Source organism: Amphibalanus amphitrite, unplaced genomic scaffold (genome assembly GCF_019059575.1).
Source record: "Amphibalanus amphitrite isolate SeventyFive unplaced genomic scaffold, NRLGWU_Aamphi_draft 000138F_arrow, whole genome shotgun sequence".
Lineage (NCBI taxonomy): Eukaryota > Metazoa > Arthropoda > Thecostraca > Balanomorpha > Balanidae > Amphibalanus > Amphibalanus amphitrite.
Genome location: NW_024881633.1, coordinates 533,745 through 810,771, shown reverse-complemented (window position 1 = coordinate 810,771; position 277,027 = coordinate 533,745). Strand labels below are relative to the sequence as shown.

At 50.4% G+C, this 277,027-nt stretch overlaps 24 protein-coding genes and 2 long non-coding RNA genes across 62 annotated transcripts; 12 read left to right on the top strand and 14 right to left on the bottom strand.

Moving 5' to 3' along the window:
* Positions 1-17,583: 17,583 nt before the first annotated feature.
* On the bottom strand, positions 17,584-20,830 carry LOC122382389 (glutamate receptor 2-like). Of its 2 annotated transcripts, none has more exons than XM_043367629.1 (2): positions 20,812-20,830; positions 17,584-19,314 (listed from the first exon to the last, which is right to left on the bottom strand). In XM_043367629.1, exon 2 carries the CDS (start codon positions 19,312-19,314, stop codon positions 17,875-17,877), a length of 1,440 nt encoding a protein of 479 aa, XP_043223564.1. In that variant the 5' UTR covers positions 20,812-20,830; the 3' UTR covers positions 17,584-17,874. The 2 variants fall into 2 exon arrangements, with proteins under 2 accessions (XP_043223564.1, XP_043223563.1); XM_043367628.1 differs by lacking the exon at positions 20,812-20,830 and adding an exon at positions 20,479-20,540 and having other exon boundaries at positions 17,584-19,330.
* A 17,656-nt stretch (positions 20,831-38,486) lies between these two features.
* On the bottom strand, positions 38,487-39,251 carry LOC122382379 (glutamate receptor 1-like). Its single transcript, XM_043367616.1, has one exon. It carries the CDS (start codon positions 39,249-39,251, stop codon positions 38,487-38,489), a length of 765 nt encoding a protein of 254 aa, XP_043223551.1.
* Positions 39,252-47,264: 8,013 nt separating this feature from the next.
* LOC122382378 (glutamate receptor 1-like) lies at positions 47,265-48,585 on the top strand. The gene is made up of 2 exons (XM_043367615.1): positions 47,265-48,105; positions 48,557-48,585. The coding sequence occupies exons 1-2, from the start codon at positions 47,265-47,267 to the stop codon at positions 48,583-48,585; spliced, it is 870 nt and encodes a 289-aa protein (XP_043223550.1).
* A 1,878-nt stretch (positions 48,586-50,463) lies between these two features.
* LOC122382377 (glutamate receptor 3-like) lies at positions 50,464-51,329 on the top strand. Its single transcript, XM_043367614.1, has 2 exons — positions 50,464-51,019; positions 51,301-51,329. Exons 1-2 carry the CDS (start codon positions 50,464-50,466, stop codon positions 51,327-51,329), a joined length of 585 nt encoding a protein of 194 aa, XP_043223549.1.
* Positions 51,330-56,573: 5,244 nt separating this feature from the next.
* On the top strand, positions 56,574-57,642 carry LOC122382376 (glutamate receptor 3-like). Its single transcript, XM_043367613.1, has 3 exons — positions 56,574-56,850; positions 56,894-57,268; positions 57,620-57,642. Exons 1-3 carry the CDS (start codon positions 56,574-56,576, stop codon positions 57,640-57,642), a joined length of 675 nt encoding a protein of 224 aa, XP_043223548.1.
* A 3,386-nt stretch (positions 57,643-61,028) lies between these two features.
* LOC122382387 (apolipoprotein D-like) lies at positions 61,029-62,237 on the top strand. Its single transcript, XM_043367626.1, has 2 exons — positions 61,029-61,190; positions 61,632-62,237. Exons 1-2 carry the CDS (start codon positions 61,095-61,097, stop codon positions 62,070-62,072), a joined length of 537 nt encoding a protein of 178 aa, XP_043223561.1. The 5' UTR covers positions 61,029-61,094; the 3' UTR covers positions 62,073-62,237.
* A 2,228-nt stretch (positions 62,238-64,465) lies between these two features.
* LOC122382384 (apolipoprotein D-like) lies at positions 64,466-65,760 on the bottom strand. Its single transcript, XM_043367623.1, has 2 exons — positions 65,626-65,760; positions 64,466-65,124 (listed from the first exon to the last, which is right to left on the bottom strand). The coding sequence occupies exons 1-2, from the start codon at positions 65,719-65,721 to the stop codon at positions 64,684-64,686; spliced, it is 537 nt and encodes a 178-aa protein (XP_043223558.1). The 5' UTR covers positions 65,722-65,760; the 3' UTR covers positions 64,466-64,683.
* Positions 65,761-67,727: 1,967 nt separating this feature from the next.
* LOC122382343 (apolipoprotein D-like) lies at positions 67,728-68,737 on the bottom strand. Its single transcript, XM_043367548.1, has 2 exons — positions 68,572-68,737; positions 67,728-68,364 (listed from the first exon to the last, which is right to left on the bottom strand). Exons 1-2 carry the CDS (start codon positions 68,665-68,667, stop codon positions 67,924-67,926), a joined length of 537 nt encoding a protein of 178 aa, XP_043223483.1. The 5' UTR covers positions 68,668-68,737; the 3' UTR covers positions 67,728-67,923.
* A 6,461-nt stretch (positions 68,738-75,198) lies between these two features.
* On the bottom strand, positions 75,199-77,958 carry LOC122382382. 2 transcript variants are annotated; one of them, XM_043367619.1, is made up of 3 exons: positions 77,450-77,958; positions 76,804-76,936; positions 75,199-76,502 (listed from the first exon to the last, which is right to left on the bottom strand). In XM_043367619.1, the coding sequence occupies exons 1-3, from the start codon at positions 77,710-77,712 to the stop codon at positions 75,804-75,806; spliced, it is 1,095 nt and encodes a 364-aa protein (XP_043223554.1). In that variant the 5' UTR covers positions 77,713-77,958; the 3' UTR covers positions 75,199-75,803. The 2 variants fall into 2 exon arrangements, with proteins under 2 accessions (XP_043223554.1, XP_043223553.1); XM_043367618.1 differs by having other exon boundaries at positions 76,804-76,963; positions 77,450-77,956.
* A 1,507-nt stretch (positions 77,959-79,465) lies between these two features.
* On the top strand, positions 79,466-95,265 carry LOC122382354 (phenoloxidase-activating factor 3-like). Its single transcript, XM_043367576.1, has 8 exons — positions 79,466-79,663; positions 88,211-88,327; positions 88,723-88,898; positions 89,775-90,003; positions 90,455-90,612; positions 90,969-91,110; positions 93,706-93,804; positions 94,076-95,265. Exons 2-8 carry the CDS (start codon positions 88,270-88,272, stop codon positions 94,387-94,389), a joined length of 1,176 nt encoding a protein of 391 aa, XP_043223511.1. The 5' UTR covers positions 79,466-79,663; positions 88,211-88,269; the 3' UTR covers positions 94,390-95,265.
* A 545-nt stretch (positions 95,266-95,810) lies between these two features.
* LOC122382347 (synaptosomal-associated protein 25-like) lies at positions 95,811-131,783 on the bottom strand. Of its 5 annotated transcripts, none has more exons than XM_043367557.1 (9): positions 131,606-131,759; positions 123,569-123,704; positions 116,532-116,573; positions 101,402-101,450; positions 100,770-100,888; positions 100,287-100,414; positions 99,789-99,933; positions 97,053-97,117; positions 95,811-96,767 (listed from the first exon to the last, which is right to left on the bottom strand). In XM_043367557.1, the coding sequence occupies exons 2-9, from the start codon at positions 123,641-123,643 to the stop codon at positions 96,761-96,763; spliced, it is 630 nt and encodes a 209-aa protein (XP_043223492.1). In that variant the 5' UTR covers positions 123,644-123,704; positions 131,606-131,759; the 3' UTR covers positions 95,811-96,760. The 5 variants fall into 5 exon arrangements, with proteins under 5 accessions (XP_043223492.1, XP_043223493.1, XP_043223494.1 ...); XM_043367558.1 differs by lacking the exon at positions 101,402-101,450 and adding an exon at positions 108,564-108,612 and having other exon boundaries at positions 131,606-131,753; XM_043367562.1 differs by lacking the exon at positions 95,811-96,767 and adding an exon at positions 98,561-98,646 and having other exon boundaries at positions 97,013-97,117; positions 131,606-131,753.
* Positions 131,784-135,176: 3,393 nt separating this feature from the next.
* LOC122382344 (Bloom syndrome protein homolog) lies at positions 135,177-150,517 on the bottom strand. Its single transcript, XM_043367549.1, has 17 exons — positions 150,475-150,517; positions 148,898-149,019; positions 147,964-148,307; positions 147,599-147,762; positions 147,026-147,278; positions 146,616-146,785; positions 145,539-146,345; positions 145,176-145,278; positions 143,828-143,946; positions 143,153-143,385; positions 142,343-142,480; positions 141,860-142,091; positions 141,360-141,445; positions 140,856-140,998; positions 140,132-140,470; positions 138,865-139,064; positions 135,177-136,087 (listed from the first exon to the last, which is right to left on the bottom strand). Exons 2-17 carry the CDS (start codon positions 148,981-148,983, stop codon positions 135,413-135,415), a joined length of 4,092 nt encoding a protein of 1,363 aa, XP_043223484.1. The 5' UTR covers positions 148,984-149,019; positions 150,475-150,517; the 3' UTR covers positions 135,177-135,412.
* A 255-nt stretch (positions 150,518-150,772) lies between these two features.
* On the top strand, positions 150,773-152,725 carry LOC122382349 (mitochondrial import inner membrane translocase subunit Tim9-like). Of its 3 annotated transcripts, none has more exons than XM_043367569.1 (4): positions 150,773-150,859; positions 151,535-151,638; positions 151,796-151,891; positions 152,422-152,725. In XM_043367569.1, exons 2-4 carry the CDS (start codon positions 151,561-151,563, stop codon positions 152,545-152,547), a joined length of 300 nt encoding a protein of 99 aa, XP_043223504.1. In that variant the 5' UTR covers positions 150,773-150,859; positions 151,535-151,560; the 3' UTR covers positions 152,548-152,725. The 3 variants fall into 3 exon arrangements, with proteins under 3 accessions (XP_043223504.1, XP_043223505.1, XP_043223503.1); XM_043367570.1 differs by lacking the exon at positions 150,773-150,859 and adding an exon at positions 150,885-150,894; XM_043367568.1 differs by lacking the exon at positions 150,773-150,859 and adding an exon at positions 151,078-151,100.
* LOC122382348 (nuclear nucleic acid-binding protein C1D-like) lies at positions 152,719-158,454 on the bottom strand. Of its 5 annotated transcripts, none has more exons than XM_043367566.1 (5): positions 158,394-158,454; positions 154,806-154,951; positions 154,410-154,476; positions 153,208-153,405; positions 152,719-152,887 (listed from the first exon to the last, which is right to left on the bottom strand). In XM_043367566.1, exons 3-5 carry the CDS (start codon positions 154,474-154,476, stop codon positions 152,823-152,825), a joined length of 330 nt encoding a protein of 109 aa, XP_043223501.1. In that variant the 5' UTR covers positions 154,806-154,951; positions 158,394-158,454; the 3' UTR covers positions 152,719-152,822. The 5 variants fall into 5 exon arrangements, with proteins under 5 accessions (XP_043223501.1, XP_043223499.1, XP_043223502.1 ...); XM_043367564.1 differs by having other exon boundaries at positions 154,802-154,951; positions 158,394-158,448; XM_043367567.1 differs by lacking the exon at positions 158,394-158,454 and adding an exon at positions 158,265-158,372 and having other exon boundaries at positions 154,802-154,951.
* A 330-nt stretch (positions 158,455-158,784) lies between these two features.
* LOC122382346 (transcription termination factor 3, mitochondrial-like) lies at positions 158,785-163,044 on the top strand. Of its 4 annotated transcripts, none has more exons than XM_043367553.1 (4): positions 158,785-158,824; positions 160,940-161,645; positions 162,022-162,234; positions 162,627-163,044. In XM_043367553.1, exons 2-4 carry the CDS (start codon positions 160,947-160,949, stop codon positions 162,993-162,995), a joined length of 1,281 nt encoding a protein of 426 aa, XP_043223488.1. In that variant the 5' UTR covers positions 158,785-158,824; positions 160,940-160,946; the 3' UTR covers positions 162,996-163,044. The 4 variants fall into 4 exon arrangements, with proteins under 4 accessions (XP_043223488.1, XP_043223490.1, XP_043223491.1 ...); XM_043367555.1 differs by lacking the exon at positions 158,785-158,824 and adding an exon at positions 159,274-159,345; XM_043367556.1 differs by lacking the exon at positions 158,785-158,824 and adding an exon at positions 159,515-159,580.
* A 627-nt stretch (positions 163,045-163,671) lies between these two features.
* Positions 163,672-176,133, top strand: LOC122382345 (ribosome biogenesis protein NOP53-like). 3 transcript variants are annotated; one of them, XM_043367550.1, is made up of 9 exons: positions 163,672-163,748; positions 164,069-164,198; positions 164,471-164,650; positions 164,879-165,042; positions 165,385-165,519; positions 166,241-166,380; positions 174,415-174,617; positions 175,213-175,476; positions 175,938-176,133. In XM_043367550.1, exons 2-9 carry the CDS (start codon positions 164,080-164,082, stop codon positions 176,026-176,028), a joined length of 1,296 nt encoding a protein of 431 aa, XP_043223485.1. In that variant the 5' UTR covers positions 163,672-163,748; positions 164,069-164,079; the 3' UTR covers positions 176,029-176,133. The 3 variants fall into 3 exon arrangements, with proteins under 3 accessions (XP_043223485.1, XP_043223486.1, XP_043223487.1); XM_043367551.1 differs by having other exon boundaries at positions 163,738-163,760; XM_043367552.1 differs by having other exon boundaries at positions 163,745-163,768.
* Positions 176,134-177,088: 955 nt separating this feature from the next.
* LOC122382341 (ribonuclease H2 subunit A-like) lies at positions 177,089-181,596 on the top strand. Of its 4 annotated transcripts, none has more exons than XM_043367544.1 (7): positions 177,123-177,168; positions 177,345-177,531; positions 177,926-178,124; positions 178,347-178,473; positions 179,142-179,328; positions 180,243-180,366; positions 180,823-181,596. In XM_043367544.1, the coding sequence occupies exons 2-7, from the start codon at positions 177,390-177,392 to the stop codon at positions 180,953-180,955; spliced, it is 912 nt and encodes a 303-aa protein (XP_043223479.1). In that variant the 5' UTR covers positions 177,123-177,168; positions 177,345-177,389; the 3' UTR covers positions 180,956-181,596. The 4 variants fall into 4 exon arrangements, with proteins under 4 accessions (XP_043223478.1, XP_043223479.1, XP_043223477.1 ...); XM_043367542.1 differs by lacking the exon at positions 177,123-177,168 and adding an exon at positions 177,219-177,236; XM_043367543.1 differs by having other exon boundaries at positions 177,089-177,531.
* A 245-nt stretch (positions 181,597-181,841) lies between these two features.
* LOC122382340 (venom serine protease Bi-VSP-like) lies at positions 181,842-193,186 on the bottom strand. Of its 2 annotated transcripts, XM_043367541.1 has the most exons (10): positions 192,985-193,149; positions 191,123-191,291; positions 190,672-190,796; positions 190,210-190,608; positions 189,584-189,701; positions 189,038-189,201; positions 183,564-183,698; positions 183,038-183,119; positions 182,630-182,723; positions 181,842-182,384 (listed from the first exon to the last, which is right to left on the bottom strand). In XM_043367541.1, the coding sequence occupies exons 1-10, from the start codon at positions 193,070-193,072 to the stop codon at positions 182,250-182,252; spliced, it is 1,509 nt and encodes a 502-aa protein (XP_043223476.1). In that variant the 5' UTR covers positions 193,073-193,149; the 3' UTR covers positions 181,842-182,249. The 2 variants fall into 2 exon arrangements, with proteins under 2 accessions (XP_043223476.1, XP_043223475.1); XM_043367540.1 differs by having other exon boundaries at positions 190,210-190,796; positions 192,985-193,186.
* Positions 193,187-194,791: 1,605 nt separating this feature from the next.
* On the top strand, positions 194,792-198,451 carry LOC122382336 (mitochondrial genome maintenance exonuclease 1-like). 3 transcript variants are annotated; one of them, XM_043367530.1, is made up of 5 exons: positions 194,792-194,844; positions 195,838-196,544; positions 196,916-197,135; positions 197,467-197,596; positions 197,856-198,451. In XM_043367530.1, the coding sequence occupies exons 2-5, from the start codon at positions 195,869-195,871 to the stop codon at positions 197,997-197,999; spliced, it is 1,170 nt and encodes a 389-aa protein (XP_043223465.1). In that variant the 5' UTR covers positions 194,792-194,844; positions 195,838-195,868; the 3' UTR covers positions 198,000-198,451. The 3 variants fall into 3 exon arrangements, with proteins under 3 accessions (XP_043223465.1, XP_043223464.1, XP_043223466.1); XM_043367529.1 differs by having other exon boundaries at positions 194,841-194,905; XM_043367531.1 differs by lacking the exon at positions 194,792-194,844 and adding an exon at positions 195,157-195,167.
* LOC122382334 (kinectin-like) lies at positions 197,689-216,450 on the bottom strand. The gene is made up of 17 exons (XM_043367524.1): positions 215,356-216,450; positions 214,898-215,095; positions 214,105-214,240; positions 212,775-212,907; positions 212,354-212,508; positions 211,892-212,038; positions 211,320-211,431; positions 210,923-210,995; positions 210,592-210,766; positions 209,211-209,300; positions 208,832-208,949; positions 208,425-208,556; positions 208,007-208,145; positions 207,781-207,860; positions 207,220-207,383; positions 199,290-199,428; positions 197,689-198,951 (listed from the first exon to the last, which is right to left on the bottom strand). Exons 1-17 carry the CDS (start codon positions 216,053-216,055, stop codon positions 198,730-198,732), a joined length of 2,913 nt encoding a protein of 970 aa, XP_043223459.1. The 5' UTR covers positions 216,056-216,450; the 3' UTR covers positions 197,689-198,729.
* LOC122382335 (putative serine protease K12H4.7) lies at positions 199,880-206,998 on the top strand. Of its 3 annotated transcripts, none has more exons than XM_043367527.1 (3): positions 199,880-200,469; positions 205,655-206,566; positions 206,653-206,998. In XM_043367527.1, exons 1-3 carry the CDS (start codon positions 199,951-199,953, stop codon positions 206,689-206,691), a joined length of 1,470 nt encoding a protein of 489 aa, XP_043223462.1. In that variant the 5' UTR covers positions 199,880-199,950; the 3' UTR covers positions 206,692-206,998. The 3 variants fall into 3 exon arrangements, with proteins under 3 accessions (XP_043223462.1, XP_043223463.1, XP_043223461.1); XM_043367526.1 differs by having other exon boundaries at positions 199,881-200,469; positions 205,655-206,629; positions 206,716-206,998; XM_043367528.1 differs by lacking the exon at positions 206,653-206,998 and having other exon boundaries at positions 205,655-206,630.
* A 75-nt stretch (positions 216,451-216,525) lies between the features above and the next one.
* LOC122382337 (39S ribosomal protein L48, mitochondrial-like) lies at positions 216,526-229,314 on the bottom strand. Of its 7 annotated transcripts, none has more exons than XM_043367536.1 (5): positions 229,298-229,314; positions 220,919-221,061; positions 220,529-220,662; positions 217,456-217,558; positions 216,526-216,992 (listed from the first exon to the last, which is right to left on the bottom strand). In XM_043367536.1, the coding sequence occupies exons 2-5, from the start codon at positions 221,057-221,059 to the stop codon at positions 216,735-216,737; spliced, it is 636 nt and encodes a 211-aa protein (XP_043223471.1). In that variant the 5' UTR covers positions 221,060-221,061; positions 229,298-229,314; the 3' UTR covers positions 216,526-216,734. The 7 variants fall into 7 exon arrangements, with proteins under 7 accessions (XP_043223471.1, XP_043223473.1, XP_043223470.1 ...); XM_043367538.1 differs by lacking the exon at positions 229,298-229,314 and adding an exon at positions 226,595-226,752; XM_043367535.1 differs by lacking the exon at positions 229,298-229,314 and adding an exon at positions 222,239-222,259.
* Positions 226,522-232,557, top strand: LOC122382339. 6 transcript variants are annotated; one of them, XR_006256666.1, is made up of 4 exons: positions 226,530-226,857; positions 229,595-229,849; positions 231,050-231,292; positions 231,705-232,557. It is a non-coding gene; the product is annotated as an uncharacterized LOC122382339 (long non-coding RNA). The 6 variants fall into 6 exon arrangements; XR_006256670.1 differs by lacking the exon at positions 226,530-226,857 and adding an exon at positions 227,110-227,130 and having other exon boundaries at positions 229,595-230,736; XR_006256669.1 differs by lacking the exon at positions 226,530-226,857 and adding an exon at positions 227,942-228,626 and having other exon boundaries at positions 229,595-230,736.
* A 1,923-nt stretch (positions 232,558-234,480) lies between these two features.
* On the bottom strand, positions 234,481-237,718 carry LOC122382333. The gene is made up of 3 exons (XR_006256664.1): positions 237,591-237,718; positions 235,875-236,009; positions 234,481-235,393 (listed from the first exon to the last, which is right to left on the bottom strand). It is a non-coding gene; the product is annotated as an uncharacterized LOC122382333 (long non-coding RNA).
* A 29,389-nt stretch (positions 237,719-267,107) lies between these two features.
* LOC122382388 (tetraspanin-9-like) lies at positions 267,108-270,498 on the bottom strand. Its single transcript, XM_043367627.1, has 3 exons — positions 270,126-270,498; positions 268,279-268,476; positions 267,108-267,878 (listed from the first exon to the last, which is right to left on the bottom strand). Exons 1-3 carry the CDS (start codon positions 270,354-270,356, stop codon positions 267,660-267,662), a joined length of 648 nt encoding a protein of 215 aa, XP_043223562.1. The 5' UTR covers positions 270,357-270,498; the 3' UTR covers positions 267,108-267,659.
* A 1,726-nt stretch (positions 270,499-272,224) lies between these two features.
* LOC122382394 (glycine-rich protein 5-like) lies at positions 272,225-273,926 on the bottom strand. Its single transcript, XM_043367634.1, has 2 exons — positions 273,690-273,926; positions 272,225-273,268 (listed from the first exon to the last, which is right to left on the bottom strand). The coding sequence occupies exons 1-2, from the start codon at positions 273,702-273,704 to the stop codon at positions 272,519-272,521; spliced, it is 765 nt and encodes a 254-aa protein (XP_043223569.1). The 5' UTR covers positions 273,705-273,926; the 3' UTR covers positions 272,225-272,518.
* Between the last annotated feature and the right edge of the window lie 3,101 nt (positions 273,927-277,027).

Here is a 277,027-nt window from a genome sequence, read left to right as displayed (position 1 = left end):
GCAGCGGGGAGGGCGTATTTATGATGCGGTACTGCCATTAGTTCAGCCGAGCGCCCAGGGCGGCGCCGCGAGGCTGATTGTATCACTCTGGTTGCTCTCTATCCTGTCTTTCTGACGCTATCTGGGCTTCATGAGGTTCGTCAAAAAGCGATCCCGTTTCTGATCCTCCGATGGCGGGAGGACGGCGCCAGAATTAGGGCCGCTACAATAGGGACTATCTGGCCCAGTTCGGCACCGGCTTAATTTGTGTTTTTGTCTGGTCCGTAGCCAGATGAGAGGGGTCGGAGGGAGGCGGGGCCTGCGTAAATACACACATCACCCCCGTATCTGTTACCGGTAAAATCGATACATCTCTGTCTCGGACAGTTCGAGGCAATTACCGAGACGATTTGGTAATTTACAGCTGGATTCTCGCTCGGAAAACCAAACAGAGACGACAGGTCAACTGTCAGCGGGCGGCGGGCGGCGGGCGGCGGACCTGTCCGCGGGCAGGCAGACGGGCCCAGCCCGGCGCCGGCTGGACGGCGAGAGGGGCGCTGCTCGTGCAACAGATAGCTCGGCCACGGTGCTGGGGAGGTGTGGTGATTAATGAGACCCCGCGCAGAGAGTGTGGTGAGTCAGACGGTCGGTGGGTCTGCACATTGGACGGTTGGAATATCCACCAATTACGTGAGGAGTGTAAGAAGAGACGAAGGTGAAAGATATTCATATAACTTATGAGGACATACGGCAGTGATGGATACATCATACCGAAAATGATAGAATGCCATAGGAATGACGACGAATACCCGAATAGTGGTAATAGAAGCCGGACGATAATGAAAGCCATGATCAATACCTTCATCAAGGCTCAAATGTGCATGCACAAGGAAACGTGTGCACTGTGCAATGTGCATGTCATGTCCATCGGCGTCCGGTAGTTAAGTGTTTTACACTGTGTCTATTTCTTAACCCGCGCACCGACGGGGGTCTGCGCCAACTTAGTACCGACGGGGGGGGGGCGGATGACCGCCCCCCCCCCCCCTGAGATCTCGAGAACGAAGCAAGATAGCGACAAGCGGTAAACGGCATCGGATACGCACGGACAAGGTCTACAATTTTTACAAAGGTCATTTTCAGGTCAGGTCAAAGATGACGTCACAGGGGTCGAAAAAGTCAAAATGGCGGCGCTAGATATGGAGAAGGTTTTTCTCGAATAACTTTCGAAGTAGTCAAGATAGGAACAAACTAAGGGCATCATCGTGATCCTCTCGTCAATCCGCATCGAATGATATATATGTTGACCTCGAAAGGTCAAGGTCAAAGGTTGACCTCAGGTCACGTGACCTCGAGGTCATCATGTATATCATTCGATGCGTCTTGACGAGCGGAACACAATGAGACCATCCGCGCGGCTGTATCTTGTTCCTGTAAGGAGTTATTGGCAAAAAAACCTTTGGTGACCTTTGGTGAAGTCACATGACCTTACAGCTGCCCAACAGCAAAACAGACCTCAAGGTAGTGAAGGTTGATCGTATGTGAAGTCATGTATGGTATATGGGGCCATTCCGACCCGTTTTAGTGGTAAAAACAGGGAGTTGATTTTTCCCCCATTGACTTATAATGGGGAGGTCGCGAAATTGACCTGACCTTAGGTCACCGACATCAAAATTCCGAGATATACAAATTGTAGCTACTAATGACCTAATAACATCCTGCGACTTTCAAAGGCCTCCGACATCTACTGTAGCTCTGGCACGGTGACAAAGTTGCAAAAAAGTGACTTGAGGTTGGGTCATTCAAAGTGACCTGGTGACCTGACCTTAAAAGTTAGGAGGTTCAAACTTGCACACCATGTGTAAAATTGATGAGAGAATAGTCATACCAAATTTTGCGGCGCTACGCGCCGCGGTTTTCCCGCTATCCGCGAAAAACCTCAGGGGGGGGCGGATATCCGCCCCCCCCGTCGGTGCGCGGGTTAATTTGATTATTTCTGCTTACCATTACAAACCAATAACCATATGTGCTTGATGTGACAAATCTTAAAAAGGATGGTCACGGAAACCTCACTGGCATGTGTTACAGATCGTGACGAAATATTGCGTGTCCCGTAACGGTTGCTAATCTCAACACAGAGGTAATCTCTTCTTACTGACCTACGTTTCAATATGCGTCACCACTACGGCACGCGTTTTTAGCCTGCCTGACACCTATGATTAGTCAGCGCTCAGACCTCACAATCTCGGACATTCTAGCATGAATCACCTTGGAAACAAAGGGTGCCACCTCGCCACTACCCTCCACCTGTCTCCCTATGAGCTCCCCCCCCCCCCCCTCCGCTCCATTTGCCCCCTCCCCCGGTGACAGTTTTTGTCGATCCGTCCGCACCGCGGGCGGCTGCCGGGTTTTGAATAAACAGGTGCTGTGAACTCCCGGGCCGGCCCGTGGTCGAACCACTTGGCACAGTTCACGGTCCCGACGATACGATCAGATTCGCTGCCCCGTATATTGCCGATCGTATCTGCGCCACGTCTGTCGGCTCCGCGCCGCGACTGTAAGCAGATGGCGCGCGGTTTTTGTGCGACAGTCAGCGCGCGCCGAGACATGTGCCGTGCGCGCGCCGGGGTCCCTCTGAAGGGAGAGGGCTGGGTCAGTTTGTTATGGTCTCGTCCAGGGCATTACGGCAATCAGTCATTGACGCTCGCTGCGGGGAGTGGACCCCCGACCGACCGGACCCCAACAGAGGCGGGGCGCACGGACCCCTCGTGAGGGCACCGACCCCTGACGGGCCGAGAGACGGCGCCGAGTCAACCGGTCATTAGGCGACACACCAGCTGGCCTGGTAATGGTAATAATATGCCCCGAGCCGTGATTTTACCAGCGGATATTGACTAATTTAGACGGTAATTGTCACATGGCGAATTCGGAGCAGACAAATCATTATTACAGGTAGGAGCCATTTAACTTTTTTCCTCATCGTAACATCTGTCAATTGCAATAAATCGTGGCAAAATAATAAAGGTCTGTGGACAGTGACGATGCCAAAAATTCTGAGTTAGTTTACAATAAGCCTCAAAGACTGAAAAATGAAGAAACAAAGCTTAACCCTCGCCCTGGCAGGGCATTTTTCATAACACGGCCTGGCAGGGGGGGGGTCGATGCGACCCCCCCCCTCGCGATTGGCTCCTATGGCACCTAGAAACACCAAATTTGGTAGGTAGGTGGGCCCTCTGGAGTTCTCGCCCCTGTGCAAATTTGGTTGCTCTAGGTCAATATTTAGGGGGGTTTTGGGGGGTATAAATGCAAAAATTTCGCTAAAAACAGGTCAAAAGTTTTTCGCTTATAACTTTTGATCTAATTAAGATAGAGCAAAAAGAAAAGCACCAGTGAACTCAGCACGTCAAGGCGCGTCGAATGATATACTTTATAGCTTGCTTAAGTGTACTTAAAGTTTTTCTTAAATTTTAAGTAAACTTAAATTAATAAATTAAGTTAAAGTTAACCAAATTGCATCATATCGCATATCATTCGATTCGGCTGATCACCAGGAACACAATGATACCATTTTTTAAGCTCTAGCGTCATTATGTGCCAAGTTATTGGCAAAAACGTCATTTGACCTCAGTTGACCTCATTTGACCTGACCCATGGATAAGTACACCAAACAAAGAAACACCAAGTGACCTGCTGTTCAGTACTGTGGTTTCAAAGCACAAAAGTGATAGAACAAAGCGGATATCTCCAGTATTTTCCGAATTTAGTATTTTCCCATAGGCTTAACATTACGACGTAATGACCTCTAACTGACCTCAGGTCAGTGACCTCAAAAAACCCGAACTATATGCTATACAACTCGGTGAACTTAGCACATCCTGAAAGTTTGAAGGAAATCAGTGCAAAACTGTGAGTTGGACAGGTGCAAAAAGAAAATTGAAATTTGACCATGACCTTGTACCGGTTTTTCTGACCTGGTGACCTGACCCAAGGTCACCCGGACCTGAAATTTTCAGGTCATATGTAAAAAGGTTGCCCCATAGGCTGTGCCAAATTTGGCGGCGCTGCGCGCCGCCGTTTTCACGCTATCTCCGAAAAACCTTAGGGGGGGGGTCGCATCGACCCCCCCCCCCTGCCAGGGCGAGGGTTAACTTCCTTTCCGGCAATCGTCGAGCACATAAAAAGCGGATGCCCGTCAATAGCGTATCTGTGTTTTGTAAATCGATTGTCATATTCCAAGCTGTGCCAATGCATATGAATGTGATACTGCTGTGTGCAATTATATACCTGTGCCATGCCTCTCCATGGAACCTGTCACCTCTCTAAGGCTCCCAGCAACCCTCTGAGCCATCCCCAGTGACTCACCGTCCCATCAAGCGCTCCCTCCTCTCCTCCCCTCATCCTCTCTCCTCTCCTCTCCTCTCCCCTCGTCCTCTCTCCCCACTTCACCTGACAACAGACGTCGGCCCAGATTTCGCTCCCTATCCCCGGAGGCGATGTCATAAACCTCACATTGGCCCAACAGGGACCTGTACAGTAACTACCGCAATTGACGCCGTGCTGAACTAATGGACGGCACGACCCAAGGCGCCATTGTAACGTAACGTGACGTAACGGGAGCGCCGTGACGCGTCACGCTGGCTGGGGCAGTGTAATGGCTTGCCACTGGGTGACATGACACTTCGTCACGTAACAATGAAGTGAGATGGTGGCTGCTGCGCACACATATACCCAGATGAAAATGCGAGTGACATCGAGCTTGTTTGAAGGGTCGCCAAGTTTCTAGTTTTCACGATACTTGCGATTGAGCGGTGGCAGTGCGCTCTCTACCCGTTTTCGAGTAGCAACGAACAGGTGAAATGTGCTCGAGAGGCTACACGCACGACGCACGATACTAACTATTCTGGCCGCCCTGGCTGCCAGCGAGGTCAGTTCACTGTCGTGAGGCGGCGATAGCACTCCGAGGTCGGCACAGGTCGTAAACCGGCTCATCAGGCTAGTAGCCGGCGAGCGGAGCGGGGCAAACAGGGACGTTTGGCGTGTGTTGCAGGCGAGGGAAGTTGGGCAAGCGCCCTGCAGATGTGCCGGTCTAAAACTCGCGGACAACCTCAATTACCAGCACTAAAACGTGCGAGTGGTCATGAAACGCACCTGCGTGCGGGATTTGTTGGCGGACTGATGGACGGTGAACGCCGGGAAGTGACGGGGATGTTGTGGCATACATTCATCACACGGCAGGGCGGAGGGCTTAGCGCGACGATGCCAAACAACAACTCCATCATATCGACCGTCAACGCAACGTCGAATGCGGCCAATACGTATTTTATGACAAAAAAGTAATGAAACCCGTTGAAAAACTTGAAGGAAAAACTTTGGACTGTGGCATATTTATGATTTATTTTGAATGGTCTTTATGAATATACGTATACCTTGATGAACGGAATATATTTCTGTGAAGGTCCTGGCGTGTCCTTAGATTGTCCTGTCCAATTGTCCATCTTCCCTGCTGAGTTGTGTCTTCAAGTCATTACGATGATCACCAGAAGCGGCTTCATTGTTTTTCTCAGAAGAAGTTTTTTCTTTCGTTTATGAGAAGATGTTTAGAGAACTGTTTTCTTGATAACCTCTGCCAGACTACAAATGGTTTAGCTGAACCGATTCCGAATCAATTTCACTGCCCTGCGATCGTGAGCAGGGTCAGCTCGATGGGGGAGGGAGAGGGGGTCAGGTGGGGCCGCACGAGAGGTCACAGGGTCAGGGACAGGCCGGAGGGTCTTCATGGAGATTCGTGACGCATTAGGAGCCGCTTGTCTGAGTTCGAGCCATTTCACGGAGACAAAGTGCCACTGTTTGGTCAGTTTCGTCAGAGACGTTTTTGTGACGAGCGCTGTCAGAGTGGAATTATCTCAAACAGACAGGATGTCTCCAATCACGGGTCAGGGTGACCGCTCGTGCTCACATAACCACCTCACGATTACTCACGAATCGCTCACGTGAGGCCATCGTAACGTTCGCCCGAAAACCGGCAAACAAAACATCCATTTGGATCAGCTTCTGGTGGAGCTCTTCTCCGTGAATGAACAACAGCATGGTCGATGGATGCATCTGAAGAATAATGAGGCCCTCTCAATAACACGCACCTTTATCTCGCACAACTATCAACCACCCTTCATCCTGAGCGTCGCTCGGCTCCTATTTCACTTATTGACGTGTTTACTTCTTTCTCGGCCGACGGGTGCCAGCTTTCTGTCGCATCATGAACGGTTTACCATCACAATGGAGATAATTGAGCGCGGGATGGACGCAGGTGCGGCCCGAACGGCCGGTCGTTTTACCTCTGCCCGTCTCGGCGACCCTCTTCACGCTCCCAGAGCCTGTTTACTCTGTCCCACCGGCCGTCCGGGCGATAGAGGCGTCTGGTCCGCGGCTCAGTGCTGCACTCTCGCCCTTATTGACGGAGTTCGGTGGAAGGTGTGATTCGTGGCTTTCTTCCGTGTGCCTTGACAACTTTGGGTTAAATCAAAGCGCGATGAGGCAAACAGTTCACTTATTGTGACCCAGTCCACTTGGCTGACGCCCCACTTCGGTCCGAAGCAGAGCAATAATAGGTCGCCATTATGGGAAGTTGTAGGGCATCTGAGATCAAATGATTTTCCCATTGCTAATCATTCAGTGTATCTATGCGTCAACGATCACAGCCCGAAAGGGACGGGTTTCAAGGCCAGGCACCTGTCGCGTGAGTTTTAACACCCTGAGGTGCTACCAGACTCATAGCTGTCATAATAAATCAAAACCGTTTCTAACCAAGATAGTTATTAGCCAATCGAGTGATTATCCCAGCGCTGAGTGCCCATGTGTGCCCATGTTAATCCCACCCAACCCTCAGTTTGCATATGATGCAAATGATGCGTATAGCGGCCCATCCCGAACCGTATACGATCCATAATTATCCGACAAGAAGTCTGTTGGGGAAGCGTGCCCTACACTCAGAAAACACTTTGAGAACATTTTTGAATAAGGGCTCATATGAGTGCCAAAACAGGGCTCAAATCTGTATGATTTTAAAATCGGGATCAGTTAGGCGCCCTTTTCGGGCTCAAAGTACATTAGCCCCGAAAGCGGCATCAGTTCGTCTTCCTTTTCGGGCTCAATTCGAGCTGCGTTTTAGGGCTCCATACGACATTCCGCCATTCCGTCTTTTGCTGTTTTCAGTGCCATGTGTTGGTGTACCTACCGCCGTGATTTCAAAATGAATGGTAAGTTATTAGTTATCAGTTATCGCTATCTTTTAGAAAAAATCAAGATGTTGATGCTCATGCCATTTTAATCCCTTATCAATTAAAATTGTGGTGGCATTTGTTCAGAAAAGGTCTGATCTACAATTGTGGCGCCGTTGATACGAATACGCACGGGTTTGATTATTCGTTTTTCTTGTATTTATTTGCTGCGCGCCCTAACTCTTCAACAACAACAACATTTTCTTGTATTTGCGCCACATGAAAGCATCATATCTGGATTCAGGATGTCAAATAGTGTAAGAATGTGCAAAAATTTTGTCTGGTTCTTCGTGATGATGTGATTGAAGCGATGCTTTCAAGGGTAGGTAAGGATTTTGTTACTTGTTCATAATGGTTATCTTGATGCTCAACTAAAATTAATCCTAACCTTGCCTACTAACCTATTAAGTTAAACTTAGTACCAATACCTACCAACCTACAACCTATTTGGATCTTTCATATACTTATAACATGCTGCTGCTTCTGCTAACATGCTGCAGAATGCTGGTTGACATGATGGAATGCTGGTATGACAGTGTTCCATGTTTCAGAATTTTAGGTGAATAACCATACATGATGGGGAAAATGTTTTCATCCTAAAAATATGACAAGTGGCTTTATTTCATCTTTGCTAAAAAAAATATGTCAAAAGTTTGATTCAACAGCCAGCTGCCAGGTTACGCATGACTTGACAGTTGATGCATCTACTCTACATCATTTCATTTCAGATTCTGTGAAGGTTCTGACAAAATCTGAGGTAAAAATGGCATTATGCAGTTTTGCGGAAAGACTAAATCTATCTCATTTTGTCTTCAGATTTTTTTTATTGGGACACCCAATTGAAATCCAATTTTAGAACACTGTGACACCATGCCTGTGTGCCAAGTAAGAGGAAGGGTCTACAAGTATACATCAAGATAACCAATTATGGACAAGTTGAGACTTGAGTCATGAGCTCTTATTTGTGGTTACAATACCTTCAACTGCATGATTTTGCACAACTTCCATACAGGCATCCAGACTGGAAAAGGTTCAAGTCCATACTTATTCTGGTGCTTGAATATGGCAGTTCAAAGATGGAAGGCATATGATGCTACAAAATGAAAAAAATAATTCAACTTACAAAAAATAGGTATTCATATCTATCCTAAACTAAACTAACCTAAACTTACCTAACCTAATCCAACCCAACCCAACCACCCCAACCAGCCCAGCCCAGCCCAACCCAGCCCAGCCCAGCCCAGCCCAGCCCAGCCCAGCCCAACCCAACCCAAAACCTACAGTCTAAAACCTAGAGCTAAAACCTGCAGCCCAAACTGGAAAACATCCATATGGTACGCCGGACGCCCGTGAAGCCGTCATGCGCCGAAGTTCGGCGCAAGCTATTTTGCAATTTGCGCTGAAATTTCTGCATTATTTGCGCCGAAGGTTAGTGCCCTTTTGCGTCAAAATTAAGCCACTTATACAAAAAGCACGTTTACATCTGCTGGCCAAGGTTTTATAAACCAGACAGAACGCTCTGGGCCTTAACCACTCCTGACTCCCATGTTTGAGCGTCCAAATTAGTTGATATTTCCATGGAAGCTGAATACCACAATACGTGTAGCGCACTGTAGCATCGTGCCGTGAAATAAGGCTCGGGACGGAAGTTCCGGGGTCACAAAAATTGGTGTGGCGGTGTTGTCGCGGCTGGCGGGCTCCAGCAAGGGGTTTAAGTTTACGACACCACTCTTGTTTCAGGAGAGGTGTCAGCGATTCGAGACTACTTGGGCATGCGGGCAGCGGGGTCGGCGTGGCTGCCTGCGGCTGCGGCCACACATCTTGGCGTCCTGGAGGCGGAGATGCTGATGGTGGCATGAGTCATCACTGGCTGCCCGATTTCCATGCTCCAAGACTCGCCGTGAGGGCCGAGGCGGGCGTCGTGCCGATGGAGAGATGAGGAGGGATGCGCTGGCATCGCGCCTACTGGCGAAGGCGCTCTCCCTCCCGTCGGAGGACCCGCCGCGTCGTGGCGGAAGCCCCCCCCCCCAACCGTGACTGAAGTCAGTGGCTGGCTGGAGAGAGCGCGGGGGAGCGGTGTGGGACCACTGGAGTGGCGCTGCCCGCCGAGGCGCGCTTATCCACGAGACTGCCCCCGTAGACGCCAACAGACGGCGTCACGGTCCACCTGGACCTGCTGCCGATCGGGGCGTCCGCGACAGCGAGGAGGAGTGCTGCGGAGGCGTGACTGGGAGCGCTCCCCCAGCGTGCGACGTGGGCCTGGGTCGACGGGTCTGCGACCGGGGGAGTAATAGGAAGGCGGCGCTGGGGTCCTCACCGAGCACCCAGACAGTACAACATTGGTACTGCGGGAGGCGGCGGGGAGGATTTGCTCCATTTACCGATCTGAGATGGTGGCGCCCAAAACGGCAAAGCAACATCTCCTGAAGCACCCGTCCTTCGAGGAAGACCCCATAATCATTTGCTCCGACTCGCAGGCGTCGCTGGCGACGCCACGAGGTGGACAAGTGGCCCAGACACCCCCCCCCCTCATCCCCTAGGTGCCGCCATCTGGGAGTATATGATGGCCCTAGTGGCTGTAGGGGGCCGAAGAATCCACCATAGAAGGAGGGCGGCGATAGCCCGATTAAGCTGGGCGTCCAGTGGAGCCTCGGCTCTATCATGGGCATTGGGCAAGGACTCTGCGAGCACCCCCGTCTCCTCCATCTTCGACGGCACTCCAGTCAGAAAGCTGTCCCCACCCGAGTTTCCCAGCAGCATGGGCCACATGAAACCGAACAGCGCCGAGCCGCTCGACGCTGAGGACCAGGCGAGAGTAACAGTGAAAAGGTGAAACGCTCGAAACGGCGCGCGCCGCCGGCCGAGGGCGCCGAGCCGGCCCAGGCCGGCTGCGGGTCAAACAGAAGCCGTCTCCGCGGCGGCCGCCCAGTGACAGCGACTCGGACTGACGTCGAGGCACCGCTGCCGCCTCCGCCGACCAACCCGCCGCCCAGCAAGGGCAGTTTGAAGGCGGCTGCGCCGGTGAAGGTGGCGCGGCCTGGCAGGGGCCGCGGCCGGCCCACTCCCAGCTACCCGTCCCGCGAGGTGCTCAGTACCACCGACTCGTCCGATTCTGAGGCAGCGCCGTCGGCGGGCCGCCGCCAGCAGTGACGACGACCGGCTGGCGGCGTTCGCGCGGGACTTGTCCGACTCCTGGTACTCGGACTTGCCGCCCAAACTGGACGCCGGCGGCGTGAGCACCAGCAACGCCAATAAAAAGTCCACCTTCATCCGGCTCTTCTCGCACCGTGTCAAAAGGACTACGCCGCGCGGCCGGCCGGCCAACTCGAATGAGCGCAGCGAAGGGCACACGTCCCCGACGGCGGCACTGGCGCCTCCCGCCGCGCCGCTGCCGGCGTTGCTGGCAACGCCGATCCAGGCCCATCGATTTCTACTGTTTTGTTGCCTACGTGCCGCTGCCGCCGCTCAGCCAGCACAATGGCGTGCCGGTGTTGCGCTGTCGGATCGAAAAGCGGCTCGTGCAGCGGACGGACGGGTGCGGCCCGCGCGATGAGCCGCCGCCGCACACCGAGCTGCGCCGCGCGGACGTGAAGGTGGAGCTGGCAGCGGCCTGCTCAGTCCCCTCAACGGCGTCGACCGGCTCTCCGGCGATTTGCGGTCAGAAACGCCGCCGCTTCTGGGACCAAGGTGTCAGAGCGCGGCGCTGCCCGTGAGACGTTAAGTTAGCACAGGCAATGTCGTCTGCACTCCTTGCAGTTCATGTTGAATACACAACCATGTTGCGAAGTAATAGGCGCCGGGTTTTTCAGTTCATAGAACTTTTTCCCTGGCTATTACACCCCACAACCGAACACTGACACCTTGCACAAGTATGACTGTGTGTATGAATGTTAATAAATACATGAACCAATGTTGTGTTTTCGGTTCCAGTACCTTCTTTGGGCACCTCGGCAACAAGTAAGTAATCCGTTAGCTTTGCCACACCTAAGATAGGCTCCCACGTTGTTATTTGCTCCCGGGTTAACATAAACCGGTTTAACGTAACTTTTGCATCCCGGCCAAAATTGCCGGTTAACTGTCCCACCGCTCGAGACTGGCGCTAGGCTGGCCGAGCAAAAAAAAAAGTTTGTCCGCGGCTTCGTCTTATTCGCAGCTGCTGGACACGGGGGAGGGGGGAGGAGGGGCTGCATCGGACGAAAAGCGGGCTCTGGTATTAACTGGATTTTTTGCCAGCTGGCGCCGTATGGTGGCGCTAGCAGAGCTTCTTACATATCAATGCTAGATATAAAAGAATGAATATTTACCAATCAATTTTTCATTTAAAGCCATTTGAAATATTTATGTCCATCCTACTACCGCGCTTAGGTATATCTAAAATTAAATACCTTTCGTGCGTCGCCAGCTGGCCAGCCAGCTGACGCAATCCAGCTTTTACCAAAGCCCCGAAAAGCGATGACGTGAGCCCTAATATTGGCTTCACCACACAATTTGAGCCCTCAAACTGGAATCAGGTGAGCTCGAAAATGGGGATCAGGCTGAAAACTGGTATCATAGTGAGACTAGTTTTAGAGCTTGACACCGATAATGGGTACTGACTGAGCTCTGTTTCTGCGATCAATGATACCGATTTAAGGGATCGTATGAGCCCATGTGGCGCTAGCTCAGAAAGTATTCTCGAAATGTGCTGTCTGTTTTGAATATGGTACATTAGCCCGAAAACTGGTCTCTGAGCCCGAAAATCGGGACACTGTTTTCTCAGTGTATCTCCCTCATCTGCTAATTTGGGCCTCGTGTCGAAGATCCATTGTTCCGCACCGTTTCTGGATAACTAGATACGGAGCTCGTAAACTACCCCCTCCGTAAACTGTCCGTGCAGTGCGAGGGGGGGGGGCAGGGGACGGGGTAATTGGGGGAGGGGGTAGAAAGGCGTCAGTCATGGAGGAACACAGGGTATGCTTTTGTGCTGAGAGGTTTTACAACGTACTCGCATTTACCATTGCGGCTGTGTGTCATGACTCATGACAGTGGATTCGTATCGCAATTTGAAACTCGTGGAAAATTGGACGGAAATGAAAAAGTCACGGAAGCCTGAAGGGATGCTGCTGCTATAGAATCCGGCCGGGGCAATCCAGAGCTTCGCCAGCCTCGTCGCAGCTCTGCGGTGTGCGTGGCTAGTTGTATACTCGTATTGATGCATGCGTTGTTTCAGGATAATGCAATTAATCATCGACACTCACAGCAAGACCGTACTTACAGAGCAAATCGCCGAAGAGTCACAGAAAGAGAACATGTGTGCACCTGGTGTTTTAACACTCCTAAAAGCCCTCCTTCAATGTCCCACACATAACATTCGCTCTGTGATCAGTGTCCATGTTCAGTGGCAGAGCGGAGCAGCCCCTCAAACCGTTTTTGTTGGTGACACTTGCCGGTGAGTTAGTGGCATCTTTACGCGCCGCGCAGCCGTTTCGGTTGCCGGGGAACATCTGCCGGTACACCTAGATGGTGTTGTCGCGTTTCGACGAAGCGTGAATTGTGCGCGGTGCACGGTTTTGCGGATAGCTGTAAACGTGGAAACGGTCGGAGAGGAGGAATATTAGGGGTTGTTAGCCTGGAGTAGAGTTTTAGCTGGGGGCCTGATGCTTCCAAGCTGTCCCTTTTCGCTCCACCAAAGGCTTCACTGAAACGAAAGAGTGCAGAAAGAGCTGAACTACATACGGGACGACAACAAACTGAAACAAGGAAGAGATAAAAGCGCACGAGTTGGCGAAAGTCCGAAAAATGTCACTTCAGAATGAAATAATTCACTTACATTCATTCACATTAATTCATTGTACATTCTCCATTCACGAGAAACGAAAACTAAAGGCGTACTCAAGATGAGAGTCAAGAGACAAGTGCAAACTCTAATTACAGAAGACACACCACTCACCAGCCGTGACTGTGACATCGAAGCCAAATTCCGCTTGCTATGAATAGAGATAAGGCTTCCAAATTAATTTAGAACGCCTTCTGAGTTGAAAACCAGCAACCGAAAGCATTTCAATTGTCATAAAATCGAAAAAAGTAAAAAGTTGGATATCCACCCTGCAGAATTTGACACTTCACAGCCTCCTGAGTCCCGAGTCACGATACCGAAAGTCCGAACTCATAAATGAGCGGCTCAAACAGCGGTTGTATTTCATCAGACCGCCACGGGCGGCGCCACCATCGCGCCGCGCTCGTCGCCGTGGCGCCGCTAGCGCTGCGGGAGCCGGCTGTGAACCGCCTGCAAAGTGCCTGCAGCAAAAACCACGCGCTGCCTCATAAATGGTGAAATCAAATCGCATTTAATGTCAATGGGCCACAAAGGCGGCCGCTGGACCCCTGCCGCTAGCTGAGAAACGGGACGGGAGACCAAACTGATGCTATTAGTGGCCCTTTTATCGTGTGCTGCCAGCGGCCCGACGCCCTTACTGACAACTTAATCTGAAATCGCAGTCCCATACATGTTGAATAAAACGCGATCTATCTGAATTTAAATGAAAGTGGAACGATGGCTGTGCAGAGATGGCATGAGAAAAGATATAACTAGAGGAGAAGTAGCGATGACTTACCAGCCAAAAGCAGTGAAAAAAAAAAGAGATTGAGAGATTCGATTGCACCTAAACTTCCAGCAATTAACGTACCTAGCGGGCGATTATCAACTTTAATCTCACATTGACTGTTTTTTTTTTTTTTAATAGCTATTCAGTACCTGCTGAGTTGCATGATAGCAATACATTGCCTTATATTTATTGTTAAAATGTTCTCTCTCTCTCTCTCTCTCTCTCTCTCTCTCTCTCTCTCTCTCTCTCTCTCTCTCTCTCTCTCTCTCTCTCTCTCTCCTTCTCTCTCTCTCTCTCTCTCTCTCTCTCTCTCTCTTTCTCTTTTTTTTCTCTCTCTCTTTCTATCTCTCGCTCTCTTTCTCTCTCTCTCTCTCTCTCTCTCTCTCTCTCTCTCTCTCTCTCTCTCTCTCTCTCTCTCTCTCTCTCTCTCTCTCTCCTCTTCTCCTCTGATCTCTCTTCCTCTCCGCATCTTCACCTACCTTTTCCTCAAACCTTGTCTCCCTGTCCTTCTCCGCTTCCCGAGTCGTGTCGACCCAACACTCGTCGCACCATCCCCAGTTCATCGCAGCTCTCTCCGGAGCGCTTCGCACCGTTTCCAGCACCTAATGACAGTGCCCTGACGTGCCGACCGGCAGAAAATGTGCCAAAAATGTGTGACAGCTCATAAACCAGTCGGCGCACCGCAGACGAATGTCTTTGTTTGTTGCCACACCGGGATGCCGGGGCGGCCACAGCCAGGAATGAATCGGCGCCTGTGTTGGGCTCATTCATCTGTCCCTTCTTCAGGCGAGAAATTGGAGTGAGATGGACGCTGGCAAAACATGACGCACCTCAGCTCTACTGCGACGAGACCGGCGCGGCGCTTCCCACCATTTGAGACCGCACCGTCGGAGACGAGGGGGGGGGGGCAAAAACAGTGCTAAATGAGCCGTCAATAGACGGGCAGGCCGGTGGACAAAGAGGCCGCCTCTGCGGACAGCGCGCCGCAGACGAACCGCCAAAGCGCTGCGGCAAATAATAATGAGCGGGTGTGCGGTCACGGCTTGGAAACGGAACGAACGAGACAGCGCGGGCAACTGCCGGACAGGGATAATGTACGAGAGGCAATAGAGGAGGCCGTGAAATGTGCGGATGGGACCCCTAGAACACATCTGTAGGCACAAAGGAACTTATTTCTGTGAGTTTCACAAGAGTCTCCCCTCGTCGTATTAGCCACGTCTCACCCTGATCTTTACATAGGCATCAGCCGGATCAGCCGGACACTGTGCAATCTTTTGGCTTGAAGTATTGTGGAATAAGCCAAGCGCAAAAAATGAAGCTAAAAAATGTCTCAGAAATCTTGCACAGTAAGCACACAGCAACACACTGTTGTCTCAGGTTTCACCCCAATCTCACCTGGTTCGGTTAGGTTCAGCCGCCGTGCGACCGGAACAATAGCTCCGCGGGGCGTCCCGCATCCCTCCCACTCGGCACACAGTGCGCCGATGGTATCTGTGAATGTGTCACAGGTCGATCAGCGCGTGTCTGTGCACCATTAGCTATACGGTTTGGCGGGGCGAATGGTTGACCTGGCCTTAGTGCAGCACTGTAGAGAGTGAGGGATGATGCAGAGCCTGCAGAGGTCAGGTCAGGAAGAGAAAGAAAGAGAGATGGAGGGAGGGATGGAGAGAGGATAGAGAGAATGAGAGAGAGAGAAGGAGAGAGCTAGAGAGAAAGGGAGGGAGAGAGGTGTATAGTCGACTACAGAATGATGTTCCACTTTTCACAGGCAATTATTTGCCTGGAGTGGTAGGCTGTGCCGCATCACACGGGCTGAGTTCACAAAGTTAAGCTTTGTCCCAATGCTCACAATCGACACGCTTAATTGCGTGATAAACGGCACAACTTAGCGCTCCGGTCAACTGATAGCTTCTGAGGAGTGAAACATCATTCTGTAGTCGACTATACCTAATACCGGTGGCTACTTGCATCAAGCCCGAGCTGAGTGTGTAAAAGTGTAACAACTGTACCTGCATATTAACGACCCATGAGCAGCCCCAGAGCGAGGGGAAGGAGGGCAGGTACTGTGCAGTGCGCACATCCTGCACAGTGCAGGTGCACTCTGAACAGGGATGACGTCAGCATGGCCCATAACCAGGAGATCCCGGAACACACTAATGAGCCGCGGTCCACTGCAGCCAGCGGGGGCCCACAGTGCGCCATCTGCTCGTATAGGGAGTGAGCCGCCGGCCTAAATGTCCATTTGGTGAAGTTTGACCGGCTCGGACAGTATGCCTGATGGATGTTTGGTGATGCTCTATGGCCGAGACGAGCTATTCATCGCCGGTCAGTGGAGCGCTGCCAACAGTGACATGATCACCCTCTGCCGGCTATAGGGGGCCAGCCGGCGGGAAACGATAATCGCATTTAGACTGATGCGATTCACGCTGCCGTGGACAGCCAAACGAGGGGACAATAGGGCCGGGGAGTGTCCCGGGGACAGTGTCCGGCGGACAGTGTCCGGCGGACAGTGGACACTGCCGGACAGGTGTCAATGGAGCGTGCTGCCGTCATCGGCCGGGTGCCGCCCCTCTCCCTCCACCCATCCCGCCCCTCTGCCCCACCGATATTGTCTCCGCTCTCTCCCTCTCAACTCGACTGACATTGTCTTCGACCGATCGCGCCCCCGACCGTTCTCTGACCTTTGTCGAGATGCGGCGCAGCGTGGCGATCGCGGCGCATAATTGCCGGCAGTGCGCCACGCGCCGCGGGTGCGCCGCGGGTGTCGCGGCCGCGCCGCCGTCGCCGCCAGCCGCTATTACGGCTGATGGGTCGATTAGGGTCGGCCACAGAGCTCTGAACAGGTGGCTGTATTGTGAGAGCTCCGATGGACAGCGTCGCCGACGGCGGGGGCGCGGGAGCGGAGGCGGGGCGGGGGCGGGGGGGTGGGAGATGATGCGGGGGACCTTCGACAGACACTGAGTGGACCCTCGCACTCTCCTCCCGGCTCCCAGCTTCCCGCTCCATTCTGATCCCTCCTCACGGCACATCCACCGAGGGACGTGCACGGAGTTGGGCTCTATTTATTGGTACAAAAGAATAAGGCACTGGCGATTGACAGACGGTACTGAAACAGACAGAAGTGCATTATAACTTTTTTAGGAAACCAGGATCGGAGCTTTTGAAGCTCACGTTATTTCTGTAGGTCGGTGCAAAAGTAAAATGGTCTCTTGTGTACATAGATGCAAAATTAGACAGCTGATCTGGGATTTAGAATAGCACCTACCTGACCTTCCTGTGTGGCTTCGCTTCAATTGAACGTTTATCGGATTAAACATGTCTATAAAACATCGGAGTTAACATTATTTATAGTTTGCAGCAAAAAGCAAATGATCCAAGTCAGTATCGATATTTTATCGCACATAGTTTTACGTCTTTAAACCTTTTCGCAATTCGCACCGCCAAGCCTTGTAGGCAGTGTCAGTGTGGCTTGGTGGTCATTCAATCCCCCGCGCCGCTGCCCCTGTCGGAATGCGGGGATGCTGTGCCGCACAGCTGCCCCGTTCGGCGGCACAGTATGGCATGTAGGCGCAGCGACGCGGACGGCCCACTCCTTGGAATGTGACGCCGTGAAGGCAGCCTACGAAAATCGTGATCTTATACTTCCTGGCCACATGACAGCTGGTGCAGTGGAGTGATATGTTGCCCATTGCTTATTTCATTTGCGTATTCATTTATGTAGGCATGTCGCGTTTGGCTTCCGTGTGCCGTATGCGCATTGCGCATGGCTCAGACCCAGACTTTTATTGATATCAGAATAGCTAGAGTTACATTTTCGATACATTTCGATTAAACAACATATGGATGGTATTTACATTCATGGATCCAGCCATCCTGACCTTTGATAAACGCAGTGCTTCGGGGAAACAAACGATGAAAACTGGTTACACTGTTCATGCCAAGCCTATCTTTGGAACAGTCGTGTGCCAAAACAGAACAGCTCTCTTAATTTTCGTACCTGGAAATATTAAAACTGCAATGTCTTACTACATAACTAGTACCTACCCACCCCATTTGAAACTTGTGAGATCGCTGTCATAAACTTTTTGCCGCAAACAGTTTAGCAAACGCTGTCCCCAACATCGAATCTTCAGCTTCTCCGCGACCTTAAACTTACTGATCAAATGCTCAACAGCGAGAATACACAGGCTAACGGCCGACGCCAAGGGAACTATGATCAAAACCGCGGCCAGATCATTGTGGCTCAGACGTCTGATGACGACGACAGAGTCGCAGAAGTCGTCCCCGTGCCAAACCCATTTGTTCCTCAGGCGTTGCACCGTTCCGGCCTGGTTCATCTTCAGTAACAGCTTGTTCAGCGCCTTCTTCAGCTTCTTATGCCGCTTGGAGATCGCCAGGTAGGTGTTGGTCTTCGGCGGCACGTAGTCCAGCAACGGCACGAGTTTGCAGGCCTCGTTCCCCAGTACGAAGCTGAGCCGGTTGATAGCGATGAAGGTCATCACATGGCTCTGTGTGGTGACGTGGATGGTGTCAGTCGTCAAGTTGATGGCTACGAATCCCTCTCCGGAGACTGCGCGCCAGTAGAGCTCGCGTTCGACGGCGTCGTCGCTGCTCCTCCAGTCGTTGAGAATACCGAGGCCTGGCTCCATGGCGAACGTCCAGCCGGGCTGCTCGGAAAACTCCCTCAGACTGCTTATGGGTCGGCTGACGTCGCTGACGGTCAGACGGGAGGTCAGCGTGGCCGTGTAGCTGCAGTACATTAGAAAACCGAGCATCCAGCTGGAGAGGGTCACCAGTCGGGCGGCCAGCGAGCGCGGGGTTCGCTCCCAACCCTGGCCGACCAGCGTCATGAAGCTGAAGAACAAACACGAGCCCCACGTCATCTCAGAGACCGTGCGGCGCGTCTCTGCCCCGGGGCGACTGTAGCGCACGACGACGTGCAGCAGCGCGGAGACGATCAGCAGGAAGGTCAGCAGGGTCCACCAGACGGCAGCATCGAGCGGTCTCAGCAGTGCAGCCACCGCATCCGAGTCGAGGCCGCGACTGGTCTCCGATCCGCCGGCCACGTAGAAGGCGTACTGGTCGCGCTCCACGGGTACCGCGTCCACAAAGTGGACCACCGCGGCGCGGTCCACCCTGTAGGTGAGCCAGCTGAGCGCCACGTCTGCGCGGCCGGCCGCCAGCTCGCCCACCAGGCCGGTCCACGTGCCGTTGGGGTCCAGATAGCCGTACCCGCCGCCGTTCAGCAGCGGCTGGATGCGGTACCGTAGCTCCAGCTGCTGCGCGAGGATCTCCCACAGCTGGTACAGGTAGCCGTCGTAGCTGTACGACCCGTTCGCCAGCTGGTTGATGATGAAGTGGGGTCGATCATCGATGGCTGTGACGACTAGCTCTTCAGGGAAGTGTCCTGCTTCGTTCTGCCCCAGCGGATTGCCCGACCAGCTCTCTCCAACTGACAAAAGATCACCGAGTCGAACCATCTGTAATGAGAAGCGTCTTTGCCGCCAGGGCCGGTGAAGTTAAGGCCCTCCCTTTCTCCTTACGGGACGAACGGGTCCTCTCCCTACCGTCAGGGCCGGTGAACTTAGGGTCCAATTCTTTCCTGGAGTGCAGGTGCTCTCCTTGACACATGGAACGCTGAAGTGAAGGCGGGCAGAACTGGCCTCAGTGTGGAGAGCTTACAGTGACAGACAATGCTGTGTTGATTGTAGACATGTGCAAGTATCGTTCGATGATCAAGAAATGTCCTCAGAGCATTCAAAGAAACGAATGCTCGTTACGTGTCATTGATTCACGAATATCCAGTGATGATCTGATACATTTGTGTTTACTGAATGAGCTATCAGTACCTAGTAATCAGCTATCAATGTGAACAACTGATAATGGCAAACAAAAATGGCAAATTGCTTGATGGAACAATGAGATCGGGAATAGGTACGGTTGTACAGACGTACAGGTAATGCTGCAACCAGGCTTTAATGCTCACGGTGTCATCAGCAGGGTTGTATACGACTCAATCAATAGCAATCAATTCAATCACGACAAATTTGGGAAACCAATCAAATCAATCAAGTCAGAGCAGTTTTCGGGAATTGATTCAATCGACTCAAACGCGACAATGAAAGGAATCAATCAACTCAATCAAACGACTCAAAGCAAGACATACATTAGGTTTTTTGCCCCACCAACTTGGAAAAGTGTCCATAGCAGTCTGATATACCTACCTACCTACCTACCTGCAGAAGAAACATAAAAATATTGTCATTTAAAATTATAAATTGCCATGCCATTCAAAGTTTCTATGTAATTAGGAAGGATACCTAGTGATGGACAGATGGGATCATGATATTGAGGTTCAATGGGTAGAATTGGAGCAGAAGTTTCATTCAATGGGTGCAAAATAACCCAGTAGTTGACTCGCCCCTTAACCCGAATCACCACCTTTCACCTAAAAGCTGTCAATTTAATTTTGGCCATATTCCAACTCCATTTACACTAAATATCAGATATTGCAGTTGAAAGTTGGCTGCTCGGATTTTGGCAGTGTTCGTGATTTGGCCATTCACCCTACACCATGTCTATTTTAATGGATAATATGCATCAATAACATATTAACCATAGGGAAATAGAAATAAATATCTTACCTGCATGTGACGGTTTCGGTTAGACAGAGACTGACGGGCAGCCTGAAAAATCTTTCCACACAATGTGCATTTGAGACGTGGGATGTTGTCAGATTAAGAAGGAAGAGATTTGAAGTATTTAGCGGTCCACGACTCTGGACGTGGCATGTCAATGCTAGGTACCTATGTGAAGAATTCAAAACATTTTATTGCAATACAATTTGAAACTGTTAGGACTGGGGGATAGGGATGAGGATTAAAAATATATTTAAAAGGAAATGGAGAGGACAGGGACTCTGGAACCACAGGATAAGTTAAGGACAAAGGAAGTAGGAACAAGAGGAAAATTTAAACGCGAAAACGTCACGGTGCGAGAAAACGTTTTGCCAATAAGTATGCTAAGCTTTTATAAATCCCACATAAATCCTTATTCTACGTCTTTTGATTTTTTAGTAAGATGACGTCATTGATTATCATGTAGTATGGTACATCATCATAAAATAAATCGGTTGTACAGCACTAATTTCGTTTTAATTATTATTTCATTTGAAATAAAACCACTTAATAATATTCGGTAAAATATTTTAAGGAAAATGAAATATATTAAATATGTTATGCTTAGGCACTCAGGAGAAAAGGATCAACAAACGTTCTGCTGCAAATTAAACAATGCAGCAAATTAGCTATAAAACGTAATTACCGAGACGAAAACGGCGCTTTTGTTTCAGTTATTTTTTGTAGGGGTTTCAGATATTTATAGAGTTCAGTGGGTTGTTTCTGAGGAAATGTGGAGATGTGAATTATTAATCAATCACACTTTATTAGTATATAGGGCCTTGCACTGTATCATCTGGATTAAAAAAAAGTTTCCTGCTGAGTGCAGATAGGTAGGTAGATGCATCGCCAAGTTCTATCACCAGGATTGGAGCAGTTATTGCAGTTGAAAGTCAAAGTTGGCTGTTCATGTTTAGGCCCTGTTCTTTATTTGGCCATGTACCCCATATTGCAGTTGTGATGACAAGCAGTTTTCAGTGTAGTTTTGTGATCTTTGATGTCATCAATTGGTGTCATTATTTTTCGTCAACTAAAACATTTGAACTTTCCATTCAATCGACTCAATCATACGAGTCACTCTAATTTTCGGGAATCAAATCAGTCAACCAGTCGCTAAAGTCAAACGAGTCAGTCAACCAGTCATCTCGAAAAGTCAATCGACTCAATCCAATCAACTCAAAATACGCGTTGAAACAAATCAATCAATTCAATCGACTTGATTGGTATACAACCCTGGTCATCAGTATTGAGTCTGGTGTCTAAGTTGAACAAAGCAGCTCTCTCTCCCTCTCTCTCTCTCTCTCTCTCTCTCTCTCTCTCTCTCTCTCTCTCTCTCTCTCTCTCTCCCTCTCTCTCTCTCTCTCTCTCTCTCTCTCTCTCTCTCTTGTATCAGTCAAATCAAGAATATGTTTTTATCTATTTGCCACTGATGATGATGATGAAGATGATGATGATGATGATGATGATGATGGTAATTATGATGATGGTAATGACAATAATGATGATGATTAATGCTGTAAAAGCTCTTGATTGTACATTGTCCATCGCCGATCGGTATTCGGCGACCGAAGTATAAAAAAGCGGCGAACAGTGTTCCAATGCTCACAGAGGAACTGAAAGCATGTTCCGCTTCCATTGATGCGCTGGCAGTGTCCGGTAGGGCGAAGCAACAGCCACCTGGATCAATGATGCATCCTCGCCCTCTATTCATGCCGCTTGAGCCCAGCCCTAGACCTCATTGATGGCGAACAAGGTCATATGCTGAATCGGTGGCGCGCGACGGCTGTCGATATGTCAGCGGGACACATTCTCTTTTCGAAAAGGTGGAGCGTAAATGCCACTGGTGAATGATGAGCGGCAAAGTATGGGGCTGAGGAAAACATGCCCGTGGGACGCGGGTGGTTGTATAGCACAATGCTATTGCAGGATGTATGGTATGGGCTGATGAAACAGAATTAATCGAATCGTTAGACAGCCATCACCATTTTGGGGGACGAAATATTGCCAGCAATTGGTGGACCAACTATTTTATGAGCACGAAGGGGTTGGGCGGTGTGTATAGTTCCGGAACGTCAATGGGGGCAGTTGTTAAAAATGTTATGAATGATATCGAAACAAATACAATTACTAGCTCTAGTTATTGATCGACAAAATACTGCTACTGACACTGGGCAGACGGGTGTTTATATATGTTTTCCATCGGTATTGGCCGGCAGCCCTCACAACTTTTCACTTCTTTTTTTTTATTGCCAGCCTGCCATTTTCAGGTACCATATGGCCCTGAATCGCGCAGAATGCTGTTTGGAAATTTTACCACAACCACGCCACAATAGATAAAAGCCATAACATGGTGAGTTCAAGTACATACATACGTTCAAGTACATTCCGTAACATTGACGGGTTAGCCCGCGCCCCGTAAGGGGGGGTGGGGCGAAACGCCCCCCCCCCTTTCCTTTTCCGTCGATATCTCCTAAACGGCTGGAGATATCGCCATCAAGCTTTCAGGACCCCTCCTAGCATCAATTTTACACATTGTGACCAAAATTGTTTTCAGAGGCTTGATGGGTTGGCCACAAATGACGTCAGAATGACGTCATGTTCTGTCATTTTCGACCGAAAAAAAGACCTTTGCGAGAAGAGCTGTCAGGCCTAGGCCTACAGCTTTGAAGATACAGAAAAATGATCAAGTCATAAAAGATGTAGAATTAACAAGGCTACAAAAGTGCCATCTCGGATTTTTTATTTTTTTTTTGGGTTTTGACCCCCAAAAATAAGGAAAGCATTTTTGTTATATATTAGCCAAAAAATCCAAAAAGTTTTTTGAATTTCGAAAAAATGGAACACATGTGATAGTACCTACCGTCTTCTATCTACATACCAAATTTCAGATCGATATCTCGTTTTGTGGCCAAGTTATAGCGAAAAAAAAAACTACAAAAATGATGACGTCAAATTTTTAAACTCAATTTTTGACAATTCTAGACCACGTAGGACAAAACAAAAACCACTATTAGACTCCCCGTGACGAGATGCATCGCGTCGATGCCCATTTTATGCAAAAATATCAACTTTGAAATTTGACCTAATTTGACCTGACCTTGACCTGACCTTGACCAAAACGTGACCTAAGCTGGCCCCAAAGGCTGCCTGACCCACATAATCGCATTTGTCATGTAAAATGGACCATAAAGTATGTATCACACGACACTTTCATATTGTGACCCCCCAGTGACCTGACCTCTAAGACCTGACCTGGTATCAGTGACCTCAGATAGCAAAGTATGTGTTTGACGAACAGTGTACCATCGATGGTTTTCAATAACTTACCAATTTACTCGATTTCACAACGCATTTCTTGAAATGCCTGTGAACGGGGAAAATCCGACCTTTGACCTGACCTGTGACGTCATCGGTTTGACCTAGGTCAATGAAATTTGGTCAAAAGGTAGTTCCCCGGTGGGGCTATCATACACCGTTTGAACTTTGAAAATCGGCCGGTAAATTTCCAAGATCTTAGGGGCGGCCGGGCCCCCTCCTACGGGTGGAGGGTCCGCCGATAGCCTTACGGGGCGCGGGTTAGGGCACTCCAAAGTCTGGACACGCTCTCACAGGGCCCTACTAGGTCGCAGTGTGGGTGTTCCCTGAGCTTTTTGCTCAGGGCGCCTGACAGATTTCCAACAACCTGGCTACTCTCTGGCCTCTGTCAAGATTCATCTAGATTCTAGAATGTAGGTTGCGCACGAACGGAGCATTCTATGTGAATTGTGAAGTTCAGTTTCCTTAGAAACCTGCAAACTACATAGTAAGCTGAAAAAGAAGGAGGGTAGACAATGCTCATTATAAAAGGCACTGCTAAATGAGAAGAAAAACAGCAAAAGACGTCAATTTTTAATGTTCTGTGCATTTGCGTCACTTTGCATGAGCTTAGTTTGTTTGGTCCTCAACCCAAAAGGGCGGTGGCGTTTGGCAGTTTATAGTCTTTCAACGGGTAGCCATACGCTCAAGTCATATAATAAATGAGCTATTGATCAAGTACAAGAAAGAGCGTGGCAGCAGGCGTTTCGCTGAATGCACAACTCAGCCTTTCCAGCGTACTATTTGCCTGCGTTCTGTGTTCTGCCTGGCCGCCACAAGCTTGCAGACTATTTGAGTTCTGTCAAGTGAGACAAGTCGCCAATGTGACAACAGCTATCGACCTGTTGGCGTGCGGTGATGTCGACATGCTAACGTTGTTTTACATTCTGATGAAGGCTGCGACTGTGTGCTCTCTTTCCAAGAGACCAAACACTTACGCCTACTAGGCAGTCCACAAAAGAGCTCTTTTGCTTCGGTCAGCCTCCCGCAGCGGAGGTGACCGGGCCAGGTGACTGTGGGTGCATACTGCATACCACAGGAAGAGCGAGAGGCGAACACCGGCGCTGGAGCTACCTCACCCAGGAGCCCCGGTTTACCTTCGGCTCGTGGTGTTTTATCAAACTCCGCGAAACTGTGAGTCTACATACATCTGTTGTCAGACCCGAGAGAGTTACCTCGCTAAACACTAATCAGCGGTGTGAAACTTTGGAACAAAGTCTAATCCGAATAGGACACCAACGTTAAAGCCAACCGGCTTAATTTCAACGGCCAACTGCTGTAGTCGCACGGCCCCAGCGGTCCTCAATAGTGTGTGAATCAGTAAAAGAGAGGGGAAGGTCACCACAATTATGAAGTCCGTCCATCCAGAGGAGTCGCTAGCAGTTGACAATCGTCACAAGACTGTCGGGTGGGTGGAAAAGAGTCGGCCTCCTTCTTCCCGACCGCTTGAGTCGGGGGCGGGTCGCATTATCCTCTGGCTTTTCAGGCTGGGCGGTCAGACAGGTGGGCGCGGCTGGCTAGCCAGAATCCACGCGGCGGTACAGTATGCATTGCTTACATTTGCATCTCTGGCGCTGGCTGCTAACAACACCCAAGCAGGCATTATCCTTCTGCAGATGAACGACGCCTTCTTTTCTGTCGCCATGGCGACCTCTCTATTCGGAGTGACACAGGTGCTCACGTGGATACCTCTCACCTGCTCGTTCTTCGTGGGAAGAACTCGCTTCGAAGCTCTGATTCCTCGTCTCAAGGAGCTGGAAGACGATGTCAGTGCTTTTTCTAGCCATACCAGCGGCGTTAAGGTGCTAAAGCGTCGACTTGTCAAAATGTTGATCTCGATGGTGGCATCAATGCTTTTGGTGCAAATTAACTACATGTTTTTTCTTAGAGTTAACAAGAGCTGCCAGGCATCAGCCTCAAAATGCGCTAAAACCATACTGCTGGGAAACCTTTACGGATCACTGGAAGCCATTATGTACTTAATTGCATTGAAGCTCTTATTCGGGGCAGAAGCGATTCTAAACGGATTTCGGACAGTGAACTCCGAGCTGACCAGCATGGTGAGCCAGAAACGCGCAGAGCTGGCAAAGCTTCATCGCCTGAGGAAGTGTCAAGCAAAGCTGAGCGCCTGCTTCTGCCAGATGACCAGCGGCATGACTCCAGAATTGGTGACTTCTATGCTCTACGGCATTGTCGCGCTCATCTCCTGCTTTCTGGCCATTCTCAGCATGATGAAGACGGGCAAGGGCCTGAATCAGATCTCGACCGTCATTCTCCGCATGTGGGGCGCTGTGATGACGGTGGTGGTGCCGTGCGAGGCGGGGCAGATGCTGCTCGACCAGGTGGAGCAGATCCGCGAGTCTCTGCTGGAGCTGCCGCCGACAGACCTCGCCACCGGTCAGGAGCTGGGACTGTTCGTGGAGGCGACGCGCCGCGACTCGGAGAGGCTGGGCGACATCAGCTTCTACCGGCTGCGGCGCTCCACCGTGCTGGCCATCACCTCGGCCGTCATCACCTACATTATCGTCTTCATGCAGTTCCAGATGACCGAGTTCGAGACCCCCTGCCTGCCGAAGACACCCTGGAATGAGACAGCTGTCGAGCCTAGACTCTGAGACCCACACATGTGGCAGAATCGGGAGCCAGAACCCAGTCGGACACTGACATCCACAAACAGGGCAGGAGTGGCAGGATGGAGTCCCGGCGAGCTAGTGAAATATCGTGCAGAAGCCGGGCATCTCAGGATGAGCCAAACCACGTCGGCAAACTACGGGTCTTCGGAATAAAAAAATTGTAATTCTTCATAAGAACAGCAGCATATCAATTGTTCAGCGACCCACAATGTTCAACATTCAGCCTGGTAGTGTTTTGACCTTTTTCTCGTGACAATTGACATACGAAAGAATTCTAAGAAAGCGACGTTAACAACTCTAAATTCACCAACCCTCCTGGATCCTGCAACAACATTTGTTTTATCTAATAAGTGTTTAAATAGTGAATAGTGATATTATACTAGTGCATGCACGGGATAAGAAAAAAGTAGATCGTCACCAAGGCCATATATAGGAGGTAGAACGGTTAGCCGTTTTTTACATCGGTGACCTTGACAGATGACGTCAGCGGGTGTCTACCAATTTTCGCCAATATAAATCTTCCGAGGATTTTATACTCTAAGGCAGTTTGATATTAACCTTCAGGCTCCCTTAGAGCCTAAAAAAGATAATTTCCTGTACAGCAAAGTCTTAAAAATCGACAAAACCTTGACAGGCCGTGACGTCATCTGTCTCCTGAGCCCTCCCTATGTGGCAGCATAGAACCGTAACCCCCTGATCGTCACGAAGCATCTTTAGCACTATGACTTGTCTGAATCTCCTGTCTCCTGCTCAACGAGCAAAGTAGGTAACAAGCTCAGGAAATAGCATTTGAACACATCAACATTCCTGACCAGCTCGCAACTGAAGCTCGTTGGGTAGATAGGTATGTACAGGTCTCGCGGGTTTTAGCGCGGTAGGTTTTGCACCTAGAAAAATTAGTGTACTTCAGGCTATATCTTCGTCGTCTTAAGCTTTTAAGTGTTGAAGATGCGATCGATTTGTTGGTTCACAAGCCGGCCATGATCGTGTAAAATGGCTTCATCGAAGATCGAAAAGTTTCTGAGATATGGCCGGAAATGTAAAAGTGCAAAAGCTACCGCTTAATCTTGCGAGAGCCGTACCTTTCCTATTTCAACACATTCTGCTGTAGCACGGTGCTTGGTGTGTTTTACAAACTTCTGAATTTGATATCTATTAGTTTCATTTTCTGTGTTTGTAATAACGCTAATATTGCTAATTGTGACGGCAATGGGAGATCCAAGGGGCCTTTGGGGTAAATGGCTCCCCCGCGGGGCAACTGAAATCGATAAAATTTTGCGTTTTTTTTCAACAAAAAAAGATAACTTGACAATTTTCATTGGGGAAACTTTGTTTTATATACTGCACAGTGGTGTATAAGGAATAGAAATCTTATAAAAAATATTATTCGGAGAAACCTTTTGGGGATATACCTACCCCCGCAGCGTCCAAGGCCGCCTTTCTGAACCCGGCAGTGTTTCCGTTCTGTTGTTATTGCTGTTGTTGTTTTAGTTGTTGTTGTTGTTGGTGGTGGTGGTGGTGTTGGTGGTGGTGGTGGTGCTGCTGCTCCGTGGGTGGGTGTGACATAGAGAGAATAAACTAAGCATAACGTTTACCGCGTGATTATGCTCGCAATAGATATTCCTAATATCCTTTTGAGACAGTGCGACAGAAACACTCTATATCAGTGTTTGAACATTGTCTTCAAAACTTGACCGTTACCTCCTCATCAGTCATCACATTCGGGTTACTGCCAGGGTGTGTCTCATTTTGTCAAAGTGAAGTCCAAAGGTTGAATAAAATGAATGCACAGAACAGGCCTTTGTGAGATGACGAATACCCTCAAATGCCTTCTAAGGAAAGACGACAACGAAGGACTGTGGCGTGGTACTTGATTCACGAAGCATCCACGCTGCATGAAGATTGATTTACTTTTGTCACAGATGCACTGAGAGCTTTTTTGATTCCTTTTAACCCTATTCCTGGCGGGGGGGCCTCAGGAGCCCCCCCCCCTGAGGTTTTTTGGTTATTTCTCCCAAACGCGTTGAGCTAGGAAGCTCAAATTTTCTGACTTTTCCTCAAAGGCTTCTACGCAACATGTCTGAAAATTTTGAGTTGATCTGACCTCAGGTCAGGTCACCAGAGGCGGTTTGGTGACCCTACCTCAGAAAAGTTTGCAATCACGCCAGAGCTAGAGTTTTTGATCGATCAATTTCTTCTCTTCAGGCTTTAGTTAGGGTACCAGTATGTGCAATTTGTTTATCTCGGAATTTTGATATCGGTGACCTAAGGTCAGGTCAGTTTCGCGACCTCCCCATTATAAGTCAATGGGGGAAAAATCAACTCCCTGTTTTTACCACTAAAACGGGTCGGAATGGCCCCATATACCATACATGACTTCGTATACGATCAACCTTCACTACCTTGAGGTCTGTTTTGCTGTTGGGCAGCTGTGAGGTCATGTGACGTCATCAAAGGTCACCAGCGGTTTTTTGCAAATAACTCCGTACAGGAACAAGATACAGACGCGTGGATGGTCTCATTGTGTTCAGCTCGTCAAGACGCATCGAATGATATACATGATGACCTCGAGGTCACGTGACCTGAGGTCAACCTTTGACCTTGACCTTTCGAGGTCAACATATAGATCATTCGATGCGGATTGACGAGAGGATCACGATGATGCCCTTACTTTGTTCCTATCTCGACTAATTCGAAAGTTATTCGAGAAAAACTCTCTCCATATCTAGCGCCGCCATTTTGACTTTTTCGACCCCTGTGACGTCATCTTTGACCTGACCTGAAAATGACCTCAGTAAAAATTGTAGATCTTGACCGTGCGTATCCGATGCCGTTTACCGTTTGTCGCTGCGATGTGTAGTTTTTGAGATCTGAGGGGGGGGGGCCGAATCGGCCCCCCCGCCAGTTTCTTGTCCCGGCGGAGCCCGCCAGGAATAGGGTTAAGCATATTAGGGGAGTTGGTCTAAAACAACACCCTGATCATTTCTCCGAATATACTCCAAATACACTTACTTTGAATATCGCTCTGAAATTCTTCTAATATACCCTACACTGCAAACCTTTTTGATTCCTTTTAAGCATATTAGGGGTTTTGGTCTAAAACAACACCCTGATCATTTCTTCGAATGTACCCAAACTATACCCTTGTTTTTCAAATAGCTCCCTTGAATTCTTCTAATATACCCTAGTAAGTACCAAAGAGGAAAGGAATATGATTCCTGTTCTATTCCCTGCCATACCCACAGTACACTCCTTTTAACCTACCAAAATACCCTTACATCGGAACCTCTAGTATTCCTTCGTGTATAAGGGGAATATTTTGCAAACTATACTCGCATTATACCACTTAACATTCCCGTATTATTCTGTGATTTACATCACTGATCTCAATGCATTCTTACATTAGACCCCACATAAACCCAGAAGGGAAAATAATAATGCCCTAGGTATATTCGTCGTAGAACTTGCTCAGAAGCTGTCTCATTACTCTCAGCTCCCTCGTCCGATTTCCCTTTATATATCGTAACACATCCAAAACTCACAGGCATTTGGTCTTTTATTATCATTCATGTTTTACATTGGTGACAACAGCATGGACATATAGCTTCACCGTTTCTCTTCCGATAAGACGCAACTTGCGATAAGTAAATCTGGGATCATCATGAATGGATATCTAATATCTATTTCGGTTATAAAACACGAAAATCAACGGTGGTTTCAGCTACGCAAAAATGGCGTGTACATATGTTAAATAACTTCATTACCAAAGAGATGTCATTAGAGCATTGCATATCCTCTAACAATTGCTGACTTTCACCTAGCAGCTTACACGACACATTTTTTACAAGTCAAAACTTATATGCCGGACCCTGTAAAAGGGGTAATAGGACCAGATACTGCGCACTGCTCAGGTCCGGGCGCTGACCGTAAAATAGTCATGCAGATCTACACCGGGTGCGAGCAAACACGCCCACCAAGGGTCTCTTGGGTGAATTTTCCGGTTTCCGGCACGCCGAAAAGTCGTTGTCGTGCAGGTTTCGTCTTTTCTGGGTTCCACAGCTGTGCTTTCGATGCCCTCCACGACGTCCTTTGCTCGAATGATCAATGCACACACCACACACCCGCTATCACCCGCGCTGAGCACAACCGTCCTTCTCCACTGCACGCTCAAACTCAACTGGCGCGCTCAAACCCTTTGAAAATTGGCGAGCTTTCGGCCCAGCTGTCCGATCACGTGTCATGTACGTCACTGCCGGCACTGGATTGCAGTATGCTGATTGGAAGGCGGTTGCGAATCACCTGGCTCAAACGCACTTGCGCCGCGACTGGTTATAGCTGCCCATACCGCGCGTCAAAACAAGCTTACATCTGCCTGTTATGTCGTCGCACCGCCCACACGCACTCAGCGAAGACGGCACCGCGTTTGGTGCTGTATTAGCGGTCAGCAACACGTCCAGGGAGCGACTGCTCGTCCTCCCCGCCCGCCCGGCCGGCCAGTCCCGGCCCGCCGACCGGTCACCGCCGGAGGCGCCGAGCGGCACAGGTACGGTATCTGACAGTAGCGGCAGAGACTGTACACTAGGGTATATTAGAAGAATTCAAGGGAGGTCTTTAAAGAATAGGGGTATTGTTTGGGTATGTTCGTCAGGATGTTGTTTTAGACCAAAACCCCTGATATGCTTAAAAGGAATCATTTGAGGAATCATTTGAGTATCTTAAGGGCATTCCGCCAGGAGAACGGCAGAGTTATAGGAGCATGACACACCATTATCAAAGGGAATAGAGAATCGTTTTGGTTTTCAGTGTGGGCTGCTGTTGCGTGCTGTTCAGTTCATAGCAGCGCTAACATGGGTTGCCCATGGCGGGCATGCACTACGCGACTGTATACATTTCTTCAGTTTTATGATCCAAATGGGTCCCTCGACACAATGAAAGCTGGATCATTGATCCATCAGGTCCGAGCTAAGAAGCATTGGTTCTGTTGCCAGATTCACTTTCTTGGATCTATTCACATGACACATGTCTAGCAAAATGCTAGGACACAGCTCTTCTCAAACGAGTAAACCGCTTCTCATTCCTCCCACCATAGACCTCTGTAGTCTGTATACCTCTGTATACGGTATACAGAGGTCTATGCTCCCACAGACACTCTACATTTTTTCATTCCCAACTCGCAGCTCGTCCCTATACCAGTTGGGAGCGAAAAATATGTAATGTATTATGTAAAAATATGTAATGTATTATATGGCTTAGATCCCGCGCCAGGGTGGGATCTAAGCCAACTTCGCCATGGTCTTAGTGGTGGTGGTGGGGGGGGGGGGGGAGAATATTTGTAAGATAAAAGATCTTACAGAGAGCTAGCTATTGCGCTTTTCCGCGTCTTTCTAGCTTTCGTACTAACCGAGATAACCTGGTATGGCCAAAGTATCAGGATGTTTAACCCGCGCGGGGCTGGGGGGGTAAATTTTACCCCCCCCCCCTCGCGAATTTCTGCAATATCTCAAAAACGGCGGCGCGCAGCGCCGCCAAACTTTCAGTACCTTTTCTTACATCAATTTGACACGTTCCCTGAAAATTTGAGCGAAATCCGCCGGAAAACTTTTGAGAAATTGACGTTTTAGTGACGTCATGTTCGCCATTTTCGCCTCAAAAACAGCAGAAGTTCAAACGCCGCTAACATCTTCATTTTTAAAGGAATCAAGACGTAACAAAAAAGGATATACGCAATTCTACTTTGTCTATCACATGGCTATCTCGGTTTTTTGAAAATTTTGGATATTGGCCCAAGTTTTTTCAAAAAACTGGCTTTTTTGGGAAAGTAGCTATAAAATCCAAAATTTTGAGTGTATCGAAAAACCCGGAACATATGTCAGAGAAGTGGTCTATGTGCACCTACATACCAAGTTTTGGAAGAATCGGTTCAAAAATGTGGGAGCTGTTCAAAATTGTATGACGTCACGACACACAAAATTTTGAAAAATAACTTTTTTGGAAGTTCTAGACCTCGTACGGAAACAAAAATAGCAGCATTCGATTTGCCGTGAAAAACTGCATTAGATAGACACCTTTTTAGGCCTTAACAACCAACTTCAAAATTTGACCTCACTTGACCTGACCTTGACCTGACCTCGACCTGAAATTCATCCAGAGGTGGTCCATATCACTTATTGAGTGTGCCTATTGAATTCTATGAGTAAAATGACCCATAAAACATGTGTCGCACATGCCCTTTTCTATATTTTGTTTTTGGTGACCTGACCTGACCTGACCTGACCTTGACCTTGACCTCTGAATGATATCGTATGCAACGAATATTGTCTTGGTAGCCTAAGAACACGTTTTGGGCGATCAGTCTCAGTCCATGACTCCATTCTTCGGCAACTACCGTGCAAGGCCGATACTGTAGGAACTTGCAATTTGTACCCTTGACCTGACCTTGACCTTGACCTCAAACTTAAAATTAAGTACATGCTTTTAGTTGTTCGTGATGAGATCTTTCGATTGGCGTTTGAATTTTCCAAATCGGACCCTTAGTTCGGGAGATAACAGGGGGGTAAAATTTACCCCCCCCCCAGCCCCGCGCGTTCGGCTGGAGACCCCAGCCCCGCGCGGGTTGTGTTTTCGCCCAAAAGTAAAGCAATTCAATTTTCCACCCATTGACTTTTGATGTAGAGGTCACAAAGTTGACCTGACCTTAGGTCAACGATATCAGAATTCCTAGATAAACAAATTGTTAGCTATGAATGATTCCCACAGGCAATAACCTGAGTTTCACATTTTATCTTCGGCCGTTTTTTATGTTTCCGCCTGATTTTACACTTTTGTTTCAGATCCAGAATATTTTATGTATTTTGCATTTTTTCGACATTTACCCGCCACTCCCAGAGTTCAGACCCATCAAAGGCAAACCGTACCAGGGTATATTGAGTGAAGGGTAGGACGAACTTTGGTAGGAATTTCTAGTATAACTACTCGAAAACCTACTATATGTGGTCGGGACTAGCAAAAAGCTAGTTCAAACTAGAATATGGTAGCGCTTGTGGTTGGCAGTCGTGACGCGCACGTGACATTCATTTCTTAAATTTCTTAATTAACAGGTTTTAGGGGCCGATTAGTGGGCAGATACATTCAATTAGCTATTAATAATTGATTATGCAAACATTCAAGAATCTACATCATTAGCGTCGCCACGGGGGGGCAAGCGGGGCAGCTTGCCCCCCCAACCTCGGACCGGGCACCCCCTGAGATCGATACAGATCCGATGAGATTTTGGAGTCGGGAAAAAATGGGGGTACCTTTCTGAGAATGCCTGTGCGGCCAGACTCGGTTGAAGGGTGCAGTTCAGGCCAGAGTCGGAGTCGCAGTCACCAAAATCTTCACGACGCCGATTCCAGACTCGGGAATGTCATACTGTGATTCATTCCATGTTCCTAGTTGGTTCTTTATTACATTTTATAGCCGATTTTCATAAGTTTTGAAGTGCTGACACAAAATTTCCGTTCAAAGTGTGACACTAATTCTTCGGGCCTTCTTAACTCTCGTCAAATGTCTGCGACAGACTCAAGTACCGTTCAAGTGCCACAGGGCTCATGAGCTTGCTTTTCACACAGGATCCGAAGTCCGAAGGAGCTCCACTGAGCTCTAAGAAGCCTTCAGAGGGCCCAAACCGGCCTCTGAGAGCCCCACTGGTGTCCATATTCTCTGAAGGCCCATACAGGGATCTTTGAGGACCTTACACATGCGTAGACCTCTGAAGGGCCACACGTATCTTTGAGAATACTTTCGAAAATTTCTGAGAACCCTAGGCCTCTGATAGCTCAGCCGAGCTTTTGAGGCGACAGATTTTGCACAACTCACGTGTGCCTCTGAGGGTCCCAGCACATGTTTCTTATGTCCCTATGTAGGGTCCTTAGGGATTCGACACAGACCTCCAGGGTTCACACTGCTATCTGAGGGCTCCCGGCTCACCCTGGGCCAGGTCTCTTAGCGCCCGCCGCCCACACTGGCTTCTGAGGGCCCCACCTTGGGCTCGGAAAGCCCTAAAGCACCACATACACGTAACTATTTGGGGTGACCAACGCCGATCTTCAGGATCCTAAGCAGGCTTCTGAGAGCCCACACTGACCCTGAGTGGCCTAAAATGGCCTGGAAGTCCCAAGCCTGTCGCTAAGGGATCCCTTGCCGCTATGCCGTGCGAAGTTTTGGTTCCGTTATCTTTTCTTCGCATTTGCAGCGCTTCCCTACACACGAAAAACGAGAAACTTTTTGTTCACACTCCTGACTCCCGTGTGAACAAAATACCTCCTCTCACTGAAGCAAAGATGAATTAGGTACTACCGATCCACACTTCCGACATTCAATCTCCGCCGAAAGCCCAACTTAGCTATCGGTGGCTGGGATGAGCTCTATGCATTTCACGTAGAACCTCTGCGACTGCATGCATGCGCAAATGAAGGTTTCAGCAAGGTGCTTCGCAGGGCTGCGGAGTCGATGGATTTTCAGCGACTCCGACTCCGACTCCGACTCCGGCTTTCAAAAACCAGCTCCGACTCCGACTCCGACTCCGGCCAGAATTGTCGACTCCGACCGACTCCAACTCCCGACTCCGACTCCGCAGACCTGACAGGGCTGCGGAGTCGACGGATTTTCGGTGACTCCGACTCCGACTCCGGCTCGGGTTTCTAAAATCGACTCCGACTCCGACTCCAACTCCGGTCACAACTGTCGACTCCGACCGACTCCGACTCCGACTCCGACTCCGACTCCGCAGCCCTGGTGCTTCGATTACTGAGCGTTTTTAACCTTTTTCTGGGTGATGATCATGAGCGACGAGCGTCTGCACAGGGGCTCTCTAGAGTGCGTCGGCAATTGTAGCCATTGTGATTATACCGGTCGTGTTTTTGTCCAAAAATTTTAAAATTTTGAATTTTCTGTAAAAAAATGGCACGTCATAGCTAGAAGGAAAACCTTGTCACCATCGTATTCCTCGCACCATTACGCGTCGAATGATATGTAAAATGAATGAGTAACGACTGGAGAAAGGCAAGATTTAACACAAAACTTGATTTTGCCCCCCCAACCGAAAATCTCTGGCGACGCCTATGATCTACATCATTCAATTCTAGCCAAACTCACGCGGCGCTCCCAGAATTCGAACTCACGACCCTCGGATCCGTAGCCCAATACGCTACCGACTGCGCTACCGAGGACCGCGCGCCGACGATCGGAGAGCCGGATCGCGGGTGCTGGCGTGCAGAGGAATCTTTACCCTATACGCCGTAGAAGATCGGCTGGGTTTCGTGAAAAATAGTAGAGGAATTGTCGAAAGAAAATTCATCGATCTATCATTTGAGACTAAGAACCATTGATTCCTTCAAAGGTTGACCGAGATATCGCTCGCCGAAAACAGGCCATTTAACATGTAAACCCTATGGGCTGGTAGGAAATGTACGCCGTGGAGCAGCAGTGCTACCAGCTAACTTCGGCGGGGGCCGAACCGTACATCCTTTGTCTAAACGGAGTGAAAATTTCATCGAGCCATTGGCGACGATTGGCCTGTAGCCCGCGCAACAGATCACCACGTCGGGATATCGGGACCAGGCAGACGCTTGCAAAGTAAATAGTACCAGAGCATTGACCATCGGCTAAAGAACGCGACCTAGTATTGGCCTTAATGGGAGGCGTCGAAGTGACAAGGAGAAGCTTCCGGCAAGCGTTCTCTCCAGGGCGAGCACAGTGACGCTCAGCACGGTCGCAAGGGGCAGGATCGAGAGGATGGGCAGCATGTCGCCGAAGGACATGTTTCTGAATGTGTCACCCCCTGAGCTACACATATCCGGGCCCATCGAAAACCACTTTCTGTGCAGTCGGAGCAGGATGCCAGCCTCCGACAGCCTTTGCATCATGACGTTGATAGCTCTCTTCAGTTTCGGGCGATTTTTTGCGACAATAAAGTAACCGGGCTTCATTTTAACCGGACCGTTAAATACAGAAACAAGCTGGCATGCTTCTTGTTTGAAGTTAAAGAGGAATTTTGTAATGTCTCCGTACGTCATCATTTGTGGTCTTGCAATCCGATGGCTGGTGTTGGCGTAAATCAAAGGGACGAAACGATCTCCGGTTATTGTCAGTCGATACAGCTCCCGTTCGTAGACGTTCTCGCTCGCCTTCCAGCTATTTAGGATGCCCATGCCCGGCTCGATGGAAAAGACCCATTCAGGCTGAGCGAACACTGAAAGAAAAAATGACACCCTGTACGGGGTATTGACGGTCATGTCAAAAATAACACCCGAGTGGGGTGTTTTGAGGGGAGTCGCTGAGCTATTATAAATGGGGTGTTTGGCGTACACCCCAGGAGGGTTTCGACGCATAGTGGGGAGTCGCAGCCGCTAAAGGGGGGTCAGCGCCGGCCCACATGGGGTTCCGTTAGACTGCAGGTGACACCCCTCAAATATCAGCCGAGCACCCCTTTTTGGTCCCTATAAGCACCCGACAGGGTGTCAAACTCCCAAATGAGGGTGTATAATATATCAGCTCGACTCCCCCGTGCCTCTGATATATCTCCCCATATCGTTCCAGATCCCCACGCGGGGAACCGCGTGCCTTCAGCAGGAAATCGCTCAGAGCAGCTCTACTCCCCTATACTTCCGAAAAACTCCCGGCGAGGATAAATTGTATTCGGCACGAGAATCTCAGACTATATTTATAACCGGGTGAGGAGTTACTCTTTCCGTTCGCGGCCTTGCGGCGCCCTGTAGTGTGCACGACCAACGTATGACACGGTAATCAGTCTAGATATCATCGTGATATAGTTGGCCACTCTACGCTATGCACGCTTTTGCCTTAGCTCCAAACATGCACCAGCCATTCGTGAAAAACAGGTCCCGATTTTACCAACTTTAGTTTGCGCCATCTATCGGTAGGATTTGAAGCTCTACCCTCGGCCTACCGATATTATCCTTCGATACGGCGCACACAAAGCACGTTAATGAACACGAATGATGCTGCGAGAAAGGGCGTCTTCAACACCTTCGGTGAGGCTAAAAACCATTCGCAGTTTACGCGTCCCGAAAGAAATATAGCCGAGAACTCAAATATCAGCCGAGCACCCCTTTTTGGTCCCTAAGCGCACCCGACAGGGTGTCAAACTCCCAAATTAGGGTGTAAAATACAGCAGCTCGACTCCCCTGTTCTTCTGATATAACTCCCCACATTGTTCCTGACCCCCACGCGGGGAACCGCGTGCCTTCAGCAGGGAGTCGCTCAGAGCAACTCTACTCCCCTAAAGAACTCCCGGCGAGGATTTAATGTCTTTCGGAACGAGAATCTCAGACTATATTTATAACCGGGTGAGGAGTTAACTCTTTCCGTTCGCGGCCTTGCGGCGCCCTGTAGTGTGCACGACCAACGTATGACACGGTAACTTTTTTAACCAAGAACTTTTGTAGGTTGGAACAGATTTTTTGCGTATATCTCAACTTCTAGACGTCCAATCGGCTCAGGCAAAACACCACGCGAATTCAAATTTTTTCGCCAACCATATATATCATTTCCATGCGTAGCGATAGCGAGCAAAGATTCCCTAGCGGGCCTTCGGCCCGCGAGGGCACTTTCCATTTTTTTTAATTTTTGCCCAAGGGGGCCCCCTGGGCACGTCGCCGCCAGCCATACCGCATTTGCGGTATTTGCGGTATGGGCGGTACGCCCCTGACTGAGGGTCGCAGTGACACTTTGGAATGCAACACGGGGTGTCACTCCAGGATAATGACACCCCAGAGGGGTTTCAACGGGGGTGTCTCAGCGACACTCCAATTTTTTTGGCCTGCAATTTTTGGGGAGTTCGCTAGCCGAACCTCTCCCAAGGGGGTCATGTACATTTTTGGGGCGTCAAAAGGTAATTGGGCTCCCGTGTCGGGTGTCACAACACCCATGGCATCCTAAAATCATGAAAACGGAGCCTAATTTAGGAGTATTTTGGAGTGTGGGGTGTCAGATTGTAAGAAATGGGGTTTCCCGATTTTTTTCAGTGAAGAACTCCTGTAGATTGCTGATGGGTTTGGGTACGGTCGTCCACGTCAAGTAGGAGATCAGGATGGCCGTGTAGTTTTGATAGATGAGCACACCGAGCAGCCAACCGGAGAGCACCGCCGTCCGCGCGGCCAGCGAGTCCGGGGTCCTCACCCAGCTCTGGCAAACCAGCGTCATGAAGCTAGAGAGAAGACACGAGCCCCAGCTCATCTCCCTTAGCGTCTGCGCCGACTCAGCTCTGGCGTGGTTGAAACGCACTGCAGCCCAGACGACGACCGCCACCAGCATCAGAGTGCAGAACAGCAGCCACCAGACGTCCCGATGCAGCGGCTTCAGCAGCGAGCTGAACATGCCGAACGAGACCGCCGGTGCGCCTGTCGACCCACCTCGGGGGACGTAGAACCTGTCCTCAGTGACGGCCATCGGCACGGCGTCGACGTAGTCGATGACCTGGGCGCGGTCCTGCTGGAAGTAGTAGCCCGCTATGGACAGGTCGGCGCGGCCGGCCACCAGCTCCCCAATCATGCCGGTCCACGTGTCGTTGGCGCCGAGGCTGCCGAAGCCGCCGTGGGACAGAGGAGTGATTCGATACCTGAGCTCGAGCTGGTCGGCCACGATCGTCCAGATGTCGAACACGAAGCCGCTGAAGCTGAAGGAGCCGTTCGGCAGTCGGTTAATGATGAAGTACGGAGGGTCGTGGATGGCCGGCATTCGGAGCTCTTCCATTCCAAGGTCTTCGCTGGGGTGTTCCGTTGGTTCCTCGGCACAGGCCCCTTCCACCGAAAGCAGAGTACCGACGCGGATCATTTTTTAGACAGGAAACTAGGATTCCGCTCGCTGACTTGGCTTTTCTGCGACGAGTCTCTGATCTATGAAGTGGGAAGTTGTGGGGGCCTGAGACCCGTCTCGCTTGGCGCTCAGCAGCGCACTGAAGACTTCGACCTGCTTTCGTCTGGCTTGACCGAACAATTGTGCCAGACACTATTGTGTCGCTGTCAATGCAGATGCGTGAAGTTTTAATGAGCATGCACGCCTGAATGATAAGTCCTTCATCGCCCAATCAATAACCTGCATACATTATTGGCGTCGAGAGATAAAAGAACGAATGCATGGACAATCTACTGTTATAAGTGGTTGCCTCTCTTGTATTCATTTTCCGTTGTTCACCATCATTGTTTCGAAAAGACGTTTTCTTTAACGTTGCATCGCAACAAAACAATTTGCCATCGATTTCCCAAGGGATGCTTTTCAGCTGAGACAGTTATAGTGTTTCGTGATAGATTGTTCAGAGCGTCATTTTTGTATTGGTCCATGTACCGGGTGGCCCAGAAAAAAACGCTCCCAACTTTAAATCAATATTTCTCAGAAAGTGATAAAGATACAACATTGAAACTTCGAATAGTCAATGCGGCACACATTTTCAGTAAATGGTGTGATTTACATGGTGTTCGGTAAATTACTTTTTAAACGGTTCGTGTTTCAAGCATACCATGTAAAAATTACTTTTTTGCTCCGATGTTTACTAAAAAATGTGAGTGAACGGGTCACTTTCACCCCGCGGCCAAGAGCCATGACTTCTACTGGCAGCTAGTCTCATTGATGGTTCGGGTCTCAGGATGACACAATCCCTCAGGCAACCATGATGGCTCTGTGCCAGCGGCATCGGAAGAAGTTTCCAGTTTTTTTTTTTTTAACCATCTTGTGGCTCAAATGCTTTCCTGGCTGACATTCCTGGGAAAAGGTAGCTTTTCAACCAGTTTTTTTTTTTTGTCATCTGCTGGCAATGTTGTTTTTCATAAGCTACTCTGTGGTCTTCTGGCACAGGAACCAGTCTGCTTTAGTTTGTTTTCCTTATCCGGTCGATTTACTGTTTGATCTACTGAAAGGAGGGTAATCAGCAGTAATCCATGCACCGTGCCACTCCTGCTCGAAACATGATTTGGTGTAGAAACGAATGGCATCCATGAACACCATTTTGGCTCAGTTTTTGAATATTTGGCACATAAGTGAGACAAAAATATTTAAAATAAGAACATACGTGTTGGTTTCATTCACGTGCTCTATTTTTTATTCTTTTTTATTACATGGGACGTCTAACCCAATCATCACTATCGTTTGACATCGGAAAAACAGCAAAAACGTCTTGCTTAATTCAACTCAAGATTACCAGCTTGAAAATGATGGTATATGGTTATAATTTGGCATACCAATGCGCAAAGAAATGACGCAAACTTGATGAAAATTTTGGCTCGTTATTTTTACTCGAATTTGATATATAGGCCTCCAAAGTTCGGAACGTTTTTTCTGGGCCACCCGGTATATTGGATTTATCCGCCGCGTCGCTCCCGAGGAAAGGGCTGTCACGTATTCCGAGAATGTATTCGTCTGGGGAACATAAGCGATCTTATCACATAGCCGGTCTTTGTGAGGTGACACACTCAAGATAGACAACTCTCTGGATACATGAATACTGTCCAAAAAGTAACAGATCGAAAATGTTCATTTTGGCACATAACATAGCATATAAATTGACACATCCAAACATCTTGTTAGCCTAACCGCTTGGAAGTGCTATTATTTATAAGGTAGGTACTCAAGATATATCACTTTCACAGACGAGGCGCGCTGTAACATCTGCAGCATAGCGTTAAACACATAGGCAGTAGGCACACATAGGCGGCAGTCGGGGTGGCGGCTGGATGCGAATCACAACCGCTCAGCACGACGCGCCATCTATGGCCTCTGGCGTCGCCCCGCGGCCGCTGCGGTGACGTGCCTGACGTCACGGGGTCACTCCTCGGGACCAGAGCGTCCGATAAATATGCAAAGCTGCGCATATCTACCTATGTCATCGTAACCTGTAATACCACACCCTACTACATGATAAACATTCATGCACTGAAAACACTTTGGAAGAACGTTAAGAACGTACAGGGGCATTTAGACCCCTGTGGGGTAAAATGTTATGCCACCGTTTTTCAGAACCCCCATGGTTCTTCACGTAGACGGCTTTCCATTCTCATCAAAAGAATTCACACGATTCTTCCAAAGACTCTTATGAGGTTTAGGGTTTATAATAAGAGCGTTCTTAGCACCTAGATAAGAGCCCCAAAGGGTCTGTGAAGAAGTCCCTGAGGTTTATAGGGAAACCACCCTGTGTTCTGAATATCGGTTGTAGAACCCTCTCAGTTCTATTGCAATACCGCAAAATCCCCGTTCATTCGTCTATTGAACCTCCCATGCATGGCTATCGACCTGCGCCGTCACATCTGCTGCGCAAACACAGTATTTGATACACCTTAAAATGTATTACCTTCCTCTTTACTCTGAGCAATCAGCCTGCAAGTCTACATTCAGGAACAACCAGCCTGCAACCAGCCCATGCGATCAGCCCGCAACCAGCCCACAACCAGCCCGCATTCAGCTTGCGATCAGCCCGCAATCAGCCTGCAGGAACGCTTTCCCCTCGGCCGTGTCACTTGCCTTACACATCCAAGCCAAAGAACTCCAGAGCCTTTCGGGCATGTTTAATTATTCAGGATGATTCCTTTACGCTCAGGGTTGCTTTCTGTACAAATATGAACACATTTTTAGCTTTAGCAAGTGGATGTTTTCCCAAACACAGTATGCACTATCGCCCATGTCAGCAGCCGGGTGGCGATATCGCATTCTCCCAAATCACATACAGTTTCTCCTTCCACCATCAGCTTCAAGCCAGCGTTTTCGACGACGTCGACGTCTCCGCGCGCCAGGACGCTCTCCTCAGACTCCAGGGCCTCAATCAGAGCGGATATGGCCTCGTCCCCTAGAACGAAGAGTCGGGCGGATGCGTTATTCAACAGGCAGGGAGTAAAGAAACTTAGATTGACTTCAGAGACCATGAGCCAACTCCAAAAATAAAATAATGCACTTAACATATAAAGTGCAGCTAGATAAGATATTGCACTAATCAGCAAGAACATATGTTTATTAAAATCAGCCAAATTTATACCTAATTCAGTTGACCCCAAAATGGCAAGCTGATTCTATTCCTGATTTATCTTCATTTGGAAGATTTGTCTAAATACCACATGCATAATTTAAGCTATGTGGCATTTATACAACATATAAATACTTACTGCATTGATAGGTCTTGCATATGAATTTTCTTCATCCAATGCATTCATCCATGCATTTGAAGAGCGTTGTGATATTGCTTATCATTGTCAATCACAAGTAATATAAATAATACACAACACTTGACAAGCCAAAAACTAACGTTATTTCAGTTCTTCAATATTCGATTACTTGCCATTCACCCAATCTTGCACCAGCCGCTCGTCACTGCACAAAGCGCGATCCAACGCGATCGAAAAATGGCGATCGATTCCGGTGGACGATAGAACGTGGTACCGCGGGCGTGGTCTTGATGAAAGCCATTACACTGATTAAACCACAACCCCTTCTTCTTAAACCCGATGCTAGTTCGTGCAAAACCTTCAAAGGGTTTATCTTTCGCGCGCTTTGTGTGACGTAATATCACGTGACTTAGGGAGAACGAAGAAGAACCGGTGTTGGTCGAGTTGAAGCCCCCTGGGGCCGCTAAGACTGCACGCGAAGAAGCAGCACGTGTCTTCGGTCTATGTGAAACACTGTGTGTGTTCTTCATGAACCAGACGTTCTGCTTCGCCTCTAAGCCAGTTTACCCTAATACCCAAAAAACCTAAGTGTGGAATATTTTAAGATGCTTTTGCATTACGTTCTTTCAACTTGTTTTCAGTGATAAAATACCATTTCTTCTCGTGTTTTGTTACTGTTAATGTTAACCCACGCACTGACGGGGGTCTGCGCCAACTTAGAACCGACGGGGGGGGGCGGATGACCGCCCCCCTGAGATCTCGATAACGAAGCAAGATAACGACAAGCAGTAAAAGGCATGGGATACGCACGGATAAGGTCTACAATTTTTACAAGGGTCATTTTCAGGTCAGGTCAAAGATGACGTCACAGGGGTCAAAAAATTCCAGATGGCGGCGCTAGATATTGAGTTTTTCTCGAATAACTTTCGAACTAGTCCCGAGAGGGATTAACTAAGGGTATCATCGTGATCCTCTCGTCAATCCGCATCGAATGATATATATATATATATATATATATATATATATATATATATATATATATATATATATATATATATTGACCTCGAAAGTTCAAGGTCAAAGGTTGGCCTCAGGTCACGTGACCTCGAGGTCATCATGTATATCATTCGATGCGTCTTGACGAGCTGAACACAATGAGACCATCCACGCGGCTGTATCTTGTTCCTGTACGGAGTTATTGGCAAAAACCCTTTGGTGACCTTTGATGACGTCACATGACCTTACAGCTGCCCACCAGCAAAACAGGCCTCAAGGTAGTGAGGTTTGATCGTATATGAAGTCATGTGTGGTTTATGGGGCCATTCCGACCAGTTTTAGTGGTAAAAACAGGGAGTTGATTTCTCCCCCATTGACTTATAATGGGGAGGTCGAGAAATTGACCTGACCTTAGGTCAACGATATCAAAATTCCGAGATTTACAAATTGTAGCTACTAATGACCTTATAATATCCTGCAACTTTCAAAGGCCTTTGACATCTGCTGTAGCTCTGGCACGGTGACAAAGCTGCAAAAAAGTGACTTGAGGTTGGGTCATTCAATGTGAGCTGGTGACCTGACATTAAAAGTTAGGAGGTTCAAACTTGCTCACCATGTGTAAAATTGATGAGAGAATAGTCGTACAAAATTTCGCGGCGCTAAACGCCGAGGTTTTCCCACTACGAAAAAACCTCAGGGGGCGGATATCCACCCCCCCCCCGTCGATGCGCGGGTTAAGTGTTCTGTAAATAAAACAAACAGTAGCGCAGCCGGAAGGGGGGGTTGGGGATTGAAAGATGTGATATTTCGCCCCGTCCTCAGGTGATGGGGCCCGCCCTGGATCTATCATGACATAAATACTGCATACATGGGAAACACATTTTTAGCACCTACCATTAAAGTTTGTCACCGTGGCGTTCGATGGACTCTTGAGGTCTCAAAACGGTCTGAGAGGGCCCCATGAAGGTTCTTGAGGGTCTCATGAAGTCCATGAAGGTCATATTATGAGGGCTCCTGAATGTCCCTGAAGGTCCCATTCATGGCCCTTTGGGCCTCATGAATGTCACACAGGGTCCTATGAAGATGCTTCAAGGCCCCCGAAAGGTCCCCTGATGGTCCCATGAAGATCCTTGAGGGCCCCTGAAAGTCCCCCTGAGACCCCTATGAAGATCCCTGAGGGTCCCTGAAGGTCCCCGTGAGGGCTCCACAGAGGTCCCAAAGGGTCCCATGAATATCTCTGAGGGCCCTATGAAGATCCTTGAGGGTCCTGAAGGTCCCCCTGAGGGCCCTATGCAGGTCCATTAGGGCCTTATGAGGGTCCCTGAGGGTCCCAAGAAGTTCCCTGATTGCTCATGAAGATCCCTCAGTCCTGAGCGCACATGAAGGTTTCTGATGGCCCCATTAAGGCCATTGAGGGCCCAATTGGCTCCTGAGGCATCACGAAGGTCCCTGAAGGCCTTATGAAGGTCCCTGGTAGTCCCACAAATGTCTCTGAGGGCTCCATGGAGGTCACTGAGGGTCCCATTAAGGTTTTTGAGGGCCCAACAAATGTTCCGAGGATTTTACGAAGGTCATCGAGGGCCTCATCAAGGTCCCTGAGGGTCACTATGAAGGCCCCAGCCAGAAAGCTCATTATGGTTCCAGAAAAGTTAATGAAGTCCCTGAAGGCCTAAGAAGGCCTCCCTGAGGGCCCCATAAAGGTTTTGAGATCCATGAAGGTACCCGTAGGCCCATGATGGCACCTGATAAAGGTTTTGGAAACCCATGTAGTCCCCTGAAGGTCTCAAGAAAGGTCCTTAGTGTTTCATGAAGACCCTTGAGAAGCCACACTTTCTCTTAGGACTTTTAGTTCCAAGGCTCCTGGGGTCCATGATTACCCCACACCAGACTCTAAGGGCAATCGCTAGTCTCTAAGAAACCCCATGCAGGTCTCACAGGGCCCTATGTCGACCTCTGAGAAAACCACGCAGGCCCCTTAGATGCCAAGCCGACATCTGAAGACTCGTCTTCAGGCCTCTAAGGGCCCCACCTCCCCACCTCGACGTCTAGGGGTTTCACGCATACTCACTAATTAGAGCCCTGCGCCAGGCTATGATGGCCCCAAACGAGCACCTAATGGTCCCGGACCAGCCTTTGAGGAGACCACCGACCTCTAATGTCCGCCACGCAGGTCTCAAAAGACCATATCGATATCTGAACCCCCGAGCCTTGGAGGGCCCGTGCACTATGCAGACTCTTGAGGGCTTTACGTGGGCTTTGGAAAACTTCAAACCGGCCCCTAGCTAGCCCGCACCTCGCTGGGGCTTCAGGCTTTCCAATTCCACGCCCCTTGGGGAGGGGGATTTCTAACATCCCCTTCTAACTTGGCTCCTGGGTCACGTAGCGACAAGCGGTAGGCGCAGAAATCGCTTCAGTTATGTTTCAGAGGTCATTTTTCGATTAGATTATCGCTGACGTCACTTGAAGTCACCAGAGATAAGAGTATGACGAATTAAGTCCTGTTCTTGATATTTTCACAAATAGCGGTACCTACCTTATACTCGTGAACCAAAGGAGCTATAGATATTCGCAGAAAAACGAATTCAATAGGTCTTTCAAAGCACTTTCTCTTACATGTCATTAGATTTCACCTCATGTCAACTGTTTGGCTCAGAGAGCAAACACCACCAAATAGAAGAATTTTGTCGACATAATTGTGACAAAAAGTTGAAACAACTTTGGTGTCAAAAACTAGTTACATGACATTATTTTGCCACCATCGTTTTCTCGTCCAGATGCATCGATTTCACCTGAAAAGCTCAACTTCAAAATTTTGACCTCAGGTCAAAGTCATAGCGTGACTGAAAAAGAGCACGCTGCATATCAACCAATCGGTATTGATGACCTCAACACGTTCCAGACAATTGTACTTTCCCCTATTTGCCTCATAGTGCTAAGGTAAAAAATCTGACCCGACCACAGGTCACAGTGTCAACGTTCCCAATCAGAATTCTATGTTCAATCATTATCAAAATGGTTTTGGGATTTTCCAAGAACATTCAGCAAAACAGCAACCGTTTTTGTCGTTGGTAGAGGGTCCACTTTGTTTGAGGGGGGGGGGGGACACTTTGCTGTGGACCTCGCGAACGTCTCTCACCCTTGTCGCCAGAGTTCTGGCTGCGCCCCTGAAAACAAACAGAAAGAGGTTCTTGCCAGCGGACAAAAAAAAAAAAGATATAACAAGAGAAAACATTACCATCGATGCATATACCTTTCTATACATGATAATACATGGATCGATGGTAAGTACACCAGTCTGTCTTCATTCGACGCTTAGGTAAAAAGACCCTAGCTATTGTTAATTAATAACGGATCAATAACTTTTGTTACAGACCTGCGTGCTCATTATAATTTCACATCTGTGCTTTGACAGCCAGACAATAGTATTAAAAATGCGTGCATATTACTACGCTGGAATAATCGATTGGTCGGCCAAGCAGAATTCGGCCAGAGTAGTCAGTGTGCCGCTGAATGCCCAGCGGGACGGGTCACTGGTCCTCACAACTTTCCACCTCCTACCTTAAGATTAAAGAACTCGTTGCAAAAAGTCCCAGTCAGCGAATAAGCCTACTTTCCTGTCCAGATAATGACTCGCGCTGGTGCTCTGCTCTCGGTGGGAGGAGCCTGGCCTGTGGAGCCAGCGGAGGACTCCAGCGAGGACCTTGGAATGGAAGAGCTCCGGATGCCGGCCATCCACAGTCCTCCGTACTTCATCATTGAACGACTGGCGAACGGCTCGTTCAGCTTCAGCGGCTTCCTGTTCGACATCTGGACGATCGTGGTCGACCAGCTCGAGCTCAGGTATCGAATCACTCCTCTGTCCCACGGCGGCTTCGGCAGCCTCGGCGCCAACGACACGTGGACCGGCATGATTGGGGAGCTGGTGGCCGGCCGCGCCGACCTGTCCATAGCGGGCTACTACTTCCAGCAGGACCGCGCCCAGGTCATCGACTACGTCGACGCCGTGCCGATGGCCGTCACTGAGGACAGGTTCTACGTTCCTCGAGGTGGGTCGACAGGCGCACCGGCGGTCTCATTCGGCATGTTCAGCTCGCTGCTGAAGCCGCTGCATCGGGACGTCTGGTGGCTGCTGCTCTGCGCTCTGATGCTGGTGGCGGTCGTCGTCTGGGCTGCAGTGCGTTTCAACCACGTCAGAGCTGAGTCGGCGCAGACGCTAAGGGAGATGAACTGGGGCTCATGTCTTCTCTCTAGCTTCATGACGCTGGTTAGCCAGAGCTGGGTGAGGACCCCGGAATCGCTGGCCGCGCGGACGGCGGTGCTCTCCGGTTGGCTGCTCGGTGTGCTCATCTATCAAAACTACACGGCCATCCTGATCTCCTACTTGACGTGGACGACCGTACCCAAACCCATCAGCAATCTACAGGAGTTCTTCGCTCAGCCTGAATGGGTCTTTTCCATTGAGCCAGGCACGGGCATCCTCAATAGCTGGAAGGCGAGCGAGAATGTCTACGAACGAGAGCTGTATCGACTGACAATAACCGGAGAGCGTTTCGTCCCTTTGACTTACGCCAACACCAGCCATCGGATTACAAGACCACAAATGATGACATACGGAGATTTTACAAAGTTCCTCTACAATTTCAAACATGAAGCATGCCAGCTCGTTTCTGTATTTGACGGTCCGGCTCAAATGAAGCCCAGCTATTTTATTGTCGCCAAGAATCGCCAGAAACTGAAGAGAGCTTTAAACGTCATGATGCAAAGGCTGTCGGAGGCTGGCATCCTGCTCCGACTGCACAGGAAGTGGTTTTCGATGGGTCCGGATATGTGTAGCTCAGGGGGTGACACATTCAGAAACATGTCCTTCGGCGACATGCTGCCCATCCTCTCGATCCTGCCTCTCGCGACCGTGCTTAGCGTCACTGTGCTCGTCCTGGAAAGGGTGATTGTCCGAGGCTTCTCTTTGCCAATGCGACACCTGTTGGTAAGGTCAGTCGCCGGTCGCACCGCTTAGCTATCGAGGGAAAGTGGATGTATTGCGCCCTCCTAACCAATTGCGCCCACCAACACCCCCACGGATTCAATGGCATGTTTAGAATTTTGTGTTCGAAAACATTATTTTCACCATGGATAGATCATTTTATGGCCCAAACTCTCCGATGAAGCCAATCAGCAAGGCTCATTACGCCATCAAAGATGTTATGGCGTTTTCTTAGCTTTTTTGCAGTATTTTGAACCGTTGGCTATAAAAATTTGCGATGTTTGTGTAATTTTCAGAGTGATATTTAGAAAGAAAAAAAACTTTTTTCATTTATTTCACTGAAACAGTAAACATCCTTCAACATCTTTATGACAACTTCATACGCTTTTATTAAAAAGTACCTCAATTTTAATTGCGCCCATGGCAGTTGCGCCAGGGGGCGCAAATAGAATAATGGTGTAGTCATTGTATCACGACAGTATGAATGCATCATTAACTGATTGCAATAAAGAAGGAGTTTAATGTCAGGCAAGGGAGCAGCCCGCTGTCGTCAGTCCGCAAATTATTTCTCTCGTCAAACTTATAATGCAGCTGCCATTTAGGCTACGGCTTGTGGTGTAATTGACAAAATACGACATTTTCAACATGGACTCAGGCGTGAGAAGTGACAGCTATGATAAAAAAGTAAAAACTGATGTCATTAAGTTGTCAAAACGATAAAAATTATTAATTTTGAGAGAACCGATCGAAAATTTAACTGTATAGGCGCATACGTTCACATATATATAGTCGGTTACAGTAAACGTTTTCGTTGCACTTTTACAAGCGTACGGACACATGTAAAGCTATCTACCTGGGCAAAAAACATCGCGATTTATATCTACATTTAATATTTATCCAGCCTGAATAACATTATAATGCTTAAGTAAGCCGCAATGACATTAGACAGCCACGGTGTATGCATTCCGTCTCATTCACTTAGCCATGTTAAAGTATAGGGCGCAATTGGGTTCGAATTGCGTCATCCCCCTGGCGCAATTTACAGCAGTTGTTGGCAAATGCGCCCTTTTGCATGTTTCTGAAAAAGCAGCTGTCAGAAGCAAACGAAACATTCTTAATTGATTGGGAGGCTCTTAAATCGTAGCCAATGAGTTCCTCTTTGAAATGGTTACCAGTGCGTGCTTATATTTCCAGCGGTTCTCTACAATTAGCGTTTTTCCTTAAGGTGGCGCAATTCACCCTCCTTCCCCTAATGCATAACAGCTGTCATCAGTTTTTGAACGATAGGCAAAACTTCTTGGTTTATGATCCAATAGGTGGCTTGTTGTGCAGTCAAAAGGTGATTGTAAAGCCACAAAGCGGTCAAATGTCACAACGTTACATCCAACAAAAAGTTGTTAGTCGCTCCTTAACGTGTGTCAATAGCCGCGAAATTAATCGTTGCAATGTCTGAGAAGCCTGATAAATGAGCACATACATTAGTGAGTCTGTCTAGGTAGGACGATAGCCTTTTCCTGTTAGATGTTGGTGATGACAGCACCAAAATACCTTGAGTCATTTGTTATTCATAGCTCTATGAATATTCGTTAGGGAAAAACGAATCGGGACGGGTGCCGTGTTACGCCTGCTTTGGGTAGACGCCTACGTATTGTCTCGTTTGTGTACGCTCTGAAAGGCACATAGACAGCGACGAACAATGCACATCACCTGGCAGAATCAATCGAACGTCTGTTACCACGCTGGCTATTATCTATCGCACACAGTTTGTGCCACCCCGGGCCGAGGCCGACCGGTCGGCGCATAACAAAGTCGGCAGAGTGTGGCGACACACCGCAGAGCGGTCATGCAGCGTCTGGGTACCCTGCTGGCCCTGGGCGGCGGGTGGTCCCCGCCGGAGCCCAACGAAGCGGCCTTCGTCCCCTCCGCCGAAGACGTGTTGCGCATTACCGCCATCCACGACCCGCCGTACCTCATCATCACCCGGCAGTCGGACGGCTCGTATGAGTACAGCGGCTACCTGCACGACCTGTGGGAGATCATAGCGCGCGAGCTGGACCTCCGCTACCGAACTGTGCCACTCCTGGACGGAGGGTACGGCAGTGTGGACCAGAACGGCACCTGGAGCGGCCTGGTGGGCGAGCTGGCCTACGGACGCGCCGACCTGGCCCTCACCTGGGTACACTTCCGGCAGGATCGCGCCTCTGTGGTCGACTACATCGACGCCGTGCCCGTGGACCAGGATCAGTACACGTTCTATTTAGCCAAGGGCACTGCGGCAGCCCCGCAACTGTCGCCGGCTATGTTCAGCTCGCTGCTGCAGCCGCTACACTGGCATGTCTGGTGGACGGTGGCGGCTTCTCTGCTAGTGATCTCGGCGGCGCTGCGTCTGGCCTACCGCCGTGCGGAAAGGCCCCGCACCGCGTCTCACATGGGCTGGAGTTCGTGCCTGCTGGCTGTGATGCTCTCGCGCGCTGCCGCTCGACACACAGATGTCTTGCACCGACGTCTATATTGCACTCCAGCGGAGCCGCACCCCGGCCGCGTCCCCGACACCGACTGACCCTCGCCGGGTCAGCGCGCGCGCGCAGGCCGCGCACGCGCAGTCCGCGCGGGGCCGCGCCCCGACACAAAGGGACGCGGGAATGACGACACAGTCTGACATCCACACACCTCCCCCCAGACGACCCGTGCCCCCGTCGCCGAGCGTGAACAACAGACAACGACCTAAATTAGTTGCCGCAAGATGCATAGGAACGCGACGCACCGCGACGCACGCGACACAAAACAGATACCCGCAATAAATACAGCAACTAGCAGAAGAGGCGACGGCACCGGGCGTCTCATTCAATCAACGTACGTAGCAGATCCCCACCGAACCGACAAGCGGTTGGGCTCCCGACGAGCCCGACCGCTTCGACGAGGCAGCATCCTCTGAGGCTCCGCATCGTGGTTCACTGGTTTCACGGGCCCCGCGACGACAGACTCCTTGAGGCCACCCTGCGTTGCCTCAACCAGAGGCCGGTGGCGCCGCAGGTAGCGTCTGTTTCTCCACAGTATCCGCCCGCTCCCCAGCTTTACCAGATAGCTACGCCTAGCGCCGACTCCGACGACGACCCCCAGCCGGTCCCAGCGCCCGCTTGCAGTATCCTGCACGTCCACGTGAGTCCCGACTTGCAATGCTGAGAGGGGGCGTGCCGTTCTGTCGTACCGCTCCTTCGCCTGCCTCCGTAGCTCCTCCGCCTTCCTGTCACTCTCGTCGGCTGCCCTCTGCCACTCCGCCGCGAACGAGCGATGATGAGCCGGGATCGACGACCGCAGCGGGTGGCCGAACAGCACTTGTGCTGGCGACCGACCGTCCGCTCTTGGAGTATTGCGCAGCTCCAGCAGCGCTCTGGCGAATTCGTCGTCATCCAGCTGACCGCCCGTCGTTGCCGTCAGGATGAGCCGCTTCACCGCCTTTACCGCCGCCTCTGCGTGCCCGTTCGACCTGGGATGATAGGGTGATGACAGCTCATGCCTCACACCCCAACGCGCTAGGAACCGCCGTACAGTTGAAGACGTAAACTGGGGCCCGCCGTCCGTTCTTAGAAGCTTTGGCACTCCCGTGTCTGCGAACACCGAACGCAACGCTTTAGTCAGGTGTTCCGCCGACGCTGCTCCACGCGGGCACGAACTGACATACGGCCATCCAGACAAACGATCGACATACACCAAATATGTGCGACCAGCCACATGAAAGTAATCTGCTGAGACCGATTCAAATACCAGGGACGGTGGGGCGTCGTTCTGCCACAGAGGCTCGCTGGGATGACTAGGCAGTAGCTGACGGCACCTCGGGCAGGAGGAGACGACATTCTCGACATCGTTGTCTATCCCGGGCCAGTAGACGGTTTGGCGGGCTCGTCGCTTGGTTCTCTCGACTCCCTGATGCCCATCATGCAGCCGCAGTAGTGTCTCGCGGCGCAGTCCCTGCGGTATGAGCAAACGGGCACCGTACACGATGAAACCGTCATCGATAGCGAGCATAGAACGAACACCCCAATATGCGCGCAGATCAGGACGCAGCTCCTGCCGATGGTCCGGGAATCCGGATTTGATGACGTCCATGAGTGCTCCGTACTCCGGATCCCGAACAGAGGCCGCCCGGATCTTCTCCAGCGTGTCGTCCTGCAGAGGTGCGAGCCGGACGCCACCCTCCGTCAAACTGCTCAGACCGATGACGACTGCTGCGTGAAGAGGATCAGGTGAGTCATCAACCACTTCGTCATCCGGAGTGGGCTGGTCCACAGGGGATCTTGACAAAGCGTCCGGAATCTGATGAGACGCACCTTTCTGCCAACTAGCTCGAAAGCTATACCCCAGTAGTTTCTCCCGCATACGTTGAAGCCGCGGGTTCTCAATTTGGCTTAGGCCCTTACTGTTCAAAATCGGCACTAGAGGGCGGTGATCCACCACTATATCGAACTGCGGCAAACCGGCCAGATACGTCCTGCACTTGTGACACGCCCATACACAGGCCCCCATCTCGAGCTCGCATACGGCGTACCTTGTTTCTGCATCAGTCAAGAAGCGGGAGCCGCACTGTACCAGCCTCCAATCGTCATCGTGCCGCTGTAGCAGAGCGAAGCCCATGCCTTTCGTCCGCGAGGCGTCCGTCTGCAGCTTTGTCGGAAGAGCTGGATCGAAGAAGGCGAGGATGGGCGGCGACACCAGCGCCGCCTTCACCTCCTCGAACGCTGCTTCATGCTGCTCCGTCCACCTCCAGACGTTCCTCGGTTTCAGCAGATCTCTCAACGGCTGCGCTGCGTGGGCCAGGTCACTGGAAAACACACCCAGCTGGTTAGTTAGTCCCATGAAGGAACGCAGATCGGTGATGCTTTGGGGTCGCGGGAAGCTTGCGATAGCTCTGATCTTTTGATCGTCTGAAGTGTACCCGCTGGATGAGATGACGTACCCGCAGTACTCCACCCTAGCTCGACCGAACCTGAACTTCTTGGGGTTGAGCGTTATCCCCCACTCGTCACAGCGTTTCACGACGGCAATGACGTGCTCCAAATGTTCGCGATAGCTGCGGTCATAAATGAGGATGTCGTCTACGATCTTAACCGTCTGCGGGATATCCCCTAGCGCCTGGTCACCCCTGCGGTTGTACTCGTCGCCCGAGCTAACCAGACCCATTACAGCCCTCTTGAACTTGAAGCGCCCCCAGGGGGTGATGAAGCACGTCATATCCTGACATTCTTCCGCGATCTCCACTTGAAAATAGCCCATCTTTGCGTCCAACGTAGTTAACCAACATGCCCCTGTACCAATCGTAGCTATGGCATCATGCGGGGCACGTACAGGGTACGTTGGACGAAGTACATACTTGTTCAGCTGGACCAAGTCGACACAGAGTCGGACCCCCGACGGCTTCTTTGCGATGGGCACGATCGGGTGACACCACGCCGTTGGGTAGTTCACAGGTGCGATGATATCCTGAGAAAGAAGGTCATCGAGTTGAGCCTTGATTTCATCGCGCCAGCTGTACGGTATGGCGCGAGCGGCAGTCACAGCGCGTGGGCAGGCATCGGCAGACAGTTCAATGCGCATGGGCTCACCTGCCATCGCTCTCAATGTGCCCGACTGACCAAAGACCCCAGGGTATGCCGCCGTGATAGCGGCAGCATGCTCGGCTCGCTGCTGTTCGGTGGGGTCATAATCGTGAGGCCAAATAGGAAGTGCTACCGCTGGGTCCCCAGGCCGCACATGCGGTCTCTCACCTGCATGATCCACCGGTGCGCTGACGACGGCCCCCGGCACAGCAGGCATCCCCGACCGATCAGCGGCAGAAACCGTCCGGGTCGCCGGCGGCGCCGGACGATAACCCAACCGCTCAGGACGAACAGTCGGCGACTCCGGACGAGCGCGCGGCTCAGGGCGAGCAGCTTGTGGCTCCGGACAAGCGCGCGGCGGCTCCGGGCGAGCAGCCGGCTCCCGGGACACCGGTCGAACTTCCCGGTTGACGGCAGATGGCAGCACCTCGTCCCTTTCACTCACAGATGGCGCAGGTATCGCGGCGGGGCGTCCTGCGACTGAAGAAGTCTCATCTCTTCCCGGTGCGGCCACTCCTGCGGCGCACGGGGACACTCCCCGCTCACGACCAGGCGCCCATGACCTGCTTCTCTTGACAGACCCGATCTGGGCGGGGAAGTCCGCCGGTAGCACACCGAGCGCGATGGAGTCGAACCAGCTGATGAGGGGACCACTGAGCTCCTTTATAACGGACACAACCGTATCTGTTTCCCGTTTCCCGAGCGTCAGTTGAGCCGGGAAACTGCCCAAACACGTCAGTTCCTTACGGCCCGCGGCTGAAAAGCTTGAACCGCACGCTGCTTGGTCTAGCAAGTTTACATTGATCCCTAACGCTGCAGCATCTTCTGGTCCCATGACTGTGGCATCGGCCCCTGAGTCAGCAGTACATTTCAGCGTTCCCCCGCCCTCCGCATGCGAGAACTGTACCTTGATAGCGGGGGCTGGGCGCGCGTGGGTGCCGCGCCACACGCTCGCGATCACAGGATGCAGGTAGTGGCCGGTCGGGCTGACGTCGCGAGAGCGCCTCGGGCTGTGGCCGGTCGGGCTGATGTCGCGAGTGCGCCGCGAGTCCGATCTCAGACGAGGCTGATGAGAGTGACGCACTTGACTGATGGCAGCGTCCTGGCGGCATACATTAGCGAAATGACCTTTCGATCCACACGCATTGCACCTGCGACTCACCGCCGGACAGAGGCTGACGTCCCGGTGGGGCCGGCGTCCGCACCGGTCACATCTGACCGCAGGCGATGGCGAGCGGTAGCGGGTCCGCTCCCGCGACACCGGGGATGGAGTGACCCGCCGGTCGACGGAGTGCCTCTCCCGCTCCCGGGAAGAGGGGCGAGCGCGATCATGCCCTCTCCGTCCTCTCTGGTCCTGCTTGTACTGGGACATCTTGTACAGGGAATGCGCGGAAGCGCCACGAATTTCGACGCTGTCTCTGGAGGCATTTTCACAAGCACGACACATATCAACGGCCTTTTGCAGCGTCAGGTTTTTCTCTTCAAGCAAGCGTTTTACGGTATCTTCGTTTTGAATCCCAGTTACGATACGATCTCTCAAACGATTATCCAGGCACGAAGTGCAAAAATCGCAAAACCCCGCGATCTCTTTGATAGCACACAGGAAGTCATCAAACGTCTCACCGGGCTCCTGGTTGCGGCGGTAGAAATCCCGTCTGTCCACGATGACGTTTCGCTGCCCCCGAAGGTACTCCTCCATTGCCTTGATGACGTCACTCAGGCTAGCTTCTGTTGAGATAGAAAGGTTATACCGGATTATCCGAGTCCAATCATCGCTTACAACGGCTAACAAAGCAGCCCGCTGCTCGGCGGGGGGAAGCAGCGACACACGAGCCAGCAGCGAGTACCCTTCAAATTTTTGCCGCCACGCATCGAACTCTCGCAGTGACACGGAGGAGTTCAAATATGGGGCACTGACCAACGGCTTGCTGACAGAGGCGTGACTGGGTACATTACCAGTAGTCGCTACCTCCCTGGGTGATTCCGACGGGCGATCCTGCAGTAGTCGCTCGACCATCCCCGCGAGACGTTGTTCCCGTTGAGACGCCTGCTCCTGGGCGGCTGCGGCCATCTCGGCCTGCTTGACGAGCAGAGCCGTCAACTTGTCTACACCTTCCTGACTCATTGTTGCCGACTTGATCACCACAGTAGGTCGATAACCGACCGCGCCATGTGATGCTCTCGCGCGCTGCCGCTCGACACACAGATGTCTTGCACCGACGTCTATATTGCACTCCAGCGGAGCCGCACCCCGGCCGCGTCCCCGACACCGACTGACCCTCGCCGGGTCAGCGCGCGCGCGCAGGCCGCGCACGCGCAGTCCGCGCGGGGCCGCGCCCCGACACAAAGGGACGCGGGAATGACGACACAGTCTGACATCCACACACTGGCCACCTTCATGACTCTGGTGAGCCAGGGTTGGGCCAGCACGCCCCGCTCGCTGTCCGGCCGCACGGTCACCCTCTCCAGCTGGGTGCTCGGCATGCTCATCTACTTCAACTACACGGCCAACTTGATCTCGCACCTGACCGTCACCACTGTGGGCCGGCCCATCAGCAGTCTGAGGGAGTTCTCCGAACAGCCCGGCTGGCTGTTCTCGATCGAGCCCGGTATGGGAGTTCTGAACGACATGGCAGGTCAGCGCCGACCCGTACGAGCGAGAGCTGCACCGGCGCACAGTCACCGGCCGCGGCCACATTCGGCTCGACGTGGCCACCACGGCCCGCCGCTCGCTCCAGCCGCGCGTCCTCACCTACATCGACGTGCGCCGCATGTTCTTCGCGCTCGGCTCGGACGCGTGCGCGCTGGTGCCGCTGCTTGACCAGCTGCCCAGGAAGTCCAACGACTACATGGTGATGGCCAAGGGCAGGACGGAGCTGCTGGATGCCATCAACAGGGTGATGCAGGTGCTGAACCAGGCCGGCACCGTGTCGCGCCTCAAGAGGAAGTGGCTGAACGCCGGCCAGGGACTGTGCACCGTCTCCAGCGCCTTCAAGGAGATGTCACTGGAAGATGTGACGGCAGTGTTGTTCATTGTTCCGTTGGCTGCCGGATGTAGTGTGTGCATTTTCGTACTGGAAATGATCTACTTCCGGTTATTGAAACGTACCGCATTTGAACGTAATAATCATAGCAATGTTACGTTTGAAGGCAAGCAAGTAGCATGGCCGGTGGCATTGTCACAGTCAATGGCGTGAAGCTAACCATGCACGTTACCTACTGGCTGTAAAGGATTATGTTAGGTACTGTAATGGTTGCTGGGCTTGTATTATGAGTTGCATTTGTTGATGAGCATGAGTTGGATACAGTTTCACTGGATGCACTTCGATTATCAAGCACAGAACGGTGAACAAGGAATACACTCCCTCGTGATACATTAACACCTCGTCATTCCGAATTTCAAAGATGACTATGAATATGCCAACTAGGATGATAAGGGTTCTCGGAAATCAGTTTTTTTTCTTAAAGAAATTTAACGGCAATGCATATAGGTGTCTTTTCTTTGTCGATTAGCATTTAAATACTTAATGTTATTTAAGTCTACTTTTGATCACATATTGTTGTCGGAAATAGGATTAACCCTCGCCCATGTAGGGGGGGGGGTTGGTGCAACCCCCCCCCTGAGGTTTTTCGGAAATAGTGCAAAAACGGCGGCGCGCAGCGCCGCCAAATTTTGGGTACCTTATGGGGCAAACCTTGCGCATCTTTTGATAAAAAAAAATTGACCGGGTCATGTCAGGTCACGGAGTTATGACGTCACAAAGGGAACAGCCTCCGGCCGGATTTTCACAAACTGAGTGCCAACGCCCGAGGTTTCCTGCCGGTGGTACGGACATCGGTTGATGGATCGTGATGAAACTTCCCATGCATGTTGGGGCAAGTATTGGCTATCATATGGTATAAGAAACTTGACCGGGTCAGGTCAGGTCACGGAGCTATGACGTCACAAGAGGAACAGCGTCCGGTACTATTTTTGAAAAGCGCCCGAACCACTATTTTGCTAATTCTTGTCACCTCAATGGGAATATGCAGCAATATTAGCTTCTATAGGGAGCAAATGGACATCCCAAATCCAAAAATACAATCAGATTTCAAAAATTTAAATTTTGATTTTTCGAATTTCTGCCGCCGACTGTGACCTTGCCAACATCCGGCGCTCCCAACGCGCCATTTTTAGAGCTAGGGAAACGAAATACATACCAAACGATAGAGAATTGATCAAGGAACACGATAGTGAAGGTTTCAAGTCGATATCTCCCACCGTTTTGCCGCAATCGCCGCGGAAAATTTGAAAAAGTCTATTTTTCCGAAAATTTGACCTTTGACCGGTCAAAAGTAGGTCAAATGTTGACCTAGGACCAAAAAATATACCACCAATCGCGAGATCTCGGCGAGAGCAATCCGTTGGTCTTTTCCGCTAAGCTCTACGACGCTCCGTTTTCAAACGCCAAGGGGGGGTCGCACCAACCCCCCCCCCTGCATGGGCGAAGGTGGCAGATCGCCGTTTACGGGCGAGGGTTAAGGCTTTTAATGTCATAGACGAATTATATAATGGCGTGACCGAGTTACACAAGCGCCACTCTTACATAAGAACGTCCCAGGTCCCCGAATCATCTCCTAAACGATATAAGAAAACAGCATCTGGCCGTCCCCGATACCCCTAGCTGAGCTCACGGTGCAGTGGGAAAGCACACCTGCAGTCACGATAGGCGGACCGTGGCCTGGCCTTTTGTTATGTAATGGTGTATGGCACCAGCTCTATAGACGTGTTCCTTCTCAGGAAGCTTGGGAGGACAGTGATCGTGTGTAATTTATTTTCATTTTTCATTCCATTTTACATTTCAGCTTTTGACAGTGCCTGGAGTCGCTCGGACCCGCGCCCCGTAGGGCATTCGGCGGACCCTACCACCCGTCGAGGGGGGGGGGGCGTTTCGACCCCCCCCCAAGATTTCGGAACGTTACGGACCGATTTTCCAAATTCAATAGCCCTACCACAGAACTACCTTGTGACCCAATTTTATTGACCTCGGTCCAACCGATGACGTCACAGGTCAGGTCAAGTGTCGAATTTTCACCGTTTACAGGCATTTCAAGAAATGTGTTTTAAAATCGAGTAAAAGACATGTCATTGAAAATCATCGATGGGAGAATCGTCCATAAAACACATATTTTGCTATTTGAGGTCATTGGTACCACGTCAGGTCACAGAGGTCAGGTCACTGAGGGTCACAATACGAAAGTGTCGTGTGATACATGCCATGCAATGCATGTTTTATGGTCCATTTTACATGACAAATACATTCAGCTTGCCTAAAACGCAATTATTTTAGATCACCTAGGTCGACCTTGACCCTGACCTTGACATCTGTGCATCGTCGAACAACATGTTCCATGGTAGGTGGGAGGTAATACTGGCAAAAAAGGCCGAAAGCAAGGTGTCAAAAGCTCACAAGGCCCATAGCCAACGCAAAATGCTGAGAATTGGTCATTTGGGTCATGACATGACCTGAAAACAGTGTCATATCTCCGAAACCAAAAACCACAGAAACTTGAAATTTTCAGTGGACATCAAGAAAGGACAGAGGAGCAGCTATACGAAAAATCAGGCTTCTAGCTAAAAAAAAATTGAGTGCAGAGCAGAAAGACTACCTGGGGGGGGTGGCAACCCCCCCCCCCATGTCCGGGCGAGGGTTAATTGAAGGTGTTCCGCCGCTACTGGCAGAACATGACATCATTCTGATGTCATTTGCAGTCAACCTTTTATAGGCTTCTAGAAAAAAAAAATGGTCACAATGTGTAAAATTGATGCCCGGAGAGGTCCTGAAAATTTGGTGACGATATCTGCAGTCGTTTAGGAGATATATACGGAAAAGGACAGGGGGAACGTTTCGGCCCCCCTAAGGGGCGCGGGTTAAAAAAAAAACAAGTCATCATTTTACGTCGCTCCAGGGTTTTATGATAAATGCAAAATCATATGGAGCTTTTAGCTGCTCTTTAACCCGCGCTCTGGTGGGGAGGGGGGCTATTTTTTGCCCCCTCCAGACTTTTTGATACATACCAGAACCACTGCACCGATCGTCATCAAACTTTCAGTACGCTCCTGGGCATCAATTTTGCACATGGTGACTAAAAATTTTCCAAAGGCTATGATAGGTCCGTCGCAAATGATGTCAGAGTGACGTCATGTTCTCCCGTTTTCGACAAAAAAAAGGTTTCGCGGGAAGAGCTGTCAGGCCTATAGCTTTAAAGATGCAGAAAAATGTTGAAGACAGAAAAGGTGTAGAATTACTATGCTATTAAACTGTAATGTCAAAATTCTGATTTTTTTATTTTGACCCCCAAAAATCAAAGAAACATTGTTTTAATACAACCGCCAAAAATCGACTAAAGTTCTCGAGTTTCGAAACAACGAAATATATGTGATAGCCCCTACCGACTTCTATTCACATATCAATTTTTTTATCGATACCTCTTTTTTGCCAAGTTAGGTATAGCGAAAAAAAACTGTTAAAAATTGATGACGTGAAATTTTCAAATTCAGTTTTTAGCAATTCTAGACCATATAGCTCAAAACACTATCGTCAAGCATCGCAAACCTATATGCGGTTTATTTCCGTCCGTGTCACCATGAGTCGTGCCCATACATGGGCTACAAACGCTGAAGTCCATTTGTTATTGGTATTTGAAAAAGCCCAAGATTGCTTCCTATATAATATATCTTATGAGTTACGCAAGGTTTTTTCCGACGTTCACAATCTGCGTGAAGTGTTACATAAACTGCGTGTATCTATCTCTTGGTGAGATGGTCGTATAAAGGAGGCCGCCGCCGCCGGAGCCGCACTGCGCCCTCTGCTCCCGCTCCAACAGGTTCACGTTCACCATGCTGTCCACCCTGCTGACCGTCTGCGGCCTGGTGGCCTCCGGGATGGCCGCCTGTCCCGACATCCCCTCCCTGGAGGTGTTCGACGTTCCTCAGGTTAGTATAACAGGCTTGAGTTGCGAACTGTGCTTAGACCGACGAAATACGCTAAAGTAACTGCACAATAGCTTACTTCAATCACAGCTTTACCTATGTCGTTAGAGACATTAAACCGTTTTATCCTTAGAAATTCATGACGCATTCTATTGCGTTCCATTTCGCCATCGATTCTCTCGGAGCATACACAACCAGAAGATTTATTTGCCGCTAGGTATGTAAGATCTTTTTTCTCAAAATAACTAGTACCTAAGTGTAAAAAGCAAAAAATTTATATCGTCTTATTGGAATTCCGTAACATTTTAGTGGTGGGATGTGAAAGAAGGTACTCCTGAAACTCACGAGTTTTAAGCGTTGTCGGCAGCACGGTTGCAATCCTTGTTCGGTGAGTTGCTCTGAACTGCAGGAAGGCGTCTGACGGTCCCTCCACACCCGTTTCAGTACGCCGGCCAGTGGTACGAGATCCAGCGGTACCCGCTCATCTCGGAGCTGGGCTCCACGTGCGCGCAGGCCATGTACGTGGCCCAGCCGGACGGCTCCGTGCGTCTGGAGAACCGCGGCCGGCGCTCTGATGGATCGCTGGACTCCATCACCGGATCGGCCTACGCCGAGGACCCCGAGCACCCGGCCGCGCTCACCCTGCTCTTCGACGAGGGCTTCCAGGGCTCGTACAACGTGATCCGTACCGACTACAACGCCTCTGCGCTGGTTTACTCCTGCACAAACCTGTTCGGCGCCAGGATCGAGTACGCCTGGTTCCTGTCGCGTGAGCCCACGATGGACCAGGCGGTTCAGGACGAGTACACTCGGATCCTGGCTGACGCCGGCTCGGACACCAGCCAGCTGTCGGTGACGCCGCAGGACTGCGGCAGTCTCTTCTGAGCTGTATCAGAGGGGAACGGAGGGGTATTGGGAAGGGGAGGGATAGTGGCATAAAACGGTGGTGATGCACGGAATGCTTTTTCCATGGGTACAACACGTAGGTGTAAGTAAAGAGTGATCTTGTTTCTCATTCAATGATCTGTGAAATATATTTTATTAAATGTCGCTTTTGTGTTCCTTGAGTTTGTTGAGGCGTCCATCTTTTTACCCACACATTCAAACCACAAATATCACAACCAAATCATAAGTAGAAACGAAACAGCCAACAATGGGGTAAGACATCGAGGCGGAAGTGCAGAAGCCCTTAGTTATCTTGATGATAACTACCACATGAACTTCTCCCGCAACACCAAAAACCAAGCCCTGAGCGACTCCAGCCTTATGGGACAAAAGCCGACAGGCTGATAGGACGATCTTGCAAAAATCTCCATTCACTGTAACCATGCAGGAGAAGTGCAGCGACTGAGCCAACGACATCTCCTCCCACCAGAAGTGATGATCTGACTCGCCGAATTCCTCTGCGGCTCTGCCTGCTTGGTTTGGATGCGTTTGTCGTAGTGGGCGTGAGCTCCGTACTGCTGTTTGACAAATGTTTTGCAGCTAGGTCGCCTCGATCCAGAGTAGGTATGACTATGTGCCGCTCGTAAATTTGTCTATGGACAGATGAAGATGGACAACATTCACACCTTTGGAGCCCGATGACATTCAGAAATTGTCGGAAATTTCAAGCGACTACAGTAAACCCAACCACAGAGTAACTTTTGAGGGCTCAGCAGATCGGATGTTAGCCTTTATTCGCTAAACTTTTCGTCGGCAAGCACTTCGTGGTTTTTCATCTGCGCGTCGTCTTTGTCGGACCAGCCACTGCAGCCACCGTCGTCTTGTCAGCGCGCAGGCAGCTAGCGCTGAGGTGCCGACTGCCGCCTATGTAGCCACTTTGTCTAACCAAAATAGAAAAGGAGCCAGACCTTCCCTAGAACTCTGGGCTTATTGTTAGAGAAAAAGAGCCATTCAACTGATTCTTCATTTTTTTGTAGAGCAACTGCTTCATGCTTCGTGCTTCGGTCAGACTTGTCGACATTAGTATGGCTTTAACCCGCGCACCGACGGGGGGGGCGGATATCCGCCCCCCCTGAAGTTTTTCGCGAATAGCGGGAAAATCGCGGCGCGTAGCGCCGCGAAATTTGGTATGACTATTCCCTCATCAATTTTACACATGGTGTGCAAGTTTGAATCTCCTACCTTTCAAGGTCAGGTCACCAGGTCACTTTGAATGACCCAACCTCAAGTCACTTTTTTGCAACTTTGTCACCGTGCCAGAGCTACAGTAGATGTTGGAGGCCTTTGAAAGTCGCAGGATGTTATTAGGTCATTAGTAGCTACAATTTGTTTATCTCGGAATTTTGATATCGGTGACCTAAGGTCAGGTCAATTTCGCGACCTCCCCATTATAAGTCAATGGGGGAAAATCAACTCCCTGTTTTTACCACTAAAACGGGTCGGAATGGCCCCATATACCATACATGACTTCATATACGATCAACCTTCACTACCTTGAGGTCTGTTTTGCTGTTGGGCAGCTGTGAGGTCATGTGACGTCATCAAAGGTCACCAAAGGTTTTTGGCCAATAACTCCGTACAGGAACAAGATACAGACGCGTGGATGGTCTCATTGTGTTCAGCTCGTCAAGACGCATCGAATGATATACATGATGACCTCGAGGTCACGTGACCTGAGGTCAACCTTTGACCTTGACCTTTCGAGGTCAACATATATATATCAATCGAAGCGGATTGACGAGAGGATCACGATGCTGCCCTTAGTTTGTTCCTATCTTGACTAATTCAAAAGTTATTCGAGAAAAACTCTCTCCATATCCAGCACCGCCATTTTGACTTTTTCGACCCCTGTGACGTCATCTTTGACCTGACCTGAAAATGACCTTTGTAAAAATTGTAGATCTTGACCGAACGTATCCGATGCCGTTTACCGCTTGTCGCTATCTTGCTTCGTTCTCGAGATCTCAGGGGGGCGGTCATCCGCCCCCCCCCCCCGTCGGTGCGAAGTTGGCGCAGACCCCCGTCGGTGCGCGGGTTAAACTCAACAAGAAAAAAAAACGACTGTTGAAGAAAATACCTCTTATATCTGATATTTATCGAGTTATCCTTTTTGCAAACCACTATAGCTGCCTCCTGATCTCTATTGCAACTTAACCTATTCATGGCGCCTAAGTTCACTTTTACTTCGTCTCCTCACCTATATTTGAGTTATGGCCAAATTCTTGCCAAGGACAATAATCTGCTCTTTTGGCTTGCCCATTTTCATCTCAGGTTTCTGTTTATCGTGTCCCCAATAGCATATAGGCATAGTAACAAGTCGATAAAAATCACAATACAATTATGTGTATATTTATCAAATTTGCACATCACAAAGACGATCATGTCAGTTGCACTGACAGCACGATAGTTATTCAAGCACTTCACAGTCCACGCCTGTTGGACAGGAAACCGAGATGATATTGCCATTTCAACAAATGGGGGCTGCCAGTGCCCTACCCTTCACATCATTAGCAGTAAACTCTCCCTATTAACTATTCCCTTCAGAGCCAGGTCAGAAGAGGTTGCCACAGTTCTGTAGCGTCACCTCTAGCCTACTGATGTCCGACCCGGCATCAGCCAGAATCTTGATATACTCGTCCTGCACCGCCTGATCCATGGTGGGCTCACGCGACAGGAACCAGGCGTACTCGAACTTGATACCGAGTATGTTCACGCAGGAGTAGACCAGCGCCGAAGCGGTGTAGTCGGTACGAATCACGTTGTAGGCGCCGACCGAGCCCTGGTCGAAGTGGACGGTCAGCTCGGCTGGGTGCGCCGGGTCCTTGGCCACCGCCGTGCCGGTGATGAAGTCCAGGGAGCCGTCCGGTTTGATGCCGCGGTTCACCAGACTGATGGAGCCGTCGGCCTCGGCGGTGTAGTTGGCCTGGCCGCATGTGTCGCTGCTCTCGCCAAACAACGGGTACTTCTGGATCTCGTACCAGTGGCCGATGTACTGGAAAAAGAGTGGAGGTGCGTCAACATAGAATGAAGATCTTGCTGCATCAAAACAATTTTAATCATCTTTAATTGCAGGCATGACAAAAACAGCACATAGCACCTTCAAATAGCGTAAAGTTAAACAAAGTTTTGAGAAGGACAAGAAGCTGCAAAAGTTTTCAGAAAGCAAATAGATAAATATCTGCTTCTAGCACGAGAAAATGTATCTAGTTATATACTATGAGACGGACACAACACATTCGGATGGACGCGTTTCGTCAAGAGACTTTTTCAACACCCCTTCAGAAATGAAAGTGATACAATTGCACTAAATATTTCTGAACGGGTGTTGAAGAAGTCTCTCGACCAAACGCGTCCATCCGATTGTGTTGTGTCCTTCTCATAATATATACCTGTCTCTTACTACTCAACTTATCTAGTTATAGCATGATTGCATACTTAGATCACAGTCCAAAGATAACAGAGTACAGCCTCGTGCTATCTCACAGTCGCTCACCTGTGCAGCATCGAACACGTCTAAGGCGGGGATGTCAGGGCAGGCGGCCATCCCGGAGGCCACCAGGCCACAGACGGTCAGCAGGGTGGACAGCATGGTGAACGTGAACCTGTTGGAGCGGGAGCAGAGGGCGCAGTGCGGCTCCGGCGGCGGCACCCTCCTTTATACGGCTCAGGTATGTGCTAACAAAGATATGATGTTATATAAGAAACAGCAAACAGAGCTGTGGAACATTTTCAATTGCCCCAGTTATATAAACAAAGAGAATGTGCATTGCGCATGACAAACGCATTCTGTCCGATGCTCAGCATCATCAGTACAAACTAGAAAGAACGCTTCAATGCTGAGGCCGAGTTTATCCTTCTTCTGTCCATGGTATACACATGATGGTTCAAGGCTGTGTCATGGGACCCATGTGAAACACCTCAGGACGACACTGCATTGTCAAATGCTAGCCCGCGCCCCTCATCAGGGCTGTGCTGGACTTGGCCCGCCGTAAGGCCGGTGGAGGTCTCAAGTGCTATCTCCAAAATTATGGAGCCGCTGATTTTCATAGCTCAAACGGCAATATGATGTCCCCATCGCAAGAATAAGAAAAAAAAATCATTGAATTCAGTGCTACGGATCGGATGATGTCACAGAGTTGCGACCTTTTTCAACACTACAGACATGTGTGTTTGTCACCTGACGCAAGGTATATGTACGTCATTTTTTTCTATGTAGCTACATATTTTTGCTCCACCACGTTTTAGGTATAGTTAATTTCTTCAATAACGTCAAGTCAGGTCACAAGGGTTGGATTTAAGAGGCCTAAAAGCTATAAGCATATATTGGGGGTGTGACATATCGCTTTTAGTCAATTTTGCATTTCAATTATCGACCATGGAAATATTAGTCCAACTTAACATCAAAATCAGGCTGAGGAGGTCAGGCAAGGTCAAAATTAGGGGACGTGATTAAAAGAGTAGCGTGATATTCGTTGGTATTCATGAAAAGTCCACTTCACCTCATGTTTACTTATTATGATGCATTGTTGCGCTGGATTAAAAAAAAATATCGGTACCTTCTTGGTTGGTTTGAGCCTTTGAATAGCGAACCGGTTTCATTGAACGTAAATCCACGTGATTGTCCTTGCGACAGGTTGAAATGAACATGCTTGAAAACGGTTGTGCTTGAAAAGATACCCCTATACATATATGAAGTACACACATATACATATACATATATGTATACACATATGTACATGAAGTGTTGGGTTCTGCACGCGATAAAACCCAACAGGATCTCTTCAGGGCTTGCATACTTATATTTGTGCACATGGCAGTACTGGCACAGAGGACATGCTGCATGGAGGAAAATGGAAATGTCTTCGTCCAACGTCACTCATAGGTACAGTATTCCTTCAAAGCGCATGGCCGGTGCGTCAAACCGTGCATGATTTGAGTGAGTCTCCCTGCAGCCCCAGCCTCTTTTCCTGCATCTGCAATTTCTTCAAAGCCAATAATGTATTGACGCGAAACTGTCTAATGTCCATGCCTTGGGCTTTATCAATTTGACAAGTTGCAGCAAAAGGAAATTCCGTACCTACCTACCGTGGGCCGGTCGGAAAGGATACCAAATTTTAGCTCAAGGTGATTCTGTTAGCGGCCTCCAGGGTCGAACTGTGAGGATGCCCGAATGCTTATAATAGATGCTTTGACCTGACCTGTGACGCCATCAGTGTACTCGAGACCAGCAAAATTTAAAGTTGCAAGACAATTTTCCGGGACCATTACGCGCTGTTTCAATTAAAAAAAATCTAATAGTTTCGTTGGCGATGAGATGAGTGGTTTCATAGAACCCCTCCCTTCAGTCACTCGCGTTATAGGTATAGAAAATAGAAAATGCCACAAGTTAGCTTATATACCAAGTGCTTGCTTTAATGGAAGGTAGCAATTCTACACTTTTACCGTCTTCATACATTTGATTCGCCTAGTTTTACAATGTTGCCGCGAGTACCGAACTGCCAGCCATAACTCGCCCTCTTTTTCCGATTCTCACTTTTCCTTGGTGCCTGTTCGTGGATGGTTGTTTTTCGTCGACAAACACCTTAAACAGGCACATAGCAGATCAGCATATATTTATCACGTGTATCACATGTTGCACGCACAATGATAGTAAGTCAGAATACAAAACAAACTCTCCAGCCCTGTTCGACAGGAAACACAGGTCAGATAACTGGCATCAAGATGTCATGCCCGGCATACCTTCCTTTATATCATCCGGTGGTTAAAATCCCCCTCTATTCCCTCGGACAGCTCAGAAGAGGCTGTCGCAGTCCTGCGGCGTCTCCTCCAGTTGGCTGATATCCGACCCGGCGTCGGTCAGGATCTGGATGTACTCGTCCTGCACCGCCTGGTCCATGGTGGCCTCACGGGACAGGAACCAGACGTACTCCAGGCTGATGTCTCCCAGAGGCGTGCAGGCGTAGACCAGCGCCGAGGCGGTGTAGTCGGTACGGATCACGTTGTACTCGCCGCGGAAGCCCTCGTCAAAGTAGACGCTGAGCGAGGCGGGGTGCTCGGGGTCCTCGGCGCGCGCCGTGCCCTGGATTGAGTCGATGGAGCCGTCGGGCTTCTTGCCGCGGTTTTCCAGGCGCACGGAGCCGTCAGCCTGAGCAGTGTAGTTGGCCTGGACGCAGGTCTCGCCCAGCTCACCGATCAGAGGGTACTTCTGGATCTCGTACCACTGGCCGACGTACTAAAACAGAGAACAAATGCACATTGCACTGAAATTAGACGAATTTTTACTGCTAAAAACATTTCTTGTAAGGCACTTCAGCAGCATCCAGTTTCAATATCAGCTTAATTGAACAGGCTCAGCGCTGACTTGGCATACTGTACGAATGCTCATTCAAACTATTGTCAAAATTCATTTGCAGTTTGCACCTGCTTCACGGTCGCTCACCTGCGCAGCGTCGAACACCTCCAGGGAGGGGATGTCGGGGCAGGCGGCCATCCCGGAGGCCACCAGGCCGCAGACGGTCAGCAGGGTGGACAGCATGGTGAACGTGAACCTGTTGGAGCGGGAGCAGAGGGCACAGTGCGGCTCCGGCGGCGGCACCCTCCTTTATATCACTCAGTCATCAACGGAGATAAGAGATTATATAAGGTGCTACGAGACAGTCTTGGGAATATTTTTAACGGAAACACATGTGTATCACTTGGCATTTTTGGCCAAGTTTTGAGGCGTTTCGGTCCGATTGTAGTTGGTACGCTTATTAGATAGTGACTACACCATAACGGCATAAAATCATGTTATCTGGACGGTTGTAAATGATAAATATTTTCCTTTGTTAAATGAGTATAAGATATCTGCTGCACCACACCAGAGCATATTTCTAATTGAATGTTCTTCGATAAACACTTCCTGTATTCTATATATCACAAGCGTACTAAGTAGTCTATCCCGGAAGTTTCAATTTTCATCATCGTTTTATCCAGCGCGTTAAAAAACTGTCGGGTTTCCTTGAACTGTTGTGGCCCCACACATCGTCACCAAATGCGTGGGATACGGAAGCAGAATCTTATCTGATAGGATAATACGGGACTGAGGACACTATTTGCCATTACGTGATACATCGTGTGATAAGTGTAAGAGTCAACGCAATGCTGACTAGCATTTTAGCACAAATTTCCTGAGGTGTTTCGCATATCCTGAAAAGTTAACTGACGATCGATGACACAAATATATGTAGCAGCGTATGTGTTCTTGCACTGGACAAGGTTTGCATTTCCCAAGGTGTGCATCAATCCCCGATTTGAAGCGTGCCGTGTTCCCGTGCAATTATCGCCATCAGCACAGTGCAGAACTTCTCCTCAGCCTCACAGCGTTATCCAAGTATTACGGCACCGCTCCATACCCCGTATGTAAGCATTTTCCGTTTATTTTGGACGCGTGCGCCGCCTGTGCCTCCCGCTGAAACTCGAGACGCGGTGCGGCCGGCATAGCTCACGTCATTGGCGGCGACTGTCAGACGACTAATTGCCTGTTCGTGTTCGGGGTGGGGGAAGAGGGAGAAACAGACGGGGGAGAGGGAGAGCAGAGAAACACAGAACGTGACTGTCAATGACACGCCTACCACCGCTGATCATCAGTCATTTTGGGAGCGTGTTGTTTTTACTGAACGGCTGTAGTGAACACAAATTGTTTTCGGCAATGTGTTTAAAACATAAATAGATCATGAAAATGACGTTAATTAATAATTTTGGTAGGTACTTTTCCATATTGAAGACGGTGGCCCGTGCAAGGGTATCTAAAAATATTTGCGCAAATATTGCAAGAAACCGTGTGGCTTCCAATTACTTGCGGTACCCATTTGACAAATGATTGCATTACCTATATGAAATTTACATCAACTTCCATGCGTACCATTTTGCTCGCATGCATAGAAAAGTTATAAACTTCGTAAGGAAAAATTGAATTGGGGGCAATGTATCGCATATGGAAACAAAATACAAGTGGATTTTAAAATAGGTATGGGAACAATTGGTAATCATACGGCGGAGTAGACCAAACCATGTTCAACAACTGACCTGAAGAGTGCAAAACAATGCGTCCTTCTGCTTCTGGATCCATCCATCCGCCCAAACTTTTTACATTTTATTTACTACCGAGTACCGACCCGTTCTGCAGTTTGAATTCAACTCGGCTTCCACATAGCCCACGCCCAGGCGTGGCCAATCACGTGACCGCGCCCCGGGCGGGGGCCGCTCATTGGGCAGGTCGGTTGTCATCAGCCGTCCACCAATCAGCGCGCAGACAAATAGTGACACGCACCACACAGTCGATGTTACACCGCCGCGCTGACTGCGAGACGAGGCGTCTATTATTCGGATATGCAAATCCGTTTCTCCGTTTCTGCAACACGCACTGGTAGGGGAAGTTGGGGCAATGCCGGAGTTGGGGCAAAGCCGAAATTCGAGATATTTCGAAAACCGTAAGACATGGATGCCACTTGTCAGTGATGCTCTGAAGCTTAACCCTATTCCTGGCGGGCTCCGCCGGGACAAGAAACTGGCGGGGGGGGGGGGGCCGATTCGGCCCCCCCCCTGAGATCTCGAGAACGAAGCAAGATAGCGACAAGCGGTAAACGGCATCGGATACGCATGGACAAGGTCTACAATTTTTACTAAGGTCATTTTCAGGTCAGGTCAAAGATGACGTCACAGGGGTCGAAAAAGTCAAAATGGCGGCGCTAGATATGGAGAGAGTTTTTCTCGAATAACTTTCGAATTAGTCAAGATATGAAGAAACTAAGGGCATCATCGTGATCCTCTCGTCAATCCGCATCGAATGATATATATGTTGACCTCGAAAGGTCAAGGTCAAAGGTTGACCTCAGGTCACGTGACCTCGAGGTCATCATGTATATCATTCGATGCGTCTTGACGAGCTGAACACAATGAGACCATCCACGCGTCTGTATCTTGTTCCTGTACGGAGTTATTGGCCAAAAACCTTTGGTGACCTTTGATGACGTCACATGACCTCACAGCTGCCCAACAGCAAAACAGACCTCAAGGTAGTGAAGGTTGATCGTATATGAAGTCATGTATGGTATATGGGGCCATTCCGACCCGTTTTAGTGGTAAAAACAGGGAGTTGATTTTTCCCCCATTGACTTATAATGGGGAGGTCGCGAAACTGACCTGACCTTAGGTCACCGATATCAAAATTCCGAGACATACAAATTGCACATACTGGTACCCTTACTAAAGCCTGAAGAGAAGAAATTGATCGGTCAAAAACTCTAGCTTTGGCGTGATTGCAAACTTTTTTGAGGTAGGGTCACCAAACCGCCTCTGGTGACCTGACCTGAGGTCAGATCAACTCAAAATTTTCAGACATGTTGCGTAGAAGCCTTTTAGAAAAAGTCAGAAAATTTGAGCTTCCTAGCTCAACGCGTTTGGGAGAAATAACCAAAAAACCTCAGGGGGGGCTCCTGAGGCCCCCCCCCCGCCAGGAATAGGGTTAAGTGACTACAATTATCGCATGTTTGTTACGAGTCGTCATTCGGAATACTTCGGCTGTGAGGGCGCCAAGAGCGTTTTCAAGGTACATACGCATTCCTTGTACTACATGCGCCTTTGAAGCTGCATTTCTTACTCATTATGCTACCGTTTGTCTGGCCAATTCGGTCAAGTAATCTTCAGCATGTCTTTGCATAAGTGTGCTGCCTATTTGCAATTTATACGACACGTTGAAAAGTTATGGGCCTGCAAGTGAAAGTATGGCTGGCTGGGGTAATGCCGAAAACGTGCAATTGCGCACTTTAAAGCACGCTACGTGGACTTTACTGCTGTAGAATAGCAACGCGAATTTTTAGTCACACAAATTACACTTTCAACCGACACAACGGCCTGTTACCTATAAGGAATTATTTACCTGGCATTTTCTTATTATATCACACAATTATAACTTCCAGTGTGCACCAAGCGTCCTCAAGCTCTTAAAACGCGTGTCAGTTTTAATAAATTCTGGATAAAGTTTGAGATAAAGTGGCAAAACATCAATGTCGGCATTCCCCGTAGATCATTTCTCCCATTTTCGGCCTTCCCCGCAGTCCGGGGCAACGCCGAAAAAGTCACTTCTTTGATATTTTTAGTTTGTGCGCTTAACGGTATGCGAATTCATCAAATGCGCCTGGTATGTTTGAAAGGCAAAAGACTGGCCTCTCGAATGACGCCAACAAGAATAGCTTATGTTGTCTACCTTGCGTGCTACGGGCGTCAGAAAAAAAGTATTCGGCGTTCCCCCAACTTCCCCTAACCCCTGACAAGGCTGAGGGAGCGGGCAAACGCTCGAAATCGATGGTGAGGTGTTTGCTTCCTTTCATGCACAGCGCAGTAGGCGTAACGTTAAAACACAGACTATTGAAGAAAGTCGTGGCATTGAGTTTCTTAAATAATGCTGATCGGGGCCAATCAAAACTACCGAATTAGGTATTTGGCTCAATATAGGTACTTTTGGGGCCGCAGTTTAGCCCTCAAGGAAAAGAAGGAAGATAATCATTATTTGTTGCACTTAGGCAAGTTAAAACGGACTCTTTAGTTAGATGTCAATTATCAGAAACGAATTGCATTAGTTATATTGCTCGATAAGCTGAGAAAAGCCGGATGTTTATTATCACCAAACCAATGTCTCACTCTGAGCAGCATGCGTTAACAAACTGAGTTTTTGAACCGAGATCAGCTCCGATGACCAATAAAATTGTGAATCAGAGCAATGTAGCTCCAATAATCGCGTTATTCAAGCAAGTGTTCACCACAAATTCACCGTCATGTATCAAAAAGCCACAGCCACGTTATCTTTTCCATTGCCCCTAGGACTCACCCGAATAGTCCAATGCGAAGTCTTGATCCGAATCCGAAGCCTCGGCCCCTGGTTGGCGGGTGCTCGTTCAGCAATGGGCACACCTTTTGGCCGTGACCGACCTTGACCTGCCGCGCACAGGGACGGGGATACAGTCGTTCCCCCAAGGGGCTCTAGGAATGGTCGGGCTCTGCTCTTGGTCCCGTTTGTACTCACAGAGAGCGCTGTCGCAGCTAGTATAGATGTCGCCATCAGCGATAGTACGCCGCTGTTGCTGCACTCGCTAGGCTGCTCTAGTAATGAAGGAGGCTACAGACTATATGTAACAGCATGACACCAGAGCTGTAGTCAGCTAGCTGTTTTAGTGATGCCACCACTCGCTAGCTTAACACTAGCTGGACTGGTAATAAAAATGGAAAGGAGTGAGGGCATGACATGCAGAGGTCGGATAGTGATACCTAAAAGTGACGAAATAACAAATGGTAGGCGAGAACCGTTTACTTGATTAGGTGACTATTTATTTTGCTTTGTTGGGAACAAGCCCTTTCAGCCTGAAAAGGCCATTGCAGAGCTATGGGACGATGAAATAGAATAGGGTGGAGACATTGGACTGTGCGGACCACTGACAGTGCACTGCAGTGGTGGTACAGGAATGTCTCGATGGAATAGCCCGTCCTGCCTCTTAGACGGTCACCCCATGGAGAGGTTGTAGTTCATAGCGGACTTACCCCCACCACCGGTTGTCTGGTGGGGGTGACCGTCTGCCTTTTAGTAGTTATACGTCATGGTAGGGGAGAGTGGGGAGAAGTGGGACAAAAATTCAATATCAACTTTGAGCACCTGTACAAACCCACACAGGCAAATTATATAGTTGCGAATGGTGTCATTGAAAAGAACAAGTAATTCTCTACAATGTTGGTTATTCTGAGACCTTTATAAGCCATAGAGTAAGTAGTATTTCATCATAAATAAAAAGTTGCAATGGTGGAGAAATGGGACAGGCAAAGGAGAACTGGGACATGTGGGGTGGAGAAATAGGACATACTGTTTAGAAATAGGACAAGGACCTGGATCGCTTGCAAATGAAAACAACATATCTTAAAATTTTCATTTTACCTCGTCGCAACAACATATCCGGCCTAGTAACCTCCAGTTAAATGTGAGACCCCTCCTACCAATAGCGGCGCCCCTCTTACTAGTAACGGCGCCCTTCCAGGTGATAACAGAGACTCTTCGCTAATAACTTCTGATATAGGCACATTCTAGAGCGATGAAAACCCCTCAGATGTGTTCAGGTCCACTATACGGATCGACTGATACGCAACATGACCTTTTCTCGTCAGATCATGACCTTGACCTGAGGTCAAATTTTCAAGATGACCTTTCAAGGTCAAATTATAGTTCATTCGACGCATCTCGGCGAGAGGAACACGATGCTGGCAAAATAAATGTCATTACTTTTTTGGGTCAAAAGTTATTGCAGATAAAATGAAAATTTCTACAATTACTAATATTGCAGGGGAGAACTGGGACACCTTGTCCCAGTTCTCCCCTCTCGGCCATTTTTGATGAGCAAACATGTCAATACAATTTCAAGCAACACGCCGGCTTTACACATTAGCATGCATCAGAACATTTCCCAATGATCGCAAATATGGAGTAAAAGAAATGATTGGGTCGTTAAATTGCTTGTGCATGTACTCAAGAAACCAGTAAAAAACGCAACTTTTCAGGAGCACTCACGTATCGTCGGAATGGCGCGGCAAAAGAAGAAGTTGCTGACATAGTGGTGAAGATAACCCATCGTAGTGCATAAAAATGTAAAAATAAATTAAATCGACTGCCTCTCCTCTAAATGGCAGGCCTTGTCCCACTTCTCCTTTGTCCCAGTTCTCCCCACTCTCCCCTACTCACCTGCGATTGGTGACAACTGACAGTAGGCGTTCTATTCGGCATATCTGCAGCAGTCTCTTGTCGTCATTGGCCACTGCTAATCCCTTCCCTCCATTCATGTTGGTCTGCGGCAGTCCTTTAGCCTTAGCCCGTGCCAGTCCCTGTCAGATGAAGACGGTCCATCCGAAGTTGCAGGTCTATCTATAGAGAATAGCCGTCACCCTTATCAGCCATCAGTCTTGGCACCGTGTCAACGTCAATCGCGAAACCTTATCGATCATCGCGTTTATTACGCTGACGTAGGTACTTATCAGACACATCATTTATCATTGCCGGTTCTCGTCACGGTTCCTTAAAACCGGCCAAAACTGGGCAGTTTTTCATCTTTAGGACATGTCCCTAACTTGTAGACTGTCCCGGCGGATTAAAGGACGAAATGTCCTCGTCCGCGATTGACGGTGTTAACTGGTTACGGTTTGGAGCTCATCGTAGGGAAACTCATACGAATGCGCAATTGACGTCATGGATACGGGTAATTAATGGTTTGGTAAAGCAGAATGTCCGCTAAATGCGCTGTACCTATAAATCAATATTTTAATAGCTTTAGAAAGTCCTTAGTTATTCACTTGTATCACAAAATATGCACGAATACTGAATGGGCACAACACACATCACCGTCGAGAGCACGTCTTTACGCCAGCACCATTCAGTGTATCACTATGTAGATCAGTGTTCGACTGGTTTAGCGCATTCCCTAGATAGGTGGACCTTTCCTGCTTAGCGCGTCTTGGCTCAGAGTGCGGCCGGTGCAGTGTATTGCCTAGTTCAGTGGGCGTTTTAGGTTCAGCTTATACTCTGGCTCGTTGAGCCAAATGCCACTGACGGTCCGGTCTCGTGGGGTACTTATACAACGGGAAACCACCTCCATCCGTTCATCTGTGAGCCGCCTGCCGCGCGCACGGGCTCCTCAGCCACACGACCTCGAAGGCAGTGGTCAGGTTCCGACCCAGACCCGGGATCTTCACCCAGTCGAGCAGACCAAGGTTCTCCTCAAACGAGAACAGGTAGAACCCTAACGACTGCAGCGCCAGCAGACTCTCGTAGAGTCCTCTGTAGAAGTTAGTGTGTCGCTCGGGCGGCAGGTGTGTGAGGAAGTGCAGCTCGACACCGAGCTGCTCCACCCTCGCCAGGGTGCTGCCGGCGCCGAGCGCCGCCTGCTGGCGGAACACCGACCACTCGGCACCCTCCACGTCCAGCTTCAGGTAGTGGATGGGACGTCGAGCGTGACCCAGCCGCTCGGCGATCGTGTCCAGCGTCAGGAGCTCCCAGCCGCGTCGATCGTCGGCCCCGTCGCTGGCTCCAATATCCCCATCGTCACCGTCAGCGCCCTTGATTCCCACGGGTCGAAAGTGCACCAGCTCGCTACGCGCTACACTGGACATGTTAATGCTCGGGTCAAACGAGAACACGGTGCAGCCGAAGTCGGCCATGGAGTCGTCGAAGCTCCAGTCGTTGCTGATGCCGAACGAGTAGACGAGGCAGCGGTCTGTGTGCGGCATGTCCAGCTGCTCGCCGTCCAGACAGACGTATTTGTGGCCATCCATCGCCAGAGGCCAGCGAATGCCGCGGATCTGGAAACACGCAGACGCGGCTCCAGTTAGCTAGAATGGCGAACGAACGTTCCACTGGGAGAGACCTTAGATTTAATCGTAGTTTGTTATAGATCAATAAACTAACAAAACAGCGTTAAATGGGGGTGCCTTGTTCGTTCTAGCTCGAATCTATTTAGGGAATCAGTCTCTCTTCCCTTCAGGTACATAAGCCAATAGTGGATCTGTGAGCGAGCCTCGCCCACTACTCGCTAATGCAAAATGTCCTCGCCATGCAGTTCGTGGTGGCTGCTTCAGTCATGATGCCACTGTTCGTTCTTACCACTCCGCCGCCCATCCTGGTCACTTTGCGGCAGGTGTGCCGATGCGGGTGGCTGAGATAGTGGAACAGCTCGCGCACCATCTCCTGGTCCGTGGCCGGCATCGGCGGCAGCACGTTCACAGCCATATCCTCCCTGCACGGGGATGAGTCAGTGGACCCGCTGTTGGAGGGAGATCAAGGTGGTGGGTTAAGAGTCTCGTCAGAAGAATAACAGGGGCATGAGAGAACAGCAGCTGACTAAGAATGTAAATAAATAACATGTTTGACAGAGAACTGCTAAAACTATTGGACTACCTAATTCATAGTCACTCAGTGCATGAGGTGCGTTCCCATTACACGTTTAGTAGAGCGCTCTGCCCGCCTGTTTTTCAGCTATGAGCCGTATAGAAGTTAGAAGATTAGAAGAACTTGATAAACCGTACATAAGTTTTGCAATGAAGCATAAACGCGAAATTCCCTTATGAAAAGTTCAATTGGTATGCTATTCGCAATATGTCAAGCCTTAGCCCTATTAGTGGCAGGCTCCTGGCTACCAGGCCGAAGCTGAACGAGGGACCATGCTACTGGAAGTCCGGGAGCTCCCACAATTATCAAATCGTGCGGCAAGCCATGACAGTACCCACTGAGTCCGTATTTCGTGGCTCACCTGAGAGGGTCCGTCAGCCGCCGTGAGACCATGATTAGAGTGGAGGTGACCATTAGCACCGCCCAAAGTCCGACACTGCGAGCCGGGAGCAGCCTTCTGATCTTCCTCCGCCATGACGCCATAACGATAGAATGACCACCGGCTAAAATCCGGCTATTCACACCAGAGAGGGCGGCCTCAGTAGGTACGGTAAAATCAGCACCACGCCATGAAACTGGGACGCCGGTGGGACTCAACTCAACTGAATTTAACTCTTCAATCATTCAGATTCACTTCACTGCATTCCATTTCACACAATAGGTACAAATTCACGAACTCGTCATCCCCTGGCAAAAAGGCTTACTCATTTGAACTCCACCTCAACTCAATTCAACTTCACATCACTCTGATCTACCTCAACCCTTCAGCACTCAACTCCACTCAATCTCATTCAAATCACACATTTGTTCAGCTCGCCACTCTGTTCAGTCTCTCTGGCCACTCGGTCCACCCCTCTGACTGCTCTGCTCAGGTGTGGTTCGTGTCTATGTTGCACCGTCCCGGCGCCCGCCGCCGGCGGCACATCATCTGGAGGACGCTGACCTCTGGATGGAGGCCGGGCCGGCGGCTCTCGGCTGCACGGAGACGGTTCGTGGCGCCGCCGTGCAATGACGTACCCCGAACCACATTCATCGAGCTGCAGATTTGTCCGCCAGCCGAGTCAAGGTCAGACGGTGAACCGGTAAAACGGTTCCAATGTTAATTAGCCGGCTGGATAGTGCTGACACTTGGAAAGAAAATCATCTCATTTCTCCCGTGAATTTCTTCACTTTGTTCGATCAAATGAAACGGAGATCCAGTATCATTGATTCATATCCGGGATATATAATCCAGCCGTCAGTTTGTGAACATGAGCTCCATAGCCAGGTCGATGAGGTCGTGCAATAAGGTGTGCTATTAATTATAATTGCAGGCATTTTGCTAAATATCACCGTGTTTCCTACTGTTATTGCATTGCAATATGATATTCTAATGGTTATTCGAAACGGCAAAATTTTCAAAGCAGTCAGATTTTAGGAATTGCATGTAAATATGAAAATCTGAACATTATTCGAGGCATTCACATTTAAACGTCATGCCTTGGAAATAGCCACGAATAAGCATAGTTTTATGTGCATGTTGAGATTCTAATTCTAGAGCGACCTATATGAAAACCTGATCCTTTGAGATTGATATCGATCTCTTTCTTATGTTCTATATGAGGGTAAGCTACCGAAGGCTGGTACTTTCAATGCATCTCATTTAAAAGTTTAGAAAATATTTTTCATCGTGGTCGTGATCGTGAAATCTCCGAAGAAGACCTGCCTGAACAGCGGAGCATCGTGAGCTTTACACATTGGAGGAAGTATTTGGTATTTTCGAACCACGACGATGCCTATTGATTGGCCTCGTAATTGCAGCCTGTCCTGTTCGAGCTCATCGCTTCCCCCCCCCCCCCATTGCATATCCACGAGTTGTAAAAATTATTTCCGCTGCCTTGAAGCCGGTACCTTACAATTTCCACAGGGCCTCAAACAGCAGAATTGCTACTTGCATCACGGAACGCAACTGTCACGCACATGGATCCCCGATACCCAGAATATGTCAACATCAACTGGGAACGGAGTGCATTACCTGTATATTACCTATGCGTGGCTATGTTTAACTGATTACTGCGGCCTCCGGCGTTTGTTCCAGGGGAATTCCGTGACGTCATGTCCGCACTGAATGCTCACTGCTCGTGGCTTCGTTTCACAATACGAGGTCAGGCACCTCAGTTCCGCCCTCGACCAAACAAAGCCCACGGGGTCGGGACTCGGGAGTCGGGACGAGCCCGCGACTCCAGCCGGGCCGGACTCGGTTTTCTGACGGGGACTATCTCCGGTCCCATCAGTCCCGCACTGAACCACTCGGCAGGTCCGCCGACCACCTGACGGCGCAGGTGAGCCCAGCAGCTCGCTGTGACGTCATCAGTGACGTCACAGCTCGGCGGCGGAGTCTGGACGACCGGGTTTTCCGGCGGCAGGGGAGAGCGAGGTCGCCGGGCGAGCGGTGACGTCGAGCGGGTGAGGGAGGAGGGCTGCCGGCCGGCCGGCTGGTCAGACCAGTCGAGCTCGGCGTGCGGGCAGGAGACGCTCCCAGAGACGGTGGCAGGAGACGCTGCCGGAGACGGAGACAGAGACGGGACCTGACCAGGTGAGACGGTCGACCGGCCGCCGACCGACTGCGGATACCCGCGCAGATGTAGTGATTATTGTTGTCTGCTCGTTCTGAGAAAATGTGATATTTCGCTAGGATAAATCTTTAATAAGTCGCTAAAGTTCAAACTAATCAATAGATGTAAATATTAGTGCCTTCATTAGCCTTTTATCTAATACGATAGCATAAATGAGTTGTTTACACATGTCTGGTTAGATCAGAGTAGCTTAGCTAGTTATCATGCTGTCAGAGAAGCCATTGCCTGGCAACAACGTTATTCACATTCAGTCGAGCTTAGAGACGTGACGGTGTCACCTTTTTACCTGAATTGCATGGTTGAAATGACAATTTACTTTATAAACTCAACACAATGTAATTTCTCTCAATGTCCACTTTGAATACGGGTCTCTCTCTCTCTCTCCTCTCTCTCTCTCTCTCTCTCTCTCTCTCTCTCTCTCTCTCTCTCTCTCTCTCTCTCTCTCTCTCTCTCTCTCTCTCTCTCTCTCTCTCTCTCTCTCTCTCTCTCTCTCTCTCTCTCTCTCTCTCTCTCTCTCTCTCTCTCTCTCTCTCTCTCTCTCTCTCTCTCTCTCTCTCTCTCTCTCTCTCTCTCTCTCTCTCTCTCTCTCTCTCTCTCTCTCTCTCTCTCTCTCTCTCTCTCTCTCTCTCTCTCTCTCTCTCTCTCTCTCTCTCTCTGCCTCCGTTTCTTTGTCTCTCGACTATCATCCTTGTTGCTTATTATGCCTGCCTCTATCTGTTCTTTTCCTTCTCTTTCCCTTCCCAAGCAACAGATGCAGTGCGCCGAATCACGGTTGTCAATGCAACTGCATGGTGATTGGAGACACCTTGACCTGTCTTGTACCAATGAGCAGGTGCACCATAGTTGTCTAACTACCTGTAGTTGATTATTTATGAAAAACAGGCGCCTTGGCTGAAGAGGATATTGCATATCATTTGTGTATGTGTGCATATGCAAATGAGGATAATTTGAATCGAAACCAGTTCTATCGTTTGTGGGAATACGTCAAGGGCTTCGAGGCTGGAATGCAGTCCTGGGGCCTACAATGAGAAGATTCTTTTGTTTGACGGTTGAAAGCAATTGCGTTTTGTAGACTTTGGCCGTGATGACTCACTGAAATCGTTGACTTGTGCATTAGTGTTTTTTGTTTTACTCACAACATGCGTGACTTTGCCGTTTATAGGCTAGTGGATAGATTTAAATGTCTGTACATACAACGCAGTTCAGTCGGGTTGCTCAATGGTATTTTCGCGACAATTGGACCATAACGAGTGGCAGATACCTTCAAGTTATAAACAGTGTGACACCATCGGAACGGGTTGATGGGCCTTGCAGACATCACCAGAACTTAATCCTGCAGAGGTGGTGGCTTGTCTGTTCAATGTCAAATGTCTGCCGGCCGTGCCGCGACCGCTGGCTGTTTTACCGGATGTTCTATGCAAGCGAGGAGATTTTCACATCATTCATACGCAGTGAATACCTACCTGACTGGGCAATGGAGACAGATATAAACACTGTTTCGTTTTTGCGTCTCATTCCAAGAACTTGCCATGCGCGATTATCATTCAAGCCTTGAGATAGTCGACCCAAGAACACGAGAAAGGTTTTAAAAGCGCTGCGCATCTCAAACTCTGGACCTGCATTGGTCCCACAACATACTTATAGAACCGCTGTGACTTATATTTGTGAGGTGCCGCAATGTCTTCGGATGTGACGTTAAAATGTTTCTTTACAATTTGCAACAACAACAAAAAAAAACACCCAGTACCTTTATCAGTAGTTTTGCCTTTATCTGCACAAGAAAAAACTCCCTGTCCTTAATCTCATAGCAGCGCAGACAGTGCAAAACATGTCTCGCCAAGCGAAATTACTCAACCTTTGCGTTTATTTTGTCATGTGCAGATGACAAGGTGGATTAACTAACTAGTTAAGCTGTTCTTGATGGACTTGGCGCATTTCCCTGGAACATGACGTCATAATGCGGACGCTTTTCTTTGTTGTCTGGATAAGTCACAATGCAAACTGAAAGTGCTACTGACGCGAGAAGCAGTTAGCACTGCTGCGCAGTGAATGCTGCTGGAATAACCAACTCGTACCCTCTGTTTATATAGCTTATCGAAGCCGTAATATCTATTAGTTTCTCTGATGTAGCGCTGACCTTCATAAGTAAATGAATGTAGTTATTGCCATGTACACTGCAGATAAGCCTCGTAATGCAAGGTGTTCTCGCCATTATCCTAGTCATTGCTGCGAGGAAAATGCACCTGTTTCGCATTGTCTTACCGCAGCTGGTCGTACGGGGCTCGGTCTGGCGGTGATCCACCACCCTCCCTGAGTCCCCGGAGCCTCCTGTCCGGCCGCACATGACCAGTCATTTGCAAACACAAACACAGCCGCCGCGGGCGGGCCGGGCTGCCGGTGCAGGGCTGGACCGACGGGGATGGATCCGGCGCGCTGATTGGTTAGAGTCGGCTGACGCGAGCGGTATCAGCGTCTCGAGAACAGCCTGCTGTCGGGCGATGTGCACAGAGCAAACTGCTGCTAACGGAACGGCGACCCAGCCGGCTAAAAGTATTTATTTATTTATTTATTGAACATAATTGGCACTCGTCCACATACATGTGGCTATTATGAGCCCTCGTCATACAATCGTTAGACAGGAATATACGCATATAGGTACATTACGTGGGCAGTAGGCATTGCACATACCTACTCATCTCTTAATCTTAAGTAGTGTAATTTAGAGGTATAAGCTGACCTCGGGCTGACATCAACGGAATTTAATCTCTTGTATTGAACAAATCTGAAATCTCCTTTGAACAAATGCCATATGAACTTCATTGGTAGGCAAACATGCTCAATGCGAAGGAAAAAAAAAACTAGAAATAAACATTTGTGTCGCTTGCTACAGTACGCTCATACATATCGTGGGTCAATGGCGTAACCCGAAACATTCCTGTGATTTTGTAGATAGCAGACACCTTTATGCAATACGCATGGGAACTGATTAACCTAGGGGAGAACGGGGTCAATCGTAACATTTTTTGCATTTTATCATCTGGTGCAAACACGTTTGCAGTTATAAAGCTCTTTCTTTTATTTTCAGAAACTATGATGTTTTGTCTTTAAAATGCAGTTAAAACATTTCCGAAATAACTTCCTTTTCGGGTCAAAATTGTTGTTCGAAAAAGTCAATTCAGCTGTTACAATTCACCCCAGATACGGGGTCAAAAGTAACACCACCCGGGGACAATTGTAACATGTTAATTTACAGGCTACAGCAACACAATTTTTTCCAAAGCTTTGATTTAACAAAAGTATTGAACACTTGTTCATCTTCCCAGACTTGATAAGGACGGTTCTTCTCAGGAAAAAAGGCCTAAAACCTCGCACTTATACAGGGGTTGGATGGACCTCCTCTCCCTTGGTTTTTCGCAAATAAATCGCGTAAAAAGCTGCCGATTGCGACAAAACTTACAGTTCTCTTAATTCTAGCAATGTTTCATCTCCCTTGAAAATTTGACGACTTTGACATAATGGCCACTGACCTATAACCTGTTACATTTGACCCCAGCAAAAATGTTACAATTGTCCCCGTCGCGTCTTGACATATTTTAGACGAAACTGGCGCAAAAAGATGTTGCATGTACAACATTTAATGCTTTCAATTTATCGACAACAAGCCTGCCAACGCATACACAAAGTCTAAAGTCGATATCTTTTCAATGGCGGGAATGAGCTAATCAAATATAACGGAATAAAAATTTACAAAATGCTCTCAAAAACACATTACTGTGCACAGCCATCGACATACCCGGCACTTTCGCTTCAAACTCCGTTGGGAAAGGCAGTATAGAATAACGCATTTTCAGTCTGAACATCAGCTCATTCTATTGGTAAGCTTATGAATTATTAGCACTGTTACAATTGCCCCGTGTTACATTTGACCCCGCTCTCCCCTATACTGAGAACCTGATGTTTCATATAAAAATTAGAAATGTTCCTGCAGCGTGGGACTTTTGCGCAGTTCGGCAGAGCCAGGAATACGATTCGTAGCTCTTAAAGCAACCCCGACGTATACGGTGTCAGTATAACCGCTGCATGACAACATTGCCAAATGCCGCAGCTAAAGCCCGCTCGCAGCTTTCATGATTATAGGTTCATTATTTTACATCTGATACGCATATGTCGTAGATTAATTATTTAACCACGCACTGAACTTCTGGGATCTCTAGAGCTCTGATGAACGAGACACCATGAATAAGAGAAAACTAACCGGTTCACTCAGAAGGATATTGGTTTAACGAAGTGATGTTAAGCTGTAGGCATCTGATTCCGCATCCGTGATGTTTATTTTTTTATCGGTCAGACAAGGTCAACTGGGTATTACCCTAAAGCCGTAGACCTTCACCTACCCCTAACTACTCAGTATCCACTCAGTCCCCGGTAGATGATGAGCCCTTATATTGCTGTGTCAATGTCAATGTGATAATCTCAGCAAAGTCAGGGTCCTAGCTTTCCTATAATCAGATAGTTTTGGTGGATTAAAACGACAAAGCCTGATTTATGTCAACCGTCGTCAAACCAAAACGTAACGAGCAATTCAATCGTAGAAAGTTTGCTAAGTTAGGTGCTAACGAATGATCAGATGACATTTCCAGGACCAGTAGTGCCAAAAATAGTCACTGCTGGTCGCCGCTCCGTCTGCGTCGCTCCTTCGTGCTTTAGCAACAACTAAATCTCTGGCGAACGGACAAAATTGCTAGAAGAGACATTGACGTTTGGCCATGACGTCTTCTCTCTATAGCTATCCTTGTGTCGTGCTCGTTTGTCTTTGCCGTGACATTTGAAAGCTCGACTTATCTCGCGACTAATAGAGTGACGTCGTTAACACGAGCGCTTTTTCGCCTGCAGTTTGCGATGGAGAAGTGCGCAGCAATGTGTTGAATTCGCCGTCATTTTTTTATCGTATCGAATTTGATGCCGAAAACATTACAAACCATTTTTTACAAATGCCTAGATCACTTCACGAGAACGTTTCGGTTGATGCTTGTGCTATACTTCCAATGATATAAGCGTTCTTCCTCTCGAAGAACTCTTCATTCCGACTCGTTTTGCTAGTGACTCTGCAGGTAGATTGACCGCGATCGGTCGGGCCGCGGCAGTCGGCTTGGCTCAAGGACATGCCATCATAAGCTGGCGGATATGTCCAGTCAGCCGTGCTGGGGGAGGGGAGATTAGGGTTCACTGGACGGAAGATCGGACCCACTGGATTTGGGGAGGGGAGGGGGACTGGGGAGGGATGTCCACCGGAACATCCCTGATTGACCGTGACGGACTGAGTCACGGATGGACTGTAATGATCACGGCCAGACCGTGACGTAACAACGAGCTGCGTCACGGATAGACTGCGTGATTATCGCAGGCAGACTGCGTTTTTAAGAGACTAGAATTACTCCCCAGAAATATTCCCAGCCATTTCTACACTTTAGACGCAGACTGCATGTTCAAATACATGCATATTGCACATTTAGGCATATGTCGTTCACAGACGACTTTACCTACCCTACGCGGTCAGATTGCTGAGGCATGTCGGCCTGCAGCAGTAGCTTGAATCGACTGCAGTAATGCCATTTATCGACCGCGAACACAGAGTCGGTAGCTTGCAGGCAAAACCATGCACTGGCCTTGGTACATACCCGCATTCAAATTAAAACCAGGAACAATATGCCATGACTTATCTGCCAAGGTGAGCAGCTTCTTAGGTGAATTCAGCATTAGGAAGCAATGACATCCTTGGCAGTATTTTTAGAGCCATTCTCTTTGGTAGCTGCAGCTCAATCCAGCTTATCAAAGCCATCAAAATGAAGATAGCTGAGACGGAATAGAAACATTTAAGTGTCGGATTAGCCTAATGAAGGTTGCGTTTGTGCTCTGTGCAGTTGACATTTGCATACAAGGTCTTTAAAAGGGAGAATGAGAGGATACTTCTTAAAAAGCTGAAACTCTGCTTGAGGCTCATGATGAATAATAATAATATAAGAATAACCAGTAACCTCATAATATAAATCAGAAATAGGAGCCAAAAAGTTATATTTAAAGGTATCGAATATTTCGCTCCTGGAGCTTCGTCAGCGATAATTACAGAAAAACTATAATCAGCGAAAATTCGTCAGCGAAAATTACAGATAATTTTCTGTAATTATCGCTGACGAAGCTCCAGGAGCGAAATATTCGATACCTTTAAATATAACTTTTTGGCTCCTACTTCTGATTTATATTATGAGGTTACTGGAGAATGAGAGGTTTTGATTGGTTAATACCTACAATAAGTGAATAGAAGCTCGTGTAAATGAAATACCGGTAAACGTGAACATTTTATCAGGCATTTCCGGGAATGCTTGAATAGCGTAGGTACTGAACCATTGTAATGGAACACATTACACATCCGGGCATTGTGTGACGTGATGTGACGAAAAAAACAGATCAACATAGATCTTGAAAAACTGTAGCGCTTTCTTCAGTCACTTAGGTAAGCTTTCTCGCAAGACGTTACATTAGATTCACCACTCTTGACAAAATAATCAGATTGAAACTTAGTTCTTGTGCCTGATGCACTTACATTTCAATTTATTGAAATAAAACACTCAAATTTACCCTTGAAAATTGTTGACATTTAAATGATATTAACATCAAGATTTTGATGATCAGCAAACAAGCTATTCAAATCACACCCGTATGATAACTTTGGCAATGTTGATAACTCTTGCTGTCTTATTGAAAAGCAAATCTTCAATTTGTTCATATCCAAATCCAATGCCAAGCACTGAAATCTTGTTGCAATGCCCTAAAAACAACAGACAAAAACAAAGCAGACAAGGCCCAGAACAAGGCCCGTCTTGTGGAAATCGCCAGTGCGGTGCGGCGGCCTTGGCGAAATTTCCCAAGGCTGCTCTTTGTTTACGTTTTAGCGATGGGCCAACTTGGCCGCCCAAGTACTTGTTTTGCGTGAGTAAGTACAATTTTGTCAATTTTGAAACGGCTATATCTCGGAAATTTTGGAACCGATTTACATTTTATGCATATCGTTAGAATCGGCAGAGTCTGGGGAGTTCATTGATTGGAGATTTATGCCGATTCCTTTCAATTTTTAAACCCTGATAATCCCTTTAATATACCCCTACAGCTTATGCATGAATCATTTGTCACATGTTGTTTTGTTGTTGTATGTAGTTGCATGTTGTATCCGTCGCATATTACGTAATAATTATATTTATGGGCAGTCTCTTCCACCCTTTTGTCCGTCCCATAGCTCAATTGGAAGTGCGTTGGACCTCCGCCGGGTTACCGTGAGAGCCCGGGTTCGAATCGCTGCGGCGCTCAGCATACAAGTATTTACCTATGTCCCCTGAGGGGTCGGTCTGCGATGGGTGAGAGCAGCTGCACACAGTTTATCACTTGAATGGGATCCATTATTTCCGGCTTCAATGAGTACGCTTGATATTGGCATATCAATTCCCCCAAAACCCCATTGCCCAATTGGACGGTTGGGGTCGGGGCCTGCTCAACAAGCTCTGCTTAGCGTGGGCTCCAAATTCTGTAAAAAATGTTCATTCAAACATGCAAGCTTATCTAAAAGGCATTGATATTGCCATCAAGATTGTACAATGCTTGAAATAGAAGATACACCACCGAATATACGACAAATGCTGAACTACTAAAGTAGGTATTGTAGGTTATGTACATACCTACATATGTACCATTAGTTTCATCAGTTATTTCTCTGTGACAATCGCGGAAGTTCCGAAACGATGGTAGTTATTACCGACGTCAAAACTTTATTTTGAACATTATACGACTCGCATGTTGCAAAATCGTGTTAAAGCTGTGCACAATTGTGGCACAACTATGGGCACATGCTTTTGAAAAAATACACCTATCACAGGCGACGAGTCGTGTTGGATTTGCGAAGTGTTTGCGACGGTCAGGTGCTACATTGTTGTGCCTAGCTGCAGTCTCCATGTCCCGGATAATTATGTTCAGTCGTACACAAGAAAATTAGTATAACATGCTGGCCACAGTCCCGAACCCACTTCTTGTGATTCGTGCTGTTTCCTTTCTAATGCTGCTTTCTTGTGCCCGTGTTGCAGTCTTTCAATGCCGGTCTTCTTTGTCACGCGTTTCTAGGGATAGTGTCTTGTGCTTTTGTTGCAGTTTCCATGTGTTGGTGTATGCCGGTGCAGTTTCTGTTCGCGTGACTGCTGTACGTTTACTGTACTTCTGTAGACCTCTTCACTTGTCAGTTTTCACCGGTCAGATGATACATTGCTGTGTCTCGCTGCAGTCTCCAAGTTTCGGAGGTCCTCGTCCCAAAGTCCTCCCTGAATTATTTATATAATGACGCCAGGTTCAGATCTCCTGCTGTTCGGTTCACTCATCCCCCAAATGAAATACATTTCACTGCGCTAATATTTGCTGTTATCACTGTTGTCTCTATCACTGACGATCTTCTTCATTTCTGTTGCCAGCTGGGACCGGAGCGATCAACGTTTGTACATCGTGAGCCGACGGCTGGGAGCGGCTCAGTATGCAGATGGCTACAGCGGCCTTGTTGCTGGCGGGCGTGGCGCTTGTCAACGGGCAGGGTGCGTATATGCGAACAGCAGCAATAGCTGTTCTCTGACTTCATCTATGCATGGTTATACGACCTTACACACCATGAATACGACCCTAAAAAGAGCGCATCACTCGTTTGACTGCCTTGCATTGTTATAGTATACCTACATTGGATTATCCCTGTTCACGTTCAGATGGTTTGGTTCTAACGATAACAGCGAAGTTACATGACGTTTCTTCATTCATATACCGGATTGCTGCATTTCCAATTTGCATGTGAGGTATTTTATTCAGCTTTAATAGTTTTCTTCGGTATTGCCTGCCATTTATACACTTGTAAATACTGGAGAAACGTTTTTAGCGTTGATTATCACGTTCTTATAGTAAAAGGTAGTAACGCATGGCTGTTTTTCTCCTTCGCCAGCGATCACATTCGGCGGTGAGTCGAGCGGACCGGCGTCCTGCCGCGACTACCTCGGCCGGCAGGGGCTGTGTGACGATGTGTTCCAGTGCCCGGCCTTCCTGGAGATCCTCCGGAGCCGGCCGACGTCGGCCGAGCTGAACCCGATCCGCCGGAGTGTCTGCGGCCAGCGCGGCAGGGTGGGTTGTTGGATACTGACCGATTAGAATGGACCACAAAGGCACATCAATTGTCGGCAGCACATAGGCATTGACATCAGAATAGCCAATAGCAGGGATGCGGAGCCGTGGAAATTTCAGACGGCTCCGGCTCCGGAGAAAAAAATCGGCTCCGGCTCCGGCTCCGGCTCCGGGTGAAATGTCATGGCGGCTCCGGCTCCGGCTCCGGCTCCGAGTAAAATGATCCGGCTCCGGCGGCTCCGGCTCCGGCTTCTACTCAGTACATCCCCTATGCGATCAATTAAATACGGGTGGAAGAAAAAAGACGATGGGATTGGTACACGTTGCTTCTGTATTTGTATAACAAGGCTATTTTGAATACCACATTGTTTTACGCCTTGTACTGTCAAACCGAACTAGGTAAATAATTGTTTCCTTTCAAGAAAAGGAGCCGGAGTCGCCCCCTTTCTTGACGGCTCCGGCTCCGGCTCCGGCTCCGGGCTATATTGTTTCACGGCTCCGGCTCCGGCTCCGGCTCCGGGCAAAATATGCCGGCTCCGGCGGCTCCGGCTCCGGCTCCGGCTCCGCATCCCTGGCCAATAGCCATTGTGACTTTAGGATAAGGAATATGTTTTCATTTTCCTGCATATTTTATGCGTATGCATATTGCATTATGCATAACTGATCACATGTCCAATGTATCATGTATGTTCATCATTAGTTATCCGAAGTTCGCTAGAGAGAAATGACTGCCAATTGTCATGTTGGCTGCATCTCACATATGTAAAAACCAAGTCCATCGACATAGGTACGGATTTAGCCTCCGAAGTCCGAATCGTATTAGACAACGAGTCCCAGCCACCAACCGCCTGACCAGCACTCCGCCCGTCCCGGCAGCAACCCCTGGTTTGCTGCGCCAAGGACACGCATACACCTCCGACCCGTCCGACGCGACCGCCTACAAGCGGCCCGTTCACCGGCGACCCGGAGCGCCACCCGAACCGGGGTCTGCTGCCCGACCCGAGTCGCCTGGAGTGCGGCACCTCCGACTTCACCATCAAGATCGTGGGCGGCGTGGTGGCCGACCTGGGCGAGTTCCCCTGGGTGGCCATGCTCGGATATGAGAGTGAGTGGTGGCAGTGAGTGCCTGATGTGGGGAGGGTGGGACGGTGACACGGCCACCCGCCTGACGTGGCGTTCCCGGTAGGGCAGCGGGCTGTTATTGCCGCTTAGTAACGATCAAGGGAAGTACGGTCGAAAGTGGTCAATGGCAGGCGGCAACACAAAGGGTAGTTGGTGATGTCATTAGGCGTCAGCAGAATTTGGAGTAATTGTTTTTGAACTACAAAGCATATTGTTTTGTGTTGTGTTGTTTTGTCCTTATAACCTGTGCAAAACGTCTTAACTTCTCATCCAAACTGTTGGAATCTGTAAAGAGCGTCTGAGTGCAAACGATGCCATCCAAAGACACGGTGTATGTACCAGTATGTGCCCACCACTTGAACAGCCCAGCGTTAACCACAATCGAATCGTACGTATCAGACCCCAATATCACCCGTCTCGGCGTTTCCCCGCAGGGTCCGGAGCGGCTGAGGTGGACTTCAACTGCGGTGGCGCGCTCATCAACGAGCGCTACGTGCTGACGGCGGCCCACTGCGTCACCGGCCTCCCCACAGAGTTCCGACTGGCCAAACTGCGGCTCGGAGAGCACGACCTCACCACCGACCAGGACTGCGTGAGTGCAGCGGGTGTGGGTTGTGAGGGGAGGGGAGTGAGGTAGATTGGTGAGTTTGGGGGATGCGAGTTAAAGGGGGCGCGAGTGAAGGGGCGCGAGTTCAGAGTGCGGGGGTTTTGTGGGCCTTGGCTCAGGGAATGCGAGCAGGCACGATAACCTCGCACAAATGAAGCGGAAGTGTAGTGCTATGTAGATTGTAGGTGCTGCCGTATCGGGCGCTTTAGATTGATTTTCAGGGCCGGTGTTTGAGCGCTGGCTGTAACAAAAATGCTAGCTTACGGTCTTGAAATAAAATACAGCAAACGACTGATGTCATTCAAAGCAGCCACTCAACATCCACCCGCGTCCCTCGGCAGATCAACGGCGAGTGCACGGGCCCGGTGCAGGACTTTACACCGGAGGAGGTGATCTCCCACAAGGACTACAACAGCCCCGAGAGGTTCTGGAACGACATCGCGCTTATCCGGCTCGACAGGCCCTACGACCAGGCGCTCGGCTGTGAGTGGTATAATGAATAACAGGGTAGTGACGATGAGCATTGTAGAAAGGTTGTAGATGCTATGCTTAGATGTAATGTAATCGAAAACAGGTCGGAAAATTACCAGACTATAACAAATATGACCATGACAAATGTTTTCATTAGTCTGCTTTAGTTTTAGCCGAAAGACTGTGTAGGAGGGTATTTCATGCGCACATCCCTAAATAAGATGAGATTCAACCATGGGCAAATAATTTGCAAGCTCACCATAAAACCTACAAGCTCGGTCATGCCTTACGACGCTAACATGTTTTATCGTCGGGGGCCCGGGAACGATTTTCGAGTTGGGGGGCGAGCCTAAAATACCTGACATGATGCCTATGAAGCAGTGGCGTAGTTAGGGGTCTAAGGGGACACGTACCCCCCCCCCCTCCCCACCCCCCACCCATCGGGTTCAAAGGGACCCTCGGGTCCGAGAGGCCCTGCGGCGCCATTTGACCGCGCGCTGAGGGTTAACAACGATGGCCATATTTCGACTAAGAAGGGCCCCATAGGTCTCGTTACAGCACCTCATTGGCCCTAAATAACCACACTAAGATCTCCACAAGGGCCCCACGCCGGCTTCTGAGGGAATCTTGCAGATTTTAAGGGCCCCTCGGTGGTCTCCAAAGGCCCGTTACTGGGCTCTGAGAGTTCTTACCGGACTATGAGGGGCCAGTTCTAGGGGCATTCCCCGCCTGTGATGGTCACACACTTATTTTTCCGAGGGTCCCATAACGGCAACTAAGGGGGCCCTCATCGGCGACTATGAGGGCCCACACCAGTGTCTCTGAGCGTTTCACACCCCCAACTCTGAGTGCCTATTAAAGCCCTATATCGGCGGCTCTGACTTCTGAGGACCCAACTGTCAACACCTGCGCATCTAAAGCCCACCCACTGGAAACTTTTGAGGGCCCACACCGGTGACTCTGAGCCCTGAGGGCCCCACCGGCGTCTGACAGTAGCCGGTCTCTAAGGACCCCACAAGACTTCTTCTGCCGGCCTAAGGGCCCCGTGCCGGTCACTGAGAACCCCCTGTTGGCTTGTAGAGGGTTCGCGTCAGCAGCTCTAAAGACCCCACACCCGTCTGTAACGGCTCCACACCAGCGTCTATATGAGGGCCCAGAGCAACGCCTGTAAGGACCCTCACCGGCGCCTCTGAGAGAATCACACTAGCACCTCTGAGCGCCCGAACCGGCATCTGCATGGCGGCCCTATACCAGGGCCTCTAAAGGCCCCTTACCGGCGGCTATGAGGGCCCTATACGCCGGTGATTCTGAGGGTGCTACCGATAACCGAAGGCATCACACAAGCCCTTAGTGTCGCTTAGCTTTAATCCCATAGGTACCGGCCTTCCGAGGGCTCCACGTCAGTGCACTCATTGCTCCACACCCCTCCCTCACACCCGGAGCGGGTAAACTGTGTTATACCTGTATTATAGCAACGATTTTACCACCGTTGTACGCTATGTATTTCTCGAAGTTGAATCAGCATGGTCTAGTATAAAATCTGGCCTGCCAAACTCATGGCCAAGGCCAGGCCCAAACCAAACCAATAGCAGATGTTGTGAAATCGATACTGTACCAGTAAAACGCCTTTTGGGCGACCAACGGAGCGAGCGAGAGGATGGGCCTTGCACGTGCGAAATTGCGAGGGGGTACCTCCAACTAACTTGTGCACTGCACCCTACTAACCGGTCTTTAGCGATGTGCCAAATTTCAGCGCAATCGGCCTAGCCGTTCTCGAGATCTGGAAGCGGCACACTGCACGTGCGCACGTGCAAGCGGGGTCCAAACTGACTTTTGCACGGCACCCTACTAACTGGTCCCCAACCGTCTACCAAATTTGAGCGCAATCGGCCCAGCCGTTCTCGAGATCTGGGAGCGCCCCCTGCACGTGCGCACGTGCTGTAGCACCCCAACCTTAACACATGCAGATGAACTATCTGATGGAGACCTAACTGTGTACCGAGTTTCAATTCAATCGGCCCAACCGTTGTGCCGTTATTGAGGTTGCAATTTTGGGGGTTCTTAAAAAATGTCCAACTTTACCACGCGCCACGTGCGGTGGTTGGGAAGAACGCATGGTGGCCATCACACCACAGAACTTTTACGTCCAAGTGACATTCAGTAAAGAAGACCGCTTGTCAATCGGATGTCCCGTTCCTAAGATATTAGCTTTTGAAGAGCGTCCCCACGGCCGGCCGGCCGGCCGGCCGCTCATACTCAGGATTTTCCCTTAATTCAGTATGAGACTCCGCTCGCTTCGCTCGCTCCGTAATCAGCAGAAACCATTCAGATGGCTAGGAAAATGCCGTGTGATGATGCTTAGATGTATAAAGAAAATAAGAAGGAAAGAAGTCCGGAAAAGGGAGGAAAGATCCTTTCACGCTGCCTCAATGTTGAGAGGGCGCCGCCCCCTCGGCTCTCAAGTTGGGGGGGGGGGGGCAAGCGCCCCCGCTGCCCCCCTGTTCCCGGGTCTATGTTTATCGTGGTCATTCGTGATACAACTTTCCTCGCAATCATGCCTCGCTCGTGCCGTCACTGTTTGCTGACAAAGCGTGTCTCCGTTTTCAGCGGCCATCCGCCCCATCTGCCTGCCGTTCGGAAGCTTCGGAAAGGACCCACTCGATGACAAAAAGTTCGTGGTGGCTGGATTCGGACTGACGGAAGCATGTAAGTTGATGGTACTCGAGCCATTGAAACTTATTACACATCTTGGAATACGTTTTGAGGTAGATGTCATAATACGAAGCGGAATAAAGCACAACTGATCGGCGAATGCTAGGTACAAATAACCTCAGCTGTAGGTACTTGCTTTCTTTTCTGCTAAGGCCTAACAAACAACTAGCTCAATGAGGAGAAAATGTCGCAATCCCTCGACAACTGATGCTGATGTCAACCTGAGCCGCCGACATCTGACCGCCCCCCCCCCTCCCCCCCTCAGTCGGCGACTCCAGTAACGTCATGATGAAGGTCAACGTGCCTCTGTTCGACGCCAACAACTGCTCGCAAGTGTTCCGCCGCAACCAGGCCAAGATCGGGCCGACTCAGCTGTGCGCCGGCGGGGCGCGCGGCCAGGACTCGTGCTCGGGAGACTCTGGCGGCCCCCTGATGGCCACCACCCGATTCGGACCGCCCTACCACGCTGTCGGAGTCGTCTCGTTCGGTGTGACCCGCTGCGGCACGGCCAATGTGCCCGGCGTGTACACGCGTGTCTCAGAGTACCTCAACTGGATCATGGATAACATGCGGCCCTAGAAGGGCGTAAAAAGGGTAGAGAGAGGAGGGAGGAAAGAGGATGGAGGGAGAGCGGGTAGAGAGGAGAAGAGGGAGAGGGATGTAGGGGATGTCAAGTGGTATGATTGTAGCGGAGAGACATATTGGGAGGGTAAGACACGGTAATGTCAGGACAAAATGAAAAGGGAAGTTGGAGAGGTAACGAGAGCGTGTGTGTCAACGATATGTGTGCGAGCGAGAGAGAGAAAAGGAAAAGAATGGAACGAAGGCAGAATACCTGCACTAGGCACATAACAGCGAAGGGAGGCATCCTCCGTTCTGTGAGAAAAGAGATAAAGATAGAGGAGTAAAATAGAGACAAAGCTCCCATACTGTGACGCTGTCACCCTGTCCTGTGCGACCTCTGCGTTATCAGATAACTGTGTGCCTGTGCTGCCCGGGGAAGATACGACGACGCGCGCTGAACGAGGTATCGTGCTGTGTAAATATCTGAGGAGAATCGATCTGAGTCTACGTCTTATGGATTGCGATATTGTTCGGCGATATAACCATCGATGGAACCCACATATAGAGTGAGTTGAGTTTGCACTCTTCGAGCGTGAAGCTAGCAGGAGTACTCAATAACGACCTCGATATTCAAGCGAGCCGGTTTCATAGCTGATTTTTTTTTTTTTTTTTTTACTATCACGCATGCCGATTTTTTATTGGAGGTTGCTATGCAACACAGGTTAGGTCCGCGTTCACACAGCAGCATTGCCTAGAGCACTGCGCAGTGCTTCAGTCATTGTGTGCAAACGCGCACTTCTCTGCTGGTGCAGGTCTGTGGGCTGCTTCGGCTTGGTTCTACGAGTGCGTGCGTTCATAGCAAACACATCATAATACATCTCTTAGATCCTACTGCTTTTGTTGATGTGAGGATGTCTTGCTGGGACTCTCGGCCGCTGGGAAGTGGAGCGGGAAGGATGGGATATCACACTCGGTAGTCTCATGACTTGGTGGCCGTGAGCTCAAGACGGGTGCGTACAGTGTGCACCCCGTGCAGGAGTGAGACAAGTCAGCTGGCGTCCGGACATTCAATATGTCTGAATTATGCATGAACCTATCGAGAAGTCTGCAGATCGAACGAAGCATATTGTCGCAAGGGGCTATGTCTGAGCGTAACCTGAACAATGCCATTTTCTTACCCACTTTCACCGAACTTGCAAATCGATAAAATAAATCATCCCGCCAGTAAGATAAATTAAATTATAATTTTATGAAGGTTTACCGGTAAGAAAATAGGATATTTGTTTTACGGCAATTACGTGGGCCGGCTATGAGTTACCTAAGAGAGAAACCACAATATTTTTTGTGACAAGTACATCTTCCCTCTTCAATCACCGTCTTTAGTGAAGTTATTTTGCGCTGTTCGTCCCAACTCCCGCTGCCCCACAGTCGACAGCATCCGTTATAGCGGTTATATTTGTAAACCAGACAGTATAGTTCCGTAAAGCCTCGCCTCAACAAACCTCGGCCGCGGCCAGCGGACCGAGGGGACCCCCCCCCCCCCAAGAGGAATGCCACCTATCTCACCAGCGGGTTATGTACACTTTATACAGAGACGCCGTATAGACATGTGCAAACACTACTCTACAGCCTGCCAATCGAGCGCGCCGCAATAAATAGCTCATTAAAAACGCCTACCAGCTATACGGAAACAACGAAACTGCCCGCTGGCGGGCCTGGTCTTTTGTTCGTCCCGCTAGAAGGCAACAAAGTCCGCCAGCCAACACTCTGATTATCACTTGAATACATCAAAATAGGTAACCAAACGGGACCCGGCCGGCAACCGGTGCGGCCGCCCGAACCAAACGGTGCCACCGGGCCGGCGGAAACCGCCCGTCCCGAGCGGCAGCCCCGCCCGACCCGCGGACGGGGCGGGCGAGACCGGGAAAGCGCCATCTCTATTGCGTGTCGACCCATCACAGATTCTGACCAACGCTGAACGGCGGAACGTTTCAGTGTATGAGTGGAAGTGTGTGTGTGTGTGTGCTACCAACTATGGTGTCATCTACCTAACGCTTACAAACGGGCTCAAAGCGCCCCAACGCGGCACCACAACACGAATGACGCGACAACACGCGATGCAGAAGCAACAAGTCACGCCGACTCGCGACGAATTCGCCTACAGTTTGTAACAAACAAGTCGTTATCTGCGATTTTGATGACCGTTTCTTCACCGCCGCCGCCATCTCGCGCCCCGGCTCTCGAGCTCGGGGTCCTGACAGCGCGCGCGGGCCCCCGGCGGCTGCGGATTTCGATGTGCGATCCTGTTGATGACGGCGGTGGTGCTGGTCCACAGAAGAGACTGAGAGCGGCAGAGGCAGCCGTGCAGGACAGGGGAAGGATGCAGTCACTTGCTGAAGCGGAACAGAGGAGAGCGCCAGTCTGCAGTCAGGCTATATAGAGGGCAGGACCAGTGCACAGCGACGGCAAGCGGTGGCGACAGGATATTGAGACTGCCAGACCGAATCTATCGGCACTGCATTCTGCCAGGCCGGGGAGGACTGAGACCGGGATACGGCACGGACAGAGGACAGACACAGGGAGCGGACAGCGGACACCGAGCAGCGCCGACCGCCCGGCCGCCGGGAGGGACAGAGCGGGGAGAGCGCGGACAGAGAGCACGGGAGGAGCCGCCTTACGCGTTCTTCAGCAGACTGTTGGCCCGGTCGTTGGCCAGCTTCAGACGGGCCTCGTTCGACTGGCTCTGTAACAGCGGCGGGGCGCGGGTCAGAGGCCGAGACACGGCGCGGGTGGTGACGGACGGCGGCAGACGCGACACTCGCAGCAGTGTGAGCAGAGTACACAACACGGACAGATCTCCGAAAAACAACAGCTGGCTCACGGGCAGCCCAGTGACAATATGAAACAGACTGAACATTGCTCGCCTTCAGAGACTGAACAGTTGCATTAGGTCTGCTACAATATACCAGTAATTACAATCATTTGAGAACAGATAATGAACAAACAATCCACAGTCAACAGCTAGTCTGTCGGCGTAGGTCAGCGACTATGCTAAACGGGTTCAGGAACGGCAGGGCTCTCTGAAGCATGTGCAGCACGACGAACATACCAGCACGTGGACGGATACACTGATACACACATGCACTGAGGACCAGACGATAACGCGATAAGCGAAGCGCTAGGGAAGCACATGCAGCGAAAGCGCAGGCAACTGACGTCACACGTAACGGGTTAGAAAGGGGAGACAACTACGGGCACAAGAAGCCACAGAGGACGAGAGGCAGCGGGGGCAGCGACACGCTACGCTGAGGTCTAGTAAGGGGTGGAATTGAGTGGGCCAGAAATACCGCCAGTTGTGAGATGAAGGCTGTCTAGTGCTGGGCAGTGGGCACGGACAGGGACCTTGTACGGCACGGGGGATTCGACATCATTGACTAGCCACAGTACGGGCCGTTCGGGGGATCGGACAGGTTGGCGTGGCGCACTGTCTTAAAGAAGACCTAATGACCTGGTTTCAATCTACCGTGATAACCTCATGCAGACGCGGGATGGCCGTCCAATCGTTTTTATGTATTATGCAGAAGTTTTGGAACTGTTGTCCGTTTTTATCATCAGATAAATTTCAAGCAACGTCAATTAACTATTGGCTATTGTGACAGCATCTAGCAAGTAATGAAAGTGATGAACATTTATGTGATACTGAACAATCAACGCTATTTTACCCTCAGCTTTAGTACGGACTCTAAATGAGATCATAAAGAAACAAAATAAATCGAGATATGGTTGGATGAGGATTAAAAGCTCACTGGAAGAGCTGAAACATAACAAGCTAATTCTTCAGAACATATTCAATGGGATTGATAGAAAACTTTTCAACAGCATCAGTTGCTTTCAGCTTGAAAAGCAAACAGTAAAGAAGCGAGACGAAACCAAAATGAACGCAATAAATGATCGGTAGATAATTTCTGACGTGTTAAAGAAAAAGATAAGCCTAAAATGAACTAAAACATATAACACGAGTCTGAAATAAACCAAAACATATAACACTTATAGGTGCCTATCTATTTCGTGGCTACAACAATACACCTAACTCAACACACAACTACTAAACTCTGATGAGCCAAACATAGCGGCGGGCAGGCTTACAATCCCTATGGGCACTACCGACGCACGCTCCGCGCAATACCGGCATTTGTGGCTCGTCTAGGCTGATTTCAACAGTTTTCCGGCGCGGTTGGCGGCCTCTGACACATGTGCCTCGTTGGAGGCGGTCTACGGACATAGAGATAGGGCGCTGTGTCGGAAGGAGGCAGGGTACAGATATATACAGGGGATGAAGGGGCCGTACATATACCATAGAGGGAGAGGAGAGGGGAAGGGAAACGAGAAGCAAAGGAGCGATACAAATATTTTCCCTGAGAATGATGTAATTTACAGGGAGGAAGTTTGGTTGATATGGAAAGACGACAGCGGAGGATTGAGTGACAAGGTGAAGCAGCAAAAGCCAGCTTACAATGACAACAAGGCGTCAGCTAAGACATAAGTGCTTGCTGGCCACGCTCAGCCCACGGAAGGTATCGTAATTATCGCTCAAATATGATAACTGCAGAATGGACGTATTCCAAACCAAACTGCAAATACACGCCTAGTTGTATTTCCGTGGTATGAGCGTTGCCATGGCGAGGGTTTGGCCTGAGGCGCAAGGTGGGTTGAGGGTGGGTTGAGAGCCGGGGACGGTGCGATCCAACCAGCAGACACACATACAGGCAGGCCAGCCATGAGAGGACAAAACAGTGCCGGCGGTCGCAGTGGCGGGGTGAAGGGTGCGAGCGGAACAGATTAAGCCGTTCACTGCGGTCCAGCGCACTCACAGGCACACACAGACACATACATATAGTGATGATAGTGGTAGATATAGACAGTCACAGAGACAGACAGGTACGGCAGGAGATAGAGCTACTGCTGGCAACCACCAGCGGGAGGACATGCAACACGGGCGGCAGCAGCGGGGGAGAGGGGGCAGTATGTACACCGTGGTCGACCCACAGGGACCGGCGGGGGTTCTGCCCAGACACGGGGCAATATAGCACGGAACGTACGCTAAGAACACTGACTGAATATACTTCAAACAGACTGAACCCCGCAGACTGAACCAAACCAACAAAGCAGTACAGACTGGGTGGAACAAAATCCACAGTTCCCCACACTATATATCACATCACACAGAACTTTGGAGTAGACATCAATATACGAACATAGTTCACTTAGTTAGCTATTTCTGTGTGACACTGGACACATCATAATCCAGCGACCCACTCCCTCTCAAACACATACACCTTCCCTCCCCTCCCCTCCTCTCAACACCCCGCCATACACACAGGCACATCGTCACAGCACCTCCCTTCCCCGCTCACCTTGGCGCTTATCCTCTCGACCTGTCGGTTCTGGTTGTCGAGCTCCGATCCCATATCCATGGCCATGTTACGCAGGTTGCCCACCATGGTGTTGACCTGTTCCATGTTGCCCTCCATCTCATCCTCACGGGCGTCGTTGGTAATCCTGAGACGACGAGCAGACGGTCAGATGAGGGGAAGGAGATAACGCATCGGCGGCGCAGGCATGTTTATACGAGAATAAAGCTGAGTTAGAGTGCTCTCAAACATCGGCGGGAGGATAGCTTCCAAACCCCAGACTTTAGATGAATCAGTACAGCTGGCGGCTGGCGCTGTCTTCAAACACACAGTGTCATACTGTTATGAGCGGCTTACAGCTACACCCCTCCCCATCCCGTCCCTCCATGATGTTCTGTCTGACCGAACCTGGCGGCCTCAGCTCCACACTGTGAGTGTCCCTCAACCCCAGCTCTATCCCCGCCGACGTCAGTCCCACACTGTGAGCCCCCGGTGACACACCTGCCGATGTACCCGCCGCCGGGTCCCATGCCGTTCCTGTCGTCCATGACACGCTGTGGCTGGCTGTTCACCACCTTACCGTCGTCATTGCCCTTCCAGGTGCCGTCGTCCTCCTTGAACTGGCCTCCCTGCGGACGGCAAAACAGATAGCGGTACTCAGAGAGCTTCATAGATGGCAGCACCAGGAGCAGAGCTACATTTCGCACGGGATCCATATCAAACAGAAGGCATTACGGTGGGTGATATAAGAGGATATTATTTCCAACCAAACTGCATTCGCAAACAACGGAATGTTCGTTCAACACCCGATATCCGTAAAAGCAACAAAAGAAGTGCGATGACACCAGACGTAAGCTATTGCTTTCAACGCTTGCGAAAAAGGAGCGACACCAGCGGAGCTGAAGTGAAGCTGAACCAGCGGAGCTGAAGCCGCTCCGGGACACCCTGCAGCTGAGGGGAAGAGCTAACCGACAGCGCACCCACCTTTTTCCAGGGCAGGACGCAGAGGCCGCAGCATTTCTCCATGCCGGTGAGGTTTTTCTCGGCCTCGCGCATGTCGGCGTTGATCTGGTCCATACCCTCCTCGATCCTATCCAGTTGCTCTGTAAGTGGGGGATGAGAGAGGAGCGGGGAGGGGGAACGGCGTCATACGGGTGGGCATTGAAAGGCACACATGCGCAGTACAAATGTCTATGCTTATGCCGCGGATGGGTCGCTATATGTCACTAGAAGGCCAGTTGCTTTCATAAAAAACCACAATGAAACGTTACATTATTTGAGGACAGGTTAGCGTGGGATAACAGAAAGCAATCATAGTCACGGCGTTAGCTGGCAAAGACGGCGTTATTCGTTAATCAAAATCCGAATAAATGTTGTAAGGAATAAGGATAAAATAAAACAAAAATAAACAGGCTAGTACAAAAATAAGAGCAGTTAAGATGCAAAACACCAGCTACTTAAGCTAAAACGCCGATTATAAATATGTCTCGATAAGACAAAAGCTGCAGATGAGAGCATTAAAATTTAGAAATAGAAAATGGACGTGTTATTCACAATGCTAACAGCGCTGCCATGACAAGGTATGGGTGCACATGATACACTTCAAAATTGCTTACCGCCTTGAGCTTGCAAATTAACCATCGTCTTTGCTCCTACGTCTTGACTCTAGAAATAAAACAAAACAAAAAATCAAAGAAACATCCTTCAATAAAAACATGCATCGAGGAACAAAAGAACGCCAAAAGCAAAACAAATAAACCACGCTTGACATTTTCGCATGCAAGTCCTGAAAAACGCTACATTGTGAAAATGGCATGCGAGTCAACATCAATATCAACAATGAAATGTCTCCTAGAGCAAGCAATCATAGATACATATCACATATGTCACGCAGTATATATTCCTGGACGGCTTTCAACTCCCACAAACGTGATCGATAGCGTATGAAAACAATACCTAGGCGCCAGGCCACCGTCGGTGTGTGTATTGTCAGTGTGTGTTTGTTTTGTTTCTATGTAACACCCAACTACACACCGAAGCAGAGGACGATTTTGAAGATAAGCGGGAGACCATTCCATGATATAAGAATAAAAATATCTTCCAACACCACCACAAAATCAAAGATTGAACACACAAATATGTAGTGTAGTAAATGTCCAAACTGCAAAAATGTGAAAAAACCACAAACGGAAACCGACCAGTATTCAGCACCGCACTCCATCAAAGTACAAAAACAAACCCGTTTTCAATGTCCCACATCACCCATCACCAGTTACCCAACACCAGTCCCGTCACACACGAAATCACAGACAGTACTGGCCCTCAGCAAAGGTCACCGGTACACAAATATGTCCCCCTCTGCGTGGCCGGCGCCTGCAGACCACCCGCACACTCCTGCACTCCGTGTCACTCCGGGTTACTCGGTGTCACTCACCACCCTGCTCGTCCAGCAGACACACCACCTTGATGCCGGCGTCGCTGGCCTACGGCAGGGACATCGGCACGGCTCGTAACGGGACTGAGCGTACTTACAGCAGAACGGCACACGGAGGCACTGACACGGCACGACAAGAGCACGGAGCACAGTACAAAATACAGAGCACAGATCGGACAAACGAGCACAACATGTACGGAGCACAAACCAGCACAGCACAACCCTTTCATAGAACTGACCAAAACAGTCTCAGCTATTGGAGCACAGCACAGAAGTTGTGAACCACAGATCAGTCTGAACAGCTCGAACAGACACTAAAGCTGCCTAGTTATGAATAGGAGAGACCGCTGCGAAGGTCTCCGATCTACGCCGAATACAAATAGACTCCCTAGAAGTGTTGTGCCTCCTCGTAAATGCGTTATGTGTGCCGCAGGTCGAACTGTCTGACGGTCTGACCTTTAGCGGTCGACGCTCCTTGATGTGGAGACGAGTACACGAAATTCTGGCATTGGTATATAAGTTCTTCAGAGATGCTTGCATAATGCATAAGACGCCTGGAGGCATACTGCGCCGCATGACTTGTTTATTAACCTCTCCCTAGATGTCACTAGCATCAAGCGCCTGAAGTGATACTGCGCCGCACGACTGATGTTTACAATACGTCCGCTAGATGTCCCTAATGTCAGCGCCTGTGAGGATACTGCGCCGCGCCGCCTGCGTTTGCAATGCGTCCGCTAGATGTCTCTAGTATCGGCGCCTGAAACGATGCTGTGCCGCATGACTCGTGTCTACAATGATCTCGCTAGATGTCGCTAGTGTCGACGCCTGGACGGATGCTGCGCCGCACGGCTCGTATTTCTTTTCGCAAAGGACTGTCGCACACGGCGCGTTGTCAGGCCGGCACATCACATTACCAGTTGACCTCATAAATACTTCACCATGGAGTGGCCGGCCAGATCATTCCAACTATCACAGCTCTCTGCTGATCTGGAAATCATACGATGACCGTCCCGAAATTCCCGGATGGACGATCTCCAACTGCCCTCCCGGACGAGTCGCTTCCAACCCGTCATCACCATCTGCTGGCCTCTTTCCAGCACTCAGTCCGCGTCAGCCGTCAGAGCACCAAGCCGTGGAGGCCCCCGGCGGACACAGCGTGGGCGGACAGCTGTTGTGTCCGTGACTCCGAGTGTTGTCCATACACGGGACAGACGTAGGGTAAACCGTCAGGGGTGGGTAAGCACTAAGCAGCTCTCCGATGTCCACAACACTGACCCGAGAGGGTCCACCCCGCATCACGTCAAAACATTAATATTATCCTGTTTGAAGTCAGGCGCCCGGCTTCTTTTGTCACCAGTCTCAGGTGAGTGAAGTGAGTGAAGTATCAGTGAGCTGAGCTAGGCGAGATTGGCTGTAAGACGGCCAAGAAAAAGCGCTGTATCGCCACATTGGCACTGCTAGTAATACCTACAGCTTCATGTCATGACTGTCATGCGTTCTGATGAAATCCGTCTCCGACGACGTTCACCGTGGTCCTCCGCTAGACCTCCACTGGTCCTCTATACCTGCGCTGGCCCTCCGTGGTCCTCTCCCCTCATCCGGTCCCCTATCGATCGGCCCTGGAGCCCCAGTAACCCCGCCGCCCCACCGGTGACCTCCACAGGGAGCTCCGGTGCTGCATAGGGCGGTCGACTGGCCGACGGATCTACCACAGCAGGGGCCGGTAGACCCAACACACACAAATAGTGCCGTTTGATCTGTCCTAGGCCGATGATGTTTGGAGGTGGTGGTCAGCAGCAGTGACAGAGGAACTTCCACTGTCGTGTCTCCAGACCTAGTTCACATGTGACTCGGTGCTAGCCAGGAAAGCCAGGTTCTACACTCGTGATGTGACTTGTAAGCGGTTGTCAAACAACACACAAGCTTGACATAACGGATTGATCCACAACAGTGCAGTCTTCAAGCAGAGGGCGGACCGCTTTCCTTTTACAATGTTTTGTAAGAAAGACGATATTTACAACCTTGTTTTCGCCAAACCACCTGCTGTTGAAATACTTTTCAATTGCCTCCTTTATTTCTAACATTAGTCTACCAAAACTTTCGGAGCACAGGTACTAAACTGCTAACGAATCGCATTTCCTTACTACTGGTTCAATGGATTCAGCAGCATCTCTTGCCCAGCCGATATTTCAAATGCGGAACCTGCGAAACTTTAGCTGACTCGTTCGGAGGGACCATCAGTACAGGAAAAAGTACCTGGCATCTTTGTAACATGTAAGCCGCCGTCTCAGGCGCAGCTGACCGCACTCGGACGCGGCCGGCCGGGTCAGAGACGCGGCCGGCCGGGTCAGAGGGCAGAGGAGCCAGCCGACTTGCAGAGGAGCCGCCGCCGCCGCGGCGTATCGAGCAGTGACGTCACCCGGAGCCGACGGCGGCCCACGGACGATAGCCGGCAACAGGGGATGACCGCCGCAGAGGTCAGAACGGCCGGCGCAGTGGAATGGAATGAGAGTGGAAGGGAACAGTGCGCAATGAAGGGAACTCAGAGTAGCAGGATTGAATGTTAGCAGCAAGTGGGCGGCGCCAGACATGGTCTTCGGGCGGGCGCTAACAGGAATGGGATAGCGTCAGCAGATGACATAGCCAGAAACTGGGCAGACGCCAACAAAGAACTGCCGACTTTCTCCTTGACTAATGTCGATCTCTTCCACACCAATGACGACGGTAGCTTCGGCGCTGGAGCTAACAGCGCTGTGAGCGGCTTCGTCCGTTCAGGCGATGGAGCTAGCGTCGGCGGCTGGTTATTCCATGAGTCCGTCGGCTGATGAAAGAGGAAGCTCGCCGGGAAGTGGCGGAAGCCCGCTCCACTAAGCATGAGTCTGACAGCATCACAGGCAACTGGTGGCCTCCAGACGTCAGTGGTAACTGGTTGCCTCTGAGTGCTGGGCCTGGCAGGATGCTGCGCACAGTGATGCAAATGGGGTTCACGAGTGGCCATAAATACGAAAAAGGCCCAAAATTCAAGTTCACTTAATCGAATAAATCGTAATATGGTCAGTCAGGCAAATGTTTGAGGTGTCTGAAAAAGTATGATTTTAATGTTTTTGTCAAAACCGGCCTCGTGTAGGATTGTCAGAAGTCGAGACATTTTCGATGTCGTAAAATGACTGTCAGGTACTTGAAATTCAAGTGCCGCTAGCGTGCGTTCATGTCATACAAACTGCAAAAATTATACATGAAAATGATCCCCGAAACCTGCTGCTTCTAATGCCACGTCATAAAAAGCCGTATCTATTTTGGTTTGGCGGTGAGCTAACTATTTGTAATCATGTTGCAACCGCACTTTTTTTATCAAAAATATTTGCTTTCAATTCACCTACAGCACTTCACACAGTGTGTGCCCGTTAGTGCACCATATCATAGCATTCCCTAATCATTTCTGAGTCGCATAGTGAAAGAATTAAGGCGCTAGCACAGGGCTGACCGGCGCTACAGAAGTTTTCGTCCGGCACGGTCGGGTGCCGCGGCGCAGCGGGCGGCCCGGGGGGCGGCCGCGCCGCCGCGCCGTCCGGACGCCGCGCGACGGCACCCACCCGCCCACTGCGCGCCCACTGCGGCACCCGACCGTCCGGACAAAAACCTCTGTAGCGCCGGTCAGCCCTGTGCTAGCGCCTTAATTCTTTCACGATGCGACTCAGAAATGATTAGGGAAGGCTATGGTATGGTGGACTAACGGGCACACACTGTGTTAAGTGCTGTAGGTGAAACGAAAGCATTTTTTTCTTAGTAAAAAACTGCGATTGCAACATGATGACAAATAGTCAGATTACCGCCAAAGCGAATGAGATACGGCTTTTTGTGACCCGGCATTAGAAGCAGAAGGCTTTGGGGATCATTCCCATGCATAATTTTTTTCAATTTGTACGAAATGAACGCAAACCAGCGGCGTTTGAACTTGCGAGTGTCTGACCGTCATTTTACGACCTAGAAAATATCACGACTTCTGACGATTATACACGAGGCCGGTTTTGACAAAAACATGAAAACCATGTGATTTCAGATGCCCCAAACATTTGTCTACTCGGCCATATCGCAATTAACTCGATTTGGTAAACTTGACTTTTGGGTATTTATGGCCACTCGTGAACCCCATTTGCATCACTGTGCTGCGCCAGGATGCCGCGCGGGGTGCGGGCTACCGCCTAGTCCCGTGTACCAGAGCAAGGTTCAGCACGATCAGAGCTCGGCTAGTCACATCGAACATGTGACCAGTTCCGGTGAAAAGGACTGGCTGTTGGTGCATCTCTGTGATTTAGGTGATCAGCCGTGAACGGTCGGTGGCAGAGCGCCAGCCATTCGGTGATAACCATTCGGTCTGCCCAGTAGCGCTGATCAACGCCCACCAGCAGTCGGCAGCTCACGCCGGCCGGCGAGCATTGGCGGCAGTCGGCACCGACCTAACCGTCGGCCGCCGCCCCCTCGCGACGTGTGTTGTTTTATGACCGGGGGCGCTGCAGCTGCTGTGGCGTTACTGTTTCGTGGCGCCATCGACGCGCGTCCGGCGGCGTGCCGACCGTTCCCTGGGCGCCACCACAGCTACCACAGGCACAGTGAGTTAGGGCGACCATTGCAGGCCACCGAGGGCCAATGCAGGTCACATTAGACCCCGGCGGACCAATGTAGGTCGCGGAGGGCCACAGCGGACCACTTCTGGTCACAGCGGACCACTACAGGTCACAGCGGACACCAGCAAACCACCTGAGGTCAAGACGGGTCACTAAAGGCCACAGCAGACCACTGCAATTCGCAGATAGTTATCGCAAGAGCCGGATGGTCATTGTAGGTCACATTCAGTCGGTATCGACGATCTACTATAGGTCAGGACGGGCCACTGTGCATTGAAGGCAGGTCAATGCCTACGGCAGTGGCCCAATGCCTACCACGGCAGGGTCACCTCCACCTCAAGGTGAGCCAAGTGGCTGCAGACGACGATCGTTTCGTCCCAGCAGCGTCACACATCCGGTATCGATCCCAATGTGTGTGCCCCGTGACCTGCAGACGGCGTGTGCCCGGTAGGGACCCCCGTGACCAGCTGCTCCACCGGACCGGCGCCTGGGGGACGGGGACCGCTGACGTGCATTGGTGCAGTACAGAACGCCGTACTGCGCAGTCCTGCTGTAAATGTGCCGCCAGCGATACCACATTCATTACTACCGCCGCCACCACCGCCACTAATGAGCGATCCAGCCGCCAGCCAGCGCGACACAGCGCTGAAAACTAACCTCCGGCTCCATGTAAAAGTCGCCGCTGAACTACTACCTCGGCAGCCACCATCAGGCACAAATCATCGCCTAAAACTCAGCCATTTCAGGGCAGTTCGACTCAATCGCCGGCCCACCAGTCAAAGTGTTGTCATAGGCCGCGCCAGTCGGCCAGCGGTGGCTGTTTGAGTCCCAACTCCGACACCGGCGTCGGTACAATGGCGCGGCGCGGGCCGGACAATCGGCGAACCGTTCGACCTGAGGCAATCACACTCGGTTGGCGCCGATCAGCCGGGGCGGCGGTCTGGTCCGGCAGGCTCCGATTTCAGCCCGAGACACGGCAGGGGAGAAGTTCGTCGGGGCCGACGGTATGAATTGAGTTTAGTCAGCTCAGCACGGTGATAGGCAGCTTCGTTTATGTTGAGTTCTGGACACGGTTCACCCGTGTGACCAATGTAGTGCTGAATATAGAGCTGAATGTTAGCAACTCTCTGAGAAAGTGAAGCTTCCGTGGTGTTATGAATGGTCGTAGTCGTAAGTGGTTAGCCGAAAGATAAATTCACGACCAAAGACCGCAGAAGAAAATAAAGAGATCATGAAACGGCAAGATTGCTATGCAATTAAAATGCACAATCACAATTACAAAATGAAGACAGTTACGATTTGCGAATGCCTTCCAATGCAACATCTTGTCAAAACAGCGACCTTGAAGCACAGAACCGGAATGGCTTGATTCAATAGATGAGCATACACGTTAATGCATCAGCCAAGGCCGTAAAAGCACTTATGAAGAGCATCGCCTCGGCATCAGCTGCCTCAATACATTCAAATGCAGCCAGTGCTGGGGTGCACGTCACACTAAAGCACAACACAGTAAAGTCGAACACAATAAACAAACAATGCTGGGGAGTGCTGGTACATTGTACAACTACGTAAGCAACAACTACCGAGCGTTGACATGATAAACAAACAGTTGCGAACATCACAGGCAGTGCGCATGCGCAGTAACATCACGTGACACCCTCTCTATGGAGAGTGGAGGGTAGGGTGGGGTAGGGGACTGAGTCGCCCCGTCGGACCCACCTCCCTGGTCGTCCAGAGCGACCAGCGTGCGGATGCCGGCCTCCTTGCTCTACACGCAGCGTTAGGACAGGCGGGCCCGGTCAGATTGTCACGTGATCGGGGTCAAACGGCAGGGGCGGAGTTAGCTCAGACGACTGAAGCGTATTAGAGGATGTCGAGAGCACGGGTAGTAGAGTCACACGATAAGCGATATCACTAAAACCAACGAACACATTTGGGCACTGACACCAACACACACGCCACGCACAATGTACGCAATCACGAGATCAGATGTACGGAACCGGACCCCCTTTATGCAGCCTCTTCTTATTCCACCCCTGGCCCTTCCTTATTACAATCGCAGGAAATAAGAAACCTAATCCCATTCAATCAATGTCAAAACGAGGCACATATAAATTTGGTCACGAGCTCCATTTCAGCTCATACGTCCTAGCAGTTTTGACGTTGCTCTCTTCGCTTTCCACGGTAAGCCAGCCAACTCCCAACCCTAACCCTACTCACCCAAACACTAACCCTTACTGTCCGCCCACTGCCCACAGTTTCTCTCAAAGCCCGTCCACCATCATTACTCACGTCACCTCCCGACAACATCTGTCAAATAATCAACCACCGCGCATATATCTAATCAACTGACCCCCCTCACCACTCTCTCCCTGCCTTCCTCCCGCTCTCCCCACCCTGTCCAGGGAATCATCCATCTACTATCCTCAGCGTGACGCCTGCGGCCGCACCATCCGACAGGAGGGGGCGGAGGAGGCGATTTCCTGCCGCCATTCATTGTGGCACCGTCCTATCGACCTACATCTGCCCTCCTCATAGACCCCGACCCCGCGGCCACAGCAGAGCAGTCGCGTCGGTCGGACCCACGCGCTGGTTATTCTCGCAACAGCCCGGACCGGCACCGTGACATTGACCTGACCCGGTCACCCTGAATCTCAGCCGACAATACCGGCATCGCCGCCACTTCAGCCCCGATTTGGAATTCGAGTACGGATGGCCCCATCTGCGGACAGAATCATCGCTCGATACGCCCGGCTGGAAATGGCCACAGCGGCGCCCCAGACGAACCAGCATCGCTCGTAAGCCGGGGATCGTGTTCCGAATGGCACTCGGCCCGATCCGCTGAAAAATCACACCACATTCAAGGGCGGCCCGGTCTCCTGCATTCAGCTCACACCGAACTCGAAACTAGCTCGAACTGGGTCATGTGGATCCCAAACAAGGTTGTGAAACGGATCCCGAACATCAAAGGCTGGGATGAAAGTTGGATCCCGAAGGATTCAAGTCCTTATGAGCCCGAAGCAGGCATTGATACTTATTAAGTCCAAACTAGGTCACGATGTAAATTCAAAAGTCACGATATGGATCCTGCACTAGGCCATGAGTCCAAATTAGGTCACAAGGATCCCGAACTATGTAAGTAATTATATGGATCCCGGGCAAGAGTACAACATGGATCAATAGCAAGTCGTGACGCCTAATTAACCATGCGGTAACCACAACCAACCCTAGCCAAGTGACGACCCGTGCCCACTCCACGTCCACAGTTTATGAGCGTCCAGTCCAACCATTGACCAAAAACACCGGGCCGACCCGCCACGCGGCCCGTCCGGGGCCCGGTGCAGCTCCCCAGCCCCCTCCCCCTCCGCCCGGGGAGGCCGGGAGTCGATAGCGGCGTCGACGCTGGCCGGGAGGGTGGCCAATTCGGCGCAGAGAGCGCGCCAGCCGCCGCGGTGGCTCGTCCAGCCAGCGCGGATCGATGTTGAAACGGCGCTGCAATGCCGAGACGGACCGCCACAGACGGAGTCAGAATTAGAGAGTGGGCCAGAGTTGGGATCTGAGCCCCCTGTGGAGTGCTCCCCACCGCACTGGCTGAAGCAGAGTGCCGAGTGCCGAGTGCAGAGTGGCTGAGGCGATTGCGGGGGAGAAATATCTCAACTCCGCCGCCGGTCAGGGACCGCCGTCTGACAGCCAGCTGGGTCCCGGCCACACAAAATAGCGGAGAAAACGTCTGAGACTCTGCCGAGCGGCGCACTGGGCCGTCCAATCGGGCGCCAACAAATGGCATGCATCCCTCAGACGGCCCGAATTAATCCAGCCCGACCCGGAACGGTGCTCTCACAGAGCCTCTTTCCGTTCAGGAATAGATACACGGGCACGTTCGGATAGGATTTTCAATCAGCGAGTTATGCTGCCGGGGATATTTGTGGGGCTGATATAAAAGGGAATTGCGCCAAATCAGCATCAGCCAGATCGGCCAAAACACTGAGGGAATATTCCATCGACCGACTCGCCGGGCGGCCAGTCAGCATCCAGACACAGCGCCGTGGCCCCTCGAGGCCACCTATCAAGCCCGGCCCAGCTGGCCGTCCAGTCGGCGGCGCCAGCGGTCGAGCGCCCCGGGGAGGCCGTTCTGCCTTGTCAGAGGCGGACACTGCCGCCCGCCTACCCTCCGGGCGGGGGCGGGGGCGGGGCGGGTGCCGCGTCTGCCGGCAGATGCCCGGTCGATCCGCCGCCCGGCCGTCCGGTCGCCCGGCGGGGTTTCGTCAGCAAGCTGTCGTCTCGCTGTCTGAGGGTCGAGATCCGTGTCTCCACGGAGACGGTTCCCGAAACTAGCTAAATCTGAAGTGGGAGTTAGACAGAATCCGTAACAACGATCCATACCGAGAACCACGTCGAGTGAGGGATACCACCAAAACTGGAAATCACGTAAAAAGAAGAGAAGACGAGCATCTTTGGACTACATCGGCCGGGTCGTCTTGCCAGGCCATGCTAATGACAAGGTCACCAGAACGACAAAATAGTCCGTATCAGGTGCCCCATAGCTCTTGATCTGTTCTTCTCTGTGGGTCCACACATGACGCACGTGAAAGATTATGACACGAGTCATGTTAACAATCAAAACTTCTATTATACGCGGTCTTGACTCAATTTCGACTGTACATAACCCAGCCATGCCTATAAGCCTCGCTCCCATCTGGGCCACGGGGCACCGTCCCAAAACCGAGACAATTGTAACACGGCGGTTTCTCGTGCCCAGGGCGGGGCGCGCCGGTGTTGTTGTCAGCCCTTTACCAGAAGAGATGCTCTGCCGGTCCAGGTGTATTGTCGAGCACAACACAGAGCGAGGTGGTCAGCTACAGTGTCGGTCGAGACCGACGCAGAAACACGTCCGGCGTGGTCTGAGGCTGGGGGTCTTCTCTACACAAGCACGCGGAGCAGATGGTATGTGTCCAGCGGCTGTGGAGCTCGGAGGTCTCCTCGAGCGAGAGAGAGAGAGAGCACGTCCGACGCCGATGATGGCTCTAGGTCTTCTGCCAGTCCCCCCGATCGGGTGACTTCAGCAGAACTCTCCTACTCTAAGGGCGGTGGCCCTCTAACCCTGCGTGGCGGCTCGCTATTGGCTTAAGATTCTTTAAACACAAATCGAACGCTCGTGATTGGTCGCCTACGTCACAGTCTCTCGATCGTACTGGAGTCGTCTAGAAGTGAAGTATGACGTAGTGTCACGCGCCGATCTCGTGACTGAAGGTGTCCGGCGCAACAGAGTTCCAAGAACACGTCAAAACCATTAGCGGACATTTAGCAGGCTAAAAGTGTTTCTAGATAGGTATGCGCGTGCTGAGATGTTCAGAGAGCGCCGGCTCCGGCCGCTGAGTGTCCAGGCGCCGGCCGCAGAGTGCTGGAGACGGTGAGTCACTCATGAATAACGTATGACACGTCCCAGGCCGGCCGCGGCGTCGGCTGCGCTGAGCTGAGCGCGAGCGCGGAGCGGTTGAGCGCGAGCAGGGAGCGGTAAAGACGATGAGCGTTGGAAATGCGAAAATGAAATATAGCCACCACGCAGGTATAATTAGACTACGAACTAGTTAAGCCTAAACCCCTAGAAACATAAGAAGCGATTGACGAAGGACAAACATCAATAAGCAAATAACTAGCACACACTTTACACACCTCCCCCACCCATGGCAAGAGCTTTGGCTAGGACAAAGCAGAGGCCGACGCCTGAAGGGCGAAGGACACAGCGGGGAAGTCACACGCAGAACACAAACACATCCGCGACAAGAACACAATACAGGGGCGGGAGGGCGGGAAGTGGCCGGGTGAACGCATTGAACGTCACTGAAGCACTTGTTGCGGTCCACGAAAACGGTTATCGTAGTCCATGACGTCAGTTATTTCGGCGGTGACCCGGATCGTGGGCCGTCGAGTCAACTGGTGACCCGGATTGCTGGTGCGCGGGGGCACTTCGCTTGGTAGCGCACGTCTGCGCTCGGTGCGGAACACTGAATCATACGGTGATTCGGATAGTTCCTCGGTCCATTGTGATGCAGGCTCGGCGCCGTGCATACACAAACACTTGCACTTGCACGCACACTGGGGAAAGAGGAACAAAGAGACCTCACGCCTGGCCATACGTGGCCCGTCACGGCATATCCGTTGTGGCACTAGACTGAGCGCTGAGTGATGCCGGTGCATCGTTTACAGTTACCACGTGCCGGCTCTGCTAGTGAGCCGAGCACAATGTGACACTCGTCAAGTTATAGCTGGCTCGTGATAGTCTCGAGAAGTGGAAGCTGGCAGGACCAAGGAAGGAACGGTTTGTAGCCATAAAGCGAGAGCAGTAGTGGTTAGCGCAAAAGCATAGTAACAGTCAAGGAGAGGGCCTTTAGTAATCATAGGCGTGTTTGTTATTATCAGCAGCAGCATTCATTCTCAAAAACATCCATCCACAATGCATCCGTTGTGACACCTATGGTCTCTACCACAGCGGCCGTTTATTACATCGGGCTAGAGATAGCCAAATCAATGCAAAAAAAAAATAAGTATTCGAAAGCTTCCAGTAACAATCCGATGAGTCACCTCAATCATGGTGCTACATCACGGCAAATGGCTGTTGAACGTCAACGACATTTGGATTGCTAGCTAAACTGCCAGACAATCAGTTCCAGATTGTACCTTCGTCTCTCGATTGCAGGGCACTCATAAAAAATAGACATTTGTCTCTTATATTACGCAGCTCTGGTGTACGTTCCGTCGTACACAACCCTTCGAGAGGCTCGAGACCTCAGACCTAATCGTGCAGCCTCTGTGGCAGCGGTAACGTCCATGCTCTCCACTGTCCGGTAACTGTGGCGAGATTACAGTGGGGTCACCTATTGCTGCTGAAGGGTTCTGAAAATTTGCAGTGCACCTGTCTCATACGTTTGTTGGCTTTACTCAGAAAAGCAGACCAACATCAGTTACCTTGCGCGACTTGACCACGCTCGGTCACCAATTAATATACAAGTTTCATTCCTTTCTTAGGTAAATGCCTCCCAAAAAGATTCTTGCAACATCATAAGGGCTTATCTCAACATCGTAGTCCTCTTTCAGGCGTAGTCATCAATTGCACTAATTCTGTTCGGCCCGTTTACATTTTTATTTCGTTTTGTAGGATTATTCAAGGGGCCTAAATTAGTGCTTTTCGGAGCGATTACACGAATCTGAGTTTATCAAGGTCTGGGTATTTAGGTTCCGGCTGAATGGGGGCTTGATTGACTCGTCGCTGTTGGGTTTCGTGATCCTTACGTCCAAGATAAGTGTCCCTTTCATTGATAATTGATAGTAGCTCTAGGCGTTCGGCCCGCTCACTAGGACTTAGATCGAAGAGGTCGGCTTTGTTTATTTCTGCGCGCCATAAGTCTAGTTTGTCGCCAAATGGGTTTATTCTTAATAACTCTCGGTCCTTTGCTGGCTGGCGTTGGGGAACACTGGTATTTTTCCTTGTTACCTTCACCGAGGATTTGGAGGATTCAGAACCAGGAGCATGTAGGCGGGACGAGTTGGATTGAGCCATGATTGATACAATTGAGAGCCAAAAATACAAAATCATAAAGTGAACCATTTACGTTACGCTGAATTTTTCAGTTTGCAAAAGTAAAATTAAAATCCAGTGCCACTCGGGAGATGTCGAGACGTACCTTTGATGGCGTCGCCGAAGATGGGTTGTTCACTCGTTAACTATCACTCCACTATCACTTTCACTATACGCGTCGGGCGGACTGTTTCGATTACGCGCAAGAGTCTGGTTCGGTAGCGCTGGGTGTTGAGCGCCTTTGAAGTCTCTCGATGAAGTTGTTCTCGTAGAAAAGCGTGATGAAGTTGATCTCGTAGAAGAGCGTCGGTTGACCTCTCTGATGACGTCAGTTGACCTCGTTGGAGAGCGCGAGTTGAACTCTCTTTCCTGTTAAACTTTGTCTCGATGACGAGAGACGGTCGGTTGGAGTTATCAGCGGCTTAGATCGAGCGCTGGTTGAGATGGCTGCCGTATAACTCGGGCAGATTGGGGCCTGACTGGTACAGTTCGATTTCAGAGCCCTTTATGACTGGTACTGGTACAGGTACTTGTACCTTGAGCTGGCTGAGCTGGCACTGATGGAGATAAACGGTGCCGAGCTTTGGCGTACTCACTTTTGGAGCGCTATTGTTCAGCGGCTCACTGTGAAGTATCGGCAGATGTAGTGGCCGTGAGAGCTGGCTGGTAGCAGCTGGAGCGCAGCAGCGTTGTATAGGTGCTCGTCAGCGGCAGAGTTCGTCAGCGGCAGAGTTCGGACTGAAGAGTCGGCGCACGAAGAAGAAGATGGAAGTGAGAAGACGGCTTCTTCGGCAGGTTCGATCCGGGTCACGGCACCAATGTAACACGGCGGTTTCTCGTGCCCAGGGCGGGGCGCGCCGGTGTTGTTGTCAGCCCTTTACCAGAAGAGATGCTCTGCCGGTCCAGGTGTATTGTCGAGCACAACACAGAGCGAGGTGGTCAGCTACAGTGTCGGTCGAGACCGACGCAGAAACACGTCCGGCGTGGTCTGAGGCTGGGGGTCTTCTCTACACAAGCACGCGGAGCAGATGGTATGTGTCCAGCGGCTGTGGAGCTCGGAGGTCTCCTCGAGCGAGAGAGAGAGAGAGCACGTCCGACGCCGATGATGGCTCTAGGTCTTCTGCCAGTCCCCCCGATCGGGTGACTTCAGCAGAACTCTCCTACTCTAAGGGCGGTGGCCCTCTAACCCTGCGTGGCGGCTCGCTATTGGCTTAAGATTCTTTAAACACAAATCGAACGCTCGTGATTGGTCGCCTACGTCACAGTCTCTCGATCGTACTGGAGTCGTCTAGAAGTGAAGTATGACGTAGTGTCACGCGCCGATCTCGTGACTGAAGGTGTCCGGCGCAACAGAGTTCCAAGAACACGTCAAAACCATTAGCGGACATTTAGCAGGCTAAAAGTGTTTCTAGATAGGTATGCGCGTGCTGAGATGTTCAGAGAGCGCCGGCTCCGGCCGCTGAGTGTCCAGGCGCCGGCCGCAGAGTGCTGGAGACGGTGAGTCACTCATGAATAACGTATGACACGTCCCAGGCCGGCCGCGGCGTCGGCTGCGCTGAGCTGAGCGCGAGCGCGGAGCGGTTGAGCGCGAGCAGGGAGCGGTAAAGACGATGAGCGTTGGAAATGCGAAAATGAAATATAGCCACCACGCAGGTATAATTAGACTACGAACTAGTTAAGCCTAAACCCCTAGAAACATAAGAAGCGATTGACGAAGGACAAACATCAATAAGCAAATAACTAGCACACACTTTACACAATCCGTTAGATTCATAATGCATTCCATCCGAGCATCCCAGCACATGTAATCCCACTGTCCAAACCACCTTGCCCGGTCTGCTGATCTTTCCATCCCCCCTCCTCCCCCAGCAACCGCCCTGACATGCCAGACTCATTCGTCGCACAATCACTATCGTCCGGCGCCATCCCCGGCCCTGACGCTACCGCCACTGCCCCAGGCGCTGCCGCTACCGCCCCAGCAACTGGTGACCACTCTCAGTACGCGTCGGCGGCCGGTGGCAGCGACACGGGACCGTTGGCGTCACACACGCGTCAGTGAGGGGGGAGGGTGCAACAAGGGGTGCACGCTCACGGTATGGAGGCTGGCTTACCTCCTCGCATAGTGCCAGCATACGCCGAGTGCTCTCCAGCGACTGGAAAACAGAAGGGCAGAGAGGTCAGATGGGTCTGTGAAACAGTGATGGACACGAGAGCAATCAGAGGTAAAGAGACCGGTGTTTCAAGTTCAGTTCAGTCTAATTGGGTCTCGTCCCGGGCATACGTGTTCCTTCGTGAAAGTAGGGGAGAGTGGGGTAATTTGGCCGCTTTTTTTAGAAATCGATGTAACTAAAAATCGACAACACATTTCTGCATTTTCTCAACGCTGCCAGGTGTGGCATACATTTTACTTTCCTGGACAGTAAACTTGAAATGATAGAGTAACTACTTATATTGAAATTGTGACGTATTACAAAGGTCTGCAAAGCGGCCAAATTGCCCCACTAGCAGGGTTATTTGGCCGGGGGTGTGGGGCAATTTGGCCGGTGTTAGTTTCAGGCCATGATTTTTGTTATAGGCGAGTCAGCTTCACATTCAGCAATGACGCATGTCCTACGACGCACTTGAAGCATTTTGGAGGTTGACTCAGCCGTCACAGGGGTCGAAAATAGTCAAAATAGCGGCTCTAGATGCGATGACAGTTTTTTACGAATAGCTTTTGAAGTAATCAAGCTAGGCCAAAACTAAAAGTACCATCGTAATTCTCTCGTCATTCCGCATCGAAACATGTATGTGTTGACCTCGAGAGGTCAAGGTCAAAGGTTGGCTTCAGGTCACGTTACCTCAGGTCGCTTGACCTCAAGGTTACGTGAGTTCAAGGTCATCACGTATATCATTCGATGCGCCTTGACGAGCTGAACACAATGAGACCATTTGCGCGGCTGTATCTTTTTTCTGTAAGTATTTATTAGCAAAAAAGCGTTAGGTAACCTTTGATGACGTCACATGCCCTTACAGCTGTCCAATAGGAAATATGGCATCAAGGTAGTCAAAGTTGGTCATGAATTATGTCCTTTATGGTATAATTGACCATGACAACTGTGCCGTCCCAGCATAGTGACTCTGAGCGCACCGGCCAAGTTGCCCCGCTAGTCCCGGCCAAATAACCCCACATTGCCATTCTGAAAATTTTTGTCTATAAAGTCGTCATGGCTGTACAGAACTAGATGAAATTGCTCTTGGCACCGCTGAACACCCTCAAGAATGGCGCTATAATGTTGGAATTCGTTTACAACCCAAATACTACATGTTATACAAATTTTTAAACGGAAGTAAAAGTTATCATTTTCTAACGAAATTCACGTTTTATTAATTTTGAATAAAACTAATAGGGGGAAAGTTTTGACATTTGTTCTGGAGTATGTTCTGACGATGACAAATGAATAGAGACTAAAGTTATTTCATTCACTTTTATCAGCTTTCGTACAGGTGGGGGCGGCCAATTTACACCACCGGCCAAATTACCCCACTCTCCCCTACTTTTAAAAAATAACATCAAACATTGCCGTGTATCAAGCAGTTGGTTGTTCAAGTCCAATTTAATGAAACTGCGAGGAACTATGCTCAGGTCCATATAAACCGGAGAAAAAAAAACTATAAAATTGATATCCATAAATATCGATATCTATGAACAAAAGAAGGATATCAAAAACCTGGTTATCTTTTCTATACCTACTGCTCATCATCTCTACATCCATTATGTCTGTTTGGTGGGTTTTTGGGGCCGACTGACTGCTGGTTGGTGAGGCAATCATCCAATCCAACCCCTGTAGACATTATTCCAGACAACAGGATCACGGCAGCCAGTATGCCTTCCACTGGCTGTGGTAAAACGGTAAACATTCCACCTGTCCACCGTTATCAGCGTTGGCTATTTACTGCATCACGGCACCCGCACAGGATCACGGGATTGCGCTATCACGGAATAGCGGGATCATGGTATCCCGGGATCACGGCATGACATAACTTTAACGTCCCGGACCTGCCTGCCGCGCCACCGATCGAAACCATCCCAACTCGGCGGCCATTCAGCCAGATAAGGTCGCCGAGCGCACCAGTCTAACTCTGACGTCACATCCGGCTAGACACCGCCGAGTGACGTCACCCGGCCGGGTCGGCGCTATGACGTCATACATCCGGCGCCGTGAGACGCGGTCGGATGTCGGGAGAGGTCACAGAATCGGTGACATTTTCGTCCGACAGTATCATAGGAACTCGTACGGTGCCGTGAGTCCCTTCCGTTGTGTTCTGTAGGGACTTCCGACTGCACGGATGTTCTGTTTCGTGTCGTTCTACATATGTTGTCTCGTGTCCTTCCGTTTCGTTCCATCGGGGAGCAGCGTCTGGCGCCCCAACCCGGCCGGCCACCCGTTCCATTTCGCTCCATTCCAAGTCGTTCCGTTCCGTTCTGTCGGCGTCTGACCGTCCGGATCCGGTTAATTCCGTTTCGTGTCGTTCCGTTCCGTTCCCCTGCAGGCGTCCGACCGCCCTGTCCCGGTTCGTCCGGTCTCCGTCCGAGACCCACTCCTCACAGTGCGATCAATACCGGGTGGGAGCCCGCCCAGACCGCCCGCCCGCCCGCCCGCCGCGCTCCACACATGGTAAAACGGGCTCAGAGCAGCCGTTCCACTTCCCAGAAACGGCTCCAAATTAACAGAACAGGATACGAGCTGGAGACTTGTTAGTAACCCACCAAGCCGGCGATGTATACTTTGGGATTATGGGATGATGCAAATCTTTGAGTAACAATGGGTCTATTTAAGCACACAAGCTGCGCAGTTTGGAATTTAGCTGGGAAGTGGAAAGTTACACTGTAGACAGTATGAGAAACTGAAGCTGGCGATCAGCTGCGATGTAAATGATTGATGTTACTCTTTCTTGCAGTATGAGAAAGGCTAACCAAATTTTATACTGAACTAACATGCAAATGATATATCTTACTTATTAGCATACAAACTAAACATACCTATACAAGGATACCGATTCCGTTCGGCTCTCGACGCAATGCGAGCAGCTATCAGAGTACCCAGCAATCAATCACGGCCGTTGCATTGCTAAGACCGAGTAGAAGGCAATCATTCGCGGCAGCAGATGAAAGTGCGAAGCGCCGCGAGAGACCAGCGGAGCGGGCAATATCAGCCGCCAATGACGCGTTGATCCGTACTGCCGCCGCCACTGGCGTCATCAGCAACCTAGATCAATATGACGCCCAACTACCGACCAGGAATGACGCGGGATGACGGTCTCAGCCGCCGGCTTTGTTCTTATGGAGCTACGATAGCAAAAAGCAATGACGCAAAGACTCCAAACTTAGCGTGATGAGCTGTGTGCGTATATCTGTCGTTCGAAGACCTCTGATTGAGAAGCGAAGCGCAAGGATAACGAAAAACCAAGCCATGTGGGAGGATCTAATGCGAATGTCAGTTGTATTGAGACGCACCGGGCGATTTACCGAGAACGAACTTGACGGGAACTCACAACGATAGCGTGGGAGTCGCGGGTTAAATAGCAAAGGTCAGACTGCAGTAATAATAGACGTCCACGCCGACACACACTAAAACCAATGAGGCTCTCGGCAACCCGTCGCGTCAATTCACGACAGCAAATAGGGATCGGGTGTCTTACGTAAAAGATGATGCATTGCACATGAGGCTATGAAATATACTAGACTGTGATTTCTGACGACAGCCGTGATGAGCCATCCGATCTAAAAGCCATGCGGCATAAAGGTCATTTGTGGCTCCAGGCTTATCGGGTGCCGTAAATAGATTTCATCAGCAATGGCTGAATATAAGCTTCAGTGACCTGTCGATGATGCGGAATGCTTTGCACGCAGTTTGCCCGCAGAATGGCATTACACATTGGCATTGCCAGGAATCAGTTTATTAATTCGGATATAAATTTTCCAGCATCGATATCATCAGCATACCACCAAATGTCATAAATAGCAGTACGGCACTAAAAAATCGTCCATTCTAAGAAAGCTCAAGTGCCGTTTCCATAACGCCGTCCGTTTCGTTCCAGCCCGTCTGATCTCAGCAGCAGAGCAGTTCGGAGATTATCGGCACTGCAGTCCATCGACCACATTGTCCCACGGATGTCGGCTGCAACCGGCATACGAACAGAAAAAGATCAATCAGAGCTTCAGAACAGGACTGGACGAACCAAAGAATAGGCCACCAAGTAAAGGGAACAAATGATATGCGAGCGCGCAAATGTAAAGTAGAAATAGTGTATTTAAGTGACACAAGTAGGTAGACGACACAATAAGTCTGATTATCACCCGACCAGCGAGCACCGCTTAGGTCCACGGTTACGGACGGTTCACATTGTGCATGCTGCCATGGCGGTGAGCAGCCGACAGTTACGGAACACAGGTGTTTGTGGCCGGCTTACAGACAGCGGGCACCAATAACGGAACGCGCCGGGAGAAATGGCAGGCACCCGGTTTTCCTGTCCAGCGAACGAGTTTTCCTGCTAATCCGTGTACTCTGTCCAGTGTCTAACAGACATAATCGCCCAAAGCGTGACTCAAGCGTAGGAAACGCCAGCGTTCTTACGTAGCCTCTCATATCTCAGCGAAACGCTCGCAGCGTATGTCAAATAAAATGGCCTGAAGATACGATTTCCTAGATGCTTTGAAGAACACGTCGGATGGTTTGATCTTCAAATACCCGATGGATCCAATTCCCAAATGGCGTCACTGACATTTTGATGACCTTCAAGTTTCGTATTGGTTGATGGTCCATGCCGACGACATTTCCAGTGCTGTCAGGATATATACGGTCGCCAGTAAGTCACCCTATTCTGCACACTGTTCGGTCGTGTTTCCTAGATATTTCCTAGATGTGTTTCCACGCCCATCTACACGGTTTCTTTTCCCCTCCATCGGCCCATTCGTCCGTCCCGGTCCGTCTATCTCTTGCGATCAGGGCACGGGGGAGAACCACAGGCTCCGTTCTCACAGTTCCGGCTAGCTCAGTTGGCTCTCAATTCTCAGTGTTTCAGTTCACCCAGGTAGCATTCTGTTAGCTCAGTCAGCAGCTGCCGATCAATATCATACATCTTCACCCTAAGTTTCATCTGATCCAGTCGTGGCCGTGCATAAACCATTTTGTAGCAAGTTGACTACAACTCACGTTACATCCCTTCAAAAGGTCGGCATTCATAAAGCAGCATTCCACCTAAAAACGACCCATCACCTTCACAGACCCTGACCCCACCTATTCCCACAGGGTCCCCGGTCGTCCATTTGGGTCAGTTGACGGCGCGCGGCCGGCCGCAGAGCCGTGCCAATATTCGGCCGGCCCCACCCTGCGGCCAGTGCCGCTGCTCGCTGCGACGCCCAGCATTAACGCTATTGGCGGCCCGGGAATCAATACGTCCCCATTACCGGGCCACGGGCGCAGAGCGCCGCGTTACTTATTCAGACGGCGTAACGAGCCTGGTCTGCGTGACGGAACGGGACGCGTGTGTCCGTCACGGCCGATCGTGACGCCGACTCACGGATGAGGCCCTCCTGCGGGGCGTCCGTACACCCAGCACTCTGGAAGGGGATCCTCACAGGGGTCGGGTGTGAGTATGAAGAGAGGGGTCACAGGGGGAGGGTGACAGCTGAGTGTGTCACCTCTGTATGCAGAGGTGACAGCTGAGTGACCTAAGAGCTGAGGAGATGACAAGACGTATGCCAACAAAGGGGAATAGCCGACCCTGCTGGTGAATGTTTGCCAGAGAGATGCCAACCTTCTCAGTCACAGGGGTCACAGGGAAGGCATACGATGATACCGACCATAAATTATACAGTAATTGTTTTCGAAAATTGTCTTTGATAAAACGAATAGGTACTACCGTACTACTAGAAACCTGTACCGGAAGTTTGCAGGTTATTAACGACATCACGATTTAAATTCCTGTCGCAGTTACAAAAACTGAACTACAAACATCCGGCGTTATATATCCGTGGGCGTTGACGAGGTTGGCTAGGTGAGGTATGGTCCTCCTGTGTGAGATATGGTTTGAGACTCTGTCACATTGCCGCCACCACCCGGCACCGACCTGCCGGCGGGCGGGCGGCGGGCGGGACCACGCGCGTTACTGCCACCGCCCCTCACCGCAGCCATCCATACCGGCCGCAGCTAACGACAAATGGACCCGGCAGTGTGGGGACTGGGGAGTGTGCGATCTCGGGGAAGTACAGGGATGCTGGCTGCTGTGACAGCGTAAACAGCACGACCCAAAAGCAGCTGGCGATTAGTACCTAATTTAGTGTCTGTAGGTAGTGTTTGGCAGTACTTTAAGCGTTACGTTTCTGGCACGGTTAAGACTTTCCTGGAGTGTTTATGTTCCCGAGTGGCATCTGCGAGCTGATGTCGGGTGTTTTGGGGACTCGTCGGGGCAGTCGCTGTCTGGCATTGGATTGAAGCTGTCGTCTGCAAGAATATATAGCCGAAACGGAATACTGTTGTGAAGGACCTGTGGAAGCAAGTGGGAGGACACTACAGTGTCACATGCTGGATTTGACTGCAGCTTCTGTGAAAGAAAATTGCGTTTTAGCAAGTGTACAATAAAGGGAAAGGACTTCTCTTTCTATGAGGCAAAAATGCCCTGTCCTATCACGTGAATGTAACAGGCTAGGTGGTATAAATAGAAGAGGGCGGCAGACCGGCCTGCCACAGCGAGCCGCCTGTTATTGATTACACTGTTCTCTTATTCACGCGCTGTCTTTGAAATCATAAGACTGATTCGTTTCCGCGAAACGAGACCACATTTTAACAATTCCACTTGACAAATAGCTTCAAAGTGGAACGACACCCATGTGAAATAGTTGGTAGCATAGCGCTCGTATCAGACCCTGGACTGCGTCCCATTTCAAGGACCAGCTCAGCAGTCAATGAGTCCCAGACAGAATAAAAGACGTCGCGCCACTGATATTATCTTTGACCTGAGCGAGGTCAAGGGTCATCACAATTTTGATCTTTCTAGTGACCTGAGCGTGGTCACTGCACACTCACCTCGCCCGTGACCTAGCCGAGGTCATCACCATCCCCGACCCCACCCATGACCTGAGCGGGGTCACCGTTACGTCACTCACCTCATCTGTGACCTGGTTGGCCTTTTGCTGGAGCTGCTCCAGCTCCGAGCGCGGCTGTTCAGCGTCGGCGGCCATGTCTGGTAGAGGGAGCGGCGGTCGAAGCGGTGGTAGAGGCGGCGGTCACGAGAGACACCGGCTGTGGAGGCAGAGGGGGAGAGAGTCAGAGTGAGGGAGTAGGGAGAGGGAGAATGGGGAGCATCAGACTGAGTGACGGGGAGAGTCAGACCAGGGATGAGCACTGGGAGAGTCTGACTGAGAGTCATCAGTCAGGGTTCGACTTTCGAGTCAGATTAGGAAGGGAAAGTCAGGCTAGCATAGGGGAGAGGAGAGAGAGAGAGAGAGAGAGAGAGAGAGAGAGAGAGAGAGAGAGAGAGAGAGAGAGAGAGAGAGCGAGAGCGAGAGCGAGAGCGAGAGCGAGAGCGAGAGCGAGAGCGAGAGCGAGAGCGAGAGCGAGAGCGAGAGAGAGCGAGAGCGAGAGAGCGAGAGAGCGAGAGAGCGAGAGAGAGCGAGAGAGAGAGAGAGAGAGAGAGAGAGAGAGAGAGAGAGAGAGAGAGAGAGAGAGAGAGAGAGAGAGAGAGAGAGAGAGATGCAGCTGGGCAGCCGGCAGAGTGAGTAAACTGGTCATGGGCAATTGTTGCATGGATCATATTCTAGCGCTGTTACGCAGTTACACAAGCACCAATTTCAATGGGTACAGCAACTCAAAGCTCACGCGAGATTAAAATTCTAAAACGAAACCGTTCCAAGTTTGGCCGCAAGTTTACGTTTTCGGGGTGAACTCTTCTAAAGCTTTCAGCTCTGAATGAGCACCGCTCCAGCCTTTTGATAAGTCGGTATTCGCGGAACGAACTGAGGTCCGCTGCGATTGAGAGTCAACGAACTGGCACCGACCGGGCTTCGGTGGACGCATGAGCGCGCCTGAGAGCCCGTCCGGGGCAGTGGCCAGCTGAGCCGGCTCTCCCAGCGTGCAGGGTGCGGTAACATTGGGTCAGGGACGGTGAGGAGAGGGACCGCTAGAGTTAGCTGGAGACAATCCCTGCAGCCCAAACCATGAACAATTGGAAGATGGGTCGAGTTTAGTCTACGCTGGTGCAACAGCGAACAAAAGTCAAGATTGGTGAATCGGCAACAACAGGCGACGGAGGAACAAAAAATTAAAGCGCAATCCAGACTCTGAAAAAGATGGTGCTTGAAGGTGGCTGGAAACGAAGCCCGCTAGAAGCGAGCTAGCTGTCGAAAGGAATTCTCCGGACAGCCAACACAGTCGGAGAATTGAATAAAACAAGCCACAGTCGACTCTGATTTCCCCACAGAGCTGCAGAGCTAGGCGGTGATTTTGCTCGACCCGAGTTGGCGGCCCACGGCACCCTGCAAAAACGGCGTACACCGACCCCAGCCCTGGCCAGTAGCCATCACTATGTCAGACCTGCTTGGGGCAACGCAAGAAGGGCTGAGAAAGAAGTTGGGATTCACCAGCTGTCAAGCTCCCCACAATTAGTGGAGCGAAATAAAGCGAAGGCATGGACAATGCACTGAATAATAAATGCATTAGGGCACCAACAGACTGACAGTATAGTTACATCTAATGCTTCCGCAATCCGAGGTCTGCGGCTTTGCGCTCCAATGGTTTCACACTACGAGTCATCAATCATTCTCACTTCATTCATCGTTTCTGACCAAGAAGAATATGTAAGTACCGATATCCAAAATAAAAAGAACAAGAAAGCTAAACCAACGCAGCGAACCTAATGGACGCCGTCTTTAAGATCTCAGACGCCGAGCGCCCTCCAGAACCCACCAAAGGTCACCGTTCTGACCTTCCCGTTTCAGGCAGCTCCTTGGAGAGGTCCGGGGCGTTGGGCACACAACTTGACGAACTTGCAGCCGGCTGAGAACGCTATCCGCCTCTGCGGCTGGCGGCGATGGTCTTAAACCAGACCCGTGACGCAGTCAGAGCCAGAATAACCCTCCAACGCCAACCGAGCTGGAAATCAGACCGCTTGAAGAAACCGAGGGTTCTCAACGATGGATAAAATTACTGGAGCGGCGTGTGATCTACTAATGATCTAATAAAGGCAGGGTTCGATAATATAGCTCATAAGCCAAATGGTTTGGCACGGCTACTCTTACCAAAACACATTTAAAATTGTAGCTAGTAGTAGTGACGCACCAAAAAAGATTGCTCGTACCCTCCGTTCCCTCTGTTCTATCCTCAGTGCTGCACATCCTTTTCCTCCACGTCTCAGTCCCCTGTTCCGGGCTGGACAGGCAACTTTACCCCATACGGGATTGCCCGTAAGAGCAACCCCGTAGCCGGGTGCGGTAACTGATTGGGAGGGGGGAGGGCTGGTCGGCCTGTCCTCTGGACGGGTTCAGCACCGGCGACTCACCAGGGTACTCACCCAGACCAATGTACTGGTCTGAACTGTGGCTGGTGGGTGTACTAGACTGTGTATCGCATATAGATTGACATTTGGCCGATGGTTGGGCTAGAATGAGCGCTGACCTGACCTGACTTGACCTGTTGACGGTAGGTGTTCTCGACTGTGCGCTGACCTGACCTATGGTCGATCGTTGTAGTCTAGAATATTGTGTACTGATTCGACCTCACTCGAACTGTGGCCGAAGGATGCTCTAGGCTGTGACCTACCCTGCGACCGGTGGGTATGCCGAAATGTGCCCTGTGCACTGACCTGACCCGGGGCCGACGGCAGCGCAGTGCGGCGACACTGAGCGCCCGTGTCGCGCGCGTTCACCAGCGGCAGCGGCGGCGGCGGCGGCGGCAGCCAGGTACCGCTCTGCGCTCCGACTGCCGCCGCCACCGCCACCGTCGCTGCCGCCGCCGCCCAATCAATACGGCACCCGCCGCCGCCGCCGCCGCCGCCCACCCCGAGAACAAAGAGCCGACGAACCGGCAGCGGAACAGAACGCCGGCGTCCGCAACGGCACGTGCATCAGTCGGCACTCAGAGGTCGGGTCAGGTCAGCCACGAGCGAGGTCAGAGGTCATATCGGGATGACCTAGGAAAAAACGCACAGTGGTACGAGCCATTTGGCAAGCCGTAATAAAGTTTTATCCGTTTCCAAGGCAAAACAGATACGCTATTGAAAAGAATCAAATCACACAAGCTGCGATCGGATAGCTACTTAGGTACCACTAACATCCCAAACGAAAGAAAGACATGCTTAACTGAGCAAGTCATCCAAGGGGAGCGAGCATTTGGTTTGCAATTCAAGCAGGCTTGGCAATTCCCGTAGCTACCATTGAGACCCACAGATGACAAGAATTTCCATATAAACGTCTTTAGATGGCACTATGTGAAAATGCCTACCATAAAAGCGTATGCCAGACCCTTCCAAATGACCTCTGGGAGATACAGAAGAATGCAAAAACTTCCGATTTATGTACAGATACGAATCGACCAATTTTCTTGTGAATAAATTCGGAGTTTTTCCTCAGTATCCTGTCGTGTGATGGGCAATTACCCAAGTCAGTTTCGGTTTCGTATCAATAGTCTTTTGTAGCATGTATTAACTACGCCCACCGGAACAAGAGTGCATTTGACTGAGCATTCTGAGCAATGCAAATATAACTTTCGCGACCTCCCAGTGATGCTTCCAGCACGGTTGCCCAGGCTGAGCCAACGTGGCGTTAGGAGAGGTCCGGTCTTACCGCTGCCCACTTCGGGAGCAGTCGACCGACACCTGTTCGGCGCCCATTCACCAATTCATCGGCGGCCCAGACCCTTCAGAGGATCGGCATTCGGCGGGCAGCGACACGTGCAGGGGTGCCAGCTGTGGGGCGGCGCCCGCGGCCACGGCAAATGGCACCGCCCGCGCGCCATCACAGCCACGCCCGCTCGCTCATAGAATATTGCACATGCAGGGGCTGTATTGTATCTACATCTGCGGACCCATCATGTGGCAGCGTGGCTTGTGACTGCATGGTAAAAAAAAAGAAAGTGCGTGATGAAAGTGGTAGGTAGTTACTTGGCAATGTAGGAAAAACAGCCCAAACTGCAGCCAACCGGTATCACACTGCACTGCCTGACGGCAGTCGAGTGGAGGATCCCTATTACCGCTACTCGAGTCGACAGAAAGTTACCAGGTGACATCAACAAATTGTTCAGTGACGTCCGACAGATATTACCTAGTGGCGACAGGCACAGGTCTATAGATGGTCTAAGACACAGGCGAGCTGTCTCAGTGTTCTTCTGCGTGAGAACAGAGCGCGATAACGACGTAGCTCTTGCTGCTATCACGTGACACTGCAATCGGTCACAGTCATCCGAGACTCTTTACGGCCGTAATTACGACGGGTATATGACGTCCCGACTGGAAAAAATGCACGCTTTCGTCGAGAACTCGAGCGTAGTTGGGCGTTTGCGCCGAAATTTTTCGGCGTACTTCGGCGTAAATCGACGGCTTGCGCCGAAATTTTCGGCGTACTTCGGCGTAAATCGACGGTTTTCTCTATCTCTCTATCGCAAACGGCTCCGGAGCAGTCGCGAAAAACCCGTCAGGGGGTGGCACCAACCCCCCTCGGCCGGCGAGGGTTAAATGTCTTCGGAAGTTAAACATCTTAAATATCACTTATCTTGTCTCGTGTTCGTCTCAGGGTATTTAAGTCATGTTCAGTGAACCTGATTGTGACTCTCCCACGGCGGGAACAGTTCACCGATCGAGAGTGAGGTTATGGTTTGTCGGATCCCCTAGTTCAGATAACGTATGCTATCGTTTGCGTATTGACCGTTGTGATTCCTGTATTTCCGGCGTGTGGTTTGCGAGCGGACGCTGGTAATTGGTCCCGCGTGGCCTGGTATCTGCCCGATCCCATCGGCCGTGCTTGCACCACGCCTGTTGAAGGCCCCGTCAGGCGTCAGTCACCGGCTGGGCACATACTGCTGATCAGAGCCGGGCAACAAAATAAAGGTTACGTTATGGAACATGCCAGTGAGTTTGTGAGTCAGGAGATTTTGTGATAGCGAACGCTGGTGCTCGGTCCCGCATGGCCTGCTGATGTCTATTGTCTGTCCGATCCCGTCGACCGTGCCAACAACCGTCAGTAGTCACTGGAAGACAGTCACACACACACGCCAGCTCCCCCCTCGACGAAAAGTGCGTGGCTACAGCCTGCAGCCATCAGTAAGCCTTGAAAATTTTCGGCGCATGAAGCATGGCTTGGTAAAATAATTTCGGCGCATAAGCCCTTGCGCCGAAATTTCGGCGCATCACCTCCGCCGAGAACTTCAGCGTAGTGGAGGCATTTTTTCCAGTCGGGTATGACGTGTCACATGACTTAGCGACACACAGTAGTACCTATCAGCCGACAACCCCTCGGGATCGAACGAGTCAGCAATGGCCGCAGTGCCCTTGCACTTATGAACTGCTACAGGGTCTTTCATAATGAATGCTATTTTTAAAATAGCCATAGTTCATGTGATATACATCACAAAGTTATTGTCAATACCCGAATGAAATAACAAATCATGGGAAATTCTGTACACATGACTCGCATTTAGGTACCCTTCATCGATTTTGAACTGTGTCGCCTCGCTTTCGGACACAGATTTCGGCCCGCTGACGCAAATGGTGCACCACGCGCTTCACATCCTCCGCGCACAGCATTGCAACAAACCTCTCCACTGTGACCTGCAGCTCTATGAAGGTCACTGGAAGGGTCTCTCTGCTTGGGGCCTCCAAGACAACTGCCCAAAATCAGAAGTCCATCGGCGAGAGATCGGCTCCGAGCTGGCCACGGCCGTGAGACGGCTGATCACTCGTCTGTCAAAGTTGCCATCCAACCACTGGCGCCCAGCCGCCGTTATGTCACTTCAGCGCCGTCCTACTGAAACCAGCGGCCTTGTCTTTGAAGCCCGCCAGGCACATGAGGCCAGAATTCTTCCTTGGGCACTGAGCAGCCTCAGATAAGCTGGCCCGGTCACTGATAAGCCGGAAGCGAACCAGCAGACGAAAACACGCCCGTCGACCACGGCAGCCCAAAACATGACCTTTCGTGCGTTTTGTTCATTGCAGTCAACCGTGACACTCTGGAATCTGTTCACAAGCCTGTGATCATTTTAGAGCGGACATTGTGCTTCTTTTAAAAGTGTCCCCGAATCTTACGGTGGACAGCCGTGCGCTTCAGTGAGCCGTTTACGTGAACAAAACGCTTACGTGAAAAAACAGCTGACCCGTGTTGTAGGGGGAGGCATTTCATGTCCACACAAAAGGGAAGTTTCGTGAAATGTGACAGTTTTAATTACATCAACAGAAATTCCAAAAAATTTGCAATAAAGTAAATATAAAATTTATGCTTTTATTATTTACGAACACGTTCAACTTCGCGTTTTAAAAATAACATTCATTATGAAAGACCCTGTACAACATCGGTGCGAGCGACAAATAACTCCCAGGTGCCACAGAGAAGTTGAAGCCGTGTCAAAACCTCTGATAGATAACGGCAAAGCCTAGTGTACGCCACCGACCTTGATAGTGAAGGCCGACGCCCGATCCCAGATAGAGACCGTTATCGAGATACTGAGAGAGGCAGCGGTATCTTGTTCCGCAACCCCGATATCCGGTCTCACGAGGGTCAGGCTCATTTGACCAGGAACAGGCCTGATTGGAGCTATGGATGGAGGTCGAGACCCTAAGTCAGAAATGTTGATATAAGTACAAATATGCATCTCATGTCAGATGCCTATATCATTTAATGTTGGTGTATCATGCCTGTATTGGAGAACACCAAAAATGGTGATGTTTGGAATGCGGACAGCATGACATGTATATAACTTACCAGCCTCAAGACACTGAGGTGTCATGTTGGTGCAGGCTGGTCTCAAATGGCACTAATAGCATGCTATTACAAAACCAATCCAGTACAAACACCACTAAACAGAAGCATTCCTGATCATGTTCCATTTACAGCCATTACCAGTTTTTGTTCAGGTGTTAACAGTGAAACACTTCACATGTTCATTGAAAACATAGGTTTCCATTTCTGAATTATTATGGAATAGGACCTATAAACAAAGAAATGGCAGGTGAACAAATAAACAAAATCAAATCCTTAGCCCATTTTAGCACTTTTCCAGATAAAAACTATATAACTCATAAAATGTTCATTGAAGTACCTACCCCAATTATGAAAACCCCAAGATTTATAACAGTAACTAGCTTATGTACCTACTGTTGTCAGATGTCATGCATTAGCGAATGTCATTAAGGTAGTCTGGACACACAGTTATAAACTTAGTGATGACCAGTCACACTGAACAATCTTGCCACCACCAAAGACAATCAAGCAACCACAAAACAACCCAGGTTACATAGAATAATGGAGCGAATGGGTACACAGTGCAATCATTACAACAGCACACCAGCACTGTGTGGCCACAAAGAGGCAAGGTGGGAGGGGGGGGGGCATTCATATGTTCCACAGTTCATATTTGCCACACATATGCCACAGCAGATTCTGAAGGTTGTAGGTGGCAGGTTAGTAGGTTGTAGGTTGTAGAGAGGGTGAGGTCAAGGTTAGATCATGTTTTGTTTTATATTTTACTGTATAAAGATGACTGTGATGATCGTGAAGTGTGGATTTTGTGGCATACTTTTATGATATACACCTGGCAAGGCAATGTCCATCTCTGCCAATCCGCACTCCGCAGTAGCCCAAAAACTCAAAAAATTCATGTCCTCTTCATTTCCTGCATCAACTATCTCAGTGACCTTACAACACCTCATACTATCAGTGAGGCAGACACTACAATCTGACACCAATATTTATCATTGTGAAGCTCTCACCATCTCACTTTCCGGCATTTTGATTCGGATTCGGAATGATCAGATTTCCAGCCAACACTGCTTCCAGTAAAAGTGTGGTCAGTGGTGCTCAGTGCAACTGCAACCAGCCACATGAACAAATATTTATCATAATAATCGAATTAATTTCTCCAAACACAAACCATCAGACCTTGACCTGGACTGGACCGAAACTTGAACTTTACATGAACGGCATCGAAACAATTTGACTTACTTTAGTGGAGTGAATGGCTTGTCAAGCTGCTGAAATGTGCAGCTCGTTATCCCTTTAACAGTTTCTCAGCTATCTTGAATCACCTGTAAACGCCACAGTTAAAAATCAAAATATGAGGAGACGACAACAGAGACAACACGACGCAGAGCGGGGGATTCCAGAGCTCTGTTCGCACCCCGTTTATTTATCAGCAGGCTGCGACCATGCTGCTACTTCTTGGCTCCTCATTGGTCGAATTCAAGTGGTCTATTCGCTAGACCAATGAGAGGCCAAGCCGCGCCAGCAATAACTTCCTTATATGGGGAAAACCGACAGCACGCTGATATAAAAACAGCGAGCGAACAGGGCCCAGGACAAATCTTCGTATGGCATTTCTTCGTCGCGCAATTCTTCGTCCGCATTTCTTCGTCCGCAAATCTTCGTCGGCGCATTTATTCGTGTCGCATTAATTCGTCTCGCATTTCTTCGTAAGCGCAAATATTCGTAGCGCATTTCTTCGTATCCGCATTTCTTCGTACGCGCATTTCTTCGTCAAGCATTTTTTCGTCCACGCATTTCTTCGTCTACGCAAATCTTCGTCCGCATTTCTTCGTCCACGCAAATCTTCGTCTGCGCATATCTTCGTCCGCAAATCTTCGTCCCCGCAAATCCTCGTCCGCAAATCTTCGTCTGCATTTTTTCGTCCACGCATTTCTTCGTCTACGCAAATCTTCGTCCGCATTTCTTCGTCCACGCAAATCTTCGTCCCGGCAAATCTTCGTCCGCAAATCTTCGTCCGCAAATCTTCGTCCGCAAATCTTCGTCCGCAAATCTTCGTCCGCAAATCTTCGTCCGCAAATCTTCGTCCGCATTTTTCGTCCACGCATTTCTTCGTCCACGCAAATCTTCGTCCGCAAATCTTTGTCCGCGCATATTTTCGTCCGCAAACCTTTGTCTGCGCTATCTTCGTCTCCGCAAACATTCGTCTACAAATGTGGTTCAATAAAACTATGAAGAAATATCAGACCATCAAGTGAATGACGAATTTAATGCATGGGAATGGATGATCGAAACTTTTGAAGTCAGGTAGATGAGGTCAGTCAGGTGAAGCTATTGTATTTGGGAGCCGACAATTGTAACATTCCATATCATTCTCCCGGACATTCTTTTTTTCGCGGTCGATAAATGACAATATAATCTTGTACCCTCGCCGGCATAGGCGGCGGAACGGGGAGGGCACCGGGGCACCGTTCCTCTCTTTAATTTTGGCCTTTTAACAGTAGCCCTATGGGCGTTGCATGGAAAGAATGAGACTAAAAGTCGGCAGTGCCGTGCCCCCCCCCCCCTAATTGAAGGTGTTCCGCCGCTACTGCTCGCCGGACCTATTTGTTTTCTACATACACGCCGGCCGAGGGGGGCGGGTACGACCCCCCCCCCCATCGCCGCTTTGCCACTGGTGGAGCTAGCGCGTCGCGGAATAAACGAGCGTGTGCGCCGTTACGAGACGCAGATTACCCGATACTACCCGATTTTAAGGCCTTCTAGGTCAGGGGTCGGCTTTCGGCCCGCGGGCCGGATCCGGCCAGGTGGGTGACGGCTGGATCCGGCCCGCGACCATCTGACGTCCGGCCCGCGGCTGGTATCAGCGACTTACATCGTGTTCCGGCCCGCGGTTCCTTCAGAAATCGACTCCGATATAAAAGTGACTTAAATGTGCTTTGGCACAATAGTTCTTCCTTCGCACACTTCATGAGTTTATAAACACCATTTGGTGCAGGTGTGTAAGAGTGGCTATATGAATCCATTGTGGGGTCGCCCTTTCCAGTAAGTGTCACGTAACAGCAATGGGACCAGGGACTCAACATGAACTGGACCCGGGGTGCTCGCCAAGAAGACCAATGTCTCCATCCTATCATCCTTCCGGCTCTGAAATGGTCTTGTCAGACCGAAAGGGCATAACCCAACAAAACAAACTAAATTCGCTGTCTGGCTGCGTGGTGTAGTGGTTAGCGCTTTAACCTCGCGTTCAAATGACACGGGGTTCGAATCCCATCGCCGGCTGATGCTTTTGGCGTGTTGTCCCAGTAAACATGCCGATGTCGGCGACTGGGGGGCTCGAATCCCGCCGCCGGTTGATATTTTTGGCGCGTTGTCCCAATAAACATGCCGACGTCGGCCCCGTTGGTCCAACGACAAACGATCTCGTCAACCTCGGCAAACGACCTCGGCCCGACGTCGGCTCGACGTCGGCTGGACTTCGGCTGGACGTCGGAACATGCGGGCATATCCGACGTCCAGCCGATGTCGGGCCGAGGTTGAACCGACGTTGGGCCGACGTCGGCATGTTTACTCATTACTGGGGCGGGCCGGAACACGATGTAAGTCAACGGCAAATTGTTAGCTGGGTTCGTCATTCACTTGATGGTCTGATATTTCTTCATGGTTTTATTCAACCACATTTGTGGACGAATGTTTGCGGAGACGAAGATGGCACAGTCCAGACAGATTTGCGGACGAAGATTTGCGGACGAAGATTTGCGTGGACGAAGAAATGCGTTGACGAAAAATGCGGACGAAGATTTGCGGACGAAGATTTGCGGACGAAGATTTGCGGACGAAGATTTGCGGACGAAGATTTGCGGACAAAGATTTGCGGGGACGAAGATTTGCGTGGACGAAGAAATGCGGACGAAGATTTGCGTAGACGAAGAAATGCGTGGACGAAAAAATGCGGACGAAGATTTGCGGACGAAGATTTGCGGGGACGAAGATTTGCGGACGAAGATATGCGCAGACGAAGATTTGCGTGGACGAAGAAATGCGGACGAAGATTTGCGTAGAAGAAGAAATGCGTGGACGAAAAAATGCTTGACGAAGAAATGCGCGTACGAAGAAATGCGGATACGAAAAAATGCGCTACGAATATTTGCGCTTACGAAGAAATGCGAGACGAAGTTATGCGACACGAATAAATGCGCCGACGAAGATTTGCGGACGAAGAAATGCGGACGAGGAATTGCGCGACGAAGAATTGCCATACGAAGATTTGTCCGGTTACGAGAGCGGGGGGGCGTGTGAAAGAATAGAGAATCAAGGTTACGCATATTTTACAGTTGTCACGGATCTACAGCGAGCTGAATGACATCACAAGTATTTAGTATGACGTCTTAGTACCAATGTTTCCTCTACGTCCGCCCGTCCTAAGCCCTGCCATGTATATCTATCTCTTTATCTATGTTCGCTTTTTGCACGTTGCCTTCTGCCTTTTGCAAGTCTTGGTCTGCCTGGTCTTTGTCTTGCTAAGCAGGGAGCGTAAACTGCGTAAAACTAACGATTTCTCTCGTGTCTCTGGCCTGCTATATCAGTTTTGATAACTGGTTTGTGGTCCAAAAGTGCCATGACAGAAGGTAGCACTCTGAATCATGGCAGTAGGTATCAGCTCCAGTGAAAGGTCAATAGACAATAGTCCATACAAATCAGCATCCTGTCTTGTGCAGCACGGGAAGACCACATTGTCAATGTCTGTGTGAATGTCCGTACTCTTTGAGGTTCGACCAGAAATGCATGCATCAACATTCAACATTGAGTGGTGTAAGGTAAAAGCGAAATATTTATTTCTCCTCACTGGCCTAAGACTGTCACTGGCAGTGAAAAACCAATGCAAATATCACAATCACATAATTGTCATCTCAACAACAGGCGAGTCAGCGTACGTCATAACACATGCGGTATATAAAATAGTTCACAACCTTCCAACAACGATCAGCGTGTCGGAGTCACCCTGGGCACCGAATCACTCCGACACATTGACACTATGACAGCCGAAGCTCAGAGCAGTGACATCCGCGGCGCGCCGAGGAACGACCTGGGCTGTGGGGGCGCCATCAGTCCCAGAGTGGAGGTCGCCGGTCGGCCCGCCGGCGCGCCCCGTCCCCGTCCCCGGCTCACAGCCACCGCTTTATTCCGCGCCGCCGCCGCCGCCCACGACTGGCCCGTCTTGGCTTTCTTCGCGGGCGGGGTGCCGCCGCCACCGACCGCCCCACGACGCCGTCGGCGGGGCGCTGCTTTACCTGCCGTCGGCGCCTTCTTCCCGGCTGTTCCGGCCGCCGCCGGCGCCGCTCTGGTGCTGGCCTTTGCCGTGGCCGCCGCCGCCTCCTCCCGGTCCATAGCAGCCACTTCCTCTGCGTATGGCCGGATGGCTTCCAGAAGACGAGCGCCGTGTTTGGCGAAGTTGGCCTCTGTGACGTGTGTGATCTGCAGCATCTCCTGGCGCGAGGTGGGCAGCCGGTCGGCCATCTCGTGTAGTGCCTGTACGTTGATGATGGTGGACGGTGGCACGGCGGCGGCACGCGCCAGCTGCTGGCACACCTCCGTCAGCTGCTGCAGACACAGCTCCCGCACGGCGGCGCGCCGCTCCGGGTCGCCGGAGCCGGCACCGCCCTCCGAGTCAGACCGACCGCCGCCGGTGGACGCGGTCTGCTTCCGAGACCGCGAGAACCACACCTGGGAGAAGGGGACATACAGCAGAGGGTTGTCAGACCGTGGGGGAGCATGCGAAGCAGGCTACATACTACGTAGAATATGGGCTGAAGTGAACGAGTGTGCGGTTTATGAGGACTGAACACTGAACGGTACAGCCTGTTCATCGCAGCCCGGCAGTAACAGGCGGTAGGTTGTCTGGCACCTGCCAAATTCAAGAACAACTCAGAGGGCACGCCCACAAATGACCACCTCACCCTCTCCCTCCTCCCCTTCTTCTTCTTCGTCGCACGTCACGTGGACGCGCCCGCAGGCGCGTCGGACGGGGGCTGGTCGAGCGGCGGCTCGGACCGCCCCACCCGCCGAATGTATTCAACTATCTTGCCGGCCGGCCCGGAGAGGACCTCGTCGAGGGATGGCAGGGGTCCCCCCCAGAGCCGGCGTCTCGTGGTGGCGAATGCTGGGCACTCGGTGAGGAGGTGGCGAACGGTGTCCTCGGCACCGCACTCCCGGCAGAGAGGGTCCGGGGTGAGCTCCAGACGGTGGAGCGTCGCTCGTGCCAGGGGGCAGTAGCCGGTCCGCAGCTGCGACACGGTCACTTGCCCCCAGCGCGGGAGGTCTTGGAGTCCAGGCGTGGGCTGGGGGTGCGGGTGCCGGTGTGCACGCGTGGCCTGCATTTCCCTGGCGCGCTGCCGTATGGCGGTTCGGGCGCTGGCCAGATCGATGGGCGTCTCCGATTGGGCACACTCGGCCGCCGCACGGTTAGCCAGCCTGTCTGCCGCCTCGTTGCCGGCGATGTCGGCATGGCCTGGGACCCACTGGAGGATGATGGCCGTGTTCTGTTCCCCCAGTGAGCCCATCGCGGCCCAGACGCGCTCGGCGAGGACCAGCTTCTGGGCCTCCGGTCCGCGCTGGAGTAACTGAAGGCCGGAGAGGGAGTCGGTGCACAGCAGGCATGTCTTGATGCGGCTCCTGGTCTCTCCCGGTTGTGCCAGCAGGCAGGTGAACGCCGCCAACATCGCTGCGAGTTCGGCCCGCATGCTGCTGCAGACCGAGCCCGCCGGTACCAATGTCTCCACTTCGCGGTTCTCCCGGTGCAGCTGGATCAGCGCACCGCCGCCTCCGTCCCTGGTGCCGGACTTGGCGGAGCCGTCGGACCAGATGGTGCAGTCCGGGTTGACCATGGCTATGGCCTCGAGGGCGGCAGCTTTCCTCACGGCGGGTGGGTCGTCTCTTCTGGTGACGCGCGGGAGGGAGAGGCGGAAGGTGACCGCGTCTGCTGGGTTGGTCCACGGCGGCTGTTCCGGGACCAGGGCCAGCGGTTCCCGTGGGAGGTCCGCTAGACCCGCCTCCTTGGCCATCCACTGACTGACCCGCCGTAAGCACGGTTTGAAGGGCAGCACCGTGTCCTGTTGTTGTTGTTGGTCTCCCCGGGTCGGCTCACGGCCGACCGTAGCCCAACGGCTCTTGGTGACTGAGGTAGCCGCGGCTCAAGGCCGCCACGGCCCCGCCGTCCCGAAGCTGCGTAGGGTCCGGTCTGATATTGCCGAGTAGGCGGAGCCTCGCGCCAGCCAAGCACGGGCACCTCAGCAGCACGTGCTCCGGCGTGTCTGGGCCCTCGCGACACACCAGGCAGCGCGCCGCCGGGCAGGCCAGATCACTGCACTGTGGGCAGTCGCGCTCGGGGCGGCGTCCGATTCTGTGAAGGTAGCTCTGCGAGCGGCTCCAGTGTCCCGCCCGCAGCTGGTGGACGTTGACCGCCTCGTCGCGAGACTCCAGGAGCACCGGCATCGGCATCCGGTCTCCCATGATGGTTTTGAAGAAGCTGTCTGGCCAGCTGCGACGCCATGCCTTGGTGGCGGAGCGGCCGACTGCCTTCACCATCGAGCGGACGTCCGTTGGGACGGCGTCTTGCGACAGGCTGGATGCCTCTTTAGCCAGCACGTCCGCTCTCTCGTTGCCGGGTATTCCGCAGTGCGCTGGGATCCACTGCATGAAGACTCGGCGTCCTCCGTCCGTGAGCGCCAGGAGCAGTCGCCATACGGCGGCGCCGAGTGCTGTCGCCTGGCTCCCAGCCCCACTCGCCAGTGTGGCGAGCGCCGCCTGCGAGTCGGCGCAGACGATGACCGGGCTCTCCGCCAGGCCGCCCTCCAGCCGCAGCAGCATCTCCAGTGCCCCGCGGATCGCCACCAATTCGGCGCGGGTGCTGCTGCATATCCTGCCCGCAGGGGCTCGGAGCTCGTGTTCCTCGCCTGAGGGGAGGATTATCAGCGCTCCACTCCCTCCGGCTGAGACACCTCCCTCCGCCGAGCCGTCGCTCCACACCCATACGGCGTCGTCTGGGAGGGTGGCCAGATGCTCCTCCGCTCTCTCCCGCCGGACGTCGGGTGGTGCTGTGCGGCTGATGTGGTTGCCGATGTCAAGTCTGAACTGGACCCTGGTGTCATCGATCCACGGCGGGATGGTGACGTGCAGGCGCTCCTCCACAGGTACATCTCGCACGCCCGCGCTCACCAGGGCGCGCGCTCCCGTGTCGCGCCAGCCGGTGGTGGTGCGGAGCCGCCGTGGGGCCGTTGCTTCGGTGGGTCACCACGGCCGCCGCCGTGGGTCCGCTCCTCGCGGAAGCCGGTCTGGTTCCCGTGAGAGCGCCGTGTCCTCGCTCGGGGGGTCCGGCGGCGGACGGAGCCCCCTTCACGTGGGGACAGCGTCTCCCCGAGGCCTCGGGGAGCAAAGTGCTCCTTCATCACGTACCCGCCGATATACGTACCCTCCTCCCCTCCCCCAGCTTCCCTCCACCTCACCGTTCTGTCCGCTCCGGCCGCCGGCCCGGTCAGCTCGGCGGCCCGCGGCCCCAGGCGCAGGTAGGCGTTCACGATATCCTCCCTGCCGGCCACCATTTCCTCCTCGAGGTAACGCTCCAGCAGGAGGTGGCGCATCAGCCGCTCACAGTCGCCCCGCTCCCAGTCCTTCAGCGCGCCGTGCAGCGGGATACGGTCCAGGCCTGGAGCAGGGGGAGGTGGGTCAGCGGAGAGTACTGATGACTGCCGACTGGTTACGTTTACGGGGGACTGGTTACGAGGACTAGTGACTGCCGGTATGGCTGGAGCACTTCGCGGCACGACGGTGATAGTTTTTTTTAGGTCTACATGTGTAACATCAAATGCAACTTGTGAATTAAGAAGTTTGTAAATTTCACGTAAGATATGATTTTTCTTTTTAACAAGAAGTTTGTAAATTTCACGTAAGATATGATTTTTATCTTTTTGACTTGGGACTTGGGATGCTTCATTCGGGATGTCTCACTTGGCATTTTTATATTTTACACCATTTTTCCTCTTTTTTTGTCTATTTTAACTAGTTGGAAACTCTGAAATGTCCATGGTACGACTCAAACGCAGTGAGGGACGTGGCTTTATGGCGTCACACCAGATGCATGCTGATGGTGAGATGGTGTTAGGGTAAGGAACTCCAAAGCAGCTTGGTACTGGTGAGTCAAGCTTTAGAACACAGTGCAGCGTAAAAAGAGGCCGCAGGGAAATATCAAACTGAATATATAGGCGAAGCACGAAATTGAACACGATCAACTCTAAAATATTCACGGGTCAGCAAATAAAGTTCCTGGACAATGTCGATATGGAGCTCATTGGAGCCATGCAAATGAAACAGCTACGGTTTAGCGAAGGAAGACACAAAAAATGCATCTAAAGCCGATGTACAAAACTAATGAATTTCGTACCACACATTTACATATTTCTCAGTCACCACAGCTGCCTGTCAAAGGCTGCAGCCCATGTCGAGAAATCGACCTGTGAAGAGTACGGTGTATGAAAAATTTCCATGGTGCTTGCGAAAACTGATGTGTTGAATAAACGTACATCTGCAAAGGTCAAAACGCGTAAAATGCGGGGCTAAAGAGCAATAACGCACCATTGGACACTCTTCAAACGGCAAGGGAATTGGAAAAATTTGCTTTTAAGTTTTAATCCTCTAAAAATTCCAGCGACAAGTAACAGTGCACAGACTAATCACGCCACGAGTCGGCTCCGACCCGACCACCGACCGACTCACCGTTGTCCAGCATTTTCTTGTTTCTGCTGCCCTTCAGCAGGTCGACCAGCTGCTGCTGCGTGAAGTTGCCGCCGTAGGTGCGCGCGCGGATCTCGCTCAGCGCGCCCACCACGTCCCGGGCCAGTGACGTCACGTCCTGGCGCTGCCCGGCGCCGCCCTGTCGCCGGCAGTTGTCGCAGGCGGTGGCCGGAGAGGCGCGGCACGCAGCGCGGTCGAACCGCTCGCCGAAGTAGTGCAGCACTAAGGCGCGCCGGCAGTCGGTGAGGTTCTCGGCGTACCGCACCATGTCCCACAGGTTCTTCTCGTGGGTCTTGTGCGCCTCGGCGTTCTCCCGACTCTCTGCCGGCGAAGTTGTATGGTCATGTGTATTGAGCTTTAGAAGAGCGCGTCGACAAGTTGAAGGTTGTAGTTATTTTCAAAATTATCACTGATCATTATGGTGAACGCTGAAACAGCACTACGGAATCAAATCAATATACGTAGCATCAGAAGCGAGCAGGATACGTTCCAAAGACTTTGAGCGGTTCGTATTCTTGAAGATACAATGGACGTGCAAGGTTCTTTGACTGAGTAGGCGGGATCCAAGCCGTACATTCGCTACACTAAAAAAAAATCCACGAAGGAACTTCTCTGACTAAACAACACCCCATCGGAGAAAAGGCAAACCCACAGCCACTACCTCCCCCCCCCCCCCCGCGGCACACCCGGCCGTCCCCGCACTCACTGGCCAGCAGCCGCCGGATGCGGATGACGTCGCTGTAGTTGTAATAGAGCACGCAGTCGGCCTTGAGGCCGTCCCGGCCGGCGCGGCCAGACTCCTGGTAAAAGCCCTCCAGACTCTTGGGCAGTGCGTGGTGCAGAACGAACCTGACAGAGGCCAGGGTGATTGTGAGCACTCAAGGGTCAGCAGTGAGCAGTAAGACAGTGAATGGTGAGAAGCAGTGGCAATGATGGTGAGCAATGGACTGAGGTGAGCAGTTGACACTTGACGGTGATAAGTGGACGGTGAGAGCCGCAGTAACGCTGTTGGTGAGTACTGAGTGGTAAACTAAAAATGCCGAGCGGTTGACAGTGAGAAGCAGTGTCGAGTATCGTATGAGCGTGGACAGTGATGGCGACGCCGGTTCAGGTTACCGTGTACGACAGACACCGCCCCAGTGAGAAGTTTTATCTTGGCATTAAGAACACGTTGAATTGAGCCAGAGTAAACATGGCATGTCTCACCCACCTGACGTCCGGCTTGTCGACGCCCATGCCGAAGGCGATGGTGGCACAGATGACCTTCACCTTGCCGGCCAGCCACTGGTCCTGCACCTGGACACAGGGGAAGCACAGATCACACACGGTCACACGGGGAGGGCAAGGTCACCGATTTTCGTTGGGAACAGAGCATGGAGCTCACCGGTGACCGAACAGTCAGTGGGAGCCGGGAAACACTTCCCGATATTATCCACATTCCCCACAGTATCCTGCAGCTCAAAGCATTATTTCAGACTGACCTATTGCTATTTCATTACAGATATATCTAGTTCCCACTTGGAATTAACCAGCTGCAGTTAGACCACGGCTCCCTGCCCTGTCTCCAATGAGAGATTATCAAACCCAACGAGGCTCAAATCAGATCCTCACTGAGATTCATTCCGTTCTCCAATCTAATGAAGGTCTCTCACTCCTCGACCAGCCCCCTGCTCTACCCCCCCCCCTCTCCCCGTCACCCATCCCTCTCACCTCGCCGCGCTGCGGGTCGGTGAGGTCGGCGTGGTAGGCCGCCGCCTTTATCCGCTCCTGTCGCAGCGAGGCAGCCAGCCGATCACAGTCCTTCTTCGACAGACAGTACACGATACCCGTCTGTCCCGGGTGGCGCTCCCGGATAAATTCGGCCACCTGGGTGGTCACTTTGGCGCCCTTCTTTTCCAGCACTTCGTATCTCAAGTTGGAGCGGTTGAAGCTGGATACGAACCTGCCAGCCACGGAAGCAATCTTCGTATTAGTTGGCGCCTAGCTTACATAGAGGAGGAATCTAGAGAGGACACAGAAAACTTATCATTAACAATGCTATATTTTTGAAGCTAATTAAAAGTTACCAGAATGGAATCAAGACCAGCAGGACCGATGAATAGTGAATACGCATTCAGATGTTTATTCGATGCTCCCTCATTTCTCACCACTCGACACCTAGTTTTCTCACCAGTTAGCACCCCGTTTTCTCACCATTTGACGCCGGTCAGCCGGAGTCCCAGCTGGTGAAGAATATCACTGCGGACACGCGGTGTGGCCGTGGCCGTCAGGGCCATCACAGGTGTGTCGGGAAACAGACGGCGCAGCTCACTCAGACGCTTGTAGTCCGGCCTGCGGGGCACAACAGACGGACGGCGTCAGTTGGCGCACAGGGGAGTCGGAACGGTGCTGCAAAAGTTAGAGGTGTCAGGTATTTCATTTGACGCCACAAAAGCATGTGGCATGTGAGTCCTATGAGACACCCCTCCCTTCCATTCACCTGAAACATACCTGAGACACAGTCCTGTAAGACAACCCGAGACACCCCCTCCCCTCCCCTGGTCCTTTCACCCACCTTAACTCATAGTCGTGCTTCACTGGAGACACAGCCCTGGGCCCAATCTTACCAAATGCCGTGAACACGGATTCACGGCATTTGGTAGCATTCAAAACTATTCCACATTCACTTATTCATTCGTTCAGGCAACATTCATAATCATTCACGCTATCAAAATCATTCGGCAAGATTAGCTGGATGTAAATAAAAAGGATATCTTTCATATCAGTGCCGTAAACTCCGGCCAGTGCTGCCAAATCCTATTAACGGCATTGGTAAGATTGGGCCCTGGTTAGACACCCCTCCCTCCGCCTTCACGTGCCTGAAGTCGTGTCCCCACTGTGACATTCACACATCCCCGCTAGACACTCTCACTCCCTCCCTCCCTCCGCTTCCACGCACCTGAAGTCGTGTCCCCACTGGAGACACGCTGGTTAGACACCCCTAACCTGTCGGCTGTCACCCACCTGAAGTCGTGTCCCCACTGTGACACACAGTGTGCTTCGTCCACCACCAGTCTGCTGAGCAGTCCGCGCTTGTACAGCGAGCTGAGCGCGTCCCGCAGCCGGCCGCTGGCCGTCACCATCTCGGGCGTGGTGTAGAGCAGTTTGACGCCCGGCCGCGCCTGACTCAGCTCCATGTACACGCTGTGTCCCGTGGAGCCGGACGAACTGAGACCGGAGAGGTGCGTGGCGGGGATCTGACCCAGGGGGGAGGGGTGAGTCAGACGGCTGAGGGTCAAACTAGGGATGGGTGACGTGGCCGGGCGTGGACAAACGAGGTACAAATACCTCCGGAAATTTATCAGTTATAAGAGCGCAGAACAAACCAGTGAATACACCATGAACTGTAGATTCATTGATTTGGCACTGTTCCATTCAAGACGCGTATCAGCAGAGTCTATCTGGTGCGTACTGCGTAGAACCAAGCCCATTTAATGCGATTGTATGAGTCACCAATAGATCGAGAGGAAATCCTGACTGCATCGTTGGGAAACTCCTAGCCTTTAAATCCAGCCATCTAGTCCATACAGTATCGCAGCCACACATGCGTCACACTCAGCGTTTCTGAGCCACACACAACGTCTCTGAGCCGCACTCAGCGTTTCTGAGCCGCACACAACGTTTCTGAGCCGCACTCACATCCAGAGAGTTGAGTTTGCTGATCTGGTCTCGGATGAGCGATTTGAGCGGTGATATGACCACGGTGACACCCCGGTCCAGCAGAGCAGGTAGCTGGTAGCACAGGCTCTTACCGCCACCTGTCGAGGGATGGCCGATGGTGAGCGGAGACATGCACACTGGATAGCGGGGGGGGGGGGGGAGCGGTACTGGTTGAGCGAAAGAGATGATATGTAGCGGGTGGGCTGACCGCGGAAGCCAAGGGACTGGTTTGCTGGCAACAGGCAACATATGAATAAATATAGAAAAGCGTTAGGCAATTTACAATAAGGCGCCGGGGTATCAAACTAGTTTCTGTCGATCGAGCCGCATGGCTATCCTAATAGCTCGATGGTGACATGGTCAGTCACCACTCGATGGTGACATGGTCAGTCACCATACATTGTCCACCATCCGCCGTCTATCGTCCACCGACCATCGACTAATCATCTACCATCCACGTTAATCGTCTACCGACCATCGTCTATAACTACTCACTATCGTTCATCCCCCCTCCTTTCTTTCCTCAACTCTCTCTTCCTCAGGCATCGGAAGGATTGTGATTGCAGGATTGCAAAATCCTGATTGCATTCCTTTTTGGTGGATTGCACCTGGATTTGAAATCCATTCCAAAAAACAGGATTTGATTGCGGATTGGATTGCATCATACTTCCAATTTTTGCAATCCAATCCGGATTGTGTTTGATTAGTGCTTTGAAATGGTTTGTTGCGATTGAAAATTATGAGATCGGCTTCATCGGCTTAATGTACTTTGCTATCAAGGGCTTTACATCGAAACTTGAAATAATTTAAACGCTTTTAATTTAAACGCTCAAAATAATATAGGTACGCTGATGAACTACATAGGAAGGGCAAAATTACGTATTTGAGGGCGAGTTTTAAAAATATAAAACACTGGTTGGTAGAGGTTTAAATGTGGGGGTGTTTGAGGCAAAAAATATTTCCCATAAAATACCTGTGCTTTAGATAGGAATTACTCGCAAGACTAGGTACTAGAAATGTGTGATTTGGGGATGGAGGCACGGCCCTATGCCCCCCTCCCTCCCCCAGATCCACTAGTGCACATAATAATACAACAGGATTGCAAAAAAGGATTGCGGATTTGATCACAATCCAAGTGAAAAAAGGGGATTGCGGGTAGGAATGCAATCCACTTCGGCACTAGGAATGTGGATTGGGAATGCAATCCTTTCATAAAGGATTTTACCGATGCCTGCTCTTCCTACACCGTCCACCTTCCGCCAACTATCGTCACTGCCCCCTCCTCCTTCCAGCATCCCTCGATCCAACCTTGCGGTAGCTCGCTCACCAGTGGGCATCAGCACGAAGGTGTCGTATTTGAGCATAGCCGCCGTGATCACCTCCCGCTGGTTGACGCGGAAACTGCGCAGGCCAAACATCTCACGGAACACCTGCCAACACGGACGGGTTGGCTGTACGGTCACGACAGAGATAGGGAGCACGCAGTTAATTTCTTAGGCCAGAAGCCACGCTAATCATAGTTTGTTGGTCACCAAAGTGGCTCCAATCAGTAGGTATGCTATCACCTTTTGTCGACTCAAGGGTCGGACACTCTCATTGAGCTTGTAGCAGAGGGTTTTTAGCGGTTGCCAATACGATATTTGGTTGCCATGAAATGTGAGAAGTGAGAATATTGACAGTAAGTACGAACCTTGGTCATCTGCTCACTGAAGGGGTAGGTCTTCTTGAACTCGGCAGAGCCGCTGTCGTCCTTCTTGGCGGTGCCATAGCTGGCAGGCTCCGCGGCTCCCCCCACCGGCTGGGGCGTGGCGAAGGCAGCCGCTGCCGCGCTGGGGGAGCCCCCCACCAGCGGGGACAGGACCCCCAGGGGACGAGAGGCAGCCGGACTGAATGTTCCGTTGGAATATGTGGAGGCGGGAGTATATGACGTAGAGGGAGCTGATGTTGCGGCAGGGCTGAAAATTGTGCTCGGAGCTGGGGCGACGGGACAGAAGGTCGAGCTGGAGGCCGAGTAGGCAGGACTAGCGATCCCGTTAGGCGCTGAGTAGGCAGGACTAGCGACTCCGCTCGATGTCGAGTAGGCAGGACTAGAGATTCCGTTCGGAGCCGAGAAAGCGGGACTAAATGTGGCACTAGGAGCCGAGTATGCGGGGCTAAACGTCGTGCTGCCATGCGAAGGCACGGAGTTGAATATCCCCTTGGTCGCTGACACGCCGGTGCTGAATGTCGCCTTGGCCGCTGGGAGCTGACCGGGACTGGATGTGGCCGGTGAAGGATCGGCGGCAGGTGCGGCGGGTCGACCCGTCAGTCGCCGGTACGCCACCAGCAGCCGCCGGCATTTGGCGCTGTCCAGTCCCGGCACACCGTCCAACGAGACGGCCGGCAGCGCCTCCAGCATGTCGGCCAGCCGGACCGCCAGCTTCATGGCCTGCGGACTGACTGATGACGGCGTCTCCGGGGCCGGCGGACTGACTCCGGTCGACGACGGCTCCGCGGCCTGCAGGGAAGGATCGGGAGGTGTAGCAGCTGACAATTGGCGCACAGGCGTCAATAAAGAGAGCGGAACATGTAACAGCAAGACATTGGTGCAAAGATTTTCACAGAACCCCTGACCCAATCACATCAACCAGGAATGTGCCAGCATAAGACCCAAAAGCCCCGAAAACGAAAACTCAGCTAAAAAAACACACACACACACACACAAACGTGAGCCACAAGACTTAAAAACAGACAGAGTACAGAGCGAAAGCCTCTCCCTTCCTCTCACCGGCGAATCGCGGACCGGCGGGCGGGTGGCGGCCGGCGTAGTGCGGACACCACTACCGCCAGGGCCAGGGGTGTTCAGTGGCTCGGCGGCGGGCTGCGAGGAGCCGATCACGTCATCGTCTTCTGGTTCCAGCTGTGGTGTAGGAGGACTGGGGACGTGCTGCCAGCCGGCTGTTTGGGAAACGAACGGGGCGGGGGGCACGGCTGTCAGGGATGTGGTAGTGGCGAAAGCCAGGCTACAAAAGGCAAATAAGGGCAGGCTGCTCCGCTGATGACCATAAGGCGGATAAGCAAATCATAATTGAGACATACGACGTTTACGTGAGAGGCTGTTCTGAGCAGCTCAAATTTCAAAAGAATATACTGCATAACATCACAGCCAACGACCCTCGCCCGCGTCCACACGCCCACCTGTGTCCCTAGCCGGCTCAGGCGAAGACATCCACTCTAATGCTTCGTCGACGTCCATGTCAGGTGGCGGGGGCGGCAGCGGCTCCTCGGCGGGCGCGGGCGGGGGCGGGGGCGGCGGCGGCGGGTCCCCGACGGCCAGGCCCGACAGCAGCCCCACTGGCGGCGGCGTCAGTGACGGCACAATGATGTCTTCGGGTGGCTGCGCCACGGTCTCGGTCTGCGGCCCGGGCCCGGTCTCGGGCGATGTTTGTGGCTGTCGTGAAAGAGACCAATATTGAGAGGGATCACTGTCACGGCGTTTCAGTCTACTTTCCCATAAACAAAACGAAATATGACAGGATACCTACACAATTTTCCCGCATAAGTGTCTAAACATTAAAAAATCACTGAGACGGAAAGGGGAATGACAGCATTTGATTCGAAATTAAGCTGATCATGAGGGCCTAAAACAAGGTCCTAAAAGTCAAAATAATTCCCACGGACTCAGCTATGGCAAAAAGGCAAATACTCACTAGTCACTACCCTGACCCTCTCGCCTCTCGGACCAGAGCTCGAATCCTGGAGCTCCCCTACCTTCGCCGGCGGCTGCACGGGCTGTTTGTCGGCCATGACGGCTGCCGTGAACTCCTGGCTGCCGATCAGCATACAGTCGTCTCCGCTGTCCTCACCGTCGCTGGGCAGCACTCCCGTTCGACGCCGACGACGCCGGCCAACACTGCGAGTCGGCTCGGCCGAGACTGGCAAAGGCAAGGAACGGGATCAATGCTCGGGGATTGCGATGTTTATAAGTTATCACAAACATAGCTGAAAGAAATCATTGGGATTAAAGTAAACACCAGTGTCTACATTTCTTAGTAGCCATTTTCATACGCTATGAAACATCAAAAATCGAGAAATCTGTGTGGAAAACATGTGGCTTGCCTCGTAAGATCACTCACCAAAGCTGCTGTTGAGGTCAAAATCATCCAAGTCTTCATCATCATCCGCTCCACCCGCCGGAGGTCGCGGTGGAGCGGGGACAGGCGCCGCCACGGTCTGAGGCAGGGAGGGCCGCCTGGGCGGGGAGGCCGCTGGCCTGGCAGCAGCAGAGGACTTCTTGGCCGGGCCGCCGGACGCGGCAGGAGGTGCCGGTGGGGGTGCGGGCTGTCTGATCGCGCCAGAGGGCTGAGCGGGAGCGGTGAATGGCAGTGATGTCCGTTTGGCCGCGCCATTGGCCAGAGCTGAGGACGCTGCTGGCAATGAGCGCCTGGCGTCGGTTGTCAGCAAAGCTGGAGCATTTCCACTGAAAGTATAGCACAGTGTAATCAGGGTTCACAAAAAAAACACTGTTTTATCAACGAGTTCTATATCTGCTAGGACGGGAGGCTTTCCAGAGCAGAAACCATGCTGAGCAGAGCTAATTGCAGAGGACACAACAACACCAAATTGCCAGTTAGTCAAACTCCCAAGTTTTGAGAGCTTAGGCTTTAGTTACTCAGGTATTACGACTTAAATCCTATATCAGACTCTCAGTTCAGACTCCAGAACAGCCTTCATTAATCAATTACATTCATGGATTAACTTAAGGTAGGTGCTAAAAATAATGATGCCATTTACATAGAGTGGGAGGGTCTATCACAGCTATATTGTGGTCATCATAATCTACTTCCCAATGAGCAGCTGAGAGAAAGGATTGCTTGGTGGTAATAGCATTTGATGATGGGGTCAAGGTTCATTAAAAATATTCTGAAATTGTAGGCTCTAGTAAATGTGTTCTCTCCCATGATTACAATCAAACCAACTGTTGACAGCTTTAGCTCCCATGGGGCTGGCTGATTTGGATATTTTGACATCATGGAAGAACTTATAAGGTCAGGAAAGTTTCAGGCATACCTGTTGAATGACAGTGTCTTTTGCCCAGAGGCATTAGAATGGCTGTCTGGTTTCAGTTTCACAGGCTTGAACTTGAACTTCTTCATGATTACTTTTTAGCAAGCATACTTGTAGTCACTAGTCTGAAAAGGAACATAAATGTAAAAACAAAAATGAACACAACAGTAAACAGCATACCTTAGCTCAGACTATTAGGACTATCTGGCTTAAACTAGATAGGGAGGTCTTGAGCCTGACCCACCAGAATCAAGCTCTAGTTACTTAGAAAGAACTCAGTGAAAAAGGGTAATTGAACAATGAACAGCACAAGTGCTGGGCACTAAAATTGCCAGTAATTTAGTATATTCACAGCCAGAGGGTATTTAATTCTTGGAGTCTCAAAATTTTAGCTAGCCATGCTGAGGAATTACAGCTGCCACAGCATATCAGAATTAGGTATGCATAGCTAGGTAAATCATTTCAGGATAGTATAGAGCTTACATAATTTTTCATATGAGCAGTCATTCTTCAAATGTCTGCCAAAATTCAGGTTGACTTAAGGCAAAGTACAATGGTAGCTCACAATTGTTCTGTTGATAAAACTAGCATCAGGGCTGTTTCAGCTCATGACATGAGTCCCAACAGTATTCAGGGAATGTGAAGATGAAGTCCAAGTATATAAAAAACATAATCTTACTTCACCTAACCTTACCTACCTACTAACCTACTAAACAACCTACCAACCTACAACCTACCACTTGGACTTCATCTTCACATATACCATCATCAGTCCCTATGGCCAAATGCCCACTATTCGGAATTGGTAGAGCAGACGTCACACAAAGGTTTTCCAACCAAGGAGAGGCGCTGTAGGTTTGTAGGTTGTAGGTTGTAGGTTGTAGGTTTTTAGGTTGTAGGTTTGTAGGTTGTAGGTTAGGTTATAGGTCAGGTTAGGTTAGGTTTGTTTAGGTTTTGTTAGAAAGAAGTACCTCCAGGCATAGCGCCTCTCCTTGGTTGGAAAACCTTCGTAAGACGTCTGCTCTACTAATACCCACAATTCTTTCTTTTCCTTAGCATCATATATCAGTTACAGATTCAGAAAGGCAGCCTTGGGCGCTGCAGGGGAGCACCGAGCATGCCACAAAAAACTCAATTCCAAAATTGTTGGATTTTCATTCCTAATGCACTATTGTGCAGTTTAAAACAAACTTGTTATAATAAAGGTAATTAAGTTTATAGTTTATTGTAAAAGCACACAATCATTTCTCAAAATTGTGGGCCCTGTCAAAGGCCCCATAACAATTTCAGAACTGCAAGATGTCAGACTGGATAATGGGCTATGCCCAAAACTCTTGCCTCATTCTTTTATAATTACATTTGGCAATATATTCAACCCTATTACCATTATTAGGCTACAGTTTCTTATCATTCGCTGATTTACAAGAAGCTGAAGCTGAAGCCATGTTTCCCAACTGAAACATCCTGCTGCTGTCCCGCAAGCGCAACTATGTTAAGTTGAATAATTGTTACCCCAGCACTAGTAAACCCCAAAAACAAACTATCAAGTCTTATATCGAAAACAGCCTCCCGCCCTTCACCCTTGACTCTTGGCTCAAGACGCTTCACTCGCTTGACTCCCTCTCTGCGCGCGGTTCGTGAACTTGAAAAACATTACAAAAAAAAATGAAACCATATTTAAATTTGGTAGCCCTATATAAAACATTTCTGACGAGTACGCGACAATTTTATTTTGTTCTATTACCGACACAAGCGAAAGCACTTCTGCTGACAACCTTGTGACAACCAATGCACTAACAGTTTATCGCTGCTCATACAGAATTACTCTAGCTAACATGATTTTAGAACAGGGTGGAACCTCCACACCGTGGCCAACGCGTTCGTAAGGTTCTGAAAGCACTACTAGTCGGCCGCAAATTGTCATAGCTTGGTATTGAAAGTGTATAGTGTGTAGATTTGGTATAGGTGAGTATTGTATTTTCCACATGCTGCTCAATCACGTGTTTTGCTCCCGCAATCAAGGAGAGGCGGCAGGCGCCATACGCGGAGATGCTTCTTTCTGACCAAACCAAACTTGACCCAACCTAAACCACAACCTACATCCTACAATCTATAACCTACAGCCTAGAAACCTACAATTGGCCAAAAATTTCAGCAGCCATGAGCCAGCTGGTTGCCAACCTGAGACCTTTATATCACGAAGCAGGTACCCCAACCACTATGCCGCGCACCCATCTGGCAGGGCTGAGGTGGCAAGCTGGTTTTTAATGATGCAATAGGGTATTCCCCCGTAGTGCCTTTGCGCAGCCGGAATAAGGAATTACCCTGCTTAACCCCCGCTATAATACTTGGAAAAGGATCCTTGTTGGCTCCTCTAAGAGTTCTAAGGGAAGGTTACCAGAGAAGGGTAATACAGATTACAGGGCAAAATGCCCACCTTATTTCTCAAAGCATTCCTACAGCCTACACCTCTGCTGGCCTTGGTGAGAAGTGCTGCCACATTTCTTAGGTTCCCCATCCCCCCAGCAGCAGTGGCACATAGAACTAAGGAGCCAGCAGTTTCAGGACTTGCTCACTAATTAATGTGGAGTAACACTGTATTTATTTTCTTGAACTCAAATATATGTGTTTATATTCCAGGCAATCGACTGCTGTTCCAAATAAGAATGGCAGGACTGCTTGGAGGAGCCCCATCTGCTGGTGCTGCAGCCAGTCCACAGGAAGAGGCTGAGCAGCTTACCAAGGTCAGTAGTGGCTTCACTAAATGGAATCAACAGGAAATAAATATTGCACTACCATATTTATTTGTTGATTGCCTTTCCTTCCATTATAAAACCTTGCTAGATTATGGTAGGTATGGTGGGCAATTTATGGCACCTGACCAAGGTTTGTTGTTTTCAGATCAGAGATTTCTTCATGCATTTCAACAAGATCTCTGAGATGTGTTTTACAGACTGTATCTGGGACTTCACTTCTAGGGACGTCCGTGGCAAAGAGGTAATGAAATAATTTTGTGACGACCTCCGACTGACTAATTTGTATGGTTCATTAGCAGCGAGTCATATTTACCAAATTTGTGATATTTTGTGAGCCCATTAGCAGTCCATACATCCGGGCTGCGGTCAGCCATGACACGCTATACCACCTATGAGTTGAAGAGGACCATGGTCGTCTTTTCGTGCCTACGGTCGTCTTCTCGCTCCGCCCAATCCCTTTTAGTTTACGACTTCGAATCGATTAAACGTTACCTTGTACGCCATCATTATATTTAGGGCGATTGAATTACTGGAAATAATTCAGCCGAATTTATGAACGACCCTGGCGCCAAACGGCCTGGAATATAGCATTCATATTTGATAAGTTGGATGAATGAAACGATTACCTATCAGCAGTGGTAGTTGGAGAAGCAAACGCGCTGTAGGTACATCATGGCTCCACTGTGATAAATGTGCAGCATTTTCTACACTGAACTGATGACATTGCCATCGAGTATTGACCCGTTCGGTCCTTCCACTATCTTTTCACAGGAAAAGTGTGCCATCTCCTGTCTGGAGAAATTCCTCAAGGCCAGCAACCGGATATCACAGCGTTTCCAGGAACACCAGATGATCGCTAACGAAAGCGCGATGGCCGCCATGAAGGCAGGGAAGTGACGCAACAGACCTCCCGGACATTAATGGCCATGTTTTCTTTGACACGGTGTTCATGTACGAGTTTGGTGTGTGCGTTGCCTCTTTCTTGTACAACTACATACATACCGAGGTTCCATGTAGTGCAGAATGCTTGTGATGAATTATCGTTTTGTTTGTATAAAATGATACTCGTGTGGTTTGTAAGGTTTATTGCATACGACAATGGATGATGACGACGCACGTAATACGGTAATACGATGAATCCACATGGCAGTTAAAGCACGTTAGGTTTTAACTCACGTCTTCTTTTTCCGCTTCACGGCGTGATCCGCTGATGCGTCAGCTGAACGCTTGCCTTCGTCTGTAAATTAAAAACAGGTCCTCTGATTAGCTAAAGACAACACGTCAATGTGTGTTTTTTATATCTCTAATTAGTGCTTTCGGTCGGGGCGTGGGTAGAGGGAATATGCAAAAAATCAAGAACACATCGAGAAAAATACAGGTCGTGCAGTGCACACAACTTTAAGGAAATTGTGCAATTTATGTAGTACAAACGTGTAAAACGAACTCATTGAGCTGACTTGTTCGGTCTTTCATTATCGCACTCTCGTCGGCCGTCGCCCACCCCCGCACTCAGCACTGGTGGAAAAGATCAACTGCCTCGCACCGCTCGGTACTCACCCGGCGTGCCCTTGGGCGCCCTCTCCTTGGCCTGCCACAGGCTCTTGGAGACCATGCGGTGGGCGGCGGGCCGGTCCACGCGCATCGCCTTGGCCTTGTCCTCTATTTCCTTGACGCGCAGCATGGTGGTCTTGAGACGCTCCAGCTCCGTCTTTATGCCGTGCTCCTGGGTGTCCTCGCCGCGGGTGCGCAGATAAACTGGAACCAAACACACTGACACGGTCACAGTGTCCCAAAATTGCATTTGGGCTTGGGTGTCAGAGGGGGAAATTCCTCACCAAATAAGGAGATGATAGTGGAAAATTGCCGGCCAGCTGCATCCCAAAAAGAGTGAAAAAGGTCAATATCCTACATTTGTATGCATGTGTAATATAGGTATTAGGTAACGTATGTTATACAATGAACATCCGCTCGAATGCTTTTTTCATTACAATTAGGAGTGGAAAATCGATCTAAAAAGAAGAAGGTGAGAGTGAAAAATGATTTTCATTTGGATGTCAGTTCCCACCCAAATTGACAAATTTTGGGACACTGCACGGTCAGCGCGCGGCGAACGGTCCGCAGGGGACGCGGGGACACCGCCACAGCGCAGCGTGGATACCAAATGATGAGACTGTTTGACAAATAAATGGAACTAGCGGCGTCGACATGAATTCAGCACCCGATGTGGACAAGCGCACAGACCTGAAGAGCAAGGTGGAAATCAGCTTGGCTAATTTCTGTTGTTGACTGAAGTAGAAGTAAATATCAGTTGGTATGAAGTAAATGCCTGTTGAATATTCTACATTAAAGATTCCAAGTGAAATAGCAGAAACTTTCACTTTTGACAAAAATAGGCAAACCTGAAACCTTTTAAAAGAATGGATACATAAACAGTAAGTGACCAAAGCACTGCACTGACACTGTTGAAATGTTTGCTGATGATGGAAAGGTAGGCAGAGACTGAGAGGTAACATTCACATTGCTTTCTGACATGCATTCAGTCCTTGCCAACTTTCTCAGTGGACATACTATAGAATACGGTGAATTGTAATATAAAAAGATGAATACATTAAGTAGCCACTACCTTCCTCTACCAAAACATAATAATTATTAAAGCATAGGTATCCTGATTGGTAATCACCAGCTATAAAGATATGATAGAAATTGCCCTCAGTAAACAGTTACTAGTGGTGATGTTTTTTTTTGCAGTGGGTACTCACTCCAAAACAATGAGTTCATGGCATAAGCTGACACCAGATCATACTTGGCACGCTGAAGTGGTGTCATCTGCAAAGCATGGAGAAAGTATTTCACACAAAAATAACTGACATCAAAGCAAATGCATATTATGCACCTGATGGACATATAACACATTTTGCTGAATGCTGGATATAAAATATTGTTCAAGCAAAAAATAAAATAAAACTCACAACGATAGCTTTAACTGATACAATGGCAAAATTTACAAACAAAAGCTCTAAAAAGGTTAGAAACTTTTGGTTTGGTTACAGTGCAGACTGATACCAAGCTACAGTAGAAATTGGCATGAGCTATACCAATATAAGGCAACCACAACACAGGTAGAAGAATCTTGAACTGTTTGGACACGTACTGACTGATATGATTCTTCTAGAGGAGTAGAAAGGAAGGGATCAAGTGATTTTTCCAAATTCTTGAGGGCTTTGTCCATTTCACCTAGCTTGACTGCTAGGTCTTTTGGAAAATCACCAGAGCTCTTGCTTGACATGGTAAATTTGACAAACTGAAACCAGAACAAATAGTGATTAGTGGTGTGCAGTGGCGCAGCCAGGGGGGGTGAAAGGGGTGAGATCTCACCCACGTCTTATCCTAGGGGCCCACCGTCGATTCGAACTGTAACGTTATGCAGCCTGACAATTTTTTACCATAATGTCAAGGTCCGTCATACGACTGAAAAACAGTTTTCAGGCCTGATAGCCCCCCCTTTAGGATTCATAGTCCTATTTTATGATTTAAGAGGGTACATCCAAGACCCGATTGAACTAATCCTAGGCCTAGAATGTCCCGTTCTGTGGCATGAGAGGGCCATTTCAGGCCTGAGAGGGCCCATTTCAGGTCTGTGAGGGCCCATTTCAGGCCCTAGAGGGCCTGTTTGAGGCCTGAGAGGGGCCCATTTTAGTCCTGAGAGGGCCCATTTGATGCCTGTGAGGGCCCATTTCAGGCCTGAAGGGGTCCATTTCAGGCCCTTGAGGGCATGTTTGAGGCCTGATAGGGCCCATTTCAGGCCTGAGAGGGGCCCATTTCAGGCCTGAGGGGGCCCATTTCATGCCCTAGAGGGCCCGTTTGGGGCTAGAGAGGGCCAGGCCAGTTTTTGTTTGAGGCCAGAGAGGGCCCGTTTGAGGGCTGAGAGGGGCCCATTTCAGGCACCATTTCAGACCTGAGAGTGCCCAGTTACGGTATGAGCGGGCCCTTTTTCGACATTTCCGGGCTGAGGGGGCCCATTTCAGGCCTGAGAGGGTCCATTTTTTAGGTCTGAGAGGGCTAAAACAGGCCTAGAGGACCTATTTGAGGCCTGAGAGGGCCCCATTTCAGGTCTGAGAGGGCTAATGTCAGGTCTGAGAGGGCCTATTTCAGGCCCTAGAGGGCCCATTTCAGGCCCTTGAGGGCACATTTCAAGCCCTAGAGGACCTATTTGAGGCCTGAAAGGGTCTACTGCTGGCCTGAGAAGGGCCCATTTCAGGTCTGAGAGGGCCCAGTTCAGGCATGAGAAGACATCCCAGGAATGAAAGGATCATCCTATGTGTGGGAGGGTCCGTACTCCGTGCCTGGTCTGGGTCTGAGAGGGCCTACCCCAATCCTGATTGAGCCGATATCATGTTTGATATAGGTCAACTTACCACATGTATATTGATGGCCAAGTTCATGTCTAATGGGCCCATCTCAAGACTCAGAGATTTTATGCTTCAGGAAGCCTACCCCAAGCTTGAGGGGGCCCATACAGGTTTTTGAGGCTCATGGAGGTCAGAAGCGGCGGAACACCTTCGATTAAGGGGGGACTTTTGCACTGCCGACTGCCGACTTTTGGTCCCATTCTTTCCATGCAACGCCCATAGCGCTTATGTTAAAATGCCAAAATCAAAGAAGGGCACGGTGCCCCGGTGCCCTCCCCGTTCCGCTGCCTATGATGGAGGTCCCGCAATACATTATGTCAGCCTCTGAGAAAGCCATGCAGGGCCCTGCCAAGCCGACATCTGAAAATCTTCTCCTCAGACCTGTGCCTGCCTCACCGCCCGGCCCCACCCCGACGTCTTGGGGTTTGACGCCTAGGTATTTATCAGGACCCCACACCGGTCCATGATGGCTCCAAACTGACACCTGAGGCTCCTGCACCGGCTTTTGAGGGGCCCACCGACCTCTGATAGCCACCACGCAGGCCTCAAAAGACCATGTCGATTGTCGATATCTAAACCCCGAAGTCTTGGAAGGCCTGTGCTCTATGCAGATTCTTGAGGGCTTTACGTGGGCTTGTAAATATCCCAAACTGGCTCTAGCCTAGCTTGACCGCGCCCCGCAGAGCAGGGCCCCAGGCTTTCCAGTTTTACGCCCCTGAGGGGTGTTTGAGTATTCCCTTCTAACCTGACTCCAGGGTCACGTAGCGACAAGTGCGGCGGTAGGCGGCTTTCTAAAGAGCGTCGAAAATCATGGAAAAATTAATTCAGTCATATTGCAGTTCAGACCAAAGCACACGTCATCATGTTCATGGAAGGAAAAGTTTCGCCTATTTCGACACTCAAGGACATAAAAAGCTATAGCGCGCTGAAAGTGGGTTCGATAGCTCTCTAACTCGTGCAATCCGCCATGGGGGGGGGGGAGTATCGGCCAAACCCGATCATAATTTAAGACGGCTAGAAAGACGAGAAAAGCAACGGATAGCTATACGTAGGATGCTTCAGAATCGTAGAGGTCATTTTTCGATTAGGTCATCGCTGATGTCATTGAAGATGAAATTATGATAAAATTATGATAAACATAAAGACAAGATTACGACGAAAAAATTCTTGTTTTTATATTTTTCACAAATAACCGTAAAACTCGTGCACCAAAGAGCTAGAGCCTTGCGGAACAACTCATTCGATAGGCCTTTCAAAACGCCTTCGCTTTTAAGATTTAACCTCAATGCCTCATGTCAATGGTTTGGCAACAGAGTAGAGGGTAAAACCGGCAAAACCATCTAAATAGTCACATTTTACCAAAACAGTTTTGCTAAGAATTTTTGCAAGGACTTTGGTGAGAAAAACTATGAGACATTTACTTTGTCATCATTCTCTTGTTAACACGCATCGAATGAGCTACCTATAATTTCACATAAAAAGTTCAACTTCAAAATGTGACCGCAGATCAAGGTCATGCCCTTACTTGAGAAGTTCATGATGGTCATCAACCGATCCTTATGGATGATTAACACCTTCAAGACAATGTCATAACTCTACCTCGTCTCCTATATCAAAAGTAATAGTCGAAAAACTGATGTTGAGCTCTTTTAAAAGCCTTTTGACCTAGCCCGACCCTTTGAGTGGCCGCTGGCCATCAATTGCACGCTGTCTATCAAATATGGACAGAATGATCGTGTTTGTGTAAATATGCTGTTGTTTTTTACGTGCCTCTTCAGATCAAGAGATATTTATTTGTCCTTTTCCCCGATTTGGCTGGTAAGGATGACAATGATCTGACCTTTCGTTGTTGGTAAGGGGCCCCATTTGATTGAGGGGGGCCCACTTTGCTGGGGGGCCCATCGCGAACGTCTCTCACCCCCGTCGCCAGAGTTCTGGCTGCGCCACTGGTGGTGTGCCCATCAAGCAGTGATTGAATCACAATCATGCATGCATGATCAGCAAAATGCAAAGCTTGTAAACCTATGAAAATTAATTATTTAGCAGACTGACCCCAGTCCACTAAACGATTTTTTATAATCATTAATATACCTATTACGGTATTGCCTGGGATTAAATATGACAGTCTTGACGACTAGTCTTGTAAACCTATTTGTAAGTATTCAATAATCAATGTTGATAGCACGGCAATAAATCTGCACAGACGCGCCCGGTGCAAACGATGATGAAGACAATAATTGACAAAAATATCGTGCTTTTTAAAATCTTTTAACCCTATATTGAACTTAAGTGGACAAATTAATCTAAAAAATTATGACACCTTCGCCCACCGACCACTACAAGCAGCCACTTTGCATTTGTTTTGTAACTGGTGCGCCATCGATGTGCCGCTAAGGCTGCTGAGATTGAAAATGCTATTTAGCTGTTATTATTGCAATGTGCCACTGATCCAGTCGATACAATATTGCTGACACCACTCGAGTTTCAGCTAATACTTATTTATGGTTTTGATTGAGCTTTCTTCTTCAATCAATTGAAAAGAGACAAATTTTTACGTGAAATAGAAAATTTCGCGCAATTCAAATGAATCTAAAAGATGATACGTCACAGGTGACTTTGCCTGGCGGACCATGATTGGTCAACAGTCAAAATGTCAACCTTATGTTTTGCTGCAAGTTAGCTTCATGATCCGGAAGCGATAAATAATGCATCGCCTCACAGTCACATTCACGTTGCATTGCACTCAGTTGGGGAAACTACGAGGCGTAAGTCAAAAAATTGATTGGTCAATAAATGGACTTTTGATGACCATATATGGGCATAAATACAGCCCCCGCTACCAAGGGTGAAAAACGGTATAACAAGCCGGTACTTGCGGTATTGCGTCCACTTATCGAAGAGAAAAGGCTTCCATTCTCCACTAGGAATTAGCGTGATTTGATTAAATCCGGCGAATTGACTCGAAAATGGCGATAGGAAAACGGCTTTTCTGCAGGTTCTGGGCGTCACAATCAGCTGGCCATTCAATAAATGGATTGGTTTTTTCAAAGAAAATTGTTAATAGATTTAATTTAATTACAATAAACAAAGATATTTAATTGTAAAATAATAACTTAACCACAACTAGAAAAACCATAAACAAAATAATAAAAACAATGACATTTTTAAACCACGGTACTGCTTACATTTTTTGGCGCGTCTGTTTCAATCCGTCATATTTGCCCATCACTAATTGACCTTGTGTTGTAACTCTGCGATTTGGAGCCGCCAGTTAATTGTGCACCGAGTGAGTGTGGGCCTTGTGTGGTTAAAAAAACATTCTTATGCCTTATTTTTTCATTTGAATGCTAGGATGCATTGAAAAGATGAAGTTGTCTGATTTTATCACCATATATGGTCATCGCCCCGCCCACTCCAGCCATTGATTGGCTAATCCAATTTTTGTTTGGCTCCTCGTAGTTTCCCCAACTGCACTGGAGAACCAGGATATAATTAATTCTGGAGAACAATCTTATCCATAGGTGCTACCATGGCCAAACCAGCGCACTAAAAGAGTCAATAATGATAAAGCACTAAAGGGCACTAAAGGTGCTACTACACATTCTCAACAAGATGTCGATCTTGATATGTCAGTGTAGCTAGTTCAAGAGGGAAGGCCTTTTATTTTGGCTGGTTCTAACTTCTAAGACTTTTTTGCTTTGCAAATTTCCCCCTCGTTTTTTAAACCCAGAGCGGATGAGTATTGAAAAATTGGGTAAAAGTTTACATTGAGTCCGAGTGACTGTTAAAAGATAAAGTTTTCATATTCCTACATTATTTGACATCCTGAATCCAAAAATGATACTTATATGTCTTGGAAATAAAAGAAAAAACATAATCAAACCTGACCTAACCTTACCTATTTACCTACAACCTACCAACCTACAACCTAACAACCTAAAACCTACAAATCTACCAAAAAACCTAAACCTAAAACCTACAAACCTACAACCTAACCTAACCTGAAACCTAAATTTTTTGCTGTTACATATTTGTATCAACAGCGTCACAATTGTCCACTCGGACCTAATATATACGAATACCAAAAATTGTTTCAAGAATTAAATTCTTGCAGTGTGTCTGTGTTACGTTCTAGACGTTAGTAGAGCAGATTTCACTAGGTTTATTAACTGAAGAGAGGTGATATACCTGGAGGTGCTTTTTTCTAACAAAACCTGAACAAACCTAACCTTACCTGACCTAACCTAACATAACCTACAACCTACAACCTTCAACCTAAAAACATACAAACCTTCCCTACAACCTACAAACCTCCAGGGCCTCTCCTCAGTTGGAAAACTGAAACCTTTGTGTGATGTCTGGTCTACTAATGCCACATTTTATAGAGACCTATGTAGGTAGGTAGGTAGTAGGCATGTAGTGCCAAAATCAAGGATAGTATTATACCTAATGCATAGTTTATGAGGGTTTAAATGCCCTGTCAGCTGTTCTTAGTTCTGGTTCATGAATATTTATTTAGGTATATTTGTTTCTAGTGGTGATCACATATTTTTGTTAAGATGTTAGCTGATCTAATTAATGTTGTATAACAAAACCAGTATGCCATGCAGATAATTGATGATAAATACTTACTTCATTAGCTTGCAAGTTGCATAGCTGGTGCTTTAGTAATGGACCATGGATGATCAGATCAACCCAAACAATGGTTCAGGTTGAATCCATTGATCCATAATCCTCCAAATAATCCAATGTCCAAAAAATTTGAGTAAACGTCATTAACATTTGGAATGTGTTGCCTGTTGGTGTTATGCATAAATTCCTCTTCTTCCATGGTATCTGATACCATGTATCATGTTAATAAAATTATTTCTTGCTTTCAGAAATACAATGTGGACATCAGCTGTAGCAAAAGTGAAGCCCAGATTTCTTCTCAGCTCCTCAATACACCCATTATTGAAAGAAGCCAATCATCAGAGAAGTTATAGTGTGTTGTCTGCTTTAAGGTCAAAGAAACAAGCCAACTATGTACCTCTACATCTTGCATGTGCCAACATGGTTTCCACCAGATGCATTCATTCAGAACATCCATTGGATGACAGTAAACTCCTGTCCAAAACAAAAACAGCACCTGCCATAGCTTTTTCCCATGAAATCAGCAATGATGCTGGCAAGTGTGACTCTGAGCTTGTTCATCTGGCCTGTGAGTCTCAAACGGATCCCAGTCATGATAAGTCACTTTCAGCACGTCTGTCCAGCGCCCCGCCGCAGTCAGACCCACCAGCGCCGAGCGATGACCGTCTCCCCGTGGAGCGCGGGCGGGCGGGCGGCGCGCCGGTGCGGACCCGCGGCCTGGCGCCGTTCGTGGCCGCCTCGGCCGACCTGCGCCGGCTGCTGGCGCTCGGCGTGGACGTGTCCGGCTGGGATCGGCGGCCCGGCATCCCGCAGCTGGTGCTGCGCCTCCAGTGGGAGCGTGACATGGCGCCGCGCATCCGCTTCCTGCACGACGCCGGCGTGCCGAGTGACCGGCTGGCCGCCTTCATCACGCGCAACCCGCTCATCTTCAAGGAGCGACTCGACGATCTCCAGGTACAAAATTATTGCCATATATGATTTCAAGCTTTTACGACTAGACATCTTAATTCAAGGTAGGTACGAAACGAAAACAATAAACGACTAGTAGCCGAAAAACGTACCTACCTTGAACAATTATTGCCGTCTGAGCCGTCTGAGTTCGCTTGTGGTCTTTGAGTGTATGTCATAGAAAACTCTCCGAAGAAAATTGATTTCACAATTGTTTTGTGGTTACACAATTAGGGGTTATCCAACATTTTATTTTGTTCCGTTTTGCTTTCGAACTTTCAGCGATATCATTTTTTAGTAGCTAATACCAAACAGCACTTCCTGATGCAATAACCGTTGACCACCGATGCTATCGCTTTGCCCTCTCCCTGTCCCGGCCCAGGTGCGGGTCAACTATCTGGAGGCAAAGCGGTTCACCCGGGAGCAGATCTCATCCGTGCTCTCCCGCGACCCCTTCTGGCTCATGTTCAGCACGGCGCGCATCGACCGTCGCCTGGGTCTGTTCGCTGGTCTGTTCGGGCTCCGAGCGACCGAGCTGCGACAGTTAGCGGCCAAGTGCCCGGACCTCATCACCAGCAACGTGCAACACGTCAAGGTGGGTGCTTAGGAGCACGTTTGTGACACAGTTGGCTAGTGTGTTCACTGATCACGTTCGGTATGGGAGTTTTTTAATCAAAGCTTGTCTAAGGGAATTTTTCTCGATCTGCTCCTATCCATATTAGTTTCTGGACACCGCTGTGAAAGGTTTGGCAACCATCGCATATAGTCCCATCGCATTCACAGGAGCAAATAGTCGCCAATAAATACCTACAGATTTAAAAAAAAAAACGAGTTCTCATTCACCGGCTGGCTCAGCATTTGAATATTCCCCTTCTAAGCTGCTGGAGCTTGCATGTTTTCTTCAGAGCATAAACTTTCCTTTTTCGCTGAATGCTCACTAAAAAGTTCCAGTATGCACGTCTGCAGCTTAGTGAACCATGTTTGCAGGACTCGCTATTCGCAATCAAAGAAGAGTTCGGGTTTGAGCGTGCAGAGCTGAAGCAGATCCTTCTGGGGAAGCCGAAGGTGTTTATGCTGTCGCGCTGGGCGCTGCAGGACCGACTTCAGTACCTTCACAACGAGATGGGCCTGACACACGAGCTGATCGCCGAGTCGCCCAACGTGCTGACGTACCGCTCGTGGCGCGTGCGGCAGCGGCACCTGATGCTGAACATGCTGCGGCGCGACCAGTACGACCGCAGCCGGCCCGGCTACGTCAGCCTGGACCGACTGGTGGGCACCACCGACGAGGAGTTCTGCCGCGACGTGGCCCAGGTGCCGGTCGCCTCCTATAATGAGTTCCTCAAGACATTGTGATACGGTGATGCTGTGTTTGAATGTGAAATAGAATATTTTTTATTTTGAACACTTCAGGTATTGATTATAAGTGGTGGAGTGATCAAAGGGGGCGTGATGAACAAATTGGACCTAACCTGTTTATTCTCTGGAGGTTTGTCCAGAACAATGCATCAGTTGCACGGTGCTGTTATCTTTTGATAGTCTGGCGATTTATTGCTGATTGACATTAGGCTCACGTAACGTCACAAATACAATGCACATGCATCATCCTCGCCTCGCCCTCTTCAGGACAGGGTAGCTTTGTGGTGTAACAAATGGTGGTGTAGGTGAACCACACTGCTCGCATTCTGTTAGTAAAAAGTCGCCAAATAGCTTAGAAATTAGTTAACATTTTTCACAGTGTAGCTACTTTTTGCCTGAGCTTTAGCATAGCCGTCGCACTCGCAATGCAGTTCGCATTGCGAATGTGAGCAGACAGACTCCGGAGATCACAATAGAATGCAGAGTACTCCAGTCTTTGATGATTCAAACTATATAATTTTTAAAGAGCAATTGTCTTTGCACCCGCAATCCGCATTGAGATGTTTCCAACAGTCGTGCAGATTTCATGAACCCATGGACACTGAATGAAACGAGGGCTGGCAATCACCTCGAATCTATTTAGTAGCGGCTTCCTGAGGCTTATCGTTCGTGATTTTGACGCTCTTGCTACATTTACCCCGTGCGTGTGTTTTGCTGCGAAGCTAATATTATGATAAGGTCCTTTTGCAGGTTGGTGTGGAAGTATGACTGTTTATTCACATTGTTTTGTTGTTTTATTGCGATTTTTCACAATATATTATATAATAAGATCTTTTATGTTGTTAGGAAGTTAGGCTTGTTTCTAGCATCTAGCCGGAACTCACGGCTTGCGGCGCAGTTTCACATAAAATAAAAAAGCGTACCTGTACCCACGTCATCGATCAGAAGATCACTGTTTTATGTTTGGAATCTGGACAAATATTCTCAATATGAATATTTGCCCAACGAATTGTTATAAATTTTAAAATAGCCCAGAAGTGTCAATTTTGCCAATTCTGCCGACATTACAGGAACCGCTAACATGGGGGCAAAGAGTAAAGGCCGCATTCCTCGGAACAAGAAGAAGTCATGGAAGAAGCAAGTAGACATCTCAGAAGTAGACGAGTACCTAGATGATGTTCGACTACAGGAGCGCTTTGGGTAGGTGTGCCACACTTAAGTCCATATTTTAGAGTGGGATGCCTTTGTGTGAGTGAATCATCTTGCTGACCTTGAGCCATTAGGTACTTCTTTGTTGCCAGTTGCCATCAGAAGTGTCAGTGTCCCAATTAACTTAGGATGATTTGCCGGCCTTCAAATTTTCTGTCATTAGTAAGGAAGGGTAAGGATAATACCATGTTGTTGTTGAATGAAGGCACACATCTATGTGAATGCAAGTAATAGAAGTTCATGACTTATCAATGCTTTTTCAGTGGTCTTGTATCGGAGAAGGAGAGTGATGAAATTTTCACCATCGACAAGAGCCCGGATGAGGCCGATCCTGATGTTCTGCTGCGTCAGAAGCGACCGAAACGGCCCAAGGTCGACCAGGACAACCTGAGATGCTTTCAGAACCTGAAGGGCCTCCCTGGTGCCAAAGTACCAGTGAAACAGTAAGTCAGAAAACCTGTTGATTCATTGCATGCTCATCAGTGTTTGAAATTATAAATCCACTATAAAGAGAGGCCTCAAACTCACATGCTGCCAGTGAAAGGAGTCAGTTTCTTACAAGTCACTAGTGCCCTCAGTCCTCACTTTTTAATTTTTGTATTATCTCATGTTTCGCAGTGCTATGCTATTGGTATTTGCTTTTAGTTATAATTCCTTGCTTTCTCTTTTAGCAACTACATCAAGGACAAACGACCAGATTATATCAAAGCAAAGACAAACAGGAAGAAGGCTGCGAGCGAATTGCTGGCTGCTGTGTCCAATGACATTGCTTTGAAGAAAGGAGAGGAAAAGAAGAAACAGCTTCCGAAGGACCCATGGGCAGACGACGAAACTGGTAAGACGATCTTCTCGAAATTTAAAACGATCCTCTCTAAATGCATCGTAGATAGCCTATCGTGCATTGAAAGACGAATGTCAATTATCTTGGCCAGCAAAATTTTCGTTTTCCAGACAGGACCTGATAACTATTTTGAATGAAAAATGAGATAATGACTGATAAGTGACTATGCTTACCTAGCTCAATTATGAAGGGCACCGTCGATTCTGTGAGTGTCTTTCACGACTCGCGTTAGCTAGTTCATGCTTAATATTGTGTTTTGCCGCCCGTCCCCCCACCCCCAGGCTTCTTAGTGTCGGTGTCTGACCCTCCCCTCCCACCGTCTGTCGTATCTCACAGCCGACCCGGCGGGCGACTGGCTCGAGCCGGCACTCCGAAAGATGCGCCGCTGCCGCACCGAGGGCACCGTGCGCCGGCCGCTCTACATGCGCGTGAAGAGGTCCCTGCTGCCGGCCGTCGAGCCGCCGCACGCAGGTCAGTTGTAATGGAGGTAGTCTCTGACATCCCAGATCAGTTTTTGACTGCTCTCCCAGGTCAGTCGAAGATTTCAGGCGAAGTCGTCAGCTCGCATCAGCGATCAATAGATCGCTAGCGAAGTCATCAGCTCTTTGATTTGTTGTTGAGTTAGTAACAATTTCCTGTTCAAGATTATACTCACCTCCCTCAAACTTCAGGCTAGCTATGGTAAGTGTTCAAAATAATGGTATACAATGATCCGAACCCTGTACAGGTCTCGCGGGTTTTAGCGGTAGGTTTTGCATCTAGAAAATTTAGTGTACTTCAGGCTAAGCCTTCGTCGTCTTAGCGTTTGAGTGTTGAAGATGCGACCGACTTGTTGGGTAACAAGCCGGCCATGATCGTGTAAAATGGCTTCATCGTAGATCGATTAGTTTCTGAGATGTAACCGGAAATGTGAATGTGCAAAGCCTACCGCTTAATCTCGCGAGAGCCGTACCTTGGTCAGTCGCACCTCGACCAGGCCCTGTACCTTCCCTCACATCAGTCACACCTTGACCCGACTTCCTGCACTGAGCCCAGGGCGCTAGTTGCTCCTTTACGTGGCCTCTTTATCGACCCCAAGGCCAGTCGTACATTGACCCGAACCGACTCCTCAGGCCAGTCGTACTGTGCCAGGCCCCTTTTCCTCTCCCAGTTCAGACATACGCTGACCCGACTCGCCGGTATCTATCCCCAGGTCAGTCGTACCACCCGGAGGCAGCCGATCACTCGGCGCTTCTCGAGGAGGCGGTCCTGGTCGAACACAAGAAGGAGGCCGACTTCCAGCGCTGGGAGCGCCAGACTACCGCCAAGTTCCCCTCGCGGCGGCCCACAGAGGTACGTGATGGCTTTCTACGCAACAGTATCACACGCCGTCAGCTGTGCCTAGAGATTGCAATCCCGGGATCGGGATCCCGGGATCCCGGCGGGATTTTAATCCCGATCCCGATCCCGAAATTCCGCCAATCCCGGGATCTCGAAAATATCAGTTTTTCACCATAAAAAATGCAGCCGCTGCACGAGTCTTGTTTACACTGTTAGTGTTCATGGTGCTGAGTGACATAAAGCAGAGAAACTATTTAGGTGGCACCCCGTATCGGCCGTCCACAATTGACCGTGTTGGTAGCTCCCGGGTATCACCCACAGCGGAGAAGTCGCTTAAATGTGTACGACAAACGGTCCCCAACGCCAAAAAATTGCAGCATCAGTGCAGCAACATCTCAATCAGGACCACGGATCGTTCAGCGATTCTGACTTGTCCGTCCGTGGCCGGGACAAAAGAGGTCATCAAGACAGTGTTTGAGCTCGTGTCGCAGAAAGATGTCACAGATGTCACGCAAGTGACGGCAGAGCTCACTGATTCAAACGTGGAAGACGGTAGAGTGGAGCTCTCCCAGTCAGTGACTCTGCCCTCAAAGCGACTTTGGAGCAAAGTCTGAGAGACATTAGTGATGAAAGCGGAACCGGAAGGAGGTGAAGTGACCAAGCGACGTCTTGAAAACATTGTGCAATGGGGAGCTGCAAAATTTGGCGTACGCTGGTCGCGAGTTTTAAAATAGACAGACCTACCAGCAATGGCTTAAAACTGTCGCGCTAAATACGAGTAGCGTAGACGAAGAGTGAGTGAGGCGTGGATGTGCTGGAATCCGTCTTAATGACGAGATAGTAAACGCACAGGTCGGCGCACAGTTTTATTCAGGCCAATTGGCCTTATGCTAATCAAATCGAAACGTTTCTTTCGCAAATTCAATCGTGTTTATTGCAAATGACATGGTGTAAGGATGGCTTTTGGTTACCTCTTTGTTTATGGTAAGCTAAAAGACGCAAAATATGTCTGTAGGAAATTATTCTTACGACCTTTAGTGACAAGACCGGGATCCCGGGATCCCGGGATCCCGAAAAAAAAACTTTCGGGATCCCGGGATTGGCAAAACGTTCCGGGATTGCAATCTCTAGCTGCGCCCCTTTTGCCAGGTCGACCATTGGTGCTAAATTGATAAATATCAGGATTATTATCCCGTTCTTGTCATGGATCCATACCTGCGATTAACTTGTAAATCGTCATTCAGTACACCTTTTCCTTGCATATATCCGCAACAAATATCTAAATTGTCTTTTTGCCGGCTGTCGTAATCACCCATTATCATGCGAGACCCACATTGTAATGGTCGACCCATAAAAAGTAGTTATCGGGGACTGGATGGTCTCGATGCGGTATGCCGCTTGTAACAGGCTGAATAGATGAGTGTGCCTAGTCTGGCGATATATTTAAGAGCATAAGCGCCACAATGAAACATTTCGCTTGCTTGTGAGGATAAGTACATACAGGGTGGAAAGTAATTACGCGAACATGTATTTTCTTACAATTTCGCCCGTCAGTGGAGATTTTGTATGAGCGCGGGCTGTTATGGAACATGACTGGTCGTGTTTGTTGTCGCCTCATCTAACAAAAGTGACCTTACTTTGAAAAATGACTTGGAAGGTCTACAACACCTCTCGGCTTCGAGTGGTGCTGACGCCATACGCTGCTCAAGACCAAAATGGGTAAAGATCTCAATTTGAAGCTGCCAGGGAAAGCGTTTGTGATTATTTTGGCTGGATTGGTGCGGAAGGGACTCGGAACGGTCTCGGCACCAGCATTACTCAATTACACGTTTGGTTGAAGCATAATAAAACTTAAGAGGACTTAAAAAGCAAAGCCGTTGGCGGCAGTAAAACCTCGGCGAATTCAGGCGCCGAATGGGTGGTCACCATTTCCGCGACCAAACGACAACAGTCGACCCGAAAACAGGCGAAATGGTTTACTTTGGCCGGGTACCCGATCTAAGATATCACGATTCATACATAAATCTGTGAAAATTCGAAAATCAAGCCGTACAAACAATCGAGATTGCCGAAATTCATGAATTAACAGCAGGATTGTCAATTTAGGTTTTCTTAAGACCGCCAAACCTGAACAGAGGAGGACAGGCAGCTGGCTTTGTGGTTGGGTGAGACATCTTCGAGGCTATTTCATCCGTCAAACCTGCAGAACAACGCGTTGGGGGCTGCTGATGCGTCCGACGTCCCGCCCGTCCCAACCTTCAAACATCCGGCAAAGGAACACACATCAGGGTGTTATGAGCGCCCGGATGGTGTCAGAATTGCATGTAGTGACCAACAAGGCCACCAAAAATAAAGTATACAACTAGTGGAACATCCTTCCAGACGAGTCTCTTTATCTAATCCATCAATGCACCAAAAGGGGCAAAATGATTGAGCGCACTTTTGTGCCCGACGCAAAGAAACTCTTCTTCATGATTGATAAAGTCCTTCCTCTCACGGCCAAAAAGACGCAAGACTGGTGCTTTGAGAACCCGTTCTTCTTCTGGGCATATAATGGTCAATCTGGGAATAGCCCAGACCTCAATTTGATCAAAAATATCCAGGCGACTCTTCAGGAGAGCGTCTAAGAGCTGCTAGTAGCCACCAACATTGATTGCCTCACCAGACAGCTCCAGGAGGCGTTTACTAAGCTTTGGCCAACAGTGCTTGACATGCTCATTAGGGCTGATAATCCCGGGACTTTTTGGCAATCCCGGGATCCCGGGATTTTAGAAATGCAATCCCGGGATATCCCGGGATCCCGGGATTGAGCAGTTTTTATTGTAACCTGTCTACAAAGCAGAATTTTCTTGCAATATCGTATGTATATGGCGCATCCTTACCATCATAAACACAATACCAGGCATACACCTTCACCCCGAACAAATATAAGAGCATGAATGACATTGATCATTGTATTATTGCTCATGGGGCGTTCCACGACAAATCGACAAGTGCCCTGCACCCTCATATTTTGTTTTTTGCTTAAAATTGGTCTAATGGGTTGTGATGGGCGGGGAAGCCAGCTGTGGCAAGGATTTTTTTCTTCGAACAACGGTTTCCGAGATATAGCCTCGGGCAATTCCTGGATGTCGCGCTGCAGCCCTATGTTTGGCGGCCTATAACTCAGAAACTATTGGTTTTCTACGATAAAAACTTTATATGGTTCAACTCACAATCAACCAACAAACATTTTGGCTATCTCGGATTTTCAATTTTTGAAAATTTTGATCACGTGACCTTTTGACCTATTTTTCGAAGAGTGACCTTGATATTTTCCCCACTGAAAGTTGCAATTTTGTCTGATGACGATTAAAGCCTTATCAATTGTCATTCATATGCGAAAATAAAAAAGTGGATATCGCCCTGCGTTGACCTCAGGTCAGGTCATTTTTATGACCTGTCCATTATTACGAGCGGGAGCGACAGCGAGATCTCGAGAATAAAGCAAGATAGCGACAAGCGGTAAACGGTGCAGGGTACAAATGGATAAGGTCTATAATTTTTACTGAGGTCATTTTCAGGTCAGGTCAAAGATGACGTCACAGGAGCAAAAAGGAAGTCAAAATTGCGGCACTACATATATATGAAGTTTTTCTCGAATAACTTTCAAGGTATCCCAGCTAGGAACAAACTAATATCACCATCGTGATCCTCTCGTCGATCCGCATCGAAACATATGTATGTTGACCTCGAAAGGTCGAAAGGTCAAAAGTTGACCTTAAGTCACGTGACCTAAGGTCAACTTTTGACCTTTCGACCTTTCGAGGTCAACATACATATGTTTCGATGCGGATCGACGAGAGGATCACGATGGTGCTATTAGTTTGTTCCTAGCTGGGATACCTTGAAAGTTATTCGAGAAAAACTTCATATATGTAGTGCCGCAATTTTGACTTCCTTTTTGCTCCTGTGACGTCATCTTTGACCTGACCTGAAAATGATCTCAATAAAAATTATAGACCTTATCCGTGTGTACCCTGCACCGTTTACCGCTTGTCGCTATCTTGCTTTATTCTCGGGATCTCGCTGTCGCTCCCGCTCGTCACGTGACCTAAGGTCAACTTTTGACCTTTCGATCTTTCGAGGTCAACATACTGTCATACATATATTTCGATGCGGATCGACGAGAGGATCACGATGGTGCTATTAGTTTGTTCCTAGCTGGGATACCTTGAAAGTTATTCGAGAAAAACTTCATATATATGTAGTGCCGCAATTTTGACTTCCTTTTTGCTCCTGTGACGTCATCTTTGACCTGACCTGAAAATGACCTCAGTAAAAATTATAGACCTTATCCATTTGTACCCTGCACCGTTTACCGCTTGTCGCTATCTTGCTTTATTCTCGAGATCTCGCTGTCGCTCCCGCTCGTAATAATGGACAGGTCATAAAAATGACCTGACCTGAGGTCAACGCAGGGCGATATCCACTTTTTTTATTTTCGCATATGAATGACAATTGATAAGGCTTTAATCGTCATCAGACAAAATTGCAACTTTCAGTGGGGAAAATATCAAGGTCACTCTTCGAAAAATAGGTCAAAAGGTCACGTGATCAAAATTTTCAAAAATTGAAAATCCGAGATGGCCAAAATGTTTGTTGGTTGATTGTAAGTTGAACCATATAAAGTTTTTATCGTAGAAAACCAATAGTTTCTGAGTTATAGGCCGCCAATCATAGGGCTGCAGCGCGACCTGCTGGAATTGCCCGAGGCTATATCTCGGAAACCGTTGTTCGAAGAAAAAAATCCTTGCCACAGCTGGCTTCCCCGCCCATCACAACCCCTTACACCAGTTTTCAACGAAAAATAAAATATGAGGGTGCAAATTTAATTTTTTATTTGTCGATTTGTCGTGGAACGCCCCTCATGTCAATTATGCCTGAACGCCTTTGTCAGTGTATCGCACATAAATAGGAATACCGTAAACCGGGGTGAGTTGATATGGATTTTGAGGTTATTCTAGATTTCTTTAAAAGCCACATTCATTTACGGAATTCTTTTTGTGCCAGTTTCATGGCACATGCCTTGGGGAGGCAATCAGCAAAAATGAATGAAAAATGTATATATTAAGCCCCTTTTTTAAAACGCCAAAGTTCATATCAACTCACCACCCCCCAGGGGGTGAGTTGATATGATTTTGGATTTTTCAAATTTCTCGGCTAAAGAAGCTCAGAGGTGAGTTGATAAAATGCCAGTGTTTAAAAAAAAAAGATGAGAGAACACATCCTGAAAGAAACCATTAGAAAAATGATAGTAGTTTGGCAGCAGACCTCACATTCATGAAAACGCAATCATGTCCAACACAGCGCTATCCAAATTGCTTGATTTTAGCAGCATCATTTTTTCGCTTTATGATACTTAGTTTTACTTAAAACATTCTGAACTTGGCTAGTCACGTGTCCTCAAGCCAACGGTATCAAAACTGGCAATATATTTTTGAATTACAAGTGTATTTTCTTGTAATTAAAACACATCGTCAGTTGCGGGTCAAGGTTGATATGCCTCTGACAGAAATAATGGATTGAAATGAAAGAATACATATACTTCTGAGCTTTTGTGGACTGGTAGTCAACAAAATATTTATGAAGTGAAGTGAAGCGAATCTAATTCGGACTGTATTCTATCAGGTGAAATGAGCGACATAAAACAGAATTCGGCATCAAAAGCCAAAATTAACCCTCGCACTTATAGGTGGGCGAACGGACCACCTCGGCTTTTCGCACATAACTCGCGCAAAAAGCGGCCGATCGCGACGAAACTTTCAGTGCCTCTCGAGTTTATCAATTTTACACATGTTCCAAAGATTTCATGACCCTGACTCAAATGGTTTTTGACTTGTGACCTGATTCTCGACACCATGCTTGGCCGGAATCGCGATTTGGCGTAGTCGGCTCACATTATCCGCGCATTTCCAGTCTTTTTGTGATTGTAACGTCCAAACATGTAAATGATGTTGGTCCCATGCAGTATTGTGGGTGTCAACTGTCAAGGTCACCTGAAGGTCAGGTCAGGTCATTGACCTTTGGTGACCTCGGCTCACTTTTGGAGTTGTACATGTTTCTAGGGTAGTTTTTTTCGGGCCGATGTCGAATTTAACATGCATTTGATCATTTACGAAGTAGTTTTAGTGAATTCGTAACATGTTACGACACCGTCAGTGGTAGTTGACACTTGACACTCCCTATGGATAGCCGGCAGGGCACCCACTGGTTGACCTGACCTGACCTGGCCTGGCCTAAATGTACGAATACACATGTGATCAAAACAAACATGAAATTCGTGATCAGCAACAGCCAAAAAATAATAACCTCGCTTTACGAACTTCAAATAACCCCTTATTTTCCCCACTTCTGGGTAATTGACCTGGCCTGGAAGGTTTACCAATGACCTAGGACCTTAAAGTTGGTTATCATCGGCTTCCTCGCGTCTCGGGCAACACGCTCGTTTTTTCCTCGAAGCTCTAGCTCCACCAGGGGCCAAACGGCGATGGGATTCCAACGGACCCCCCCCCCCCCCCCCCCCCCCTATACGTCAAACGCTGGCAAAACACGAATACGGGCGAGGGCTAAAACACCAGTCAATTTCTTTATATCGTTTGTTCCATTTCATTTTGTCACTCATTCTCGGTTGGCAACTGCCAAGCAGGAAAACTAATCAGTTTCACGAGATCAGAATTCCCGCGCTGCTAGCCATACAGAAACGACAGTTCTGTCATTTTCGAAACCACGAATAATTATAATATTTTTTTTTTAATCTGTATGTATATAGGTGTTCTATAGTGTTCCTTTGTAGCTTGTAGGGAGCCATCTTGAGACTTGACAGGGAGTTGTGCTGTGCCTTTTGCATGTTAGGTATGTCCACAGAAAAAAAAACTTTGGGGTCACTGATGTTAGTTGTCGGACCTTCGTCCCCGTCTTGAGTTGAGAATTGAGATGTTAGTTTCAAACGTTTCGGCCAGTTACTCTCCGTCCGTCGTCACTCGTCAGGTGTTCTTTGACCCTCAGAAGGACCTGGATGTTAGTGGCGTTGCGCCGTACGCGTCCAACCGTTCGTAAGCTCCTGTAGTCAGCGGGAATCGAACTACGGTTTCCCCGGTGATGGTCCACGGTTCTAACCACTCCACTATCGAGGCAGATTTGACTATGGCCGGAGAAGTTACTTGCTGAAACATTGTGAAACTAACATCTCAACTCAAGACGGGGACGGAAGTCCGACAACTAACATCAGTAATACTAGCAGGCCTCGTCTCAAGCATTCAGAAAAAACTAAAGCTTTTGGGGGTTGATGGAATGATGTCGGGAGAGAAAAGGAGAAGAGTTGGTCTAATTGACTTTGTCTTACTTGCAGACCCATATTTCATGCTAATTTGCATGCATACCAGCCTGGTATCAGCTTTTATCATGCATATCAACTCACCACTTGATGGCATATCAACTCACCACCTGTCACTTTTCTTAAAATTATAAAAAAGCGTTGTTATAAGTGAAACCCAAAACTACCTGGGATCAACAGTAAATTGATGGTAGTTTCTTTCCCAGTGCATGTTGTTCCATGAATATCCACCGTCTTTGCTGTAGGGTGGGGACTTTTCCTTAGTTTCAAAATCAGAAGAAAAAAAGGACTTTGAAAAAAGTAATGTGTTAAGAAGGCACTGCACCACATGCATGCCTTTCTCAGCTATATGCATCACTTATTGGTTGCTTCACTTCACAGAAAAATAAAACTAAAAATTGGTTTACAAATGGATGAGCAGCACACATTTTAACATTTTTCGAGCAATTTATATCAACTCACCACCCCATATCAACTCACCCCGGTTTACGGTATATGAAAAGATGAAATTTTCATGTCACCGCCGCTTTTTCCATTGCTATAAGACGAAAAAGTATGTTCGCGTAATTACTTTCCACCCTGTATATGGTGTGCCTTTACGTATAGTTTATGGTGTGCCTCTGCGTAATGGGATGGGAATCTCACTCATGTCGTGACTCGTGTGTGCTCAGGCCGACTGGATTAAGGAGATGTCGGGAGGCCTCGGAGAAGACGAGGAGGAAAAGGGCGATGAGGAGAAATCCGTGACGCTCGTAAAGAAGGTACCCAAGCCGAAGACGCGGCAGCAGCGGCGCAAGATGCGCGAGCGGGAGGTGGCCGAGCGTCAGAGGCTGGCGGCCGTCACCACCCGGCGCTCGGAGAACGAGGTGTTCAGGTACGACGCCCGGCTGGCTGGGGGAGGAGAGGGTACGACTACTAGCTGGCTGGGGAGGGGCAAGGTACGACACCAGGCTGGCTGGGGGAGGGGAGGGTACGACACCAGGCTGGCTGGGGGGAGGGAGGGTTCGACACCCGGCTGGCTGAGGAATGTGGGGGGAGGGGGGAGGACGCCCGGCCGACTGGGGAGGGGAGGGTACGACACCTGGCTGTGGAAAGGTCTTCAGGTACGATGAGGCTGCTGGCTGGTGGTAGGGGAGGCGGGGTACCGACGTCCGGCTGACTGGGAGGCATGAGGTGCTGAGTGGGACTTGCACAAGCTTCCGAGATGTTTTCAGCTTTCCCTCGACTGAAATTTTAAATTGTATTGATAACAGTTCGAGTTCGTAAATTTCGAAGACCATATTTTTTCTGTCAACTGTGTCAATCGGTTCAGACATTTTTTAATCTATTGTAGATGTCTTTATCGGAATATTTTTTTACCGTTTGTATTTCAGTATCGTTGGATGCCGGAACTCCCTTCCCGATCGTCCCTATCCAGACTGTCGGTGCTGCGTTCTCATCTCTCCCCTCTCCCTTCACGTCTCCCGCAGGGTGCGCACCATCGCCAAGGAGCTGCGCGCGCGCGAGGCGCGGACCGTCGAGCGCCAGGCGCGCCGGCTGGAGCGCCAGTGCGCGCGCGCCAGCCAGCCGCTGACGCTGGGCCGCGAGCGGTTCGAGCCGACGTCGCTGGAGCTGAACCTGACCGAGGAGCTGCCGGGCTCTCTGCGCAACATCCGCGTGGAGGGCGACCCGCTCCAGGAGCGCTTCAAGTCGCTGCAGAAGAGGAACATCATCGAGCCGCGCGTGCGCACCACGTGAGTGCTGCGGAGTGCTGGGAGAGCCGGGGAGGCGGTGGCGGGACTGGGCTCCCCGGGTGAAGCCAATAGCTGGGACGATGTTTAGAAAAATGGGGGGCATAATTTGGTGATCATTTTACCTCTGACTTTTGATGGCGAGGGACGTAATGGATTTTTTTCTGGGATTAGCGATAGCCCTGAATTACTTGGTTATTTTCAGTGGGATGATTATATGCGATGCTGGGAGGTGGGGCAGGGCTCAGATGATTTCTCGGGGCGGGAGCTAAGTTATTAACCGGTAACGGTTGTTGCTAATTGCGGAACTAGCGCTTGTGCTGCTAGAAAACTTTTCTCAGGATTTCTAGACATAAGTTTTCGTTTTGAATTGGTAGCTGGTATTTTTTAGGACGGACAAGTATTCCCCATCGAATGCTCTCCGCCAGTGTGATCTCTGACGAACTACCTTCTGGCTTCCCCAGGCAAAAGAAGAAGTTCAAGAGGAAGCGCTTCGACCGGATCACGGCCTCGGATCGCGAGCCCAACAAGCTGAAGACGGAGCGGAACTTCTGATTTCGTTTCCGGTCGGAAAGAACTGTGTCACCAATATGCTGACGTTGCCGTTGGAACTGGATCGTAACGCGTTTATGGAGACTCGAATAAAGGCGATATATCGGATCGGATATTTTTTTACTAGTCACGGACTGAGTTCAACTACGTATGCTATAGTTACTGTTTCATTTTGAAGTCGCAATTTTTTGAATGTTAGAGCGTGCTACCCTTAAAGATGATCCGATAAGCTTCCAGTAATCCTTTGACCAATGAGTAGTTTGAGAAAGGCCGTGTAGATTAGAGATGTCAGTCGGATACCAACTTTTTGGTATACCGATACCAAACCGATACCAACTTGGTATTTGGTATTTCAAGGCGAGTGCATTTGGTATTTTGTTGGTATTATGAATCCTCACTAATGTACAAGAGGCTGAGAATTTGGTAAAAAGTTGGTATTTTCCTCATATTCCCAAGTCGGTTTGGTTTCGGTATTTTTCAATTGATATTGTTGGTATTTGGTTTGGTATCGGTATCACGATTTTCCGTAATTGACATCACTAGTGTAGATCGTAATCTTGGTGTGGACTGCAGATGTTCGGCGTGAGACCACTTTAAAAAAATGACGGTCGGGATGAGGCACGCCTTTTTTGGAGACTGAGTGTCTTTGTCGCTTTACCTGCTAAGCAAGGGGTAAGAAAGTATCTTATTTACATTATATTTCTCTGTAGGTGCCGCTAAATCTCGCAGAGAAGATCACATAGGGTACATTATATTTATTTCGATACACTGTCCCTTTCTTAGAATTTCATAAACTGCGCTTTTGTTCCAGTAATTGCGCTGGTGCCTGTTCACTATCTTTATCTTTTTCTTTTAGCTTACTTTCTGTGGGCAATGTTTTTGCTAAAACCATTGTATCGCATTTTCAAAAGAGATACTTAAACATTTTTTTGGTCATAAAATGTGTCGAAGTGTTTGAAATCTACCTTTATTTTTGTCTGAATCTCTGACGTCCTCTTACTGATACCGCTAGCACTCGCTTGTGAAATGTTTTCGAACAGGAGTCGCGCAAAATGCGCGGGTCTTCCGTCGTCAAGCTCGATCGCCCGCTCGTTATCAATGCCCTGAAGTGTTTTTATATTGGTATACCTTGGGCCCTAAAACGTATCGTCGGTGCGCTGTTGTCTGTGTCGGGTTTATATCGATAACTTTTCCATTTTTGGATTCAACCTGTACTCAACGAGTTTCTAAAATCTCTAATCATTTATGTTGATACTTCTGCCCTTTTTGTTTTAGAACTCATAAATTGTATACCATAATCCCATTATTGATCCATATAGGTACCTTTGCTGCTTGAGCGGTGGGCCTCAGTGAACCTAAATACAATGAACATCGGGGAAAAGATAGCAGAGTTTGCGAAGGGTGGCAGCACTGGTAAATATTTGATCACATCAGATATTCCGGCTATCTGCAAATCTGAACCATGCATGATTGGAATAGATGAAGCAGGGAGAGGTCCTGTTTTGGGTAAGTTTGAATCCTTTGAATCATTATGAAAAATGGGCATTATTTTAGGCAAAATGTGGGTTAATTCCTTGCTGCTTTCTGTGTTTTTTTCATATTTTTGACAGGTTCTCAGCTTTATATTTTTATCAGATCTATGCATACACTTTTATAATATTCAGTTATTCATTTTCAATGAAAAAGGTAATGTCGAGCTTGCATAGATTGGAGAATAGCAAGTGAAATTGTAATTTAATCCCTACCTTCTTATCAAATGATGTACTTATTAGGTATACTGCAAAGTAATAATGATGCAAAGTCTGTATTTTTGTGTTGAGTCCTTTTTGGTCTGCATTTGATTGCCTATATTTGTAATTATTCAAGTGTCATTTTGCTACAGTTTTAATTTGTTTTACAGGGCCCATGGTCTATGGCTGTGCCTACTGTCCCATCAGCAAGCTGGAAGATCTGAAATCGCTGAAGTGTGCAGACTCCAAGACGTTGAGCCTTGACCAGAGGGAGAAACTGCTCACTCTGATCAATGAAAATGCTGATTTCATTGGCTGGGAGGTAGAAATCCTGTCTCCTAGCTTCATATCTCAAAATATGTTTAGAAGGTAATGGTACGATATTCTTACAAGTTACACTGGCTGGTGTCCTTCAGCCATCCTCATCCCTGAAAATGTTTGCCTATTTTATTTGTTATGGTCTAAGCAGTAGTTGAAAGGTCAAACCTCCCTTTCTGGGGATGTTGATATTGTGTAAAAAGTGATGTGGTGCTAATGGATCCTCACCAATGGTACTCCAAATCATCTGTTCTTTATCTCCATTTCTCATAGAGCCAAGTACAACCTGAACTGGATGTCGCACGACGCGGCGATCGCACTCATCAGCCGAGCGCGGGAGGCCGGCGTCAATGTGACCCAGGTGTTTGTCGACACTGTCGGTCCGCCGGAGAAATACCAGGTGCGATAGAAGGGAGCTGGTGGGGGCTGTGTCGCTATAATGCTGTCTGATTGCCTGGGGAAGTGCTCGGTTGGATAAACGGGAGAGATGGTGTATTTGCGGTTGATGTGATTCACTTGAAAAAAGTTTGTCGTAGAAACGCGTAGTTGCCTCTGGCTGACCACGCGAGTAACAGGATAGATCCGCCGCTCGCCCGTCATGGCTTCGTAACTTCTCACCCACTGTTAGAATCTACGAATGCTCCGAACAGCTCACTCTGGACGAGCCCCGCCCTGCCCCCACAGCGGATCAGGTCACTGAGGCGGGCTGGGCGACCGACTTGATCCGGTCACGCCCCACCCCGGGCGGCGCACGAGCGCTCCCAGGCAGTCTATACAGGGCGGCTCGTCCTGGGCCCTGTTTCACGGCACGCGCTGCTATTACGCCTTCGGTTTCCATCGAAACAACCATTTTCATTGTGAAACTTGGACGCTCACAATGAAGTACATATATAGATGTTTCCGTGTAAACCGAAAGCGCAATAGCCCCAGTGAGCGCTAGCGGCATGCCGTGAAATAGGGTCACGTGACCATGGAAAGGTCATCATTTCCGGGGCAATAAAAACTCATGTATCGCACCATGCTTCCCATACACTGTTATCCTCTTCAGCACCTCCGCTCTGCCGGCAGGCCAAGCTGGAGGCTCGTTTTCCGGGTCTGCAGATAACAGTCAGCAAGAAGGCCGACGCCCTTTTCCCCACCGTCTCGGCGGCCAGTATTTGCGCCAAGGTGGTGCGCGACCGTGCCCTGGAGACCTGGCGATGCCCCGAGACGGTGCCGATGGACGTCACCAAACTGGGCAGCGGCTACCCGGCAGGTCAGTTGGCGGCGCTGGCAGTGTGGCGTTTGGGATGGGCCGGCCCGTACGCTGACATGACGGCTTGCGTGGATGTTGGGGAGCGCACATTTAGATGGTTTTTGGCGGGTGTTTGAAGTTAAAGGGACTATCCCACCTTCTAAAATGTTGTTAAAACCAGTTAAATTGTGCCCGACTTTATAGATTGGATGACCAGGAACACGGTTCTGGCATTTATTTTTCATTAAACATCTTAGGCTTCCCATATTCCAAACAGAAACTTTCAAATATGTGACGTCACAGCCCAAAATTACCTCCTTCCCCAGGCCACATTACTGTCATAAAGCTGATTCTTTTTACTCTGTAGGCACCACAACAAAGTTCAGACCAAGTTTTAAGCGATTTTTCAACGAACAAACCCATTTAAATCAGAATGACTAAACGAGGTGACGTCACACTAACGGTCGCTCCATGTTGAAGATAGGGCCTTGTACAAGGCCCATTTTCAAATGAAGGGAACGAATTTCTTCAACACCAAGAGGCCGCGGGGGTTGCAACCTAGATAGATAGTGGTTTCTGAACCTCGCCGCAAACTTGGCTATCTCAACTCAAACCCCATGTTAAAGGTGGGATAGTCCCTTTAATCGAAATAAATAGTGTATCTTTTTAGCTGTCTTGTCACAGCTTATGTGAAAAAGTTGGTATGAACTGGTTACAGTGGTTACAACCTTTTCATAATGAGAAGAAAAATGAAATGTTATGATCTGACGCAATTTTCTGCCTCGTCACCATGTGCTCATAGCCTACTCACCCCACGGTCTGCGCGGCTTATCGTTTGAATACGTCCAATCATATATTTGGTTTTCTTTCTTTCGCCGCCGTGACGTCTCGTCCTTCATATCATTTGTTTTCTTGACGGAGTTCTCTGTCGCCAGACCCTCAGACGAAGCGTTTCCTGGCGGAGGGCATGGACCCCGTGTTCGGGTTCCCCAGTCTGGTGCGATTCAGCTGGTCCACCTGTCAGACGCTGCTCGACAAGTCTGCCGTCGGAGTACAATGGTAAGTGGGCGTCAGCTGGGGTCAAATCTGCCTTATTGTACTGTTTTGTGATTGAGAATGAAACGGGGTTGTATTATTCTTGAACATGTATCTTGTACGGCGCTGTTTTGAACGTAGTAGCCCGTGCACTAGTGAATCGTTCCCCATTCACCAGTCCATGTCTTCCATTGTTTATACCTGTAAATTTGTGGGTGTTCAATTTCCTAGCTTGATTAAACACTCCCTGTTGTATTGTTCGGTGACAATTTTACCCTCTTCATATAGCCGGTACACTTGTAAGTTTCAAAACGCAGTCTTTGTTATTAGGCAGGTGTCGATAAAAACTAGTTCTCTACTTTTTTCTTTAAAAGAGTTCATCGTATGTCAGGCTCATCAGGCTGACGCTGACTTCTATCACTTTTCACGTCATGCGTGTGTCAGGCCGGTGTCTAATTTCACAACCTCCTGTCTGCTCAGGGAGGAGTCTGATGAAGAGATGGACGAGGCGGTGCAAAACACCCCCTCCGTAGCCTCGTTCTTCGGTGGCGGATCGGCACAGCGGCATGTGTTCTTCACCGAGTGTCGGCTAAAACCGGCGGCGCCGCTGTAGCGCGTCTACATGTCGGGACGCGTCCTCCGCTACGGAAGGTCGGTTCGCGGCCGCTCGGGAGCGGTCACAGTGCTCTAGGCTAGTGGGTTAGGATTCCGCGGTGGTTTGGGGCAGATTGGAAAGTGGATGGACGTGAATGAACTGAGACGTGGACGGACTGACATGAACAGAGCACTGCGAAACGTTGACAGAGACACAAGTGTGGACAGACTATGGCGGTGGACAAACTGGAACTGGACAGACTATGGCAGTGGACAGACTAGAAATGGACAGACTGGCAGTGGACAGACTGGAAGTGGACAGACTATGGCAGTGGACACTGGACAGACTGGAAGTAGACAGACCGGAATTTAGAGGACAGACAAACCACTGTAACAGTGTGAACATGCCGTGAAAGGGGCAGAATGATGAGAGGGCCGATGAAACTCTTGGGCTTCCCCAGTACAATGTCAATGCAGATATGTCGTAGGTATGTGTACTGTCAACTGTGTAGTTTGTGCCAAGGAGCGGGTCACCCTTTTATCTGCTGTAATGTACAAAGCTTGCCAGGATCCCATCTTCGAGGTAGACTGAGGAAGCAACTTTCTAAGACTCAAACAGTCATCCCTTACCTAAAATTCGTGAATACATTTTCCTTTTAATTATGACTTTTTACGCACTACCTAGTAAAGCTGATATTATTTTGAATTTTCCTCGCAAGCATCGTATTTTCGCCGGAAGTGGACGCACTTGCTGATGGTGGTACTGTATCGTCCAGTAGTTGTTTTATTCGCTGCTCAACTGCACGTCAACCTCTGTCGTTCATAAACTTCCTCCGTGTGACTCACAATAGATGTATGGTGACAGGCGGCAATAGTTTCCTCATCAGTCCCGTATAGTCCAGCACTTCGTACATCTTTTGTATTTCATGTAACCCCATTGAAGTCTCACACAAGATACGTTTCAGCCATCATTTACAGTTTTTGGCGACATGCCTATGACACGAATTGTGTCTAACTATTTACGATAGAGCCATTTTATCAAGATTTCTTTTTCAGTACAAAAATGACTATACTTGACGCATTATAACGAATATCGTCGATAGCTATCGATGTTTGGTCATTAGATACATAAGTATCTTGGTCATTACGATATCCGCACTGGTTTCTCAATATTACTCACTGATATTTCCAAAACGTCACTGACACCTCACTGACACAATGCGGGTCAGCCCCTGTTTAATCCGCAATATGCGATATCCACACGCTCCCCGCACGCCTCTGTGATGAGTTGTCGCAGCGTTCCGCCCCGTCTTCTACACCTCCGCCATGATGGCGGCCATCCACTCGGTGTAGGCCTGCACGCGCGTGTACAGGCCGGGGATCTGACCTCCACAGATGACCCCGCCCAGACTGACCACGCCCACCAGCTCGTACTGCATGCCCGTGTCCTGGGGGTCACACCAGGGGGAAGGGATGATACATACGTGGGCACATTACATATCGAGGGCTTGCTGACATACATTCACGCATCAATACCATGTAGATATTCGTACACAATTAATATGCGTAAACTCATGCATGCGGTGTATATTTTATCTCGCCACTGAGCTGTATATTGTATAAGGGCCCGACGGAGCCGCTACAGGCCTGTATTAGGGGTCGTTGGTCAGCTAGTCTGATCTACGTAACTGACCTGTATGAGTGGCCCTCCGGAGTCTCCGCTGCAGCTGTCGACGCCCTGGCCTCCGGCACACAGCTGAATGGTGTCCCGCACCGGGATACCGAACCTGGAAAGAACGTAGCCAGACTGTCAGGGGCGATGGAAATAACCTGATACGATATCTCACTGTCCACTGTCATAGCCAGTGATTGAGATAAGAACTCTCAACTGACTAAGCGTGCGTGTTTTATTCCCGACATAGTACACACTCCCATAGCAAATAAGAACGGGCACCAGCATTGAGGGGCAGCACATAACGACAATACGATCAGTCATCGTTGGTTGCTGCTCTAGAATAATTTGTCGTTTGAAGAACTGAATACCGGACACTGAATAAATCAGATTGCGCCCCTCGGTATCTATCGAAATGTCGTCGGTTACCTGCCGAAGTGTTGTCTGCAGACTGTGCCGTTCACCTGTGTGACGGTCACCTCCCTCAGCCGGTCAGTGCCGTGACGCACCCCTGCCGGTAACGATACAGGTCACAGTGGGACACAAACACATAGCTAGACACATAAGTAGACACATTTGTGACCGCTAACTCCCTCAGTCGGTTGGTGCCGTGACGCACCCCTGCCAGTGGCGGTACACAGGTCACAATGGGACACAGGCACATCACTAGCAGGTCACAGTGGGACACAAACACATCAATAGATACATGTGTCATGTCAATGTGTGACCGCTTCCTCCCTCCCACCCCCTGCGCCCCCACCCTCCCACGACCGGTGGCAATCAAGAAATGGCAGTGTGAGACAAAAACACAACCCATGACATACAATGATAATACATATGCATACGTTGCGAGGAACATCAATCACTGTTCCATCCATAAGCCATGTCATTTCATCCATAAATATCTCACCCGTGGAAGTACCGGCATTGTCCGGTTCATACCGGACAAACTTACCGTCGCTGCCCCATCCGGACACTATGAACTCGTTCTCCTCGGCATTCGGTGTGACGGCGGCGGCGGGCTGGTCTTCGCTCGGTATCTCCACCGGTGGACGCAGCACTCCCGGCAGACACACCGGCGAAATGTTCTCTGCAATGGGCGTACAGGCAAGTCAGGAATCGCGGAGTTCACTTTGTGGTAGGAGGAAGCGAAAGTTCGTTTCATCCAAAGACTGTCGTTTTTCGATAGGGTGTTCTCAGTGTTCACTGTTCCTGTGCAAAGTTCATAACAACAATGCAGTAGCTGTGGTTAGGTTACATGATAATCTGTTCGGTGTTCCTGGAAGAAGCGATATTTAGCTCATTTTCCTTACATTTGTCCGATTAACATTTTCCCTTTTAAAGATCGATGGGTTTCGTCAGCTGTTACTGTAATTGACAGGTTATGCAGCTGATCTTCATGGAAGTGGTTTGTTTATTACCTGTCTGATTGACCCTCCTGTCCAGTCGGATGAGGGCGGCGGTTGCCTGTGTACCTGACCTTCCTACGGGCGGCGTTTACCTGTGTAGTTGACCCTCCTATCCAGCCGGTGAGGGCAGTTGTTAGTTACCTGTGCACTTGACCCTCCCGATGTCGTGTGTTACTTGTGTAGTTGAGCCTCCTGATGTGTGTTACCTGTATAGTTGACCCTCCTGTTACCTGTATAGTTGACCCTCCTGTTATCTGTGTAGTTGACTGTTACAAAGTATCATATTATTTACATATTCGCAATAATGTCAGACCTCCGTTAATCAGGCCAACATACATGTACTCACGTGCTTTACTTTTACATTCAAAATTTAGGAAAATCAGTGTGTGGAACTGAGAAAAGAGTGGGAATAAAATGCGACAAAGAAACATGGATTATTAAGTCATAACATAATGGCGACAAGGATGAGATGAATTTAACGTTATAAAGTAACGTAAACTTAGAGCGCCGATTAACGTAACGTTAACGCTACTAAAAGTAGGTAACGTAACGGAAATTAAAATGGCATTAAGTGTAGATGCCCCTCAGAAATATAGGGAGGGAGAGGACTTTGACATGTGGATAGATTCCTTTGAAATCTATTTATGTGCGCTTGGGATCGAGGAACCAAAACGGAAAAGAGCTTTGATGCTACATCTACTTGGAACCGACATACAGCAGCGGCTGAAAGACATCGACACGGTCTACGAAAATAATTTAGAGGGAACCGATGAGTACGAGCGTACCAAGCAGCAGCTGCGATCGCTGTTAAAGCCACAGGTCCGAACGATTTACGAGAGAAATATCTTTCATAGCATGAACATGACTGATAACGACGAGAACGTCCGAGATTTTGTTGTGCGTCTGAGAAAGCAAGCAGATAAATGCAATTTCTCGAGGGAACAGAGAGACGAAATGATCCGGGATATACTCATAGCAAGATGTCCCCATCAGACTTTGCAAGTTCGTCTGCTCGAAGCCCATAAACTGACTACAGAAGACGCGGTAAAAATATGGGAGTCCTATCTCCAAGTACGGACCCAATGCCAAAAACTTCAAGAGAAGAACGGCAAAGAGAAGGACCCCAGTCCAGAAACTGAGCAGTCTGAGCCACAAAACGAAAACGTCAACAGAGTTCGACAGAAATATCGAGCTCCATCCAAGCCATTCAACGGACAGGGACAGCGAACTACCGCCGGAAGCGGAATTCCTGCCTGCACTCGGTGCGGACGAAGAGGGCATAATTCAAACGCCTGTACCGCAACGAAGGGTCAGACCTGTCACAAGTGCGGCGGCAAAAATCATTTTGCCAGGGCTTGCTGGTCTACTCAGACACGGCAGCCACAGACAACTCTGGAACCTAGAAGACGGGTAAACCACCTACAAGAAGAAAGCGCTGAACAGGGTGAAGATGAGCTGGTTTTCTCCACCAGACCGAAGAAGCCCATCCAAGAAAAGCTGAAACAGGGACTGACTGAAATATTGATCGAAAATACCAAAATCCAAGTTCTGGTCGACACAGGCGCGTCCGTCGATATTATCACCCGAAAAGATTTCAAGAAGCTGAAAGGTGTAAAGGCGACAAAAACAAGCAGACGGCTTCTGCCCTACGGCACCAAAGAAGCACTGAAGCTCGATGGAGAATTCCTGGCACGAAGCCAAGTCGGAGGAAAGGAAGCACTCAGCTGCTGGATCATTGCGGCGCACGGTGATGTGTCCTTGTTAAGCGGAACCACCGCGGAGCTCCTGGGACTTGTGATGCGCACCGATACGGTGAACCAACTGGAAACAGACGGCGGTTCCCGGCTGACACTCAAGAAAGTGCTAGCAGACAACCAGGAAGTGTTCAAAGACGAGCTTGGACAGATGGCCGATCTGACAGCGAAGCTGAAGCTCAAAGATGACGCCGAGCCAGTCTTTAGGAAAGTAAGACCGGTTCCGTACGCCCTTCAAGACGCCGTCGATGAAGAGCTTAAAAAGTGGGAGAAGATGGGCATTGCTGAGCGGATTGAATATTCCGACTGGGCTACGCCGCTAGTCGTTGTTCCAAAACCAGGCGGCGGAGTGAGGCTGTGTGGAGACTATAAACACACTGTCAATAAGCAGCTCGACGTACCACAGCACCCGATGCCCAACCTGGAAGATATGCTACCAAAACTGGCTGGAATGAAGTATTTCAGCAAGCTCGACCTCAGCACCGCATATCTGCAAATGAAGATGGATGAAGAGAGCCAAAAGTTTACGGTGTTGAACACACCGCGAGGACTGTTAAAAATGAAACGGCTCCCCTATGGAATATCCTCGGCTCCTGCTACATTTCAGAGGGCCATGGAGAAAATTTTGGAAAACTCACCAGGAACAATGTGTTTCCTGGATGATGTTCTGGTGGCTGGAGCTACGAAGGAAGAGGCACTCAAGAGGCTGGACCAGACTCTGCAAAGACTGAGAAGCTGGAAGCTGGTCTTGAAGCAGGCCAAATGCAAGTTCCTGCTGTCGTCGGTCCAGTACTTAGGAGTGGAGATCAGCGCTGCGGGAGTCCAAACGGTGAAAGAAAAGATCGACCCGGTGTTACATGCACCGCCACCGCGAGACACAAGCGAATTGAGAAGTTTTCTCGGAGCAGTCACATTCTATGCAAGATTTATACCGGACATGTCGTCAGTGGCTGCGCCGCTATACAAGCTTCTACAGAAGAGAGAAAAGTGGCGATGGACAGCTACAGAAGAGCAGGGATTTAGCGAGCTCAAGAAGAGACTTGCTTCAGCACCAGTACTGGCACATTATGACGGATGCCGGCCCGTAAGGCTCATTACGGACGCTAGCCCGCACGGCGTAGGAGCCGTGTTGATGCAGGTTGGAACAGACGGGACGGAGCGACCGGTCCGTTTCGCCTCCAGAAGCCTCACCAAAGCCGAGAAAGCCTACTCCCAGTTCGATCGAGAAGGACTAGCAGTCATCTTTGGAGTAACCCGCTTCAAGCAGTACCTGTGGGGCAGAAGATTTACTTTAGTCACCGACAACAAGGCACTAAGCTCGATATTCGGGCCCAAATCAGAGGTACCAGCCCTAGCCACAGCGCGAATGCATCGATGGGCGCTGCTGTTAGCGGCATACAGCTACGAAGTTGAGCACCGGAAGGCAGAGGAAATACCCATGGCAGATTTTCTGTCCCGTCTTCCTTACGACAAGCCAACCGGAACCCGAAACGGCCCAGATGAAGCCACTGTATGTTTTCTCGAGCAGATAGAAAACATGCCGCCACTCAGCGCCAGAGACCTGCAGCGTGAAACCAACAGAGATCCAGTCCTGTCAGAAGTTGCAGAGCATTTACACAGGGGATGGCCAAACACTGAGTCGTCCTACAGCAGGGAAGCGCAGCCCTATGCAAACAAAAGAGCGCAGTTGTCCCTCAACAATGGCTGTATCCTGTGGGGCAGCCGAGCCGTGATACCAAGCCGCCTCCGAAAAGCAGTGCTGGCTGAGCTGCATGAGAGTCACCCAGGGGCCACAAAGATGAAAATGCTGGCTCGCAGTTATGTCTGGTGGCCGAATATTGACCGTGACATTGAAGAAATGGTTAAGTCCTGTTCAGGATGTCAGTCCGTACAGAACGAGCACCCAGCAGTGTTTCTCCATCCATGGGAACGCACATCGAGACCTTGGGATCGAGTTCATCTGGATTTTGCAGGGCCATTCAGAGGAAGTTACTTCTTGGTGGTTGTAGACAGCCATTCCAAGTGGCCAGAAGTTATAATGATGAAGGACATCACAACTCAGAGTACGATCACCGAACTGGCAAAGATATTCGCCAGATGGGGAAATCCAGTTCAGTTGGTGACAGATAATGGCACCCAGCTAACCTCAAAAGACTTTGAAGATTTCCTGACAAAACAAGGAGTCAAACACATCAGAGTATCGCCATACCGACCGCAAAGCAATGGATTGGCTGAGCGTCTGGTGCAAACGGTAAAGAACAGCCTGAAGGCTCACCTGAGCGGAGGGGACCAGCGTCCACTTGACCTTCAGCTGGCCTCTTTTCTCCTGCAGTACCGCAATACTCCTCACACCACAACAGGGGTGGCACCAGCAGAGGCCATGACCGGAAGAAAGATGAGGACGAGGCTGGACTTGCTGAAGCCCCGCACTGAAGAAAAGGTCATGAATGCCCAAGCTAGCCAGATGCTACGTCACAGCCAAAGACTACCCGAGTATGAAGCTGGAGATGAAGTTCTGGTCAGGAACTACGCAGGAGGACAAAAATGGAAAAAGGGAAAGGTGATAGGCCGAACCGGTCCAGTGTCTTACCAAGTCACAGTGGAAGGGCTGGTCTGGTCAAGGCATGCGGGACAGCTCCTACTCCTGCCCTCCAAGGACTCGAAGAAGGAGCAAGATTGCGGTGACAAGTCAAAACATCGGAGCATGAGCAAACATCTTGACTTATGTCCACCGCCTCCGCAAGCATCCTCAAGTCTGCCTAATCCTAGAGCAGATGAAATTGCATTGGAGGAACAACAAGGATCCTCAGATCCTCCAGGAATCCCCGAAACACAAGACACTAGAGGCCAGAGCAGCCCTCACCCATCCGCAAAACAGCTGAAGCAGCCAGAAGGTGTACCGCCACAACCGCCACCTGCTACCCAAGCTTCTCCAAAGGCGGTGACCAGGGCAGGGAGGACCTGTCGTCAACCATGGTGGCTCAAGGACTTTGTTATGTCTTAGTACTACTGAGCAGGAAGTGCAGTTCATTTTTTTAAGGGTGCGAGAGTGTTACAAAGTATCATATTATTTACATATTCGCAATAATGTCAGACCTCCGTTAATCAGGCCAACATACATGTACTCACGTGCTTTACTTTTACATTCAAAATTTAGGAAAATCAGTGTGTGGAACTGAGAAAAGAGTGGGAATAAAATGCGACAAAGAAACATGGATTATTAAGTCATAACATTGACCTTGCTGAGTTCTTACAGCGGCGGTTACCTGTGTAGTTGACCCTCCTGTCCAGTCGGATGAGGGCGATGTCGTTGCTATACTCGGGCCGACCGGTGTAGTTATCGTGCACGATGATCCGCTCCGGGATGGCGTCCACCACGGGCCCGTCGTTGTCGTTGAACAGATCGTGCTCGCCCAGACGAACCCGCTGGCTGGCGACGCGGTAGTGGGATGTCAAACGCCTCTATGACCCACAGGGTGATTGCAAAGAACAAAGCTACTGGTTAAGTAGAAACTGATGTGTTGAGAGGAAGCTCACTATAGATCAATCAGGCTGTAAGACGATTAAAATATTCTTATTGTAAACATATTCTGCTTTGAATAGAGATCGTGAAGGCATCTATCATGTTGTCTCGACTCATTGTCTTATCTTTGTTTCTCTTTATTTCTTCTTCGTTGTCTCATATTTATATAGGCATCCTGTCAGTGTCCGTTACGATGCTAGCGGTCGCCCTGCCTGAAGGCATGGTACGCGGCCCGTTGGCGTCTACCACCAGCTGTTCAGTCTCGGGACCCCACCAGGGCGCCACTCACAGGTCCGTGACCACCTGCAGGCCGTCGGCGGTCTCCTCCGTGACGCAGTGGGCTGCCGTAACCACGTGCCGGGGTCCGACCAGCGTGGCGCCGCACGCCCAATACACGTCCTCAGGCACTGACGGTCAGAGACGGGTTGCGGGGACGGTTGAGTCGCTCTGGGTCATGGAGAGGTCACATGGCATCTATTAGTGAGTCTCATCATAGCATTTCGATGAGTGAACTAACCCATAAGACATACATTCCATTTGCACGCATCCCGTTCGCCAACTGATTTATGGCTTCATTTGATGCCCTGACTTGGCTGATTTTCATATATGTAATTATTGTGCCCTGATAATGTTGAAACCTGGCTGCCCTACATACCGAAGACATAGCCGAATATGGCGATCTTTGGACTTGGTCCGTTTTATGGCGATCTTTGGACTTGGTCCGTTTTCAAATGTTTCTATATGTATCGAAGTTATAACCGAGTACGGCGGTCAACAACCCGCTGTCGGGTGTTATTACGTACCGAAGCCATAGCCCAGCACGGCGATCAACAACCCGCTGTCGGGTGTTATTACGTACCGAAGCCATAGCCCAGCACGGCGATCAACAACCCGCTGTCGGGTGTTATTACGTACCGAAGCCGTAGCCGAGCACGGCGATCCACGGCCAGCTGTGGGGAAGCGCTTCGACACCGCCGAAGATGCGCGTGGCCAGCCTGCCGAAGCCGCACTCGTGGAATTCCTCGTGCTCATCCAGGTAGTCCAGCTCCTCGTGCACCTCTTGGCTGGGATCACTGGACGAGAAGAACCGCGCCACTAGTTCGCCCTCCTCGGCGGCTGAAGACGCGTTGGCGGGCGCCTCCGCTGGCTCCGGTACTGGGTCGGCAGGTGCTTCAGCTGGTGCTACAGCTGTGTCAACGGCTTCTGATGGTGTCGAGGCTGGCTCAGCGGGCAGCTGCTCTGGCTCAGCAGCCGGTTGCTCGGGTTCAGCAGACGGCTGCTCGGGCTCAGCAGGCGGCTGCTCGGGCTCAGCAGCCGGCTGCTGTGGTTCTGCCGGCGGCTGCTCGGGTTCAACAGCCGGCTGCTCGGGCTCAGCAGGTGGCTGCTCTTGCCTTGTGTCGGTTTTCGGAGTCCCCGTTTCGTCTTCAGTTGAGGGCGGCTGCTCGGGGGATGGAAGTATATCGTTTTTATAGCAGCACACGAATGGTTTCCTGTCCACTATCCTGCCGGACAGACGGGGTGACAGCTGAAACATGGCTGTATACGGGGCTTTGTGCTCAAATCATTGGTCCCTGCTTCAGTGCCTGTGTTGTCAGGTATGGGTAATGGGTATCAGTGGTGCACCCGATTTGTAGATGGACCTTTGTCCGACGACATAAACATAAGGAATATCTTAACCGATTTGAAACATTTACTCGCGTTCAGTTTTACATTATTCTTTTCTCGGGGGAATTAATACCTCATCGGTTGCACTGTACCTATGGCGTGTGTCGCCCCATCCTCGTGCCCGGCGCCCATTGGCATTCCGTCGCGCCCAGCCGCGACTCACCTGCACGTGCTGGCTTTCAGTCTGCGTACACTCTGAATGGTGGGCAGGCTGAGCAGCTCATAGAGCTTGGGGCAGCTGCTGATGGGAACGCACTCGGCCTTCTGGTGGCAATCCCGGTGGAAACTGCTGCTTCGGGCCTCCACCAGCACGGGAAACACATCTCCCAGCACTGCGGAAAGAGATGCGACGAGGAGTCAGCTCGAGAACGGAGACACGGTCAGTTATCGTCCATGCATCCAGTAATCAGTATGATTTGATGAGGAGATAGATGATTAGGTATTGATCAGTGATGAAAGAGCTAACTGCTGGCCGGATTTACAGGAGCCCCGGACGTACAGGAGTAGAGGAGTTGACAGGAGCGAAGGAGTTTCGGACGTTTCGGTCGCGTGTCGCCACTCCGAGCCCGGGGCCGGGACTTTACTCGGTCAAGGCCTTCCGACTCCATTCAGGCGTGCTCCTCCCAGACACAGTTACACTCTGTTGTTTATTTATGGAGCCGTCGTATACACGCGCTGTGACATAGGTCGGACCGCCGCTAACTTTTCGATCGCTCTGGCGGCGACACCTCTCCCAGAGCTTTGGAGTTGCGAGGGACGTAACGTAGCCGAGGTGAGGAACGTATGGCATAGCGTTTCACTGAGTGGTTAGACTGTCCCGCCGGACACGAGTGTGTTGCGGATAGCCTACAAAGTAACTACGCGGAATAATCGAACTAAAGTGCGGTTCTTTGGCGAACGACAGCCGTCAGCCGTCAGCCTTTTTTATTCTATAGGTACTTTGCAAGTTGCGCTTCTAAGTATTGAGAACGACTACTGAAGCGATAGCGCTCAAAGCTAGTGCTTTGTAAATTGTAAGAGATCGGCAAGATGGGCGGCCCGAGGCAAATCAGTTGGGTTGGAGCTTCACTTTGCCCGTGCATGTGTCGCTATTGACTATTGAGATTTGAGCGCATTCGTTCTTTGCTCAAAAGGCGTTTTCTGATCATTGCATTGCTATTGGTCAAGCTGAATTGACTAATATTGCGGCATGACTTTGCTAGGTGAAGTTTGCAGTCATGGCCGTGCCTTTTCATGTGTGGTCCTTTTAGAGTAAATATTTTGTGTTCATCTGAGACCTGCTCTGCGCCTGCCTGATGTTTTGCCTTTCTCTCCTTGTCCCTTTGCCTCGTGCCCTGCGGGTGACCGGGACTGCCGGGCAGTCTCAGTGCACAGTCGGGCGGATTGAAACGGTCGTGTTTATTTATAATATTGCAGCGACTCGGGTCGTTGGACGGCGGGCCGAGAACCCTGGCTGGGAGGACAGATTCCTCCGTTGTCCCCTCCCCCCCCCGCTTGAAGTCTGGTCGGTTTAGCACTTCCGACAAGAACTAAAACGGTCATGTCAATGCAAGTGTTGAGAAGATTGATGTGTATCTTTCGTGGCCTGTAAGATGGAAATCCCGGTTGCCAATATTGTGTTAGTATTATGACTCGTGGAATTCCCGTTTGCTGAATATCTTTTCAATGGATGGACGGCTGTTAAAAATGTGCTAGGCTAAATATTTGCTTTGGCATACACGCGTCAGTGCAAAATGACTCCGAGTATTTTTTTATATTTCCGCTGAACCGTAGAAGCCTTCCGTGTAACATGTCCTGTTCTTTACCTGTATTATCGTGACTTTCCTGAACATGTTGATAATATATTATACCCATATATACCTAAATGTGCCTCGAATCAGCTCAGCTACCAGTGCTATGGAATGGTAACGTTTTTAGTCTTTGAAGACCATGGTGACTTTGTGGCTTTTCAGTGACTGGGTGACGACTGGCGACTGATCAGGGGTGAGAAGTGACGACGGTAGAAGTGTCGACTGTCGCTCTCACCTGGATCATACTGTGGTAGCTCGAAGGTGGCGCTCGCTCCCACCGCCGCCAGCAGCAGCAGGGCGGCTATCCTCCGTGTGCGGTCCATCGTGCCGAGCGTCGTCACCGTCAGCCCACCCGCCTCCAGCGGCCACCGCGTCCAGCGACTGAGCCCTGCGCGAGCGGGCGGGCCGGCCCCGCGCCGCGCCTGGAAATTCCGCCGCCCGACGCGGCGACAGCTGACCACTGACCACTGTCCATATCGTGACGTCACAGCCGTCCCGAGACCGTGACGTTATACTGAAGGCAAGCAGCCCCCCCCCCCCCTTTCTCCCCGATGCACACATGCACACATACCTACACTACACTTATGAGAGTCGACCATTATAAAAGGTATGTTTTCTTTCCGGCGCACGCTGAGTACCTACCTAAAGAAAAGTTGGAACATCTTTCTGTTGGTCCCGTGGCAATAGGACGTTTAAAAACAAAGACATGTGGGAGAACCAAATCGGGCCATTTGGTTCGCGGAGACGGCTCGGGAATTTTGACAGAGATGTTACTTTGGCTCGCATGGGGCCAGACCAGGTCACATATGCCATATTTACTCGGTTTAGGTCACACTGGGTCAGGACAGGTCACAGCTTTACTGTTTAATTGTGGACACGAAGGGACACCCGAATCGCAAGTCACTCGGGTAACGGGTTATCTTCCTTGAGATGTCACTGTATGTCCATGACGGCTGGTCGAAAAGACGAACACAACACCAATCAATTACCGGAATGTATGCGACTGCATCGGTCGTTTTTTGAAGATGTTGACCTTAGGTGATACCGTACCCACCCCTGTTATATACCCATTTCCGTGGCCCTGAAAGGTCAACAAGACTATTCCGCCTACACATTGGTTATGGTTTGGTATGACTTATGATAAATGGATCATACCTGAATTGTCCATACATTGGCCAATGTCATACCTATTACCTACCTACCTACTTAGTATCTGAGCGTCTACTCGGCGGATTAATTAAAACTAAAACACATAAATGGTGTCGTGATCATACATACGTGATCTCGTCGTCGTCGACGCCGCTCCCTCTAGCCACCCCAAGCGGGCGTAGCCAGACAGCTCAGTTGGGCGCGGAAGCCGGCGGCAAAGGCCACCACCACGCCGTCGTCTTGCGTCGCCGCCGTTGGGTGGATGGTGCTCACGCGCGCTGAGCGTCGCCCCGCCCCACCAGAGCCAGGCAGGACGCATATGCCGCCGAGTGTCCGCCTCCTCTCGGCACATTCGGCAGATGCGACCGGACACCACTCCACGGAGCTGCTCTGGTCACATTCAGTCGTCGATCGGCGGCTGATATAATACGATGGAGATGCTGAATTGATCCGAGCAGGACCAGTGGCCGGCCCGGAGCGATGAACGTCCCACGGAGAGGCGGTCCTGTTCTCTCCCTCGACCGGGCATACTGTCAGAGTAGGTATATCGATTTAGGCTCAAGCTATCTATAGCAAACTCGCCTTTTTCACCTCCCGAGGTCGCTGAGATCATGCACGGTCACCATATTCTGGATGAATGGTTCAATTGCACACCCAAGACCAAGGCGAATGGATGCTATTTTAATCACATCGGACTTGACCAAGAATATCTGGGACTTGTCCAAGGCTATATAACTCAACGCCCTATACATATTCAACCAAATATACGCCGGATGTGTGATTGCTGCAAAATAGTTCATCGAGTCCGAGATTAGCATCGTTTTAAGTGACGATACAAGACAACGATAGCGCAGTTGTTACGAAAGTGAACTATCGATGTGATCGATGTATTTGTGTATTGGTGGTATTGGTCGTAATGGGCTAGATATACCTATAACTTTTGAATGTTTGTTTTAGAGTGTTGTATTGAATTTTTCATCAGTCATGAGTCAATATAATATTTGAGGGTACATATGTGCTGAGTTTCTTGTCTATAAGATTAATAGATCATGATGATGAGATAATTGCAAAAGGCTGAGTGTTGTTGGAATTATCTTGTGGAGCTGCTTTTAAAAGTGCTATTACAATTATTTATTAAAATTGCCTATGGAATCTCAAGTACCCACTCCTAATAATCAGCTCTAAATCTCTTCAAAAACATAATTAAATATATTCACAATCATCTAAATATCAAGGGCCAGTGCAGGTCCGGGATTTTCTTCAGTTCAAGTTAGAGCTTAGAGGCCTCAGGCCAGTGGCTCTGGGGCCCAGTTGGGGGCATCATGTTTCAATCATGTTTCAACTTACCAGGGTTGACAAAATGTTTGACTGTGCCATTTAACCCTCGCCCTGGCCTCTTATACAGCCTTGGCCCTGGCAGGGGGGTTGATGCAACCCCCCTAAGGTTTTTCGAAGATAGCGTAAAAACGGAGGCGCGCAGCGCCGCCAAATTTGGCACAGCCTATGGGACAACCTTTTTACATATGACCTGAAAATTTCAAGGCGATGCTAACAGTGTTGTAGTACCCTGCTTCGTAGTTTGTGACTCCGCAGGGTGACATTTTTCTGTAATCTGTATTATAGTATTTTTGTATTTTTCCTAGACAGTGTTGCTCACATTTTTACCAGCGAAGTGTCTCATCATTGATCATCCATTTAGTAAACAGTTTTTGTCAGGTCATGTCATTTTTTTTCTCCACACATCCAAAGCCCAAGAAAATTTGGAACTGAACCACTTCTTGACATAGATGTGTGACCAGCAATAATCAGTTGGGGATCTTACATTGCATTGCATCTAACACACATGAAGAGCCCACTTAAACCTTACTATAATGGTGCTAGATGTTTCAGTGCTTTACATATGTTCTGTGCTTTTCATAATGCATGTCTCCTTTTCCAGAAGGTACCAACAAAAATCCCAGTAAGCACTAATGGCCATGGGGCAAAGTCTGCAGCTCTGTCAGGCACAAAGGAAACTCCTGCAGCTTCTCAGTCCGTTTTTGCACAAGCCCAGCCTGTTTTGCAAACAGCTCTGCCTCGGTGCCAATGTGGCAGCCGCTCGCCGGAACCTGCCCCGCTACCGGTACGAGCTGGAGAACCGTCTGCTGTTCGGACGGGTGGTGCGGACTCCAAGCGGCGCGCCCGCTGAGCGGGAGGCTGACCCGCCCGCTGGTGTTACCGTTGTCTCCGAGAGGGGGTTTCCGGAGGGCAGTGTGGGCGTGTCGGTCCGCCCCCGGTCCCGACGCACCTCTGCTTCGGCCACCTCTTCTACCAGCACCGCCTCCCCAAAACCCTCCGCCGCCACCGTCCCTGAACCAGCTGCCACCTCCTCCACTACCGGTCCCTCCGCCACCTCCAGCGCCACCCCCAGGTCCCGCAGTACGCTCCTGGGCACCTCGAGCGCCGCTGTTCCCCCGGTCAGCTATATGTACTCCACCGAGGAGCCCCCGACTGACGCGCACATGGAGAGGCCAGCGACGCCGCTGCCCAGCGTCAGCCGCGTCCTGCAGGCTACAATGAGTGAGGAGAGTCGCGCGGCGCTCCGCCGCTGGGAGGAGGCCATGATAGCCCGGCACGGGCCGGACGGATTCGCACAGATCAAGGAAGGTAGGGAGCCGCACAGGCCAGCCAGCTTCTGTCAATGCTGGAAAACATTGTTTTGTGCATTTACTTTCTGTGGTAATCGATGTGACTATTTGTGGCCAAACTTAAAAACTATCCTGCAATAGCGTTAGCTTCTATCTTAACGGTTTTATTTTCGGTTTTCTGTGGTAAAAGCTACTGCCACCCACCATTGACCTTCCTGTATGCAACCGGCTCTCCAACTCCATTTGTGCCCTCACCTGTCAAATCCTTTCGATCCTACGATTCTTCATCAGCTCCGCTCTCCGACTTCTTTCGCCTCGCATCCCCTTCACCTCCCGTTTTGCTTCCTCTTCCCTTCGCCCGTCTCACCGCCACCTCCCCCGCCCCGGCAGCCATGTTCTCTGTGGGCCGGGAGCTGCACGCGGCCATCCACCGTCACCTGCTGGGCTCCGCTCCCGAGGCGCCCCTCTCGCCGGCCGCTGACGGGTTCTGGCGCAGCGTGCGGCCGGCCCTGCGGCACGTGGACGGAGCCGGTCTGCTGGCCGCCGAGCGGCCGCTACGGCACACCCAGCTCGGCTACCAGGGCGTGGTCGACTGCGTGGCACCCTTCCGGTGAGTGGTGAGCACGTGGCGGCTTTGAGATCGGAGTGGAGTGGAAAGTGATCATGGAATGGAATAGGTGACCTCGGTATGGCGTGCCGCTCCAATCTTGGTTTCATTCACTCTTGGTGCTTGTCGTTGGTGCATACTTTTCTTTTTGTTGTGCCATTCGCCCTTGGTATTTGTACGCTTAGTTTAATGGACCTAGTAAAAACAATTATAATTAGGATTGAATGACGCACAACTTCTCCCAAGCTATTTGATGGTAAACTCAGTAACCAATCGCCTTCAGATTCATGTTGAGTGGTGTTCAGGGGTGACCTGAGTTGATCGTTCCTTCCAGGTCTTGCCCGATGGTGATCGAATGGAAGACTGCCCGGCGACCCAAGTACAGCGTCCGAGAACTATACGATAACCCTGTGCAGGCGGCTGCCTATCTGGGCGCCTATAACTACACCCACAGAGACGCCCAGGTGAGTAAAGATTACACCCACAGAAATTGGAGGCGTACCTCTCTGCACACGAGCCTCGCATCAACCTTACATGACTGTGCCGTTGCCTCCACTTTCGCTTATCCTCTCAACCCTTGTATTGGGTAACGTAATCGACCATCCAGAGCGGATAGTTTTGCATAACACTCATGCGTAACGCCTCTCCGTGACGTGATGCCTGCCCGGCCTTGAGCCCATGACGCTCTTCCGTGACGTGACGCCTTTCCGGCCCTGCCGTCAGGTGGACCGGGCAGCCGTGGTGGTGGCCTACGAGTCGGGCCGACCGGCCACCGTCCACGTGCTCTCCCCGGCCGAGTGTCGCCGCCACTGGGCCGCCTGGCTGCAGCGGCTGCTCCAGTACAGGCGAGAGACGGACGTGATCTGAGGCGTCTGCGGCTGCTATAATACAGACGGGAGACAGACGTGGTCTAGGGCGCCACTGGGCCGCCTGGCTGCAGCGGAGTCAGTACAGACTCCGCTGCAGAAGTCAGTACAGACGAGAAACGGACGTGGCGTAGGGCGTCTGATGTCCGATAAATTGACGTCGCACTTATGGGAGGTGGACGCAGACGCGGATCTACGCTTGCGAAGTACAATCCTGGTGCTGTGAAGTTCCTTCAGCTTGTACGCCGATGTCGTACGGTGATGCTTCCTAGAGGAGACGCTGTTGTGGAATGAGGATACGGAGCGGTTTGCGCTGTGCTCCTCAGGGGAGTAGGCGATACTGTGATATCGGCCGGTGATGCCGTTTTGTGGTAGATTATGTCCATTACATCATTTTTTTCGAATTCAGAAAGAGTACAAATATTGCCATCAATAATACATGCATTGACCTTAGATGCGCTTGTTTCGGTAGCTAGATTGCTTCTGTGACGAGATCATACAGACACGCCATTGATCAAATGCATTGCCCAGTGACCAAAAAGCATGAACACATCGCATAGTCAACAGTCTACAGCACATTACATATTTCACACTTCCAATGATAGTCACGTCGTCCCTGATCCGTTCTCACTCGTATATCATTCCGAGTGAGCCAAACTCTTGATGACTCTGGTTGGTCCTCCGTCGCCCATCGATCCTCTTAACGCCCTCCTTTGTCCCCTTCAGTTCCTCTACAGATCATCCTTTGGCAGCGGACAGACTGGCTGCTCAATCTTGATCTCCACTTTGCTGAATGGTCGCATATCGACAGCAATGCCAACCATTTTGACGAGTTTGCGTCGCTCCACGTCCAGTCCCGCCATGGCCTTTTGGACGGGCTTCAGTGACCGTTCGGCGGCCTGAGAGGTGGCTAATAGGGCGGCCCGCAGCTGCCAGTCGCGCTCCAGAGATTCCTGAAATGACAGATGGGATCACACAAGGTCACACAAGGTCATACGGGGTTACATGATGAATGGGGAGGTGTAAGCACGGGGATCAGACATAGCATGCGGTAGCTTGATAAGCCATTGGGATCGCAGAATGTTGAGCACGTGAATGCAAAAGCGAGAACATCTATTGCTAAGTTAGAATGAACACCGGTTTCATGCATCCGAGATTATTGTTGACAAAATAGCACAGATCAGGGTTGCGCAAGCATGAACTAGGCAATAATTTGTTTCCGTCACGTCCATCATATCTGCAGATTCAGACACGAGACTCATCATTTGCGGATAATCCGCATATAACTCACGGCGTTCTTTTGGTTGTGGAGTTTGGTGAGCTGTCGCAGCTCCGTTTCGGCCTCCTGCATTTTGACCCGACTGAGCTCAATCTCCTGCTGCACGTTCCTCTCCAGCTGTTCATAGAACGCCTTCAGTTCACGCTCCATCCTGACGGACCGTTATAAAATCGCTGTCATGCTAATACACGTACTTCAGCATAGCTAGACGAATGGATCGAACATTGCAGACATGGGAAAACTGTGAGTCGAATCTCGACTAATCAATCTAAGCGGCTGTAAATAGCAACCAAATGACACGGGAATCGTGTATATGACACGGGAGAAATGGAATGAAAGGTGGACCCACAGCGCTGTCCAAAGAGACGGTACAATCCTGATGGAAATTCTTCATCCTGAAACTGTCAGCTGACGGGCATGGCTTACACAACATGTGGCCAGTGTCATGTACCAGGGCGGCCGCGCCGGGGACAGATAGCACTGTATCAGCGCCGGGGGTCGCCCGTCCACGGGGCCACACCCGGGCGGGTCCCACGCCACCGGCTGAGGGGCGTCCTTCGGCCTGGGAGGCGGCAGGTGGCGGCCGTCGCTGCCTCGCCCACGTTGTCTGCCGCCCGCGCCGTCCGCCACTCGTTCCCCTGCCGTCCCTGCGGACGCTGCCGCTCCCGCCGCCATGCTGCCGCTGTTCAGCGTCGTCTCCCTCTCCCTACTGGCGTGTGTCGCCGGCCGGCGCTCGCCGCCGCTGCTGATGGCACCGCCGCACGTCGGCGACGACCCGCTGCCTCCCGACCAGTGGTACACGCAGCAGCTGGACCACTTTGACGCCAGCGAGACGCGCACCTGGCAGCAGCGCTACCAGGTTAACGACTCGTTCTACCATCCCGGCGGACCAGTGTTTCTCATGATCGGCGGCGAGGGACCGGCCAGCGCTGTATGGTTGGTGTCTGGAACTTGGATCGACTACGCCCAGCAGTACGGCGCCCTCTGTTTCCAGCTGGAACATCGCTTCTACGGCGATAGCCTGCCCACGGAGGATATGAGTGTAGAAAACTTGCGCTACCTGAGCTCGGAGCAGGCGCTGGCCGATCTGGCCGCGTTCACAGCCGCCATGACCGAGCAGTACGCGCTGCCCGAAGGCACCAAGTGGGTGTCTTTCGGAGGCTCCTACCCGGGCAGTCTGTCCGCCTGGTATCGACTTGTGTCGTAAGGGTTTCCCTTCAACGTGAAAGTTTCCCTTCAGTTGGAATCCCCGTGTGCTGACGAGGCAAATACAGTCGAGACGGAGACGCGGTCGTGTGCGGTTGGTGTGCGGTGCGTGCTGCAGGGGACGAACCAAATATCGTTATCGTTTAACAGACAGTAACGTAACATGGCGCAGCCGACAGGTGCTGAGCTAGTGCAAGACCTCACCACCATGCTACGAGAGCAAGCCGCCGCCGCCCAAGAACGCGAACAGAGATTAGTGTCCATGATGGAGGATCTGCTGCGCGGTCAGGGTCAAGGTCAGACGCAGCCGCAGGCTTTGCCAGCCGCCTCCGCCCTCAACATGAACGTAAGCCCTCCGAAACTTCCAGTAAGTGCAACACCCGCTCCACATCTAGCTGGTCAAGCGAACCTCAGAGAATTTGCCATCTGGAGGAGTAAATTTGAAGGATATTGCTCACTCACCGGGATTGATACTCTGCCATTCAGACAACAGCAAATGGTGCTAGAGGGGTTGGTTGATGATGACTGGTGCAGGATAATCCAGCATTCCATTTGTGCTGCCAACACAGTCACAGAGCTCCCAGCGCTACTTGATGCAATGCAAAAGTATCTTCGAGACCAAAGATCAGTCCTGCTGGACAGAAGGGAGTTTTTCTCCAGACGCCAAGCTGTCGGAGAGTCTTTCGACGAATTTCTGATCTCTCTCAAGGAAATCAGCAAATTTTGTGACTTCTGCCCAGAATGTTCTGATGAGCGCCTGCGTGACCAGATTGTCATGGGTGTCAGGGATGAAAGTTTGTTGCGCAGCCTGCTAAATGTCAAGGACCTCAAACTACAGGAGGCTCTTGACATGGCCAGGAGCCATGAAGTTGCGTCCAAAAACTGTGCCACCTTGGCTCACCATGCTGTTCAGAGAGTGGGACGAAAATCACAATATCAGAGAGACAAGTCCACAAGCCGTGCAAGGTCACAGTCCAAGTCGCGCTCAGCTTCAAACATGTGTAAATTCTGTGGCAACAAGTGGCATGGCAGGTTGCAGGACTGTCCTGCTCGTGGACACAAATGCTCAAAATGTGCCAAACTGAACCACTTTGAAAACATGTGCTTGGGTAAAATCCAGTCTCAGGAGCAGTACGTTCAACACCGTCATGTTCATCACCTCATAGCTGATGTGCACACTACCAGTCGTGTGACCCATCCGGCTCCCCGTGTGAAAGTGCTCGTCACACACGACTCTGGCAGTGGGTCTCTGCTTTGCATCCCCGACTCTGGTGCCGAAGCCACTGTTGTCGGCCCAAAGGAGGCCGCCGCTCTGGGTGTGTCGGACTATGACAACGGTGTGCCACCCCAGACCTTCTCAGCTGCAGGAGGCTATCCGCTGACGTCTGTCGGCTCATTTCAGGCCACCATCCAGCTCGGCTCCCGGCGCATAACCACGGAGATCGCAGTCATCGGCGAGCTGCGAGGAGCACTGCTCTCCTGGTGGGACTCCGTGCAGCTCGGGATTTTCCCGGCCGACTACCCGCTGCAGTTACACCAGATGAGTCTTCCAGACTGCAGCAGAACAACAACAGCGCGGAACGCCGCGCCCGCCGGCGAGACGGCGCGGGGCGCCGCGGCCGCTCCGCCGGCGCGGAGTGCCGTACCTGACGGTGGGCCAGCGCGAGGTGCGGCGGCCGCTCCGCCCGTGCGGCGCGCCGCGGCCGCGCGGTCGACACCGACGCGCCGCACTGATGCCGGCGGCCAGCCACCACGTGCTCAGGCACGTGACGCCGCCACCGCCCCCAGCCCATCCAGTGATCGGCCGACGACTACTCGCCGGCCGGCACAACCAGCAGTGTCGGGCACGGCCGTCCGGCCGCCATCGACCTGCACTGCCAGTCAGATGCCACCGGTCCAGGAGCGACCAGGAACTCCTGCCCGGCCCGCTAGCTCCCATGAGCGCGATCATCGCTCGCTGGCGACATCTATACCGGATACTCCGGATCCAACGGGTCCACCAGCACCTCTAGCGGAGAAAGTGGGAACCTCAGTTTCGTCCGCGGCCGACAACCGGTCGATCCCGACCTGGACCAGTGCCCAGCCGCCGACACCACAACAGCGAGCTCGTCACGAAGAGCAACTGATCAGTGCATTCGCGAGCGTCTTCGACAACAAAAGCACTCTGAGAGAGATGGCCGGCGGACCGATGCACATCGACCTGGCTGACGGCGCGCGACCGTTTGCCATCACCGCCGCCAGGAGTATTCCGTTCTGCTGGCGCGACGGCGTGAAGCAACAGCTGGACGACCTTCTCGCGAGGGGCATCATCGACAAGGTCGATCACGCTACCGACTGGTGCCATCCATTGGTATGTGTGCCGAAAAAGCAGGGAGGAGTGCGCATCTGCATCGATCTAACAAGATTGAACAAGTACGTGAAACGCCCCACGTACCCTGTACGTCCACCGCATGAGGCGGTCTCGTCGATCACGCCAGACGCGCAGTGGTTGACCACCATGGACGCAGCAATGGGCTACTATCAAATCAGCCTGGATGACTCCTCTAAGGACTTGACCTGCTTCATTACTCCATGGGGCAGGTACCGCTTCAACCGTGCAGTGATGGGACTCGTCTCGGCCGGAGATGAGTACAACCGGCGAGGCGATCAGGCCCTGGGCGACGTGCCACGCACCGTCAAAGTTGTTGACGACATCCTGGCTCACGACGAGACGTATTCGGAGCATCTCGCTCATGTCGTCCGCATTCTGCAGAAATGTGAAGCACAGGGCATCACGCTCAACGCCCAGAAGTTCCGATTCGGCCGCACAAGTGTCGAATTTTGTGGCTACCAGATCTCTCGGGACGGCTACACAGTGGATCGCAGGAAGACGTCCGCCATCTCGGAGTTCCCGCGACCACAGAACATAACGGACCTGAGATCCTTCCTTGGACTCGCTAACCAGCTCAGCTCCTTCTCTACCGAGGTGGCTCAGGAGGCGGCCCCCCTCCGAGATCTTCTGAAGCCTCGGAATACGTGGCTGTGGACCCCAGTACACGAGAACGCCTTCAACAGGGTCAAGTCGGCGCTCAGTTCTCCGCCGATTCTGGGTTTCTTCGACCCCAGCCTCCCCACAGTGCTATGCACTGATGCAGCCAAGACCGGAGGACTGGGCTACGCTCTCCTCCAGTGTCACGGCCTCAAGGACTGGAGACTGATCCAGTGCGGATCCAGATTCCTCAGCGATGTAGAGTCTCGGTACGCCTGTATCGAGATGGAGATGGCCGGTGTCGTGTGGGCAATCAAGAAATGCCATCTCTACCTGGTCGGCATGCCTCACTTTGACGTCATCGTCGATCATCGCCCTCTCGTTCCAGTGCTCAACAGCAAGCTGCTATCTGAAATTGAGAACTGCCGCCTACAGCGGATGAGAGAAAAACTCACGGCGTACACCTTCACCGCCAGCTGGCGGAAAGGATCATGCCATCAGATTCCTGATGCGCTCTCCCGTGCACCGGTCGACGACCCCTCGATGGAGGACGAGGTTGCTGAAGTCACCGAACCCGACCCGCTGCATCTGTCCGTGGTCACGGCCCTTACTGCCGTCGATGCAGAAGGGACACTTCTTGCGCCCCTGCAAGACAAGACGCTGGAGATGGTACGAGCCGCAGCGTCACGAGATCCCGAGTACACCGCGCTCCGAGACCTCATCATTCACGGGTTCCCCGATGAGAAGCACCGTCTCGACCCGTCCGTCCGTCCGTACTGGAACGTTCGAGACAAACTGGCCATCGATGACGGACTCATCGTATATGGACCTCGGCTCCTGATCCCACAAGAGCTCCGGAGAGAAACACTGCAACGACTTCACGATGGACATCAGGGCATCAACGCCACCTGCCGGAGAGCCCGCCAGACGGTCTACTGGCCGAGATGCGACTCCGATATCAAGCAGTGCGTGATGTCATGCGCACGCTGCAGCATCTACCGGTCTGCCCAGCCTAAGGAGCCCCTGTGGCAGGACGATTCGCCGCCCACACGGGTGTTCGAGTCTGTATCGGCCGACTATTTTCACTACGGAGGACGAACTTTCCTCGTCTACGTCGACCGTCTATCTGGCTGGCCATACGTGACGTCATGCCCCCGAACGGCTTCCGCCGCTCACCTCGTGACCGAACTGCGGGCGCTGTTCGCAGCCACCGGCGTGCCGGCGCTCCTCCGGTCTGACGGAGGCCCGCAGTTCACCTCAGGCATCCTCCGCCGGTTCCTGACGCGGTGGGGGGTGGACCACCGTATATCATCACCTCATCATCACCAGGCCAATGGCCACGCAGAAGCTGCAGTAAAGAAGCTGAAGAATCTCGTCCGGAAAGCGACCGACGAAGGAAACCTGGACTCGGATGAATTCGCACGCGCCTTACTGGAGCTGCGAAACACGCCCCGCGCTGACGGCCGCTCACCAGCGCAGACTCTGTTCGGGCATCCAATCCGCACAGCTCTGCCCGTCCACCACAGGACGTTTGCCAAGGAGTGGCAAGAGGCTGCAGACGTGTGCGACGCCCGAGCAGCCGACCTTCGAAAGAAAGCGAAGCGGGACTACGACGTCTCCGCCAGGCCACTAGCGCCGCTCGCAATGGGCGACCACGTGGACGTGCGGGACCCGCAGACCGGACAGTGGGACCGGACCGGCATCGTCGTGGGAATTGGAAAACGCCGCGACTACCTCATCAAAGTCCCGAGCGGGAGAATCTGGTGGCGCAACCGGCGCTACCTGAGGCGCCACCATCCGCTGATCGTCGCCGCGCCGTCTGCCGGTGACCGAGATCCGTCGCCGCCGACGCGTGCCGCCTGCCGCTCAGCCGACCAGCGACCTGCCGAGCAGACGGACGAGCCGGCGCCGCCTTCTAGCTGCGCCGGACCGGCACCAGGACCGCGCCGTAGTGAACGAACTCGCCGTGTGCCGAACCGACTGCGGGTTCGGTGGGGCACGTGTACTTATGACACGGGGACTGGGGGAGGTGTGTCGTAAGGGTTTCCCTTCAACGTGAAAGTTTCCCTTCAGTTGGAATCCCCGTGTGCTGACGAGGCAAATACAGTCGAGACGGAGACGCGGTCGTGTGCGGTTGGTGTGCGGTGCGTGCTGCAGGGGACGAACCAAATATCGTTATCGTTTAACAGACAGTAACGTAACACGACTGAAATACCCGCACATGGTGCACGCGGCAGTCTCCACCAGCGCCCCGCTGCTCGCAAAGACCAACTTCTTCGAGTATCTCGAGGTGGTCAACTATGCCATCCACGCCAAGTCGGGCGACGAGTGCTACGGCAACGTCGAGCTGTCGTTCCAGGCGGTGGAGGACCTCCTGCAGGATGCCGCCGGCTGGGCCACGCTCACCGACAAGTTCAAGCTCTGCTCCAGTCTGGACGGAACCAACTCGAACGACGTCTCCAACCTGATGCAGAACCTGGCCGACCTCTGGAGCGGCGTGGTCCAGTACAACGAGGACAACTTCGGCTTCCGCGGCGGCAGCAAGCTGGCCAACATCACCATCAACACGCTCTGCGACATTATGAACGACGCCGACACCGGCTCGCCGCTCGACAGACTTGTCGCCATCAACGACCTCATGATGGACGCCTACGAGGAGACGTGCCTCGACTTCAGCTACGACAGCATGATCGCCGCCATGCGCGACACCGACTTCAGCAGCGCCAACAACACAGGCATGCGCCAGTGGATCTACCAGACGTGCACCGAGTTCGGGTGGTACCAGACTACCGAGTCGGCCGACCAGCCGTTCGGGAGCCGCCTGCCGCTGCCCTTCTCCATTCAGCAGTGTGTCGACGTGTACGGCGCCCAGTTCGAGCAGACCTTCATTGACGCCGCCGTGGCGGCCACCAACACCGACTATGGCGCTCGCCAGCTGCCCGCCAAGCGCGTCGTGCTCGTCAACGGCAGCATCGACCCGTGGCACGCCATGGGCATCATCGAGAGCTCCGACCCGGACCGGCCGGCCATCTTCATCAACGGCACGGCTCACTGTGCCAACATGTACCCGGCGCGGGAGGAGGACCTGCCCGGGCTAACGGCGGCGCGCCAGCAGATCGGCGAGCTCATCGGAAAGTGGCTCCAGGAGGACTGAGCCTCAGAGGGCTGAACGTCGCAGGCCAACACTGGGGAGTCGCACAGATCGGCGAGCTCATCGGAAAGTGGCTTCAGGAGGACTGAGCCTCAGAGGGCTGAACGTCGCAGGACAACACTGGGGAGTCGCACGGTTGCCGAGGGAGGGGGCACGCCTGTCAGCTCACATAGTCGCCTGATGTGTCCATCCGTCAAACAAAAACTGCCTCAATTATAATCCAACCTCAACCGACCTAAATACAGAACGGGGCGCATTAATTATACAACGATGTTTTACTGATAGTGATTTTTCTTGGTCAAGCATGTCTGTGTTATATGGAACGAAGTCCATGTATATGATTTCCTCGGTCCAGCATTTCTGTTTTATGGAACGAAGCTCATGTAAATACATTTAAGCTCATGTAAATACATTTGACATTTCGACGTGGTGTTTATCACATACTGGCTTTACGTATCGCACTAGCAAAAATAACTGCGCGAACTAACCGCGATATCCCACGGCAGCACACAGCAACATCTCAAAAATGATCGCACTATCCACCAATGCACGGAGGTACCACCTTCACTGAACACGACACATTCCCTTCTGACCCCGACATCCCCTCCCCCACTGACCGCGATATCTCGAGCTGGTATCCGCCGTTACAGAGCGCCACCTGGCGGCACCAGCTGCGCAGCACCACGATCAGCTCCTCCTGCTGGAGCTGCTCCAGCGACTGACGCTGGCTCAGCTCGGCGTACGAGCTCTGCGTCTTCTCCACCGTGCTGCGGTAGCCCGCCTGGCGACGGCACGGGGAGAGGCTGACGCAGGCACGAGGCATGCCGGGTGGCAAGTACGCGGATGACACAGACAAGGAGGCATGGCTGGCACGGGCACAAGGCGAGGGCCGAGTCTGACACGGGTAATGGGGCGGGTGGCGGCCCTGGCGGTTGCGGCTGGAGGGAAAGAACAACAAGGATTATGCGGGCACGGAGCCAGGGAGCCAGGCTTAATTATGGGCACGGGGCGAGGGGCTGACACGGATACGGGGCGGTGCTTACATAGATACGGGGCGAGGCTTAAGCGGGCATACGGAAAGCATGGGCACTGTGTGAAGCTGACATGCTGACTGAGCTAAGCCTGAAAACTTAGGCTGACTGAAAGTACACGACCTCGGTTTCCAAGCGAATACTTACGATCTCGCTCGTCTTCTGCCTCCGCTTTTCTATGAGCTCCGCTTTCTCCAGCTCCTGGTCCCTTTTGCGCAGCTCCATTTCTGAAAAACAAGCAAAAGATACAGCAACAGGTATAGCTAGTTTTGGCGCGCAAAGGCAGCTTGCTACTATAGATGATTTGAGAGCGAGGCAGAAGCTCCTTCCCTTTCTTCCCTCTTCTATCCCCCTCCCTCATCTCCCCTCTCACCCTCGACCTGCTGCTGCAGCTCTGCCGCCTGCTGCGCCCGCTCGGCAGTCCGGGCCCGCTGCTCCACCAGCCGCTCCGTCTGGCGCTCCTTCAGCTCCTCCAGCTTCTTCGTCTGGGAGGAGAGGTGCTCGAGACGCGCCTGTCGCCGTGGTGGGGAGCAGGGTCGGGGTGTTAGCGGTGTGTCCAGTTACGCAAACGTTCAGGTGCGTGTTGGTAGCAAAAGCGGGCACTATCAGTGGATATTATATCGTGAAAATGTAAATGGAAATTGCGGAGTTAGGATGCCACCACCCCACATACATTTGAAATCACCTACTAGTTACACTAAAATGTGCGTGTATGAGCTCGGAGGATTTTCTATGAGAAATTTAATCAGCCATACCTACTTGGTCTACCGCCACGTGATCATCCCGCCTACCTGCGCCTTCAGGATGGCGGGCTGTTTGCCGTCCTTGAGCTCGGCCACCACCACCTGCAGGTGCTGTAGGATGTCCAGCTCCTCCTCTGTCACTTCCTTCAGCGTGTCCCTGACCTTCAGGGCGCCCTCCGTCTGGGGGTACGCGATAGAACGTGAAGACGTGCTGGATGGCTGTAAAGATGTAATGATATACATACAAAATTGTATACAAATCAGTGCATGCGGTTTAACATGATCATTTGTGGTAGAAAAGTGCCTAAATTAGCTAGATGAATCTTGACAGCACGGAAACAGAGCCACAAAGTCACTTAAGCCCGGACAAGGACCGAGCGAGCCAACTCCCAGACTGTCTCAGCCGGTCACCAGAGCCCGGGGTTTGGGTGCAGGTCCGCCCGTCCCCGGCTCACCCGCGCGTGCACGTCGGCGAGGATGGCGTCCGTCTCCTGCTGCCTGCTGACCAGGCTGCTGTACAGGGCGCCGACCCGCTCCCGCAGGGTGTCGAGGTCCAGGTCGACGATACCCTGACTGGGAACGGGGGCGAAGTGAAATCAGTCAATCACAAAACCGACGTCAACTGTTTTCTTGGCTGTCCATCATCTTGCAATGACGGCAGTACTGTAAACGTCATTACACCTCAGTGTTAGAAGTCACAGCCTCTAGCCGGTGCGTTGGTTAGCAAATCAACTAGAGACTCTTGGATCCGACTCCCACTCGCTTATAAACCCCAGACCTGGCTCCCAGGCCCCTGCCACGCACAGACCACAGACCCGACCCCCAGCCACTCACAGTCTGTTGATTTCGGCCAGCTTCCTGCGCGACGTGACCAGCATCTCGTTGGCCAGTTCCATCTGCTCCTTCAGCAGAGTCATCACCGTCCTAAGGCAGACGGACGGTATGGTTAGACGGCACGGTACTGGTTTTCGGTACATACGATGGGCAACTACTCAGCGGCACTGTCGGAATATATATTCCCGACCGGGGCTGGGAAAATGCGTTTTATTCACCGAGGTTTTTGTGCGGAGGACCGAGTGCCGGTAGGCACGAGGTCCGTAGCCAAAAACCGAGGTGAATAAAACTGCATTTTCACAGCCCAAGGTTGGGAAGAGATTTACCACATGCCGTACCGGCGCAACAGTTAATATCATATTCATTTGACATTTTACACTTTAATCTTAATATTGTGTTAATATTATATTAATACTATGTTCATATTTATAGTCACCGTGATTATTTGTTTGTGTTTTTCATTATTAGGCTGCGTTGAGTATGAAAGATGAAATTCCTACTTCCCCCTTATTTAGGGTTTGAAAAAGCTGAGGATGAAGATGGTGAAACGCCAGAAGTTAGAATAAAGATATGGAGTCCAGCAGGAGTGATGAAACCGTGAGGAAAACTAAAAATTTGGTGAAACGCTGAATCAAACGCGTCTTGGATCCCAGCTGGAACAAATGTTTCATTGTGGCACGTTAAGATGCTTCACGCATTTAAATTGTTCGTTTTTTGCGTGCATTATGTAGAAATAATGATTATTCCGACCATGTTCTGCAGCAATAAATACATTGGCATTGGAACGATAACCTTGTTTAGTTGAATTACGTTGACAGCAAAAGTATGTAAACACGCAGTCACTTACTTTTGCTGTTGCTGTTAGTGAACACACAATCCATAAAAATCTTCTTTGAAATTGGTTCTTCCGCTCAGAATATTCAGTAAAACTTTGTCTGGGAAAATCAAAAAGCCCTAGGGCCGAATCGTTTCCCAAATACCTTCAACATTAGCCGAGGCGGGCCGAAGCCATTTCCCAAATGCACGTGCTAATGTTAAAGGGATATCTCGGCATGTGGTAAATATCTATATTTCACCCCGTAACAAGAGACGATTGCATATGTGGCCTAGATACACTAAATTGTAATAAAAGGAATTAAAGATCCACGCAGACGGCTCCTAAGGTCTGAAAGCGCTCAATTTGAAAGTAATCAGCATAATTCAGCATGAATGATATAATCAGGCATCAGCTGAAATGACTAGGTATTAACCACTGCATTTGGAAGTGGAACGCTACGCTCTGCATACCCAAACAGAAACCACCCAACCCCATGTCCTTCATTCCCCGGTCACCCCTACCACATGGGTCTCCACCCTCCCCAGTTCCTCCCTCATCACGTACAGATGGTCGGCCTCCATGTTCTCCATGTCTTTGAGCGCGCCGCTGATGGAGTCGAGTGTGTCGGCCACCGTGACGCGCATCTTGTTCCGGTCGGAGGTGAGCGACTGCCGGCGCCGGCGCAGGTCGGCGTGCCGGCCCCGCGCCTCGTGCTCCCTCTTCTTGGCCACCTTCAGCTCTGGGGAGCGTGGGAAACAGAGGGGGAGGTTAGGTGGGGAGGGGGCCGGGGCAGGGTACGTTCTAAAGATGAAACGTAGATGTTGACAAAATGTCGACAAAAACCTGCATGGCAGTTAAACCGATAAGTTGGGAGCCAGCTTAGTGGGATACTAACCTTCCTCGAGGAGTTGGATCTCCTGAATTAGAGGACTGATGTCCATCTCTGCTGCCTCGCCCTCCATCTCCAGCTGAGAATGAAAGAGAGGATAAGAAAAAGCGTGAGAACTCAGTCGACAAGTTGAAGCGTGCTTCGGGAGAATACAGCCCATCAAAAAAGGCGGCCTTCAACGGGGACTGTTTAAACTAATTCACCAAGGAAGTTGATGAAAGGGGAAGTCCAAGTCGACACCATGCGTCTAACGCAGCTATTCGATGACGTAACATGTACACTAATCGCGAGTGAGCTCGCCTTGAGACATGACTGAGATCCCTCTCAATCCTTCTGACCAACCCAGGGATAGACGGATCACAGAACGAGTATCCCTTGCTGACCAGCAGCACCCGTCTCTCACCTGCTCCAGAACGTGGGTATCCAGCAGATGCATCGTGTTCCTGACCGAGATGCGCGCCGTCTGTACCTTCTCATGGACCTCCGACCAGCGCTGGGTCAGGGTGGCGAACGACCTGGGGTCAACAGGAGGTCAGGGTGGTGAGCGACCTGAGGTCAACGGGGAGATCACAGGTCACACATAGATAAAATCCGAGGCGCAAAAGCTGACGATTATTCGAACGCTGACACTACAGGAAAAAGGTGATTTTGGGGCACCCGGACTTCAACGGCATCCGGAGTTTATCGGCGCATGATTACACACACACAAAAATCATCGCTAGACATTTCTCTCAAGCGCATTGCATCATGAGCACGGAAAGCATTTATCCTTTATTCTTTAGCAACAAGTTCACCCATCAAACAATGCAGGCCGAAACAGCTCCAAAGCCAACTCATCAGGGGCTGGCTTTGAATACTGCACACGTCATAACTAGAGCTATCGATATCGACACCGCCTATGCCGGCACCACAGTGACCCATGCATCCTGCCACCCACCACCCCTCACCCCAGGGAACGGCAGGGTACGATCGCACCTGTATCGGTCCTCGGTAGACTCCTGTGCGTCGGCAGTGAGCGTCCCCAGTCGGCCCAGCTCCCGGCGCAGCGGGTCGGTGCGCTGCCGCAGTCGCCGCTCCAGCTGCACGGCCTTGTTCTTACGCAGAACCACCTGACGCAGCTGTCTGGATTAGAAGGATGTAGGAGGTTAGTCTGTGCGGGAGACACGGTGGAGCGTCGGCTTGGAGGAGCGAAAAAAAGACACAAGGCGTAGGAATAAAGCGAAGGAGCAGGCCACATTGTGTACGGGAATAGACACAAAATCGATTGGCACAGAATGAGAATATGCTAAACATGGTTTTAACACATGTTGGGAAACTTGTCTTTGATTTGGCCGATGATGTGAAACGTCCTAGTATACGGTTACGGCGCTAATAACGTCCTAGTATATGGCGCTAGATACTATTCCACTCGACACCACCCTGCTGTCGCCGACTCACTGTTTCTTTTTCTCCGTCTCGGCCTGCGTCTGCGTGACGCTGTCCTGCAGGAGAACGAGCTCCTCCTCCACCTCGTCAGTAAACTGTTCCGACAGCAGCTCGTGCAGCGAGTCGCTGCGGATCAGGTCCGCCATGCTCCGACGCATCAACTTCATCTGAGAACGGAGAAGCGCGTTACAGCAGACATGCATGCTTGAGCGCTGTCCTATAATCCATTCTAGGTTATAACAAAATGATAATGTTGACAATGAGTTGGGTAGTTGGGCGCCTAGAATTCGTAGGTCATCGACGCTCATGATACTAAAACGAGGGAAGCATTCACTGTCATTTCCTTAGAAGGGTTGTGCCTTTGTCGCGCTAATTTTTAGTGCTCCTATGACCTCCCTCTCCCCAAAACCAGCACCTCCCCACCGCTGCTGACCTGTGACCGGAGCTGCTCCGTGTGTTCAGAGGCGTCCAGCAGCAGCGCGCGGTACATCAGCACCTCCTGACGCTTCAGCGTGGTAAGGTCCATCAGACGCACGTAGATGTTCTGCACGCGGCCGCGGCCCGCACTGGCGGAACGCACACATGGTCAGCGGGGGTGGTTGTAAAGCGTCGTGCATAGGAAAAATAGGTACTGGTGCCTGGTGGTAGGTACTGCATACTTCACTCTCGCTAACGGTCATCCATGGAAATCAGACCAATGCTCTAATTCAATGCCAGAGACGGAAATGAGCGGATGTTTGAGCCTAAATGATTATACCAGTAAAACGCCTTTTGGGCGAAGAACGAGCGAGCGAGATAGTGAGCCTTGCACGTGCGGAAGGGCGAGAGGGTGCTTCCAACGGGCTTGTGCAAAGCACCCTTCTAACCGGTCGCTAGCGGTGTGCCAAATTTGAACGCAATCGGCCCAGCCGTTCCTGAGATCTGGAAGCGGCATTCTGCACGTGCGCACGTGCAAACGGGGTCCAAAATGACTTTTGCACGGCACCCTACTAACTGGTCCCAAACCGTGTACCAAATTTGAGCGCAATCGGCCCAGCCGTTCTCGAGATCTGGAAACGCCCCCTGCACGTGCGCACGTGCAGTAGCACCCTAACCGCAACACGTGGGAATGCAATGCCTGGTGAGTGCCTACCTGTATGCCAAGTTTTAGCGAAAACGCCCCAGTAATTACCGAGTTACTGAAATGGGAACAAATTTGGCACCTCTTATTGTTGTATTTTGCACGTGCACTGGGGGTGACCCACATACATCGAGAGTATCCTATTTTGGGTAGAAGGGATGCTGCTACCCTATAAAAATTACCGCAAGTCAATCGCCCAAGCGGCTGCTGAGATATGAGCCTCTCAAAATCACTACTTTTACAAAACAGCTTGAACACCCCTGACTTTTCACGTGGCACGTGCCACGACGGTCACTGAGATGTATCAAAAGTAGTCAATTACGGGGTAGAAGGGATGGGGCTACCCAACAAAAAAGACCTCAGGCCAATCGGTCCAGCGGTTGCTGAGATATAAGCCTCTCAAAAGCGTTACAGGCCGGGCCGGGCCGGGCCGGGCCGCTCATACTGAGATTTTTCCGTTATATTGAAAAGACTCACTTCGCTCGCTGCGCTCGCTCGCTCGTAATAAGTTTTTACTTTTCGGTTAGATGACCTTCGCACCATCTCAGGTAGCTGAAATCCCTCAGGCCTCCTCTGAATCCACACTTCACGCGACTCGTGCACACAACGTCACGGCTCTAATTCTCCCTTGCCCACAGCTGACCTGACTCGCTCCGCCTGAGCCACATATTGGGTCAGCTTGTGGACGAGAGCCATGTTGACCTCGATCTGACCCGAGAGGCGCTCCATTTCCAGTTGCCGCTGGGCGCGCACCTCCGTTATCACCTCAGTCATTTTGGCTGTCGAACAGAGGCGGGCGCCGCTATTAGAGAGCACGGAGAGGTATAACGAGTAGGGGGTCTAAGATACCAGAAATGGAACTCTGGGTGGGTTGAACACATGGCGCTGACTAGGACACGACTAGGAAGAGACACTGGGGTGGGTCCGGCACACTGGCAGAGACGAAGATCGTGTGACGCACGAACTAGGTACCGGGGTGGGTCCGATACGGAATGTTTTGACCTTCAGGACGGATAAGGGCTCAGATGCATAGCTGCATCTATGGGACAGTGAGTTTCGCCCTAAGCTTTAAGAAGTTCCGCCCCATCTTATCGATATTGCACGCGATGATGCGCTTTTGGTGTTGCGCGAGTAGTTGATTTGAAGATTTTCCAGCCTTTCCCGATCAAAAATAGGGCAGACTAGCCTATAATAACCTTCCAGCAAAGTCACGCACGAGCGAGAAATGCAAGACACTCCACGGCTTATGTAGTTAACCATGAGATCATACCTAACCTAGCTAGACATACCTAGATCATATCCAAGCCCAGTTAAGCAATCAGTCATCCCCCCACCCCCTCCCTTTCACACGACAGGTGGCATTACATGTTTCCTCTCCGCACACCCCTCGCCGTTTTCCTTCATCTGACCCCAGCGATCTCTAGCCAGCCCCTCACCCTGGTACTGGATCTGCAGCCGCCTGTGCAGCGCCTGCAGCAGCAGCCGGTGCCGGCTGTGCGCCATGCTGCGCAGCTCCAGCTCGTGGTGCAGCGCAGCCGCCGTGCTGACCAGCTGGCGCAGCGCGGCGCGCAGCAGGTCAGCCGGCTCCTCCAGCTCCGGAGAGTGGTTGAACGGACCCGTCAGAAGCGTGGCGTCTGTGAGGGAGGGGTGCCGGTCAATCGACGGCAGGACAACCTTTCGCTATACATCAACGATATAAGCATCTACACAATACACATTTTTGTACTACGATCCGTGGAAAGCATTTCCATCAAAACTACACGTCTATTTCATCTCAACGCAATTTAAAAGCGTGTAACTTTTTCTGAATGCTACAATTAAATCTTGAACCTTTCCGTCATGCAAAATCCCTACCCAATACCAGATGGACCCCTCGCTCAGTTCGCGCACTCACTCAGTTGTTCGAGGCAGGTCCTGGCGAACTGCAGGTGCTCGCGTCCGGGGGTCTCCAGCGGCTGGTCTACGGCCGTCAGCGCGGGCAGCGTGAGCCGCAGCTCCTCCGGCGGCGGCCGGGTCAGCGCGTCCCGCTCCAGGGTCTCCAGCACGCCGCGGTAGCGGTGCTGAAGACTGGCCACCAGACTGTCCAGGGTGGATACTCGGCCGACGCCGACGGAGGTAAGGTGCGGCCGGACGGCGCCGCGCGGCTCGTCCGGGGAGGGCTCCAGCTGCCAGTGGCCGGGCGCCGCCTCCAGCACGGACGGGGCGCGCCGCCACTGCTCGGCGGCCGCCTCCGCCTCGGCCAGGCGGGCCGCCTCCTCGTCCACGGCCGGCGGCCACAGCTCGAGCGGCGTGATGGCGCGCCGACGAGTCGCAGGCACCGGCGCCTCCGCCAGCGTCCACGAGGGCGCGGCGGCCGGCTCGGCGGCCTCGTCAGGCCGGCCGTCCGGGTACAGCTCCAGTTCTGCCAACAGGTCCAGCGGGTCGCCCGGCACCTGTGACCAGTAGTGGGAGCCCCGGCGCTGCGGTTCGTCTCGCGTCCATTGCGAGCCGCCGCTACCCTCCTCTGGTGCAGGGTGAGACTCGGCGATGGGCGGCGGCCGGGAGTCCACAGACGCCGGCTGACCGGGTTTCTTAGGTCGGGTTCCACGAGGCATGCTTAGGCTGTGGTGATCTGGAGGCTGATTGGCTCACTCGGGTTTGGTGAGCCGCTGGATCCAGGATTTCCCGGCAAAGCTCGGGTCAGGTTTCAGAGCCAGCGAGTCGTAAGACCACTGGCAATTATCACAGTTCACGGGTCTGACAAGACTGGGATGAATAAACCTTCCTCTTTTTTAAGAGGCGGGGTTGCCGGTCAACCAATGCTCAGTTACCCATACATCTACTGCGATGTCTAAAATTGGTTAACATTGCTCAATAAAACCGGTTAGATATTAGAACCTATTACAATTTAGTCGTAAGTGAATCGTTACCTCTGTACCCACATGTCAAACACCCAGACCAACAGATAGTTCACAAAAACCAATCGACGCAATTTGGGGCCTTGGCAATTTGCAAGCCTGTGGAGAAAAACTTTCGGTCTCGTGAATTTCATCGAGCAAGTGCTAGCAGATAGCATACGACGGAATCCTTTCAATCCACGCATTCGTATATTCAAAACTACATTTACGAGCATCTGGCAGCACCACAACGATTTTTCACTCCCACTTGCAGAACTCTTCATAATTATCACCTTAGACGGTCCTCAGTCACCTTCAAAATCAGCACAACAAAACGACACACCTCATCACTCGCTGCCGCGCACTCCACCTCCCCCCCCCCTCTCCCCGCGCACTACTAGCTCTTCTCTGGCGCTGCTGCTGCCGCTGCGGCAGCTGCGGCCGCCTCCTGGGCCGCCCTCCTCTTCCGCTTGTCGGGGTCCATGCCGACCTCTGCCAGCTGCTGTTTCAGCTCCTTGAGCTGCAGGTCGGGCACATAGCGCACCTCGTCGTACTCGCTCTTGTGGCGCTGCAGGCACGCCTGGACGCCCGGCGGTGTGCTGTGCTGCAGCAGGTCGATCACCACTGGCGCCATGGTTGTAGGCAGGTCACGCAACTGCCGATACAGGAGGGAAGGGGGAGGGGTGAGCTGTTGCCGCGGATGGCGGGATCGAGATCTGCCGAGTCACCAGGACAGTGTATGACTGTTCAATACGAGCACTCGACGCGGAAGCACACAGTGAGCAGCCTTGGTGTAGATTTTTCGAATGTTTCTGGTAGCATCCGCGTGCAATACGCTAGACGCGCAGGACGTGCGTCTGCGTAGTGCCACTGTACTCGCAGTAGGTACCGTAACTCCCAATGGGAAATAATAATCTACGTACTACAAGTCACAACAGCCAGCGCAGCAATTCCAACAAGTTACCCTATTCATTCCTATTGTTGCTCTATTTCTCTTTTCCTGCCTCAAATTTAGTGCCGAGGCGTCCCACATTTGAAAGATTCTGTGCCACTTCTAATGACACTCCTACGACAGCCAACAAATACATCAGTCACACTAGGTTCGGCGGCCGACTTACCTGGACGTTCCTCTCGTAGAGATTCAGATCGTAGGAGGTCTCCACAATGGCCGTGTTTGGTTTCAGCCGGGTGACGCGGGCACTCGTGTGGGGAGTCGCCCAGCTGTCACCAAAAGCAGAGTAAGTCACGGAGCAGAGCATATTCGCCTCGTGACTCAGAAGTGGCTGACATCTGGTGGCCGTTTCCTGAACTACTATAGGTAGGATCCGGCGGCCGCTCCGCAGGCAGACCGGCCGGTCTAATCTCACGAGACCTCGGATTTCGAATACTTTTTCTTTCAAAATTGGAATGCAATGCACATAATTCGACGACAAATTCCTCATAGATCACGAATAATGATTCTCATAGCCCATCATACATCCTTTCACAGTCAAAAGGGCCCTGAACAAAGCGTCCCGTGGCACTTCGTAAGCAGTATTGGTGATTACAACCAATGTTAGGGCGGTAAGGGCGGCCGATAAGGATATTGCAATCCGCCGAAAGAGCAAGGTTCCGGGCACATTGTCTGAACCCTCGCCGTAACGGTTTTCTACGTAGGTAGGTACCGCCCGATGCTTTGGAACCGCCCTGAGATCTTGAGAGCATTCATATGCCGGCATAAGACATTCACCTTTTATAGCCCGTCACAGGCCGACGTGGGGCCCTCAGAAATAGGCATGGAGTTCTCGGAAACCTGCATAAGGTCCTCATTGACTACCGTCGGAACTTAAATCTGCGATGGGCCCCAAAACGCCACCGTGGAGCCCTCAAAGACCTGTAGATTGCAGCCTTCAGAAACCAGCGTGGACGCTCGGGTGCCGATGTAGAATGATCAGGGATTGGTGAGGGCCAACGGTGAGTTCAGTGCGGGTTCGCTCAACCTTTCAAATGACCTGTTGACCAGTGGGATGGAATGGAACAGACTTACAACACCAGCTGCTCGAACGGCGCCCCGGAAGGCGAAGGGACATGTTCATTTCACATTGCTTTTTGCTAATGATATCTGCATGTCAGGGCCAAAAGGCAGTAGCTACTAGCCTGAGCACTGAGCAGGGAATGAGGGATGTATTCGGTTCAGAAGGGGCTGATTCTGCTCCCAATGATAGGGGGGGGGGGGTTGGATATGTTATCTGTGTAATTCAAACTCAGTTCTGAGTTATCACTTCAGATTCATAAGGCTTCGGAGGGTGGAGCCTTATGACCAGTGGCACCAAAAATTTGTGACTTTTACATTCTTCTATTCAGTTATCAGTTACATATGTGAAAGATAAATGGCCCTGGCAATGAAAATAACTTTAAGGGTACCCCAGGCTTGTTGAAGGGAAGGTATGAATGAACACCCGAGGACATCAGATTGCTTCCCTCTCCCAGGTAGTATTCTCACACCATTGATCATATGATGTTGATATAGTTCAGGAAACAAAAGAGATATATGTGCAAATTCAGGCCAGCTGTGAACGTATATCATTCGGATTACAATGCCTCTAATGCCACCAATACTGCACCAACTTCTAAAGCACTGAGCAGAGGTTGTAACTAACAAAGCAGACCATTTGTCGATTCAATGCTGAGTAAGGGGGTGACTGAGGTGAGGTGCAATGAGCTAAATATGTTCTGTGCTCTGCTGGACACATGTGCAGAACACATGTAGCATATTGTGCTGCACCACACATGCCAGCAGGCAGCAACAGACTTAATTGTAGGTCTAATCTCTTCAGCTACCTCCTTGAAACAAACAGCCATCTCAGCAGCAAGTGGGTTTTGAGGGTTGGCAGCAAGACTCCTCAGTTCCTTCCTTCCAGGGCTGCAGCCTGCTGCTGGAAGCTGCCTCAGAAACCCTAGCATAGTGGAACAGCTGCTGTTAGCAGTGGAATCGGGTTGGCAGCCATCACTTCTGACTTCCGATTTCGGTCAAATGCCACTAGTACCTGGTTGTAGTCTGAGTCCTGTCTTTTGTACTTGTGTGGTCATGTCATTGTCATACCATGCTATTGCTACAACATGAAAGATTGCATATGCACCTTATTGCCTGAAATATATCCATTCTAATAATGGAAACAAGATCATTTAACGAATTGCCATGCGTCTTTGTAAGCTGCTTCAGACTGAGATTAAAAGTCAAAGGTCATAGCGATTTCTGCAGCCAAATGCTGTATGATATTCACTAGCGATAGCAGGGTAATTTACTCCAAAGGTCAAAAACCCAAAACGTTACATAAAAGGGATCAAAATCGATAATAATCAGATTCCCCCAACCCCAATTTCCACTGAAGCTGATACAGAAATACACGTTTACCGGTTTTCGTAACTCGTGCGCCACATTCGCTATCCTATCTATACGGTTCTACGGTGCTGCCACCTAGCGAGGTGTCACGAGGCGAATTGTGAGGACGTTTGGAGCTGGGTGTGACCGATAGCACAAGGGGAAAGCGGGGAACACGGGTCACGGGGAAAGAAATAGGTACATATGAAAAATCGAACGAAATGCGGATAACAAGTGGCAGAGCGCAGAACAGTGGGGCACAAAAAAAAACGATGGAGCACAGCAAGGATCACCGAAACACGGCGGAGATGCCTCACAGGGAAATGGCAGGAACAAGGGACATCACAGGGAACATGGTGTAACAGATAAGAACATTGAAACGTAGAGGAAACACATAGGTAGCACAGCTGAATACGGCGAACGTTGCAGAGAATATGGCGCCGGATTATATTAGAAAACAGGCATTGTAACGAGAAAACATGAGAGCACACAGGGAGCACGGGAACACGGCGAAAAACATAACACAAAGGAGAACAACGGTGAAAAACACAACGCAACGAAGAACACGAACATACGATGAAGAACACAGGAACATTGCGAGGGGAAGGAAAGACGGTAAAGGAAAGTAATACTGAGGCATAAGGCCTCGTCCGCAAACCACCGTTCACGACCCACTATCAGACCATCGCCCACCATCTATTATCCACTATCCGATCCCCGTCCACCGTTTATTATCCACTATCCACCATCCCCTCTTTCATCGCCCGCCCACTTTTCAGGGCGAATGATAAACCCGTCCAGTTTCCATCCTCTGTCCGTCATCAACTCACCAGTCCTCGACGTCGACGTCAACGGCCCGCAACATGCGGTGCACCCACTTGGCGTAGTGTTCCAGCACGGCAAAGTCGTACGCCTGGAGTCGGATGTTCAGCAAGTCGTACACAGGCACCATCGGCTCGGAGGGCTGCGACCAGAGGATGAAGGTCATCGCACGAGCCGACCTTTCTTTCAATCTTCAATACCAACAACCAAGAACTTTTCCTAACCCATAAGTTATTGTCAGGTTTTAAGAGACCCAATATCAAATAACTCGTGTGGGTGTATGCAATTTCCCACATCGAAGATGCACCTTCATATTTCAAACACTACTCCAACTCTGCCGCCCGCCCCGACATCACCACACTGACCATCAGCCGTTTGCCCAAAATCGACACACTGACCGTCAGGTACTGCGGCTCCAGCTTCTGATTAGTGACCTTCACGAGTCGTGGCGCACGGCGCGGCCGGCCGGCCGACGTGGACAGCCGCACCATCTGGCCAGCGGCGCGGCTGGACACGAGGAGCGCGGTCCTCCGCAACATTTCTGCACAGAGACAGACAGACTAGACAGTCAGATGTACACACAGTCAGACATATACATACAAACAGCTGGACACGAGAACACTAGCCTTTCGCCACATTTCTGCACAGAGACAGACAGAGTAGACACTCAGACATACAGGCACAGACAGAGACACGGTCATATAGACACAGCTGGTGCAGCACTTTACATAGTGACTGACAAGTGACATGACTGATTTTAGATATTTTATGCATGCTTTTGCGGGTGTTGCTTTATATTGACGTGTATATTGTATGTGTGTGTGTCTGGGTGTGTGTATCATGTATTGACTGGGCCGTAATAGCCACTTGTGGACAAGCCCTAAATAAACGAAACGAAATGAAACGAAAACACAGACACGTATAGAAAGTCAGGCATACAGACAGATGCACTAACAGATACAAAGACTGACAGACATACATGACAATAAGGTTAGGTTAGCTTGGTTAGGTTGGGTTGGAATGGAAATTTCCAACATTTCAGGGAAATAAACACCAAAAAACGCCTTTTGGGCGAAGAACGAGCAAGCGAGATGGTGAGCCCTGCACGTGCGAAAGGGCTAGAGAGTACTTCCAAGGAGGCTTGTGCAAAACACCCTCCTAACCAGTCGCTAGCAGTGTGCCAATTTTGAGCGCAATCGGCCCAGCCGTTCCTGAGATCTGGAAGCGGCATTCTGCACGTGCGCACGTGCAAACGGGGTCCAACCTGACTTTTGCAGGGCACCCTACTAACCGGTCCCCAGCCGAGTACCAAATTTGAGCACAATCGCCCCAACCGTTCTCGAGATCTGGAAGCACCCCCCCCCCAATATATAGCCTTTGCAAATATTTTGATTTTCAGTGCCTCTCATGCTCTGTGGTCTGTGGTCATCAACTCACTTCTTTGCACCGTGTATTGGTATGTTGAGGTTCCCTTGAGGTATCCGTGACTGATAGGTATCTTATTTGAATTAAAATGTATGGTATTTTAATCCAACACCAGTCTACCAATTCAAACATCGCACACTCCCACCTGCTCCCACCCGCATAAATGTTGTTGTTGTCAAGTTGTTGTTGGGTTAGGGCGCGTAATCGCGAGGCTAAAGCGTCCAACCACCCGCATAAAGAATCACCGACTATGCACAGTTGGCACAGTATTTGTATAAATTGAAATACGACACCCGAATCAAAACAGCTCCGGCGCTAACGGAAGGCACTGCGTCGTAAATGAAAATCTTACGCTGTATTTGTCTTCAAATAAATGCTTCCATATTGAAGTTATTTTTAGGCATTTTTTATGGGACAGAACGGACAGCACTATTCAACCGCCACCCTTGAGGTCATTCTACAACTCGGGAATCACCGATCCGATCGGAATTCGGAACGCACTAAACACCATTCGAATCAGGCAGGATCGTGGGGGCAAATGCCCCGCACGCAACAGAATTGCCCCCCTCCCCAGTCGTCGAGATTTGCCCACTATAAAATGGGCATAAAGGAACAGGGTGACAAAAAAAAAACGACTTGTTTTGCAATGGATGTCAAAGTCAGCCTGCAAGTAATGACCAGTGGTGGATCCAAGGGTGGGTCATATGGGTCATGACCCTCCCCCCGCTCCATTGGGGCCCGGGGACACCACAGGCCTGCCAGGGGCTGGGGGCACCACCGGCCTGTCAGGGGCACCACAGGCCTGTTGGGAGCACCATCGACCTAGCAAGAGCACCATAGGTCTGCCAGGGCCCAGGGGCACCACAGATCTTCCAGGGGCTTCACCGACCTCACCGACCTCGCAGGGGCACCTTGGGACTGTCAGGGGCACCACAGGCCTGTCAGGAGCACCATCGGCCTAGCAAGAGCACCATAGGTCTGCCAGGGGCACCACAGACCTGCCAGGGGCCCCACCGGCCTCGCAGGGGCACCACCGTGGGCCTGTCAGGGGTGCCACCACAGGCCCGCCAGGAGCACAACAGGCCTACAGAGGCACCACAGGCCTAGCAAGGGCACCACGGACCTGTCAGCGACACTACGGGCCTGTCGGGGGCACCTCAGGCTTGTCAGGGCCAAGGGACACCACAGTCCTTTCAGGGGCACTACAGGCCTGTCAGGGGCACCAGAGGCATAGCAGGGACACCACATGCCTGGCAGGGGCACCACCGGCCTCGCAGGGACACCTTGGGCCTGTTAGTGGCACCACGTGCCTATCGGGGACACTCCAGACTTGTCAGGAGCACCACAGTCCTGTCAGGGGTCAGGGGCACTAGCGGCCTAGCAGAGGCACCACCGACCCAGCAGGGACACCACCGACCTCGCAAGGGCATCATGGGCCTGTCAGGGGCACCACGGGCCTGTCGTTGGAACTTCAGGCTTGTCAGGGGCACCACAGTTCTTTCAGATGCACCGGCGGCCTAGCACCATGGCACCGCCGCACCATGTTTGGCCGGGATCGCGATTCGGCGTACTCGTATGTCGCCTCGCATTAGCCGCGCGTTTGCAGTCTTTTCGTGGTTTCAAACGTTCAAACATGGGATATGATGTTGCTCCCATGCATTAGGGTGGGTGTCAAGGTCACCGGAAGGTCAGGTCAGGTCATTGACCTTTGGTGACCTCGGTTCACTTTTTCGAGTTTTGCATGTTTCTAGGCTAGTTTTTGGAGCTGAATTCGAATTTAGCAACCATTTGAACATTTACGAAGTAGTTTTGGTGCCTTCGTAACATGTTACGAAGCTGTCAGAGGCGGATAACAGGTACTACGAATACCCGTCACGACCCCTACCGGTTGACCTGACCTGACCTGACCTGACCTGACCTGACCTGACCTGACCTGGTCTAAACGCTTAACGACATCATCTGCGATCAAAACTAACACGATATTCGTGATCAGCACCCCGGAAAACCCCTTAGCAGCCACGCTTTACGACTTTCTAACAGGTCCCGATATTCCCGATTTTTGTGTCATTGACCTGACCTGGAAGGTCAACCGATGACCTAGGATCTTAAAATTGGGTATCATTGGCTTTCTCTCGTGACGGGCAGCACGCTCGTTTTTTTTTTCGCGAAGCTCTAGCTCTATCAGGGGCCAAACGCGAGGGGGGGTCGTACTACCGCCCCCCCCCCCCCCTTGTGCCGTCGAAGGACTCAAAATGGCCTGTGCGGGCGAGGGTTGAAACCGGAAAGGTAGTACCGGACGTCCGGTCGACCTTTATTTTTGCTTTGCTTCTGAATGGGCAAATCGACGCCACTGGGTGGGCAATTGTCGTGATTGGTATGGCGCGGGCTAAGCCCGCGCCCTGATGGGGGGCCATTTTGGCCCCCCCCTGTGGTTTTTCTTAAATAGCGAGAAAACAGCGGCGCGCAGCGCCGCCAAATTTTGGGTACCTTACCGGGCATCAATTTGACACCTTCACACAAAATTTCAAGTCACAGGTCACCTCAGGTCAGGAGTTATTGAGGTCAAACTGAGGTCATGTTCGAGTAAAAATGAGCAAAAAACATGACATCTTGAAACGCTCACCAATTCTACAGTTAACAAGCAATTTTAAAGTTCTTTATGTGGTTGTGTAGAGAAAAGACGGCGCTACAACACTGCTATCTCGGATTTTCGAAATTTTGGGATTTTGACCCCCAAAAATCAAAAAATTGATTTTTTTAGAAAAACTCAAAAAAATTCTAAAAAGAAAAATTCGAATTTCGAAAAAAACGGAATATATGTGATAGTCCCTACGCTCTTCCATATACATACCGAATTTTAGATCGATACCTCTTTTTTTGGCCAAGTTATAGCGGAAAAACTGTTATAAATTGATGACGTCAAATTTTCGAACTCAATTTTTAGCAATTCTAGACCTCGTAGCGCAAAACAGAGACCAACATTGAACTCCCCGTGACGAGCTGCATCGAATCTATACCCATTTTATGCAAAAATATCAACTTTGAAATTTCGCCTAATTTGACCTGACCTTGACCTGACCTTGACCAAAACGTGACCTAAGCTGGCCCTAAAGTCTGTCTGACCCACATAATCGCATTTGTCATGTAAAATGAACCATAAAACATGTATCACACGACACTTTCATATTGTGACCCCACCCCCCCCCCCCCCAGTGACCTGACCTCTGTGACCTGACCTGGTATCAGTGACCTCAAATAGCAAAATATGTGTTTGAAGAACATTTCCCCATCGATGATTTTCAATGAAATGCATTTTACACGATTTTACAACGCATTTCTTGAAATGCCTGTAAACGGTGAAAATTCGACCTTTGACCTGACCTGTGACGTCATCGGTTTGACCGAGGTCAATGAAATTTGGTCACAAGGCAGTTCCCCGTTGGGGCTATCCAACACCGTTTACCGCTTGTCGCTATGTTGCGTGGTTCTCGAGATCTGAGGGAGGGGGGCCAAAATGCCCCCCCCCCATCAGACCGCGTTGCTCGGCAGACCCCATCTGGGCGCGGGCAAGGCCCTAAGGCGCGGGTTAGAGGAGGCCCTGATTTTTTTGCCATAATTAGGACTCATCCAAGCATTACGTGCTCCTGCTCGAGCGAAATTTTTGTCGTGCTGCCATATTGAAGGATTTTTTTCAGAAGAATGCAGACACTTGGGTAACACCGCCCACTTGGGAAACTTGGTGCACATTGTGACACCTATAATCCAGGAGTGGCGCATTTCAAATAAAGAAAGAACGTTGCGTAGCGTTGTCAGCGCGGCCACCGGCTGGGCGCCTTCCGTAATAACGGAACACCCGGGCCGCACGCACAGCCGTTCCGTAATTGGGGGATGTAGTGATGGCCATGAAAATAAAAGACGCCATGGCGAATAAAGTGGTACCAATCGAGTTGAAATACCATCAACAGAGTTCTAAAAACATTTTTACAATATTGTCTTTCAATATTTCCAATATTCATCGCAAATGTCTTATTTTCTGAGGATTTTCTTCCACTGTTGTGAGTGTGACACATAGATATAAAGTCTTTTATATCTATGGTGTGACACCTTCAGCACTATGGGCGCCATTGCTTCTTTGTAGACGCCATTGCTTCTTTCAGCTTCTTTGAAGACTCTAAGGGCCTGTTCCAGCGCCTCCAGAAACCTCCAGAAACCTCCAGAAAGCTCTAGAGTCCTCCAGAGAGCGTTCCAGCGCCTCCAGAAAGCTCCAGAAAGCTCTCGCCAAAGCTCCAGAAACCTCCAGTAACCTCCAGAGAGTTGAGAGGTCCAAATTTCTCTGGAGGCTCTGGTCTACAATTATGGCGCACATATGACAATCACGAATGTAAACAAATAACTTTTGACTGATCATTTTACAACTTGAATGTAAAGAAAATTACATTGCTATAATTTTGTTAATCTTTTTTACTAAAATTGAAAACATTTTGCGTTTCAAGAGAGAACAATCGTCATTCTTTTGGTATCTATGACGCCAATCTCCAGAAATCTCCAGATTGCGTTCCAGCGCCTCCAGTGAAACCTCTGGTAGAGCCTCCAGTCAAGAATTTCTACTGGAGGCGCTGGAACAGGCCCTAACTTTGACCCGTACTTACTATCGCACTTCTGCTGATCGAGTATCTATGTACACTAGTTCAATACGCTCTCTCCGGCTGAATTTCGAGCAGAGGCCGCCGATAGGTATTGCTGGCCTGGCCGTGGGCTACAGCCTACACCAGGGGGCGTCGAAGTCTAGTTCCTACCAACCTGGCACTCCCATGCCTACGTCACCACGAGGACGCCCGAGGGCATTTACATGTTGAAGATAGGGAAATTGCCATAGTTTAGAGCCGCCTGAAGGGCAACCTTGAGATAGATGGTAATGTAAATGTGTGCTAATATGATCAACATCTTATTTATCCAAATCCAGGGCCAATTAATCGATAACCTGTCACGTTTTCCAGTGGTGATGCGCTAACGTTCGTGGTTCTTGCAGCCAATAAGGGTGTTTCATAGTGCGATTCAGCCGCATTATCGACTTTAATGCCATAAACCGCCACGGAACATACGATTTGCAGCTCCCTGGCGTGATAGCTGCCAGTAGGGCTCCGGAGTCGGAGTCATGAAGTCGGTCGGAGTTGACAGTTCTGACGTGAGTCGTCGAGTCGGAGTCAGAGTAGATTTCAAAAGCCTGGAGTCTGAGTCAGTCACCGAAATTCGATCCCCTCCGCAGATCTTTCAGGGTTCCGTAGTCGGAGTTGTAGTCGGTCGGAGTCGACAGTTCTGACCAGAGTCAGTGTCAGAGTCGATTTTGAAAGCCAGAGTCGGAGTCGGAGTCACCAAAAAACCATTGCCTCCGCAGACCTGCTGGGGCTGTGGAGTCGGAGTCAGTCAGAGCGTCAGAGCCGACATTTGAAATCAAAGTCAGAGTTGATTTTTTGAAAGTCTGAGTCAGAGTCGGATTCATCAAGAAACCCATCGACGATCCGCAGTACCATGCAGTAAGGGCGCTGCCGTTCGATGCCCCTGAATTGCCTATGAATTGATTGAATAGATGACAATTGATTAGGTAGGTACCTTCTATCATTCATCCCCTGCCACTTGGAGGACTTACTTTCAGTAGAAAAGACGCATTATTTTGTTTGTTTATAATATTTATTGACAAATATTTTTTGAGCAGTTAGGGATACAGACACAAAACACAATGATAGCGCGCTCGCTGGTGCAAATAATTGCTAGATTGATGTTGAGATGTGTTGCCATTGAAGAATCTACTGATTTTCCTGGCGGCTCTCGTTTTCAAGTAACTACTGGTCTTGTAAGATCTCTTGATTGCTCACCGTCTGGCGTCTTCCAAGTTTTCTGAAACCTAATCAGTAATCAAACGTTACCATGACTGCTTTTTGATTGCATGGCGCTTGCTGGTTCTGCTTAATTGGTGGTTCTTGCGTCTGATCCTGTTGCTCCATGTTCCATCACATCACATTAAATTTCTAATGGAACAGACACTTCTACCTTTTATTTCACTATCAGTCGACTTGCTTTTACCCCTGTGGCCTGCTCGCCCTTTTATTCCCACGCTGGAATCTATCAATTATTGAAAAAGCCTCGGATAAAAAAGCAAGAAAAGTATGTCAAGTTAAATAATTGAGACGGTCCTAGAAAACCAGAAAAAAAATCAAAAAGCCTGTCCATCTCACTTCCCTCACTTCATAACAAAAACCACGGTATATAGAGAACTAGGTAAAACCGGTTTGCCGCCACAACACTAAGGTATTTTAACCACTATTTTCAGCTGGCCTTCTCAGTCCAAAAAAAGAAACTAGGCCACGTATCTTTATGTGTTTTATTATTTTTATATAAATTGGCAATAAAATTGCACAGGGCAAGACTAGCGTAACTCTGTAAAGTATTTGCGAAGATAATTTTTTGACCGACCACGCCATTTCGAAAATAATATATCTTTGGTTGTAGGAGTTTGTTATTGATTAAATCAAATTTTCATCCTTAAAAATTTAAATTAATAGTAAAAAAGTATTATCAAATGCCAATACTGTTTCTTTCAATTTCGAAACCACCAAGCTCAGCAAATGGCGGGCCCACCTGACCAGCCAACGTTTTACCACAAATTCTCGAATAAAATCAGTTGTATAGGTTGTAAATCATGATCGAACAATATCAAAGTTGAATATTCTTTCCGATTTTATGTGTTATTTCATTTGTTCATGCTCAAAACTAGAATAAATCGATGTTGAATGTAAAACCACCTTTGGTGATCTTGGTCACACTGTTTCACTAGATGTAATGGTTTTCAAAAACAAGACCGAGTCGGCGTCTGAAACGTTCACCAAAATATGCAGAAATGCTGACATTATAAGGTGTCAAAGTATCAAAGCTCATCTAATGGGGGAACATTGTCAATTTTGCTTCCAAATCCGAAAGTTGGCATTTTGGGTACCAATCAACTCCGAACAAAAAACATTGATGCTCGGTAAACATGGTGGTGATGGGTTCGCAAAAGTTCTTAATCAAAATGAAAATTTTATTTTCTTCCCAAGTATGCATGTTTTATTGCAGTTTCGGTGCTATAAGTTATATATTTTTGGTCTATAATGTATCAGCCTCCTTGCTGTTTGAGGTCACACTGTAACAGTCAGTGGCATATTACTAAAAAATGAGACCGAGTCGGCATCTATTGAGGGTACTATATGAAACAGAATTTAATTTTCTATCTGATGTTATAAGTTTCAAAACATGACTAATGGGGGAACATTACGAAATTCGATGTTAAAAGCTGCTGACCACGATTATACACCCACAGCTGCTCACGGTTTCGTGTACTGCAAATGCTGCTAATATAGTTCTGACGCTAGCAGACGCACGTTTTTGCATTCAATTGGCTGCCACGGCGTTCCATGTGATGATAGAGAACATCCCTGGTTTTCGACTTTTGTGTGTTGTGTATATTTGTTTATTAGGCACATTTCAATTCAAATTTGAATTTGCTTCTCTCACTTCGGTGGGTCTTGGAGTTGTGGATATATTTTGTGGAGCGCGGAGCATCGGGGATTTTTGTGGAGTATTGGATTGACGTTTTCTTGGTGTTTTTTTTTAAGATATTTTCAGAGGCTACAATGCCACCAGGAAGACCAAGACAAGACAGTGCTCATGCCCGAATCATCGGCAACACAGGATGGCAAACTTCGCCTCCCCTGGCTTGTATGAAGCCTTGATTTCCATTTAAGGAAGTAAGTCTGTGCCCAAATGGATGATGCACGTGTTGGGCATTTTTGCAAAACAAAGCAGTTGAAAGGGTTCATTTGCCGAGGCTGTATGGAGTACGCCAAGCAATGTCATGCTGATGGGGAGACGTGAGTATGACAATGAAACATACTACAATTCTTGGCAAAAGGGCTAGCAAAATGCATCATTGAGTTTGACAATTCTGTACCAGTCATTGTCAAGCTGGAAATCTGGGTAACGGTAATTGGTAAAGCTGGGGTCACCGTCAGCATATCAATATAGGTATCAGTCGGGCAAACTGCAGGGAGGTAATCTAAAATAAGATTTATCTAATTTAAGAATATGATGTCACCCAAATGTGCTGAGTGATGACCATATAAGGAATGATGATCAATATTTAGACTATATTCCCGACATGTCCACATTTGAACCCTCCACAACCATCGAAGAACTGCTCATAACCACAATATTTGTTTTGCTGACTGACAGGCAAACCATGATTTAACAAATTGTGAACTGGCCAGCTCATTTGAGATTGGAATTTGTCACTGGTGACCAAGATATTTGGGCATTAGTAGAGCAGATGTTACACAGAGGTTTTACAACTGAGGAGAAGTGCTCATATGCTTCTTGCTTCCAGAGATGCTTCTTTTTAACACCAAACCAAACCTTACCTGACATAATCTAACCTACAAGTCAGCATACAAACTAAAACCCTACAACCTACAAACCTACAGCTGTGCCTCTCCTTGGTTGGAAACCCTTCCTATGAGCATCCTGCTCTCTTTGCCTATTTATCTACTTGGTAAGCATAAGCGCCTTTATTTGACATCTGCTCTACTAGTGCCGTTAATTTTAATTTGTAACCTAACCAAACCTAACCTAACCCAAACCCTGCTCATAACTGTGATAAGTTGCAGTCCTAACTCCTAACATCACTTTGATTCTCCTCAGCCAATTACATCAAGAGGGAGACCACACTGACAGGGGTCCAAGATCCAACTCAGGCCCTACTGTAAGTGTGGATGTCTTGACCTGTAGCCAGAAGCACTGCCACTGGAGCACAGCAGCTAATTCCCTATCTTCCTTCCAGCTCCACAATGGTCTGCATTTCTGCAATGGTCTCAACAGGCCTAACTGAACACAAAGGGCATTTTCACTTGCTAACAGTTTAAGACTAATATTATTCTAAAAACGGTTGTAAAGCAATGTATAATGAAATAGATATACGATGTATATGAATAGAATTAGGTGTGCTGATACTTGTACTTTATGAACTTGAACAGTGAACACTAGAGTAACTAATTCAACTATTTCTTGTTATTCAGACTGTCCGCCAGCGGACGGAGGCCCGGCGACGGACGCTGGCTCAGTGGCCAACAGTGGTCCGCCCGCCGGCTGATGGTGGCTCGCCGACCGACGCCGGCCCGTCGGCTGACCACGGCATTCCGGCTGATGGTGGCCCGCCAGCCGACGGAGGTCCGCCGGCCATTCGTGGCACGCCCGCCGACGGTAGCTCGACACGTCCTGGCTATGTCACCCCCAAGATTACTTCGCCCCCCAGTCCCTAGGTGAGTGGCTGGAGAGTGGAGAGAACTTTGTGTGTTGCCGGGACGGGATGTCTGCTAATGCAGATGCCGTTGCAGGGGTCGTGACGTATGATGGGTCTCAGACTCGGGCCTCGACTTTTGAGTGAGAAACGTATAAACAGGCTAATGTATTGCAATTATGGGCTATGGCTAAGTGTGCGACAGGAAACGCTATGAGCTATGAGTTATCGTCGCCGTGGCGGAAATTTGAGGACCGTCGCAACCTGTGATGTCGCCGTGACTGCTAATTGACGGTCGCCTTGGATCGTGTGTAACGGTCACTGTGCCTGGTATGTGACGGCCGCCGTGATTGTTAATATAACGGCCGTCGCGACTGAAACGTGACGGTCGTCGTGAGACCTGACGTGAGACCTGACGTGTCGCTGTGTCACAGGTCACCAGTTGCGGGCGCTCCATCTGACGGTGTCGTCCGACGGCTCCACGGTGACCAGCGCCGCCACTGCGGAAACCATCCGACCCCGAAAATGCTGCTAGCCGTACACGAACAAAGGGCGCCGGGCACCCAGGACCAGCGCCCTGCTCCGAGGCGGTGTCCAAAGAAGGCTGCACAGTGCACTTGCTGTGCTAAGGCATAGTGCCCGCTGACTGATAGGAACAAATGACGGTCAGTTATCAGATTTCAGTATGGAACTCAAGATGGTCGGAGCCGACCTGGCTCGGTGGATGGTGTGCCAGGGTTGATTAAGTGTCGAAAGGAGTGAGATGCCCAGATATGTGAAGGATACGTCGATACGAGCCCCGGCTTCGACTCCCCGTCCCAAAACGATGTTGGTTGTGATTGGAGGATCCCCCACCCCCACCCCACCCACCCCGGAATTTGTGCTATGTAATAGAACGATAATATGTCGTGGTCTCATTCTGGCTCGATATGGTAATAGGTACTTAATTGGACAGATGTTGATGGTATTGGTGGTGGATGTTAATGGCAGGTTTGGCGAGCGCGAATTAATAATCGTGAGTGCACTAGCTGCAATCAGTCGCGCGCTTATTGCTGAGCACCTGTGAGCAAGAAAATTATATGAATGTGGTAGTTCGTCGTGAAATCTGTGTACTTTTGGATTAAGTTGTCAGAACATAAGTGTATTTTTGCCGTGTCCACTGCAGCTCTGAAACAGAAACATGGAGATCGGCTGTGTGCTGTAGCTGCGGGGGCAAGTAGTCCGCGCGTGCCAAAAAATCAAAGGTGGTATGTGAATTTAAGTGAATATACCTCGCTATATTTTCAACTTTATTATTACAACAAATGCGTCGACTGCTGATTACCCTCGGGTCCTAACAATAACGTTTGCGATACTGGAAAGTACATAGACAATAGATACCCTTGCGACCGACTGGCGCGATCCGAGAATCTCTCTCACTGTTTTTGCTGACCTACACACGAAAACACGGCCGAATAGCTACCATCGAGAGCACGGAACGATGCTGGTGACTGACGGACCAGCGAAAATAGAGCTCCCGTCTACTCGCGGAACAGCGCTGATTGGCGCGGCTCACAGACTCCATTGGCTCATCAGAGTTCAGACTGTTGACGGTTGTTGCTCCTCCCTCCCCTCCCCGAGAGGGCGTAGCCAAGTAGCTTAGTTGTGTGCGCAGCGGGCGGCCAGCGGGCGGTCTTTTTGCATCTGTGTAACCGTTGAGTGGATGGTATCCAGACGAGCTACGCGTCGGCGTCGCCCTTCCAGCGGCCGGGCAGCGCAGGTGGACGTGCCGCGGATGGTCCGCCTCCGATCTCGGCACACTCTGCAGAGTGCGGCTGGACGCTCCACGGAGTTGCATAGCGTTGATAGGCCGTATGGTGTCGCTGTCGTAATTATAAAAGCGTAAGTAGAAGGTTGAAGCAATATAGAATGCTATCTTTTTCGAGCTTTGTTGCACATAATTTAGTAGGTATTGGCCGTTTCTTTACAAATAATATCGCAAAGCACAGCTTTATGTGCTGGTAACGATATGTGCGCGTCGGTTGCGGCGGTAATCGTCGAAAAATATATAATTTATGAACGTTTCTTGATCATTGAATGATAAACGTGGCAATGTTTGCCTGTTGTGAAGAAGACTCCTATACTGCCGCTCTATCGTCCGGAATTATTCGTGTCTGATGACGGGGATTCCGCCACTCTATCAGCTGATTTTTGTTTCCGAGTCACGTGACCAACCGGTGTCTCCCTGACAAAAACCAGGCAGCAAAACATATGCGAAAGAGTCCTTAGCAACGCCCCAGGGAGACACCGGTTGGTCACGTGACTCGGAAACAAAAATCAGCTGATAGAGTGGCGGAATCACCGTAATCAAACACGAATAATTCCGGACGATAGAGCGGCAGTATAGGAGTTTTCTTTACAACAGGTAATCATTGCAATGTATTATCATTCTATGACCAAGAAACGTTCATAAATCATATATTTCTTCGATGATTACTGCCGCAACCGACGCGCATATATTGTAGCCAGCGCATAAAGCTGTGCTTTGCGATATTATATGTAGTGAAACGGCCAATACTAATAATTTGTAACAAAGCTCGAAAAAAGATGGCATTCTATCTTGCTTCAACCTTCTACTTACGCTTTTATAATAACGACAGCGACACCATACGGCCTATCCACGCTATGCAACTCCATGGCGTGTCCGGCCGCACTCTGCCGAGTGTGCCGAGATCAGAGGGGGACCATCCGCGGCAAGTCCAGCTGCACTGCCCGGTACCTGGGAGGGCGACGCCTAGCCCCGCTCTGGCCGCTCGCTTCCGCGCACAACTAAGCTACCTGGCTAGGCCTGTGGGAGGGGAGGGAGAAAACCAACAACAGTCTAATGAGCCAATGGAGTCTGTGAGCCGCGCCAATCAGCGCCCTTCCGCGCGCAGACGGGAGCTAGAGCTATTCATCTCCTTTCCTGTTTTCGCTGGTCCGCCAGTCACCAGCATCGTTCCGTGCTCTCCATCTTGGCCGATTCGGCCGTGTGCGTCAGCAACAACAGTGAGAGAGAGAGAGAGAGAGAGAGGGGGAGAGGGAGAGAGAGAGAGAGAGAGAGAGAGAGGAGAGAGAGAGAGAGAGAGAGAGAGAGAGAGAGAGAGAGAGAGAGAGAGAGAGAGAGAGAGAGAGAGAGAGAGAGAGAGAGAGAGAGAGAGAGAGAGTCTCGGATCACGCCAGGCAGCCACATGGGTATCTATTGTTTATTTATTTTCCAGTGATCGCAAGCGTTTTTGTTTGGAACCGGGTGTGATCAGTATTTGACGCATTTCTGTGATCTGTATGATAAAACTGAAAAATAGTGAAATATATTCACTTTAATTTACATATCGCTTTTGATTCATGGTACGGCTGCTTGATTTTGCCACAACATACAAACACAGCCGATCTCGGCATGTTTCTGTTCCAGAACAGCAGCTGCAGTGGACACCAAAAATGCATTCATGTTCTGACAACTTACTCCAAAGATACAAATATTTCACGACGAACTGCTAAGTTCCAAAGAAAGTATTTTCTCGCTCACAGATGCTCAACAAGAAGCGCACGATTGATTGCAACTAGCACGCTCACGATTTCTAAAATAGCGCTGGCCCAAACCTGCCCCTTACATCCAAATATAATATCTTAATTCCAGCCTCTGTCCTATTTATTATTCATTAGCGCACCGAGAGTGAATGATACCACGGCATAGCCGTCATATTACAGAGCACAAATTGCGAGACGACGTTCGAGACCCGTATCGGCGTATTCTTTACAGATCCGGGTGTCTCGCTTTCACTCTCAATCAACCCTGCCACACCATCAACCGAGCCACATCGGCTCCGACCATCTTGATTCCCGCACTGAAATCTGATGGCCGGCCCGTCATTCCATCCTATCCGTCGGCGCGCACTACACCCGAGCTCACCCTAAAGTGCACTGTGCGGCCTTCTTCGGATGACACCTCTGAGCATGGCGCTTGCCTTGCACCTGGATGCTTAGAGCCTCTTGTTCGTGCACGGCCGTTAGCATTTCAGGAGTCGGATGGTCTCGGCGGTGGCGGCGCTGGTCACCGTGGAGCCGTCGGAAGACACCGTCAGCTCGAGCGCCCTCGACCAGTGACCTGTAAAGCAGCGAGTCGCGGCATGTCAAGACGACCGTCACGTTTCAGTCACGAAGGCCGTTATAGAAGTCACGGCGGCCGTCATATGCCAGCCGCGGCGACCATCACATAGCAGTCACGGTGACCGTCACAGGTCACGACGGTCGTCAAATACCACTACAAGCCACGGCGACCACGACTCATAACTCATAACGTTTCCTGACGCACACTCAGCTATAATAACAGTACATAAGCCTGTACACACATTTCTCACTCGAGAAATCGAAACCCGAACCTGAGACCCATCATACGTCACGACACTAAGTTGCAGCGGCACCTGCATTAGCAGACATCCCATCCCGGCAACACAAAAAGTTATCCCGAGCCACCCACCTAAGGACGCGGTGACGGGTCACAGAATTGCCATCACGTCGCTGATCTAGTGACGAAAAGGGACACAGCTGACCTGTGGACGCGTTGGTTCACACAATTAGGTAATGACCTGGAGATGATGTGATAGTTTCTGGTCAATGTCGGTACGCGCGCCGCGTGGCTGGCCATCACACTCTGCCACCTCCGGATGACGTTCTACAGCTGGATCGACACGCTGTCTCCAGAACCACCGCCAGAAACAAGCCTGATGGAGGATGATATGATCAAAACTAAAAAACCACAAAGCACACAATGAAGACGACAAAAGCGGCGGCAGGCACATAATGACGATTGACGACCTATAACTAAATCAGCAAATTCAACGTCAAAAAAGGCTGCAAATGTCTACATTTTACTAGTCAAACGCCCGTGATAGGCTGATGTGTCTAGCTAGATGTAGCTTGACTTTCCGAATGTGGCCTAACCCTCGCCCGTATGGGGGGGGGGGGGCGGGGGGGGGTCGAACGGACCCCTCCTCGGTTTTTCGCGGATAACTCATAACTCGCATAAAAAGACGCCGATTGCGACGAAACTTTCAGTACCCTCCAGTTGATCAATTTTACACATGTCCTTGACATTTAATGAACCTGACCCAAATGAACTTTGACCTGTGACCTATTAAGCCCAGCTGCCAAGAGCCATGGCAGCTAGTTGGGGAAGCTTCAGTCCAGATAGCATATGCAAGTAGTAGCCATTCAGCAAGTCTGGTGGGAGGCACTTTCAGCAACTGTTCAGGCGTTAATTGGATGGAGAGTCTGGGGTGTGTGCGCACCAAAAAGTAGCAACTGCACACTCAGAACATTGGCAAAACCTGAGGGCTGTTCACGGGCCCTGTGTGCGGTCGGACCGCACACAGCCTCGAAGCTCCGCCCACTTTGTCCCTACGTCAGCCTTCCGTCACCGCACACAGCGATCGCTGTGGCCGGTCGGGACTGGCCACAGCGGACCGTCCACCGCAGGCAGCCGTGACGTCAGAACCGCCTACCAATCCCCTACCCCCACGCCTGCTGGACGCACCGCACACCGCACGCAGCAGTGTGCGGTGCCCGTGAACACCCCTCTGGAGACATTATGAGGAAACATTGGTCTGGGCAGACACCCAGGTTGAGGTGAGTTGTCAAGACTCAGTCACCCAGACTCAGCACTGACAGCACTGACATCACCATAAATGTTACCAAATGCCGTGAATAGAATAGTAAGACATTTTATAAGATTGGACCCTGGGGGAACCTCCAGGCTTCCCCCATCGGATAGTTGTCTGTCCAACCCTTGGCAGCTGGTGGATGTTTGGGAGAGGTGGACAAAGCCCGCAGAGGGCATGTATTTCATGATCGCTACACACATTGCAAGACTTTTTTAATGATATAATAACTCAAACTTATCCATGTAACTTGTCAATTACAGGACTTTGTGGGCTTTTGTTTATTAATTCTCAGAGCATCATCTTTTCTGGTGAGTTACTTGCAACACGCATTGCTGCAAGCTCCAAAAGCACAACTCGAAATGGCCAACCACAGCAGGGTCTCAACCTGAAGCAGGAGATTGAGACGCAGAAGAGAAGGAGAGGATCAGGATCATGGAAACAAGAGAGCAGAGGACCAAAACGAATCTGGGTGAGGGGTTTATATAGACTTGACTTCAGGTAGACTACATACTTCGTAGGATAGGTACCTACCTAATAATCCCGATGGCAAATCAATATAAAAACTATTTTGATTTGTATCTCAACTAACCACAGAAAAGAAACTTGACACAAATCCACCCCACCCGCCACAGATAAACTCACAATAAAAATACATTTCAAAATCCGTTTCCTGTTCCGTGGCCTATCAAAAACAAATCCAACAAGAAAATTCATTAAATTTGAAAATGTTTATAGCCTTGAGCGCCTTGAGTAAAAACTATTTTGATTTGTATCTCAACTAACCACAGAAAAGAAACTTGACACAAATCCACCCCACCCGGCACAGATAAACTCACAATAAAAATACATTTCAAAATCCGTTTCCTGTTCCGTGGCCTATCAAAAACAAATCCAACAAGAAAATTCATTAAATTTGAAAATCAGTAGGCGGAACTATGGTCATGAGTACCCAAATATAGGAACGTTCCCATTTTTGGGAACGGAGTTCCCAAATATGGGAACGGGCGTTCCCATTTATGAGAACGGAAGGCAATTTTTCGGCCGTTCGCCCACTAAAACTCAAAAGTGCATCACGTCTCAAAAAAGTGCACGCTGATTTAAGTATCTACTAAATCTCCATAAAGTTATCTTTAATCTGACCGTGGAACAAGGAAATTGACCGTGGAATGATATTTTTAATGATTTTTTAAAAATGACAGAATGGTGGAAATATGGGTTATACGACATTTAACATGCAAGTTTAAGGAAAATGAAGCATTTTTTACATTTTGAGGTCAAGTATAATAATTTTCGCCTGGTTATGAAGTTTCATTCTAGCGACACCAGATGATGACATATGCAAGCGAACACGCGGACAGTCCCGAGGTAATATTGTTGACATTTGGTGTCGGGGCGATCGACCGCGTGGAACGTCAGTGATTTTACCGAACTACTGTTGTAAACTCAGTTTCAGTGGTTTAAAATCATTCAGCTGTATTTTATCAGCCCTGAAAGACATATTTTATTTGGATGCTAGCTGTTTAGCGTTGTTTTATAAGCAGTGTCATGAGCGTGGTTTTTGTCTTCGGCGTTTCTAAGCATGATCGGTTGGGGGAATTTCTCTGATATAGGTCGCTCTGTGTGGCTTATTTATAATTTTTATGCTGATTTCGATCATACGTCGTGCCCATCCTACCAGGCCTTTTGCCACTTACACTCATTAAGAAAGGAAAAAACTAGATTTTCATTGGGACTAGGTGTTTTGAGGGTGTAACATATTCAGCGTTCCCATTTTTGGATACTTCTTGTGCTCGTCAACTCTCGGTGATTAGCAGACAGGTGCTTGACATGTCTCCACCCTCGGCGCGGACGGTGGATATAGGTATGGAAGACCTTGTTGAACATCGCTGAGCGTTGTGGATTACGTAATCCTGCAGAGGGGGGCGTGCCCGCTGCGAGATCGACGGGAATAAAAGCGCAGAAGACCGGGCGAAACATGCAACGGTCTTGCCGGAAAGGTCATCTGATGATTGTTGCGTTAACAATAATTTGCGGCGTTGGACGTGATGCTTGTTAATGAAAAGAGCCCCTGAAAGGCGTCGGTGAAATCGTTCCCAATTTTGGGTACGCCGTTCCCATAATAAGGAACGCTTGCAGCGCCAGTGTACGACAGCGTTCCCAAATTTGGGCTCGCGGCCCGGGTGATGGACTGCTTTAGAAATAGGGGAACGATTTGAAACTACGATGGGCCTTACAATATCAAACTCTTTCCCAACAATATTGAGACAACTATCAGGCGGTTCACGATCGTTTTATATTTTTTGGACGTCATTTAACAGTTCTTTTTCTTGTTTTAAATAATGCCTACATGGCGTTCCCATATTTGGGTTTATCGTTCCCAAACATGGGAACGAAAATGCGTTCCCGAAAATGGGTACGCTTGACCATAGTTCCGCCTACTGAAATGTTTATAGCCTTGAGCGCCTTGAGTTGAATCCAAAGCCATGCTGAATAGCTTGAAACTTAAAAGTGTTCTCAATCAGTAAAAGAAACGCCGTTAAACCAATCAAATACAAAAGCTGGCGTTTGCTAGCGATAGCAGTACAGAAAACTGCGCGCAACTGCGGGTGATAATTATGGTCGGCAGTTTTCAATACCACGTTTCGTAAAGTTCCCGCGTTTATGTTGTTTAAAAACCTATACCAATAGATACAAAATTCAATTTTGTTTACTATCATGCTTTAAATAGACCCCACATCGGTCTTGTTTTCTATTAATATGCCATTAACTCTCACCGTGTGACCTTAGGCGGCAAGGAAGCCAACGCATACCAGACCAAAATAATGCATCTTTTAATTCTTAAACTGCAATAAATCATACATATTTTGGAAGAAAATTGAATTTTTAATTTAATAAAGGGTCTTTGTGAGCCCAACAATGACTAGTTCGCCATCTAGCTATGTTTTCGTCCAGAACTGTTTTGTATTCAAAATTCGAAGTTTTAGAATTAGACGTAAATCTTTTAAAGTTCCCGCGTTTCTTACGTTTTGACATTTTAATATGTTATAATGTAAGCGATTCTGTTAATTTTAGTGAAATATTTAGACCCCACATCGATCTAGTTTTTGAGAATCATTACATATAGTGGAACAGGGTGACCATGGACAGCAATGGTGGTTATGTATTGAACATCAACTGAACACAGTTTCCAACCTTTAAAAGGCAACAAAAGGCACAGAATCTGATAGATAATTCAATTTTGATATTTTTTGACCATGTTGTAAGCCCCACATCACTGAAGTTACTCGACAATTCATGGTAGAGCATTGGCAGGTCCGGTAGGCTGAACAGCTCAGAACCATGGTAATTTCGAAATTCAACAAAAGGGAGTTGGCCTTTGATATTACTTTTTGTCCTTCAATTTTTAATTTTGATTGTGAAAAATTAATTTTGTCTATGAACAATCCTTGCAACTTAAGATATATAATTTTTGAAATGGCGGAGATAGCCAACAATTTATTTTCGTTAATGCTTCACAGATTCATACATGGCGTGGTGTCTGATCATAAATCAAAAATATATGTACAAATAATAAAACTCATTGAAATTTGTTGCTTAGTTCTCTTTTTTAGACTTAAAGGGTCAGCTGAAAATAGTGGTCAAAATACCTTAGTGTTGTAATTTCGAACCGGTTTTACCTAGTACTCTATATACCGTGCAACGCCCTAGCAACGCATTTGTCTGAAGTGCGCAATATGTGTCACATCTGGAAAACTTAGTAGCTACTTGGTTATTCAACTAGAGTTGGACTATATCAGCTAGGCTTTTATATAAAAAATAAGTGTTTGTTTATCGAATTTATAGCAACTGGTTGCTTAACTTCGAAATAATGATTTATTACAGAAAAAGCTTGTTTGCGACATATTTGTAAAGAAACAACGGAAATAGCTTTGACTCGTGTGCTATTCTAGTACATTTTTGGTAGAAAACTTCGTCCAACCTTATGTTTTAGGGCCTTGGCCTACACCATACAGAAGCGGCATGCTTAACATAAAGTCTGACCTTGATCTTTAAATTAAGTACGCCCAGGCGTGCACCGTGAGCAGCGCCACCGGGAATGTGGCGTCAGCTGATTGATGCGTGTGCTGCTTTTGAACAGTTGCGTACGGTACATATCGTTCACATTAAAAATTAACCAATGTTTCAAATTCTATTATTATAAATTGACACTTTATATTATTACATTGTGTCAAAATATAATCATTATAATGTGTTATTCAATGTATAATCAAGTAGCTATCAAAAGGCTTAAATTATAAATTGAGTCTTTACCAGTAAATAGAAATAGCATATTATCCGCGTAGTAAAGCATAGGCGTATTTGTGAGAAAATGGATAGAATTGAATTAGGCAGAGTCGCTTTCCTGGTTGATCTAATTTTGGCATCGCTCCTTATTTTACATCCGCAACTATATATCCCTGATGCCGAATATCCAGCGGCAGGCATAGACACAACACTTACGGCAGGGACTTTGATGCAAAACCGCTTCTGTAAATAAAATAACTCTGAAATGGTGCTGGTTGTCCACCTATTATCTCCAGTGTAAATGAAGGCCGAGAGAACGCGCTTTCTGAAAGTTTTAATTATATGACATCCCGGCGTACTGTACGTCGTCGTGAGCGACGTTTCACGGCCGCTGCTAGCACCCTCCCGCCACACGCAGCGAAATCGGTTTCCACCATTAGAGTTCAGTGGTTTCCACATACATTTAAGAACTCGGACGCTCCAATATTGAATGACGTTAGCTGGTCTCTAAACCCAATGCAGTGACTTGTCTCAGACTTAACCTGACATCGACGTGACTTGTTGACCTACTGATGGAGAATGCACCAAAAAAATCTGTCTCGACCATCCATTCGGAAGTTTGATGAGGAGCCAAAAATCTGCATCCCTCCCAGCGATTCGTATATTCATCTCAATGCTTCAAGAAGTCCGGGTTAAAAATATGCGCACAAAACACACATTAACGACTTTAAAACGGAAACAAGCTTCACCACTCACACGCAAAACTGAGGCGAAACTTGAGCTGTCATTAATTGTATAAATGATAATGTGAATTTGCCACGAGCACAGAGTAGTAACCAACAGCGCAGAACCAACATGCTCGGTCCGAACTCAGCTCTGCAAATATCAGTTCTCACCGCGCCAAACAGTCTCACAAACGGCAAATAACCGAGGTTACCACGATCACGAATGTGAATGATCATTGATCACCAATACCATAAAAGTCTTGCGGCACGCCGCCGCCGGCTCCCGCCACAGCCAGCGCAGGGGCGCAGCACACAAAGCGAGGCCACGCTAAAGTCTTGCGGCACGCCGCCGCCGCACACTGGTCGGAAACGCTCCAGCGAGAGGCCAGCGGCCTTTCCGCAAAAGTTTTTTGCTTGTTATTCCACAACTAGTGAAGCAAACTTCATAAAACTTTGCATACCTTCTCTGTCATATGTAAGCTATCATTTAGATGTCAAGCACTAAATATATGACATGAATCTGTTAAGTTATGACGTCATAATTGAGTATAATACAGGATCTAGCACCACTTTAAGTCAACAAGGGAAATTGGGAGCTGCTATTCGGGCACCGGGAATGGTTTCATGCACTCCTTGCAAGGTCCAGTGCTTGACTTTGGCATTGTTGACTTTGCGTGACGTCATTTATGACGTCACTAAGGCCATGTAAGTTTTTCGTCAATAACTCCTGATCAGATGGAGCTAGAGAGTCGGGAAAGCCACCATTGGACTCAGGAAGACCTGCCGAATCGAATGATATGCGATATAACCTCCTTCAACCATTTTCGTGACCTGAGGAGCTCCGACCTAACCTTGACCCGAGGTTAACACCTTAACCCTCGCCGGCACAGGGGGGGGGGGGTGATGCAACCCCCCCCCCAAGGTTTTTCGCGAATAACTCGCGTAAAAAGCGGCCGATCGCGACGAAACTTTCAGTACCCTCGCATTGATCAATTTTACACGTTCCCTGAAAATTTCATGACCCTGACCCCAATGACCTTTGACCTGTGACCTCTTTTCCGTGACCATGTTTGGCCGAACTCGCGATTCGGCGTATGTCGGCTCGCATTAGCCGCGCGTTTGCAAGCTTTTCGTGGTTTCAAACGTTCGAACATGTGATTTGATGTTGCTCCCATACATTAGGGTGGGTGTCAAGGTCACCTGAAGGTCAGGTCAGGTCATTGACCTTTGGTAACCTCGGGTGACCTCGATTCACTTTTTCGAGTTTTACATGTTTCTAGGCTAGTTTTTGGAGCGGAATTCGAATTTAGCAACCATTTGAACATTTACGAAGTAGTTTTGGTGCCTTCGTAACATGTTACGAAGCTGTCAGAGGCGGTTGACACGTGTTACGAATACCCGTCACAACCCCTACCGGTTGACCTGACCTGACCTGACCCGACCTGGTCTAAATGCTTAAAAACATCATCTCTGATCAAAACTAACACGATACTCGTGATCAGCACCCCGGAAAACCACATAGCAGCCACACTTTACGACTTTCTTACAGGTCCCGATTTTCCCGGTTTTCGGGTCATTGACCTGACCTGGAAGGTCAACCGATGGCCTAGGACCTTAAAATTGGGTATCATCGGCTTCGTCTCGTGACGGGCAACACGCTCGTTTTTTCCGCGAAGCTCTAGCTCGATCAGGGGCCAAACGCGAGGGGGGGTCGTACCAACCCCCCCCCCCCCTTGTGCCGTCGAAGGACGCAAAATGGCCTGTGCCGACGAGGGTTAAGTTGACTTCACCCGAACACCAAGTATAGCATTCAACGCGCCTGAGCTAGACAAACACGATTATGCCAAAATCGCGGCAGTGCGACCATTTTTGGCAAAGTAATTAACCTAAAACCGAGCCCGTGCCTTGTGGCACTTACCTGACCTAAGAGGTCACTGGCTGACCTAAGACCTTAAAATCGGGTAGTACCTAATTTTTGCGTCTTATAACGGCACACAAGCTTGTTTTTTCCGCGAGGCTCTAGCTCAATTAGAGGCGAAACGGCGAGGGAGTTGTACCAACCCTCCCCGGTCAATGTAGAAAACCAATCGGTCCGGCCAGGGTTAAATACCGGAATTGTGATCTAATGTAAAAAGACGGCCCAAGGTAACCCGACGTCAGTGACAGGTGTCCTATATTTGCAGCGTCTTGTATTCACGAAGGTTTCAATTTCCACTTTCTTCAGCCGAGTGATGGTTGTCAATAGCAAGGCTCTCTAAATGCAAGCCGTAATCGCCACGCAATATGTGGAAGGCTTTTGACGTCAATACATACATAAGTGCATACATAAAACGCGCTTTTCACAAAATTCATAAACTCAAGCGCATCTGTTTTTAATGACCAGTCAACTACGCATGGATGCGTGCAGGCCACACAGGTCAGCGTAAGCCGGGCGCGGCGGCCGAGCCGAAACTGGGGCGGGGCGGGCAGTAGTTGGGTAGGAAGAGCGGCTCCTGCAAATTTTGCGCAAATATGCGCAATTAGCTTTTATGTTGCCCTGGTGTAAATTTAAATCCTACTTCATCTCACAAAAAATCAGAGTGGAACTAGATGGGACTACCTGTTGTTTCCTTACCTAAACTTTGCAGTTATATTCCAGAATCACTGTAGGAGAGCCTTCATAAAAAAGCTATAGTACATCTTAGTTAGGGAAAAAGTATGCCAAAAATTTTGCACTGACCAGTCGGCAACTTCATAACGAACATTTTGATGCATAATATGTGGGATTTCAATTTGGTGTCTATCAGCAATAAGACTCTGAATATCCGGCTCAAGAAACCTCTTGCTCCGCGTCAGTTTCCCGAGTTCTGGGATACCCCATCTTCGGGGGCTGATTGCAGCTATTTTTGGTCACCCGGATTAGTTTTTTTGGCCTAAGTATAATAATTTGATCAATTTCAAATCGATCTATATAAAAAATAATCCGAAACTCCGGAATCGCCCGTGGCCTCTCGTGAGGGCGTTTCCGACCAGTGTGCGCCGGCTCCCGCCACAGCCAGCGCAGCGGCGCAGCACACAAAGCGAGGCCACGCTAAAGTCTTGCGGCACGCCGCCGCCGGCTCCAACCACAGCCAGCACAGCGGCGCAGCACACAAAGCAGGGCCACGCTAAAGTCTTGCGGCACGCCACCGCCGGCTCCCGCCACAGCCAGCACAGCGGCGCAGCACACAAAGCGAGGCCACGCTAAAGTCTTGCGGCACGGCGCCGCCGGCTCCCGCCACAGTCAGCGCAGCGGCGCAGCACACAAAGCGAGGCCACGCTAAAGTCTTGCGGCACGCCGCCGCCGGCTCCTGCCACAGCCAGCACAGCGGCGCAGCACACAAAGCGAGGCCACGCTTAAGTCTTGCGGCACGCCGCCGCCGGCTCCCGCCACAGTCAGCGCAGCGGCGCAGCACACAAAGCGAGGCCACGCTAAAGTCTTGCGGCACGCCGCCGCCGGCTCCCGCCACAGCCAGCACAGCGGCGCAGCACACAAAGCGAGGCCACGCTTAAGTCTTGCGGCACGGCGCCGCCGGCTCCCGCCACAGTCAGCGCAGCGGCGCAGCACACAAAGCGAGGCCACGCTAAAGTCTTGCGGCACGCCGCCGCCGGCTCCTGCCACAGCCAGCACAGCGGCGCAGCACACAAAGCGAGGCCACGCTAAAGTCTTGTGGCACGCCGTCGCCGGCTCCCGCCACAGCCAGCGCAGCGGCGCAGCACACAAAGCGAGGCCACGCTAAAGTCTTGTGGCACGCCGTCGCCGGCTCCCGCCACAGCCAGCGCAGCACACAAAGCGAGGCCACGCTAAAGTCTTGTGGCACGCCGCCGCCGGCTTCCGCCACAGCCGGCGCGGCACACAAAGCAGGGCCACGCTGAAGTCTAATCACCAGGATGCACGTACAGGCGCGCACGCTTGGCCTCCCGGCTGCAGGTAGGCTGCTCCTTTCGGAGACGTTCTCTGTCGCCGATGAGGCGCCGGATCTCACGTACCCGCAGCTGCGTCCTAGTCATAGCGTACTTCCTCAGTACGTATGGATGCAGCTGCGGGAACTTCAGCGCAGCAGCCTCGGCAAGTCGCCTAACGACGCCGGGGCCGCGGTCGACATCTCCTCCGTGCATCGTGGTGAACAGCACCTCCAGCTGCTCAACCTCATCGAGCCACCGCGCGCTGGGCACCGTGAGGCCGCCGCGGCTGAGGGTGTCAATCCAGGCGTAGCGCTCGTCACGGGGTACCTCGCTGGCATCGGACGTGATCTTGCCGAGCGTGCTGTCCACTGTGGCGCACTTAGCGGCCACGTACCCCGCGACGTACGCCAGCGCCTGCCTGGAGAGACTGGCGACACCGGTTGCTCCAGAGGGAAGGCTTGCAGGTGGCGGGGCGGCGCCGGCGCTGGCTGCGGGTCCCGGACACGGCTGGCGGGCGGTCACCAGGTTCTCCACCGCGGTGACGTCCGCGTCCGGCACCTCTGGCTCCACTGGCGGCTCGTGGTCCAGGTCCAGCGTCGTGGCGCTCAGGTAAGTCGGCTCCTTCTCCTCCAGCAGTACTGAGGCCCCGGACTCGCGCGGGTCATCGTGGGTTGCGGCGGCCACTGTCGGCGCAGCTCCTATGAGGAGCAGGCGGAGGCGGTTCTTGGCCTCCACTGCCGTGGGGTTGGTGTTCGCCGCACCCATGCCTCTCAACTGAAATAGAAACAGTGGTTGGTAAAATACCTAAAAAAAGACTCGATTAGGTGGGCATTAAAGGTGCGGGGTATAACTTAACCACTGTGACAACAGGTCTAATATTTATTGTTTTTTACCATTACCGGGTCACCCAGTGAAATCAAAGAAGTGAAACAAAACATAGTTTATCAGAGTGAGGTAATTAAAGTCTATTATAACACAAAAGAGGTGAGTGTGAGTGGGTAACACTTAATATATATAAAAAAGACCAATGTCTTCATTACGAGTAAACCATGAATGTTTATTGTTTAAGGATAGAAAAAATGCCGTCAAAGTACTTATATACACAACCCAGATATGTAGTAAGCTACACATTCGGGCGAGACGTATTAAAACAATCAAATTAAAATAAATTTCAAGGCTAGATACAATACCAGGACAAAGGGCTTTGCGTGATAGTCTATGTGCATATTGCTCTTAATGTTTACCTGCATAAAAAAAGAAAGAAAGAAAGAAAAGAATCGCCCGTGTTTTATTTGAGTTGCATCAAAATGTGTGACTGATGTTAGAATGCTTACCTGCGAGAAGAAGTTTTCGACGCAGTCCTGATTGAGCCGGGAGGTCAGTAGGTAGCTGAGCCCGTGATGCCGCTGCACAGCGCTGTACAGGCCGCGCAGAGCGGTGGAGGACATCACGAAGCCCTTCTGAAAGGGCAGCATCGAGTTGCTGCCGACCACGCGCGCGTCTCGCATCACCTTCGTGAACTTGAGGAGGCAGGAGTACTGGTCCTCGATGGTATGGGCCAGCCCAAACGCCGACCGGTGTAGTTTGCCGTCCGAGTAATCTCGTCAGTCAAGTAATCTCACCTGAACAATTTTCATCTGCGACCTGCCATAGGAAATACACTTATGACACAGGTATCGTCCAGCAAGCTTGCCAGGGTCACCCATTCCCAGGGCCTGAATGACGGACTTCGAAACGTACTTGGAACCAATCTTGTTCAATTTTGGCACTTCCGACTCACTTGAAATCAGTGCGTGCCCCCCATATGCACAACGCCGTCTTCTGCCGTCAATATTCATCTTGAAATTTAGAAGCCAAGGCGTACAAGCGCTCAAATCTCGGGCAACATGGCGTCCAAATGGCGTCGGCGACGGAAGTGGCGCACGTCGCCATTTCTAATATACGGTTTATAACAAAAACGAGATAGTTTTCGACAAATTTAGCCATTTTCCGTAAAACCATATGCTTAATGAGGTATATCAATCGAAAGTCAATACGCTAATCTATCTCAATCAACAACTTGTAGAGGCCAGCTCCCTCCCATTTTTCAACTACCTCTTTACCATTGTTGTGATAGTGTTCTCGCGTTGTGTTCTTGTTTCTTAATAGCTTAATTAAACTTAACTTTATATTCACAAACTGTTTTCACATTTCTCTGGTTTTTGTATTTCACCTCCTTTTCAGACATCAAAAACACTCTATTTAAGCACAAATTTCTTTAGTTCCTCGCGCATGGAGGCACATGCTATTTCTGCTGTTTTACTTTCGAGAGTAACACCAGAGTATTATCCGGGATCCTCCGGAACATCACCCCCCACTCTGAATGAACCTCCGGTCATTCAGAATCACTTCAGACCACATCAGCTGCATCCCTGGATCATGACAGTCACCCACCGATGGCGTCTACAGTCATCCTCTTCAGACATCCAGCTCCAGTCGAACAGTCTTCGTGACTGGCCTCTTATATACACCTTTTGCCGTCTTAAATTCTACAACACGGACAAGCCCATCTGGTCCTGGGAACGTCTTCGTGACCCTGGCTAGCGGCCACAGTCCTCTGGGTGCATTCGGATCCACCAACAGCACCAGTTCACCTTCACGCAGATTTTCAGATTGCTCAGTCCATTTTTGCCTGCCTTGCAGAGTTGGGAGGTACTCGCGAATCCAGCGTCGCCAGAACTCCGAGCTCAGTTGCAGCAGGCGGCGCCAGCGTCTTCTTGTCGTTTCTGCATCTCCATCATCATCAGGCATGAAGTCGAGCCTGGTTTGGCCCAACATGAGCGACGCCGGAGAGATGGGCGGCTGGTCATTCGGATCAGATGAGACACTCGTCAAAGGTCTCGAGTTAAGCAGAGCTTCAGCGCGGCAGAACGCTGTCTGTAGCTCTTCATCGCTGAGATGAGCCGATTCCAGCGTCTTCCGAAGCGCACGTTTTGCGCTCTTCACCATTGCTTCACAGCCTCCGTTGAAGTGAGGAGCGCCTGGAGGCGTAAGGTTCCACTTGACACGCAAGTGCGCGGTCCTCGTTGCAGCCTGGTCCAGGCTGCTCGCCAGCTTCTGTAGTTCACGGCTCGCTCCGATGAAGTTCTTCCCATTGTCTGAGGTCATTTCAGCAGGTACACCTCTGCGAGCTACAAATCGCATGAAAGCTCTGAGAAAGCTGTCTGTGTCAAGGCCAAAGGCGACCTCGAGATGCACCGCTCTGGTCTGCTGACACAGAAAGAGGCACAAGTAGCGCTTGGTTCTTGACTTGCATCGGCCCTGCTTGGTTTCAAACGGCCCAGCAAAATCCACTGCACATCTCAAGAAAGCCCGATAGGGCCCCTTTGCTTCACTGGTGCATTTTGGAGCCATGAGCTGGCTTCTGGGTAGTCGGCGCCTCTTCACACATTCTGGGCATGACCAAATGCATTTTTTCACTTGCTCTCTGGCGCCGATTATCCACACCCTCTGACGAAGCTCAGAGACGGTGTGTTCGATTCCCAGCTCGTGATCACCATCTTCATGAACGTATCGCACGAACAACTTCGTCACGTCATGATGCTTCGGTAGCAGCACCGGATGTTTGGCGTCGAAGGAAAGTCCACTCTGCTGTAGACGGCCGCCAACTCTCACTAATCCGTTGCTATCCAGCACTGGACACAAGCGACGGATCTTGCTGTCTTTGCACACGTGCCTTGAGTGCACTACGTCATTGTCTTCCTCTTGTGCTTGCAGATGACGTCGCTCGTCCTCGAAGCACTCCTGAGCTCTCAGGAACCAGAAATACTCGGCTTGAGTCAGTTCTTCACTCGAGAGAGAACCACAGGAGCTATCCGAGTTCTCAGATTCAGCCTCGGTTCTCCTTTGTTTCAGCCTTTTCACGAAGCGGAGCACCCATGCTGTCACTCTGATGAGCTTCATCCACTTCGAGTAGCGAGCTGGCTGTAGCCGGAAGTCTGTGTCCATCTTCTTCGCCCGCGCTGAGTGAGTAGTTACTCTTTCTTTGCGGAACTCACTGGGGTCGCATGCCTGTTCAGAGATGTCTCTCTGTTTTGGCCAGTTCTCAGGTGACTCCAGAAGGAATGGAGGTCCTTCCCACCAGAGGCTGATGTGCTTCAGGTCTTCCAGCTTGACACCTCTACTGGGGAGATCTGCTGGATTTTCCGTTCCAGGAATGTGTCTCCACTGATCAGGACTCGTGAACTCCCGGATCTCTGAGACGCGGTGGGCGACAAACGGTTGGAAGCGCTTGACGTCATTTTTTATCCAGCAGATAACGTTGAGCGAGTCCGACCAGAACACCACGTCCGTCAGCTGAATCTCAAACGCAGCGCAGACCTTCTTCACGAGCCGCAGGCCAAGTAGCGCAGCCATAAGCTCGAGTCGAGGTATGGTGACCTTTCTTGACCTTGGTGTGACCCTAGCTCGAGCCAGAGCTATTCTTGACACGATCCCTTCTTCACAGTCAGTGACGACGTAAATCACAGCGGCGTACGCCTGCTCCGATGCGTCTGAGAATACATGCAGTTGTTGCGCGTTTTCACTGGAAATGAATGAACGCACCTTGGGACAGTCAATGAGCTCACCTCCTGAATATCTTCAAGCCAGGTCAGCCATTCAGCTTCCATGTCGGGCGGCAGTGGATCGTCCCAATCCAGACCGCGAGCCCAAGTCTCTTGAAAGATGATCTTGGCGGTGATGGTGAGCGGGCAGATCAGACACAGCGGGTCGAAAACCGCAGCTATTTTCTTGAGACAGAGTCTTTTTGTTGGCCGGTTTTCAGGCGCGGCGTCTGAGGAAGTGGTAGCGCAGATTCCAAGAGTATCTTCATCAGCATTCCACAGAAGACCCAGCGTCTTGCTTGTCTGATTTGGGCCATCTTCGATCTTGAATTCCGGCTCCTTAGCGCGCTCCTTTTCCGGGATACTTGCTGTTACATCCGAGCTGCTGCTTCGCCATTTCCGTATGTGCATGCCCGCCTGCTTCATCACATCAGTGAGCTGCTCTCTTGCTTCTTTGGCTTCCTCTTCAGTTTTGAAGGAGCAGAGCGCATCATCCATGTAGAATGATCTTTCCACGGCTTGAGCGGCGAGAGGGAACTCGGCAGCGTGTATCTGAGCATTTTCCTTCATGACATACTGAGCAGCGAAAGGTGCAGCCGCGTTTCCAAATATCCATCGCTGGCTTCGTATATATCTGGCGCCCTCTCTGCTTCACCGTCGCGCCATAGGACGCGGTGATACTTCTTGTCTGCGGTCGCCAGCTTCACTTGGAGAAACATCTCCTCGACATCACCCGTCGAGCGATGGGATGACGCCGGAATCCCAGTAGAATCTCTGTCAGATCGCTGCAGATTGAAGGACCTGGGTACAGCTCGTCGTTCAAGCTCCTTCCCTGGTACTTTGCCGCAGCGTCGAACACCAGTCTGATCTTTGTTGTTGCCCTGTCTTGTCTTATCACTGGAAAGTGAGGCAAGAACCACCCTTCACAGGTGGCGGCTGTCCAGTTTTCATCACCGGCGGCTATCTTCAGAAAGTAGCCTTTCTTCACGTAATCTTCGAAGATCTCACCGTACTTTTTCTCCATGGCTTCATCTTTACGTTTCTTCATATTTTCCTCCGTTTTTCTCAGCCTGCTGAGCGCATATCCGAAATTTCCGGACAGATTGGGCTCATCATTTCGCCAGGGGACATTCACTTCATATCGCCCTCCTTCGTGCTTCATCTTCTCAACTTTCTTCATCGCTTCTTTGTCTTCAACTGACAGAATCTTTTCTTTCTGCTCCCTTACACCGATCACTTCTAGCTCTGTCATCTCTCGCATGGCCTTAATCTCTTCCTGATTTTCCACTTTCAGCTTGCTTCGGATATGGGTTCTCAGGGTCTTGATGCTTTCCATTTCGGCTCCACTGACCGGCCCGAAGGCGGTCCAGCCCAGTGGGGTTTTCACCGCCACTGGATCACCGGGAGGCCCCTGGATGGTTTCCTCAGGTAGAAACAGGGACATGGTGTCGCCCGTCAGGCCGATAAGCATATCAATGCCGCCTTTCCTGGATACGGTCGGGAACGGGATCTTCTTCATATGATCCCAGCGATCTTTCATCAGGTTCCAGTCGATTTTTGTTGATGCGCTGGACAGATCTTTGATGACAAATGCGCTGAGCTTGGCCTTGTAGCCTTCATCCACTGAGCTGAGTTGAATCTGAGTTTTCTTCATCCTCACTTGTGAGCTTCCGTTCACCGTCTCCAGGTCCACATCTTCATCTTCTCCCTGCAGCTGTAGCTCATTCGCAGCGGCCTCCGTCAAGTAGCTGGCATCAGAACACGGGTCCAGAAGTGCACTCACAATGACTGATCTCCCATTCGCAGAGAGCTTCACTGGCACCGTCTGAAACGCCACTCGATCGGGGTTCGATTGAGCGTCTCCAGATGACTTCTTTGTGCGAAACGACTGCTTGGAACTTCTCTGTGTCTGGGTGGATGGGACGTATTCTGCACCAGCTACTTCAGCTTCGTGATACCGACCGGCCTCCCATGGCTCCCTCACGGCCAGTAGTCGCGGGCTTGGCTGTAGCGTGCAGCAGTGTATGGTGCGTGCCTTCACATGAATTCACCGAGCAGCCATTGAACTGCCGGCAGTTACGCCCCAGATGATGGCCAGACAGGCAGCGGAAACATATCCTGTTAGTTTTGCAGTAGTGGTAGCGACTGCTGACAGTCCACCGGGTGAAGTGCGGGCAGTTATCCAGACTGTGCGGCTCGTTGCAGTACAGACACGTTGCTCTTCGTTCAGGCTGTCCGACGGTTTCCGTGCTGAAAACTCTTCTCGGCTTCTTCGGTACGGTCTCCGCCTTGCTTCTGCCTTCAGGTCTCTGCTGACCGGCCAAGCTTATCTCCTGCGCCTCCCGCTCACATACAGCTTCATCTGCCAGCCAGTCAGCGAACAGAAGCAAACTGTCCGTCCTGTTCCCATCCTGTTGCCACCGCTTGTAGGTTTTCAAATATGATGCCGGCAGCTTCTCCTTGACCAAAATGTAGTATGCTGACATTTCGGTCAGATCCGCCACACATCCACTGTCTTCCAAATTGGTCACTAGGTTGGACGCAGTCAGCAAGATCATCCAAGTCTTTGCAGTTTCCGGCTCGTACCGGCTTCATCGCTCGGATCTCTTCAAGTTGACGTCTGATCCGTCTTCCCGTTCCGCCGTATTTGCGCTCCAGCTCGCTTCTGGCCTTGTATACCCGGCTGCCGTGGGATTGTATCGGCTGACGAGCTTCAGCGGGTCACCGCCGAGACAGGCTTTGAGCTGTATCATCTTGAATTTTTCCGGGATGTCCTCGTCTCCCACAAATGCGTCGAATGTTATCTTCCAATTTTCATAGTCCTCTCCAGAGAACACCGGCAGTTGAGGACTTCTTAGACCATGGGTGGTCCAGTCCATCTGCGTTCTCTCACCCTTTGTTGCTTGGGTTCCGGACGTGCTCGCATCAGTTGAACTTGGTGCGTTTGCAGGCTGCGGGTTAATCTTCTCGCGAATGGCTTTATTGGTCAACCGAATGGTTTCTCGCGATTCTTTCTCAACCTGCTCCAGTTCCTGCCAAAGTTCTTCCTTTTCGCCTTGATCACTTACTTCTTCACAAAGTGATTCCGTCAGTCCATGCATATGCTCGATCAAGTCCTAGTGATTCGATGGCATCGGTTGAGTTTCCAGTTGTGATCTCACCGCTCTCTACAAGTGAAGTGAGTCGTCTTTGTGTTCGGTGAAATTCACGCATAGTCTTGCTAATGTCCCTTTTCAGAGGCATCGTTGAATCTGATTTATCTGAACTTTCCGAGTTATCTTGATCGGCAGCTTCTGTATTGTCAGCTCTCCTTTTCTTCTTCCCTGCCATCTTGTCAAAGAGTACACTTAATTAATGCTTAACAGATACTTGAATTACTCAAAGCCAATTCAAGACACCAGTTACCTACGTTACTTCACATTACTTTACTCTTTAAATTTGCACAAGGCGTTCAAAGATTTCTTATGATATAATGTGAGTTCTTTATTCCGCGTCTGCGATTGCGCGCCCACTTGGCGCACAGCCAAGCAAAACACATCCGCGCCCTGCGCGGGCCGGCGGCCGACTGCCGCACAACCGGCGACCGGTTTCCACCTGGCGGTCGCTAACTGAACTACGCGTAGCCAGGCTCACGATACAACCCCTGCCCCCCTGGGTTTGAGTTCGAACATCGAACTATCAAACATAACTTACTCAACCTACGAGCCACCACAAACTAGTCAAATCCAGTCCGGTCACTTACAGCGTCAACACTGCCGCCTATTTTAGTGCGATCACTGACATCGCTCACATCCGTGCGATACGAACATAACTACAAATTCACTGACTTTAGAGTCGCGCACGTCTGCCCTTACACTGCTTATCAGTCTGTACTTCCAAACGATAATAACTAATCAGTCATCACCCTTCTCGCGGTACAAATTGACCCACACTTTCCCTGGCCAATCACATCTGTTATCCACCTTATCGGTGGCACCTATTGACACACGGAATCACATATTCTTCCGCGCGATCCTTCCGCCCGATCACATCTCCGTAAAATCACGTATTTTCCCACCCGATCACATCTCAGTTATCCACCTCCTCGGTGGCTGAGAGTGACGCACGGATAACCGCCGCCGCACCTCTGCCGGCGGTCCTTTACAATCGCCGCCGCGCGCGCCATGTCCTGTCCCACCGGGCCGCGCTCACCACTCCCGGCGAAGCGTTAGGCTTGCTACCGCGCGCGCCGCCGGTCCCCCAGCACCGCTCACCGCTGCCGGCGGTCCGTCAGTAGCGCCACCGCGCGCGCAACCTGTTCCTTCGGCCTCGCTCACCGTCTCTCCCCGCGCTCGCCCGAGGGCGACCAGCCCGATACAGATCCGCTGCGTCGCCGCTACACTCTGTGAATCCGCTCGCTGGGGGTGTCACCACTCGGCTGTCTCCACCGTCGCCTCCGCTGGCGCCGGCACCGGCCCGCCGATCGCCCCCGGTACAGCCGACCTGATGCCTTCACTGGAGATCCTGCCGGCAGCGCCGGGCGGCGCCGGCACGGCCGTCCTCGCGCCGCCGCTGGCGCCAGCACCGGGCTCGCCGAGCGCCGCTGGCACGACCGTCCCGCGGCGGCCGCCCGCTGGCCGGTCCCACTGGCTCCGCGCTGATGAGTTGATCGACGTGCCGCGACCAGAGAGCATCGGCAACAGCTATCTCATACGACACCGGTCCGTCCGTGCGGCCACCGTCCCCAGTCTCCACTTCTGCGGGCCGCTGTAACATCTAGCCCACACCGTGTCTCCGATGTTCAGCTCCCTGTGCCGGCCGCCTGCCGCCTCCCGTTGCCGTTGCTGCTGATCCCGAAACCTGTCCATCGGATCGGGCCGCAGCGTATCCAGCCGCGTCCGCACGTTCCGGCCGAACATCATTTCGGCTGGCGATCGTCCCGTGCCCGAGTGCGGTGCCGCCCGGTAGGCCAGCAGAAACTTCTGCAGCCGCTGTGACAGAGAACCACCATCCCGCAGGGCCGCCTTCAGTCCGTTCTTGGCCGTTTGCACCGCCCGCTCCGCCGCTCCGTTGCTGCTTGGGTGATATGGTGCCACCCTGACGTGCCGCACTCCATTGTTGCTCAGGAATGCAGCGAACGGAGCAGAGGTGAACTGAGCACCATTATCCGACACGAGTTGGCGGGGGATGCCGAAACGCGCAAACATCGCCCGCAGCTCTCTCACAGTGCTCTCTGTGCCCGTCTCTCGCATCGGGATCACCTCCAGCCACTTGGTATAGCTGTCGCACACCACCAGAAAGTTCAAGCCCTGGAAGGGGCCCGCATAGTCTATGTGGATCGCTCCCACGGGCCTCCGGCCGGCTCCCACGGGTGCCGATCACTGTGGGGCGGCGCTCCTCGCTTGTCCATGCACTCTGCGCAATCGCGTGCCGCGCCCTCGAGCTCTGCATCCAGCCCCGCCACCACACATATCGCCGAGCCAATTTTTCATTTTTTGAGCTGCCAAGGTGCCCCTCATGCAGCTCACGCAGCACCCGCGCCCGGAGCTGCTGTGGGATGACAGCACGGCCGCCCCACACGACACTCGCCATCCGTCGACAGCTCGTCCTGGCGCCGCTTGAAAGGCACCAGCTCCGGCTCGACCTCAGCCGGCCAACCGCACCGGACGAACGTTAGCACCCTGGCCAGCACTGGATCGCGCCGCGTTGCTGACGCAAGCGCCTCTGCCGTCAGCACCGGCGCCGCGCCGTCCATGTAGCACAGGAAGCTGACGTCGGCTCCTCCTCTGTCGATCTTCTCTCGCTCGACACCCGAGCACGGCATGGCCAGGCGCGACAGACTGTCGGCCATGTGCATGTGCTCGGACCGGCGCAGCTCCACTGCGTAGCTGTACGCCGCCAGCTGCAGCGCGTACCTCTGGAGGCGGGCAGCCGCCAGGCTCGGCAGGTCTCTGTCCGGGCTCAGGATCCGGATAGAGCCCTATTATCCACCACGAGCGTGAAAGGCCGCCCGTACAGAACCGATGGAAGCGGGTTATCCCGAATGACACCGCCGCTGCCTCGCGCTCGACTTGTGGGTACTTCCTTTCTGTGGGCGTCAGCGTCCGTGACGCATACATCACCGGCCTCTCCGCCCCGTCCGGTGTCACGTGAACCAGCGCCGCGCCGACACCCACACTGCTGGCATCTGTCACGACCTCAGCGGCAGGTCCGGGTCATACCGCATCAACACCGGCGGGCTAGTCAGCATCCGTTTCACCTTCTCCACCGCCTTGGCGCACTGCTCTGTCCATGCCACGGCACGCCCTTCTTGGTCAGCTGATAGAGCGGCGCCAGCACTGTCGACAGATCGGGCAGCAGACGCCCGAAGTAGTGATGGAGCCCAGGAGCGACCTCAGTTGGCTGACGTCCGTCGGCTCCGGTGCCTGCAGCACTGCTGCTACACCGCCGTCAGTCGGTGCGATGCCCTCAGCCGTCACCTTCCACCCCAGGAACTCGACTTCTGGCACCGCCAGCTGGCATTTCTGCGCCGCCAGCCGCAGGCCCTGCCGCTCCAGTCTTCCGAGGATCTCGTCCAGCCGCTGCAGCAGCTGTTGCTCGTCCGCTCCGAACACCAATAGGTCATCCAGGTAACACCGGCATCCCTCCTGTCCTTCCAGGACCCGTCCATGGCCTCCTGGAAGAGGGCACCGGAACTGGCGACCCCGAACGGCAGTCCTTCATGACGAATTCGCCCTTGTGAGTGCTGACGGTCGTCATTGCTCGAGACTCCTCATCGAGCGGCATCTGCTGGTACGCATGCTTTAGGTCCAGCTTGCAGAACAGCTTGCCACTCACCCTGCGAACACATCTTCCGGCTTCGGCAGCGGGTGGTGCTTGACGATCAGCTGCGGGTTCACTGTGAGGTTGTAGCTCGCACAGAGCCTCACCCCGCCTCCCGGCTTCGGCACCGGAACCAGTGGCGTGCCCCAGCCTGTACTGGTTCGGACGGGTCGACCTTTCTTGCTATCCCGTCTCTGACCCATCGGTCCAGCTCGGCCTCCACTTGCGGCAGCAGCGCGTACGGTACTGGTCGCGGTGGTAGCCGCCGCGGCACCGCGTCCGGCTTTAGGGTCAGGTGCGCGCGCTGCTCCATCGTGCCGAGGCCCCCTGCAAACACTGCTGCGTGCGCCGCCGTCACTGAGCTCAGCGTCCGCCCGCCGCTCACTTTGCTGGCCTCGCTGACCTGCAGCAGCGACCGCCAGTCCAGACGTATTTCACGCAGCCAGTCGCGCCCCAGCACGGGTGGTGTCGGAGCTGACCGCTGACAACCACGTTCAGCCGCTTCCGCTGGCCGCCATACTCCGCCTGCACGTCGCCTCGCCGCGGACCGGCACCGGCTGACCCGTGACGAGCGTAGCTGCATCTTGGACGGTCCTCAGCTTCAGTCCCGGGATGCTGCCGTCCGCCACGATCGACACTGGTGACCCGGTTCAACCAGCATCTCGTCTCCCGGCCTTTGGACAGACAGATTACCAGTGGCAGCCGGTCCTGGCTCGTCGCTCGCCACCGTCCTCACGACATCCTCCTCCACGGACGCCACCTGTCCGATTCCTGGACAGTCCCGCTGTCAGGTGTCCATTCTGCCACATTGAAGCACCTCCTCTTCTCGAGCGGTCCGCCGCGTCTGCTGTCTCGCCGACCGCCGTCTGCCGGCCGGGCGGGCGAGACACTCCGCGCTGCTGCACCGCTCCTGCCACCGAGGGCGCGCCCTCTCCGGCGCCGAGTCCGCCCTGGCCGTCGGACAGTCCCGCCGCCAGTGTCCCCGGCCTCCGCAGCCGAAGCACGAGCCCGGTCCCGGGCGCTCGGCCGCCTGGCCGTCTCCTCCGCCCGCCGCGGCGTCCTCACCACCTGGACTGCCTCCCCGTCCGTCGCAGCCGGTACCGGCGCCCCTGACAACCGAGTCGTCAGGTCCATGACGTCCCGGTGGGGCGTGCCGTCCGCCGGACATCCTCCAGTTTGAGTTCGTCGCCCTTCAGTGCCGCTTCCCTCACCAGCTTCCGCTGCAGCTCGCCTCGGCTGCCCAGGACGCAGCGGTCTCGCAGCTCCCGGTTCACCTGCGCCGGCTCGTAGCCGCAGCGCAGGATTTGGGTCCGTAGCCTGGCCAGGAACTCCTCCAGGCTTTCCTCCGGCTCCATTGTCATTCCTTGGAATTTCCCTCGTTCAGCCACGACTTATTCCTTGGCACCAGGTACCGTACCAACTTCCTTTTTAGCCGGGTGAACTCGTCTTCCTCGGTCCTTCTGCCTCCTCTTCCGGCAGGGAGTCGCTGACATCGGCTATTCAGGCCCCACCAGGTGTAGCAGCACGGCGCACCGTCTGTAGCCCTTGGATGTCCATGGCGACCATGTAGCGCTCCAACGCTCGCAGCCATTTCTCGAAGTCCGTGCCTGCCCGGTACGGCCCCGCAGACACCAGCTGCATTCCCGTTGGATCCATCACGCTGCCGTGCTCTCACCAGCGCGTCGTTCCTCCGGCCGGCCCGCCGCCGCTCCACCGGTCGGCCCGCCCCCGCTCCACCGTCGGCCCGCCGCCGCTCCACCGGTCGGCGCCCCGCCGCCGCTCCCCGGTCGCCCGCCGCCGCTCCACCGGTCGGCCCGCCGCCGCTCCACCGGTCGGCCCGCCGCCGTCCACCGGTCGGCCCGCCGCCGCTCCACCGGTCGGCCCGCCGCCGCTTCACCCGGTCGGCCCGCCGCCGCTCCACCGTCGGCCCGCCGCGCTTCACCGGTCGGCCCGCCGCCGCTCCAACCGGTCGTCCCGCCCCGGGCATCACCGCTCACACCGGCCGGTCACCGCACACGCCGGTCGGCCACCGCTCACGCCGGTCGGCCCGCTCACGCCGACCGTCACCGCTCCGCGCCGCCCTGCGCCCGTCTTGGCGCTGCCGGCTGCGGTTTCCCGCGCTTTACTCGACGGGGAGTCACGTGGTAGTGACGTCACACGCACGTCACCGCGCGCGCATGCGCACTCGTCCCGAACCGCCCGGCCGCGCGCCAGCTTCCCGCCGAAATTATCCGCTTGGGACCAGCACCTCAAACCGCATTGAGGCCCTCCCCGCCGCACCAATCGGCCAATCACGACCGCTGCCACAGCTGCGCGTCCCACCCCCGGCCGACCAATCACGTGCAGCACGCCGACGCATGCGCCACGCAACACCACACTGCCGAGGCATCATGGCCGCCACAAATGGCGATCACATGGAAATCCTCCGCCACGACCACTGGCCGCGCGCGCACAGACAGACTACCATCAGCAGCGCGAAAATAAAAATACTAAGCAATACTAAGCACTAAGCATTCGTACTAAGCAACGCTTGCGCCCTCACCGTCCGTGGCCTGTCCGCCCTCGCTGACCACCGCGCACTGATCACCGGTCCGTTTCAACCATCACTCGCAACACAGCTCCAAGCTTCACCTTGATCTGATCCTCGTCGCCAATTTGATATAATGTGAGTTCTTTATTCCGCGTCTGCGATTGCGCGCCCACTTGGCGCACAGCCAAGCAAAACACATCCCGCCCTGCGCGGCCGGCGGCCGACTGCCGCACAACCGGCGACCGGGTTTCCACCCTGGCGTCGCTAACTGAACTACGCGTAGCCAGGCTCACGATACAACATCTTAATCACCGGCGAATCCGGGTCAATACGGCTCCAGATGTTGTGATAGTGTTCTCGCGTTGTGTTCTTGTTTCTTAATAGCTTATTAAACTTAACTTTATATTCACAAACTGTTTTCACATTCTCTCTGGTTTTTGTATTTCCACCTCCTTTTCAGACATCAAAACACTCTATTTAAGCACAAATTTCTTTAGTTCCTCGCGCAATGGAGGCACATGCATTTCTGCTGTTTTACTTTCGAGAGTAACACCAAGTATTATCCGGGATCCTCCGGAACAACCATAGTGCCTTTTTTCATTCAGACATTGAAGCTTTAGGGGCGAATTTCGCCTTTTTCCGTAGAACCTTAAGCTTAATGAAAATTAACATCTAACAGACAATTAAATACTGGTGCTAATTTTAATTTTATAGAGGCCAGCTCACTCTAGATTTTTTAGGAACGCTTTGTCTAGGGCCATCACTTCTTATCAAGCACAAAATGGCACTTTGAAAAGCGATAATTTAATGTTTTTCTGTTGTTTTCCAAAAAGTTCATATCAAGAGAATGCAAAAATCAATTTCATTTCTAAAAACATCAGAATTAAGTAGGTTCACTGCCTAGATACTGAGATATCCGAGGCTTCCTGAAGGCATGATGTCATACCGTGAAATTACAAATTTCTTGGCAAGAACGAATTTTAATGAGATAACTAAAAATATGTCTTTTTATAAATCGCGAAACATAAGTAATAGCAAAGTATTAGGAAAACTGTAAAGTAGTTACGTAGCAAGTATCTTGCAAATCATGCTAGCACTAGTTGTCAAGACCTGAACCCGTTGCCTTCATGTTGAAGGAATTTTTCGGTGTTACCTAGTGTTTTTATATACCTTGAGTACGCCTTGGAAAGGTCTTGGAGAGTCCTATCGAATGTCACCTCGCGGGACTTGGTAGGGATCATTGGCTCTTAAGATATCGGTGGTAAACGCGTTCGGTCATATTAATACCTGAACACGCAAAAAACTCTGTCGGCGATGAGATTTGAACCCATGACCTTCCTCTATATTTTCCAGTCGGAAGTTTTTTTACCCCCAAGGTACCAGTTGGGTATTTGTCGAATGATGCCGAAACAAGCACCAGTAGTTTTAGAATTGATAGCTCTATCAGTATAGCTTGAAGGTGGCGTACCCACTGATATAATATAAGACGAGGAAGCCAGCAAAGTCCCAAATCATAGAATTTCACCACCAACCCAATGTTAAAGAGACCCGACTTTGGGTGCTTCTACCCCCCAGGTACCACCTCAGTTTTTAAGAAATGCACGATTAGCCGGCTGATATTGATAGAGCTTGAAACAAGGAACGTTTTGAGGCTGAAGGTGGCGGTACACATTGCGCCAGTTTTATTTGGGTTCAAGTAAACTTCAATTTTGTACGTTTTTTCAATGGAAAAAGGGTAACGCCAGAACATACCAAAAAGGTCCGTGGCCACGCTGACAACGCTACGGTTGCTATGTTTTACTTTTAGAAGATAATGAAAAATTTCGAGAAAACGAAATTCTGGGACTTTATACCACATAGTACCAGGGATATAATAAAAAATCCATTGTATTTTTTATATATACTAAAGCGCCTCGAAATTTACGATAAGAACAACTTAAGTCCAGCAATCTCCAAATTTCGTCGCTTGCTGAGCTCGGGCGGTGTTACCCAACGGTCGGTGTTAACCCGAAAATGTAGGCATTTACTAAATGTGAAATAATACAATTATGAACATAGACGCGGGAACCATGGGGGCAATGGGGGCAAGCTGCCCCCACAACTTGAAGGCTGTGGGCAAGGCTGTGGGGGTGACGCCCCCACAGCTTGAAGGCGTGGGGGCGACGCCGCCCGCACAACTTTACTGAATATGTTCGCTAAATATTTTGTTTTTGTTTAAGCTTTAAAATGTAATTTTGGTAATTTTCAAAATGAAGTGGCCCAAATGCGAACTAATAAAAATGGAGTAGTTTGATTTTGGGGACCCAAGCTGCCCTCCCCTCCACGGTCGGATAAAATGGAATCAAGGCAAAAATAGGTGAGCCACTGTGGGTGGGCCGAGGAAATTTACTTAGCGCAAGTCTGATATGGTGGCATTCCTCTCATTTCTTAAAAAGTGACCATCCCACCTAACGTTAGTTTTGAGTTGAGATAGCTTAATTGGGGTCCCTAGCCTGCAATTACCGATTTGGGCACTGACAACGAGAACTGTTTTAATTCGGAAATATTAAATTTCGAAGTCTGCAGTTTTCGAATTTTAACCCGGCAGTTGCTGGGGTATTTCGCCACCCACCGTTTGCTGGGGGGGGGCGTTAAACGCCCCCAGCCGATAACTCGAGAACCAAAAGGCGCAGCGAAACACACGAGGCGGCAAACGAAAGAGCGCGACGAGACGCTTCAGATGAGTACTTTAAAGTTGAATTTTGAGGTCACAGGTCGGGTCAAGGTCAGGTCAAACACCTGAAATCGGGCTTTCAGTAGCATGGACTTCAGGACTTCACAATGGGCGCCTCTCGCCATAAACTCTGTCAAAACGGTGCACAATCCATCTTATAAGGCCTACAAGAGTGTCAGCTCCATATAGGGGTCAGTCAAGCATAGGTCAGGGTCAAGGTCAGGTCAACCGGGTAGGCACATATGCCCGAAAATCAAAACTGATATTCGCAGCCTGTGACACATGTTTCATAGGTAATTTGGGGCGTAGAACACGATGGTGACATTCATTTTATCATATGTGTACGTGTTTGACTCAAAAAGTTCAATTTAAGAAATTCATGTATCATGGTCGTGAAGTAGTCACGAAAAATTGCCAAGATTCAGTTCAAGGTTTTGGAAAATGCGGAACGATAATCAATAATTGAAGATAGCTATTTGATTGATCATGGTATTGGCAGTCTAATGGCGTTTACGGCATGTCTGTATGTCTATTCTGTGATTTTATATGATTTTTTGAACATATGCCGTTTTTGGTCGAAAACTCAGAAATCATGACGTCACTAAAACCTCGATATCTCAAAAATTTTCCGACCGATTGTTTTTGAAACTTTGTCACAATAAACTTCAATCAATTCCCTACAGGTACCCAAAATTTGGCGCGCCTGTGGCGCGCCGTTTTTATGCTATGGCCCAGCGAAAAAAGTGGGGGCGTTTAACGCCCCCCCCCAGCAACTCGCGGGTTAAAGGGCTAATGCATTTGAATGCCTCCTTCGACGGCGCAGAGTTGAAGTCCGCAGTAATTTTAATATTTTTAACGTTTGTTTTATTTATTTGATTACGTTATTCGGCATTTCGCGAAATGAATAGCCTATATCCGAAGAGAAAATTTTATTTGGGGTACCTTGGTTTTGTCCCCGGAATCAGTCTCCGCCACAGCCATGACCCTTGCCCCCACAACTTCAAACTAGTTCTCGCGTCCCTGATTATGAACGCCTTACGACACTACTTGATCTTTTGACGCCAACCGCATTTTCGGGTCAGGTCCTGGTCACTGATCTTTGACGTTATAAGTGAACCTCTGCACGGTCTTATGTCGCAACTCGCAACTTCGCAACGCCCTCACTGCCAGAGGATCTTTCACAGGGAAATGAAACTTGCAGGATCTAGTATCCATTAAGTCTCACAACGTGTATATCTCGGATTTTTCCTAAAGGTCATATGAGGTCAGGTCATTTTCGTGACCTCACCATTAATAAGTCAATGCCCCATTGCAATGGGGAGAAATGAAAACTGCTGTTCTGGCTCCGGGAATAATCTCCAACTATCTCAAGCACATAGAATCGTGATTTGTTGCACTCATTGCAAAGTTAGATGCGTCACTTTTGCAATGTTGACCTTGCATGACGTCATTTATGAAGCCATCAAGGTCAGATTAGTTTTTTTGTCAATAACTCCCGATCAAATTGAGCTAGCGAGTTGGGAAAGCCACCAATGGGCTCAGGAAGACCTGCCGAATCGAGGAGCACCTGGAGTGTGTTCAGCTCAGTAACACAGATCGATCCATATGCAGCTGCAAGTTCTTTTCTAGTCAGGTCATGACCTTTACCTGATGTCAAGTTTTCTATTCAAGTTCAAATTGTAAGCCATGCGACGTGTTTCGACGAAACAAAAACGATGGTGATAACATGAATATCATGCACATTCACTGAATCATAGGTTGTTACATAACAAATGTTTCGGCAAAATCCGTCCGTTTAGCTGTTTGGACTCTATGGTACAGGGACCCGCAGTTGCTACTGTACAGCGACCCTGAGTAAATTGTCCCAGCACCCTCACAGGGAACAACGATAAGCTGTCAGAGGGTACTCACAGGAAACCTCAGCTGCTCTTGTACAGGGACCAGCAGTCGATGTCAATGTTATCGGTTGTTACTGGACAGGACAGACGGTTAGACTTGGGGTTCGTGTACAGTAGCAACTGCGGGTCCCCGTACACAAGCCATAGACCCGAAGTCATATCTGAGGCGAAGTTGGCGAAAGAGCTTTAAAAAAGCTATCGAATACGCTTTCTGTGTTGCTGTAGGCTAGCTCTTATTCGTATTTTACGGGTCGCTAAGGTAAAAGGCTTACCAACGTAACGCTAAGGCATGCTTTCGGCCCCTGATCGAGGTAGAGCTTCGTGGAAGAGCGAGAATGCTATTGCTGCCCGTGATTAGAGAAAGCCAATGATGCCCAATTTCAAGGTCTTGGCCGGGTCATCTTAGGTCAGCGCCCAAAAGTAGGAAACAATCTGGCCGCCTGCTAGAACTTAGTGAGCCGTAGCTGTTATCGGGGTCCCGAGTACGAGTTCGATGTTAGTCTTGAACAAAGATGATGACTCCATGCATTTTGGGTAGATCGGGTTGGGTCAGGTCAGGTCGACCAGCAAGGCTTCCTGCCGGCCATCTAGAGTGGGTGACTGACAACCACCAACGATAGCTTCGTAACATGTTACATAACCATCATTTATCAAAACTACTTCAAACGGTTCAAACGGGCGCTAAACTCGAAATCGGCCCCAAAAACCACACTTGTAAGTGGAAGCAAATAAAACTAAAAAAAGTTAACCAAGGTCATCCATATTCGAATCAGGGCCAATTTTTTTTTTAGGATAGGTGTAACATTCATTAACTCGAGGTCACTGGAAGTTTCGTTGCAATATACTCCTTTTTGCGCGTCTTATTAGGAAAGCCCCAGAGGGATCCACCATTGACCCCATTTCCCCTATGCAGGCAGGGCCGAGGGTAGCAGGGCTGAGGCTAGCCAGGTACCTCGTAGTTACTGATACGTCATCCGACGAATCGACTGCAACCATTATTTTGACAATCAGACGAACGCTTGAGTCAGTTTTGACACGCTCGCTCATTTGAGGGATGAAAGGGGACTAGAATCATACTGTCATGCTGATGTTCTAGCCTACAGCTTTTTGACCTATAAGCAATAGGGACTAGGGAGTCTTGAAGCGATTCTGAATCTGACGTTGTATTTGTTGATGTTGCTGACGCCAACTTCCCTGACATGATAGCTAAAAAAGCATACTCAGCATCGCCAAAAGTGGGGGGTCGACCCCCCCGGTTCTGATGAGTGGGGGGGTCGCGACCCCCCCGACCCCCCCGTCGGCGACGCCCCTGCCTGAGGTCAACACCCTAAGGTGACCTGACCCAAACAAAAAGTATATCATTCGACGCGCCTGAGCGAGACGAACACGATGCTGCCAAAATCACGGCTCTGCGGCCGTTTTTTGCGAAGTTATTCATCAAAAACTGAACCGTATCTTGGGGCACTTGACCTGACCTCAGAGGTCACCGGTTGACCTAGGACCTTAAAATCGGGTACCAATCTCTGCGTCTCGTAACGGCGCACACGCTCGTTTTTTCCGCAACGCGCTAGCTCCACCAGAGCCGAAACGGCGAGGAGGGTCGTACGGGCCGTACCCCCCCCCCCCCTCGGCCGGCGCATATGTAGAAAACCAATACGTCCGGCAAGGGTTAATTTTTTTTAATCGATTGTTCTTATTTTTGGGGGTCAAAGTCCCTAAATTCGTAAAATCCGAGGTATCAGTTTTGTGGCGCCATTTTCTCTATACGACCACATAAAGAACTTCGAAATTGCTAGATAACTAGGTATATTTTGTGAGCGTTAGGTACAAGATGTCATGTTTTTTGCTCATTTTCGCTCGAACATGACCTGAGTTTGCCATCAATATCACCTAACCTAAGGTGACCTGTGACTTGAAATTTTCTGTGAAGGTGTCAAATTGATGCCCGGGAAGGTACTGAAACTTTGGCGGCGTTGAGCGCTGCCGTTTTTCGCTATTCAACAAAAACCACAGGGGGGGGGGGGCAAAATGCCTCCAATCAGGGCCCGGGTTAATATTCTTGTATCAAAAAAGAGCATCAGGTTCGATGCAGTTAAGTCATGGGGAATCCAAAGGTAGCCTTAGTGTTGCGCTACGTGATCTAAATGGCTAAAAGTTGATTTAAGAGAGTTTAGCGTAGTGAGGAAAATCATATTGATGATTATGAGCATATTTTTAATTGACCGAATCCTCAATGTAATCTGAATAAAATGACAAATAGCAAAAATTCGGTTTTTGATTTTTTTTTTGAAAATCCGAATTTTTGCTATTTGTCATTTTATTCAGATTACATTGAGGATTCGGTCAATTAAAAATATGCTCATAATCATCGGCTAAAAGTTGAGTTTGAAAGCTTAACGTCACCAATTATGAGTCGTTTTTTTTTTTCGCCAGAACTTAGCCAGAAAGGAGGTATCGATATCAAATTTGGTATGGCGAAATGGTGGGGGATCGAAATGACTCTCAGTGTAGGTACTCAAGGAAGGTATTTAACCGCAGGTTGTTTCTTCATTAGACAAACACTATTCGTTAGATACATATAAGTACCATGGTAGGTAACGATCGTGTAGGTACTTACATGCCATGAACTTTAGAGTAAGAACGAACAACACTCTTTTATAAGTATTTGCAACATTTAGCAACTTATAAGAGAAACAATGCATACGGTTACAGGTAAAGGTACCTAGTTGGGTCTTTATTGTTGAACGGCTGACAGTTCATCGCATAATAATGGAACAATCATTATATCGTAACACCATGCCAGGCTGCTAATGCTACCGGACACGTTTTGACTGCTCGTATACCATGCGCAATACCGAATATGGTATATCCCAGCTTGCACCTTCGGCCTTTGCGTGGATTCTCGTGAAACGAATCACAAACTGGTGCTGAAGTTGACAATTACACTGAAAGAGGGACAGATTTTCAGCTACTTTAATGCTTAATTCTGAGACCGTTCACTATGAGCGTACCTATACTCGTATGCTGTGTGTACAGACTTAGATGTCAATTGAATAGACCACTAAAATCACCGATGCTCTCTTCATAGTCAATGATATAGTAGGTACTGCACGAACAGAAACAGTGTAGGCAACAGGCCACGCAGTATACTGAGGGACTACCCTATCACAGGGATCTGGAACGTTCGTCGTTCGAACATCTTAGCTCACTGCACTGACAGATGCTGTCGCCCAAGCAGCTGCACACTCCACAACTAAGACGCGATTGAACCTCGGATGGAGCAGGAAAAGATCATAGACAGAAACAGGAAAAGTGCGACCACGATAGCAACGGCGCCAAAAAGTTTGCTGTTCTCGTCAATGAAGTCGACCATCTTCTGGTAACATCCGTCAGTGTTGGCCCCGCATGAGTCCGGTTTGTGGATGCCCCTAGCGTTGTAGTCTGCCGGTCCATTGACTCCACAACACTCGAACTGAAACAGGGCGACGAAGGTTAGTGAGAGGCACATCCACAGGACCGATCCGATAGATCGACTGGCTGCATAGTATGACGGAGGAGGGGATGGAGGGGGATGGAGCGGACAGGAGTGGACCCGACGGACAAACAGACAGACGGACGGACGGACGGAGAAACAGACAGACAAACAGATGAAGCATACTAGGTAGGTAGCGGGCGGTATTTACATCTACGTACTTTCTTGTATACCGGCATATATCACTCATAGGTAGGTTAGTATTCAGCTTTAAAAAACCAGCCATCATACCTACATGTTAAAAGAAGGTAGATATGTTACTGCCTAGTGCCTACATATGGTTACCTTTTAGCCCTTTCGTGAAACCTATACGACGACAGCACTCTTCATTTTAACTTACGCCTTCCTGCACATCATCCCAGGCGTTCTTGGTGTCGGTGTTTATTCCGTAGTTGTTCAGCGAATCGTTGAGAATGTCCTCGAGGCCTTCAGTGATGGCATCGCCGCCGAGCACGAAGCCGGCCACGGCGCCGGCAGCGGTCAGCACAAAGAGCACCAGCACCAGGCCGAAGAACGTGCCCAGCATGCACCGGCTCTCCTGCAGACAGAGTTACAGGTCAGAGATCACACACACTCGCCAGAGGGGTCACTCTCCACAGTCAAGGATGGAGTCAGAAATCTAGGTAAGCTACCTCAAACCCAGATCCGACGATGCATGTCCTCACCTGGTACCTAGACGTCACCAGCGGGCATTGTGATTCAACATTTTGGTACCCTTACGCAACAATTACGGTTAATTTGAATAATGTTTGCAGTATCTGACGCCTTCCGATGAAATAGTTTCATCCATACATGTGCATCAAGCTCTTTTTTTTACTACACTTTGATAGGTAAATTCCGAAAATGGCCATAAGCATAAACATATCGTCCCAAAACGCTGCGCTACGCAACGCGGCTTTGTTGATCTTCGGTGCCTGATAGTGGGCACGTCTTATCGTCCTAACTTGTAGGCAGGCTGAGCCTTACCACGCGCCCATAGCTCAAACATCGATAGCAGGACGGCCTCTGTCCGTCCTGCTACTTATGTGTGCCTCTGCACCATGGCACACACTTGACAGAGCTTCTACCGCGGGTAAAGCTCGCGTCGCATGCACCGTTAGAAACTATCAGCTGCATTATGCTTACTTGGCTTACTTTATTGTCGTTTAATTTAGCATCTTTTTCTATAGCTATGCGTGGATCTTTTTTTTAAGTTGCAATGTGAAGCAATGAAGTTGATAGACAATTTCAAGATCGCGGATCTCGATACAATGCATAAAATTCCTTCAAATCATCACCCAATAAAAATGAAAATATTTCACATATCGATAACAATTGCGGATCAACGGAAAGGATCCGTTTTAATGCTACATATGAATTATGAACCATCCCTGGGTATGCAATGTCCTACCGCTTCGGTTGAAACTTAAAGGGACCCTCCCACCTTCAAAAAAGTTAATGAATTGGCATGAAAGTGATGTCGCTCGGTTCAGAAAGAGCGAAAACGAATATCTACCAAATTTCACCGAAAAATATTCACCGGTTTTCAAGATATTAGACTTTTACTTTTGTTTACTTTTTGGGATCTCCGCTGTTCCTAGCGACTTTATTTGAAAGTGCGGCATTTGTTGCGCGCAAAGCAGCATATACCACCGCGTGCTACAAAACGTTTTAGTCAAACATTTAACGGACGTTCGAGAGCCTGATGACGTCATCAGATTCCCGTAATGGTTAAGAGATAGGGACCACGCTGGTCCCACCCTGCAAGTAAAGGGAAGAAATTTCTTGAACACCATAAAGCTGCGGGGGTTGCGACCAGGATAAATGGTGGTTTCTGAGCCTGGCCGCAAACTTGGCTATCTCAACTCAAAACTAATGTTAAGGTGGGAGGGTCCCTTTAAACGGACCACCCATGCAGGCTTAGTGTTACCTTCATGTGCAGCATTGAAATCAGTTTCTCCGATAGCGATTGGGCGTCGAATGTCTCGGCAAAACGCTCAATGATATGTAACACGAAAATGCCAATGTCAGTGGCTCGAATCATTTTGACCATTAGACTGCGATATATGTTGAGATATGCGACTTGCATTCCTGTGACTGAGACAGGTAAGGAGAGGGCCGCTATAGGCCTACCCGAAGCTGACATTGAGGATTCAAAAGCCCTATAGCACTTTCCCCTGAAGGGGCACCCGGCCAGCACATGGTTACCTGGAAGGCGCCGCAGCAGCCAAAGAAGCTGACGACCACGATGAGGCCGCCGGCGGCGATCATCACGATGGCCGTGCCAGAGAGCAGGTCGCTGTCGATGAGGTAGCCCAGCGTGGCGCCATCGTTGGACAGCGCGTAGGCGCCGACGCCGATCAGCCCGCAGCCGCCCAGGAAGATGGCCAGCGTCACCAGGCCGAACAGGTACTTGATGATGCTTTCGCAGCAGTTCATGGTGCGGCCGGCTGGAGGTGCGGGTGGGGTGGTCCGGTGCGGCGCAGCATGAGGGCGCGACTGCAGTCGCCACCGGGGCCGACGCGGACCGACGGCGACAAGCGCGCTATCTTATCGCACCTGTTTGCCCGCCGCGCCGGCCGAGGTTTTGTGTGTGCGGAGCGTGGGCTCGAGAACACGTCAGGTTGTGCGTCATGTGGGTCTCGAGGAGGGAGACGCGTCATAGGTCACGACCGAGGCGGGTCACCCGGAACTTGGCTGATAGTGGCGCGTGGTGAAACACGCCACTTCGAGGGCCGTCTTACTCAGTCGATAGCGCGAGGCAACGACTTGAACAACTAGCTAATTTCCTCTAGTGTTTTTTTTTTAGAACGGAGCTGAAAACGACGCTTAGGTTGATGTCTGACAAGTGAAGAAACACGAAATTGGATGTCATGTTGCGCTGGTGTTGAATATAATGTAGGTATGCGTACCACTCATTACACAGGCACCTGTACAGTGTACGGTGGGGTACACGCATCGGTGCGCACACCCATATGTTTGCTGTCTTTTTGTGCATTGAGAAGTGGCAAAGAAAGAACTGTTTTACGTCATGCTTGCAGAAGCTCGAAGATAAGTTCTCGGTAATGGAACAGGCGCCTGTCTCATAGGTATACAGGGTGATCCAAAAAAATTGGAACCCCTAACTTAAAATGTCTATAAGTCCGAAAGTGTCCACTTGATTGACAAATTGCGAACACCATTAGAAAAAAACATTAAATTCTCTATAAAATCACGTCAAATTGGTGCATGTATAATGTAAAGCATTGCCACACTTAGCTTTTGGAATGAGCGTGAGAAAACTGAGTGAAACGAAATCGCCAAATGTTAACAATGCGCTGAAATCCGTTAGCACTCTATCTGCTGTCTTTTTGCGAGTAACACCACATCCAAATTCAATTTTATTACATAAAAGTTACACAGAAGCACACAGTAGAACAGATACACGCGTCCTAGCTTCCGCTGTTCATCCCAGCATGTGTTCAACGCGAGCTCCGTTGGCCGTCACGCAGGCATGCAGTTGCTTGGGGACAGCTACGACTGCGCGGGCCAGCAGTCTCTGGGACAACTGGTCCCAGCAGGCCGTCAGCCTTTCCTTTCCTTACAATAGCACGTGAATGAGCTATTTTTATTCATGACCTCCAACAAACGACAGGTCAGAACAGCAAACCGTCAGGCGTCAATCACTGATTTGCGCATAATGTTCAAAAACGTTTCACTGAGTTTCGTGACACAAATTTTATAGGCATATGTCTAGGGCAATATTTATAGTAATAATTAAGTTCAATCGACTTGGTTTTATAGAGAATTGAACGCTCTTTCTAATGGTGTTTGCAGTTTGTCAATAAAGTGAAAATTTTCTGACTTACAGATATTTTAAATTAGGGGTTCCAATTTTTTTGGATCACCCTGTATATTCGGGTCAGTGAGTGGGGTATCGGACAGACAGTTGGGTGTCGTTTAATCCAGTGTGTGTCGTTTGATTATGTTTGTAGGTGTTAGTTTGATCCTCGTTTCTATAACTATTCAGGCAGCTGGAACTAAGCGGTCGCGAGAAACACGCTAAACCGGAGGGACCGTGTATGTGATACCTACCCGCGATAAATAAACTTTCCACAGAAATTATTACCGATGAACCGGGCGTGGGCCGAAAGGCTAGTGAATAGTGATGGGTCATTCGCGACAATTACTGCTTAGTACTTAGTGAGACACCAGGGCCCACAGGCATCCACTTATTCATTCGGATTGCATATAGGATGTCAAAAACCTTTTTATGTCAATTGTATTCGGTGGAGTTCCCGGTATCCGCGAAGTTTGGATGCGATTCATACCTCTTTAAGTCTTTATTGTGCCCACATGTTTATGTACATTTTCACAGCAGCATGAGCATTGAGATATTCATTCTCCGCTTTTGTTGCAATATGTTTTTCCTCACAACTCCGGAAACGAAGCTGTCACATGTCCATTGTTGTAAAAACAAGAGAATAGGTACTATTGTACGCATTCAACCCGTGCAAAACAATTGTTATTTCGGCTTACTGATTCACTGCGGTAGCCGGTAGAATATGTTACTGCTACGAAAATCAACTCAGAAGAGAAACCCGCAGCAAAGCATCAATAAGTTAATAGCTCGTGGACGGGGCACTGTATCCACTGGACGGGGCACTATATCCACTGGACGGGGCACTGTAACCGCTAGACGGGGCACTGTAACCGCTAGACGGAGCACTGTAGCCGCCGGACGGGGCACTATAGCCGCTGGACGGGGCACTGTAGCCGCCAGACGGGGCACTGTAGCCGCTGGACGGGGCACTGTAGCCGCTGGACGGGGCGTAGCCGCTGGACGGGGCACTGTAGCCGCCACTCAGTCCCCCGCCGTACCCGCCGCCGCCCGAGGACGAGCCTTTGACGATGCGCGGCGCGGAGAATGTACGGGTGGAGATGGTGCCCCCGTTGTAGCCGCGCCCGCGGAACAGCGCGCTGCCGCTGACGTACGTCGGACGCCGCAGCGGCGCATAGATGATGCTGTAGTCGCGCGCCGGGCCGTAGCCGCCCGCCCCGGCGCCGCCCGCGCCGCCGCTGCCGTACCCGGCACTGACGATACCGCCGCCGCCTCCCAGGCTGTACCTGGTCACGGCCCCGCCGCCGTACCCGCCGGCACTGCCGCCACCGTATCCGCCGCCATTTCCACCGCTGTATCCTCGGCTTCCACCGCTGCTGTATCCTCCGTTTCCTCCGCTGCTGTATCCGCCGCCGCCGCCTCCGCTGCTGTGACTGAAGCCGAAGCCGCTCACCTCACCGCCGAGCCCCTGCGGCGCTCCGTAGCGGCCGTCACTACGGCACGCCGCCACCAGGAGGGTCAAAGCCAAGGTCTGCAGGACATACCGTGAGCGTCAGAGGGGTCACCGTCCATAGTCCACCAGTGGGACAGGACACGGTGTGAATTATAACGGATCGATCAGTGAACTTCCATGAAGGAGTGCAGAGGTCGTTTTGGAATGTCTGTATGAACCCAGCGTAATGAACATTCTGCTTACGGTAAATATCGACCATAATTGAAAGTTGTTTCCAAGATGAAAATAACAAACAACGTCTACTTTCATATTAAAATGAGCTAAAAGACAAAACATAAGTACACATAAACGATAACTTCTTCATTATTTCGTCAGTAGTTGCAAGAAGGACAGTCGCACCCGTATCAAACCAGAGCCGTTTTGTGGTATTATATATCACTACATTCGCCCCCCTCCGTGCAGTTTCGCTGTGATGGGACCGTATTCGTCACTCTCTCACCCTGAAGAGAAGCATGTTGTCGGTTGCTGCGCTGCCGCCGGTGCAGTGTGCCCTGTGTCGGCTCCGCGCTCCGTTATATAGGAGCGACCCTCGCCGGTCGACGTTCGGTGACCCGCGGGGGTCAACCGAAGGCCGCCGGGCCTCCACTGGCGCCCACAGTGAAAGGTCGAGCGGCAGCGGCACCAGGCGATCCCTAATGACTCCCCCTAGAGCGGCGCGGGATGACTCGACAACACCGCCCGCCGAGGGGAGGGGGGGGGGGGGCAGTGAGGATGGTCAGTGGCCGAGGGTTTTCCGAGCCAAACGGTCGCAGGGACCGTGACCCATATACGAATTTGTGTGTGAAGTGGACAGGTAAAAAGTGATCCCTTAGAGACCATGCGTTACATCAATGGTAGACAAAAACCGGACGCACAGGCTCATCGGGGTCCCGCTCAGACTTAATGCTCAGCTTCACAGGAATGGGATGACAGCATTCACAATACCTCTGGCATTGAGGCGTCAAGTGCGCTCTAAATCACGCCATGCTGACTAATATAGACACTAACATTAGCCGCCTAAATGGTTGCTGAAATACGTCTGTCAAGACAGTCACAGATTCTTCTGGAAATATGATGCCCTTATACCAGCCTGTGAGACGTTTCACAAGATTAGCGAGCACTCTCGAATTCGAAGCAGCCCGTAGCTCTCGAAGCAGCTTGGATGAATATTGTATGAACATCGAACAAAACCTTTCGAAGCTGTAACCGGTATTGAAGAATTTACATTTGCAATGTCGCAATGTGTCGTGTTTCGAGTGAACGAATGATTATGATTGCTATTTATCAGTCATAGACCTCTGAGACCTCTGTATATATATTCAGAGGTCTATGTATCAGTGCAAGACTTGTCGCAATAACTGTTGAATGGCATTGATCGAACTCGGAATAAAGCAATACCAACCAGCGGTAAACGATCTACCTAAGAAGTGAGAATCCAATATAATCCAATAAAAACTAATTTTTATATAGGTACGATAGACCGCTGCCCACGCCCAGTAGCCAAGTCACCGAGTTTCCATTTCGTGCATGCATCAATATGTTAGTAGCACGCTTGCATCCCCTCAATATGCTAGTTAGCTGAACTGAATCGCCACGAACCGATAGCCACTGAAAGATGCTGGAGCTTAAATCTTACACTCACATGTAGCCATCTCTCGGGCGATATATCTTATCAAAGTTTTGCTCCCCGTGGAGGGCGGAGTCTCTTGAACACTGAACGGCCACGCCACACACTTCAGGGCCGATTTTGACGAGCCCCGAGACCTCAAACACGGACAAAGTCCAACTATTCAGCCTTCAGCGGCACTGCGGTCGTCACTTCGCAGTCCGCACCATCACACCATTGACGACTGCTGCCCTCTGCACTGCATGATCTCATGGCTGGGCACTTAAGCAACATAATCCGCCCCGCTAAGCCTCTGCAGGTTAGCACACTTCACGTGAAAAAAAAAAAAATAGATGAGCTGTCGCGAAGATCACAACACCTCCGGCACAGGTCAAAATCGGCGTTTAGCGCAGCTAGGAGCTTTTTCCAATCGTATACGAGCGAAAAATTTTGTGGTACATGACTTCTCTGTTTGGCCCTCTAGGGGCAATGAACCAGCGCGCGGCCGCTGCGCAGCCAAGACGTCCGTCGCGGTCACGTGACTTAGGCTAGGGGACGCGCGCCCGCGATAACGTTGTGTCCCATTTCTGCCTGGTTTGTCTGGCGACACACGCGTTGCCGTCCGCCTCCCCGCCGCCGCCATGTCATGTTATTCGCTTGTCGCGTGTTATACCTCATCGGGCTGTCACCTCACCCAAAGACGCTGTTTTCGTGAGAATATAGCCCCGAATCACTCTCGCACCGTCTTTGCTAGCGCGTAGGAGCATTGGAAAATAGCATACAGATCAAATAACAAAACTCCTTTAAAAAATCAGATCAGTTATCGGATAGAGCGGAGAAGCTTCCAGACAGACCACACCTATCAGCCTCGGACAGATCAGCTCATTTATCCGCACGTATAAAGTGCATATATTTACTGTACATTGAAGTACCACTACCATCATATACTCTTCTTAAAAGATGATCGATTGGTTAACAGGTCAGAGCTTAGCATTGGCTGGTAATAAGAAGTTTGCTAGGCGCGGCAGCCGACAGATCATTCGATGTCTGATCGTTTCAACTCGAGCCACGGGGACGTGTAAAATCGCGTGGCGATCGAGTGAGTAGTGTAGCTGGGACTGCAAAGGCAAACATGCTTACGAATTACGATGTCAGTCGCGTCAAATCTGCCGTTAAACACACCATGTAAGAAGGCAAGATCGTGTTAATTGTGACAGCCGACTTGTGATTCGTTAAACCTTACAATGATTGAGTAAGTGGGCGTAGTTCAATAAATCAGATGGTTTGAATCAATGTGACGATACATTTCATAGCCACGGATGGTTAGAGTGTCCGCTATCTATTGACTCGACAGTGTCCACTCTTTTGAGTAATCCTTTTCGGGCCCGGTGCATGTGCTGTTTTAGTCCGCCGAGTGGACAAACGGCGCAATATCAGCCGTGTGACCACACATGATATCGACAGGGTGGCCGGCACAGTCGGGAGACGGCTATAGGTTAGAGCTCAGGTCCCACCAATGTTCGTGTATCTACAGGGTGTCATTTATGAACGAAATAAAAAAGACGGCTACCAGAGACATTGTGTTTAATTCTATACACTGGCGGTCCCAGGGGGGGGGGGGGGGCCACGGGGGCCATGGCCCCCCCCCCCCCTTTGGTGCTGAAAGGTGGGGCCATACTATCTTTTGGCCCCACCTTTCAGATCGAACAAAAGTCCTAGAAAAGCTTTTTGTATGTTTCATTTTCTTTGTTGCGCCATCAAAGGACGTAAATTTCACTCATGAGTGGGCTCAGTTTCGTATTCTGTCAATTTGGCGGTCAGCGTCGCTGGCACCGGTTCACGAGTATGGCCGCATCTTACATGGAATATCAGCGTGGGTTTACTTGAGGCTCTCGTAGGCCCAGCAATGGCTGGCATGAGACCTCTTCGGCAGTGGCGGGTGGGCCCTGCCAAAGGAGCGTGGCTCTAAGACACTAAAGTAAGACCTCTTGGGTCGGTGCTGTGCACCTCAGAAGCCCGGTGGTGACGCCGTATGCCGGCTTGGTTTCTTAAGGATTAGCGTGGGATCTCCGGGGCCTGCGTAGAGTTTGCATTAGCTAGTATGTAATTTCAGAGGCCTGTATGTAATGTGTACACAGTGGCGGTCGCGAGGGGCATCAGGGCCATGCCCTCCCAAGGCACATAAAGGGGGC

Excerpts from the sequence above, each read along its gene's own strand:
- LOC122382389 (XM_043367629.1), bottom strand. The coding sequence starts at position 19,314 with ATGGTTCGACTCGGTGATCTTTTGTCAGTTGGAGAGAGCTGGTCGGGC.
- LOC122382379 (XM_043367616.1), bottom strand. The coding sequence starts at position 39,251 with ATGGAAGAGCTCCGAATGCCGGCCATCCACGACCCTCCGTACTTCATC.
- LOC122382378 (XM_043367615.1), top strand. The coding sequence starts at position 47,265 with ATGACTCGCGCTGGTGCTCTGCTCTCGGTGGGAGGAGCCTGGCCTGTG. Across the intron at positions 48,106-48,556 it reads GGTCTTTTCCATTGAGCCAG|CGTCACTGTGCTCGTCCTGG; the intron begins GCACGGGCATCC and ends GACCGTGCTTAG.
- LOC122382377 (XM_043367614.1), top strand. The coding sequence starts at position 50,464 with ATGCAGCGTCTGGGTACCCTGCTGGCCCTGGGCGGCGGGTGGTCCCCG. Across the intron at positions 51,020-51,300 it reads GCTGCGTCTGGCCTACCGCC|ACGACCCGTGCCCCCGTCGC; the intron begins GTGCGGAAAGGC and ends ACCTCCCCCCAG.
- LOC122382376 (XM_043367613.1), top strand. The coding sequence starts at position 56,574 with ATGACGACACAGTCTGACATCCACACACTGGCCACCTTCATGACTCTG. Across the intron at positions 56,851-56,893 it reads AGTTCTGAACGACATGGCAG|TCACCGGCCGCGGCCACATT; the intron begins GTCAGCGCCGAC and ends ACCGGCGCACAG. Across the intron at positions 57,269-57,619 it reads TGTTCCGTTGGCTGCCGGAT|ATGACTATGAATATGCCAAC; the intron begins GTAGTGTGTGCA and ends CGAATTTCAAAG.
- LOC122382387 (XM_043367626.1), top strand. The coding sequence starts at position 61,095 with ATGCTGTCCACCCTGCTGACCGTCTGCGGCCTGGTGGCCTCCGGGATG. Across the intron at positions 61,191-61,631 it reads AGGTGTTCGACGTTCCTCAG|TACGCCGGCCAGTGGTACGA; the intron begins GTTAGTATAACA and ends CACCCGTTTCAG.
- LOC122382384 (XM_043367623.1), bottom strand. The coding sequence starts at position 65,721 with ATGCTGTCCACCCTGCTGACCGTCTGTGGCCTGGTGGCCTCCGGGATG. Across the intron at positions 65,125-65,625 it reads ACGTGTTCGATGCTGCACAG|TACATCGGCCACTGGTACGA; the intron begins GTGAGCGACTGT and ends CTCTTTTTCCAG.
- LOC122382343 (XM_043367548.1), bottom strand. The coding sequence starts at position 68,667 with ATGCTGTCCACCCTGCTGACCGTCTGCGGCCTGGTGGCCTCCGGGATG. Across the intron at positions 68,365-68,571 it reads AGGTGTTCGACGCTGCGCAG|TACGTCGGCCAGTGGTACGA; the intron begins GTGAGCGACCGT and ends TCTCTGTTTTAG.
- LOC122382382 (XM_043367618.1), bottom strand. The coding sequence starts at position 77,712 with ATGATTGAAGAGTTAAATTCAGTTGAGTTGAGTCCCACCGGCGTCCCA. Across the intron at positions 76,964-77,449 it reads CGGCTGACGGACCCTCTCAG|CGGGTCCACTGACTCATCCC; the intron begins GTGAGCCACGAA and ends TCCCTCCAACAG. Across the intron at positions 76,503-76,803 it reads CCAGGATGGGCGGCGGAGTG|ATCCGCGGCATTCGCTGGCC; the intron begins GTAAGAACGAAC and ends GCGTGTTTCCAG.
- LOC122382354 (XM_043367576.1), top strand. The coding sequence starts at position 88,270 with ATGCAGATGGCTACAGCGGCCTTGTTGCTGGCGGGCGTGGCGCTTGTC. Across the intron at positions 88,328-88,722 it reads GGCGCTTGTCAACGGGCAGG|CGATCACATTCGGCGGTGAG; the intron begins GTGCGTATATGC and ends CTCCTTCGCCAG. Across the intron at positions 90,004-90,454 it reads GGCCATGCTCGGATATGAGA|GGTCCGGAGCGGCTGAGGTG; the intron begins GTGAGTGGTGGC and ends GTTTCCCCGCAG.
- LOC122382347 (XM_043367557.1), bottom strand. The coding sequence starts at position 123,643 with ATGGCCGCCGACGCTGAACAGCCGCGCTCGGAGCTGGAGCAGCTCCAG. Across the intron at positions 100,889-101,401 it reads TAATTTGCAAGCTCAAGGCG|AGCAACTGGATAGGATCGAG; the intron begins GTAAGCAATTTT and ends CCCCACTTACAG. Across the intron at positions 99,934-100,286 it reads GGCGGCGGGTACATCGGCAG|GATTACCAACGACGCCCGTG; the intron begins GTGTGTCACCGG and ends TCGTCGTCTCAG.
- LOC122382344 (XM_043367549.1), bottom strand. The coding sequence starts at position 148,983 with ATGAAGAAGTTCAAGTTCAAGCCTGTGAAACTGAAACCAGACAGCCAT. Across the intron at positions 141,446-141,859 it reads CCGACCCGCAGCGCGGCGAG|GTGCAGGACCAGTGGCTGGC; the intron begins GTGAGAGGGATG and ends CCCTGTGTCCAG. Across the intron at positions 139,065-140,131 it reads CAAGAAAATGCTGGACAACG|GCCTGGACCGTATCCCGCTG; the intron begins GTGAGTCGGTCG and ends CCCCTGCTCCAG.
- LOC122382349 (XM_043367569.1), top strand. The coding sequence starts at position 151,561 with ATGGCAGGACTGCTTGGAGGAGCCCCATCTGCTGGTGCTGCAGCCAGT. Across the intron at positions 151,639-151,795 it reads AGGCTGAGCAGCTTACCAAG|ATCAGAGATTTCTTCATGCA; the intron begins GTCAGTAGTGGC and ends TGTTGTTTTCAG. Across the intron at positions 151,892-152,421 it reads GGGACGTCCGTGGCAAAGAG|GAAAAGTGTGCCATCTCCTG; the intron begins GTAATGAAATAA and ends ATCTTTTCACAG.
- LOC122382348 (XM_043367563.1), bottom strand. The coding sequence starts at position 156,107 with ATGGGCCCATTAGACATGAACTTGGCCATCAATATACATGTG. Across the intron at positions 154,477-154,801 it reads TAGAAGAATCATATCAGTCA|ATGACACCACTTCAGCGTGC; the intron begins GTACGTGTCCAA and ends CATGCTTTGCAG. Across the intron at positions 153,406-154,409 it reads CATGAACTCATTGTTTTGGA|TTTATCTGCGCACCCGCGGC; the intron begins GTGAGTACCCAC and ends GTTTGGTTCCAG.
- LOC122382346 (XM_043367553.1), top strand. The coding sequence starts at position 160,947 with ATGTGGACATCAGCTGTAGCAAAAGTGAAGCCCAGATTTCTTCTCAGC. Across the intron at positions 161,646-162,021 it reads AGCGACTCGACGATCTCCAG|GTGCGGGTCAACTATCTGGA; the intron begins GTACAAAATTAT and ends GTCCCGGCCCAG. Across the intron at positions 162,235-162,626 it reads GCAACGTGCAACACGTCAAG|GACTCGCTATTCGCAATCAA; the intron begins GTGGGTGCTTAG and ends CCATGTTTGCAG.
- LOC122382345 (XM_043367550.1), top strand. The coding sequence starts at position 164,080 with ATGGGGGCAAAGAGTAAAGGCCGCATTCCTCGGAACAAGAAGAAGTCA. Across the intron at positions 165,520-166,240 it reads CGTCGAGCCGCCGCACGCAG|GTCAGTCGTACCACCCGGAG; the intron begins GTCAGTTGTAAT and ends ATCTATCCCCAG. Across the intron at positions 166,381-174,414 it reads CCTCGCGGCGGCCCACAGAG|GCCGACTGGATTAAGGAGAT; the intron begins GTACGTGATGGC and ends GTGTGTGCTCAG.
- LOC122382341 (XM_043367543.1), top strand. The coding sequence starts at position 177,390 with ATGAACATCGGGGAAAAGATAGCAGAGTTTGCGAAGGGTGGCAGCACT. Across the intron at positions 178,474-179,141 it reads GTCCGCCGGAGAAATACCAG|GCCAAGCTGGAGGCTCGTTT; the intron begins GTGCGATAGAAG and ends CTCTGCCGGCAG. Across the intron at positions 180,367-180,822 it reads TCTGCCGTCGGAGTACAATG|GGAGGAGTCTGATGAAGAGA; the intron begins GTAAGTGGGCGT and ends CTGTCTGCTCAG.
- LOC122382340 (XM_043367540.1), bottom strand. The coding sequence starts at position 193,072 with ATGGACCGCACACGGAGGATAGCCGCCCTGCTGCTGCTGGCGGCGGTG. Across the intron at positions 191,292-192,984 it reads GCTACCACAGTATGATCCAG|TGCTGGGAGATGTGTTTCCC; the intron begins GTGAGAGCGACA and ends CTCTTTCCGCAG. Across the intron at positions 190,797-191,122 it reads CTGAAAGCCAGCACGTGCAG|GATAGTGGACAGGAAACCAT; the intron begins GTGAGTCGCGGC and ends TCTGTCCGGCAG.
- LOC122382336 (XM_043367530.1), top strand. The coding sequence starts at position 195,869 with ATGGCCATGGGGCAAAGTCTGCAGCTCTGTCAGGCACAAAGGAAACTC. Across the intron at positions 196,545-196,915 it reads ATTCGCACAGATCAAGGAAG|CCATGTTCTCTGTGGGCCGG; the intron begins GTAGGGAGCCGC and ends CCGCCCCGGCAG. Across the intron at positions 197,136-197,466 it reads GACTGCGTGGCACCCTTCCG|GTCTTGCCCGATGGTGATCG; the intron begins GTGAGTGGTGAG and ends CGTTCCTTCCAG.
- LOC122382335 (XM_043367527.1), top strand. The coding sequence starts at position 199,951 with ATGCTGCCGCTGTTCAGCGTCGTCTCCCTCTCCCTACTGGCGTGTGTC. Across the intron at positions 200,470-205,654 it reads GCAGTCTGTCCGCCTGGTAT|CGACTGAAATACCCGCACAT; the intron begins CGACTTGTGTCG and ends AGTAACGTAACA. Across the intron at positions 206,567-206,652 it reads TAACGGCGGCGCGCCAGCAG|ATCGGCGAGCTCATCGGAAA; the intron begins ATCGGCGAGCTC and ends GGAGTCGCACAG.
- LOC122382334 (XM_043367524.1), bottom strand. The coding sequence starts at position 216,055 with ATGCCTCGTGGAACCCGACCTAAGAAACCCGGTCAGCCGGCGTCTGTG. Across the intron at positions 210,767-210,922 it reads GATCCAACTCCTCGAGGAAG|AGCTGAAGGTGGCCAAGAAG; the intron begins GTTAGTATCCCA and ends CACGCTCCCCAG. Across the intron at positions 208,557-208,831 it reads TCGCCGACGTGCACGCGCGG|ACGGAGGGCGCCCTGAAGGT; the intron begins GTGAGCCGGGGA and ends GCGTACCCCCAG.
- LOC122382337 (XM_043367532.1), bottom strand. The coding sequence starts at position 222,077 with ATGTTTGAATTGGTAGACTGGTGTTGGATTAAAATACCATACATTTTA. Across the intron at positions 221,081-221,957 it reads CCAATACACGGTGCAAAGAA|TCTGTCTGTCTCTGTGCAGA; the intron begins GTGAGTTGATGA and ends CTGACTGTCTAG. Across the intron at positions 220,663-220,918 it reads TGGAGCCGCAGTACCTGACG|CCCTCCGAGCCGATGGTGCC; the intron begins GTCAGTGTGTCG and ends CTCTGGTCGCAG.
- LOC122382388 (XM_043367627.1), bottom strand. The coding sequence starts at position 270,356 with ATGAACTGCTGCGAAAGCATCATCAAGTACCTGTTCGGCCTGGTGACG. Across the intron at positions 268,477-270,125 it reads GCTGCTGCGGCGCCTTCCAG|GAGAGCCGGTGCATGCTGGG; the intron begins GTAACCATGTGC and ends CTCTGTCTGCAG. Across the intron at positions 267,879-268,278 it reads GGGATGATGTGCAGGAAGGC|TTCGAGTGTTGTGGAGTCAA; the intron begins GTAAGTTAAAAT and ends GCCCTGTTTCAG.